The 288,358-nt window shown below is 44.7% G+C and overlaps 5 protein-coding genes and 1 non-coding gene across 19 annotated transcripts in view; 2 read left to right on the top strand and 4 right to left on the bottom strand.

Annotated features, from left to right (window-relative positions):
- Window positions 1–6,227: 6,227 nt before the first annotated feature.
- Window positions 6,228–167,740, bottom strand: DYRK4 (dual specificity tyrosine phosphorylation regulated kinase 4). Its single transcript, XM_033951753.1, has 17 exons — window positions 167,617–167,740; window positions 159,681–159,801; window positions 134,096–134,195; window positions 112,278–112,418; window positions 66,877–66,960; window positions 64,234–64,386; window positions 61,646–61,787; window positions 57,634–57,797; window positions 55,190–55,326; window positions 53,878–54,018; window positions 44,004–44,142; window positions 40,685–40,766; window positions 34,745–34,917; window positions 31,852–31,912; window positions 27,919–28,048; window positions 23,524–23,696; window positions 6,228–7,533 (listed from the first exon to the last, which is right to left on the bottom strand). The coding sequence occupies exons 1-17, from the start codon at window positions 167,738–167,740 to the stop codon at window positions 7,265–7,267; spliced, it is 2,334 nt and encodes a 777-aa protein (XP_033807644.1). The 3' UTR covers window positions 6,228–7,264.
- On the bottom strand, window positions 98,214–98,377 carry LOC117364396. Its single transcript, XR_004540243.1, has one exon. It is a non-coding gene; the product is annotated as a U1 spliceosomal RNA (small nuclear RNA).
- RAD51AP1 (RAD51 associated protein 1) lies at window positions 166,416–191,985 on the bottom strand. Of its 4 annotated transcripts, none has more exons than XM_033950827.1 (10): window positions 191,712–191,978; window positions 188,079–188,119; window positions 180,653–180,788; window positions 176,386–176,480; window positions 175,954–176,037; window positions 172,335–172,493; window positions 170,377–170,538; window positions 168,939–169,079; window positions 167,758–167,920; window positions 166,416–167,676 (listed from the first exon to the last, which is right to left on the bottom strand). In XM_033950827.1, exons 1-9 carry the CDS (start codon window positions 191,726–191,728, stop codon window positions 167,793–167,795), a joined length of 963 nt encoding a protein of 320 aa, XP_033806718.1. In that variant the 5' UTR covers window positions 191,729–191,978; the 3' UTR covers window positions 166,416–167,676; window positions 167,758–167,792. The 4 variants fall into 4 exon arrangements, with proteins under 4 accessions (XP_033806718.1, XP_033806717.1, XP_033806720.1 ...); XM_033950828.1 differs by lacking the exon at window positions 166,416–167,676 and adding an exon at window positions 168,130–168,181 and having other exon boundaries at window positions 167,779–167,920; window positions 191,712–191,985; XM_033950826.1 differs by having other exon boundaries at window positions 166,416–167,920; window positions 191,712–191,975.
- Window positions 191,986–198,799: 6,814 nt separating this feature from the next.
- Window positions 198,800–220,609, bottom strand: ARMT1 (acidic residue methyltransferase 1). 2 transcript variants are annotated; one of them, XM_033952000.1, is made up of 6 exons: window positions 220,570–220,609; window positions 213,313–213,411; window positions 210,793–210,898; window positions 209,009–209,250; window positions 204,601–204,766; window positions 198,800–200,255 (listed from the first exon to the last, which is right to left on the bottom strand). In XM_033952000.1, the coding sequence occupies exons 2-6, from the start codon at window positions 213,348–213,350 to the stop codon at window positions 199,485–199,487; spliced, it is 1,323 nt and encodes a 440-aa protein (XP_033807891.1). In that variant the 5' UTR covers window positions 213,351–213,411; window positions 220,570–220,609; the 3' UTR covers window positions 198,800–199,484. The 2 variants fall into 2 exon arrangements, with proteins under 2 accessions (XP_033807891.1, XP_033807892.1); XM_033952001.1 differs by lacking the exon at window positions 220,570–220,609 and adding an exon at window positions 217,440–217,460.
- Window positions 220,610–220,647: 38 nt separating this feature from the next.
- Window positions 220,648–262,936, top strand: RMND1 (required for meiotic nuclear division 1 homolog). Of its 4 annotated transcripts, none has more exons than XM_033952004.1 (12): window positions 220,648–220,751; window positions 221,727–222,214; window positions 225,295–225,403; window positions 229,400–229,475; window positions 231,753–231,792; window positions 234,529–234,629; window positions 236,022–236,128; window positions 247,125–247,189; window positions 248,185–248,261; window positions 254,998–255,118; window positions 260,870–260,986; window positions 262,663–262,936. In XM_033952004.1, exons 2-12 carry the CDS (start codon window positions 221,741–221,743, stop codon window positions 262,693–262,695), a joined length of 1,320 nt encoding a protein of 439 aa, XP_033807895.1. In that variant the 5' UTR covers window positions 220,648–220,751; window positions 221,727–221,740; the 3' UTR covers window positions 262,696–262,936. The 4 variants fall into 4 exon arrangements, with proteins under 4 accessions (XP_033807895.1, XP_033807897.1, XP_033807893.1 ...); XM_033952002.1 differs by having other exon boundaries at window positions 220,664–220,829; XM_033952005.1 differs by lacking the exon at window positions 220,648–220,751 and adding an exon at window positions 221,426–221,527.
- Window positions 262,937–266,674: 3,738 nt separating this feature from the next.
- The window catches only part of C7H12orf4 (chromosome 7 C12orf4 homolog), a 96,551-nt gene continuing 74,867 nt past the window's right edge, over window positions 266,675–288,358 (top strand). The window contains exons 1-4 of one of the 7 annotated variants that reach the window (XM_033952027.1): window positions 266,675–266,808; window positions 269,173–269,439; window positions 274,370–274,515; window positions 279,426–279,607. In XM_033952027.1, coding sequence (XP_033807918.1) covers window positions 269,262–269,439; window positions 274,370–274,515; window positions 279,426–279,607 — 506 coding nt within the window. In that variant the 5' untranslated portion in view covers window positions 266,675–266,808; window positions 269,173–269,261. Of the gene's footprint in view, window positions 266,893–269,172; window positions 269,440–274,369; window positions 274,516–279,425; window positions 279,608–288,358 lie in introns of those variants that run through there. The other 6 variants (XM_033952031.1, XM_033952029.1, XM_033952032.1 and 3 more) reach the window with 6 other exon arrangements.

A 288,358-nucleotide genomic window follows, 5' to 3' on the forward strand; every position in this document is an offset into this window, starting at 1 on the left:
CTCCAAAGCCTCTCTCAAACAGCAGCAAACATGTTAAAAAGGGGAGGGGGGGAGGGAGGGGGGACACTACCCCTAGATTCAGTATACTGCATACTGACCGTGAATTTTGCAAAACAGAGTTAAGAAGTCCTGCCATACAGCATCTTTTATCCTGGGTATTAAAAAAAACAATTAAAGCCACCCAAGGCCACTGCAAGATTTCTATATATTGTGCCATTTAATTTAGAAACATCATTTACAGGAAGGTACAAATATATAATTCAGTGCATATAGATATTTTCTCTGCAGGGCCAGTGAGAGGGTATTAGTGTCCTGGATTAACCTTCAGCCTTTTAGTTTCAAGTTTTATTACCGTTTGATGAATCGCTTATACAAATTTTCTAAGCGATGAACAATTTAAAAAGCCACTAGTTAGTGGTCTCACATATAATTGGATATAAAAGACAACATACAAATTAAATAAACCGACTAACATTTTTGCAGTCAGATTAAAGACAGACATGATTGAAGGGGGAAAGGGGGGAAAAGTTACAAATTCAATTTATATTGGAAATTACAAAAAAGGAAAAAACGAGAGGGAGGGAAGGGGGTTAATGGGGTTAATATCTATAATAAAATATGAAGGGTCCAAAATAAGACATATTAAATATCAAAAGCGTCTTGAAACAAAAAAGTTTTCAATAATTTTTTAAAAGAGGTAAGATCTTTTTCATTTCTGATATAATGTGGCAGTGAATTCCACAATTTAGGAGCCATAACAGAAAACATATCACTTCTTCTTGTGCTAACGATTTTCAAAGAGGGAACCGTTAGTAAATTTAAAGAAGATGATCGAAGAGAGCGAGGGGCATTGTAAGGAATAATCATTCTTGTCATAAATTGTGGTTCATTGAAGGTTAGAACTTTGAATACTAAAAATAATATCTTAAAGTTAATACGGTGGGAAATAGGAAGCCAGTGTGATTTAATCATTAGTGGTGTAACATGATCATATTTTTTCGCTTTATGAATAAGTTTTATTGCCGTATTTTGGATTATCTGAAGCCGTCTTTTTTCTTTTTGTGTTATGTTGATTAGAAGAGAGTTACAATAATCGATTTTAGATATGATCATAGAATGGATTAATATATTAACAGATTTGGGGCTAATTTATTAGAACTTAGCCAGTTTTTTTATGAAGTCTAATTTTTTATTGATAGCCGTTATTTCTTCATCATTTTCCGGGTCAAAAGGGTGCAGAAGTTGAATATCATCTGCATAGGAGAATGATGTAAAACCTAGTGATTGCGAAATGGTGAGAAGTGGAGAGAGAAAAATGTTAAATAAGAGAGGTGACAGAATAGACCCTTAGGGTATCCCATAGGTAGAAGAGTAAGGTGTAGAGTAGTCATCATTAAATCTGACTCTGGAGGAACGGTCTGAGTGAAAAGAAGTTAACCATTTCAGAACTTGACCACCTATACCTAAAGATTCCAACCGATTCAGTAAAAGTTCGTGGTCAATGGTATTGAACGCTGCAGATAAATCTAACGAAAAAAGGGCAACGGATTTGTGATGGTCTAAGTAGTAATGGATGTTTGTTACAAGACCAATCATCGAATATTCTGTGTTGTGGTGTTTTCGAAAACCAGTTTGATTTGGGTGGAGGGCGTTCGAGGATTCAATAAAGTCTGAAAGTTGTTCAAAAACCAGTTTTTCAGTTAATTTCATTAGAAAGGGTAAATTGGAAATTGGGCGGTAATTGGAAGTATCGTCCTGACTGACTTTATAGTTTTTTAATATTGGTGTGACAATTGAGGTTTTCCAAGAAATGGGAACAGTTGCAGTGAGTAGACTGTTTTGAATAAGTGAAAGGATGAAAGGTCCGAAACAAGCAAAATAATTTTTTAGGTAAAATGGGGGGATTATTTCTAATCGAGAGCCCTTTAGATTGATTGATTTGATTGCCTTCTATGTCCCCTAAAGTTGGTGTTTTGAAATTAATGCATTTGGCTGTGGGTATGAAATTGTTTATCTTGTTACCAACAAAATTTTGTCGGATAGTGGCAATTTTTTTGCAGAAGTAGTCTGCCAGTCCCTATGCTTTTAGAGTGGATATTTGATTAGTAGTGCTGTTTTTTGTCTCTGGGTTAATGGAGCAGCTTCAATTAGCTTTCAGATCTTGCATTGTATCGGTTGCTTTTTGGATCTTACTTAATAAAGAGATTGAAACATAAAAATCATGATTGCTACAAAACCGGCCCTTCCAGAATGATTCTCTATAAATGCATACTTAGTTCTTTGAATTTGTGGGGCATTGTCAGGACCTATTGATTTGGCTGCAACTTCTCTTTGCCAATCCCCTGGGCACACTTTCTCTCTCTTCTCAAGTTAGGAATGTAACGAAAAAGTCTTTTCTTAGCCTTAGGATACTTAAACGGGTTTGCCATTTGTTTTGCCAACAACATTTTTCAGTTTTGGTTCAGGCGGTTATTTTATCACAATTGGATTATGCTAATTCACTTTGGGGTCCTTTTACTAAGGCCCGCTAACGATTAACTCGCATTAAATGCTAACGCGTCCATAGAATATAATGGGTGTATCCAAATTTAGTGCACGCTAAATCAGCTGGTGCACCTTAGTAAAAGAGGGGGTTTATGTTTGTCTGAATAAGTGCAACCCGAAAAGGCTGCAACTTTTTCAGAATAATGCGGCAAAACTGATATTTGGTAAGCATAAATACGATCGTGTTACACCCCTTGATTGGCTTCCCGTGTTTTGGAGAATTCAATTCAAATGCACATTCCTGCCTTCTTCAATTCCTCTCACTCAAGAAGGACTCAGAAACACAAACTTGGCTTCCCTTCTGTCAAGAGAATCCAAACTATTTCCAGCTTTTGCCAATCTTTTGCTTTCTTATCTGCAAAAATTTGGAATGAGCTTCCATCAGAGATTAGATTACTCTCCCAATTAACAACTTTCCGGAAAATGTTAAAAACTTATTTATTTCAGAAATCTCTAATTGATCCCAAATTAATATTTGGAGTAGAGATTGTTCTTACTCATTAGGAAATCTTGTTAACCGAGTCCAGCCCTTTTTCTGAGGGATAAATCTGTATATAAAACTACATATTGGATTGGATTGTCCCCCTAGGCCACTGCCTGCTTAGACTTGGCCCTGTTTCTTTGCTTCATTCAATGGCATGTCGAGAATGAAAGCCAGGGCCATGGCACTTGCTTTGTTGCATTTTTTCTTCTGTGGGTCTATTAGACAATTGTGCATGTGACGTCATCACAGGCCTATTGGAAAGTAAACTAGGGTTGAGCTGTGAGGAGCAGGGACATAGGAAGGGGCGGTGGAGGGCCAGCACCCCTCCTCATGCCACTCCTCCCCTTCCCTTCCCTGTACCTCTAAGTGTTCCTCGCGACAGTGTTGACTCTCCCGCTGAAGTCACTTCCGGGCGCCGGAAGTGGCGTTAAAGGGAGAGCCGACGGGATAACGAGGAGCACATTGAAGTTGTTGCTTGAGGGTGTGAACAACTAGAGGTACGGGGGAAGGGAAGGGGTGTGCGCGGCAGGGGGGATTAGAGGAGGGGCGCCTCTCACCCTCGCTACGCCACTGATTAGGAGCTTGATTTACTGGCCATTTACATTTCCAAGGAAATGCCGCAGTTGGCAAATACAGATATAGGGTCCACCAGATGGGACCATTTCACCAGGAAAGACACAGATGCTGCAGCTTATCAGTTAAATGGTCAACACAAGCCAATCTAGTTGACTTGTTCAGAAGCATCAGCACCTTGCTTCTTTCTTAGGGTTACCAGATGTCTGAGAAAGCCCCGACATCTCTTATTTTTAGAAGACTGTCCGGATGGATTTCCAAAATCTGGCGGTTTGTCTGGGTTTCGGAAAGCCCCAAGCTCAGGGAAGAAAAGATGAGGTTTGTGGGGAGCGGGGCCACATGTACTCTATTTTTTTTAGGGAATCTGGTAACCCTAATCTTACCCATGCACTCAGGACACTATTATCCCCCTTTTGAAATCTGCAGCAACTCCATCCCCACCCCTCTGAATTCTGCATAGTCCATCACTGCTGGAAATCCGCTACTACTGCCTGTTTGGATTGGCCAGGAGTAGGAACATCAGTGCATGAAAAGAGATGCCTGCGGATTGTGAACTCCACCCAGGCAGCTTGAATAAATGGAGGAAAAAGAACCCCAGGCAAATTCACTTAGCCAGCTATTTAATCCTGATTCTAGGCACAGGTCACATCACAGCCTTAAGTCCTTGTCCTAAGTACTAGGAAACAGTTAAATGAAATCTTCAGCTTTCTTTATACACAGGGCAGTGTACTGGCCGAGATTCCAGGTGTGGCATGAGACATCTGGGAAGGGAGGTGCCAGCAGACTGCCTACAAGACGTGCCTCTCCTCTCCATGCCTCTTCCCTTAAAACACCCCCCCATTGGCGGTTCAGGGCTCCATCTGGAGGGCATTCCTGCATGCGAGGACATTGACGTGATCAAGTTACGCATGAGTGCGACGTCATTGCGTCGATGTCGGCACATTTCAGGATACCTCAAGCGGCGGCCGCCACGTTTGGTATGCTGCATCTTCGCAAAGTTTGCAAGGCACCCATTGGCCCACCTCCTTTGCAGAGTCTTCTTGCTTTGTCCCAGTAATAATGTTTAGGCCAGAAGCTGAATTCCATGCAGTGAAGGACTTACAAGGTCACAGAACTAGGGTTACCATATTCACTAAGTCAAAAAGGAGGACGCTTGACCCCCACCCCAACACATCCATGCCTCACCCTGTCCCCCTAGCACAGCCTTTCTCTCTCCAGCCCCCAACCCAGGCCACCCCTGGAGTCAGGTAGGGCTTTTGTGAGTCTGCCCTGTCAACTAGTACCTTCGCTGGCGTGGCAATTTAAAAACTTCAAGCAGCCGGAAGCTTTAGCGACAAGACCTCCCAGGAAAGGGACTTGGGAGTTCTGATCGACAAGCCGATGAAGCCATCTGCGCAATGTGTGGTGGTGGCGAAAAGGGCGAACAGAATGCTAGGAATGATAAAGAAGGGGATCACGAACAGATCGGAGAAGGTTATCATGCTGCTGTACCAGGCCATGGTGCGCCCTACAGTACTGCATACAGCATTGATCACCGTACATAAGGACACAGTATTACTTGAAAGGGTCCAGAAAAGAGCGACTAAGATGGTTAAGGGGTTGGAGGAGCTGCCGTATAGCAAAAGATTGGAGAAACTGGGCCTCTTCTCCCTCGAACAGAGGAGATTGAGAGGGGACATGATCGAAACATTCAAGGTACTGAAGGGGATAGACATAGTAGATAAGGACAGGTTGTTCACCCTCTCCAAGGTAGGGAGAACGAGAGGGCACTCTCTAAAGTTAAAAGGGGATAGATTCTGTACGAACATAAGGAAGTTCTTCTTCACCCAGAGAGTGGTAGAAAACTGGAACGCTCTTCCAGAGTCTGTCATACTGACAGATTGAAGCAGTTAGGACTTTTCTCCCTGGAAAAGCGGAGACTTAGAGGAGACATGATAGAAACCTTCAAGATCCTGAAGGGCATAGAAAAAGTAAACAGGGACAGATTTTTCAATTTAAGGGGCACCACAAGTACAACGGGGCACTCGGAGAAATTGAAAGGGGACAGGTTTAGAACAAACGCTAGGAAGTTCTTTTTCACTCAGAGGGTGGTGGATACATGGAACGCGCTTCCAGAGGCTGTGGTAGACAGGAACACATTAAATGGTTTCAAGGAAGGTTTGGATAGATTCCTAGAAGAAAAAGGGATTGAAGGGTATAGATAGGTATAGACCACTACTCAGGCAATGGGCCTGATGGGCCGCCGCGGGAGCGGACCGCTGGGCAGGATGGACCTACGGTCTGCCTCAGCGGAGGCAACTTCTTATGTTCTTATGTTCACCCTCCAGGGATTCAAGACAAAGTTAGACAAGTTCCTGCTGAACAAAGACATATATGCTGATAGAGCTAGTCTCAGTTAGGGCGCTGGTCTTGACCCAAGGGCTGCCGCATGAGCAGACTTCTGGGTACGATGGACCACTGGTCTGACCCAGCAGCGGCAATTCTTATGTTCTTATCCTTCTGCCTTCGGCCTGTCCCGGAAGTCTTCACTCTGCAGCATCCTACCAACGCAGGAACAGGAAGTGCTGCAAAGCGAAGTCTTCCAGGACAGGCTGAAGTCAGAAGGATCATGCCGCTAATGCTGCCAACTGCCCAAAGTTTTTAAATTGCAGTGCCGGAGAAGGTACTAGGGACAGAGGAGACTCACGAGAGTCAGACCGGACTCCAGGTGGGAGCTGGGCTGGAGAGAGCGAGTCCAAAACCCGGACAAACGTTCTCCAGTCCAGGAAACTGTCCGGACATCCAGTCTTCTAAATCCAGACGTCAAGCAGCACCCCCCTTCCCCCATCTTATACCTGCAGGGAGCGTGCAAATCAGAGATTTCTGCGGCCTTCATGAGCATGAGGTACAGATAAACCCTGGCAGAACTGGGTGCCAAATGGAGCAAAACAGATCCAAGAAACTGGGAAAATTGCATTTCCACGCTTAATTTATTGCTGAATGAATAACTGCATTATCGTATGCCTAGCACCACTTTGGGTGAAAATGACAGCAAAGAAATCCTAATCAGTAAATAAACTGATAAATAGAAATCTGATTGTAGACATTGTGTACTTATCGCAGCGTGCACTGAGATCGTCTAGAGAATAATGCACAGCTTGGCTACCAGGCTGAGCCACTGTTTTCTTTTGAAACTGAAAGCCCCCCCCCCCAAACAAATTTTTCAGAGGTGCACTGCTCTGACTGTCTTTCAGCTCAAGGAGCAGAACTCTTGAGTGCCCCATTGCTTCTCACTCAAAGGAGTGGGACCCAATATAAACCCTTCTTAAACACATCAAGTTCATTTTGCTGTGTCAGACTCCTGCCTGTTGCTCGTGCCCAAATGCTGAGGGCTCCAGTACAGCCCCACTACTCAGCTACCACCCTTTAGACATCACTGGCCAGCCTGGCACTGTCCTGAAGGAGAGCACAACAGTAACAATTGTGATAACAAGATAATAGCACGTGTTGGTTTGGAATGCCTCCTGCAGGCTGAAAGGAGAACAGCCAGGGAACCGTGCATATTTATTGTCATTTTATGAATCAGATTTCAATAAAAACGACATCCTCCAATAGGGTATAAAAAGTCGCCAATGGAACACAACAGCAAGGTGAACTTGAAGACCCAGTCGACTAGGCAGCGTGTCACACGATGGGTGGCAGAAACGTCGAGTTGTTCTGAACGGTGGCCTGTTCGTTCTCCTCTGGCGTTCCCGTCCTCATCACTATGTCTCTATGGTTCTCTAGCGTGACCCTCTCCATATTCTGACTATCCATAGACTGTAACTTGTTCTCTGTCTCCTCTTCCACCACGGCCTCAGCCACCACCCTTAGTCGTTCATTTTCAAGGTTTATGACGCCTTTATCAGCAGTTTCTGTCCTTGACTTTTCAACACTACTTTGCAAGGTATCATCTGTTTAAAAAAAACAAAAAGCAAAAGCTAAATAGGAAAGCTTTAACCAGTAAGGAGAACTGTGTTCATGCTATGATTGGTTAGTATTCCCTGGCTCGTGAACCGCACAGAACCATGAAGTGGCTGCGGTATATAAGAATTTGTGTTATGTTATGTTAACTAATGGTGTGCTGCTGCTCCTTGCCCTTCCTGACTCGCTTCACTCTCCCTTGAATTTCCTGTTACTCATCTTTTTCATTCTCCGGTTTTATGTCCGTGCTACCAAACTTGCTTGTTATGGTGTCTAGCACTGGCAAAGCCATGGGTGGGTCGGAATGGGCACAGGCCCAAACAGCAGTAGCACAGTTGGTCTTTGGCTGGCAGGGATGCCCAAGACACCCACAGATCTGGCATCTCTTATTATTATTTTAGGTATTTATATACTGCCTATCAAACTGTCTAAGCCAGTGGTCTCAAACACGCGGCCCGGGGGCCACATGCGGCCCGCCAGGTACTATTTTGAGGCCCTTGGTATGTGTATCATAATCACAAAAGTAAAATAAAACAGTTTTTTGATCATATGTCTCTTTAACTATAAATTACAATATTATTATTAAGACTTAGCCAAAAGGAAAGATTTATAAACTATAAAGAGTTTTTACCTCATGCAAAATTGTTATTTCTTTAATAAGACAGTAACTATTTTTTCTGAGGCCCTCCAAGTACCTACAAATCCAAAATGTGGCCCTGCAAAGGGTTGGAGTTTGAGACCACTGGTTTAAGCAGTTTACAAACATTTTCTCTATCTGTCCTGGTGGGCTCACAATCTGTCTAATGTGCCTGGGGCAATGAGGGGATTGAGTGATTAGCCCAGGGTCACAAGGAGCAGCACGGGATTTGAACCCACAACCTCAGGGTACTGAGGCTGTAGCTCTAACCACTGCGCCACACTTTCCTCCAATACAATGGCAGAAGTGAGCCATGTATAGAAAAATGAAGCCATTGTGACATCACTGCTGAGGTTGGCTCTTAGGCATTGGTGGAATGAGGCATTATGACATCACAATCTCAGCTCTGGAATTTTGCTACTCTTTGGGTTTCTGCCAGGTACTTGGGACATCAGGGAAAGGGATCGGGACTTGTATACTGCCTTTTTGTAGTTTTACAAACGAGGATTGAGTGACTTGCCCAGGGTACCAACCACTCCTTCCTCTTAACTTCCTTCTCCAACCCCCTCCCCCCTCTAGTACCTTTTAAATCTTTCAGTGTGGGGCCATCAGCGAACAGCGACTCATAATGGCTGTTCGCAGCAGTCCCGAGTCTTCCCTCTGATGCAGCCTCCTGTTCCTGGGACTTCGTTAAGAGATGCCAGATTGCCTGGGGGAGAAAGATGCCGGGGCAGGGGGCTGGGTGGGGGTTCCTGGGCCCACTTTGTTCAAGCCCGCCCAAAACCGGGTGTCTGGCTAGGCCTCTGATATCTAGATGGATTTAGAGGAAGTGGCAAGTTTGCTAGCAGAGCTACAAGGCTGACTTGCTAGAAGGGAGCAGCAATATCCTATAGGCAGTCAGAATTCTATGGGAGATATCTTCAGTGCAAAGGATTGTGGGTAATGCCCCATACTAGAACAATGAAAGAATGTACAGCTAACAGCTGGAAAATACCCTCTGTGCAATGCAGACAGGAGAAACTGGACAAACAACTACGATTTTGCTGTGGACATTTATTTTTACAGGCATTTATATCCCACAAAAGTAGTAGAAACCATCAAATGCAGCTTATATACAAACATTTTGCCATCACTTAACCTTTACATGCATGCCTCACCATAGAAATGTAATACACAGAGAGCAGCGGTGTTTCTGCCTCCTCCTCCCCTCCCCCAATAGCCTCAGTACTTATGGTCTGAAGGGATCACGTCTAAGGGTAAGAGATTAATTGGACGCTCAAGTCCTTTGGCTGGCTGAGAAAACTTCCTTCAAGGAAGATAATTAGTTTATTGTATGCAAAACATTAAAATAAAAATGGCTTTAAAAGTCTCATCCTCTGTAATTCTGTGAGTTCCATTCCACCAGTTCCTTGTCATCGAGATTGTAAAAGAACCGTTCAGAATGTCTCTTCATTTCGGCCAGTTTTTAGAGGGGAATTTGAGCTGTTCAGACTTGCTGTACTGCCTTGACTAATTAGCAAAAACACAGTATCTTTTTTTTTTCACTTCTTGGATTACTAGTTTCTCAAGACCAGTCACAGCTCTCCATTTTATTTTTAATCTGAAAAAGACAGACCATGTGACACCTTATTATCAAAGATTCCATTGGCTACCACTGGAGGCAAGAGTGGTGTTTGTGGGGTCCTTTCATTACGGCGCGCTAAATGCTAAGGCATCCATTATATTCTATAGGTGACTTAGCATTTAGCGCGCACTAAATCGGTTAGCACGCCTTAATAAAAGGACTCCTAAATTTAGTTGTGTATGCTCTAAGGCACAGTTCTTCAACCGCCAGTCCGCGGACCGGTGTCGGTCCGCAGAAAATTTCTGCCGGTCCGCGCAGGGCCGGCGAGATCAAGTCAGCAGTTAAATTTCCTGCCAACTGCGGTTCCTGCTGACTGCTGTTCCTCCCAGCCTCAGGCGATGAAGACAGGCTGCCGACGTCGGGGCCTTCCCTCTGTGAGTCTTGCCTGTTAGGAAACAGGAAGTTGAAACAAAATAGGCGGGACTCAGAGAGTGAAGGTCCCGACATCGGCAGCCTGTCTTGATCGCCGCCCCTGCCGAGTTGCTGAAGAGGGCCGCGGGGAAGCTGCGAGTAGAACGGAGAGAGCTGCAGATTCAGGTGCAGGTGGAGGGAGATGGTCAGCATGTGCGAGCAAGATCCTGGGGAGCCTTCACAGTGGCTGTCTCCCCTCCCACCAGCTCTATTTGCCAGGGCAGTGATTTACCGGCAATTTCCTGCAGGCAAGTACTGAGAGCTGCTGGAAGGGGAGGAAGCCACTGTAGGAGGCTGGGAAGCTGCTGGATAAAGGGAGAGCTGTTACTGGACTTGGAGGGAGTTAGAAGGAGAGATGCTGCTGGGAGGGGAGGAGGGAAAGGGATGGGAAGAGAGTTAATGTTGGATAGAGGGAGGAGGGAAGGGAGAAGAAGGAGAGATGCTGCTGGAAGGGGAGGAGGGAAAGAGATGGGAAGAGAGTTAATGTTGGATAGAGGGAGGAGGGAAGGGAGAAGAAGGAGAGATGCTGCTGGGAGGGGAGGAGGGAAAGGGATGGGAATGTTAATGTTGGATAGAGGGAGGAGGGAAGGGAGAAGGAAAAAAGGAAGGAGGGAAGGGAGAAAGAAAAAAGGAAGGAAACAGCTGGCAGGGAGATTACAGGAGGGGAAGGGGGTCAGAATGGAATGGAGAGATCAGATGAGGGAAAGGGGAGAGAGAGGAATGAGAAAGTAGAGAGACATTGATGCTGGAAAGGGGGTCAGCAGAGAAATGAGAGAGGGATAAAGATGCTAGATCTGGTGTAGGAGAGATAAAAATGAAGAAGGCAGTGAAGCTGGAATGAATGATGTAAAAAGGAGAGAGGAGAAACAGGCTGGATGGACAGGGAAGAGTGAGAGAGGGCAGACATTGGATGGAACGGGCAAATGCTGGAAGGAAAAGAGTGAAAACAAGATGAAAGCAGAAACCAGAGACAACAAAAGGTAGAAAAAAATAATTTTATTTCTATTTTGTCATTAGAATATATCAGATTTGAAATATATATCCTGCTAGAGACATAACTGGGGACTGCAGTATTCTGTTAGCATGATATTTCTATGTAGCATTCTATAATAACTTGGCTTGTTCAGTTTTCTTGATAGTAGAGGGGATATATGTGAAGGGGAGGGGAGACAGGGGTTTTGTTGGTCCGTGCTCTGTATATTTGTATTTATAAAATCACAATTGTTCAGAATATTGTTTCTTTTTATACTTTAATAAAATACGTTCAATATAAAATCATAATTGCGGCTTGTGCAGATGGGATCAGATAGTTTGCGGGGACCGAGCTCGCGGAGATGGGGCGTAAACGGGATTTTTAAATTTTAGTCCTAGTAGTTTGCCGGTCTACAAAATAATTATTTTATTTCTGCCGGACCACGGGTGTAAAAAGGTTGAAGAACACTGCTCTAAGGTATCACATGGTCTCACGCCTACTTAGCTCATGGATCATTTCTCATTGGTGAACCCAAGACATTCATTACGAACATCTGCCTTATTGTTTTTCCATCGGTAAGAGGCTGTCAATATAAAAAATATGTCCAAAGACTATCATTTCAGGCAGTGAGATGGGATAAGGATTTTCTACTGCTTGATAACTGGTTCGTCTTCTTATCAACATTTTAGGAAACTGTTAAGGACTTATCTATTTGAAAATTTTTTATAAGTTCGATACAATAAAACCTTGGTTTGCGAGCATAATTCGTTCCAGAAGCGTGCTCGTAATCCAAAGCACTCGTATATATCAAAGCAAATTTCCCCATAGGAAATAATGGAAACAGACGGTTTGTTCTACAACCCAAAAACTTTAATACAAAAATACAGTACTTGTATTGCAAAACCTTGCTCGTTTCGAAAAGCCACTACACTGCGGGTGAATTGGGCGTGATGCTTGTATTACATTCAGCTGCGCTCAGCAATGCGACACACGTATATTGTGCATGCTTGACATGATGCACGCATACGTGCTCGTACTGCAAGACAATGCTCATTTATCGAGTTAAAATTTAATAAAATGTTTTGCTCGTCTTGCAAAACACTCACAAACCCCATTACTCGCTATCCAAGGTTTGACTGTATTTTATATCTTCCTGAGTTTGTTCAGTTTCTTTCTGCTTTGTTGACCACATAGAACTGTGAGGTTTTGTGGTATACAAAGAAGAAATTAGGTTCTTACCTGCTAATTTACTTTCTTTTAGCTCTCCAGATGGCATAGGCATCTTACAAGTGGGTTATATCTCATCATGACCAGCAGGTGGAGACTGAGACAGAACTTTGGAATGGTACGTAATAGGTTAACTCCCCCCTAATTACCTCAGTCTGCCGAATAGCCAAGCAGAACTAAGAACTGTAAACAGAAATAAACAAGAGTCCGAACCAGAGTAACAACTAATATAACTAAAGGCTGTTGGAAAATGCAAAGGAGAGATCCCAGCAAGAAAATGTCCCCACAGCTCGCCAGCTGAGCGACAGCCGCTGTTCTTCAATTCTCCCTGGCCCTAGAAAAATGCTAGAACCCGCAGAAAAAAAACAAAATCTGCACACGCAACACCCAGAAGAACAACACTAGCGAAGACTCAGCCCAAGAAGCCGCCTGACCCCTAGTGGAATTAGCCTTGAGAAAGTCTGGAACAGGCTTCTTATGAAGAAGTTATGCGGAAGCAATAGTCTCCTTGATCCAACGTGCAATGGTAGCCTTGGAAGCGCCATCCCTCAGTGTCTCCATGCGAAAAGAAAGAATCCTAAGAGCCCTGTTGACCCCCTTCAAACCTAAGATGGGTTGATAGGTTCCCTCTTTTTTGGGCACCACAAAGTAAATCGAGTACCTGCCAGAGAAACACTCCTGAGGAGGGACTGGAACTACTGCTTTGAGATCTAACAATCTTTGAAAGGTCTGGCGAAAAGCCTGCTTCTTCCACGGTGCCTGACAAGGCGAAGCTAGAAAAAGATCTGGCAGGGAGTGAGCAAATTCCAGGGCATAACCTCCCGAATCACCTCCAAGATCCACTGATCGGACGTAATTTCTGCCCATTTTGGATAAAAATCACGTAGCCGGGGGCACCCACCGGAATCAGAGGGAGTGCTGGAAAGGAGTCATTGGTCAGGATGGGTAGCTCGATGGTCTCCCCCCAAAGCCTGCATGCTCTGAAACGACCCCTGGAAAACCCAGAAGAGGATAAGGGAGCAGCCCCACACCCAGGGCGATATCTGCGGAACTTCTGCAAACGTCCCCGAGCAATGCCACCCCTAACAGCCAGGCGAACACAGTCTTCAGGCAGGCATGGAACTTTAGAGTCCGTCAGAGTCTGAACTAATTATCCAAATCCTTTCCAAACAAAAAAAAAACCCTAAAGGGAAATTTAGTGAGTTTAGTCTTGGACGCTTCATCCGCCGACCAAGTGCAAAGCCACAAGGTGCGACAAGCAGTCACCAAAAAAGCCATAGACTTGGCGGACATCCGCACCAAGTCGTAGAGGACGTCTGAGGCTGCCTTCTCAATATTTGCCACCTCCTGATCCACCAAGGACCAGTCATCAGACTCATGGTCAACGACACACCCGGACCACCGAAAAACTGCCCGAGCTACGAGCCCCTCACAAATAGCCACCTGGACTCCCAAGCAATAGCTGAGACTACCACATCTACCACTGGCGTCTTCAAGGTAGCCCTATCCCCCTCCGGGATGGGATACAAATGAGTCATAGAGCACATAAACCAAAACGGCACCTCTGGTGTATTCCACTGCGCCTGGATAACATCCCGAATATCCTGATGCATAGGAAAAGAGCGGGACGCAGAGTGAATTCCTTTAAGAAGAGGATCCTCCACACACGGGGTCTCAGGTGGCACATCCTCAAAAAGCAACACCGAGGAGACCTGAATCAGAACTGGGAGCTCGTCTCTCTGAAACAGACGCACGCCGGACGCCTCCTCACTGGTAGACAGAAAAACCGAATCCCCAGTACCAGTGGCCATCCCCTCAAGAAGATCCTGGAGGTCTCCCCAAGGGTCCAGGTCCTCACTGAGGTCAACACGCTCTTCAGACCGCAAGTCTTCATCCCAAGCAACCTTCAGGTGCTTGGACGAAGGAGGCAGAGGGGGTGGTAAAGAAGTAGAGGAGGGCAGAGCCGCACGGGGTGCAGAGGAAACACCCCCTCCCCCGAGAAACGCAGAACCCCTTGACACCTGAAATTAAGCTCTGCATAAAGTAAAAAATAAAACTAAGGAGAAAAAAACCCGACGGCCCCATGGGACTCCCTGCCACAACAGGAGACCCAGCTAAGACCTGCCCCTGTTTTGCAAGACAGTGGGAAGGTCACCCGAGGCTGCAGAGCAACTGAAGAGTCTTCACGCCAAAAATGGCGAAGTTGCAGTTGAAAATAACCTCTCCAGGGCCTGAAGTGGCTGGGAAGCCTGAACTGTCCCAGCTGCTAAAGCCGGCATCAGCTGTGAGAGAAACAGCTGTGAGGGTAACCTTTTTACTCTCACTGGCGGCGGCTGGGGAAGACCGGACTGCTGTCAGCTGATGACCTGCAAGGCACCCACTGTCCTCCACCGCTCCAGCTGGCCGCGAGTGCCTCGCATCTGGAGCAAAATGAGCCCTTCTTCCCCTGTGAAGTGCTCATTGCTCCATATGCCACCTAACTAAAGAAAAGTGCCGGTTAGTTGAAAAATACAGTAAAATACATTAAATTTAAAGGGAAAGGAACCCTTCAGACTGGCACTGCCTCAGGACAGGCTCCACTGGCTCTCAAAGCAGTATGCTAAAAAAATATTGGGGAGGTGGAGGGAGAGTGGGGAGGGACCCAGCACGAGACCGGCCGGGTTTGACACCCTCGAGGTCAGACAGAACCCCAAACATGGCCCACCCAAACTCAGTCCGGCACAAAAACAGGGAATATAAGAACATAAGAATTGTAGTCCATTGTGCCCAGCAGTCCGCTCACGCGGCAGCCCTCTGGTCAAAGACCAGCGCCCTAATGGGACTGGCCCTACCTGTGTACGTTCTGGTTCAGCAGGAACTTGCCTAACTTTGTCTTAAATCCCTGGAGGGTGTTTTCCCCTATGACAGACTCTGGAAGAGCGTTCCAGTTTTCTACCACTCTCTGGGTGAAGAAGAACTTCCTTACATTTGTATGGAATCTATCCCCTTTTAACTTTATAGCGTGCCCTCTCATTCTCCCTACCTTGGAGAGGGTGAACAACCTGTCCTTATCTACTATGTCTATTCCCTTCAGTACCTTGAATGTTTCGATCATGTCCCCTCTCAATCTCCTCTGTTCGAGGGAGAAGAGGCTCAGTTTCTCTAATCTCTCACTGTACGGCAACTCCTCCATCCCCTTAACCATCTTAGTCGCTGTTCTCTGGACCCTTTCGAGTAGTACCGTGTCCTTCATGTATGGCGACCAGTGCTGGACGCAGTACTCCAGGTGAGGGCGCACCATGGCCCAGTACAACAGCATGATAACCTTCTCCGATCTGTTCATGATCCCCTTCTTTATCATTCCTAGCATTCTGTTCACCCTTTTCACTGCCACCGCACATTGTGTGGACGGCTTCATCGACTTGTCGATCATAACTCCTAAGTCTCTTTCCTGGGAGGTCTCTCCAAGTACCGCCCCGGACATCCTGTATTTGTGCATGAGATTTTTGTTACCTACATGCATCACTTTACACTTATCCACGTTGAACCTCATCTACCATGATGCCCATTCCTTGGGCCTGATTATGTCACGTTGCAGATCTTCGCAATCCCCCTGTGTCTTCACTACTCTGAATAACTTCGTATCGTCTGCAAATTTAATCACTCATCGTACCAATGTCCAGATTGTTTATAAAGATGTTGAAGAGCACGGGTCCAAGCACCGAGCCCTGTGACACCCCACTAGTGACACTCTTCCAGTCCGAGCATTGTCCATTTAACCCCACTCTGATTCCTATGCTCCAACCAGTTTTTAATCCACGTGAATATTTCACCCTCGATTCCATGGCTTGCAATTTTCTGAAGTAGTCGTTCATGCGGAACCTTGTCAAACGCCTTCTGAAAATCCAGATATACAATGTCAACCGGGTTGCCCTTGTCTATCTGTCTGTTTACTCCTTTAAAGAAATGCAGCAAGTTCGTCAAACACGATCTGCCTTTGCTAAAACCGTGCTGACTGGTCCTCATCAGCCCGTGTCCGTCAAGGTGATCAATAATGCGATCCTTTATCAGCGACTCTACCATCTTTCCCGGTACCAAGGTCAGACTCACCGGTCTGTAGTTTCCCGGATCTCCCCTTTCTTGAAGATCGGCGTAACATTCACCACCTTCCAGTCTTCCGGAATCTTTCACGATTTGATCGACAGATTGGCTATTAGTTGAAGCAGTTCAGCTATGGTCCCTTTCAATTCCTTGATGACCCTCGGATGGAAGCCATCCGGTCCCGGGGATTTATCGCTCTTAAGCCTATCAATCTGCCTACACACCTCCTCTAGACTGACCATCAATCCTGTCAGCTTTTTGTCTTCAAGTTTCAAGTTTAAGTTTCAAGTTTTTATTTGTATTTGATGAATCAATATTTAAGTTACTAAGCAATTTACAACTTCGTAAAACAGGTTTATATAAGTAAGCAAAATAAAACTAACAGTTTAGAGACATACACGAAACGTGAAGGATATAGGGGGAAAGTTACATCTTCATAGTTTAAGAAAATAGACAAAAACAAGGAAAAAAACAATGGGATGGGTAAATAAAACTGCACCATAATATCGTCATCTAGAAGAGAGAAAGTTAAAGATTGAACGCGTCTTTAAAGAGGTAACTTTTTAGAAGTTTTTTGAATTGGTTAAGGTCTTTTTCTTCTCTAATATACTGGGGAAGGGCATTCCACAGTTGGGGGGCCATTACTGAGAACATGTCATGTTTTCTAGTGCCTATGATTTTCAGTAATGGGACCATTAGGAGTTTTTGGGCTGTCGATCGAAGAGACCGGGAAGTATTATGGGGGTTGAGCATTCTATTGATAAATTGTAATTCTTGAAAAATTAAAGTTTTAAATACAAGAAGTAATATTTTGAAATCAGACAAAGAAAAATCCAAACCTTGGTCCAACCCCTGCGGCGTTCCACAAGGGTCCCCACTGTCCCCTACTCTCTTCAACCTATATACGGCCTCTCTTGGCGTTTACCTGAACAAACAAGGCCTATCCTCTTATGGCTATGCTGATGACATCACCATTCTCATTCCTTTCGACCAACCAATGCTCTTAATGTCAGACACACTACACAGAACTCTAGCTACAGTTACGACTTGGATGGAAGCCCACAAACTGAAACTCAACCCAGACAAAACTAAATTCATCCTCCTAGAAAATAACAAAATCCCAACCATAACCAACTTAGAAATCAACTCTATCAACTACCCTTTGCAAACCACCCTAAAACTTCTAGGTATGACTATTGACAGAGGCTGCACCATGCAAGCACAAATTAACAAAACAATACTGAAATCTTTTGCAGTTATGAGAAACCTTAGACAAGTCCGAAAATTCTTCGAAAAAACACAATTTCAGCTCCTAGTACAATCTCTAATCCTAAGTATCCTAGACTATTGCAACATCCTCTACCTCCCCTACCCTGCAATAATGATTAAACAACTACAGGCAATTCAGAATACAGCTCTGAGACTCGTCTATTCATTGAAAAATCATGATCACATTACTGAGGCATTCATCAATTCTCATTGGCTTCCAATCCAGGAAAGAATACAATTTAAATTCTACTGTATACTACTATAGATGGAGACAGCCCAACCTACCTAAATGACCGCCTCATCCAAACCACCTCTACCAGGCATAGAAAAACACACACCCCATTCACTTACCCCCAAATCAAAGAAGTAAAACGGAAAAAACTATACAACGGACTACTGGCCACTCAGGCAGCGAAGATAGACAACCAAGTCTCCAACCTATTGACAACAACCCCAGACTACAAGATGTTCAGAAAGGAAATAAAAACTATACTCTTCAAGAAATTCCTTAATAAAGCTTAATACCATGATAAAGCTTAACCCCCCTCTTATCATCCTCTCCCTAACCCCAGATCCTACTTTTCCCTCTCTTGGAAACCTTCTCTGATTTAACATTGTAACCCTTCTTCCATAACTCTTTTTGTAATCCGCTTTGAACCGAAAGGTAATGGCGGAATAGAAATCTGTAATGTAATGTAATGTAACTAATTGGGAGCCAATGGGAGTTAATCAGTAGGGGGGTAACATGATCATATTTTTTACCGTTGTGTATAAGTTTAGCAGCCGTGTTTTGTATTATTTGAAGGCGTCTTTTTTCCTTTTGTGTAATATTAATTAATAGAGAGTTGTAATAGTCGAGTTTGGCAATGACCAGAGAGTGAATTAATATATTAATTGATTTCAGCTCGAGAAATTTGGAGATTGAACGTATCATACGTAGTTTGTAAAAACACAGTTTGACTGTATTGCTTATATGATCATGGAAAGAGTTTATCATCGATGATAACGCCTAAAATTTTTAAAGAAGTCACTGATTCAGAGTATTGTTAAGGGAAAATGGAATGCTCCTTTTCCACGGGAAAAGGAGTGATTTTGTTTTTTGGATTTTAAGGCTAGCTTGATGGGTTTAAGGCTAGCCTGATGGGTTCTGGTATGCTGTGTAAATCGTCTTCAGTAAATACAGACGCAAAAAATGTGTTCAGTTTGTCGGCGATTGCTTTATGGCTTGAAGTTCTTCGCCTCCTTGGCTATTTTTTCCTCGTAATCTCTTTTGGCCCCTTTTACTGCCTTAAGGCACCTGCTTTGATGTTGTTTGTGCTTGTTCCAGTTTTCGTCCGTTTTTGACCTTTTCCATTCCTTAAATTAAGTTTTCTTGTCTCTGATCGCTTCCTTCACCTCTACAGTGAGCCACGCTGGTTCTTTGTTCTTTTTCCTCTTGGATCTCTTGTTGATACGTGGTATATATAGATTTTGCGCCTCGGTGACTGTGTCCTTAAAAAGGGACCAAGCTTGCTCTAGTGTTTTTACAGTGCTTATCCTCTTCTTAATCTTCTTCCCTACCATGAGTCTCATCCCTTCGGAATTCCCTTTTCAGAAGTTCAGTGCCGTGGCTGTCGTTTTGGACCGATGTTTCTCCCCTGCGTCCAGATCAAAGCGGATCATATTGTGATTGCTGTTTCCCAGTGTCCCTTCTACTTCTGCATCTTATGCCTGTCCTTACAGGCCATTTAGAATTAAGTCTAGAATTGCATTTCCTCTAGTATTTTCCTTGACAAGTTGTTCCAGGAAGCAATCGCCTACAGCAGCGGTCTCCCTAACGCAGCCGGAGGTGCCTAGGTTCTAGTCTATTCCCGGATAGTTGAAGTCATCCATGATAACTGCGTTGCCTCCCTTGCAGTTGCATTTAATCTCGTCCATCATTTCTCCATCCATTTCTTTGGACTGCCCTGGGGGTCGGTAGTAGATGCCAATCTTCGATCCAGGCCATTTGTTCCTGGAATTTTGACCCATAGAGACTCTAACTTATCCGTCAGTTGTGGTGTGTTCTCTCCAGTAGATTCAATTCCCTCTTTGACATATATGGCAATGCCCCCACCTTTTTGAGCCACTCTGTCTCTGCAGTATAGTTTATATCCTGGTAACATAGTGTCCCAGACGTTTTCCTCAGTTCACCATGTTTCCGTGATGCCTATGATGTCAATGTTATCTTTTTGTGCCATGGCTTCTAATTCACCCATCTTATTCCTAAGGCTCCTTGCGTTCGTGTACATACACTTGAGTTTGCGGCCTATTCCTTTCTTGCATTTCCTTCCCTCTTGTGTCCTTTTCGATCTGTCTTGCCTGTAATCCGGTGAGTCTTTCCCTCTGTCTTCTTGCATGGTATCCTTCGAGGTATACCGGTTCCTGAACCATCAACTCTCTTTCTTGGTCGACTCAGCTTTCCCCTTCTTCCTAGTTTAAAAACTTCTCAACTTCTCTCTTGATGTTGCTTACAAGTAGCCTCGTTCCATCTCTGCTGAGGTAGAGTCTGTCCTTCCTGTACAGCTTGCTCTTCCCCCAGAACGTCATCCAGTTGCGCACGAAGTGGAATCTTTCTTCCTCACACCAGCACCGCATCCACGCATTGACTGCTTGCAGCTCCATCTGCCTCTTCTCATTAGCCCTGGGTACCGGAAAGGATCTCCGACAATGCTTTCCTCTGCGTTCTGGTCTTCAGATTCCTTCCTAGCATCCGTAACTGGTACTTCCCTGTTGTAGTTCCTGTGCTCACGTTGTTCGTCCCCACATGGATCACTACTGCCATATCTTCTTCTTCCACTAGGAGTCCTGAACAAAATCCAACAGCCCTACAGAAGGGAGATGGGTACAACTCACTCACACCTGCTGCAGACTGAGAGGTAATTAGGGGGAGTAACCTATTTAGTACCATTCCAAAGTTTTGTAACAGTCTCCACCTGCTGGTCATAATGAGATATAACCTGCTTGTAAGATGCCTATGCCGGTCTGGAGAGTTGCTAAAGAATACATTTTTATGTTATGTGATCTTCTTTTTCCTGATATAAGGAGGCAACATTTTGCCCTGGAGAAGTCGCCTGGATTGCTTACGGATGCTTTTCCCTGCATCTGCAGGGCCATTAGTGTCTACAGGGTTTAAGTCCTATCCTTCAGTGTGGATTTGGTCACTCTGTTGCTACCACATTTATCTCTAATGGAATATTAAAATGGTTCTTGGAAATTGTTGAATGGGGGAACTACAGAGAAAGACATGTTCAAGAAGAACTGTAAATTACAATGGTATGATCCAAAGAGAGGTCAAGTCACCATATAATAAAAGGCAGACTAAAGAGAAGAGCACTGGAAAAATGATAATTTGGAAAACAGGCTTTGGAAGAGTGAAACAACTAATGGAGCACTGATCAGCAGTAACCTAGGTTCAGGGCTGTGGCTTCTGTGAAGCAAAGTGTGTCACGGGATTTGTGATCACTAGAAGTCAACAGAGTAGAAACAAATGTTTGTCTCTTAGAACTAACAAGACAAAAATAAAAACACATGCCAAACAGCAGCTCTTCCAAATACCTGAACACATCAGACCAGGGGGTTTTCACCCGAATCCTCGGGATGCGCTTGGGTCTGTTTTTCAGGATATCCCCAATGAATATGGATGAGAAAGATCTGCATGTAAATAAACGTAGTATATGCAAATCTATCTCATGAATATTCAATGGTGTGTCCCAAGAACAGGATGAAAGCCCCTGCATCAAACTAGAGAATGACACGGGGAGCGATCCCCGCAGGGAGCCGCGGGGTGGCTGCGGTTTGGCTGCGGGCTTTGGAGACTCCATAGACAAATCGCCGCAGACACGGGGACAAAAGTTTTCACCGCCCGCAAAAACGGTGAAAAGATTTGTCCCCGCAGGCAAATGTACCCCCTTCTATGTACCGCTATTTACCTTGTCTTCACCGTGAGTCTTTAGTTCGGGACCGGGTGTCAGATTTTTTCCGGCGGCCATGTTTGTCTCCGCGTGGTCTGTCTCCTCAATTCTCTAGTCTCTACCCGACTTGCACGTTGCCGCATTGACTCCGCCCCCTAATATACAGGCTCTTCATTGGTCAGTTCTTTTTGCTCAAAGAAGGGGACCAATCGCTACTGCCACACCTGGTATTTAATGGGTTGTAGCGCAGCAGTAGCGATTGGATTTCGGAGCCGAGCCCAGGATTTTAATTTTGTTTGCAGTCGCTGCCTCGCTTGGATTCACTCGTTTCACTTCGTCAGGTACAAGTAAGTGTTCTCCCCGGCTGATTTAGATGACCACCCAGCTAATCCTGCTGTTGCCGCCGATGCTCCTTCCCGGGCTAACTCGCCGCCGAAAATTTTGTTTGAAGCCTGCCTTTTTTTGCCAGCATGCTTTTACTTGCTTCGGGCCTTCCTCGTTGCTAGGACCTGCCTACTTTCTGTTTCCGCGAAGGCAGGACCCAGCAGTGAGGAAGGCCCGAAGCAAGTAAAAGCAGCAAGTTGTAAGCTTCCCTCCGGGCCGGGGCTCTATCGTATGCGTGCTGGCTTCCCTTCTCTTCCCCCCCCCCCCCCCGGGATGCTACTTCTGGTTTCGGAGGGAAGAGAAGGGTAGCCAGCACGCACACAATAGAGCCCCGGAGGGTATATTTGTCTATTTTTGTATAGTTGTTCCTGATGTGACATTGCATAAAATCATCTGCCTTGATCTCTTTGAAAACCTGCAGAATATATATGGGGTGGGGGAAGATTAGTGATAGAAAAATTGTATGGAAAATGACTGTTTTCAATTTAGTGATCAAAATGTGTCAGTTTTGAGAATTTATATCAGTTATCTATATTTTGCATTATATTTGTCTATTTTTCTATAGTTGTTTCTGAAGTGACATTGCATATTTTAGTCATCTGTCTTGACCTCTTTGAAAAATGAAACAAATATTAATTAATATTTTCTCTGCATATAGTGTGCTTTGTGTTTCTTTTAATTTTGTGGTTACCATAATGAATTAATATTATATACATGAAAAATGAATGGAAGAAATTGCATTACAATTAGTACTATTTACTATTATGATGGGGATGGGGGTCAGGTGTGGAGATTGGCCTGGGAAACTTGGTTGAGAGAAACACTGGTCTAGGTGACTATGGACTTCACTCAGTAAGGGCCCCTTTTACAAAGCCACAGTAGCGATTCTCCCTTGGCAAATGCACCAAAGTCCATTTGCTGTGGCACAATTGCACGAATGCATGCCCTTAAAAATCAGATTTCATGGTAGCAGGTTTGCATTTTAACCCACTTGTGCAGATGATTTGTTGTTCATCCACGGGTTAAAAAATAAGGATAATTAAAAGTACAGGTTGTGTTTTGTTTTTGTATAGTTAACTAAGTTGTAAAGTTGTAAAGAATGTTTCCTTTATACGTTAATAAAGATAAGTATATAAAATCATACCTGTTTGAGGCTTTTATGCATGCTGCGGTGACGGTGACGGGGCGGTGAATGGGATGGCAGTGGCGGTGACGGGGCGGTGAAAGGGATGGCGGTGACGGTGACGGGGCGGTGAAGGGAATGGCGGTGACGGGGCGGTGCAGAGGATAGTCGGCCGGGGACGGGGCGGTGACGGGGACAAATTTTTTCCCCGTGTCATTCTCTACATCAAACCCTATTCCAACAGCCTCCCCAAATGCAAAGAAGATAAAAGTCCTTTCTGAATCTAGAACACATCACGTTTATTATTTTTTTAGCCTTACCTGTTCTTATTATATTATGTGTAATGTCTTTGGCTTTGTCTACGGTGATGACTGATACTTCACTTTGCCTCCTTGTAGGATTTATCCTCTGCTTTAGTTTCTGTATTCTGGCGTCCTGGATCCAGCCATGCTGCATCGCTTCATCAGGAGTCATGCGGCCCACGGGGTCCCATCTGCTCCCAAGAAAAGTTGCCAGGGAAACATCCAGTTGTGCGTTCACGCCATGGTCACATGGAAAAGAAAAAAGATTGAAATAGTGTTGGGGAACATACCTCAATACATCCCTGGATCGGTAGCTCTGTTTCCACAAACTTTGGCTCATTCGTTCTTTAACCTCAGTTCTTGAAACTGATGCTATCACAACCCTCATTCACTCACTGGTCATTTCTCATTTAGATTACTGCAACTCTCTATACAATGGCATTACTCAAAAATAATGTTGTCGTCTGTAGCTCATTCAAAATACGGCAATCAAACTTATCTATAAGGTTGGAAATATTATCATGTTACTCCTCTTCTGTGAGAAGCTCACTGGGTACCCATCACCCACCGCATCACCTATAAAACTTTAATGCTAGTCTTTAAAATCAAACTTTCTGTCTCCCATCTTTTCTTGATAAACTCATCATCCCCTTTTGCCCTCCCTGGACCCTTAGATCGGCTGATCAGAACTTACTGACCATACCTTCCATCAAAGAATTCTACTACACTAGAAAAACTAACTTTTCCGTCGTAGCTCTGACTTTATGGAATGCCATGCCACCTCAATTCCGCCTCGAAAATTCACTCGACAAATTCAAGACTAAACTAAAAACTTTCTTATTCCAAAATGCATACCATAGCATGTAAATATTTCCTTCCAACAGCTAGCAAAATAAATATGAACCGCTTTTAAGAAGTGATCCCCATTCCTGGTGTTTTATCCTCCCCCCCTCTTCCCTTTAATTAATTTGTTTTTAATTATGTAATTATTAACTTTCCCCTCCCCATTTACCCTCAAGCTCATGTTCGTATTTGTAATCTGTCTATTTAATGTTCACATTTTCCCCTCCCAAAATTTATTTTAAGTTTTCATTTTTTTTAGCATTGTAAACTGGCCAGGTGCATGTCGATGGTGGTATATTAAAATTAATAAAAACTTGAAACTTGAATGTTGCTACTTTTTGGGATTCTAGAATCTTTCTATTCCTTGGGATTCTGTATGGAATGTTGTTACTCTTTGGGATTCCGGAATCTTGCTATTCCTTGGGATTCTGTAAAGAATGTTGCTACTCCTTGGGTTTTGGCCAGGTACTAGTGACCTGGATTGGCCACCATGAGGATGGGCTACTGGGCTTGATTGGTCTGACCCAGTAAGGCTATTCTTATGTTCTTATATCAAAAGTGAAAAGCAGTTTGATCAATCATGAGGAACAAACACTTGCCACAAATACACACTGAAAGCTATTACAAAATTAATTAAATTAATGGTTCATAGACAGTAACGCAGAAGACAAAGGTGCGCGCCGACAACTGAGCGCAAGACGGAGGCGCGCACCGAAGAAAAAGACTGTTTTTAGGGGCTGCGACAGGGGTTTTTGTTGGGGAGCCCCCCCCCACTTTACTTAATACAGATCGCGGTGGCGTTGTGGGGGGTTTGGGCGGGTTGTAACCCCCCACATTTTAGTGAAAACGTAACTTTTTCCCTAAAAACAGGGAAAAAGTTAAGTTTTCAGTAAAATGTGGGGAGTTACAACCCCCCCAAAACCCCACAACGCGGCGCGATCTGTATAAAGTAAAGTGGGGGGTTCCCCCCATACTCCCCGTCGTAGCCCCTAAAAACAGTCTTTTTCTTCGGCGCGCACCTCCGCGCTGCGCTCAGTTGTCTGCTCGCGCCTTTGTCCCGGCGCGCTTTTGACCTGACACCAAATTAATTCATAAGAACGTAAGAATTGCCATACTGGGACAGGCTGGTGTAATACAATATTTATAAGGAAGAGGCGAGAAGGTATGGATTTTTTTCTGTTTTGAGTTTGTATGTCTCTCTGTCTCCTTAGCCGCTGTCTATCTGTTTTCTCTGGCTCCCCTGTCTGTTTGTCATTCTTTCTGTGTCTCTGCCTGGCCCCTTATCTGTCTGTTTGTCTTTTTTCTGTCTGTCTCTCCCCCTGACCCTCTGCCTATCTCTCTCTGGTCCCCCGAGCAAACCAAGATTGCTGCCTGCCCCCCCAGCACCACACCACTCCCCCCAAAGCAGCCCCTTTTCCCTCTCCCCCTCCACTTTTTTCTTTCTCTCTGTCTCTCTCCCTGGCCCCATTATCATATTATAGTTTATTACTTCTATTCCGGCTGAGTCCTCTACATCTGGTTGAAAATACCAGAGGAGAATCCAGAAAAATGCACAAAAATGCAGGAGCTGAAAATACTGAGAGAAGCCTGTAGTAAAATACACATGAGCACAGAGGCTGCAAATGCCAGAGCAGAGTTTGAGGGCATTGGTCGTGTGCGTCGTGAGAGCGACAAGCACTGAGGCTATTAGAAGAGGAAAAAGTTGCTGAGTACGTAATATCTGTACCTGTTAACTGCAGTAGGGCTCGCTCAGTCTCTTGCCCCAGCAGGATCTGTTTGAGCTTCATAGATGAATGGAAAGTCATCTTGAAGACTCGCATTACGGTGGACTGCAGGTAGACCTCCACACTCCATTTACCGCGAGAGGATCCTGCACGGACCTGCAGCCCCCAGCAGTGTAACTTCCCGGCAGTTCCTCTCACGATCGCCGCCTTCTCCGACACAGCAGCGGCTCGTGAGAGGAGCCGCTGCAGCGTCTTTGAAGTTTAAAAAAAAAAAAAACAAAAAACTTCGGCTCGGCTCCATGCTCGGCCGCCGCGGCCTGCAGCCGCCACGGCCAACATCGCCTTCTTCCGTCTGGATATCCGAATGGGACTGCTCTACCTCATCCTCTGTCTTGGTAAGGGATTCGGTAAATCATGCCTTTTCTTATTTTCTCTCTCGCCTTAACCGCAGCCGGCAGTGCTGGTGGGGGTGGAGGGTTTTCTAAGGTTCAGCGACGGCGGTGCTGTGGGGGGGGTTTGAAAAGCCGTCGGTTGTGAAGTATGCCGACCTTTAAAAACTTAGCTGCTCCTACTGTTTGCCATGGCGGGAGAGAGAGATTCGCGCGCATGCGCACTCCTACCTGAGGTGGCCTACATCTCACGGAAAACGGACGCACGCGATGGGAGTGCGCATGCGCGGCCTAGCGTTTTATTATATTAGATATTTGTTATCTTTTGCTCATTTCTGACCTGAAACTAGTCTCTTGCATTTATCTGTTTAATTATTTATAAATGCCGTTTTGGATATGCTGAAACACGATCTCTTTGCTATAACTGTCCCCTCAATCTCTCTTCTTTAGCACCCCCACCCCCTTTGCAGAAAATTCTGTGTAAAGAAGCCAGTTCTAAAGAACATACGAATAGCCTTACTAGGTCAACCCAATGGTCCATCAAGCCCACTAGCCCATCCTCACAGTGGCCAATCCAGGTCAAAACCCAAGGAGTAGCAACATTCCATGCAGAATCCCATGGAATAGTAAGATTCCAGAATCCCAAAGAGTAACAAGATTCTAGAATCCCAAAGAGTAGCAACATTCCATACAGAATCCCAAGGAATAGCAAGATTCTGGAATCCCAAAGAGTAACTAGATTCTAGAATCCCAAAGAGTAGCAACATTCCATACAGAATCCCAAGGAATTGTAAGATTCCAGAATCCCAAAGAGTAGCAACATTCCATGCTACCGATCCAGGGCAAGCAGTGGCTTCCCCCATGTCTTTCTCAATAACAGACTATGGACTTTTTCTCCAGGAACTTGTCCAAACCTTTCTTAAAACCAGCTACGCTATCCACTCTTACCACATCCTCTGGTAACACGTTCCAGAGCTTAACTATTCTCTGAGTGAAAAAAAATTTCCTCCTATTGGTTTTAAATGTATTTCCCTGTAACTTCATCGAGTGTCCCCTAGTCTTTGTCATTTTTGACGGAGTGAAAAATCGATCCACTTGTACCCGTTCTACTCCACTCAGGATTTTGTAGACTTCAATCCTATCTCCCCTCAGCCGTCTCTTTTCCAAGCTGAAGAGCCCTAACCTTTTTAGTCTTTCCTCATACGACAGGAGTTCCATCCGCTTTACCATCTTGGTTGCTCTTCTTTAAACCTTTTCTAGCACCACTATATCTTTCTTGAGATAAAGAGACCAGAATTGAACGCAATACTCCAGTTGAGGTCGCACCAAGGAGCGATATAGGGGCCTTATAACATTCTTAGTCTTGCTAACCATCCCTTTTTTAATAATTCCTAGCATCCTAGGACACAGAATAGTACCAGAGTTTGAAAATTGCAACGCTAGGATTAGCCACTTACATCAAGCATCCTTTCAGGAAGTCCAGGAAAGCAGCATCGCTGGTTTTCAGCACTAAGGCCAAGTCCTTCGTGTTCGGTCTTCTCTTCTTCCCCCTGCTGTTCGTAATGTTCCTCGGATAACCTTTGGAATCTTTAAAATATAACAGATAATTAAGTTAGCTTCTAGCAATGACTTAAATAGTAAAATGAGGGACGGAGGAGGGGAACGAGGCAAGCTTCACATTTCTAGGTAAGAAAGGGGTTTTAAAGAAAGGATTCTACAGATGCAGAAATTAACCCAAGCTGTGCCCTCTCTCTTATTAAATTAGCCTTTCCAGGTACCACTGTGGAAGAAGATGTAAGGTGGTAAACAGTTCTATCAGTTCCACAGTTATGGCCAGGAATACAAAAAGAGACTCTGAGCACGACACCTATGAAAATACTCATTTCATTTTCTAAAGGGCTCTGTAATCTGTGCATTGGTGAAAGAATCCCCACTGCCATACTATTTGGGGCAAGCTCGGCGAGCAGGAGAGCTAGTCATCCAGTGATCCAACTGGCTGCCAACTCAACCGAAAACACAAGCATATTGGGCAAGAAGGGTCTTTGCAGTCTCACAGAACATCACCCTCCAATTCAAACTGAGACTTAGAAGCAAGCAGTTTCATAGGCTGGTGACTGATGCTATCATTACATACGCTGCTGCAGACAGCTCTACTTAGCAGCCTCAGACAGGAAGCTCAGGGCCTTCCCTTTCTTTGGCGAGTCTGTTGTAAACTCAAACCTGTTACACAGTCTTGAATGTGGGACATGCAGCACAACTGAAAACCCAGGTGGTCTGGGAATAAGATACGAAAAAAAAAAATCTCCTCCCATGCTTTACAGAGTGCAAAGAAGGGCATTTGGGGGATGCCCAAACATCTCCTAGCAGTGACCAAGCCATCGCCCTGAGCCTGTAATGTTTCAGCACTGACAACAGCAGAAGAGACAGCCAATTCTGCACACGTAACTTCCAATGGAAAAGAGCAGAATGAGCCTGGTCTTCAAAATCCACTTTTATTGCAACCAATAATGGCAACACAAGTAAATCAATCAGTCATAAAAGTCATGGACTCGAGGATCCAAGATGGCCACGGCCAAGACATGCTGAGAAGTACGCTTTGGAACTGCTCTGCTCCTCGTTATTCCTTTCTCTTCGTGGGGGCTTTTGCGGCCATATTTTCTTGCGATGCCGAAGAGGAGAGGTAGGAGTGCTGCTGACGCCTCGCAGCGCTCCACGGTACCGACTCTCGGCAACATTGAGCGGCTACTGCGGCGGATGCAGGGAGTGGAAATGCCAACGTCTGATGTCAGCCCACTGAGAGCGCCGGGGCCGGGCGAGACCGGAGCTGTCTCTCTTGGGCCAGACGTCGAGCGCCACAGATTTCTTTTTCAGCGGGGGCCCCAGCTGATTTGGAAAGGCGGCCATGATGTATTTATTTATTTGTTTTAAATATTTATAGCCCGCATATCCAACAAAACTAAGCGGGTATTTTACATACATAATAAAATAGGAATAAAAACAGACAGCAAATACAGACCTACAACCTCACACGTGAAATATACAAACAAATCACAGTAAAAAAAATCAAATCATGCAAACCTCTCCCCGATCAGTTGATCTCACTGAACAAAATAACGTTCAAGTAAGGCTGTTTTCAAACTTTTGCAAAACTGCAATAATGTAGAGGCTTGTCCCAACTCCTAACGAAATTGGCTTTCATATTTGGTTTGTTATTATCAGGGACTCCTGATTGCAGGCGTTTTAGCCGAAACACGTTGCGTGTCGAGTCCACGACTTTTATGGCCGATTGATTTACTTGTGCTTGTGTTGCATTATTGGACGCAATAAAAGTGAGTTTTGAAGACCAGGCTCGTTCTGCTGTTTTCCATTGAATGATTCAGCACTGGACACTAAGCCTGCCTAAAATCACTCTTCCAGGTTGATAAATCTTCTCCTAACAAGTTTCAAGTTAATTAAAAAAAAATTGTTATACCATTTATCATAATTCTAAGCGGCGTACAGGCTTCGTAAAAATGGGGTTATACGTACAATTAAAAACAGTGGACATACACAAGACTAACTGACGTACAACAAAGAAGAGGGTAGAGGGAGAACTCCATTAAATCAATAGGACGGTAAGAGGATTAAGGAAGTGGGGATTCTGTCTGGATAGTCAATTAGAGAAAAGTTTCAAATTTCAAAAGCATCTTTAAATAGAAAAGATTTCAATTTTGACTAGCTATAATAGCATTCAACATGCCCACTTCTTCTGCTAAGGGCACGTGGCATAAGGAAGTTGTCCTTTTTATTTAAAAAAGAAATCATATTCCATCAATTTCATGCAATACCCAACACATTAAAGCAGCAACTTATGCAATCCTAAAAATCCACCATATAAGAAACAGGCAAAGCAAATAAAACCAATTTAGAGCACTGGAAGTTACTCATCCACATGCTCCTTAGAAGCCTGGCTAAAAAGACGACGTTTCCTATTTTTCCAAATGCAAGGGAGGAGGGCACACAGCCCATGAGGAGAAATTTAGTTTCATCTTCAAAAACCTCGAGACCTGACTTGGGGGACCCCTGCTCTAGAGCAGTGTTCTTCAACCATCGGTCCATGGACCGGTGCCAGTCCACAGTAATTTCCTGCCGGCACGTGTATCAGCCCAAAACAGTGTTCTTCAACCGCCAGTCCACCATGTGATCGATGCGGCGTTATCTTCAAGCCGGCTCCCTCTTCCTCACTGATTCAGTGCACAAAGCCACGGGCAGCGGCTCCTACTCGCGTCCTGTGCCTGAACCGGAAGACTTCTCTCCGACGTTGCAAAGTCAGAGGGGAGGCTTCTAGATGAGGCGTTGGATGTGCAAGGAGCAGCTTTGTGCACTGAATCAGTGAGGAAGAGGGAGCCAGCCTAAAGAAAACACCGGGGGCGGGATAAAATGGCCAGGCGGGAGCAGGCCAGAAGATAAGGCATAGCAGGGAGGGAAGGAGACAACAAAGGTAGGGAGGAATGATTTTATTTTTAATTTTAGTGATTGAATTATGTCAATTTCGAGAATTTACATCTGCTGTCATTGTGGTTTGTGTAGTTTAATTTTGTGGTTAACCAATTTACTGATAACGACCCCAGACTACAAATCGTTCAGAAAAGAAATAAAAACCATGCTATTCAAGAAATCCCTGAAGACAAACTAACACCGCAAGACTCATCCCAATTCTCTGAAGCATCCCGCTCTATTCTTCAATTCCTCTGTAATCCGCCTTGAACAGCAAGGTAATGGTGGAATAGAAATCACTAATGTAATGTAATTATATTGTGTGTATCTATGAAAAATGAATGGAAAAAAATAGTGTTACAATTAGTACCATTATGGGGGCGGGGTCTGGGGTGGAGATTGGGTAGAGATGGGCAGTGCCTGGCCCACGACTTAGCCCAGTGTCCTTCAACCACCAGTCTGTCTTTTATTTCTGCTGGTCCGTAGGTGTAAAAAGGTTGAAGAACACTGCTCTCGAGAACATTGACAGAGTCTGACACAAAATCATGACTGCTGGGCAACTTGTGTAAACCCTGCCACCCTGAAAAAAAACCCCAGAATGACACAAAGTCCAAATTAACACATTGTGCTCCAAAAGCTTCCCTGGACTGGCCTAAAAACAAGAAAGTGACTAAAGTGCATATAACACTCATCCCACTGCCTGAGCGACTCAAAGAGTTATTTCATAACTAAAGAAAACCACTCTGTTATCTTTAATTTAAAAATGCTGTGGGAGAATTAGGAGCATAACCAAGAGTGTCAAAAGTTTGGGATTTCTGCTGTCAATAGCTAAAGTGTGCGATGCCATCAGTTGCCCTTCTCACACCCTCTTGTTGGAAAAACAAAGCACAAGGGGCTACAGAAGCTATGCTTACCAAAAAATGTTCTTTTCCTGGAGGCCGCCTGAATAAAGCTTGCTGGTGGTAGACCCAACACCTAAGAAAAGACAGGTAAAATGAGTTAACCCCATGGAACGCTCTTCTCTTTCCCTCTCATGGACCAGCTAAAATTTTGCGCTGTGCTGCAGTTACTCTATAACTATTTTTAATTGCCAGTGACAATTAGAACACAGCAAGCAGTTCCAAAGTAACACAGGAAGCTACTCTAAGATTGCAAAGTTTCTCCCTGGAAATGGATTCAAATATGAAGCCCTCAGTGGCGTAGTAAGAGGGGGGTGGGGTCCATCCCGGGCGCCATCCTCCTCTCTGCCCCCCCCCGTCTCTTCCCACTCCTCTCCCAGCCGCGAGCGCCCCTTCCCCTTTCCCCGTACATCTAGTTCACGCCACGAGCAACAACTTCAACGCGCTCCTCGCCACTACCCCCACTGACATCACTTCCGGGTGCCACGCGTAGGAAATATATCAATGCTTTATCAATTCTTTCTTAGTCCAGTTTCTTTACAGCAATACATCTTAGGAATTCAGATATCCACCCTTATCAATGGATACAGGTGGTGGGATTCTTCATGATTCCAAGTACTATTTCCCAACTATTTACTTATTTCAATTATTTTATATAAATAATAGTCCATTCCCCTTCCCGACGCGTTTCGCCGAACTTTCTCAAGGTCTTACAGCATTACAGCTACTTCTCTTTGAATGGCTGGTTATACTAGGAGAAGCGGCACCCCACATTTGAGAATCCATGAAGATGAGACCTGGCCCTCTAAGCATACCTCATAAGTACTATCTAGAACCACATGGGTTAGTCCATAGGCCAACATATGAATCAAACTATCATGATGAACCACATAAAATGCAGCAGACAAGTCAAATTGTAATAATACTGCATATTTATTCTGTAACTGTAAATTTTGAATTTTGCAATTAAAGATATCAAAAGAGTTTCTGTACTGAAATTAGGTCTAAATTCATGTTGAAATGGTAATAGAATAGAAAACATCTCTAGATAGTAAGAAAATTGTTTGGAAATAATAGATTCCAACATTTTTGTCAGTAGAGGTATATTTTCAATAGGACGATAGTGGGAAGAGACTGAGGGGTCCAAGTCAACCCCTTTCAATAAAGGTATTACAACTATTTTACCCATCTCCAATGAAAGATGGCCATTACTGAGAGTATGATTTAGTAAGGAAGTCAACCAAGTGATGGCCTGTACAGGAATATTACCATAAAGATAGGAAGGGAAGGGATCCAAAGTACAGCTACACTTTTTCAATTTTTCACATAATTTTAGGACTTGAAGCTCTGAAACAGGATCAAATTGCCTTCCAGAGACAGTCCATGAAGATTAGTGTAGGTTCATCAGAACCTAAAGTAAAAATCATCAAAATTAATGGCTGGAAAAGTATCTCTAATAAGAGTAATTTTGTTGTTGAAAAATTTTGCTAATTCCTCCGCAGTTGGAGTATTATTATGTTTTGGTTTTGTATTTAGTAAAGATAGGGATCGCCAAAGTTTAAAAAGAGTGCTACTTTGATTGTTGGATTTAATTATCTTGGAACCATAATAATTCTTTCTTACGGTTCTAATCTCCAAATAATATTTCTTAATGTTAATTTTCCAATTCCGCTTATCAGAATCTAAATTACTTTTTCTCCATCTTTGTTCCAATTTTCTACAACCCTAGTTAAGTGCCCGATGGTAGGGTCAGTATCCTGAGTCCAACAGTGGCCAACCCAGGTCCCAAGTACAACATTCTAGAGCTGAGACTGTGATGTCATAATGCCTCATTCCACCAATGCCTAAGAGCCAACCTCATCAGTGATGTCACAATGGCTTGATTGTCCTATACTTAGCTCGCATAAGAACATAAGAATAAACACGCTGGGACAGACCGAAGGTCCATCAAGCCCAGTATCCTGTTTTTAACAGTGGCAAACCCAGGTCCCAAATACCTAGCTAGATCCCAGGTAGTAAAACAGATTATATGCTGCTTATCCTATGATTCTACCAAATCAAAGCAAATCCCAGACTGGAATCCCATTTCTGTTTCTTATATTAGGAACAAAATTAAAGCACTTTTAATAACCGCTGTATTCTGAAGGTCAGGACTTCATCTCACATAACCCACAGATGCCATGCCACCCAGTTCCAGGCTGGAGACATTTTGGTCAGTCCTGGTTTTGAACTTCCATCCCAAACAATGTGGGATTTGTAGTGCCTGAGCCTGCCCTCTGAAATCAGTGCTGCAAATCCCATAATGCATCAGGATGGGAAGGTCAGAATTCCAGAACTGTTCTAAAATCTCCAAGCCTGGAACTCGGTTATTCAGCATCTCTGTATAACCAAGTTTTTATCAGCATAAAGCAGTGTTTCCCATAGAGGCAGTGTATGCAAATCAATTTCATACATAGTCATTGTAGATATCCTGAAAACCTGACTGGCAAGGGGGAAACTCCAGGACCGACTTAGGAAACACTGTCATAGAGCATTGCTTCTCAACCCTCTCTTGGAAGCATACCTAGACAATAGGGTTTTCAGGATTGTCACAATGCATGAGATAATTTGCATATAGTAGAGATCCATTACATGCAAATCTCTCTCATGCATATTCATTATGGTGATCCTGAAACTGCATGAGATAATTTGCATGTAGTAGAAATCCATTATATGCAAATCTCTCTCATGCATATTAATTATGGTGATCCTGAAAACCTGACTGGCAGCGTGTTTCTCCAGGGCAGGACTGAGCCAGTCTTGGTTTTACAAAATCTCCATACCTTCTGTGAACTGGTAATCCACAGAGGCAGTGTGGTATAACCATGTGTAAAAGCTGTCCACATGTCACTTCAACATGCTGTGATACCTCCATGATACAGGCAAGCTGCTCCACTTCATTTTCTCCAGGGAAGAGGGGGAAGCCCGTATACAGCTCAGCCATGATGCAGCCTAGGCTCCACATATCGATAGCCAGGCCGTAGGGGTAACCCAGAATCACTTCTGGAGACCGATAGAAGCGGCTTTGAACATACGTGTACACTACATAATAAAAATGCAATCAAACATGTTAATATTCATGAAAGCACTCCATCCATCTCAAGTGACTCAGCACTTCACAAAATATTTCAGCCTCCAGACTGCATCAAAGCAGCCTGGTCAGATTTAGTTGAAGCTCTCCTACCCCAGGGATGGATGAGGAGATGTGGGGAATGTGAAAGCAGAATGGAGAGATTAGGAGAGGTCACTCCCTTCATTCTCCTGTAGCTGATGTACACCCCTCCCACGAAAGTGTAACTGGTAAGGGACACGGGGGCTCTGTGATAGCTAAGGGAAAAACAGACGTTTATATGTCTAAAATGATTACCGTATATTCTCGAATATAGGACGAGATTTTTTGGCCCAAAAATGGGGGTCTCATCCCATATTTGGGTCAACACCCAATGACCATCGAACCCCCTCCCCGACTTGTTGCAGGCCTCAACCGTGAGAACTGGCGGCAGCCATTCAGAGAGTGGCGCAGGGCCGGGCAGGGAGCACGAATAGCTTGGTCCTGTCGGGTGTGCCGCTGGCGCGAGATTGGAGGCAGACATCCAGGGCGGGAGAGGCTCTGCACAGGGCAGAAGTGCAGAAAGATCGCTCCTGCCCTATACACTGCTGGATCACCAGGGATTAAAAACGGTGAAAAAGGTACGTACGAGGGGGGGTTAAAAAAATTGTTAGTGGGACGGGAGATAGGACCATGTAACTCCACTACTGATCAAATCCCACTGGTTGCCTATTAATCACCGAATCACTTTTAAAATAGCATTCTTAGTTTTTAAAGCTCTGTTATTTAATGAACCACAGTTCATATCTAGAATGATTATTCCATATCATTCTCCCCGATCTCTCCGGTCGTTATCTCAAGACCTATTATCAGTCCCTTCTTTAAAAATAGTGGGTACAAGGAGAAATGAAATGTTTTCTATTTTAGCTCCTCAAACTTGGAACGCTCTGCCACTCTATATTAGAAAACAAAAAGACCTCATCTCGTTCAAAAAACTTTTAAAAACATTTTTATTCAATGATGCTTTTATTAACTGATAATTTAAATTTTTTTTTTTTCTTCTTTCTATCTTCTTCCTGTTCCATTCTTTTCTTTTGCCCCTTCCTTATGTGTTTTTACCCTTTTTGTTTCTTCTTTCCTAGACCGAGATAATTGTAACTTTTCCCCCTTCTTCCTAGTGTATCCAGTTAGTCATTAACTTATATATATAATGAAACCTTTTAGGTCTTAATACTGTTTATCTATATTACTGTTTTTAAAATTTGTTAAAATTTGTTTTAGGACTGTTAGTTCCCCCATAAGTTGTTTTAAACTGTACATCGCTTAGAAAATTTTTATAGGCGATTTATCAAATAAAATTGAACTTGAACTTGAGGGATCCCTCCTGTCCTGGCCTACCATTAGACCACCATAGGGGGTACAGGGTAGGAAGGTGTGACAGGGTGCAAAGCCTGGCAGGGAGTAAGGGGGTTGAGTGCAGTCTGGCAGGGGAGGGTGTGAGGGAGAGGACACTGGGTACAGATCCTGGCAGGGCATAGCAATCGAATATTAAGCCTCCATCTTATATTTGAGTCAACCATTTTTCCTCCTTTTGGGGGGAAAAATGGAGGTCTCGACTTATATTAGAGTATATACGGTATGTTGCTATTTCATTAAAAAAAACACATATGTGCCAACACAAAAATGTTTATGTGCCCAAGTTGACCTTTGAAATTTCAAAGGTCCTTTCCAAAATCCAGCTCCACAAACTGAAATCAGCATAACCTATTCCAGAATACAGAGGAATCCAAAAAGGAGCAGCGTTTTCTCTTCAAGGATACCTTTGAAAGCTATGACTAGGACGCCAGTAATACTTAAGTTGACCTTACCAGTACAGTCTCTTAACTTCTCTTTTCTTCTTGAACCCTCTCTTTGTTCACCCCTTAAATGTCTCCTGTCCTTTAAAAATTGCAGTTCCTCCCTTTTTAATGTTAGTGAGAGTCCAGTCATGTATGCTTTTCGTGTCCCCCACTTTTTATTGATGTACATGTAATACGTTATTAAATCAAATTTTAAATAAAACTTGAAACTAGGTATTTCACCCAGAAGGACTCCTGAGACAGGATTTTCTTGTAGCTGAAACACAGCCAGTGTCGCGTCTTCTGAGCAGTTTGTTCTGTTCATATGGTTGCCATTAAAGTTTGGTTGGTTTGAATACCAGGCCTACTCTGCTCCTTTTTGCATTCCTTGGTGTTTGTGCAGGGTTTGATACGCTCTGTTTCCTGGTTTACTATTCCAGAATACACCAGAAGGCTGTTGAAAGCCCAAACTGAGCTACGGATTCATCACACATAAAGCAGAACTGTTTTTTTTTTCGCACACTTTTCCAAATTGAAGCAGTGCGTGATGTGCTAACAGGGTTTTCTTTCTCAGCCAAGCAAGAGCAGGGCGAGATAAGATTTTAGGTTGGGGTTTTTTCTTTTTCCTTTATTGTTTTATGTAATATGATGATTAGTATGCTAATGTTGTAATTTGTATCTTTTACTCTGTGGATGTTTTATCGTACTCTGCATAGAATTGTAGGATACGCGGAATATAAATGTTTAAAATAAATAAATAGAATGCAAAACCAGTAATAATCAGATTTCCAAAACTGAGCCAACCAGACATTAAGGAGGTAAATCGACTGCCACATAAGGGTCAATTTTAGAAAGGGATATGGGCCCTTAGGTGTCGATCAAATGCTAGGCGGTAGTTTTTCGGCTAACGCGCATGCTAATCCGCTGCGTGCACTAAAAACGCTAGCACACTTTCGTAAAAGGAGCCCTTAGATGACAGCATGTAAAGTATACGAGGTCTGATCAAAAAAATTGCAGGACAGATTTTATAAAAATTTATTAAACAATCTTACAACTTATTCCACTGGGTCCCCCTTCAGAGTACTCCCCTTCCCTACGTATACACTTTTCCCAACGTCATTTCCACTTCTGGAAACAGTCCTTTAACGCATCTTCAGGAATCGCCAAAAGCTGCCGCGTTGAATTTTGCTTTATGTCTTCAGTGGTGTCGAATCGCTTTCCTTTCCGCGTGGATTTCAGTTCAGGAAACACGAAGAAGTCGGCCGGGGCCAAGTCAGGAGCGTAAGGTGGCTGGGGAAAAACTGTCATTGCGTTTTTTTGCGCATAATTCGGGAATTTTGACGCATTCAAAACACCTTCCACGACTCGTGACATGTTCCCCATAAGCCACTTTCAACGTTTCATAAGTTTCTGTGGCGGTCTTACCCAATTTAAAACAGAATTTCACGCTGTAGCGCTGCTCGTTGAGGTCACACATGATGAAAAATAGCCGATCGCGAAAAACACACTTTCACAAAAACTGCTGTAGCCCAGAGACAAAAACAGATATCAACAAATGGAAAAAAGGAGGTTACATGGGAGGTTTCAAGCTACTCAAGACCACCTAGTGCGTCTTAAACTAAACTAAACTAAGCCTTAGGTTTATATACCGCATCTTCTCCACGGAAGTGGAGCTCGACACGGTTTACAAAGTTTAAAAATATGGGAAGAGAGAAGAGAGAGAGTTTACAGAGCATAAAAAGAGGGGATGTAATCAGGAGAAGAGATTATTATATGCTAGAGAAGAGCCAGGTTTTCAGTTGTTTTCGGAATAGTTGGAGGGAGCCCAGGTTCCGCAGCGGGACAGTGAGGTCGTTCCAGAGGCCGGTGATTTTGGAGAGGAGGGATCTACCCAGTTTACCTGCGTGGAGGATGCCGTGTAGAGAGGGGAAGGATAGTTTATGTCTGTGGGCAGATCTGGTGGTAGTTGGTGTCGGGGCGAGGAAGGATAGAGGGATTAGGGGCGGAAGGATGCCGTGAATGATCTTGAAAGCCAGGCAGGAGCGTTTGAAATGAATTCTGGAAAGTACTGGGAGCCAGTGAAGATTGGTAAGTAGAGGGGAGACGTGGTCATATTTGCGTTTAGCCAGATGGCGCAAAACTCAAACTGTCCTGGAACCTTTTGAACAGACCTTGTATATAGGTACACATATATAATAAAGTATTCACACAAACTACGACTTTGCCTGCGCTCCGCCCAACCTCCAGCCCCGGAACGTGCCTACCCGTGAGCCGGGTAAAAGTAAATGTGAAACCTGTGGGGTAATTTTGTAAAACCCTTTACCTCCTGGATGGATTTAGCATGCGTCTTAGATTTTCATTCCACGATCCACCACTAATCTGTTCAAATGCAGGTTAATGGTTTGCTCTGGTGGCCCGTTAAGGATGGACTGCCTGTGCCCAGTTCCAGAGTTTCCGTGCATTTTATACAGATTCCTAATCATGCAAAAGGCTTAAGGGGCAGTATCTGTGTCTGTGACGGTAAGGGGCTTGCAAGCCACTTCCAGCCATGGGCTGACCTAATCCCAAATATTCAACGCCAGGGCATGCGCGACTCCCAGCACTGAATACGCCTGCTGACCTGGACATTAACCGGGCACCAGCCAATATTCAGGCCGCTGACCAGTTAAACTCGGCGCACAAAGCTAGGATGGCTGTTTTGCACTCCTCACGTTATGCACTTAAGCCCGGATTCTGTGGTGACGGGACTAAAGCGTGCCGGACAATCCCGCGCAGACAAAAACACTGACAAATGCACACAGGTCGTCAGGTAACTTTAAAGCGCTCCCAGAGGGGGGTGTGTGGGGGGGAACCCCCACTTTACTTAGAAGTGTTGCTGCTGCCGTTGGGGGTAGGAGGGAACCCTCCCCCCCACACACACTTATTACAGAGGAAACTGTAATTTTTCACTAAAACCCTGGGAAAAATTACACTTTCCTCTCTAATGGGGGGGGGTTCCTCCCCCAAGCCCCCCAACGGCAGCATCAACACTTCTAAGTCCACCCTCCCCGGAGTGCTTTAAAGTTACCTTTTAATCTGCCGTGCTGACGTCCTGCGCGCATTTGTGTTAGCGGCTCTGTCCTTGCGCGATTGTCCCGCGTGCTTTCAACTATGAACCGGATTCTGTAACTGGTGCCACTGTCGGCAACCACCTTAAAAGCAGCCGCCGATCGTGCGCCAGAATCGCGCCTCCGGCAAAAGGTAGGCGCCAGATACGCAGGCCAGGGGTTTTCCAGGCCTACATTTCCGGCGCCTAGTTTTGGCGTGGCATTAGGCAGCTTAAAACACCTACAGAGGTGCGATTCCAGTGACGATTTTTTTAGGCGCCTTGAAACTCAGTTAAAAACATCAAATGGCACTTTTTTTTTTTTTAACTGAGTTTGGGCGCTTACTGGTGTCTAAAAAATCAGTGCTGGTTAGAGAATCCGGGCCTTACTTTGTTGGTTAATGGACCGAATATCACCGTTAACCAGCTAAGTTTTATTTATTTATTTCCCGTGTTATCTCAATGATCTACGTTGGTGCTCAATCTTAACACTGTCCTTGGCCTGTCTCTTACCAGGCTGCTTAGCGGTGATATTCAGCCCACTACCCGGTGAAATGCTGCATAATCCTGGCAGCCCAGGAGGGTTTAACCGAGTAGGAGCTTGTCATGCCCAGCAGATCTTTTGAATATCGACCCCCTTAAATGTGAAACAGAGACTCAGGTTCTGGCAACGTCAGGCAAATGCCGCAGATCTGGGTGGTAGAGACACCAACGTAGCTAACTTAGCACAAATCACAGGGGCTGCATGTCCCTCTGATTCAGAGAAACGCAAGCAAGCCACATCAAGGAACTGCGCGAGAACCATAGGTATTTCACTCTTTTTTAAGCATTTCAGACCTCTTTGGTGTTCGTAGCAGCTGGATCCAAAGTCAATAACTTTCAATGCAACTTGGCCCTTCTGGGAGAGTAAAATGTTCTCCTGGAAAAGGAAAAAAAAATAGAGGAAGAAATGTATAATGCACAGCATAGAAAAGGGTACTTGATGCTTCCGATATTGCAGAGGAACATATGATCTACAGAGTTAAGAGAGAGAACTCGACAGAACCCTGCAATACCAGTGAGGGAAAGAACGTAACCACAGTCACATCTAGACATCACTGCCACAAGAGGGCAACAGAGTACAAGTTTTGGGAACTCTCCAAAATTAGGCTTAAAATAGCCAAGTCCTCTGCTTGCTATCATATTAATATACACTTCTCCCTCCATATTCGCTGTGATAGCAGATTAACAGAACTGCAAAAACTGAAAAACCGCAAATAACTTTTTTATATGTTATTTGCTGTTTTCTATTAAAAACCATCGTGAATATGGTGAAACCGCAAATAACATGGCGGGAGACTTTGCCTGTTTCCTGAAAGAGAGGCAAAACACGGTGAAGAAAGTGCCAGGAATCAGCGGGTTTCTCTGTAAACGCTTGGAATCAGCGATTTCTCTATGCAAGCTGATGTCATTTGGGGGGAGGAGCCGGCAAGCTAGAAACCGCGAATACGGAGAGAGAAGTGTAATCATTATGAGCGCCCCCTCCTGGTCTGACTTTTAACGCCTGGGAAGATGGCACGGTGTTTTCAACGTGTCTTTTACTTATCTTTTCCCCTTATTTTGAGTCAAAGCGAATCAAGAACAGAGTAAATATCGCACTGATATAGTGAATGCAAGACAACAGCACGGAGAGCTGAAAAACAGGAGAAGAATAAATAAACAGGCGGTGGACTAAAATTTCATAAAATGAGATCAATTAATTGCTAATTTTGGTCTATCAGGGTGTGATTTAGGGCTCCTTTTACGAAGGTGCGCTAGTGGTTTTAGGGCACGTACCGGATTAGCGCGCGCCAGCTGAAAATCCACCGCCTGCTCCAAAGAAGGCGGTAGCGGCTGGCACGCGTGGCAAGGCCCTAGCACACCTTTGTAAAAGGAGCCCTCGGACAAGAACACAAATGCAGCAAAAAAAACCTTTAAGACGTTAGAAGGGTGCAGTTACGCATGTGGTGGCCTAAATACCTTACCCTCCCCTCCCCACATCGCTGCGTTCCAATTCCCACACTTGCCTTCCCTCTTTTGTTTTTTTTCTGCTTTTTTTCAACCCCTCGTTATTCCAAATCGCCTTCATGTGGATGCTAACTGGTGGTATGTTGAGATTGTCACAAACTTGGAAACTAACTGGTCAATATTCAAATGATTTGATCGCCCAGAAACAGCCAGTGACCAGTTAAATCGCTTCTTCGGGGCTAGCTGCCAATTTTCATTAGCCCTTAGGGGATGGGAATTCATCAGTGGGCACTAAGTGATTTAGTGCACATTAACCATGTTAGTGCATGCATCTGAGTGTTTAGTGCAGGGGTGGGCAACTCCGGCCCTCCCAGTCGGGTTTTCAGGATTTCCCCAATGAATGAATATGCATGAGATCTAAGTGCATGCACTGCTTTCAATGCAGATTCATTGGGGAAATCCTAAAAATCCGACTGGATTCCGGCCCTCGAGGACCGGAGTTGCCCACCCCTGGTTTAGTGCATGATAATATGGTTATTGTGCGCTAAATCGCTTAGCGCCCTTTGACGAATTTCCCCCCTTAAGCAGTTATGACCACTGAAAATCAGCGGTTATTGCCTAAGTGAAAGCTGGCTACCTGGGGGGGGGGGACTTGGCCAGGTAAACACATAAGTGGCCTGCATAAAACACAGTTCTGTCTTTATGTGGCAACTCATGGCAGCTTCAGTTCTGAATCGACTTATGCGGTCCGGTCTCTAGTGAAACCTCTTTTAGAATATTGGATACAATTCTAGAGACCGCACCTTCGAAAAGATACACACAGGGTGGAGACGGTCAGAGGAAGACTACTAAAATGGTCAGTGGTCTTCATCATAAGGATTATGGGGATAGACTTAAATGCTATGGCCGACAGGGGTGACAGGCTGTCCTTTGTTCATGGATGGTCCTGTAGTTTATTACTGTTTCCTGTTGCTTAGTGTTGGTTGATGTACTCTTCTTTTGACTACCATTATGTGCCTGCTTGTATGTTGCATCATGTCTGTTTCTCTTGTTGACGCTTTAATAAACATGATTTCCAAAAAAAATAAAAAAAATGCTATATTCCCCACTGTTTACTTGAAACTTTAGTATATTAACTTGTAAGCCATCCTGAGCTTTCTGGGAGGATGGGATATAAATCAAAATAAACCAATGAATAAAAACATTTTAGTGCAGTACATTTTATGTCTCTTTAGAAAGTACTAGGTCTCTTGGAATGCATTATCTTTGCTGCCTGGACCCAGAAACAGCAAAATGGTTTCCGGTGCATTTTGCAGTTATTTTCCACTTTCATAGGCCAATTTTGAATGGCAAATCAAAAATCGAAGACCTCTCAAACCAAACAAACGAGGGAAGTGGGTACTTTTGAGAATGACTATCAATGGGATCGCAACTGAAGCGAACCCTAGCATACGGTATATATACTGTACAATAGAACGATGCACCTGCCTCAGGAAGGCAGTGCTAGAGACAAAGCACAGTAAAAAAAAAAAAAAACCGCAGGTCCCACATGGTGTCTCTGTCAGGTTTATGGGAGGGGGAGGGAAGACCAGCACTCAGCAGGGCTAATGTGACCATTCATTTTTTCCCTCAAAATAGGACAGGACCCCCACCCCTCTCCGGATCCTCCCCATCTCCCGCCCCTGTTAAATATAGTGCAAAATATAGATAGCAGATATAAATTCTCATTTTGATCACTAAATTGAACATAAAATAATTTTTCCTACCTTTGTTGTCTGGTGATTTCATGAGTCTCTGGTTGCACTTCCTTCTGACTGTGCATCCTTTCTTTATTTCATTTCTTTCTCTCTCCCATCCCCCTCCCTTCTGTCTTTCATTCTCTCTCCTGGCCCAGCCCATTCCAAGCTGCCCCCCCCCCCCCCAAGCCACAGCCTATTTCTCCAAGCCACTGCCACACTAACATCATAGTGCGAGGTGGCTTGGAGAAATAGGCGGCAGCGGCCTGTGTTTAGCTCGCCTGTCCCGCTCCTTCTGAAAACGGGACATTTCGGCGTCCCGAAGCTGTGCGTGGGGACAACAGGACAGGCGAGCTAAAAACGGGATGATCCCGTTCAAAATGGGACATACAGTATGGTCACCTTCGACAGGGCGCACAAGGCACTGAACTCACAGGTTTTAGGTCACAGTGGATGATTCTCTCTCGGTACAGCAGTTGTAAGCATTTCAGTATTGAGTAGGTGAATCTGCGAACCAGTGCCAGGCTGAAACCCTGAAAGTTGTTCTTTTTGATCAATTCATACAGATTTAAGCTGTAGAAAGAAAGATTAAGTGGTAACAATAAATGCATCTTACAGGGATGCAATTCATTTTCTCATTTTTTTAATGTTATTTTTATTGAAAATAAGACAGTTTTCAAAAGAACACATCACGCCAGTGTCAGCTAACAACAGAACTTACAACTGGGTGGGAAACAACAATTTAAGTATTTTCTGTTTTCCGTGCCTCCCCCAGCTCCCTCTTTAACCCTCTTCCCCTCCCTTAGTGCTTTACCTTCAAGCGAGTGAGTAAATAACTACCACATCCTGGTTCGGTGGAGTTCCTTACCCCAAAATCAGAAATACAAACAGGCAAAATCATACCAGAAACTGGATCCCAGTTGTTGCTAAGTTACTTAAAGGACCCAATTATGGGGTACAGCCAACTAAAATGTCTCCCATATTGCCCGATATCTTTTCCTTCTTGCAAGCTGATTGCGACCCGCTTACAAGTGTTCCCTTACCATAATAGTATATAAGAAATTGTCACAGTTATACTTTGCTACCAGTCCAGTCAGTGGAAGGAGCCTGCCAGAGTATCCAGCGGTCAGAAACATGTGGAGAAAAAAAGCCTCAGGCTTAAGTAGCAGCATATACATTATAAAGGTCACTTCAAGCTGCCTTTAATCTTAACACTGGCATTAAAATTTAAAAAAAACACACAAAACTTGATACAAATATCTCAAAAAGGTCCAAACCACTATCTGTGCACAGGATAATTAATATATATATATATATATATATTCAGTATATACAGCGGAATAAGAAAAGGTACAGAGAAGGGCAACAAAAATGACAAAAGGGATGAGACAACTTCCCTATGAGAAAAGGCTAAAGCGGCTAGGGCTCTTCAGCTTGGAGAACAGACAACTCAGGAGTGATATGATAGAGGTCTATAAAATAATGAGTGGAGTGGAAAGGGTAGATGTGAATCGCTTGTTTATTCTTTCCAAAAATACTAGGACTAGGGAGCATCTGATGAAGCTACTAAGTAGTAGATTTAAAACAGGCCAGAGAAAATATTTGTTCACAGAATGTGTAATTAACTCTGGAATTTGTTGCTGGAGAACGTGGTGAAATCAGTTAGCTTAGCAGGGTTTAAAAAGGCTTGGATAATTTCCTAAAAGAGAAATCCATAGGTCATTATTGAGATGGCTTGGGGAAAATCCACTGCTTTATTCCTAGGATAAGCAGCATAAAATCTGTTTTACTACTTGGGATCTAGCTAGGAACTTAGGACCTGGGTTGGCCACCGTTGGAAACAAGATACCGGGTTTGATGGACTTTATGTCTGTCCCAGGACGGCAGCTCTATTGTTCTTATGTGAGCCAAGTAGAGAACAAATCAAGCCATTGTGACATCACTGCTGAGGTTGGCTCTTAGGCATTGGTGGAATGAGGCTTTATGACATCACAAGCTCAGCTCTGGAATGTTGCTACTCTTTGGGTTTCTGCCATTGTGACATCACTGGTGAGGTTGGCTCTTAGGCATTGGTGGAATGAGGCATTATGACATCACAATCTCAGCTCTGGAATGTTGCTACTCTTTGGGTTTCCAAGTTTATTCGACATTTAATATACCATTTATCAAATATTGCCTAAACGGCTTACAATGGAAAGATAAAAGAATACACCAAATAATGGCATAGCAATTAAAATGTAAAAAGGGGAATATGTAACAAAAGGGCATACTGGAACAGAGGGAAAGAAGGGAGGGAAAGATGAATAAATACATCGAGATCGAAAATAAAACCAAAGGGAAGGGAAAATAAAAGGAAGGGATAGTAGAATAGGAATGGGTTTGCTTCTAAAGAAGTGTTTTGACGTCATCCGAGATGGATGTTTCATGAGCTCTGCTTGAGGAGAATTGTTTCAGGTGTTATATTGAAGAGGAAGGTTATAAGTTTGGACTTGAACTTGTCTAGGGAGGGTTCGATTCTAATGTCTAATGGAAGTGAGGTCCATAGAGATGGGGCAGTGACTAAAAATATGGTTTTACAGGTTGTATCATAGAATATCTCCCATATAGATGGAATTGTGAGCAAATTTTGAGTGTTGGATCAGAGCATCCAGGAGGGAACGTAGGGGATCAAAAGTTTGTCAATGAAAGCTGGCGTGTTAGAGTGTCAGAAGTAGTATTTTGTATATTAAGCGGTATGTGATGGGTATTACGGAGGAGGGGGGTGACATGATTAAATTTCTTGGCTCTGTAGATTAATTTGACTGCTTTGTTTTGTAGGAGTTGTAGGTGACGCATTTCTTTTTGCGTTATGCCCTGGTAGGGAGCATTGCAGTAATCGATGTGAGAAATGACGAGAAGTCTAGCAAGTTGCTTTCGAAAATGGCTTGGCCAATAAACTGTCTAAGTGCCACTTTATGCTGTTTTTTTGGACGTCTTTCTTTTCTGAAAATGAGCCTCATAGGGTCCGAGAGAAACACACCGTACACAACATCTTCTCCATTCCCCTACATACAATATTTGGAAGAAACTCACTGCGTTTAGCCTCTACCGAATCCTGACAAACAGCTTGTAAAGCCCTTTACCAAGTTTATTAAAAATTTTCATAAAACGCCAATCATAAATTCTAAGCGTTTCACAGTACAAAAATGAGGGAAACAATCAAGAGTCTAATTAAAAACAATACAGGCATAACGTACGATAAAAGAGGAAAGTGGGGAGAACTACAATATTTAAAAGAAAAGCAAATGAAGAAGGTAAAAACAAAAGGGGGTTGAGAGATCAGTGCGATTAAAGGGCAGTTTGTACACAAGGTACTTAGACGACAAAACTTAATTCTTTCTCTTTACTTCGATCTGCAAAATTGCCAAAAAAAATGTGTTATTTCTGGTTGTGTGGGAAAAAGGAACGTGTGCGAATGGCTCTGCTGTACCCTGACTCTGCTCGGCAGGCCCAGAGGTTATTTTTCTAGGAAGATGTGAGCACTGCACGTGCTGCGTGACCACAAGCCTTAGTCTAACAGGGCTGCACGCATTCCAAGGACCTGGCCTCTGCCTATAATGGGCCCCAGGGGGCTCTTACTTACCTCAGGACAGAGAGTAGATATGCAGAAGACTGCACGTCCCCCCACTGAGCTGAGAGAATGAGGGCTGAGAGGGGCCGGACCTAGTTCCGCAGAGACGTGCAAGGTCACAATGTGAGAGACACGCTGCACCCTTCCCGGTAACCCCCCCCCTACCCCACTGGAAAAAGCAACCAAAAACGCCGTCCGACACAACACTAATTAAGATGAAACGAAGGCACTGAGCAGGGGGATGGGCAGGGGAGGGCAGGGGAGGGCTTCAATGGCTGGGAGGGTGTAGATGGGCTGGAGTAAGTCTTAACGGAGATTTCGGCAGTTGGAACCCAAGCACAGTACCGGGTAAAGCTTTGGATTCTTGCCCAGAAATAGCTAAGAAGAAAAAAAAAAAAATTTAAATTGAATCAGGTTGGGCAGACTGGATGGACCATTCGGGTCTTTATCTGCCGTCATCTACTATGTTACTATGCCTTTATATCAAACACACTGCAATTCAAAAATAGTTTTGAACGTAAAATGTGGTCAGAGGTTTTCTACCAAGGTCATAAAATACTCCAGGCTCTAGACAAATGACGGCGCCAGAATCGCGCCTCCGGCAAAAGGTAGGCGCCAGATACGCAGGCCAGGGTTTTCCAGGCCTACATTTCCGCCGCCTAGCTTTGACGTGGCATTAGGCGGCTTAAAACGCCTATGGAGGTGCGATTCCAGCGACGATTTTTTAGGCGCCTTGAAACTCAGTTAAAAACATCAAATGGCACTTTTTTTTTTTTAACTGAGCTTGGGCGCTTACTGGTGTCTAAAAAATCAGTGCTGGTTAGAGAATCCGGGCCTTACTTTGTTGGTTAATGGACCGAATATCACCGTTAACCAGCTAAGTTTTATTTATTTATTTCCCGTGTTATCTCAATAGTCTACGTTGGAGCTCAATCTTAACGCTGTCCTTGGCCTGTCTCTTACCTGGCTGCTTAGCGGTGATATTCAGCCCGCTACCCGGTGGAATAAAGCATAATCCTGGCAGCCCAGAAGATGTTTCTGTTTTTATTAAAAATCTTCCTATACGGCTTACTTTGCTCACCCATAACCTACCCCTCCAGTGCCACGAGGCCTTGTTTGCATTTCCCTGGGAGTCTTTATATTTCAATCTCCCTACTGCCACTGGATGTTTTATACTGGGGACACTGGAGGGTTGGGTGACTTGAGGAGCTGCAGTGGGAACTGAACCCAATTCCCCAAGATTTCAGATACTTCCCCTCCCCCCCCCCCCCACTCCCTTTCTAACCAAGTCATCAATAGTCTCGGCAGGGGGCCACAAGCTGCAGCTCTCCTGGAAATCCGGATCATGTGCACACAGATGCAGCCGTAGCACAATGGCTGGGATTCCTCTGCCAGTCCCCTGCCCTAATGGCCGGAGGTGCAGAGTCCAGTCTCCAGCATGGCTGCCCATGGTGCGGTACAGCCCTTACTGAATGAAGTGAACCACTTTCTAGGTTGATAATGGAATTTAGTCTTCTGCTGGGCGTTTTCCTAACCCTCTTAAGAATCAGAATATTTGAGCCATTAAACAAAATTCTAATATAAACAAACACAGCTAAACCTGGGTCTGCGTCCGGATCAAGTCCCTTCATCTGGCTTTGACCAAAGCCCTCTCCCCACTTTTGTCCGTTCCACTACTCAGGGGGATGACAGCAGCACCACAGACCCCAGGGGACACATGTTGTTGCTAGGCCCCGAGTGTTGGCAGCATAGCCATCCTCTTCCTCCTCTTCAGCTCTTTCAATCCTGCTTTCTTAGGAAGAGAGGCACTGCAGTGTCTCATGTCCAAAAGTGTAATGCTTACGAGGGGCTGCTGAAAAGTTCTCAGCACAAGCAAGAAGGGAACGACGTGGAACCATGAAGCTCACCGGTTATTCCACACTTTTCTTGACACTTTGTTTCAATGAGGCAAATGCTTCTAGTAAATGGACACAAGTATAAGGAAACCGAGCCACTGTGACATCACCGATGAGGCTGGATCTCAGGCATTGGTGGAGTGAGGCATTATGACATCACAATACGAGGGGATGCTGAAAAGTTCTCAGCCCAACCAAGAAGGGGACGACGTGGAACCATGAAGCTCACCGGTTATTCCACACTTTTCTTGACACTTTGTTTCAATGAGGCAAATGCTTCTAGTAAATGGACACAAGTAAAGGGAAACCGAGCCTTTGTGACATCACCGATGAGGCTGGATCTCAGGCACTGGTGGAGTGAGGCATTATGACATCACAATACGAGGGGATGCTGAAAAGTTCTCAGCCAACCAAGAAGGGAATGACGTGGAACCATGAAGTTCACCGGTTATTCCACACTTTTCTTGACACTTTGTTTCAATGAGGCAAATGCTTCTAGTAAATGGACACAAGTATAGGGAAACCGAGCCACTGTGACATCACCGATGAGGCTGGATCTCAGGCATTGGTGGAGTGAGGCATTATGACATCACAATACGAGGGGATGCTGAAAAGTTCTCAGCCCAACCAAGAAGGGAATAATGTGGAACCATGAAGCTCACAGGTTATTCCACACTTTTCTTGACACTTTGTTTCAATGAGGCAAATGCTTCTAGTAAATGGACACAAGTAAAGGGAAACCGAGCCTTTGTGACATCACCGATGAGGCTGGATCTCAGGCATTGGTGGAGTGAGGCATTATGACATCACAATACGAGGGGATGCTGAAAAGTTCTCAGCCAACCAAGAAGGGAATGACGTGGAACCATGAAGTTCACCGGTTATTCCACACTTTTCTTGACACTTTGTTTCAATGAGACAAATGCTTCTAGTAAATGGACACAAGTATAGGGAAACCGAGCCACTGTGACATCACCGATGAGGCTGGATCTCAGGCATTGGTGGAGTGAGGCATTATGACATCACAATACGAGGGGATGCTGAAAAGTTCTCAGCCCAACCAAGAAGGGAATAACGTGGAACCATGAAGCTCACAGGTTATTCCACACTTTTCTTGACACTTTGTTTCAATGAGGCAAATGCTTCTAGTAAATTGACACAAGTATAGGGAAACCGAGCCACTGTGACATCACCGATGAGGCTGGATCTCAGGCATTGGTGGAGTGAGGCATTATGACATCACAATACGAGGGGATGCTGAAAAGTTCTCAGCCCAACCAAGAAGGGAATGACGTGGAGCCACGAAACTCACAAGTTATTCCACATATTCACCCCTAAGTTCAGCACACTTGGCATATCGTGTCTGAAGTTTCTGTAACACTTCCAAAAAAAAAAAAAAAATACTCTGATATCTGATCACTGAAATACTGCTCCGCTGCTGCAACCACCTCTGAATCACACAAAAACTGGTACTCTTTCAAACTCTTTTTAAGGTTTGTAAAAAGAAAATAGAAAGAGCAAGATCTGGAGAGTAGGGTGGATGGTCAGCCTTGTGAGCAGGTGCATTATCTTGCAATAAGAGAACTTCCTTCCGCAGTTTCACTCTTCTTTTTTCTTCCAATGCCTCCTTTAACCCTTTCAGGACCATAAGGATCGTAGGCCAATTTTTGTGGTTTTGACGACATTTTTATGGTAAAAAGGGCTTGCAGATGCCAAAAAATTGATTTTTTTTGTGAAATATCATTATTTATTTTTTAAAAATCACACTTCTGGCTTATGGACAGTGTGGCAAGTGAATCTTCTCGTCAATCTGGCAACGACGCTAATGAATGAATGTCGGAACCAGTTTGTTTACATAAAGGCAGTATCATATGGAATCCGTACATATCAAATTTAGAACTGTAGACTATCCCAATCAAAATTTATAGGATTTTAAAGTTATGGGACAAATATGTCCCTTGGTCCTGAAAGGGTTAATCGGCACATCAACTTACAGTAGTATTCTGCATTAACTGTTTGGCCCCTCGGTAGATGGTCAGTCATTGCAACACCTTCCTGATCCCAAAACACTGTGGCCTTGACCTTTCCTGCTGACTTTTGGGTCTTGAATTTCCTTGGCCTTGGAGAACTGTTGTTTTGTCTCAGGATCATAGTGTTTCATCAATAGTAACTAGTCGTTCCAAAAAGTTGGCACCGGCTCAGTGCAAATGCTGCAAGATCAACTTGGAAGTGTCCGCGTGACGTCGTTTCTCATCAGCATTTGGGCACCCACTTGGCCGACAGCTTCTGCATACCCAGCTGCTCGTGAATTATACACCCAGAACATTCCCTGGATAGCTGTGGTGTCTCAGCAATCGTTTTGGCTGATATTCGCCAATCTGCCAAAATCCAGGTCGTGGACACGGTCGACAATTTCAGGGGCTGACACCGCTTGAAGCCTCCCGAGACCTTGCTGCATCTTCAGTCTCAAAATTTCCCACACTGAAAGTAAAGAGAAAGGAAACAGAAAAGTGTGGTAGTGAGAATAGGGAGACACCCTCGGGAGAGTTTATGCGCTGGCAGCCCAAGAGGACTTTCTTTAAATAGGTAGCAAGGTTTCTGAGGTCACCAGAGTGCTTGATTGGGAGTAGGGTTATTAGATTTGTTCAAGAAAAAAAGAGGACCTGTGACCCCGTCACTGCCCCAAACAAACCTCATCTCTTCTCCTTCACCGAGTCCGAGCATATGCGCAGATGGCGACACGACAACATCACATGCTCGGAGGCCTTCCAGATGTGGTCCCGTGCTCAGGATCTTCAAAAACTCGGATAAACAGCACAGTTACTTACCGTAACAGGTGTTATCCAGTGACAGCAGGCAGATATTCTTGACTGATGGGTGACGGCACCGACGGAGCCCCGGTACGGACACTTTTAGAGTGATTGCACTCTAAGAACTTGGAAAGTTCTAGAGGCCGCACCGCGCGTTCGCGAGTGCCTTCCCGCCCGACACAGGCGCGCGGTCCCCAGTTTCTTAGTTTCCGCGGAGCTAAGAAGACGTGTGTTCAACGGCTGTTGAACAATTTTTGTATTTTTGCCTTCCACGCTCGCGTAAACCCTTTGGGAAATATCTTTTCCCTCATTTTTTCCTTTATTTCTTTTATAAAAAAATTCTATTAGTAATTTTTTCCTTTTCTTTCGGTTTCGCCCCGGCGGGGCCTATTGCCACTATCGAAGCCTCGGGCTTCGATTTGGCTGAAGCCGTTTTTCCATTCATGCCCCCTCAACCCGGGTTTAAAAAGTGCCAGCGGTGCGCTCGGCCAATTTCACTGACAGACCCACATAACTGGTGTCTGCAGTGTCTTGGTCCGGATCATCGAGAGTCCGGGTTTTCTAGGACGCCTGGTAACCCAAATTGGGAGGGGCAACAGTCAGAGGCAGCAAGGGGCAGAGCTAAAGGATCTCTCCCTCTCCAACCCAAGTCCCCCTCCTCCAATCCCTTTCCTTCCCTTCTTCTGCTATCCTTTCTGGCCCTTCTCTCCTTTGATGTCCCCTCTCACACATCCCCTTCCCTAAGTCTCTGTTCTCCTTCTTCCATCACAGTTCTGATCCCTTTTCCACCCAAAAGAGGACCAACTGAAGCAACTAAACAAAAGAAAATGCCAGAAAAATACTATTTTAGAAGTAAATTTAAAATGTACATTATTTAAATTGCAAATATCTGCATATATTCCCCCTTCTGTTTGGCTGCAACATCAGATAAGCCTGTTTGAAGCACAGTTTTTTTTTCTACTTCAGCCCAAGATGGAGAAGAGTTTAATGCAGGGGTAGGGAACTCCGGTCCTCGAGAGCCGTATTCCAGTCAGGTTTTCAGGATTTCCCCAATGAATATGCATGGGATCTATTTGAAAACCCGACTGGAATACGGCTCTCGAGGACTGGAGTTCCCTACCCCTGGTTTAATGGCTCAGATTCAGGGTATACTTTGTGCTCGCTCTCTCTGCTGAATCTGGTTTCCAGGTCAGGGAATTTTGCAAAGTATGGAACACCGTCAGCCTGGCTTTCCCAGGATCTCCTGCTGCTGGTTTTCTTCCTCTCCCTTCATACCCTGCAGAACACCACCTCAGCCATGCTATGTCATCAGCCTGACAGCATGCTCTTACCAGGGATTTCCAAAAGAGATGGCAGTTTACTCAGTTACAGTCTGGAGATTTTGGGACAGTCCTGGATTTCTGACCACCCCTGGTGCATTAAAGAGACTTGTAGCACTGATTTTATTAGGCAGGACTGGCCAAAACCAGGACTGGCCAAAAAGTCTCCAGCCTGGAACTGGGTAAACTTCCATCTCTGCAGGCTCAGTATAAAAAAAATTCTGGCATAGTAAGCACCCTCTCTGCCTTAACCCATAGGGCAGGGGTAGGGATCTCCGGTCCTCGAGAGCCGCATTCCAGTCGGGTTTTCAGGATTTCCCCAACGAATATGCATGAGATCTATTTGCATGCACTGCTTTCAATGCATATTCGTTGGGGAAATCCTGAAAACCCGACTGGAATACGGCTCTCGAGGACCGGAGTTCCCTACTCCTGCCATAGGGAGACGAGGAGCTAGTGGATGGACAGACTGGATGAGCCATTTGGCCTTTATCTGCCATCATGTTTCTATGTTTCTGGGATCTGTAGCACTGATTTTTAAAAGCAGAAGCATGAACTACAAATAGCACGCTGCTTTGGGATGGAAGTTCAATATGAGTATTGATCTAAAAGTCTCCCCCCTGAAACAGGATAACTTGAAAGCTCTGGTAAAGAGAATTAGAATGTTCACTTACCCTAGCAGCTCAAAGGAAATGCAAAGATGGTTCCGGAAGTAGAAGTACTCCTTCATGTGCACGATGTTGTTGGTCCCATCTCTGTCTTTTCTGCGAAGCAAATCTAAAATCTTCAGTTCCACTAAGGCCTGGTGATGGAATCTGAGCAGAAGAGAGCGTTGGGAGTGTCAGGGGTCAGGGGTCAGGGCACTGCTTTCACATCTCTATTCAGTTCCAGAGGAGGTCACTCCTGAACTCTGCACTTGCACAAACCAAAACCAGGACACCAGACTGAATCACACATGCTTGCGTGCCCAGGCTGATTTTTCTTGGGGAAATCAGAAATGCAGGTCCCTGTAAGCACTGAGTAATGCTGGGACTGGATCAGCTGGAAGGCTAGGATTTTATTCTACACTGGTGTGCAAAAGTCCTGTATCACTTGACTTGGTTGATGCATTTTAAGCTATGTAACCATTTGTTATGGATTATCTTATTTAATTTTCCATTCTACTATCATATGATCAGTTACAATAAATGTATATTTGATAAAGGTGTGCCTTTAAATAAATTTTCAGTCTACAGGCAAATTTTAAATCTTTTAAAATTATGTTAAAAACAGGGTTTTTTTTTTTTAAAAAAAGAAGCATTCAGACAAGATTTGAATCAATCTGATATTACTCATTTCTTTTAAAGGTTCTGGATCCTCAGTCAGCAGATCTGTGAAATCTTAAATCTTAAAGATATTATTTTATTTAGGAGTGAATGTTTTCTGGTATGTTTGCTGTTTGTATTGATTAGGTCTATCCTATTTAACAATGGACTTCTTTTATATATATATATATTCTAAATATTTAATTGTATTTTGTAAACCGCTTGGACCAGTAAAATGAACGAGCGGTATAAAAAGATTAATAAACCATAAACATAATGTATTGTACTCATACGGCTGTATGATATTAAATTGTAGTCACAGATTCTGTTACTATTCGTTTTACTATTATTTCTATAGTTAGGTCTGAACAGGGTTCTTTTGTCCCATCTACTGCCTTCATTATTTGATTGGCCAGCCTGTGCTCTTGCGGACAAGCCAACACCTTTCAGGCTTCGAGTGGACCAGCTTCACCAGATGTTGGTGGGTGACCAAGAACCACTATTCGAACCCGGTTTTCCTCCGACAAGAACTGAAAATTTGGACTTCATTGCTATTGATGTCGCTGGTCAATCAGTTTGAATGACAGCGATTGCAGGAATCCCAGAAATGTATACTTCCCACCATGTAGTGAAGCTTTAATGCTAATTGGCTGCTATTCATTCAACATCCATCTTGCCTTACCTCTTTTTGTTCTGGATTATTTTAATTGCTACTAGCTCATTAGTCTTATGGTCCAAACACTTTGCTACTTGTCCAAAGGATCCTTTGCCTATTATTTCCAAGACTTCGTACCGGTATGCTACATGGTCATGAAGTACCTGCGAGTGGAAACAGAACAGACGGTTAGAAATCAGTATACGAAACACAGATAAGATCGCAACGATGGTAGAAAAGACCAGCCGATGCATCCAGTACCCCCAGTAACAAATATATCCCAGCCAGCGGTCATAGTCATCTACAGGACAGGTGTTATTATCTTTTCCCGCTGTGTCCACAACCAGGAAGTGCTAGCAGAAGGGAGCCGAGGCCGGCGCGAGCAACAGGTGGAAGATGCTGCTCGAGCCAGCAAACATTTAAAGAGGTATGCGGGGAGCGGAGAGAGAGAAGGAGAGCTCACCCCCTCCATTTCCCCTTACTAAAGCACTGCAGACAGGGACCAATTGCTTGTGACCTCTGCCCTACAAACGGAATCCCACAGACCAAGTATTTTATTATTTTTCCATAATAAAGCATTCGTTTTGATGCCGAAAAGGCGTTTGATCGGGTACGGTGGGGGCACCTGTTCGCTGCACTCATGGCTTATGGGGTAAGCTCATTCTTTCATGGTGCAGCTCAGATTCTGGTCAATCCACATTTGTACTTGTGTTTTTAGCTCTCGTTGAATAAAAAGAAGCTTGTTGGTTTCCACAGTTTCGTTTTGTTTGGGTTGCCGTTTTCTCTGTGGAAACTTGGGTCGTTTTTTTGTTGATACCCTTTAAAATACGCCAGGAGACTAGACAGGGGTGTCCCTTAACCCCATTACTATTTGTGCTCTCGTTGATTAGGGAAAAATGCAGGCAAATGTGGAGATTAGTGGTCTACAACTTGGAGCTACTCATTTCATGATAGCGGCGTTTCTGATGATGTATTGGTGTTTCTCTCCGACCCACATCGGTCATTGCCAACTTTATTGGAGAGTCAGAGGGAGTACGGAGACTTCTAGGGAATTTCCCTGGCAGTTTCAGCCACATTGTCTTAAGTCCAACACTCAAGTTTATTGCTATTTGCATTATGCAAGGTTATCTGTTGTATTACAGTTGTTCTAATGTATTTGAAAAGTCTCCAGTAAAAATACTAAGCACTCTGCTGGCGCCTCCATGTGCTGCCGCGGTGAAGAAATAACCGTTTGTAGCCAGTGGAAAGAAACTGGGCCATGAAACCTGTCGTCACCACCACCAATTTTTCATTGCCTGGTTCCTGCTCAAGCTCCCTTCAGCAGCTGGGGTAAAAAGAATCCTTCAAAAATAGTACCTGGGAGAAATTTTTTTATAAATCCGTTATATAAATATCCCCCTGGGTTTTCCTCAAAATGTTGATGTTTCCAAAAAGTGGAGAATCTTCTCTATTGTGGTCTGTTTACATTTGTATTTCTAAGGAGGAAAAGAGCCTTAGAACCCCGAATGCCGCTAATGTTAGGCAGACATACTAGAAAGGGTAAAAAAAAAGGGTTAAAACCTCACTGGCTGTGTCCACGTTCACGTTCAGGTGAATGTGTTTCTTGACATCGGCCGTTATAAAGCGAATGCATTCAGAGCGAACGCCCCTTTGCCCGAATGCGCGCCGAGTGTTAGATTCCAATTTGATGAAGAATGGGCTTTATTGACTGTTCTTTTATAGTGATCTGACTGATTTGATGTTGTCCTATGTTATTTTTGAAAGTTTAAGTCCTTGCCCTGACGAAGCTAGATTCCGTCGATCTTCCTCTTTCCTTTCTCTCTCCCCCCCATGTGCAGCACTTTCCTCCCCTCAAACCCATCCTGTCATGCAGCATCTTTCTATCCCTCCCTCCCTCCCATCCCCCTGTGCAGCAGAACCCCACCGACCCTCCGAGGCCTCCAAAAACAGCAGTGGTGGCAGTGCTCTGAATGGGCTGCTTCACGGCCTTCCCTCTGGATGGGTGAGAGGGTCGGTGGGGTTCTGCAGCACAAAGGTATGGGAGGGAGGGATAGAAAGATGCTGCCCAAGGGGATGGGTGAGAGGGGAGGAAAGATGCTGCACATGGGGTGGGGGGGAGAATGTGCGGCTGCCAGCGAATCAGGCAGCACTAGTGTCAGGTATGGAGTCAGGGATATTCGGGAGAGGCTTTGAGGGTCGATCTTAACTAGGGCTTATTTTTGGGATAGGTCTTATATTAGGAGCATCTTTAAAAATCATGCCAGGGCTTATTTTCGGAGAAATTAGGTAGTTTCCCTGTCAGCAGATTTCTCTCCTTTTACCTGTAGGTAAGTTCCCTGCACATAGTAGGTCTCTCTCCCCTCTCCCCTTTAAGTAGGTCCCATCTCTCACTTGTTAATCTGAAGTGATCAGTTGGAGTGCCTCTCACCTGTATGTGTCTTTTGTATGTCGGAGGATCCCTCTCCTCTCACCTTTATGTAGGTTCCGTGTTCGTCATCATAACTGCTATTGTTCTGTGTTCCAGGGATCCCTTCGATCTTCTTGGCATCGAGTCCCAGAAACCAGAGTTCTGAATAGTTCAGAATTTCCTCTTGCTCATAGGCAGTAAGACGACTTTTAAAATGTTTCAGGGCCTCTGAATTAAAAAAAAGTAGCGTCGTTAAAAAGTAAAACAAGCGTACATCAACTACGAGTAAATCTTTTGTGAAACATAGAAACATGACGGCAGATAAAGGCCAAATGGCCCATCTAGAAGCTCCACTTCATAGTAAGAGAGAATGTTTAGGGACTACTGTGAATGGTGCCCGTGACTGATGTAAGGTCCACAGGCACTGTCACCAGGAGGCCTTGCACCAGTGCTCACAGGAAACATATGAGCACACTTTTCTTTTGCAAACTAGCTTTGTAGCAGGTATGCACAGACAGCAGTGCCTCCTTTTACTGAAAGTAATGTTTTTTTGAAAATAACATGCATATAGACAATAATAATAATAATAATAGCTTTATTTATATCCCATCGTACCTTTTCAGTTCAAGACAGAGCACAATAATAGATTGTACATTGAGATTACATTGAGAATTATTATGCAGAGAGAATACAATATTAGTTTAGAGTGGGAACATACAAGCAGAAGGGTGGCGCGTTACATAGGTAGACACCGAAGAGGGAGTGGAGAATATGAAAAAGGATCTGCAAAAGTTAGAGGAATGGTCTAATGCCTGGCAACTAAAATTCAATGCAAAGAAATGCAGAGTAATGCATTTGGGGATTAATAATAGGAAGGAACCATATATGCTGGGAGGAGAGAAGCTGATATGCACGGACGGGGAGAGGGACCTTGGGGTGATAGTGTCCGAAGATCTAAAGGCGAAAAAACAGTGTGACAAGGCAGTGGCTGCTGCCAGAAGGATTCTGGGCTGTATAAAGAGAGGCGTAGTCAGTAGAAGGAAGGAGGTGTTGATGCCCCTGTACAGGTCATTGGTGAGGCCCCACTTGGAGTATTGTGTTCAGTTTTGGAGACCGTATCTGGCGAAAGACGTAAGAAGACTTGAGGCGGTCCAGAGGAGGGCGACGAAAATGATAGGAGGCTTGCGCCAGAAGATGTATGAGGAGAGACTGGAAGCCCTGAATATGTATACCCTAGAGGAAAGGAGAGACAGGGGAGATATGATTCAGACGTTCAAATACTTAAAGGGTATTAACGTAGAACAAAATCTTTTCCAGAGAAAGGAAAATGGTAAAACCAGAGGACATAATTTGAGGTTGAGGGGTGGTAGATTCAGGGGCAATGTTAGGAAATTCTACTTTACGGAGAGGGTGGTGGATGCCTGGAATGCGCTCCCGAGAGAGGTGGTGGAGAGTAAAACTGTGACTGAGTTCAAAGAAGCGTGGGATGAACACAGAAGATTTAGAATCAGAAAATAATATTAAAGATTGAACTAGGCCAGTTACTGGGCAGACTTGTACGGTCTGCGTCTGTGTATGGCCGTTTGGAGGAGGATGGGCAGGGGAGGGCTTCAATGGCTGGGAGGGTGTAGATGGGCTGGAGTAAGTCTTAACAGAGATTTCGGCAGTTGGAACCCAAGCACAGTACCGGGTAAAGCTTTGGATTCTCGCCCAGAAATAGCTAAGAAGAAAAGAAAAAAAAAAAAAAAAAAAATTTAAATTGAATCAGGTTGGGCAGACTGGATGGACCATTCGGGTCTTTATCTGCCGTCATCTACTATGTTACTATGTTACTATAGGTAATGGGATGAGGGCTTGGGCGATTAAGTGGGTTTTTAGTGCTTGTTCCAGATACCTGCTTGGAAGGATAATGTCCTGTCAAGGAATCTTTTGAAATGGCAACCCCTGGGCATTGGGAATGTAAAAAGTAGTGTTCTGCGGGAGAGGCGGGGTTTGTCCTGTAGGACCAAATGACTCAGGAGGTAGGAGGATGCTGTGCCGAATAATGTCTTATAGCATAGGCAGCTGAATTTGAAGATGATTCTGGCCTCGATCGGTGAAGTTTCCTGAAGGGGTGATATGGTCGGATTTTTTTCAGTCCAAAATCAACCGCGTCACGGTGTTTTGGATTGTTCTCAGTCTCTTGATGTTTTTTTTTTGTGGGATCCTAGGTAGATAACGTTGCAGTAATCCAGTGAGCCTAGGATGAGGGACTGAACTAACAATCTAAAATGACACGATGTAACCCAGAGGTGTTTTTCGTTTCATTCCCTGGCGTGAAATGTATGTGTATTATTTACCCGTGCAAGAACGGGTTGGGCAAATTTCAGACAGATTATCTAGGGAAATCAATATTTATTGGAGTAAATGGCTTCTGAAAACTATTTTAAGAATTGCAGTTTCTGCCAAAAAAGGCTGCATCAGGAGTGAAACTACAGGGAATTTTCAAATATCCCCTATAGTTTTACCCCTGATATAGCCTTTTTTGTCAAAAAGTGACTACATTGGGTTACGGTACTAATAAAGCACACTTGTCTTCCTTTCAATTGATCTGCTTGCTGCAGATCTTTTCCTCTTGCCGATTTATGCAATTACTTTTATGTTGTAGGCTGCCCGGAGTTCTCTTAAAATCAGACCTGTAAATCTGAATAACTAAATCAAAAGCATTGCTGCATAAGGGAGCAGAATATCACACCCACCCTCCTCCTTTTCCCAAAAGCGGAGAAGAGGAACTCTATGATCATCGGAGCAAGAACGCTGGTCGGCACTGAAAACCTCTTCCGCGCTTTTATAAAAGAGGGGGGTAATTATGGTTATGATTTACAGATTAAGGTGGATGCACAAAGCACTGCAATGGAAAGCTGCAGAACTTACAACTGTGAAAGAGCGGACAGTGTAGCTGGTTTTAAGAAAGGTTTTGCCAAAAGACACGGGGGAAGCCACTGTTTGCCCTGGATTGGTAGCATGAAATGTTGCTACTCGTTGGGATTCCGGAATCTAGGTATTCCTTGGGTATCTGTATGGAATGTTGCTACTTTATGGGATATCTGGAATCTTTTTACTCTTTCGGATTCCAGAATCTTGGTATTCTTTGGGTTTTTGTATGGAATGTTGCTACTCTTTGGGATTCCGGAATCTAGGTATTCCTTGGGGTTCTGTATGGAATGTTGCTACTCTTTGGGATTCCACAATCTTGGTACTCTTTGGGATTTCTGGAACCTTGTTACTCTTTGGGATTCTGGAATCTTGTTACTCTTTGGGATTCTGGAATCTTGGTATTCCTTGGGTTTCTGTATGGAATGTTGCTACTCGTTGGGATTCCAGAATCTAGGTATTCCTTGGATTTCTGTATGGAATGTTACTACTCTTTGGGATTTCCGGAATCTTGTTACTCTTTGGGATTCCGGAATCTTGTTACTCTTTGGGATTCCGGAATCTTGCAATTCTTTGGGTTTCTATATGGAATGTTGCTACTCTTTGGGATTCCGGAATCTTGCTATTCCTTGGGATTCTGTATGGAATATTGCTACTCTTTTGGGTTTGGCCAAGTATTAGTGACCTAGATTGGCCAACCTGAGGACAGGCTACTAAGACCATTGGTCTGACCCAGTAAGGCTATTCTTATGTTCTTAAGAACTAATGGTCCATCAAGCCCAGTAGCCCGCTTAGCTGTGTTTATGATAGGTGGTGTATAAAAAAATAACGTGATTCCTAATTCTGGTGAGTTAAAGACACAAGGTTCAGAAACATTAGAGAAGCCCTGTCAATGTCTTTTTCACACAAAATCTGCCTGCAGAACAGGCTGCAGGCTTTTACACCCTCCCCCCTCTTTTCCAAAATCGCAAAATCGTTTTTAGCACAGGCCAGCACGCGTAATACTCTGCTCCTGATGCTCATAGGAACCCTATGAGCACGAAGAGCAGTGCAGAGCATTCAGGGCGCCGGCCAGTCCTAAAACTGATTTCGTGATTTTGGAAAAGAGGGGGAAGTGTTAAGGCACCTGCAAACAGCTGCTTAGGACAGTCCACGGTGGCTACCTGTTGCTGTCAGTGGCAGCTTATGCCCCTCTAATGTCTTCTCTCTCTCTGTCCTGCTGGGCTGGACTTTTGTGCTGGATTCTGGCAGATTTTCTGAAGAATTCAGATGGAAAGGATTTTGCTGAGCTGGGAGTCTGTTATCCTGCCAAAAAAAAAAAGCCTTTAATTTTAAATTCATTATCAATGAAAATTACAGCACGTAAATTCTATTCCATACTATCAGTGCACAAGAATCAGTAAATATGGGATATGGATAGAACATTTGTTTAAGGATTTTGCTTTCCCTTTCTCCCTCTGAATAAAGACACGGCAATGTCAACACACGTTTGAACCTTCAAATGAGTTTCTATGAAGTGTTTTCTAGAAACTGCCAAATGCAACTGACAGGAAACTCTTTGGAAGATTCACTTCTTAGGTGACCCTTTGATCTGTTCATGCCCACAGTCTGGGGACAAAATACACAAAAATCCCCTGATATCAACCCAAAAAGGTGGACAGCACTGCCACTGAACTGCCGACACCCTCAAAAGGAGAAACAATTTTATGACAATATATTTGAAATAAATAATGTGAGGCCTCAGTGCAATAGTGAAAGCTATGGGGCGCTGATTACCAGTGCTCCTGGCTTACCGTCTTTGAAGCGAGCCTTGCCGTGCACCATCATAGGCCCTGCAGTGCACAAATAATAGTGATAAAGTGGTAGTGCAATAAATAAATGATGAATTAGGTCAGTAAAGTTGAAATGCCGGGCTAACGATTCAAGGTTAAGGCTCAGAACCAGCGTGGTCACAAAACTTATCTGCGGTAGCTACCAGGGAAGTTCATGTCCATCGTTCACAAATCCTCAACTGCTATTCTCGATTTCCAAACGAGGCATAACAAATTTGCCAGGTGGTTGCAGTGCCATCCACCTTTCTGGGTTTATATCAGGGGATTGTTGTGCATTTTGACTCTTTTGGGTTTTTTCATATTGTGCACAGTCTGGAGACAGACACGATTTCTTCCCTTGAGTTTCCACTAGTTTCCTGCTGGTCTGAGTTGCCTTCAAGAGGCAGAGCCAAAGGTCTAGGACGATTCATCACAGCGTGGCCATTTCATTGAAGAATCAGCCACAATGAATAGTCCACAGCAGCACCCGCCCAAAGTACGAGCGCCTCCCCCACTGCCCCACAAATAAGAGCACCCCCCACCCAAATCCCCCCACCGAGGTAGGATCACCCCCAACCCGCATACCTCTTGAAAAGTTCACCAGAACAAGGAGCAAGTTCCATCTCCTGCTCGCGCCAGCCTCGTCTCCCCTCTGATGTCACATCCCGGCCGAGCAGGGGGTGGAAAATGCTACTCACACTGGCAAACTTTTCAAGAGGTGGGGAGAAGGTGCAGAGAGGAGAAGCATTTGTGGAGGGGATGGGGAGGAGGAGAAGAACCAGTGGTGGGGGGTGGGGTGGAGGAGGGAAGAGAGGAGAGGAGGCGAAGAGGCACCCATTGGGGGGGGAGGGGGAGAGGCACTGGCAGGACGGGATGGAGAAGAGAGACATCAGCGTGAGAAGGGAAGGTACTGACGGGGGAGGGAGGAGAGCTACGATTCATCACGGCCATCATGGAGAAGACGATTTATCACAGCTGTTTTATCGTGGCCGTGATGAAACAGCTGCAATAAATCGGCCCATTCCGAGAGCCAACATAATCCTTGAAAAAGGAACGGAGCACAGATTAATGGTGGCGGTGTGGACTTCATTAACACCTGGCCTCTTAGCCACAGAAAGTGGATCAGAGGGAAGGGCTCAGCTTTCACTTTCCAGTAGCCATATTCACAGCCCCTGAGAGGGGGGCATGGGGAGGATGTCTTACTCACAGCAGAGTTTCAGAGAGAGCCCCGGTGCACAGGCTGAGAACTGTCATTGCAGGAATTAGAAAGAGGAGAAAAAAAAACCGGGGACAAACCGTGGAGAATTGTGCAAGAAAGCTCACGGCATCATAGCTTAACAAAGGCCAGATCCAATTCAGCTGAAAGCAATGGCTTAGAAAGGGGAAGGGGTGGGGGAACGGACCGCCCCGGGCGCCGTCTTCGCGGGGGCACCGGTGTCTCTCCTCCTCTTTAAATGTTCACTGGCATGTGCGGCATCATCCACTAGCTGCTCACACCGGCGTCGGCTCCCTTCTGACATCATTTCCTGGCCGCAGGACCAGGACATGATGTCGGGAGAGAGCAGAGGCGGGTGCGAGTGGCTGTTGAAAGGCGCTGCTTGTGTCAGCAACATTTCAAGAGCTACGTGGAGGGGGGAGGGAAAGGGGGCCCTCAAGTGGCTTGGGGGAGGGGGGGGGGCACCACCCTATAAGCCCAAAGGAGCAAAAAAAAAACAAGGTTAGGACGAAATTTCATTAAGAAATGCAGCATGCATTATGACATCCTTTCCAAAACCCTGACTCAGCGGGCGTGTAACAGCTGGATAATGACCAGGCACAATTTCCACGTGACTTTACGTCTCTAGTGGGATATTCTCCATTCTCAGTGCCCATTTTTATTTTGAGCTTCAAAGATTTCTCCCACCTGAGCCTCTGAGAAACAGGAACACAAGTCATCTTACCTGTGTCGTTACATGTCCGTACGCATTCTGCAAATTCCGATTAGTTATGTGGGGGAAGATGTTCTCATGAGCATGAGGTTTTGTACTGGTGATCAGGCTAGGCTTAGAAGGAGCCTCCAAGTGAGGAAGAGATTTCACAGTAGAATTGAATTTCTAAAAGAAAAATTGGTACAGTCACATTAGCAGTGCGACACAGTATGTCCAACTTGGTACAACAGGAACAGAGAGACAAGAAGAGAAGTCCACTCGTGCAGCATAACAAACTAGAGAGGAGAGACCAGTGGCTGACAGCAGACATCAACACCCTGGAGTGGTTGTGAGGAAGAGAATGCCCAGTGACGAATGCAGGAAGGACACCACGCTACTGAGGACACACAAGTGCAAGTCAAAAGGACACCAGAGATTTGTAAGTTCTCTACCACTGACCTTCTAGGCGACTTTCAGCCTATTTATGCTTCACTTCAACCAAACACAGCCACTTAAAAAGCCATGCTTACACTCCTAACAGCGGTGGTATGACTGGATTAGACTTCCAAAAAGTAACTGTGGTAACCTGCATAGAGGGACCGATGATTAAAACGAACCTGAAGAACAAGGTAGAGTGAATTCTAGAGCTTCTGGGACAACAGCCTCACTGTTTTTGGAAACTGTTAGGTGGAGCTTGGTGGAAAGACATGGAAGGGAACCTACCTGGCTGTCGGCTTTGAAGACAGCAAAGCGTAAGACACTGTCTACTGGCAGAGCTGGTGAAGACTGTTCTCTTAGGCTTCCGCGGCTGGCGTCGTGATTGTAGCAGGTTTCGGGGTCTCGCCGCGTCTGTGTAGAAAGAGCCGACATTTCAGCCATCGTGCCCTGAAGAAAGCCACAGCATGATGGCTGAAATGTCGGCTCTTTCTACACAGACACGGCGAGACCCCGAAACCTGCTACAGTCAGATTTTGAGGATGCTTGGGACACATACAAAGTTAACAGGGTTGAGGGGTGGGGCATAAGGGGAAGGGGGAACTGGTCTTGGGATGCACATGGAAATTCATAATAATAATAATAATAACTTTATTTTTCTATACCGCCATAGTCAGGTGACTTCTAGGCGGTTTACATTATAAGAAGGCTGGACATTCAGCGAATAGCAAAAATCTTAATACAATACGATATCATAGATCCACTTACAATACAATACAGTGAGTCTAAATAACAATAACATATAATACAGTCTAAATACAATAGTATATAATACAGTGAGTTTAAATACAATAACATATAATAAGTCTAAATATAATACCGTACAAGGAGTCTTAATGCAGTACGATAGTCTAAATGGGAAACTTACGTGTTAAATTGGAGATCTATGGGCAAAGAGTATCTGAGAGATTTAGGACATCCATAAGTTGGAGTTCTAAGGGTAGAGGAGATCAGAAAAAGAGGGGCTTCTTGAGAGAGAGAAAGGCGTTTGTTGGGGAGGGGAGTCCTAGTGGGGGAGGGGACTGTTTTAGTCAATGAATTTTGCGAATAGGGCGGTTTTGATCGATTTGCGGAATGCATTATAAGTCGTATTGGGTTCGTTTATGTAGTTTTTCAGCCAGATTTGCTGTCTGTTCGCTTGGAACTTAAAGGTTCTGTCCAAGAAGGATTTGTATCTGCAGCCTGTAGTCTTTGGGTAAGCAAAGATGTTTTTGTTTCTGGTCGTTCTAGTGGGGTTGTGTAGGCTGAAGTGGGTTTGTAGGTATGATGGTGCTAGTCCCCAGGCTTGCTTGAAACAGGTGCAAGCAAATTTGAAAAGAATTCTCGCTTCTATTGGAAGCCAATGCAGCTTTTTATAGTAGGGGCTGATGTGGTCGTTTTTTCTTAGTCCGAAAATTAGGCGGACGGCGGTGTTTTGTATTAATCTCAGTTTTTTTATTGTCTTTTGTGGGATGCCCAGGTAGATGATATTGCAGTAGTCAAGGAGGGATAGGGTCAGTGCCTGTACCAGCAGCCTGAATGATGTAGGGTCGAAGTATTTTTTTATGGTTCTTAGTTTCCATAGCATGTAAAAGCATTTTTTCACATGGAAATTCAGATATGCATCTACCCAAAAAGTGGATAAATTACAACTTAGAACTCTGGATTTTCATCTGCCCTCATATAGGTGTGCAGTTATCAACATGGGTTATCGTTAAGATGCTTTATTATACAATAACTTGTCCTATAACTGGGGCTAATGGTAAAATACCACATCTTAATGGGAACCCATGTTGATAACTTCCCCCCTTACTAACCCCCTCTTTTACCAACCCATACCACAGGTTTTAGCGGTGTTCATAGAAGCGGGGGGTATGCTACTATAAAAGTCTACACTAGAAACCAATCCTGAAAGACTCACAGAATGGGCAGATATTAAGCTAGGAGAATAAACAGCTGAACCCAACTGCCTAGGTTATCAACTATTTCCTAGTGTGGGATCACATATTCTGTATTTGTTGATGGTCTGTGTTTTGCATGTGTGACCGAGGTGAGGCATTCTGCTAGCATGTAGGGATCTGTAGCAAGTCCATTTTTTTTTTTTTCTCTCTTTTCCAATCCGCACCTCAGAAGAGGTGCATTGGGGTTCTAGGGCACAAGAAGAAAGACTCAAGAGATAATAAAACCCTTAAGCATCTCTACCTGACGATAGAATTTGGTTAAACCCTGGTGACCATTTTCCTGATGAGGCAGTCGGGAATGAGTAAAGGCATCAGTGTGAACAGGCTGAAAAAGAAAAAAGAGGACAGATTAAATTTTAAGGGCTATTTAGAAGGTTTATTCAACTCTAATCAAATCGAACTTGCCCTCAGGATTCCATCCCCAGGGTCTATTCCATCCCCAGTCCGTCTCATTCCAAAGACTAGGGGGCAGCATTGTCGTTACGAAGTAAAGAATGACACGGTGACAAAATTCATCACCGTTCCTGTCCCCGCGGATAACCGCAGGAAATAATCCCATGTCATTTTCTAGTGTCTATTTCAACCTCAGTCCTTCTAAACCAGCATTCTTCAAAGCAAAGCTTGCGGGTCAGTGGTTGAGCCCATTCATACTCTGATTCTTATTTGAGTCAAGTATAGGATAATGAAGCCATTGTGGCATCACTGATGTGATTGGCTCTTAGGCACTGGTGGAATGAGGCATTATGACATCACAATATCTGCTCTGGATACCAGAGACTGTCATTCTGTAGAGTCTGTTTCAACCTCAATCCTTCTACACCAGCATTCTTCAAAGCAAAGCTTGCGGGTCAGTGGTTGAGCCCATTCATACTCTGATTCTTATTTGAGCCAAGGATAATGAAGCCATTGTGACATCACTGCTGAGGTTGGCTCTTAGGCATTGGTGGAATGAGGCATTATGACATCACAATATCTGCTCTGAATACCAGAGACTATCATTCTGTAGTGTCTGTTTTAACCTTGGTCCTTCTACACCAGCATTCTTCAAAGCAAAGCTTGAGGGTCAGTGGTTGTGGCCATTCATACTCTGATTCTTCCCTCTCTCCTTAAAGAATGACATGAAGATGGTTTCCCGCAGTTATCCGCGGGGACGGGAACGGTGATGAATTTTATCACCATGTCATTCTCTATTACGAAGCACCCATCCTGCTGAGGATCAAAACCAGGACCAGGGCTGGTGCTGCCGGAAACAGATGAGCACAAAGACTGACCTTCGTCCAGTGATTTCACTGCAGATGTCAAACACCAGCCACATGGAAAATGCACTTTTACTCCATAGCTCCCATTACCCCCTTCAACCAAATTTTAGCTGTGTTCTTCTCCGCCACAGCCAGCTCTGAACTCTGTGCTTTTCACTTCACGGCATTCAATACCTGGATGAGCCTTCCTCAACAATACATTATCTTCCAACCTTTTCTTTCAGAGTGTTTTCAAAAGCTGAAACCAGCCCCTCCTGATCAGGATCTCTTTAATAAAAATATTTTTCATATGCCTATATCTTGACTAGACTGTAAGCTCCAAGGAGCAGGGTCAATCTCTTACATGTTTCCTTACAGTGCTGCATTCATCCTGTAGCACTATATAAAAGATAAGAAAAGAAGGGACAAGTGCTTAATCATCCTTTGCCTACTACGGGTTTTCCCTCCCGAAACATGGTAAGGCAGTTTGGAAGGAGGGACATTTGCATGGCTTCTGTGCTCCCTGTTCTGTGGTGGGAAAGAAGAGAAAGAGCGAGAAGTGGGGGAGGGAAAAGGGGCCTGCATTGTCTCTGCTGTTCATGTTCTAGCATCAAGGTTTAACTCAAGCTGGTGACCAGGGTAGCTGAAAATCGACTCTTATCTAGGTGGTTCATACTAGAGAATGACACGGGGGGGGGGAAAAATCTGTCCCCGCCACTGCCCCGACACCGGACCACCGTCCCCGCCGTCCCCGCCGTCCCCTTCACCACCCCATCCCTGTCGTCCCCTTCACTGCCCCGTCCCCGTCACATCCACCCTTCCCTCTCGCCACCTCCCACCCTTCATCGGCCCGAGAATTTCCCTCCCCTTCATGGCACTTTAGTAAAGAAACTTACTGAAGCCGTCGGAGACTGCCTGCCTGCAGTCGGAAGTTGCATCAGAGGAGAAGATTCCGCCCACACGCACGCGACTGCAGGCAGGCTTCGCAGGCTTCAGTAAGTTTCTTTACTAAAGCGCCACGAAGATAAGGGGGAGGGAGGGAGGGAGATAGATTTGGCTGTAGGTAGGGAGAGGGCCGCGCACAATCAGTGACCACGTGCCTTCCCTCCCTTAACTGCGGGGACAAGACCATTCACCGCTCCATGGGGCGGTGGATGGCCTTGTCCCCGTGTCCGCAGTGAGCACTTCCCCCCCCACACCATTTCAGCAGGTTACCTGCCACGGGTAACTGCCGCGGGTAACTGCCACCATGTCATTCTCTAGTTCATACCACAAGACTGATCTAAAGATGGGGAACAAAGGCAAAGACCCGGGATATAGAGGAAGGAGCCTAAGGCCCTTCCCTTTGGAAAGGGCCTTAGGCGTCTGAATCAATCAGGGCCTTAGACCCCTCTCTGTGCATCACATGATGCGTCAAGAGGGGAAGGCCTGCCATTTTGGATCGGCGGGCCTTGGAGCTGGAGGGACTGAGCCTCCCTCCTGCTCTCTACAGACAAAGGTCCTGGGGAGGGTGTTTGGAGGGAGTGGCAGGAGGCAGGAGGGAATGGGCATCCCTCCTACCTTTTGGGTAGGGAAGGGGAGGGGATGATTTGGGGGAGGGGGGCTGATGAAAGGGGCCCTCTATTGGCAGGAGGGAGTAGGTATCCCTCCTGCCGATTTTTGCTGGCGTGGGGGGGCCCCGGTGCCGGTTCATTGGGGTGATGTCGGGGAGGGCCATCATCAGTCGGGGGGGGGGGCGTTTTTCTTGTTCTTTTAATGGGGCAGGTATTGTGTGTGTGTAACACACAAACAGCATCTGTGCCCATTAAAAAAAAGTTTGGCACGTTATAAATATTTTTGATTTGGTGGGACAGGTAGGCGACTGCTCTTGATCAGACGCTTTTCTTGGATCGCTAAAAGGGATCACTTTTTTGATGCATCGGGAAGCCACGTTAGAGCAATATTAATGAGTCTATTTGCGCGGTCGGATCGGAGAGAGTGAGTGATCCTGCAGAGAACCACACGGTGAGTCGTTTCCTGCATCGGGTCGGGAAACTGGTTTAGTGATAATTGCTAAGACGTTTGCTGACTTTAGTGCATCTTGCTCCTATTCCTGAGAAACGTGCACTGGTAGTGCTCCTATGTTGCTGTAGGGTAGATGCATAGAGAGAGGAAGTGTGTGTGTGTATTGTTAGGGTAACTTGTATTTCTTACCCCATTTTTTCTTTTGTATTATATGTTCTGTCAGGTTAGTCGTATTTATTTGGTTTGTTTCCCCCAGAACTTTGTAATTTTACTGTTTTGTACATCGTTTAGAATTTTGAATAAGCGATTAATCAAATCTATAATAAACTTGAAACTATATAGGCTACATTACTACTGGACCCTACACGGGCCGTGTTTCAACTTACAAGCCTTCTTCAGGAGTCCACTCAACGCCATTGCCCTATAGGTAAGAATTTTTCATAAATAAATCTACTGTATGTTGTCAAAAAAGAACCAATATGGTACGATAAGCAACGTATCAAGTGATAAACCAGTATGGCTGCAAAACCAAGTTCTGTGTGATATGTTTTTACAGAGACATTTCACAGTAATACAGCGTATCTGCAAGCAAACACAGAGAAAGGACGAGCGCGTTTGTGTTGTGAAGCGTGCACTGCATGGTACCAGCTCCACTGCTCATAGGATTCCTATGCGTGAGTCTGAAAATCGATCAGGGTCTCTACTACCACTCCTCCATCCCTATTCATGGTGGTCTTCTGCAGTCCCGCTCCCGGCGCTTCAGCCGTGAACACAGAACAAGAAATATCTGCTAAGCTTTTTTTTAAAATTATTTTTCAGCTATTCAGTTAGTTAAGAGATTAAGAATTCAAGAGCACGTTAATGTTTAAAATTCGCACAAGCTAAAAAATGGGGAGGATCGTGCAATGATTGGGTGGTGAGGTGGTTGGGGGTTTCACCTCCTTGAGCCCCTCCAGGTCTCTGAGCGCAATCCTAATTTTTGAGCCATGTATTTGATGATTGAGGGGAGTTTCTCTTTTGTCATCATACACAAAATCAGTAGCAAAAAAACCCCCCTGGCAGCAAAAAAAAAGTACTCCCTGCAGGAGCAGAAAAAGCACCGAGGATCTGCTCCTGTCTTTCTAAAACAGGAGCGAGGTCACCTGAGGCTGCAGGCAAAAATGGTGGAGCTTCCCGCTAAAACCGAAGATAAACCCGCTGAGAAAATCTCCCCGCGGCCTGTAGGACCAAAGAGGCCTGAATGGACCCCCCAGCTGCTAAAGCAAAACCGCAGGCGGCAGGAGCTGTAGCGGTAGGGGAATCCCCAGCACCATCGGCGGTAAGGGAGACCTTATTTCCCTGACCGTCAGCAGCTGGGGAAAGCCCAGGCAGCATCCCCACTGCCTACAGCTGATGAGCAGCGTACGCGTGAAGAGGAACCCTGCTCGCTGGCACCTGAAGCCGACGAGGATTCCCCCCTCGCAGCGGCTGGAGCGCTTCGTGCACACATCGGCCGCTTCTGCCACTCGTCGGGAACACAATGAGCACTTTTGAGGTCGCTTTAAAGTGCTCATTGTAAACCGCTAGGGGGGGGGGGGGAAGTAAGTGCCGGTTAGCAATAAATACCCAAGATCAGGTCCCTGCGACACTCCGCTAAAAAAATTCCATTTACCACTCCCGTTTGTCTCCTTCCACTTAACCAGTTTTTAATCCAGGTCACCACTTTAGGTCCCATACTGAGGGCACTCAAGTGTATTTATCAACCAGCTATTCGGCTTTCCTAAAATCCAAGTGCACCATATCTAGCATCCCTCCCATATAACATAACATAACATAAAAATGTATTTATATACCAAAGTAACTTTAAAGTTCTATGCGGTTAACCAATCAAATCAGAACATAAATCGCCTAAATGATAAAAAAGTTTTAAGTAAATAAACCCTTCCTTTACTAAGCCGCACTTGCGTATTTAGCGCTGGCCGCCACAGTAATAGCTCAGAGCGTTGGAGTTGCTGCCGTGGCAGCTGGCGCTAAAGACGCCAGCACGGCTTTGCAAAGGAGGGGGGGTAAGTCTTCACGAATTTCCAGACATGCTGGGGAGAGGCAAGGCTAACTAGAAGACCTGCCAACTCTTTCTTCCAAGAAGCCACCTGAAACCAAAAGAGCTGCTGGAAATAACTTTTATGTGGACGGCCCTTTACTGACGGAAAAGCAAATCAAGTACAGTTACGCCTTGGGCGTCCTAGACGAATGAATACAAAGTGGCCCACAAGACAGTCAGGTGAAATAATATGTAAGACCTTATAACATGTAAATCCGAACTTAAATATAACTTCTACTGAAAGCCATTGTAGTTTTCCGTCACCCAGTCAAGGACATCAATCAGATTTGTCTGACAAGGTCTCAGATCCAACAGTCCATTCAATTCTAGAAATCTCACTATCCTCCGCTTACCGTAAGAGTGAGGTGATTAAATTTGCAGACGATGCGAAGTTATTCAGAGTAGTGAAGACGCAGGAGGATTGCGAAGATCTGAAACACGCTCAAGAAATGGGCTGCGACATGGCAAATGAGGTTTAACGTGGATAAGTGTAAGGTGATGCATGTTGGTAACAAAAATCTTATACACGCCTACAGGATGTCTGGTGCGGTACTTGGAGAGACCTCCCAGGAAAGAGGCTTGGGAGTACTGGTTGATAAGTCGATGCAGCTGTCCGCGCAATGCGCGGCAGCGGTGAAAAGGTCAAACAGAATGCTAGGAATGATTAAGAAGGGGATCATGAACAGATCGGAGAAGGTTCTCATGCCGCTGTACCGGGCCATGGTACGCCCACGCCTGGAATACTGCGTCCAGCACTGGTCGCCATACATGAAGAAGGACACGGTACTACTCGAAAGGGTCCAGAGAAGAGCGACTAATATGGTTAAGGGGCTGGAGGAGTTACCGTAGTGAAAGATTGGAGAAACTGGGCCTCTTCTCCCTTGAAAAGAGGAGACTGAGAGGGGACATGATCGAAATATTCAAGATAGACTTAGTAGACAAAGACAGGTTGTTCACCCTCTCCAAGGTAGGGAGAACGAGAGGGCACTCTCTAAAGTTGATAGGGGATAGATTCCGTACAAACGTAAGGAAGTTCTTCTTCACCCAGAGAGTAGTAGAAAACTTGAACGCTCTTCCAGAGGCTCCCCAGACGGGAAAACACCCTCCAGGGATTCAAGACAAAGTTAGACAAGTTCCTGCTGAACCGGAACGCACAAAGGTAAGGCTAGACTCAGTTAGGGCACTGGTCCTTGACCTAGGGGCTGCCGCGGCAGCAGCAATTCTTATGACAAGTACCATTCTTTGACATGATTGGGCCTCGAAAACTAACATGTAATTTTGTTTTATTTTTTTATGCAGTAGTTATACTAACTTGAGCAACAAAGCAATCAAGGCTTTGTTACTTTTTGGATCTTCTTATCTTTGTGAACCTGGATTTTCAGCTGAAGAAAAAAAAAAGAGAGCGACTGCAGATGGTGGATGATGAAATGCATGTTTGCTTGTCAACTATCAAGCCGTATTTGAGTTAATTTGCACTCAAAAACAAGCACATCCATCGCATTGATTAGGAATTGTTACAATTACCCATAGATAGCTTAAAGAACTTTAAATAAAGAACTCTCAAATGTAATTTTTTGTTGGTTTTGCAATTTTATAATTTAAATTACAATGTGCCGCAAAACCTTTTAGAGAGAGTGAGTGTGCGTGTGTCTGTATTTCTTCACAAGTCTATTAACCCTTTTAGGACCATAAGGATCGTAGGCCAATTTTTGTGGTTTTGACGACATTTTTATGGTAAAAAGGGCTTGCAGATGCCAAAAAATTGATTTTTTTTGTGAAATATCATTTTTTTTTTTTTTTTTTAAATCAAACTTCTGGCTTATGGACAGTGTGGCAAGTGAATCTTCTCGTCAATCTGGCAACGACGCTAATGAATGAATGTCGGAACCAGTTTGTTTACATAAAGGCAGTATCCTATGGAATCCGTACATATCAAATTTAGAACTGTAGACTATCCCAATCAAAATTTATAGGATTTTAAAGTTATGGGACAAATATGTCCCTTGGTCCTGAAAGGGTTAATACAAAGGGAAATACAAAGGGAAATTAGGGTTAATACAAAGGGAAACAGCAGAGAGGGAAAGGTTAAAAAAAACCTTTTTTTCAATAGAAGTCACCATATCACATTCAAATTATCTGAGCTATTTTCACAGGTTGTCTCTGGCTGTGGGTGATGGAATCAGTGTTTTATTTCTGGTTCCCTCATCTGGCACATATAAATTTCTAAATTAAACACTTGTCCTGTGCACTTGGGTGCATCTCTCTCTTCACATACCCAGATTTACATACCAGTACACCCAATCACAACCCTCAAACTGCTAACCCATTCTTCCCATGTGCATTGACAGTGACATAGTAAGGGGGGGGAGCAGACTGTCCCGGGCGCTGTCTGGGGAGGTGGGGGGGGCAATGGCACCTCCCCACCCCCTCACACCACGCTCATGCCCTCCCTTCCCCTCTCTCTGTACCTCTTTAAATCTTCGCCAATGTGAGCAACTTCTCTGGCTTGGCCCCCCTCTGAAATCACTTCCGGGTCGCGGGGCCAGGAAGTGATGTCAAAGGGAAAGCCAATGCCGGCAAAGATTTAAACAGGTATGAGGGGGAGGGAGGGTGTGAGTGTGGAGTGGGGGGCAGGGAAGGAACAGGGGGGCACCACCGCCCTGGGTGCCTCCTAATCTCGCTATGCCACTGTGCATTGGCATGCCAAATGGTCACTATTCTTCCTCAGACCTTCTGCATCATTGCCCATTTTCCTCCCTTCCTCCTGCATTATTATCTCCCTCTTCCTGACTCTCATAACCCCCATCCTACCCTCCCTGGCTGTAGTCAGCCACACCTGTGTTTCTGACTTCCGTTACCCACTTCTCTTTCACTGCTTTCATGACTTCTGTTACTCCTTCTCCTCTATCCTCCCTTCATCACTGGCTCCTTCCCTTCCCCCCTCTTCTACCTGAATCCCTGGGAGTTGTGGCAGTCGGTTGCAGCAACAGCAGGTAGAGTAGAAGTGATCTTGGTGCCTCAGTCCAGCACCGGGAGCATGTCGAGCTGCGCGGGGCTTGGCGCGTCGGCCCCTGGCACTCGGCAGCCGTGGAGGGTTTGGTGCATCCAATGGTTTTGGGCTTAATGGTTTCGCTTTGCAGAAGTCACAACATCGGTGGCAGCAGCATTTCTGGCTGAGCCAGGATCCCTGGCATTCCTGGTGCTTCACCAGGTTTCCTGCTCGCCTCATGGGAAAAGTATTCAAAGGCTACATTTCCAATGATGGTGTCCGCCTACTGGACTACAGGGCCCATGAGGCTTAGTGAACTGCACTTATTTGGGGGTGGTTTAGGCATCATTTTATAGTACTCTCCGGTGATTCAAGTCACACCAAAAATCAGAGGCTGATTCCACCAACCACAACTCCAGTTCTCCACCCTATTCAGAACCTTCTTATCAGATCAGACTTGCTGGTGTCCCTTTAAACTTGTTCCCACATGATGGCATTAAGGGCCATGTGAGAATCTTCCTCCTGTCATTATTGTGATGCTGCTTAAGGTAACAATGGCTTCGTGAGGTCATCATTCCATCACATCTGTGAAACAAAAGCTGTTTTGATCCTGATATACAAGAAGTCAAGAAGAACTGAAGGCTATGTGTGGAGCTCAGGAGACTGGCATCAGAAACAGTCCCACCATGAAGTCAACCCTGGCTTTTAACAATGACAAAGAAATCTCCAAAGAGTTTTTACAAGTACACTGACGAAACCAGTAAAGAAATGTTCTTCCTCTACACAGAAACCTGAGGGCAGACAAAGGCCAAATAGCCCATCCAATCTGCCCACCCTCAGCATCCACTATCTCCCCTTCTCCCCAAGGTGCCTGTCACATGCTTTCTTGAATTTTAGACACAGTCTTTGTTTCCACCACCTCTACTGGGAGACTCTTCCACGCATCTACCACCCTTTCTGTAAAAATGCATTTCCTTGGATTACTCCTAAGCATGTCACCTCTTAACTTCATCCTATGCCCTTTCCTTCTGGAGCTTCCTTACAAACGATACAGACTCGGCCTCATGCACATTTAGGCCACATAGGTATTTAAACATCTCTATCATATCTCCCCCTCTCCTGCCTTCAAGTCTGACCCCAAACGCCTTATGATGAAGACCACCCACCATTTTAGTATCCTTCCTCTGGACCAACTCCAACCTGTGCATATGTTTTTGAAGGTGAGGTTTCCACAGTATTCTAAACGCGATCTCATCAGAGCCTTACACAGGAGCATCAATTCCTCCTTTTTGCTACTGGCATTCTTCTAGCTTTCGCCAGAGTTTTTTTTAAGCTGCAAGGTAAGTGAATAGCTCAAATGTGCCGCTAGCATCCATTTCCCATTTCTCATTTCCTTGGGCTAGAGAGTATACAGCAGAAACTACTGACCCAACAGCTAGTGGCTATAAGCCTGCATAAAAATGTAAGAACATATAAGAACATAAGCAATGCCTCCACTGGGTCAGACCCGAGGTCCATCGTGCCCAGCAGTCCGCTCACGCGGCGGCCCAACGGGTCCAGGACCTGCGCAGTAGCTCCCTATCTATACCCCTCTATCCCTTTTTCCAGCAGGAAATTGTCCAATCCTTTCTTGAAATCCAGTACCGTACTCTGTCCTATTACGTCCTCTGGAAGCGCATTCCAGGTGTCCACCACACGCTGGGTAAAGAAAAACTTCCTAGCATTTGTTTTGAATCTGTCCCCTTCCAATTTTTCCAAATGCCCTCTTATTCTTATATGTTTTGAAAGTTTGAAGAATCTGTCCCTCTCTACTCTCTCTATGCCCTTCATGATCTTGTAGGTTTCTATCATATCTCCTCTGAGTCTCCGCTTTTCCAGGGAGAAGAGCCCCAGTCTCTCCAATCTTTCAGTGTATGAGAGGTTTTCCATGCCCTTAATCATTCGTGTAAGATTTGGATTCTGCTGCTTGGAAATTTTAATGTGGTCGTTTTGAAATTAGGTTAATTGTTGATGTTAAGAACATAAGAGTTGTCATATTGGACAGACCGAAGGTCCATCAAGCCCAGTATCCTGTGGCCAGCCCAGGTCATAAGTATCTGACAAGATCCCAAGGAGTAAAACAGATTTTATGCTGCTTTATCCTAGGAATAAGAAGTATATTTCCCCAAGTCCATATTAATAATGGCCTATGGACTTTTGATTTAAGAAATTATCCAAACTTTTTTTTTTTAAACCCTGCTAAGCTAACTGCTTTGACCACATTCTCTAGCAACACAGAGTTTAATTACACATTGGACGAAGAAATATTTATACCCAGGATGCTTGAGAAATCAGAAGAAGAATTTTGTGGGAATTATGGGTTGCAACAAGGATCACAGCTCTGTTTTCCTTTTATTACTCTGTTATCACAACGGACTTGGAGGGGTATGAACTTGAAGCAGTGCGCATTGTGCTGAAGTACTTAACAGACTGAAGCATCATCTGCTAGAAAATGGTTGTTTTTTTTAACTTTATCAAAAACACATACAGAAAGAAAAAAGTTCTTGAGAGACTGACCCCCTGTATGCAAGACTTGTGTCTTATTAATCTTTTCCGTTTGGCATCCTGATGAAGATTTGAACTGTGGCACGTCGAGGCCAAAGAATTATAACTAAAGATAAGGTTTTTTTTCTACTTTATTTCATTACAGTACACTGAAAAGTACCATCTGTTGTTAAATGGAAAGTACTACAATGATTGGGTGGTGAGGTTTTGGGGGGAATTTGTTCCCCTTTTTCCTCCATGGCTCTGAGCACTACCTTCCTTTGTAAAAATTAATGGCCTCTTTTACAAAGCCGCGCTAGCGGGCCCGAAGCCCAAAGAGATTTAAAGGCCTTCAGGGTAAGTATATTAGTTAAAACATTTTCACTTTTTGATGTTAGCGTGAGGTTTTTAACTTTAGCACAGTAATTAAGACTCCCCCCCCCCAAATAATCTGCCTGACATTCAAAATGGTTTAACCAGGCAGAAGGGCCAGTTAAAATTTGCTGGGCAACTGGACAACTGATATTCAGTGACACTTAACCAGTTACTGCTACTGAGTTGAGTTGAGTCGGTTCAGCGAATGGCCACCAGGATGATCCTGGGGCCCAAGGATTTCTCGTACGAAGACAGGCTGCACAAGTTGCGGCTATACTCTCTCGAAAAAGTAGGGAGAGGGGAGATATGATAGAGACATTTAAGTACATCACTGGTCGCATAGAGGTGGAAGACGACGTTTTCCTTCTAAAAGGACCCTCGTCCACAAGGAGACATCCGCTGAAAATCAGGGGGGGGGAAATTTCATGGGGATACCAGGAAGTACTTCACTGAAAGAGTGGTGGACCATTGGAACGAGCTCCCGGAACAGGTGATCGTAGCCAGCAAGCATACAAGATTTTAAGAATAAATGGGATGCCCACGTCGGATCCCTACGAGGGTAGCGTAGAGGAGGGCAGCTTGGGGAGGATTGATAGAGTGTAGCTGGGGGGAGGGTTGTTAGAGTGGGCAGACGATGGGCTATGGCCCTTTTCTGCCGTCATTTTCTATGTTTCTATGAGTTTTGCCACTAACTGGCCATCTCCTAACCGTTTAGTTTAGGGGCAAACCAGGACACAAAGTGGGTGGCGCACTTGGCTGGTTAGTGGCAAAGTTAGCAGAGACACTGTCCGCCCAATATTTAGCAGGCCAGGAACAGTTCCAAGCCGGCTAAATACCACTATCTCCCACTGATTATCCCTGGTCAGCAGATTGGCGCAAGACCATCTATGCCACGTGACTTAGTCAGTCATCACCAATATTTATTGGGTTGCTGGCTAAGTCTAGTAGCCAAATAGACCCACCTAAAACGCAGGTCTTTCTCTGGCCACTATGCCGATACGCTCAATATCAGCTCTCCTGAAACCTAACGGCCTCTTTTAAAAGCCGCGCTAGCGGCTGCTCTGCGCTAATGGCCCCGAAGCCCATAGAGATTTAAAGGGCTTCGGGGGCCGTTGCCGCACAGCAGCCGCTAGTGCGGTTTTGTAAAAGAGGCCGTAAATCTCTTTAACATTTTGATTCATTCGCTAATTATCTCTCATCTCGATTATTGTAATTCCCTCTATCAGGGTACATAGTCCAGAAAGAAAATAAATGATTCCAGATCATACCAAATACAGCCATACAAATAAGGCAAAAAAAATTTGATCATGTCACCCTTCTCCTAAAAGATGCTCATTGGCTTCCTATATCCCAGCGCATAACATTTAAAATCTTACTTCCTACCTTCAAATCGAATTCAGAACATTCCCCGCATTTATTGATAAGATTATTAATTCCCTATAACTACAATCCGATCACTTCGCTCTGACCAACAAAATCTCCTCTCCATCCCATATGGTTTAAGATACCTTTTTCTCAGTTGTGGCACCAGCCTTTTGGAAGGCAAGAAGAACGTGTCCTAAAATTCAAATCTCTTCTTAAAACATTTGTTTCAATTCTGGTCGCCGTACCTCAAGAAGGACATGGAGGGAGGTACTTGAGAGAGTTCAAAGAAGAGCAACTAAGCTAATAAAGGGCATGGAGGACCTCTCATATACTGACAGACTGAAAAAGCTAGGGCTTTTCTCCCTGGAAAAGCGGAGACTTAGAGGAGACATGATAGAAACCTTCAAGATCATGAAGGGCATAGAAAAAATAGACAGGGACAGATTTTTCAAATTAAGGGGATCAACAAGTACAAGGGGGCACTCAGAGAAATTGAAAGGGGAGAGGTTTAGAACAAACGCCAGGAAGTTCTTTTTCACACAGAGGGTGGTGGATACATGGAACGCGCTACCGGAGGATGTGATAAACAGGAGCACGCTACAGGGGTTCAAAGAAGCTTTGGATAGGTACTTGGAGGACAAAGGGATTGAGGGGTACAGATAAGAGTAGAGGTAGATTATAGGGATGGGATTAGAGGTAAGTTACAAAATTAATCAGGGACCACTGTTCAGGCACTAGGCCTGATGGGCCGCCGCGGGAGCGGACCGCTGAGCAAGATGGACCTCTGGTCTGACTCAGCGGGGGCAACTTCTTATGTTCTTATGTTTAAAGATGCCTTTAATATATAGAATTGGGCTTATTCTCAGGCATTTAAGAATAAAGAACACATTTTTTTTTTTCTTCCCTTCCTCTTTTTCCTTCCCGTATTTTTTTTTTTTTTTTTTTTTTAATTCTTGCAAATTCATTCCTACCTCCCTTACGTGTCATGTTTATGACTTTGTTGCTTACATTTACTTCTGGTTTTATCCCCCTTTGTTTTTTTAATATATATATTTAAACTATATTTTGTAAACCGCTTAGGGCTTCTTTGACTAAGCTGCGACAGCGGTTTTAGCGCGCGCTGAATTGCCGCACGCGCTAGGCGCTAACGCCAGCCGCGTAGCGCGGGTTTAGCGTGCGCTAAAAACGCTATCGCAGCTTAGTCAAAGGGGCCCTGAGACTTTACAATAGGCAGTATATCAAATCAATAAAACCTGAAACGTGAACTTGAACCCGGAAATTAAGGCCTGGATTCCCTAAATGAGGCTTAAAGTTAGGTACCTAGATCAGTGTGGCTAGCCTAACTTATTCCCCCTCCCCCTTTTACAAAAGGGTAGCATGGCTTTTAGCACCGGCCCCGGCGGTAACAGCTCCAATGCTCATAGAATTCCTACGGGCGTCCGAGCTGTTACCACCGCTTCTGGCGCTAAAAAAAACGCGCTATCCCCTTTTCTTTATTGGCTTAATTGGCACCATTAGCTGAAAGCGCCATTAAAAAACAATTGAAAACCATTTAAAACATGAATTAGTTTCAAGTTTCAAGTTTAATAATAATTTGATTAATCGCTTAATCTAAATTCTAAGCGATGTACATAATAATAAAATTACAAAATAAGGGGAATGATACAATAAATAATAAAACTAAGACTAACGAGACTATTGACAAATTTAACAAAACTAGGAACATAAGGGAGGAGATGGATAAGAGTTACCGTGTTTCCCCGATGATAAGGCAGGGCCATCAAATAAGACAGCCCCCCCTTTTTAGAAAAAAATGTAAAATAAGGCACCCCCCCCCCCCCGCAAATAAGCCACCCACCGATACCTGCGCTTACCCGAATCGGGTGGTACGGTGGGTGACTCCGTGTGGTCCCTCCGCCTACCGTATTTGCCTCCATGGCTGCGTGCCGCGCCTCGTCATGAAGTGAAGAGGAGGAAGTGACAGGACTGCAGCGCGCGCACGTGACTCCGCGCAAGGAAACACAGGCAGCTTCCCTCATCCCTCCCTAACGGAGACTGCAGGAGTTTGTTCACGGCCAGAACATCCAATACAGGTAATAAAATTCTGTTTTTTTTCAACAGTAACTGTGTACTGTAGTCTTCTTCATGGGTAAATAAGGCATCCCCCCGAAAATAAGCCCTAGAGCATATTTTGGCCTTCCAAAAAAAATAAGACAGTGTCTTACCATCGGGGAAACAGGGTACAATTTGTTTAGAAGTTAAAGAAACAAGTAAGGGAGACACATAAGGAGAGGGAAGATAAAAAATTACTTCAATAAAATTGTAGAGAAGAAAATAAAATTAGTTGGAAGACTAAATGACTTAGCTGGTGCCAGGATGGATTTTGGGCGTTTGACAGGCACCTAACTTAGGTACACCCTTTTAAGCCAAGAAAACTCTGGCCTAAATGGAAAGGAGCCTAAAGTTTCAACGTCTTCCAGCACCTAAAACTGCCTAGGAGCCATTGGGCTTGATTTATAAATGCCACCTAGCAGATGATTGACAATTGTGCTCAATGACATCTAAGAGTTAGGCCTAGTTATAAAATCAGAGTCTCAATGCTCATGGTCAGCTTTCTCTGGGTTCGTCACCGACTTCACTTTTTTTTTTTTTTTTTAAATACTGATTTATTTATTTAAAACACTTGTAGCCTGCATATCAACCATCTAGGCGAATAACAACGATACATACATAATAAAACAGACCACAGCAGATTATTAAACAACTTACACATGTGCCTTAAAATAAAGAGCCAAGACATTACAAGATTACAAAGTAACCAAATTTGAAAAGGCAAGTCGAAAAAAAATAGGTTTCAAACTTTTCCGACATGCCAAAAAAAATCAGAGCTCAGACAGATAGAATCTGGAACCGAGTTCCATAGTAAAGGTCCAGCTACTTCAAGCATCCATGATTGATGTTCAACTTTGCTGACAGCGAAGAGTGGGAACAGCCAAAAAAAAGCTCTGTCTTGTGATCTCAAAGAATGAGAAGGCTCCAAAATTGTACACAATATTCTAAATGAGCTCTCACCAGAGGCATCAATACCTCCTTTTCCTACTGACCAAACCTCTCCCTATGCACCCTAGCATTCAACCTGTTTGGCCACCTTAAGATCACCACATACAATCCCACCCAAGTCCCACTCTTCTGTCGTGCACATCAGTTCTTCACCCCCTAAACTATGCCATTCCCTTGGGTTTTGTAGACCAAATTCATGACCTTGCATTTATTAGCATTAAATCTTAAGCTGCCATATTTCAGACCATTCTTCAAACTTCACTAGGTCTTTCCTCATGTTTGTGATCGCTCCACATGTTTGAGGCCTCTAAGGCTCTCTCAAGAAGCATCCCTACCTGTACCCTCATCAAAGGAACTCACGCAATGTGGCCCTCCACCAGTAAGCCTTCTCAGCTGTAGCCCCCAAATTCTGGAACTCACTCCGAGAAGGGTTGCATCTCACTCCAGAACATCCCTACTTCTTGGAGCAAATGAAAGCTTATGGCAACTGATGATCCACTCGCTCCACTATTGGGCATCCTGTAACTAAGAAAATCAGTTCCACCAACCTTCTTTAACAACACAAATTGACCCTAAATCTAGCCACCCATTTATTTATTCCAATTACCTTTGTCTTAACCATCTTGGCTGTCCATATATCTAAACTGCTCGTGTCACCTCTGCTGCCTATTAAGATATTTCATCATATTGTGTTAATATTGTGAAAAATCTCTGTCTTTTGAATGTTCTACATTTGATTACGGTGTATCATTGATATTCTGCTGTCAGGTATCACATTTCTGTTCCATAAATGTTCTACTGTGCTTTTTTTTTTATTCTGTAAACTGCTTACGCATTTTTGTACTGATTTGTTGTATATCAAATATAAATGGAACTTGGAAATTAATGTGTACACAGTGGCATAGTAAGATTGGGGGGCAGTCACCCCAGGCACCATCTTCATGAGGGGGCCAGCACCCCTCCTCCCCTCCTTCCCACTCCTGCCCCCACCACGCACGCGCCTTCACTCCCTCCCCCCCCCCCCCCCCCCCACCGGACCTCTAGCTTTTTGCCAGCACAAACAGCAACTCCAACCTGATGCTGGCACCAGCATCGGCTCTTCCTCTGACATCACTTCCGGGTCCCGCATCTAGGAAGTGAAGTCGGAGGGAGAGCTGTTGCCGATGCGAACAGCAAGTTGGTGATGCTGCACATGCTGGAAATGTTAAAAAGGTGCAGGGGAAGGGAAGAGGCACATGCAGCCGGGGGGGGGGGGAGACTGGGAAGGATGGGGGTAGAGAAGAGGGCAGAGGAGGGCTGCCACTGCCCCAGGTGCTTCTCACTTTTGCTACACCACTGTGGTACATTATTGTTATTACTAGGATTTGATTTGCCTATTTCCTAGTTTATCTTATTGTATTAATAATAGCATAAGAATAACATAATGTCCAAATCTGAGCATAATATACAATTAGAACAATGTAAGTTGTTTATAACAAGTTGTACTTGTACACCACTTTGGGTGAATCTCTTCATAAAGGCTGTGAATGGTGCATTTTTCTAACAAAATATGGTGCTGGTCCTCAAATGCCAAGTGGGACTTACCCTACAATGCAACCTGCCACAGAATCTTTGAAAAGGTAGCACAGGTGTACTTCATCAATACTAGGAGACCACAGGTCAATTTTAGCAGGTAATGGAAAAGGTGCAGGCAGTGAGTACCAAAGAAAACCACCAAAAATTCGGAGCAACAACCCCACGCAAGACATATGAACTCAAATAAAACACCTAATACATAAATGCAGTGTCCTTTGTGTTGGTGACCCGACACGGTCCGCGTTTCGGCCTCCAATCGGAATCCTGCCCCAGGGGCGGAGTTGTCTGAAAAAAATGCATATACATTCCATAAAAGAAACAACATCAACAAAATGACTACGATATAAACCGCAAAAAGAATGGATATGATCAACATCGAAAGAACATGAATAAAACCAATTTCAAAACATACTTAAAATAACATAAATATGCTAATATAAAAATCATGAAAAGAAAACAAATACAAACGGCATAAATGTGATGGTAATTGTCAATTGAACAGGAATAAAAACGACTGCAGGTAGTCAGTACCCCATGAGAAAAAGCCCTGGCTGTAAACAAATCCAAATAAATGGGCCCAATTTTTAAACCTCCTGCGATCCGCAAAGATTCTGGATATTCAATGCCAGGATCCTAACCGGCCATTGGGATTAGAGAGCTGCACGGGAACGGGGACGACAGAAATCCTGCAGGACCCGCGGGCATCCCGCGGGTTCCCCCTTTGGGTCACGGGGATCCCGTGGGGACGCCTCCGAGGGTCGCGGGGTTCCTGCGGGGCTGGATGTACTCAGTCGCGCGGCTCTTCTTCTCCCTACCTGCTCTGCTTGCAGCACAGAGCCGAACGGAAGTCTTCCCGACGTCAGCGCTGACGTTGGGAAGACTACCGTTCGGCTCTGTGCTGCAGGCAGGGCAGATAAGGAGAAGGAGAGTAGCCTCGCGGCTCGAGTGGCGAACCAAGGGAGGGGGGTGGTCCGCCCCAGGTGCAGCACAGCCGGCCAGGTCCCCTTACTTTTGTGGTGCTTCCCCGACCGACCGACCGACAACAGCCCCGGTCCGACAAACCTCCCTGCCCTGTAGCTGCGAATCTAAATTACCTTCTTACAGCAGCTGTAAGAAGGTAATTTAGATTCGCTGTTAAGGGCAGGGAGATTTGTCAGACCGGGTCTATTCTGTTGTCGGGCGGGCGGGGAAGCGCCACGAAGGTAAGGGGGCAGGGAGAGAAAAAGGGAGGAAAGGTGGAGTGGAGAGGAAAAGACGCTTAAGGGAAATGGGTAAAACTGAGGGGGGAGAAGGACGCTGAAAGGCCATGGGGAAGACGGGGGGGGGAGAAGGACACTGAAAGCACGTGTGGAAGACGAGGGGGGAGAAGGACGCTGACAGGACATGGGGAAGACGGGGGGATAAGGACGCTGAAAGCACATGGGGAAGACAAAGGGGTGGAGAAGGATGCTGAAAGGACATGGGAAAGATGGGGGGGGTGGAGAAGGACGCTGAAAGGCCATGGGGAAGACAGAGGGGGAGGACGCTGAAAGGACATGGGGAAGACAGAGGGGGGAGAAGGACACTGAAAGCACATGTGGAAGACAGAGGGGGGAGAAGGACACTGAAAGCACATGTGGAAGACAGAGGGGGGAGAAGGACACTGACAGGACATGGGGAAGATGGGGGGGAGAAGGACGCTGAAAGGAAATGGGGAAGAGAGAGTGGGGAGAAGACGCTGGCAGGGAAGAAGACAGAGATGCCAGACTATGGGGGGAGTGGAGGGAAGAAGATGGGTGCCAGACCAATTTGGAAGGGGGGAGAAAGGGAGAGGCACAGTAACAGAGCAAATGGAAGACGCAGAGGGAAGAGAGACAGTGGATGGAAGGAATTGAATGAGACATGAAGAAAGCAGAAACCAGGCAACAAAGGTAGGAAAAGAATTCTATTTCTTTTTTTTTTTTTTTTGCTTCAGGATAAAGTAGTATATTAGTTGTGTTGATAAAAATTTATAAACATTAGAGGCTCTGGTAGAAACCCGTTTATAAAGTATGTATTCTTCCCAATTAATATTTCCAAATTAATAAAGTCTTTTTGCTTATTTGTAAATGGGTTTCTACCAGAGCCTTTAACTATTTCTGAAGTTTATAGGGACAGGCGGGGACGGAGGGGATTCCTCACGGGGACGGGTGGGACTTTGGCGGGGACGGGTGGGATTTCTGTCCCCGTGCAACTCTCTAATTGGGATTGGATATCCGGAGCAAAGTTCACCACTGTGGACTTAGCCAGCCTGAGTGCGGATGAGAGCACCTGAAGGGATGAAAATTAGGATGCCCCAAACCCCTGGAAGGGCGGGATCTTTTCACAGGCAGTGACTTGGGCCTGCAATCCTGCACATTGGCCGTAAGATCAGCCAGATCCTGGCCAAATAGCAGCTGTCCCTTAAAGGGCAATCAGCTCAAGGTCACTTTAGACCAGTGGTCTCCAACTCCAACCCTTTGCAGGGCCACATTTGGGATCTGTAGGTACTTGGAGGGCCTCAGAAAAAATAGTTAATGTCTTATTAAAGAAATGACAATTTTGCATGAGGTAAAACTCTTTATAGTTTATAAATCTTTCCTTTTGGCTAAATCTTAATAATAATATTGTAATTTATAGCTAAAGAGACGTATGATCAAGAGACAGTTTTATTTTACTTTTTGATTATGATAAACATACCGAGGGCCTCAAAATAGTACCTGGCGGGCCCGTGAGTTTGAGACCACTGATTTAGAAGAATCGCCAGATGACTTCCAGTTTCAGAGCATCCTGCAAAGCAAAACGGAATAGGCTGAAAGTTTAGCAAAGATCTTCAAAATGTCATGCAAGGCATCAACCATATGATCTACTCCCGAGATGATAAAATCCAAGTCATGAAGCACCACAGTGTCAGGATCATGGCGCAGTTTGGAATGGCACGCCGAAGCCATGAAGAAGAGGACGATGCCACCTGAACACTAGCAGCCGCCAAATCAAACAGATGATTAAGGACAAAACCCACACTGGGGAGAGAAGTGCGCTTGGTGACCTGTGCCACCGAGGAATCCACCTTCAGGGAAGCAAAGCACTTGTTAAAGGCATCCTCCAGGGAAGAAAGCTGTGCCACAGCGCAAGAGATCCTAAGGAGTCTCTTCGATGGCCGTAAGAATCCAAAAAGAGGTCAGGATGATCAGGAAAAAGAGGCAGTTTGTGGCCTACGGTCACTCATGAGGGAACATTCTGCAGCGACAGGTAGCTCAGACTGCAGCTTTAATGCAGAGATCAAATCATAAATCAAAAACATTAAAAAAAAAAAAAATACTTCAATGACACTGCATTCCGCCTACTTGTACAATCCTCCATCCTCAGCATTCTCGACTACTGCAACATCATCTTCCTTAACGCCACAAAGAAAACTACCAGGAGACTAAAAATAATCCAAAATACCGCAGTGCGCCTCATCTTTGGCCTAAAGAAATGGGAACACGTCACCCCTTTCTACCACCAACTACACTGGCTACCACTTGAATCTAGAGTTCTTTTTAAATCCGCATGCTTCTGCTACAAAGCGGTTAACGGTTCTTCTCCAAGTTACATAAATACCCACTTTAACCTTTATTGCAACAACAGGACATCACGCAGAATTCAACTGTTCGCCTTCCCTTCGCCAAAACACTGTCCTCTCAAAAGATTCCTCGATAGAACTTTCGCCTTCCAAGCAGCCAAGTCGAACCCATGGCTAGCCCAGATGATGCTCGAGGCCCCCACTTACCTTGCCTTCAGAAAACTACTAAAAACTTACCTATTCAGCAAACACGACCCTTAATGTTCCCTTCTCCTCACATAACACTTGCCCCACCCCTGCCCCCTTCCTCCTTCACCAGACCCTCCCTTTTTTCCCACTCTCTACTTCCCTTGTCTAGTTCGATCAAAGCTGTAATTTCTGTTAAATTGTTGTAAATCGCTGTAATTTGCTGTAAATCTGCTTGTAATTTTGTTGTAATGTAATGTAATGTAATGTAATTTATTTCTTATATACCGCTACATCCGTTAGGTTCTAAGCGGTTTACAGAAAATATACATTAAGATTACAAATAAGAAAGGTACTTGAAAAATTCCCTTACTGTCCCGAAGGCTCACAATCTAACTAAAGTACCTGGAGGGTAATAGAGAAGTGAAAAGTAGAGTTAGAGGAAAAATAAAAATAAAATAAACATTTTAACAAGACAGCATTGATCTAAATACTTTGGAAGGTAGAAGAGAGGAGAGAAAGGAATAGAAGCAGAAGGGGGAGCCGTTGAACAGTAGAATTCTGCAGCATCCACTATCTCCTCCTCTCCCTATTGGCTAAGGCTCTTAACATTTGCATATCTTCTTCCCATTGGCTAAGGCTCTTTGCCTGCATTGTGATGTCATAGAGCTTTATGGTTATAGAAACCTAGAAACATGATGGCAGATGAAGGCCAAATGGTCCATGTAATGTAATGTAATTTATTTCTTATATACCGCTACATCCGTTAGGTTCTAAGCGGTTTACAGAAAATATACATTAAGATTAGAAATAAGAAAGGTACTTGAAAAATTCCCTTACTGTCTCGAAGGCTCACAATCTAACTAAAGTACCTGGAGGGTAATAGAGAAGTGAAAATTGTCAATGCAGGTCATTTGCTAATTGATGTAAACCGCCTAGAACTCGCTGGGTATGGCGGTATATAAGAATAATAATAATAAATCCTCAATAAGCGTGTGCTTGAATGCTTGAAAAACCTGCGCGCAGTGGGATTCTCCCCAAATCAGGGGCTCTGCAGTGATCTGGATCCCGGAGAAACACCAGATCTGCCATAGCCGCAGCCGCAGCCGCTGCAGCACCTTCCAGCAAAAGCAGAGGTATGGAAAGCAAATCTGGCGCAACCATGGGCACTACCTACATACCTACAAGCACCCCCTAGGGGAGGCAAAAGACCCTAGACTACATTCACAGGGGTCCCTGTGCCCATTACGGAGCACGGCAGGAGACAGGCAGAGACTCCCCCCCCCCCCATTATGCCTGTTAAAGCATAGCAACAAAATCTGGGGAAACCCCATCCTCCACGGTGAAAGATGACCCCTGCGCTCCAGTTGGGGGACTGTTTGGAGGATTTACCAGGTTTATCTCCCAAGATGTGCCTGCGTTTTGCCTTAGCATCGCCTAAGCACTCCCCAGGGCCCCCCGACGCCATTTTCGCAGGAGTTGAGACAGAAGGAGCTAGAACTCCATGGAGTTTGAAAGCACCGAATCCAGGCAAGCCTTTCACCCCTCGTAGGCACATGGAATACCTCAAATGAGGCATGAATCCATGACATCCTGCCCTGGAGATGTCATCTATGTGGGGTTTTTTTCAAAAATGAAACTGGCAAGTGTAAAATAAATAATTTTAAGATCAACTCTTGAAAAATCCAAGATGGCCACTGAGGGAAAACCACATAGAACCCTCAAAAATGGCAATTTTAGGATTTTAGGGGTGGGGGTAGGGCATGCAGGGAAACCACACACCCCGCGTCGGAGCTCTTTAAAAGTAAATTTTTAGGCGGTGCGCTTGGGTCTTGCACCGAACTGTCTGCGCTACAATGTCGGCACGCTGAAGTCTCGCACGCGAATTACTATGAACCAGAATGACACGGGGAAAAAATTTGTCCCCGTCACTGCCCCGTCCCCGTGAACACTGTCCCCGCCCCGTCCATGTCCCCACTGTCTCTGCCCCCGTCCCCACAGCATCCATACAAGCCTCAGTACTGCAATATTTAGCTTATTCCTTCCTTATAAATCAAAGTCCTGGTTGCTGAACTGGAGAAAGAGATGTTCAGCTGGCAGGGTTTGTTTATAAATTTTTATCAACACAACTAATCCTTTATGCACAAAAAAAAGGAAATAAATAGAAAACTTTTTTTATACCTTTGTTGTATGGTTTCTGCTTTCCTCATCTCATTCAATTCCTTCCATCCACTGTCTGTCTTCTCTCAGCGTCTTCCATTTGCTCTGTTACTGTGCCTCTTCCTTCATCCCTACCCCCCCCCCAATTGGCCTGGCACTTATCTTCTTCCCTCCACTCCCCTCATAGTCTGGAATCTCTTTCTTCCCCATTTCCCTTCAGCATCTGTTCCTCCCCACCCCACCTTTCCAGTTCCCTTCAACATCTATTCCTCCGCACCCCACCTTTCCCAGTTCCCTTCAGCATCTGTTCCTCTCCACCCCACCTTCCCCAGTTCCCTTCAACATCTATTCCTCCGCACCTCACCTTTCCCAATTCCCTTCAGCATCTGTTCCTCTCCACCCCACCTTCCCCAGTTCCCTTCAGCGTCTGTTCCTCTCCACCCCACCTTCCCCAGTTCCCTTCAGCGTCTGTTCCTCTCTAGCCCATCTTTTCAGTTCCCTTCAGCGTCTGTTCCTCCGTAGCCCACCTTCCCCAGTTCCCTTCAGCGTCTGTTTCTCTCTAGCCCACCTTCCCCAGTTCCCTTCAGCGTCTGTTCCTCTCCACCCCACCTTTCCCCCCTTTCTCCCTCCCTGCCCCTTACCTTTGCGACAGACAATTTCTAAATGTGTTTCCTACCAGCAGCGTTGAAATCACGTGTGGCTGATGGAAAGGTTGTCTCTGATGCAACTTCCGGTTGTGTCAGAGATAACCTTTACGGCAGCCGCACGCGATTTCAACGCTCCGGCTGCTGGTAGGAACACATTTAGAATTTGCCTGCAGTGAAGGTAAGGAGCAGGGAGGGAGATGATCATGCGGCAGCGGCAGTGATCAGGCTCAGGCGGCAGCGATAGGGAGGAAGATGCTTGGGCGGTGGCGGCGATCGAACGGCGGCGGAAGCTATCAGTATGGAGGGAGGGAGCGCGATTGGTGACCGTGCGCGTTCTCTCCCTTCACTGCAGAGACAAGGCCATTCACCGCTCCATGGGGCGGTGATTGGCCTTCTCCCCATACCCGCGGTAACCACCTCTTTTCTCTCACTCATTTCAGCGAGTGGGTAACAGCCACCGTGTCATTCTCTAGTCCAAAGCTCCCGCCCATCCCTTGGCTTGCTATGGCACCCGGTACGCAATCGCTGATCCGGCACCCATCCAGCAAAATCAATGTCCGCATTCAATAGATTAGGGGCTGGGGAGTCCATCCCAATCAATTTTGAGTCAAATTGAGTTTTTTTGAGGCAGAAATCAAAGTTAGAAAAAAAGATCATTTTTAAAATCCAAGATGGCTGCCGTCATGAATTCATGCCAAAAACAGCAAAATTAAACAACAACAAAAAAAAAAAAAGTGATTTGGGGTCTGGGGAGGAGGGGGGACATGAACCCTACCCACAGAAACTGTGAAAACCGAAGTTTAAATTGATCCACAAGCTACCCCCAAAGTTCCCATAGGAATAATGGAGGTACTCACAGTTTCTGTAGTGCTGTTTGTCAGCGGTTTTAAGTAGTTGAATGGAGAAAAAGGACTTTCTGCCTCAGAAACAACTCCAAATACACAGGAATGAAGATCTTCAGACTACCAGCTAGCCAGAGACCGACTACAACCTCCGCTCCCCACGGATCCTCTGCCACGCAATCGGGGGTGGGAAAGGCAGCCTGAGCTTTGAAACCCAGGGTGAGTTTCTGTGCAGACGCACACAGCCTGCACTAGAAACCTGTGACAGAGTCACTGGCCAGCAGACTTCCATGGGAAAGGACCCCAGGAACTTGAAGAGGGTGGCACACAGCAGGCTGGCTCCACAGATCCATCAAAGTTCCTCTGTGAAGCTGCAGTCTGGCTCTGCAGGACTGCGTCCTTTTCTCCGACAGGGGAATACCAGGGAGGGGTCTCAAGGCACTGAAGCCACCAAAAACCAAACTCTAAGCGAAAAAATAAGAAACAGAAGCAGAGCAACAGCAAAAGACTTCTGCGCGGACTGCTTGCAGAAATTGAAACTAAGGTTATTTGCTGACTCTCAGCTTAGAGGGGGGTGGAGCACGTGTTCAGAAAAGATGTAGATTTCTGCAGGGTTGGCATTGAACATCTGGCGTATGGAATCCAGAAGGGACGTAACAGAAGTCTTATTGTGATTCGTCGTGAACATTATGTTTGTAATAGCGGAGTATAAATTCCATATATGCTATATTATGTACTGGGTTTTGTTTTTTTACTTTATTTTTTATTAGAAATATTCACCAAAACTTAACCTAATCAAAACAAATTAAAGGAAGTAATGTTTCACAGCCACTGCACAACCAACGTGTTAAACAAAAACCCAGAAAATATAATCTTTCTGTACACTGTCTTGGGTGAATTTCTTCAAAAAATGGTAAATAAATCCTTCTAAACATAGTAACTGTTCTTGGTAGGCTGTATTACTAATCAGTTTGTGATATCAGTGAGGTCCAAATCGTGATTTCTTAGCTTGATTATAAGTAGGGCTTCTGGTGTGAAGGCCTGTTTTAAATAGAATGTAGATAGTGGAACAGAGACATCTATAGAAGGTCAGAATGTACTTGGTTATGGTGGTGATTTACAAAATGTTCTGCTGAAACTTTGTAAAATATGCACTAGGACTTCATGGAGTGCATATGTATTTGCTTGCATGTGCCGCAGGAACAACATTGTACAAATACACCCATTGAAAAAATGAACTGCACAAAGCCCGGCAGTTTCCACGTGGAAGTGACAACTTTGTACACATTTTGCATAAGAACATAAGACTAGCCTTAATGGTCCATCCAGCCCAGTAGCCCATTCTCACGGTGGCCAATCCAGGTCACTAGAACCTGGCCAAAACCCAAAGAGTAGCAACATCCCATACAGAAACCCAAGGAATACCAAGATTCCGGAATCCCAAAGAGTAACAAGATTCTAGAATCCCAAAAAGAGTAGCAACATTAAATACAGAATCCCAAAGAGTGGCAACATTCCATGCTTCCAATCCAGGGCAAGCAGTGGCTTCCCCCCATGTCTGTCTCAATAACAGACTATAGACTTTTCCTCTAGGAAATTGTCCAAACCTTTCTTAAAACCATGCATACCTCAAAACACTGGGTAAAATTTTAATAAAAGGTGATTTTTTAATTTTTTTTACCGAAGGCAAGGTAAAATAAAAAAGACAAAAAGAAACACGAAAATGACTAAAAAGTCTCAAACGTGCAAGCGAGAAGGCAAAAAATATTTTCAAGGGCCATTGAAATGCTCCATGGAAACTAAGAAACTGAGGGACTGCGCACCTACGTCGGGCCGGAAGGCACTCGCACATGCACACTGCAGGCTATCGCAACCTTTCCAAAGACTTAAAGTGGCGATGCACTTTTGAAGTGGTCTGTACCAGGGCTCCGTCGGTGGCATCACCCATGGGTGAGAATATGCTGCCTGCTTATCCTGGGATAAAAATATTTATAAAATTACCCCCCAAACTGGTAAACCTAATTTTTGGTTAATGTAAAAAAAAAAAAAAAAAAAAAAAAAGGATTAACCTTTGTGATTAAACTTGGAGCCACTCTAGAAAAAGCTTCAGAAAAGCTGACATAGGGTAAAAGACAGACTTTTCAATTCACTTATTTTCCTTTTTGGAACAATCCCCAACCCCAAATATTCAAGCTAATCACATGGGTTCAAACAGAGGTTTCATTATAACATGTAATCTAGCACCAAGAAGTTCATGGCCTCGATAACCTCAGCTTCTATACTGTATTCACTTTTTGGAAAACCTCATCACATTAAGATAGGAAGATAAAGAACTAACTTCCATAAAAATTTTGATATTAGAAACAGAAGTTGCATAAATCCTCAGTGTACAAACATTCAGGCCCTGAAAGAAAAAATCTAAAAGCTGGCTGAGGCTTTTGGCCATGGGGAAAGCCATTGCTTATCCATGGGAGTAAGCAGTACAGAATCTATTCGCTTTTTAGGATCCTGCCAAGTACTAATGATTTGATTTGGTTTGGTCCCTGGTGGAAACAGGATACAGGGCTTGATGGATTTTGGGCATGAATCAGTATGGTGGTTTTAAGGTATGGTCATCAGATACAGAAACTGATTCTGGATGAAAAGAGGGATCATCTTAATTTCTGCTAATCTGAGGGTCTTCCATTTTTAGATCCCAAAACTTCATCTCTGTAAGGAATAGCTCCAGAATCACCCCAACTTTGCAGGAAATTTCATCTTTTCTAACAGGTACCATAGTACCTGATAAGAAATTGTATACCGTCTTGAACTTCTCCAAGGATGGCATATAAAATACTGATAAAGATAAACCAATGTTTTTTCTATTCTTGGGCGAACGCATCAAAGCCCATCTGAAAATCTGCTGGCAGCTTCGTGTTGTGGCCTAAATTGTTTCTGGCTAAACCAAGGATGTTTCTCTGGACAGAGCAGCTTAAATATTATATTACATTCTGAGGAGCTGACAAAATTTTGGTTCACCCATGCCTCATCTTGAACTCTTCGATCATTCTGACGCTCCTCATGCCCTCTTCTTTGTTCAGATGACTTGCCATCTTCACATTCATTAATTCAAAAACCTGTTAAGGCCCAAAAGACTCTCATTTCTAAAATATTCCTGTGTAAGAGTTGAACCTTTCTGAGGATGGCTAACTCAGTTCATCATTTGAATCCTTTTGTGATTCCTGGAAGACATGGCAGACTTCTCTGTGCCTCTGATGCCTGAATTGAGGGGGGAAAAGCGTGAACTTTTTTCTCTTTCTGGGAATATTACCTGCTTTGCCAACAGAAAGATCCTTAAGAATATTCAGATCTTTCCAATCCAACAGCCTGAGAAATCTCACCATCTCCCAGTTCTGAGGTTTCATACAGAAGCAAACTCTTGGAGCTAGCTTCTTCTCCTCTATGGGCTAGCAAAAGCTTTGAGGGGAAGGAATCCCATCCCTTAGAGAAGAGTGATCCTAGAGAAAGGATTCAGGGAAAATGCGCACCAGGTTGATAAGGGGGGGGGCTGCAGCCTAATCAGGGTAAAATCCTTACACTATAAAACGTAGGCTGCTAACTCTTTCTGCCTCCCCCCCCCCCCCCCTCCAAATCAAAAATGGCAATAGGGAATGAAACTGGGGCAGTTTCTGAAAGCAGGAAAATCAGATATGGAGTAAAGAACATCAGGATATAAGAAAAGCCCCCCGAGTGAATGAAGATATGCTAAAATATAACAGTTTGTATTAAGGGATGCTAGATTTTACACATGTGCAGACAGCAGGGCCAGGCACAGAGGATCTGAGATATTATTACCAAGAGATCACTTTAGTAATTCGGTCTCAAAATATGCAATTTCTCAGTCCCTGGGAACCACATTCTGTAAATTTTCTTATCAAATATATTAGGGAACCTAATCAAGCTATCAAGGATGACAAGTCTCTCCTCCGTGGGAGATGTGAAGTCCATGGTAGATTGAGTAGGCTCCCGGGATAGTCGGCATTAGTCAGTTAGGCAACATTCTCTTTTATAGAATGAAAATAGTTTTCTAACCTTTGCTGTATCTGTCTTTATTTTCTGTTTCCACTTGTCTCTTGTTTTCCTTGATCTCTGGTCCAGCTTCGCTGCCATCCCTTTTCGCCTCTTTCTCTCACTCAGCTGTATCTGGTCGTCTTCCTCGCACTTCCTTTTCCGCTTCTGTCCTGTCTCTTTCTTCTTTGTCTCTCCTTCCTACAGCAGTGTATTGGCTTTTCATTCTTTTTGCTCTCACTCTGCCCCCTGAAGACTTCTCCCACTGCCCTTCAAGTCTCCATTCTGCTCCAGTCTCTGGCGTGTTCAACAGCCAAGATTGTACTTAATAGGAGCCTTCAGTAATTTCACCTCCACCAAAACTCTCTTCCTGACCCCTTTTCCCCTTTCTTTTTCTCCACCTTACAGCTATATCATCTCCTCTTGATCTTCTCCCCAACCCCTCCTACCTCACAGTTCTTCTACAATTTGCCCTTTCTTCTTCCTCCCCACAACTCCTGTCCTTCTAATCCCTATTACCTCCCATTTCTCACTAACCCCCCCTCTTCTTCTTTCCCCCCCCATTTTCTCTCTCATCAGCTGCTTCTTCCTCTCGGCCCCCTTTCACTGTTTCTTTCACTCGCTCTCTTTCTATCTTTCTCTTCTCTGTTTTCGTTCTCCTTTTATCTCTTCACTTCCTTTTTTCCTGCTTTCCCTTATCCTTATCCACCCTACACCTTACTCTGGTGGCCCACAATGGTTACAGATCTTTTAGGAGTGCAATGAAAAGTCCCCCAATTCCTCCCTCCCAGACAACAATGATTAAATACAATACTTCCAAGAAGTGATGGGGGAAGATAACTACCCTGCAGTCCTTCCTGGGGGGCAGGGAGAGGGATAGTAGCTGAGAGGGCAATTTGTCAAAGACAGGAAGAAGAAAATAATATCTGAATTACATGTTCTTCTCTCTGTAATGCCAGGGCTTTCTCTCTAGTATGGACCACATGGCTGTGCTTTAACGCAATGGTTATTAAATTTAAGTTTGTGACCCAAAAATAGGCTGATAAAAGGTCACTGGAAAAAGGGGGGAAGGAGGGAGATGGCATGCTGGGAAGTGATGAAGGACAACTGGTGAGGATGGCTTGGCGCGTTAGGTGAGAGAGAGCACTGGGAACAGAGGGGGGCCGTGTTTAGTTGAGAGTGTCAGGGATGGGAGAACAGGTCATAGGGTTAAATATTTTTCTTTCACTGGGTAATAATTTGAAACATTTCCTCATATACTTCATCACGGATGGTGTCAGCATTGCTGGGGAGGAGACACGTGTTCTCTTGGTGTGCAAAAAGAAAATAATGGCAGCTTATGCAGTCTTCTACATCTCATGATGGGGAGATCTCAGTTTTAGTCTTACACAAACAACCAGCATTTCAAGCCAGATTTTTTCCAGCGGGCTGGGCTGAAGTTGCCTCTTCCCACCACAGATTTACAATCTGGTTTATGACAACAGAGACTCCTTCTACAAAGCTGCGTTAGGGCTTTAACGCGAACTGAACTGCCCCACGTGCTAGACCTTAACGCCAGCACTGAGCTGGCGTTAGTTCAAGCCGCGTAGCGCGGGTTTAGCACACGCTAACATCCCGTATGCGCTAAAAACACTAGCGCACCTTAGTAAAAGGAGCCCAAAGTTAATAGCACCTGAAAGTCAACCCAAGTCCAGTGGTAATGACCCACTAAAAGATCAAACCGCAGGCAGAAAATCCTCGTGATTTATTTATTCAGAGGCAAATACTGAAAACATCTGAATGGGTTAATCAACCAGCTGTTTTTTTTTTAATCAGTTAGATAAGACTTAGTTGGTCAGCAGACAGGGAGATTGAAACATGTTTTATCTAACTGCCACAGTTAACAAAAAAAAAGAATAAAAGCCCTCTGAAATAGCGACCCCCAAATGCCACAACCTCCTCGTTGTCTTCCGCGGTTTTGTCTATGAACCCTACATGGTGTCAGGTCAAAACCGCGGAAGACAAAGGCGCGCGCCGACATCTGAGCGCAGAGCGGAGGCGCGCGCCGAAGAAAATGACAGTTTTTAGGGGCTCCCACCGGGGGTTTTGTTGGGGAGCCCCCCCACTTTACTTTATACAGATCGCGCCGCGTTGTGGGGGGTTTGGGGGGTTGTAACCCCCCCACATTTTACTGAAAACTTCACTTTTTCCCTAAAAACAGGGAAAAAGTTAAGTTTAAAGTATAATGAGAGGGGTTACAACCCCCCCAAACCACCCACAACGCCGCCGCGATCTGTATTAAGTAAAGTGGGGGGGGGCTCCCCAACAAAACCCCCGGTCGGAGCCCCTGAAAACTGTCATTTTCTTCGGCGCGCGCCTCCGTCTTGCGCTGTTGTCGGCGCGCGCCTTTGTCTTCCGCGGTTTTGTCTATGAACTCCTCTACACTTTAATGGTTCTGTAAACATATACCAAAGAGGGTTCCACAGCAATTTCTACACTGAGACCAAGAGTCTGCACAAGTCCCCCACCCCAACCCACCCTCAGTCCACAGACCCTCCTAAAATTTCAGACCTGATGAATCTCAGAGCTACAGCGTTGTAAGAAGTCAATTTGATATGAGCAAAGATCAACTCGCATCTAGGGATCTGGCAAATTACCCACTATGCTATCAGCAAATGGCTTGTCTTAATTCTTGCATCAATTTGGTGTGCAAAAATTGCCCTCCTTCAATACATGGCCATGTCATGCTAAAAAAACATTCATGCTTCTAGCTGCTTTTGGGAGGAAACATTCCCATGGAGCACGCCGTGCTTCAGAAGGGATGGGTAGACTTAGACAGGATTTTCATGTCCATGCATGTTATTTTCTGGGATCAAAAAATCTAGCCACATCAAAATCAAATTCAAAGAGAAAATATACACAGACTCTCTCCTTTAATTTTTTTTTCAGGGGTAAGCATGAACACAGTCCCCCATTACCACAAATTATGTAGTCGAGTTTCCTGCACTTGGGGAAATCGAAGGGGTCAACCCAACCGGAGTGCAATGGATAAGCCTCACCCTGCGAGAACCTCCTTCATGTTCAAGCTCTTTTCCACCTTGAGTAGGTATTATTGGCATAGCTCTGAGAGCCTCACCACAGTAGGCCAAATGCAAACCCAGTTAACTTCCAGGTCCACCACCTGTTCTGCTTTCATAGCAGCTGGGTGAGAACAGGGGAGGGAAAGATGAGAGAGAGACAGAATGGATGAGGGCAGGGGAGGGAGAGATGAATGAGTAAGAGAGAGAGAGAGGCAGAATGGATGAGAGCAGGGGAGGGAGAGATGAGTGAGAGAACAGCAGACTGACTGAGAGCAGGGGAGGGAGAAATGACTGAGAGAGGAGTAGACTGACTGAGTGTGGTGGAGGCAGGGCCGCCATCAGGGCAGTACTACCGGTCCTGCATTCAGGGGCCCAGAGCTGACAGGGGGCCCGGGCTCCCCCAGGGTCCTAAGCAGTGTTCTAAGGCAGGGGCGCCAGTAGCTCGCCAAGGCAAAGTGAGTCGATCACCCAGGACTCACTTTGCCTTGGTGATCTATCGGGCCGATCAGTCTTCCTCTCCCCGACGTCAATTCTGCAGTTGGAGAGGAAGTTCGGGCCAGCCAATCGCTGCCTGGCTGGGCGGAACTTCCTCTCCGACGGCAGAATTGACGTCGGGGAGAGGAATGCTGGTCGGCCAGAGCAGGGAGAGCATGCGTCGGCGTCGGCTTTGGGGCCTGTTATCCATTGGTAGGTCCTGTTCCCTGATGGCAGCGGCAGTGGCAGTGGCTTGGGAAACGGCAGGGAGAAAGAAAGAAAGGGGGCAGGCAGGGAGACAGAAGGAAAGAAGAGAAACAGAAAAAAAGAAAGGGGGCATGAAGAGAGGAAGAAAAAGTTGGGGGAGGGAATGAGGTGTGGAGGAGAGGAAGCATACAGGCTGAAAGAAGGGAAGAAAGATTGGATGCACAGTCAGAAGAGGAAAGTGCAACCAGAGACTCATGAAATCACCAAAGGTAGGAAAAATGATTTTATTTTAAATTTAGCAAAGTGGAGGCAGTATTACCACAGTTTTCAAAGGAATTTGCCCAAATAACTTAATAGTTAACTGGGTAAATTCCCAGAGATGAAAACTTCCCTTCACTTACTATGCACAGTTCTGAATTTATATCTGCTGTCTATATTTTACAATATGGTCCCCTTTTACTAAACCGCAATAGTGGTTTTTAGCGCAGGGAGCCTATGAGCGTCAAGAGCAGCGCTGAGCATTCAGCGCAGCTCCCTGCGCTAAAAACCGCTATTGTGGTTTAATAAAAAGTATGGGGGGTATATTTGTCTATTTTTGTATGGTTGTTACTGAGGTGACAATGCATAGAGTCATCTGCCTTGACCTCTTTGAAAAAAACCCAGAATAGGAATGATAATTAACATTTTCTCAGCGTTTAGTGTGCTTTGTGTTTTTTAATTTTATTGTTGGTAGATCATTTTGACTTGGTCATTTTAAAGTAGCTCACAAGCTCAAAAAGTTTGGGCACCTCTGAGCTAGAGCGTTGAAACTGTGTATTTCTATTTTATCCCCCCTTTTACAAAACTGTGGATCGTTTTTTAGCGCCAGCCGTGGTGGTAGCAGCTCTGATGCTCAGAATTCTATGAGCGTCAGGGCTGTTACCACTGTGGCTAAAATCCGCACTACAGTTTTGTAAAAGGGTGAGGGGTTAGTTTGTGATGACATATTCCATACTAGGCGAAGGTGTTTTCTATGTTCTGTTTGTTCAAAAGACATGGTTTTCTGTTAGGATTGACGGTGTAGGATTGATCTGTGCTGGTCTGGCTTGTTTAGTTTTACAATGGGTGTATTGATGTACTGCTCACTGCAATATGTAAGATGCTGCCTTTTCCTAGGTACTCATGTGTGACGTGTGGTTTGTTACTAAAAATCATGTTTTTCTTACAGATGGGGGAGGTGCCCAAAAATGATGGGCCCCGGGTGTTACATATGCTACGTACGCCACTGTATGTAAAGATACCAGAAAGCTGGCTTAGCAAAAACTTTAAGTAAATTGTTATTCTTCTAAGTTTTGAGTATTTAACCCTCCCACAATCTCACGGGCACTCGTTTCAAGTTTCAAGTTTATTGAGATTTTGATTTAAACGCAATATCAAATATTTTCAATGCGTATAACAAAAATAAATTTGGGGAAATAAATAAAACCATTTGAACAATAAACATACAAACATATCCATAGATGATTAAAATTACATAAGGAGTACAAGGATAAACTACATTTGTTTAAAAATGCGTTCTCTGCGCCTGCTCATAAATTTGTTGACTGGAAGGATCCAGCAATGTGGCCAGATGCCATTCAGGACAAAGACAGAGAAAGAATTGTGCAATTTGGATTAATGATGGAAGATGATTTAAAGCAAATGGCACAGTCTATGAGTAAAGATCTTGACGGACGTTCTTTTTATGAATATCTCCTCTATGCTAAATCACCCAATGGATGTGAGAAGATTTTAAGGGACTGGCTTAGGTGGAGCATTAGCAGAAAAGTATGTGTGTATTCGGCCCATGGAAGAAAGGGGGGGGTCAGGGGGGAAGGGGTGTGTGGGGGGCCCAATAGGATTGCTCAGTAAGGGACCCAGAAATTTCTGATGGCGGCCCTGGGTGGAGGGAATACAAGGGAGAGAGAGGTAGACTAGCTGAGGGTGAGAAGAGGGACAGACTGGCTGAGGACAGTCATTCATTCTCTCATGTCCCCCAGTCAGATTGATGGGGTCTGAACCAAAGTGATAAGTGAAGCTAAGACACAAATGCCTGAGGCACAGTAATCAGGGAATGATCCTACACTGCTGGCTGCAGCCTTCTGGGGAAGGGAGAGGCCCTGTTGGTTTCTGCCAATGTTGTACAATTAAAGGCCTGATTTTCTCTTGCTTTGTCTATATGAAAGAGTTTAGTAAAGAAATAAATCTTATTAAATCAGGCCCTAACGAGGTGCAGAATTTCTCAGCCCCTCAAACTTCAGAGGATGAGGGCACCGAGAGAGTTTTACCTGCTAGCTTCTACGTTTTGGGACTAGATCCTAAGGTCAAAGAAAATTTATCCAGACAAAAAACTGGTGTCCATGGTGGTAAGGCTGGGATAGGCTTCTAATATCAATTCACAGGACCTTGCACAACGTCTCTCAATTGGGGTGCTTAATATTCTTGTGTGAATATACAATATAGAGATGCTCTGTTCCCTCTCTCTAGTTTACCTAACGGATCCTGTAGGCTCAGATCATCTCATTGCCTAAAGCTTTAAGTGTCTAATCGTCACTGGGTCTTTCCCCTTTTAGGTATAACTTAAGCAATATAACTTAAATGTTTTAAAAGTACTTAGCTTCGTGGTCGTTAGATAGGGATAGGCTTCTGACACAGCCAGCTAGTGTTAATTCACAGCACTAGTAGGTTAGGCTAGTCAGGCCATCCAAATGACAAGACTCAAATCTAACTATTTCGAAATAATCTTAACTCACATTTCAGCCGGCCAACAGCACTTTCACAATCTACCTCTGGATACCAAGTTAAAGGCAAGTCTTTCGGGTGAATGTATATTTTTTTTTTAGATTATGGTGCTCTAGAAAGAGCATGGGTCAGAAAACAGCGGAGGAAGAAAGATGGAGTCAAATCAATAAAAGGTTAAGAAACAAAACCAAAATGCAAAAGTATAAGGTTAATACCTTTTTACTGGACTAACTTAACATACCTCTAGATTAGCTTTCTCTAAAGAGCCCACACCCATCCCCTTCCTCTGTCAGAGCAGAAAAAGCAAGAAACAATAATTATACCAGTACTAATACTGTTATGTTACTACAACTACTAACAAACCATGTCACAATGTCCTTATTGTTGCTAATATTTGGGTTTCTCACGGATGTTTCAAGAAACTTAGAGAAATGTATAAACTGCCTGTCACAGGCTAACTTAGATATTTCTATTCTAGATAATATAATTTGCCCCGTGTGAATCAATGTAAAGAACTGTCTTTTTTTCTAAACAACCCATTTACTTTAGGACCTCCTATAATCTTTATATTATTTCAGGTCCGTGTCCCGACTCCAGATTTTAATCACCTGTGCCTGTCCCATCCCACCTACCTCCCCTATTGTATATGAAAACTTCAAAAACTGCATATGCGGATGTGTACTTTATAAATAAGACAAAAAATCAAAACCAATAATCGTACAAATGTAGATCATCAAATCATATGTAGAGAGGAAAAGCAACACTTATCTTCGATGGTGTAACCCATGGGCCAGTAATAGAGTAATAGATCTTTAACCAGTGCTGGCCCATGGGTTACACCATCGAAGATAAGTGTTGCTTTTCCTCTCTACATATGATTTGATGATCTACATTTGTACGATTATTAGTTTTGATTTTTTGTCTTATTTATAAAGTGCACATCCGCATACGCAGTTTTTGAAGTTTTCATATACAATAGAGGAGGTAGGTGGGATGGGACAGGCACAGGTGATTAAAATCTGGAGTCAGGACACGGACCTGAAATAATATAAAGATTACATGCAATCCGCTAAGAAGATCGACTGTCGGCTCCGGGCGGCTTTCCCGCAGAGGAGAGAATCCTGCATTCACCGTGGGCCTCATCTGGGGCAGCCTCCTTGGAGCGGCTGGGGCACGGGCAGTGTGTCTGGGAGGGAATGCATGGATGGGAGAACATCGCAGGGGAGGAGACATAGGCATCCTGGGACTGTCGGCCAAGTCTCTTTCCTGAAGAAGCCCTTTCTGGAAACGTCAATCGCTCCTCCTAAACTTACTTGCTCCACTTCATCACTGACGCTGAAACCGTGGATTGAAGACAAAGTTTTATTTTATTTTTCTTTCCAGCTTATGATTTATCTTTAATCTTATCTATTGTTTTGCCTTTTGTCTTTGTTTTGTTCTATTTCTATCATTTAAATTTCTCCAGAATTCTACTGTTCAACGGCTCCCCCTTCTGCTTCTATTCCTTTCTCTCCTCTCTTCTACCTTCCAAAGTATTTAGATCAATGCTGTCTTGTTAAAATGTTTATTTTATTTTTATTTTTCCTCTAATTCTACTTTTCACTTCTCTATTACCCTCCAGGTACTTTAGTTAGATTGTGAGCCTTCGGGACAGTAAGGGAATTTTTCAAGTACCTTTCTTATTTCTAATCTTAATGTATATTTTCTGTAAACCGCTTAGAACCTAACGGATGTAGCGGTATATAAGAAATAAATTACATTACATTACATTACTAGTATTTTAGCCCATTACATTAACGGGTGCTAGAATATATGTCTGTCTGTCTTTCTTTCTGTGTCTCTCTCCCTCCCGCTGTTTTTCTTTTTGTTTGTCTGTCTCTCTCCCTGGCCCCCTTTGTCTGTCTGTCTTTCTGTGTCTCTCTCTGCCCCTGTGCCTTTCTTCTTTTCTTTATGTCTGCCTTCCTCTCGCTGTCTGGCTTTCTTTCTATCCATCTGTCTCTCTCCCCCCCACACTTCCCTGTGCAGCAGCCACAGCAGCATTCCCACCCCCTCCATGTCTCTGTGCAGTAGCATTCCCTCCCCGCTACTACTTCCCTGTACAGCAGCATTTAGATCCCCACCTTCCCTGTGCAGCAGCCACAGCAGCACCAGCATTCCCTCCCACCCCACACCAATTCCCTGTACAGCAGCAGCGTTTCCCTTACCCCTCCTTTCCCATCCCTCAGTCTTGACTGCTCCCTTAGTCTCTTGCCGCCCCCACGCTTCCCTTCCCGCGGTCCGACCATCTGCCGATTCCAGCAGCGTGTACAGCACTCTACACACGCTGCTTCGGGGCCTTTTACTGCCTTGATTTACTCTGGCACGTCCCTGATGACATCATCAGAGACGCGGCAGAGCAAATCAGGGCAGTAAAAGGCCCCGAAGCAGTGTGTGTAGAGTGCTGCACACGCTGCTGGAATCAGCTGGTTTTGAGTCGGGACCGCGGCATCCCTTCGCGGCTGGAGTGTTTTGGGCTTCCCTTCCCGCCCCGCGAGGTGTCACCACGGCTCCTCTCGATCCCGCCAGCGTCGGAAGCCTTCTCAGACGCTGGTGCGGCTGGTGAGAGGAGCCGACACGGAGAGCAGGAAGTCCAGCGCTGGCGGCGAGTGGTAGGTGCTGGAAAGTAAGGCTGGGGACTCGCGCATGCGCACTCCTGCAAGGCCACGGACCTACATCTCACAGATCAGGGAAAACGGAAGCACGCAGTTGAGTGCACATGCGCGGCTAGCGTTTTATTATATAGGATAGGAGGTCCTAAAGTAAATGGGTTGTTTAGAAAAAAAGACAGTTCTTTACATTGATTCACACGGGGGAAATTATATTATCTAGAATAGAAATATCTAAGTTAGCCTGTGACAGGCAGTTTATACATTTCTCTAAGTTTCTTGAAACATCCGTGATATACCCTATTTGCTTTATACTATATCTTAGCCCGGGTAGGATGATTACATAGCAAAGAAGTCCTGTTCTCATTCTTTTCTAATATTAGGGTTTCTGCCAGATCTGGAATGGCCACCCTGAAGACGGGGTACTGGGCTACTTGGACCACTGGTCTGACCCAGTAAGGCTATTCTTATGCAACTTTAGGCAACATTACAGGTGGACAAATTTCTACAAAACCTTAAAATTTCAGATTTGACAACAGCCTATTTTCCAGTGACAAAAGACAAATCTCTGTGTAGAGTTATGTGTAATATAATGATAATAATTGTAGCAATACCAGGAGACAGCTGTGTTGAATACAAACAGTTGAGGAAGACCATAAATATTGAGGCTTGAAGACTGAACTTGAGTGGCCGGTGAAAACCTGTTCTCCATTGCACTTGGAACAATATCGGAAGACCTGGAACAACATCTGAATACACAGAGCACACCTGTCGGCTGCTTGGAACTGCCCATGTCCTGTACCGATAACTCGGAACATCCATTTTTGAGAAGGGCTAGATATTTAAAGTGCCAAACCCAATCAATAGCATCTGCAGATTGTACAAAAGCTACAATAATAAATAACAATATGGTCATTCACAGAGGGTCCTGATTAAACAGCTGCAATGGGAACTCACGGCAGGAGCGTAGGAAGATCGCTCCTGCCCTGCGTCACCGCTAGACCACCAGGTAAGGTCTGGGGAGGTCCGGGACGTAGGTGGGGGGGTCGGTCAGATTCGGTCCAAAAAGTTACTTGCAAATTTTCCATATTCGTGGGCCGGTTCTGCCCCCTAACCCTTGCGAATTCGGAGGGAGAAGTATACAGTAAAAGTCTACAGGTTCATGCCATCCGTATGTATTTCATGACTCTGCACATGCTCAATCAGGCCACACCCCCAGTAAAAGTACATGTGTTCATAGCATCACATGTACTTCAAGAATCTTCACATGCCTCGTCCAAACCATGCCCTCGGTAATGCCTATAGTATATGAATTATGGTTAGGGTTCATTAACTTAAATTTCGCCTTTATCCAAGGCAGATAACAGGCAACACACATAATTCAAACCTGTGTCTACTCTGTGACTCTGCACATGCTCAACCAGGCCACACCCCCAGTAAAAGTACATGTGTTCATAGCATGTACTTTTACACCTACTGCAATTTAAATATTACCACACGTGCATTAAAACAACTTTATTTTAAAAATTATCCTTATAAAGCACTGCTAACCTTTGTACAATCTCTACAAGTCTAGGTAAAAAAAAAAAAAAAAGGAAGACTATCAAAACCAGATTTAAATAATTCAGCTGCCAAAGCAGCCAAACCCTTAAGATCTTTTTAAAATTCTAATTTTTCCTTGATAAAGAGATAATAGTGTTTAGATTTTGAACTATTCCAGCATTAGTATACAGGGGGGGGGGGGGTGGGGGCATGGAAAAGCAGCCCACTTCTAATACCGGTGGCAGAAAGATGGTGTTCTCCCTGGAACAGCGAATAGTGATTGTGGAAGGCTATGTGCGGAGCGGATCGATTAAGGAAACGCGAGGGGCCTTTGATAACAAGTACCCAGGGTAGCTTCTTCCACTATAATCAACTGTACTGATTTGATATCATAGCTCCCTTCCCCTCCTTTCCCTTGATTCAGATATCACACTGACACATGTAAAACATGAATACAGCACAGACAGCTGAACAAAGGAGCTACACTTCCCCCACCTTATTCGCGGGGGTTAGGGGTAGAGCCGGCCCGCGACTATTAAAATACAGCGAATATTCGGACCGGTTCTGCCCCTAACCCCCGCTTCCCCCAGCTATTTAAGCCCTGAAAGCCCCCCCCCCCTTATGCCTTACCAGGTGGTCTAGCGGGTTTTCAGGCAGAAGCGATCTTCCCACGCTCCTGCCCCGTGCAGATCGCTCACAGGAAATGGCTGCCTTGAGCTCCTGTACTCTCTCGAGCCATTTCCTGTGAGCGATCTGCACCGGGCAGGAGCGTGGGAAGATCGCTCCTGCCCCAAAAACCCGCTGGTCCACCAGGTAAGGCTTAAGGGGAGGGGGCTTACAGGGCTTAAAATAGCCTGAAAAATGAAAATGCATTTTTTGTTTTAAAACCGCAAATAAGCGAATCCGTAGATACGGAATTCGCAAATACAGAGGGGGAAGTGTAGTCTATTCTGAAAATGTAGAAACAGCTGCTATTCTAATGTCTACAGTTCACACTGTCAGCCTTCTTCTACTATAAGAGTCCAGTGTTGCTACTGGTCAGTTTTGTAAGCAGGTGAGAAGACCGAGACATTAACAAATACCGATTCAAAGAAGAAACACAGAGCTGACGCTGCAAGTTCTACCTTCTGTCGAATCCTCCTGGCTCTTTTCATCTGCAAACAGTTGTTGAAGAAGCAGAAATCAAAGCATTTGTATGATCTTCTCTCTGTCCCCATCCTAGCACAGCCCCATGTTCCAAACCTGTCTCCATAGACCAGCCACTCCTGTTGGCTCGTTCCCCCAGACAGGAGGGTGGCCCAGCTCACTGCATTTCTGGGTTCAAGACATCCCTGCGCAGGTCCTTCTGGCTATGGTTCGGTACTTCCATGAAGCCTGGAGTATCAAGTCTAATGCGCTCTATCATGTTTGCTGACGTACTTAAAAACCTTTGAGGACTACATGTTTCAAAAACAGGTAAGTCAATTAGTCTCCGTGAGCCTGGAAAACAGTCTCCTGAGAAAAGAGGAAAATACAGCAGGTTTTGCTTTATATAACGTAGAAGTACAACAATTAGTCGTGCCTGATACAACAAGCGAACCTCTCTTGAGTTAAAGAGCTCAAGCCTTTGCCCCGTCATGCTGCTGTGAGAGGCCCATTAAGACATCTGAATTAAGCAGTGGTGTCTTTAATTACACCCAGGGAACAGAAGTTTTCCATTCACTTATTCTTCTAATGCAGTGGTTCCCAAACCTGTTAGGAATTATCAGGAATGGAAAACAAAGATGAAAATGCTACAATGCCCTCTTATCGCTCTATGGTACGGGTGCAACTTGAATGCTGTGTGCAGTTCTGGTCACCAAATCTCAAAAAAGACATAGCAGAATTAGAAAAGGTACAGAGGAGGGCAATGAAAATGATAAAAGATTCGGGATAACTTCCCTATGAGGAGAGGCTAAAGCGGCTAGGGCTCTTCAGCTTGGAGAAGAGACCGCTCGGGGGTGATATGATAGAGTGCTATAAAATACTGAGTGGAGTGGAAAGGGTAGATGTGAATCGCTTGTTCACTCTTTTCCAAAAATACTAGGACTAGGGGGCAAGCGATGAAGCTACTAAGTAGATTTAAAACAAACTGAAGAAAATATTTCTTCAACATGCAATTAAGCTCTGGAATTTGTTGCCGGAGAATGTGGTAAAATCGGTTAGCTTAGCAGGGTTTAAAAAAGGTTAGGATAATTTCCTAAAAGAGAAATCCATAGGCCATTATTGTTTATTTATTGATTTTAAAAAAATTTCTTCCCTGCTTAATGTCTAAGCGGGTTACAATAAAAATATTTATAATCAAAATATACTCAGACATATTATAAACATCATCCTATCCTGTTCTTCCAAAACCTCAATAAAAACTAGCATAACGCCAATAAAAAGTTTGCACCATAGAAACTATAAAATACATTCATCTAAACTAATAAAAAGCTTTAAAGCAGGGGAGTCAAAGTCCCTCCTCGAGGGCCTCAATCCAGTCGGGTTTTCAGGATTTCCCCAATGAATCTGCATGAGATCTGTTAGCATACAAAGAAAGTAGTGCATGCAAATAGATCTCATGCATATTCATTGGGGAAACCCTGAAAACCCGACTGGATTGAGGCCCTCGAGGAGGGACTTTGACTCCCCTGCTTTAAAGAATAAATAAGTTTTCAGCTGCTTTCTAAAAGACACTTTCTGCCCAATCTCAAAGACCCTGGCAAATGTGTTCCATAAATGTGGCCCCACAACAGAAACTGCTGTTTGCGGTGGGGGTTTTTTTTATTTTTTTTTTTTTTATAACGAGTCTCACTCACTTAGTGCTTCAATCGATAACCTCATAGTGGATTGTGACCTCAAGTTTCTGGGAGGCATCTACTGTTTCAACATCTATTTGAGGTACAAAGGTGTCACCCCATAAATCGCCGGATGTACAGTTGTCAAGATTTTGTACCCAAATCCTTAAATGAACTGGTAACCAGTGCAGACTTTTCAGTAATCGTTCCAAGCAACACTCGTAATCATGCGTGCTGCGGTCCTTTATTTTAAATTTCGCAATACCTATCGTCAAAGAGCTACAAAAATCGAGCATGGACATCGCCATACACTGAACCACAGTCCGAAAATCTGATATGGACCTCATAGATTTTACCTTTGACAATAATCTCAACGGAATAAAAGCACCCTTAACAACTTGCATTATATAACGTACCCCTAACATCTTAACATAAGTTGCTATAGGAAGAGTCACATCCTGCACCTTCGGCTCTCTTAAATCCAACAACAATTCATCATTCCCAACAAACATCACTTGTCTTTTTCAAATTCAAAACTACCGTATATACTCGTATATAGGATGAGATTTTTGGGCCCCCCAAAAAAGGCCCATAAATGGGGGTCTTGTCCTATATTCGGGTCATTACCCAGTGACCACCTGACACCCTCCTGGACTTGCTGCAGGTCTGCTGTTAGGCCAGGACAGGAGGGATCCCTCCTGTCTCCCGCCCAGGCCGATATTAACAATTTTTTACCCACTCCCTCCTCAGCAAACCTTTTCCCTGGTGGTCCAGTGGTGTATCCCGCGCTGATCCCCTCCTACTGATCTTGCGGCCAGCAGTACACCTGGGCCGGCACGCAGAAGCGAGGTTTTTGAGCTTCCACCTGGCCCTGAAAAACTGCTTACAGCCTTACACGGTTCTCGCGGCAGCCACTCAAACAGCAGCGCAGGGCTGGGCAGGAGCTCAAAAAGTTTGCTCCTGCGTGCCAGCCTGGGTGCGCCACTGGCTGCTGGCCGCAAAATCGGCAAGAGGGTCTCAGCAGTGGATACACTACTGGATCACCAGGGAAAAGGTGCAGGGGGGAATGAGGGGCGTAAAAAATTTAGTATTGGCCAGGACGGGAGACAGGAGGGATCCCTCCTGTCCTGGCCTATCACTAGACAACTAGAGGGGGAAGAGGGTACAGAGAAGGAAGGTGGGACAGGGGGCAGAGCCTGGCAGGGAAGGGGGCTGAGTTCAGAGCAGAGAGGGAAGGGGGCTGGGTGCAGAACTTGGCAGGGAAGGGCCTGAGGGAAGGGACACTAGGTGCAGATCCTGGCAGGGCACGGCACTTGAATATTAAGCCACCGTCAACCATTTTTCTCCTTTTGGGGGGAAAAAATGGGGGGTCTCGATTTATATTCGAGTATATACGGTAAGTTATTCTCATGAATCCAGCCTATTATCTTATTCATATTCTCTTCCAATTTCTTCCGGATATATTTGATTCCTTCCAAGACAGGAAAGAAAAAATGGATATCATCCACAAAAATGCGATAATATACTTCCAACTTCTGTAGTATGTGCCCTATTGATGCAACCTAAATGTTAAACAATAGTGCAGAAAGTGCTGACCCTTGTGGCACCCCTTTCTTCATCATCTTTACCTCAGAGGTCTTTGACCCACATTTTACAATACATTTCCAATCTGTAAGAAATGATCTAGACCCATTTAATACCACTCCACCTTTTAGAAGTTCCTGATTGGATAAGGCCCAACTTAGTGCAGGAAGAGGCGGTCGGAGCATACAGCGAGCGAGTTCCTGCACTCGCTGGCGCTCCGGCTGCTCTCTCCTGCCTCTCCCGCTGCCCTCTCCAGTCTCCCCCCATTGAAAAACCGTATTCGCGGTTTTTCACGATTTGCGGGGGTTCCTGGAACGGAACCCCCGCGAATATCGGGGGAGTACTGTATTTCTTTCAACTGGCGTTTTCAGGTTCAATTTAGTCTCCATCAAGGGCTGTCCAGTTTATCCATCCCATCAGAAAAATAGGTTTTGTCAAATTTTTAAAAAATATTTAACTTGTTTTTTAACCAAACTTTTCAAACCGCCCTTGCATATAATGAATCTCTTAACTGGGTGGGCATAGCTCCAGGAAAGGGCTGAGAAGCACTGATCTAAAGCAATTATCAATTTCCACAGCCTCTCTGTTAGCAAAAAAAAACAAAAACAAAAAAAACACCCCAGAAACCGAGATGTTGGCAGAGAAGGTCCACCTGGTCCTCCTAATCTGCCCATTTGTGTCTGTCTACTGTGCTGTCAAAGATCTTACTTGATCTTTAGTCTTCTCTCTGACATACCCGAAGGCTACAAATTATTGTCATATATGTATTTATTTATTTAAGATTCATTTACTACCTTTTTTGAAGAAATTCACCCATGGCTGCGTACAGCAAGTTATAGAAAGCAAGTACTGATTTCTTATTGGCTAAGGGTAGTCACGTGATGAACCAATATCCTATTGCAAGAATGTTATGAGCATTGATATGCGGCTTCTAGGGGGCAATCATAAGTTCGCTGGGATGTCTACATTACAGTCCTTTCTTAAAGAGGCACTTCAATCTTCAACCTAGCCAACCAAGCTCAAATGCTGCTTATGGATGCGTAAGACTAAATAACTTTAAAACCCAAAGTTAATTTCTCCACCATCAGGGGCTGACACACACCAAGAGAATACCTGTTCCCCTTCCAGCAGCGGCTTTCTGATGGGCATAGCATGAAGCCACAGGGCAGTCAGTAAGAATGCCATCACCCCTACAACTGGTCAGGCACTAAGGTCTAGCAGAGTGGTTCTCAACTTAGTCCTCAGGACATACTTAGCCAATCAGATTTTCAGGATACCCACATGAGTATCCTGCAACAGAGATGGTGCATGCAAATTTATATCATGGATATGCTGAAAACCTCAATGACTGGATGTGACCCGAGAACTAGGTATTAAACCCCTGAGCTAGCAGTGTATACTTACAAGGAGCATTTCAACCTAGCTGACCTTTTCCAACCGGCTAGGTTGAAGTGCCTCTTTAATACAGAGCTTATGACTGACTCTCGAAAAATCACTCCTGGTGTAAGTGGAAACTTAAGTAGGAGCTTATGATGGGCTCCATGAAAGTCAAAAAACTGTTTCAACAGATCTTGGAACCTCTGGTCTGTCATCAACAGAGGAGACTGTTACCCATTCAGTATCTTCACGTCTATCTAGAGAGACTACCCTTCTCCAAAAGACTTCTAACAGGATCTACTGGTGAGAAGCAATAGATGGGCCAATTGTACTAGAATTTTTCCCCCATTTTGCTTCAACAGGAAAAAAGCTTGGCCATCTAGCCCATGATGACTTTAGCTGTGCTGAACAGTAAGGTTCATTGCACCTCTCGAGAACAGTGACCTATGATTGTCTTCAGACAATGCTTACATCTTTCCCCTGAACAAAAGTCAGTGTCTGACTACTTTTGGATATAATTGGAAATAAAGCGTGTACTCCTACCTGGATGTATGGCGTGGTTCTACCTCGAAACCTCCAGAATGGGAATTTAGAAGGTTCTTCCCCTACGGATTCTGACTTGTACGGAAAGTATTGAAACTCAACAGGTTCCGGAGTGGAGTGACTCTGAGTGGCAGTGGGAGTCTGTGAGAAAAAAAGGTGAGGGAGAGGGGAAGAAAGAAAGAGAGAGAGAGAGAGAGAGGAAAGGAGAGACAAAGCACAGTTGGATAAATTTTGTATAGTAATTTAACAAGGGCAGACAGATGCAATGAGGCAACCTTGATATAACCCTCCTGACAGAAGAGGAGGGGACAGAACAAGGCACAGAGAAGACAGTGGAGTTGAGACAGGGCCAGAGAAGAAATTTGGGAAAGGGGCCTCAAATCCCTCCAGCAGGTTGTGTCTCCTTCAGCTTCAGGCAGAACTGGGGTCCCCTGTTGTGTTATGGGCCCATGGCAAATTGCCTTAGTTTCAAACACTCCCTCCCCCCACGTGCATATAAACCCTGAGTGGAGCTTAATGGTTAAAGCGGCAGGCTAAGATTTAAATCATGTGACCTTGATCAGGTTGTTACATCCTACAATGCCTCAGATACACCTTAAACTGTAAACCCACTTGAGCAAGAAAATAACTTGTGTACATGATTGTAGCTTGCCTTTAACCTGGACTTGGAACCAAGATGAATGATTAAATCTAATAATCTAGTTCTAAAGGCAATGTCTGAGACATATGGCCTGTATGTACGAGGGCTGTTCAAAAAGTATCAGACTTTAATTTTTCTTGTGTAAACAAATAAAGCTAGGGAGGCGTGGTTTGGTGCATTATATTTTGTGTACAGCTTGGCGATTCCCAAGTGGAAACGATCCGCAAGATTCAACAGGACTTCAAGGACGAAGCAATGGGCACCACACAGATAAAGGAGTGGCAGGACCACTTCAGAGATGGCCACACACATCAGTGGAGAGTGAAGCACGTTCTGGTAGGCCCTCAACATCCAGAAATGAGATCGTCATTGACCAGGATCATCGAATCACGATCGAGAACTTGCAGACGAGGCGCGCATCAGTATTGGATCCGTTCATTCCATTTTGACTGAGGATTTGGGCTTCAGGAGAATTTCACCAAATTTGTGCCAAAGCTGCTAACGAACCTGCCCATTCTTCACATTTGATATGGAGTTTCCTGGCCAAGCACAACACTCCTGTGATTCCTCAGGCTCCCAACTCTCCCGACATGGCTCCGTGTGACTTCTGGCTTTTCCCCAAGCTGATAATGCCCCTGAAAGGGACCAGATTTCAGTCAAGAGAATGCAGAATGCGACGGACCAGTTGCGAGCAATCTCAAAAGAGGAGTTCCAGCGCTGCTTCCGACAGTGGCAGAACCGTTGGGAGAAAGGTAAGGCAGCCCAAGGGGACTTCTTTGAAGGAGCTTAGTATAAGATTGTTGTATCTGAATACAAGTATTTTTTATGAATAAAGGTCTGATACTTTTTGCACAGCCCTCGTATACATCCTGCATGACTTGATTTGGTTGATGCATTTTAAGCTATGTATACCCAATTCCGGAAAAAAAACTGAAAACTCTTCTCTTTGAGAATTAATTTTATAAGATCACCACACGCACCTGTTCTTTTGCTTAGCTCGATTAGGTCTCCTCTTCCTTTCTCCCCCTTTCCTCCTTACTTCCCCTCTTGCCCATTCTCCCCTTTTCCTTTTCAAGTCGCCTAGAGCCTGTTTAGGTTTTTGCGACTCACTAATACTAAATTAGATCTTATTTAATTTTCCATTCTACTATCATATGTTCAGTTACTGCACATGTATATTTGATAAAGGTGTGCCTTTAAATAAATTTTGTCGAACTTTGGCAATGATAATGTATTGTGCTCATATGGCTGTATGATATTAAATTGTAGTAACAGATTCCGTTACTATTTGTTTTACTTTTATTTCTATAGTTAGCCCTGAAGAAGGCTGTTTTGTCCTGTCTACTGCTTTCAATATTTGATTGGCCAGCCTTTGCTCTTGTGGACAAGCCGACACCTTTCGGGCATAGAGTGGACCAGCTTCACCAGATGCTCTTGGGTGATAATCCTATTCCGAGCTTCAATCAATAACACAATCAGCTCTTGCTTCGTTCCTGGCTGCTTTTTTTTACATTTCCAGTGACAGCTTGTGCCACAGGTTCTCAATTGGACTAAGATCTGGTGACTGAGCAGGCCAATCAATTGTCTTCACTCCCTGCTTTCTCATCCAATCGAGCACAGTTTTTGCTCGATGACATGGTGCATTATCATCTTCAAAGAAGTAATCACCAGGAAACAAGTTCTCTGCTGAAGGCAACAAGCATTGCTGCAGGATTTCAATGTACTTCACTGCATTCACCATGCCCTCTACAATATGAAGCTGACCAACACCACTTGCCGCCATACATCCCCGTACCGAGTGACAGAGGCAGCAAGAGAGGATCTGCCACAAGCAGACGAACCAGATCTGCATACCATGGGTGCCTGGGTCAGTCCGGATTGCCTGGCACACAGCCTATGTGCCAGGCAATCCAAAAAAGAACTCTGCCCACCAGAGGCCACAGAGGAAAGACATACAGCAGGCCGTCTGTCGGCAAAGCCTGTACCAGAGCATCTAAGCCTGGTAATTCCTGCAGTGACCAAAGAACCTCAGCATGTTGGCGTTGACACTGGTGGCCATGAGATTCATGATCAGCTGACCCCAGGACTGAACAATCAACTCGAAGACTTCTAGCCTGCGACACCACTCGCGCATGACGACTGAGAAAATCCACCTGGATGTTGTCCATGCCAGCAATGTGTGAAGCTGAGATGTCCCGAAGATGGCCTTCACCCATTCCATGAGCAGAGAGGTCTCCAGCACTACCAGATGCCACTTGGTGCTCCCCTGACAATTGACATAGGCCACCGCTGTGGCACTGTCTGAGAGGACTCAAACTGACTTGCCCTCCAGCAAGGACTGGAACTTCACCAATGCTAGCTGAATGGCTCTGGTCTCCAGAACATTGATTGACCAGGACGCCTACACCGGTGACCAGCAGCCCTGAGCCGAGCAACCGAGACATTGAGCTCCCCAACCGAGGAGACTGGCGTCCATGAGAAGCACTGTCCACTGGGGCTGATCAAGACTCACAGGGTACGACGAGCTGTCACACCTAGAGCCATGGACTTGACTGAGGCATCCAACAGATAATACATGGTATCAAAGAGAAAAGAAACTCCCAGCTCAATCTTAAGGACTTTCTGATCCACAAAGGAGCCGTCAGCCGCTTTGCGGTCAAGACTCTCACAGACCACCAGAAACAAGCCTGGGTTACCCGACCGCCACAATTCGCCGCCTGACAGCCAGGGAAGCCACATCAAAACTGTGTTTAAATTGAGCTTCCATCTTACAGTCCTGAGGATCTCTCACAGGCACGATATGTCTGTGCACTATAGCAGAGACCCGCAGGAAAACTTTAAGGTATCTCTGTCCCCATCTGGAATGGGGTAAAGTCTGGCCAAGGACAGCGTCAATCAAAAAAGCACATCCAGAACGTTTTACCGAGCATACACTACATCCTGAATATCTTGAAGCATAGGGAAAGAGTGGGATGCTGACCAGATCCCTCTAAGAGGAGGGTCCACCACACGAGGGGGGTCTTTAGCTGCCTCTTCAAAGTGTAAAACTGAAGACACCTGAAGAATGAGCTTCTGCAACTGTTCCCGAGGAAAAATGCGCACAACATATATGTCCTCGCCAACCAGTGCCGTAGGAAAAAACCTCTATCCAAAACATCAGAGCCCCTAACTCACAGGTGTCAAAGTCGGTCCTCGAGGGCTGCAATCCAGTCGGGTTTTCAGGATTTCCCCAATGAAAACAGTACATGCAAATAGATCTCATGCATATTCATTGGGGAAATCCTGAAAACCCGACTGGATTGCGGCCCTCGAGGACCTACTTTGACATCCCTGCAAGATCTGGAAAATCCTCCCCAAGATCCAAGTCCCCATCTGGAGGAAAGAGATCAGCCAGAAAAGAAACCTCGCCCCAAGATACCCACGGCCACTTGGACTATGACTGAGAGGGCTGGATAGAGGCAACCTTAGCAGGAGACTGAATGGGGTGGCAGTGGAAGGGAAAGACCCCCCGAAAAGACCCCCAAAACTGAAGCAGGACCCCTAGCTGCCTGTAAATAAGCCTTACACATGGCTAACATAAAATCAGGGTTCAACAACCCCGGCGGCAATCTAGAAATCATAGTATGAGCAGAAGACACATTTAAGACCTGTTCCTGACTCTCTAAGGAGGAAGGTCACCTGAGGCAGTGGGCAAAATGGGCCATCACTAAACTGGCACCTGAAATCAAATGTGGCACTGAAGCCAAATTTGACCCCGCCACTACAAAAATACCACTAGCATCCACAGTCACAGTGACAAGGGAATCCCCAGCCTCCATAGCGGCCGCAAGCCCAAATCTGCCAGATCGCCGGTAGCCGAGGAAATCCCAGTATGGGTGGCAGGGGAGGCCCGGGCATCACCAACACCTCCCGCCAACAAGCGGTGCGCGCACGAAGGGGAGCCAGACAAACCAAATCTTGAAGCCGGGTCTCCCTCGAGGTGGCCAGAACATTTTGTGCACCTGCCATCTATATCCACCGCTTAGCCCCCACATATAACGCACTTGTACTGATTCTCAAAGCACTATACTGAATGCATCAAAAACCTATGTACAACAACGCTGTACAAAAAACGGCAGCCTCAGAACCACTTTATTTCTTGTGTCTTTTTTTTTTTTTAACTTCTCACAGCTCACCAACTGGCTCTCTAAACTGTAGTCAGTGCTGGTATCGGTGGCAAGGCATACAGTTGAGGCTTCTCTAAACACAGAAAACCTGGGGAGGTGGGGGAAATGGGGGGGAGGGATCGACCCTTTCGAGTGTGGCACCTCCGAGGTCAGTACTTCCCCCAAGAGGGTCCCCCAAGCTCTATCCGGACAGCAAAAGGGACCAGAAAAATAAACCTCAGCACAGCCTGCACAATCTTACCACACCACCTGCTGGAGACTGAGAAAAGACTGATTGTAATAGGGACAGCACAGCCCACTTCTACTGTAGGCAAAAGTTAGTGTCTCAGTCTCCATCTGCTGGCAGAGGAGCATAAACCCATCCGTTTCTGTGCCGATCTGGAGGGACGCTAAAGAACGAAGGTTTCCCATTACTATCTGGTGCTATGCTATAATGTAACCCCTCTCCCCCTCCAACCATATCCCACTCCCTCTGTGAACCCCTACCTTTAACTGAAGTGCCCATGGACCCATCCGCTGACACTGCGCGCTGCTGACTTCCTCCTCATTAGATTGTCTTTTCCTCTCCATGCTTCTGAGCTGCGGCAAAGCACGCACCATGGCCCTGAGCATACGCTCTAAAATCATAACACTAGAATTAGCCAAGTGTACCAAGAAGGGGTCCATTCATATCAAGACACTCAACTAAAACACACAGGAACCCTGATGGGCAGCTCAACAGGTGATTCAGGGGAAGAGCACAGAGTCAAGCTGTTGGTCACAGGCAGAAGGGAGACTGTCCCTGCCTCCAGTGTCCTAACGCCCTAACTCTAGCTATATATAAGATGTGAGGAAGGGGAGACCAGAGCTGCACATTACACCCTGCAGGTATATCCCTCTTCCGTGCCCTGGGAATATATTATAAATAAACTGTAAATGTCCCTATCCCGTCAGGAGAGGGGAGGCACCATCAATTTGTGACAGACTAAGTGTCACCTTTACCACAGAGTCAATAGAAAAGCAATTTACTTAAAGGACTGTTCATTGCACCAATTCCAAGTGCCCTTAAAGACAACTTCACTCGGAGATTTAGGGAGGGGAGGTGGATGGGGGGGGGGGAGGGAGCTGCGGTCATATTGGTCCTCAGATGATTATAGAAACATAGAAACATAGAAAGGTGACGGCAGAAAAGGGCCATAGCCCACCAAGTCTGCCCACTCTACTGACCCGCCCTATCAAGTCTGAGTGTCTTACTAGGCCTCTGTAGGGATCCCACGTAGATGTCCCATTTATTCTTAAAGTCAAGCACGCTATTGGCCTTGGCCACCTGCTCCGGAAGTTTATTTGGCAGTATAATTGTTCTACGATATAAAGTTGCACCCAGGCTATTTTGGGTATAAGAACTACTTTGTACTGTCAGAGTTTTGCGTTGTTTGGTAGCTTTTCTGCTGTTTTCTATTTTTATTCATTGTGGGCTGCTTCTGTCTGTAATTGGGGGACTACGTGGTTCATTTTTAGAAGGGGGTTAGTCTCTTGTTGTGGGAATGCAACATCACGGGGTAACTCAGAGGTGTACGATTGTGTCACGATCTGGTTTTCTGTGAAGCCGCTGAGCAGAGCAGAGCAGAGCACGCTTTTGGGGGTTTTTGCGCACCCTGAAGCAGCCGACACAAGCGGAACGCTGTGCCATCGTTGATGTGAGGCCAACTCCACTACGGAGATAAGTATCTCTTTGATTTAATCACATACTGGTTCAGTTTTTGTTACTGCTCTCTGTATTGCACAAGGCTTTTTTTTTAAATGTCTTCTAGTTGGGAAGGTTTTTTTTAGGCCAATGAAGTAACTCACCCCGGTTTGATAATTTCCACACTTTTCTCAACTAAGGTTGGTGTGGCTGGCCTCCCCTCTGGATTTTTATACATCTTTAAGCGTTTGCATTGTCAGAGACCATTGTAATGTTTTGCCAAATGAGACGCTAGTTAATACAGCTGTCTAAGGAGAGCCTTATTTGATATAAGGGAGTTATACATTTAGATTATCTGGGTTTGTACAGCGTTCATGAAAACTAATAAAATTGTTTCAACATAAAGACAAATTCACTTCTCATTGCTGTTACTCAGGTTGAACATTATTCTCTTTATTTCTCCTCCTGAAGCCCCAACAGCCACATGTGGAACCTCATCAAATGTTCCCTCACAGGGAGCAGCATCTGATTGGCTTAGGCTGTGCTCATGATGTCACAGTGGGGATGGACCAGTCCGACCCAGAAGCACATTGTAATGAATACCTGACTCTGTTGTTCTCAGTAGTTCAGAGTAATCACAGGGCAGAAGATTAAAAAAAAAAAGAGTCAAGTGGTCCTCTGTACAGGGGGTAACATATGTGCAATGTGTATAGGATGTACAGCAAGTGTGAGGAAAAAGAGAAATCACAGACTCTCCTCAATTCACTGCCATTAAGAAGTTTCCACGCCTGGCCTGGGGGACAGTGAGGGCAGCCAGCTCAGGATGCACTACAGACAGGAGAGGCACGAGCTTCCGAGACAAGAACCTGGGAGGAAGAGGACGAGGAAGATGGCGAAAGAGGCCCTGACCTAGAATTCTAAAAGCTGCCAGTTATATTTCTTAGCTGATCGCATGAGAAATCACAAAATTGATTTCTGGGGCACGCCTTAGCCCCCGCCTTTTACAAAACCGTAGTACGGTTTATAGCGCCGGCTGCGGCAGAAACAGCTCTGACACTCATAGGTTGTATGAGCGTCTGCGGCCAGTGCTAAAAACCGTGCTACGGTTTTGTGAAAAGAGAGGGAGGAATAAATTAGACTAAGCTGGTAAATTAAGAGAAGTTTTCTTTTTTAATCCACAACAAGCTAACAATTATTACCTTTTTCTTAGATAATAATTTGTCCTATATGGGATTAACAAATCTAAGCATGTTTCTTCACATTTTGTTGCAATATTTTGGTAGACTATGAAATTTCATGTGAAGTATCTAAATTGTTATTGATGGTGTACTTGAGCTTACATCAGCAAGCATTAGAATAGCTACATGACTGTTTGACATCTTATGTGCCATCAAGATCCAATAGAGAATGACACGGGGACAAATTTTTTCCCATCCCCTGGGGAACTCATTTTCCCGTCCATTCTCTGCGAGTTCTTTTCCTGTCCCTGCCCCATTCCTGTAAGCTTCGTCCTCATCTGCACAAGCCTCAAACACTTTAAAATCATAAGTATTTCAGGCTCAAAAGGGTCCAGAGAAGGGCGACGAAAATGGTTAAGGGGCTGGAGGAGTTGCCGTACAGTGAGAGATTAGAGAAACTGGGCCTCTTCTCCCTTGAAAAGAGGAGACTGAGAGGGGACATGATTGAAACATTCAAGATAATGAAGGGAATAGACTTAGTAGATAAGGACAGGTTGTTCACCCTCTCCAAGGTAGGGAGAACGAGGGCACTCTCTAAAGTTAAAAAGAGATAGATTCCGTACAAACGTAAGGAAGTTCTTCTTCACCCAGAGAGTGGTAGAAAACTGGAACACTCTTCCGGAGTCTGTTATAGGGGAAAACACCCTCCAGGGTTTCAAGACAAAGTTGGACAAGTTCATGCTAAACTGATGAGACTGGACTCATTTGGAGTACTGGTCTTGACCTTGGGGCCGCCACGTGAGCGGACTGCTGGGCAGGATGGACCATTGGTCTGACCCAGCAGCGGCAATTCTTATGTTCTGCAGTTAAGGCAGAGCTTACAGGAATGAGGGAGGGACTGGGACAAAACTCGTGGGGACAGGACAGGGAAATTGAGTTCCTGCAGGGCTGGGGACAAATTTGTCCCCGTGTCATTGTCTACACTGCACCACTCTAGAAATCATAACGTAGCGAAAGTGAGCCAAGTATGGGACAATCAAGCCATTGTGACATCACTGATGAGGTTGGCTCTTATTGGTGGAATGAGGCATTATGATGTCACAATACCAGCTCTGCTTATCAGAGGCTGAAACTTTTCACACTATTTATTTAGTCAATTTTCTATATTGTTCTCCCAGGGGATCTCAGAAAGATTTACATGAATTTATTCAGGTACTTAAGTATTTTTCCCTGCCTGTCTCGGTGGGCTCACAATCTATCTAACGTACCTGGGGCAAAAGGGGATTAAGTGACTTGCCCAGGGTCACAAGGAGCATTATTGATTTGAACCCACAACCTCAGGGTGCTGAGGCTGTAGCTTTAATCACTGCACCACTCTAGAAGTTAAAATGTAGTAAAAGTGAACCAAGTAAAGGGCAATCAAGCCATTGTGACATCACTGATGAGATTGGCTCTTATTGGTGGATGAGGCATTATGATGTCACAATACCAGCTCTGCTTATCAGAGGCTGAAACCTTTCACACTATTTATTTAGTCAATTTTCTATACTGTTCTCCTAAGTAGAGAATGACATGGAGACAAATTTTTCCCCCTCCCCGCAAAAACTCATTTTCCCATCAAGTTCTTTTTCTCTCCCTGCCCCATTCCTGCAAGCTCCGTCCTCATCTGCACAAATCTCAAATACTTTAAAATCATAAGTATCTGAGGCTTGTGCAGTTAAGACAGAGCTTCCAGGAATGGGGCAGGGACAAGGACAACGACAAAACTCATGGGGGAAACTGAATTCCTGCAGGGATGGGAACAAATTTCTCCCCGTGCCATTCTCTATTCTACAACCGAGTCAGGCCTAGTTCCAACTCAAACCCCCCCCCCCAAAAAAAAAAAATAAAAAAATTTAGAAATGATAAGGAAGAACACTTTCTCAAGCGCAGGATCAACAAAAAGATCTGCGTCAATTTAAGAAATGGTTGAAAAGTAATCTATTTAGTCCGATGAAATATGTCTTACTGGCAGAATGGATTAGCTGCTAATGGCTTTTTTAGACAGATTTATGAAGAGTTTTGACATGTCATAGTTGACAAAGTTTTTGATTTATGTGATGTATGAATGATAAGTTTATATTGTTTTTATTATTATGTATATACTAGTGTTTTAGCCCGTTACATTAACGGGTGCTAGAGTAGATGTTTGTCTGTCTGTCTGGTTATTTGTTTTTTTTTAATTTGTCTCTCTCTCCTTGGACGCTGTCATTCTTTCTGTCTGTGTCTTTCCCTGGCCCCCTGTCTGTCTATCTTTATTTCTAACTCTATCCTCTTCCCTCAATCCTGCATGTGCCCTTTTTTCTTTCTCCTCCCCACTTCCTTCCAACGTCTGCTCCCCCTGTCCTCCACACTCCCATTCAGTGTTTGTCTCCCTCTCTCTACCCCTTCCATCTACTATTCACCCTCTGTCTTGCCCCTTCCATTCACTGCCCTCTCTTCTCTTTCCATCCAGTGTCCGCCCTCTCTCTCTCTGTTCCATATGGCCTCTCTCCATCTCCTTTCTTTTCCCTTGGTCTGGCATACCTTCCTCCTTCCCTCCATGCCCCGCCATCTCTTCTTCCCTCCAAGCCATTCTCTCCCCCTCTGCTCCCTTTCCTCCTTGAACTACTTAATCAGGCAGCAGCAGCATTCACAATTCATTGCTGTTGATGGCTTCAGGTCTTCCTCTCTGGCGGGTCCTGTCTTCATGAAAACAGGAAGTAGGCAGGACCGGCCAGAAAGGAAGGCCTGAAGCCGGCAACAGCAGCGAATTGTAAACGCTGCTGCTGCCTGAAGCACCCGAGGCAGACGCTTCTCTCCCCTCCCAGCGAGATTACTTTAATAACAAACCTCCCTCCAGCGTTGGCAGCCGCAGCACGCTAAACAGGCTGCTTCGCGGCTTTCTTCTGCCGTTGAGTCCCTCTGTCGCGTCATTGATGATGTCATCAGTGACGGGGCAGAGGGACTCAACTGCAGGAGAAAGCCGCGAAGCAGCCTGTTTAGCGTTCTGCAGCTGCCAACACTGGAGGGAGGTTTGTGCCGGTATGTGCAGAAGTGATATGTCCCTCCCCCTCCAGTACCTGTGCAGCACTTTACGCGGCGCATCCTCCCACGATCCTGAGTCGGCCACAGCGCTCAAGTAGTGGGCCCTAACCGCACATCAGTTCTCCTGCCTGCCACGGACCTACGGATCACGGAACACGGAGGCGGGAGTGCGCATGCGCGGCTAGCGTTTTATTATATAGGATTGTTGTAATCTGCTTTGAATAAAAGCGGAATATCAGCAATAAACTATGGGCTCCTTTTACTAAGCCGCGTTAGGGCTTTAACACGAAGAATAGCGCGCAGTACATTGCCCCGCGCGCTAGTCCTTAACGCCAGCATTGAGCTGGTGTTAGTTCTAGAAGCGTAGCGCGCGGTAATTTCCTGCGTGCGCTAAAAACGCTAGCGCACTTTAGGACTCCTTTTACAAAGCCGCGCTAGGGCCTTAACACACGGAATAGCGCGCGCTAAATTGCCCCGGGCGCTAGCCGCTACCGCCTCCTTTTGAGCAGGCGGTAGATTTTCGTCTAGCGCACGCAATCCGGTGTGTGCGCTAAAAACGCTAGCGCGGCTTTGTAAAAGGAGCCCTGGGAGAGAAGATAAGCCAGATATTGTAATTGGCGCCTAGAGTTTTACACCTACTGCACGTCAATCGAGAATCGCACTTAGCGGTGCTTAGATTAAAACCTAGGTGCCTGTAACGTAGGCCAGGGTTTTAAAGGCCTACGGGCGGGCTGCACTAAAGTCAGCGATCGTCACTAAATCTCATTTCACAGCTTTAGCGACGATCGTTTTTACCGACCCGATTCACAAAATGGCTCACCGCATGTTTTCCCCCTCAATCACTCATTTTCTGATCCAGCCATGCAAATTAACTAAAACCCCACGCAAAGTAGCCAAGCGATTGATGCACTAACATCGCTTGGCTATGCAAAAAAAAAAACCCAGGGGTTTTAGCTATTGGAAAACACTGTTACCGACAGGTCTGCCTAGTTTTTTATTCATTTTTTTTCAATAGCACATATATTTTGCCTGTGTTACACAGGCAAAATATCTGTCCCATAAAAAAGAAATGAAAAAAAGTTCCCCACTGCTGATGACGGCCCTCCCCGACAAATGCAGTACCAGGAATCCCCCTCCCCATGAGAGAAAATTGGTAGGAGGGATGCCTACTGCCAACAGAGCCCCCCTCCCCCCCTGAACCATTTGCTTTGAGTACCTGAATAAATTCATGTAAACCGTTCTGAGCTCCCTTGGGAGAACGGTATAGAAAATTAATTAAATAAAAAAAGAAATAAAAATAAAATAAAAAAAATTTCCTACCCTCCCCCCTTCCTCCATTCCCTCTTGCTACTGGATGCTCCCCCGAACACCACCCCAACCCTCCCCCTCCCATACCTTTGGTAGACGTTGGGAGCTGGAGGGAAGCAAAGTCCCTTCAGCTCCGAGGCCCACCCATAGAAAATGACGGGCCTTCCCCTCTCCATGTGATGCATGGGGAGGAGCCTCAGGCGTCTGAGCCAATCAAGGCCTTAGGCTCCTCCCTCTTTATCCCATGTGATACACAGGGAAGGGCCTGACGTCTGAGCAAATCAGGACCTTAGGCCCCTCCCCATGCATCTCATGGAATACAGAGGGAGGAGTCTAAGGCCCTGATTGACTCAGATGCCTTAGGCGTCTGAGCCAATCAGGCCCTTAGACTCCTTCCCGTGCATCACATGGTACACCGGAGAGGGGAAGGCCCATCATTTTCAATGGGTGGGACTTATTGCTGAAAGGACCATTCTTCCCTCCAGCTCCCAATGTCTACCAAAGATAGGGGGAGGGAGTGTTCGAGAGCATCCAGTGGCAGTAGGAAGTGGGCATCCCTCCTGCCTTTTTTTTTTGGGCGGGAGGAAGGGGGGAGGGGAGGGGATGGTTTGGGGGAGGCCTCCATTGGCAGGGAGGAGTGGGCATCCCTCATTCCAATTTTCTCTCGTGGAGGGTGGAGACAGCATGGCAGGAGGGAGTAGGCATCCTTCCTGCCAATTTTCTCTCGTGGGGGGGGACGGCTGGGCAGGAGGGAGTGGGCATCCCTCAAGTCGTTTTCGCTGCTGCGGGGGGTGGGGGGGTTGGTTGGTTCCTGGTGCTGGGACATCGGGGGAGGGCTTTTATTCTTTCTTTCTGTTTTTGTAATGCACAACATCTGTCCACTAATAAAAATAGAAAAAGGTTTCCTGGCCCGAACAGCTGCGTGGCTGGACGCTGCTTTCCGGACTTCCCCTGCCTCTAAGCTGCTCTCACACTGATCAATTGGACGAGAGAGACTCGAACCTCCGCACAAATCATTTGCATGCAATCTTTTTGGTACATCGATCGCTCTTCTGCAATCAACCAACAGTGATCCAGTCGGTATGAGCGATTATGTTTAGTGCATCCAGGCCTACGTCCTTTATAGGACTGCACCTAGCGGTGCCCTAAGTCTTTCTCCACCCCTAAACACACCTACTTGGGCGTCAGGCACCTCTAGGTACCTATTTTGTGTAGAATCGTGCCTAAGAAAATAGGTGCCTATCTTCCAATTAATTTTTGTAAAATTTTGAACTTTTTAGTTGTGTGTCTTGATTTGAACGGCTCCTTTTTGGTACACTTTAACTAATAATTACTACTATTTATCACTTCTATAGCACTGAAAGGCGTATGCAGTGCTGTACATTGACATTTAATAAACAGTCCCTGCTCAGAAGAGCTTACAATTTAACTTGGACAAACAGACATGACATATAGGGTTGGGGATGCAGAACCCAAGGTGAGAGGAGTTAGGAACCAAAAGCACTCTTGAAGTGGGCTTTTAACTGGGCATTGAATACTGCCTGAGGCGGAGCCTGCTGTAGGGATTTGGGCAGCTTGTTCCAAGAATACAGCATAGCAAGATAGAAGGGACAGAGTCTGGAATTGGCAGAGGAGGAGAATGGCGCAGATAAGAGGGACTTGCCAGCTGAGCAGAGTTCACAAGGGGGGAGAGTGAGCATGAGGAGAGATGGGGGAGCAGCCGAGTGAATGCATTTGTAGGTGAGTAAGAGTAGTTTGAATTATATTCAAAAACGGATGGGAAGCCAGGAAAGTGTCTAATAATACAACATAGAGGAGATAGCTGGTTAGTCCGCACTAGGAACAAGATAGGGCGAACACAGCCGATACCCAGAATTGCTGAGGCTATGATAAACAAATTACGGAGAACGAGAATTATCACGATGTGTGTAAATCTAAGATACAGGTATTATGGGTGCAAATAATTAGGATTTAGTGTGAACACAGTACATTATACGTGTATATACGTAGGATAATTGTATTGAAAACCATCTCAGAAATTGCTAACTCTGTATTGTAACTCCTTTTACAGAAGCTCATGTAACCGTCATTAGTACCGGTATAGAAGCTTTCAATAAACAATTACTGAAACCAAGTTAGGAGACTACCTTTAGGTCCTCTCATAGAATTTCCCCCTTTGTAGTTTGCAATAGCAAGACCTTAGAGTTTATTGGCTTCTATCCTGCTTTATACAAAGCGGGTTCCAGAAAGTATTGACATAGTATTATCACATCACATACAAGATAAAGAAATCAAACAAAACATATCGGCGGCCGGAGCTTACACTTAACCCTTTCAGGACCAAGGGACATATTTGTCCCATAACTTTAAAATCCTATAAATTTTGATTGGGATAGTCTACAGTTCTAAATTTGATATGTACGGATTCCATATGATACTGCCTTTATGTAAACAAACTGGTTCCGACATTCATTCATTAGCGTCGTTGCCAGATTGACGAGAAGATTCACTTGCCACACTGTCCATAAGCCAGAAGTGTGATTTTTTTAAATAAAAATAATGATATTTCACAAAAAAAAATCAATTTTTTGGCATCTGCAAGCCCTTTTTACCATAAAAATGTCGTCAAAACCACAAAAATTGGCCTACGATCCTTATGGTCCTGAAAGGGTTAATCATAAAACTTCAGTTCCCATATTTCATCTTACAAAACAAATATTTTTTCAGTAATTTCTTAAAATTGTGCAAATTTCCCTGCTCCCGGATGTATAGAGGAATCTCATTCCATGCCTCCACAAAAAAACATGCTTGCCCTCGACACCTGAAAACGCAAGGGAGAAGCAGATTACCATTTTACACAGAACGGAGTTTTGGAGGGGGAACGCATGGCAGAACGCTATCAACCAGATATCTTGATGCTCGCCCATGTACACATAAGTGTACCATAACCAGCAACTTATAAAGTATCCGGAAATCTAATTCTGACACACGTTCCCGCTTACTCAATCTAAGGAGCGTCCGCACAACCTTAGGAAAACATTGAACAAGGAAACAAGAAAGTGCCTTGGGACGACTGCCTCATCTAACAATAGAGGAAGCTGAAAGCTCTCCTCTAAGCCATCACTCCTGGGAACTTGCTCTCTGCATTTGCAACAAGTAAACTAATCCTTTTGGGACTTAGTGGGGGGGGGGGATTTTACTTTTCAAATGACTCTCTCATCATGGGTCAAGATTTTCACCAGAAACAATTCCTCATCAATTAAATGCACAGTCTTAAGTCTAGGCCTGGCCCTCTTATCAAATGCAAAACTAACAAGAATAAAATGCGTTCAGATCACTTGAATGCGCTCTAGCAAACGCTGCTTGCATTAGAGTTCTATAAATAAGATTATAGAATAATTGGCACTAATAGAACAGGAATGCATTAATTCAAAACAAATGACTACACGCTCACTTTACCTAACCATGAAAGACCAAGTGAGCTCCCTAGTCAGAAAGGGTTTTTTTTTACTCTCTGGAAGCTTCGGTCCACTTTGACGCTTCATCATTCAGAATTCTCGAACAATCCCTAACGCTAAGCCATCTCGATTATTGTAACATCGCCCGTCTGGCAATCTCCCAGAAGAACATGCAGAGACTGCAACTGGTGCAGAATGCGGCGGTCAGGGTTGAAGAAGTCCGATCACATAACCCCTTCCTACCGACTCCTGCACTGGCTGCCAATGGAGGCGCGTGCGAAGTTCAAGCCGGGATGCTTGCTTTAAGGTACTATCTGGTTTAGCCCCTCAATATATAAATCACCTCTTCCACTTCTCAACCAATAGACACAAGAGAGGTACACACCCGAAGTTCATCAACGTCTTCTCTCTTATCAGGCGGCTTTATGGGGCAAAGACTTGGAAAAACTAATTATAAACGCAAATAACTGTGGTGAATTTAGGAAACATCTAAAGACATACCTGTTCTTGAAATACCTAGATAGCGAATCTGCACAATCTCTCCCATCACAATCTCCCAACTCAATCCCCCCATGACAACTGTTCCCTTAAACTGCTAGCCACTATTCTTCAACTATGTAAGGTCTACTCTATTTGTAGCACCTTTCTAATCATTGTAAACCGCATAGAACTTCACGGTCCTGTGGTATATAAACTGTTATTATTATTATTTACCTGGCATCCTTCATTTCAAAGCTACACCTCAGACTAAACTATTGCTCAATAAGAGGCATTAACGTGTTCAGGCTCTCTATGGAATAAAAATAACCACCATTTTATCATTATGATTGCACTATTAGTTCTAATGCCTCAAGAAAGAAATCAACTGATCATCTGAGTACAGCCAAGGGTCTTTGATTTTAAAATGGGCCTGTAATAATACAAGTGGAAGTCCAATTAATGAACTAACAAGGTCCAATTCCATGCCTGAAGAACTTACCCCCAGTCTTTCACAGACAAGAAGCGTTGAATACATTGGGGCTGATTCAACAAATGGGCGTCCTGATTGTAGGTGGCGGAAGACGTCCTAACGCCATCTCAAAGCCAACAGAGATGCACATTTTAAAAAACGCAGGCAATGTCGCGCACCTACAGAGACGCGTTCAGATGTTTATGGATGTCCAAGGCATGGCGTGGGCATGGTCTCCGAGGGAAGTGGCTTTGAGCATCCATAGGCATCCTTACGCCGTCTCCATAGGCGCGAGACAGACGCTTAAATTGTACTTACGAAGCCGGGCACATTTTCCAACCGCCTCTTTCTGGTAGTTAAGACATGGTTACACCAATCAGGAGCTGCTTTGATACGCCAGATAGCGTGTCAAAGCAGCTCTTGATTGGTGTAACCATGATTTTAGTACCAGGAAGAGGCAGTCGGAAAATACCGCAAATTACTGAGTCCGCAATTTGCGAACTGCGAATTTGCGGGGGAGGTGGGGGGGGGCATTACTGTATAAATATTAAAATAAATAAATTGAACTTGAACTTAATGTAGCTACGTCTATGGAGGATTCTCAGACTGGAGAAACACGAGGAGAAACAGACTCTGACATTGTGACAAAACAGTAGGAGTCGACAACACAGCAGAAACAGTGAAGTCGGCCAGAAGAAGAGGTAGAGCAAAATTAATTGAAAACCCGACAATGCCCATGTTTCAGCAAAATGCCTGCATCAGGGGGTCTGCATAAAACATACAGAAACAACCAAATCATTATTTATAAATATACAAGCATTAAAAATAAGAATTAAAACTACATTATAAAGCAATAATTGTAAAACTGATCTGTTGTGTGGACCAAGCAATGGAGATAAGTAGATTTAAGTAACAATTTAGAAATAAGCAACTGATGTAATGCCATAGATGAAAAACAACAGATAGGGCTCCTTTTACGAAGGTGCGCTTAGCGTTTTAAGTGCACGCACCGGATTAGCGCGCGCAAGCCGAAAAACTGCCGCCTGCTCAAGAGGAGGCGGTAGCGGCTAGTGTGCGTTAAGGCCCTAATGCGCCTTCGTAAAAGGACCCCAAAATGTATTTCAGAATACACCTCTGTTGTGTTTGAGCCTTGAGAATTACTATTTTTATTAAATATATTACACACACACACAATATAGAACGGGCATACCATCATTTTTTTTAAGGATTGTGTTCAAGTTACATTTTTAATCGCTGTATTATCTTTGTAGCTGACTATTTTTATTGAAGACAAAGGATGGCAAAAGGGCATTCAAAACGTGGAAAACCCAATTCAACAAATATTCTGATTCTCATGCCATCTGAGCTACAGCAAAATAAAACTCTGCATTATAAAACGCACTGTGAAATACAAAACCTGAAAAAAAATCCTAACATTCATGAACCACTAATTCTTAGATACAAACAGCGAGCACTACAAATATTGCACTGGGCCCAAAACCACCAACATACCTCCTCCTATTTGAAAAACAGAGCAAGCTACATGCACACTGTACCTCGGTCACACCCAAAACACAGGGATGGAACTCCTCTCGTATGAGGAAAGACTAAAAAGGAGATAGATTCCACGAGGACAGGAACAAATTTGTCCCCATGTCATTCTCTGGTACGGATCGAAACTGCAGAGTCAATGCTAACAGAAAAAAACATGTCTTTTTTATACATAAAGAACCTAAAAATAGAAATATGTAGCCAAAAGTTAAACTAAACAACCAAGAAGTCAGACTCTGCATACAGTGCAACACCACAGAAAGAGTAAAAGTGACACATGTCCCCTAATACTGTGCAAAATATAAATATAAAGATAGCAGTTGAAAATGTGAAATAAATGACAAATATTCACCACTTCCAGGCCGCCAAAGGAAGCACGATCAGCTGACAGATACAGCTGGTGGCCTGACGATTACCAGTGGCAGCATGGGGAAGGACTGGCTCATCCCCCATGCTCTGCATCTGGGGCAGACCACCCACCCTTGGTATGCTACTGCCCTCTCTCTCCACCCCCCCCCCCCCCCCAATGCAGCATTTCTCTCTCTTGCCCCTCTTTCCCCCAAGCGGTATACATCTCTCTTGCCCCTCTCACCCCTGTGCATCTCGCTCTCCCTCCCTCCCTCTCTTTGCCCCTCCTCTCTGCATCTCATTCTCTCTCCATTGCCCCTCTCCCTCTCTCTCCCTCTCTTGCCCTTCTCCCTCCGTGCATCATCTCTCTCTCTTGCCCTTCATGCAGCCTTTACCCAGCACAGGAGAGATGATCCACCTTGTATCTCCCTTCCAATGAAAGCTTTTTTTTTTTAAAGAGCCACGGCAACAATTCCTTTTGCCTGTCATAGCTTTCCCCAAAGCCTTCTGTCCCACCCCTCTCTAACATAATTTCCTATTTCAGGGATGATGCAGACGGAAGGCTTTGGGGAAAGCCGGGGCAGCCAATAGGAATGTCTGCCATGGCTCTTTAAAAAAAAAAAAAGCTTGCATCAGGAGGGAGAAGGTGGCTGGTGGACCTTCCCTCCTTTGCTGGCTTCTGGGATCATCGGATGGTACCTGTGTTGGACTCAGGTAAGAACGGGCGGGCAAGGTAGCCTGATCCACGGGCTGGTGATGTCATGAGCCAGGGAATCTGGTGCCTTTGAGCACTGACGCCCTGGACCAGAGCCTCACCTGATCCATAGGTTAAGCTGGCCCTGATCTATGTCACTAACTGCAACCAGATGTTATGTGGGCATGACCCTTTATACAATCCTGCTTTCTATGCATGCACTAGAAATGAACATTATGGTACTCGTGAAGTTTCCCAGCTCTGCCCTGACTCTGACCCTGGACCATCCCAGTGCTATTCACTGCTGCAGCATTCACAGCTCTCGACCCGCTCAAACAAGCCTCTCCATGTTCAAACCACACTGAAAATTTACCTAGAATGATTATACCTGACCGTGATTTATTATTCCTTATAGACCCTCATGCTTCCTACACTCCAAATGTAGACAGCGAGCTTTTTGTCATTTGGATCCCTCGCCATGGAATACGCTACCAGCTGCTATTAATAATATAACAAGTTATTTTGGGTTTTCACAAAGCATTAAAGACATGGATATTTAATACTTCCTTTTCGTCTTGATTTTGACATTCATGAGCTGTTTTTTTTGTTATTGTTTTGAAGATATAATAATAATAACAATAAATTTATTTATATACCACTATACCTCACAATTCAGTGCGGTTTACAATAAGAGGTTTATGAATTCTGGAATGGTTTTTCTGCCTTTAGATTGTTGCAGTTAAAATACTTAGCTGTATATATATAGCTGTAAATATTGTAGTTGTATTTTAATTTTTTTGTGTGTGTGAAACGCTTAAGTACATTGCAATATGTGGTATATAAAGTAATTAATCCAATCCAACATGCTTTACAGACTTCTACAGGAAAGTGATTATCTATTCCCCTGATTCGCTGTTCCAGATGAAAAGCCACTCGTCACTCTGTTTTATTTTTCATTGCTCCCACATGTTGGGTTCCTATCCCAGATTTAGGACCTTCTCTAAAGGCTCACCTTTTTACCCTAGACTTTAGTGGTATCTCCTAAACTGGTTTGACTGGCACCCATTAGCATGCTCCTCCTCTCCACTGTCTCCTGTCCCCTCTATCTTTCTGTTCTTCCATTTAAGAACATAAGAACTGCCACACTGGAACAGACCAAAGGTCTATCAAGTCCAGTGTTCTGTTTCCAACAGTGGCCAACCAGGATCCCAAGTAGTAAAACAGATTTTATGCTGCTTATCCTAGGAATAAGCAGTGGATTTCCCCAAGTCACTCTCAATAATGGCTTATGGACTTTTCTCTTTTAGGAAATTAGCCAAACCTTTTTTAAACCCTGCTAAGCTAACTGATTTCACCACATTCTTCAGCAATGAATACCAGAGTTTAATTACACTTTGTGTGAAGAAATGTTTTCTCCGGTTTGTTTTAAATCTACTACTTAGTAGCTTCATCGCATTGCCCCCTAGCCCTAGTATTCTTGGAGTGAACAAGTGATTCACGTCTACCCTTTCCACTCCACTCAGTATTTTAAAGACCTCTATCAATATCACCCCTGAGCCTTCTCTTCTCCAAGCTGAAGAGCCCGAGCCACTTTAGCTTTTCCTCGTAGGGAAGTCGTTCCATCCTTTTTATCATTTTCGGCTCCCTTTTCAAATTCTGTTATATCTTTTTTGAGATACAGTGACCAGAATTGCACACAGTATTCAAGGTGTACCATAGAGCGATACAAGGGCATTATAACATTTTCATCTTTGTTTTCCATTCCTTTCCTGATCATTCCTAACATTCTATTTGCTTTCTTAGCCGCTGCCGCACATTGAGCTGAGGGTTTCAACATATCCTCAACCATGACACGTAGATCCTTTTCCTGGGCAATGACCCCTAACGTAGAACCCTGCATCACATAGCTATAGTTCGGGTTCCTCTTTCCCACATGCATCACTTTGCACTTGCTCACATTAAACGTCATCGGCCATTTTGACGCCCAGTCTCACAAGGTCCTCTTGCAATTTTTCCACAATCCTCTTGCGATTTAACAAGTTTGAACAACTTTGTGTCATCGACTCCAAGTTTGTTGGAATTTTTTTTCTAAAATTAATGATATTTTATGTTGTAAACTGCTTTGATTCCTGTTTTAAAAGGCAATTTGTATATAAACACAAATAACTTTCATATGCCGTAAATTTCTTCCTGTGCTTTCTGGCTTAAAATGTGAGGACGGGATTTCTGAGTTGCATGGGAGTAGAGATGGGTTAGGATACACAATCTTCTTTTGGGGTAGCTTAATTACAAGGTCCTTGTTATCTTGATAACTCTATCCACGGGACTCCTCTATAACAGTTATCCATGTCATGCTACGTTTTAAGGTGCTTATACACTGTAAATGTGTTTATTTTCAGCAAATTAGAGGCTTCAGTGTAATCAGTGGTTTTATGACACAGACACATACCTGTGCTAGGTAATTTGATTGATTATCTTAAATACTGGGCTTGTATGGTAACATACATCTTCACTAATTTAAATTCAAATATTTCTGCCCCCCCCCCAAAAAAAAAACACAAAAACCCCAACAAAACAAGGCCCCATTAAGTTTGATTTTAATCATCTTTATCAATTCCAAAAAGGGGTTAAGTTCATAAAACAAGGTGCTGCTTTTATTTAAAAAATCATCAATTTCATTTTTATCATTTGGGAGGGGGGGGGGTTATCAGCATTTATCAGGTAAAACCTAAAAACAGAAGCCGCAGGTATACAGAAGTACAGTGATTGTGAAAGTGTAAAATGGCATTGCCTTTACCTTTGAAAGTCTGGAACTTGGTTTCTCAACTTTTCTGACAACAGGAAAAACAACGTTTTGGTCTTTTTTCAGATGTCCATTTCTTAGGTTAATATTTCTCCTGTTAAATTATAAAAAACAAGCAATTAATACAAGAGTAAGACCTTAGCCCCTGTTCTACCTAGTGGGACAAGTTGTCACTGAAGCCTCTGTGGGTCAGGTTCTGAATAGGATTGCCGCTGGGAGCAATAAATCGAGGGTGCCTAGCGATGCCTAACTTCGGAATCCGAGCTCCACTTTTCTCTTAATTGGCGTGGTAATTGACCGCTCCAGTTTTCAGCCAATCCAAAAAAAAAAAAAAAAGTTATAATAACCAATTAAGAGAGTTTGGCGCTGAATTGTTACGATGCCTATTTATTTATTTTTTTAAAAAAATTTAGAAACCGCTTACAATCAAAGTGATGTACAAAATAGCATACGTATTATAAAGACAAACCAAATGTACACCGAACAAAATTAACTTTTAACGTACCAAACTTTATCAAGCTGCAGTTCTTACTTCATCTTGCCACATCACGACATTAGCCCACAGGGACAATGCAACGCCAGATTTATTCAGCGTTCAGTCTATACATATTACATAAATGCATCGACAAACAGTTGGGTTTTCAACGTCCAAGAGGCACCTTCTGATGCCTACCTGAAAAGTAGGCATGGTTAAGGGGCGGAGAATTGGCGTGGTTGACTTAGGCATCGCTAGGCCCACTATACCGACACCTAGCGACAACTAAGAACACCTAGGAGCCAGTATATGTGGGATTTTATAAGCGTCACCTAGCGGTTGCATGACAGGCGCACCTAGGCACCATTTGTAAAATCTGGCTCAGTGATTCTCGAGATGCAACAACAGCGGTGGGGAGCATGAGTGTGTGTCTATGTGAATGTCTTGTGTCTATGCAGGTGGGACACCGTGGACTTAATTCTAAATCTCTCTCTCTATAAAATCGGATGTATCTGTGTAAACCGTGCCGAGCTCTATAATTATGGAGAGGATGCAGTATATAAAGTTAAGGCCGGTGCGCCGAATGCTCGGCGGGGAGCAGTGCAGAGCATTCAGCGCGCCAGCCTGCGCTAAAATCCGCTTCTGCAATTTTGTAAAAATGGGGGGTGGGGTAGATTTTCAGCTCTGACAGAAATTAAACTGAAAAAAGAGAATAATTGCAGATGACACGTTTGCTTGTCAACTACTGCAGTGGTTCCCAACCCTGTCCTGGAGGAACACCAGGCCAATCGGGTTTTCAGGCTAGCCCTAATGAATATGCATGAAGCAAATTTGCATGCCTATCACTTCCATCATATGCAAATCTCTCTCATGCATATTCATTAGGGCAGTGGTTCCCAACCCTGTCCTGGAGGAACACCAGGCCAATCGGGTTTTCAGGCTAGCCCTAATGAATATGCATGAAGCAAATTTGCATGCCTATCACTTCCATCATATGCAAATCTCTCTCATGCATATTCATTAGGGCAGTGGTTCCCAACCCTGTCCTGGAGGAACACCAGGCCAATCGGGTTTTCAGGCTAGCCCTAATGAATATGCATGAAGCAAATTTGCATGCCTATCACTTCCATCATATGCAAATCTCTCTCATGCATATTCATTAGGGCAGTGGTTCCCAACCCTGTCCTGGAGGAACACCAGGCCATTCGGGTTTTCAGGCTAGCCCTAATGAATATGCATGAAGCAAATTTGCATGCCTATCACTTCCATCATATGCAAATCTCTCTCATGCATATTCATTAGGGCAGTGGTTCCCAACCCTGTCCTGGAGGAACACCAGGCCAATCGGGTTTTCAGGCTAGCCCTAATGAATATGCATGAAGCAAATTTGCATGCCTATCACTTCCATCATATGCAAATCTCTCTCATGCATATTCATTAGGGCAGTGGTTCCCAACCCTGTCCTGGAGGAACACCAGGCCAATTGGGTTTTCAGGCTAGCCCTAATGAATATGCATGAAGCAAATTTGCATGCCTATCACTTCCATCATATGCAAATCTCTCTCATGCATATTCATTAGGGCAGTGGTTCCCAACCCTGTCCTGGAGGAACACCAGGCCAATCGGGTTTTCAGGCTAGCCCTAATGAATATGCATGAAGCAAATTTGCATGCCTATCACTTCCATCATATGCAAATCTCTCTCATGCATATTCATTAGGGCTAGCCTGAAAACCCGATTGGCCTGGTGTTCCTCCAGGACAGGGTTGGGAATCACTGAACTACTGAACCACGTTGAGTTAATTTGCACTCAAAAAGAAGCCCATGCATCGCATTGATCAGCAATTCAATTCTACCTACTTTAGTTTCAACATAGCTTAAAGAACTATAAAAAAAATGACTCTCAAATTGACATTTTTGTTGGTTTTTGCAATTTTATAACTTCAATTATAATTTGCTGCGAAAAACATTTGCTTTGTTTAGTGTGCAACAGTTAAAAAAGTTTAAGAGAGACTGTTATAAACAGGCGTGGTTTAGAGAATAGCGCTCACAACCAGGAGCCGAAACTAAGGGCTCCTTTTACGAAGGTGCGCTAGCGTTTTTAGCGCACGCACTGGATTAGCGCAGGCGCTAGCCGAAAAACTACCGCCTGCTCGAGAGGAGGCGTTAGCGGCTAGCGCGCAATCTATTCCACACATTAAGGCCCTGACGCGCCTTCGTAAAAGCAGTCCTATCTTTAGACGCAACCGTTTGCGCGGATGGAAACGTGGTGCAAAACCTCACACCTGAAGTTAGGCGCAGATGCTTCTTAGTCTCTCATTTTGCACGGGACCCTACCGCCACCCACAATCCACCCATTTCCACACACACACCCTTTTTGGCGTCACATGTAAATTTAAAATAATTCAATTCAGTTGCGTGCACAAATCAAAGCACCAGGTATAGAATTCAGCAGGGGCTGGGGGGGGGGGGGGGGGTCTGTGCAGCTCAGCCATTGTGGAGGGAATTCAACAAAAGATGCCCCAAAAATCTGGCATTAAATGTTATTCTATGAAAGGTGTGTGCCTCGTACATAACATACTCCACAAGTAAATGTCTCAGTCATTCATATAGCATTGACCAATCATTCATCAACCTGTCCAAACGGTCAATGTCCCACTCTTCTTTGAATATTTTATCATACTTTTCAGGGCTTCAGACATGCCATTCAGTTACCCATGTTTTTCCGGTAACCAAATATCTTAATGGCTATGGCTTCTTCATTTGCCCCCTCTATATGTGCTAAAATTTCTTTAATTTTCTTATATTTTTCTTATCTTAACCGAAATTATACAGGTCGGGATGGTTCGGATAAATGGATAAAGGGGGACTTTTTCTTGAAGCAGCCTAACGGCGAAACATGTCGATGTGACAGGTCCCTTTCCCGACTCAATAAGAGAGAATGCAAGGAGTAGAACAAAACTTTTAAGGAAGTCATCATGCCGCTGTATCGCGCAATGGTGCGCCCGCACCTGGAGTACTGTGTTCAATACTGGTTGCCGTACCTCAAGAAGGACATGGCGGTACACTAAGCTGATAAAAGGTATGGAAAATTTTCCATACGCTGACAGGTTAAAAATGCTGGGGCTGTTCTCCCTGGAGAAGAGGAGACTTAGAGGGGACATGATAGAAACCTTCAAAATCCTAAAGGGCATAAGTGAATAAGAACAGATTCTTCAAACTGTGGGGAGCCACAAGCACTAGGGGTCACTCGGAGAAGTTGAAAGGGGACAGGTTTAGAACAAATGCTAGAAAATTCTTTTTTACGTAGAGGGTGGTAGACACATGGAACGCGCTTCCGGAGGAAGTGATAGGCCAGAACTCTGTACAGGGATTCAAGAAGGGTTTGGATAGGTTCCTGGAGGATAAAGGGATAGAGGGGTACAGATAGAACTTGAGATAGGTTATAGAAGTGGTCAGAAACCACTTCACAGGTCGCAGACCTGATGGGCCGCCACGGGAGCGGACCGCTGGGCGAGATGGACCTCGGTCTGACCCAGTGGAGGCAACTTCTTATGTTCATAAGATAAGTTTATATTTATTGAAATTAAGTTATAGGTATTTATATAAGCACTAAGCACTTTAAAACATAAGAATACATAAGAAAAATATAAGAAAGTTAAAGAAATTTTAGCACATATAGAGGGGGCAAATGAAGAAGCCATAGCCATTAAGATATTTGGTTACCGGAAAAACATGGGTAACTGAATGACATGTCTGAAGCCCTGAAAAGTATGATAAAATATTCAAAGAAGAGTGGGACATTGACCGTTTGGATAGGTTCATACATAACATTGTGCTTACTGACCGCGTAACCAGAAGTTCAACGCGGTTTACAAAAAGTTATAAAAGTAAACATGTTACATGAAAGAAGATGATTCGTTAGACAGTCAAATATTTAGAAAAAAGATAGGTCTTCAATTGTTTTCCAAAATGGCGTTGTGATTAGGCGCAGATTCGGCACCTTTTGGAAGCCAGAATTACGCTCGACTTTTGGGAGAAAATGCTGGCGTCTTTTTAAGTTATTGCGCACAGAGGCAGTATTCTTTAATTCTGCATGCAACTTTTCAGAATGCCCCTGGCCCCGTTCCCTTTTTGGAGATGCGCTCTATGAGTTAGGCATTATTACCTTGCACATCAAACGACAGCCCTCTCGAGAAATATTTTGGTCCAAAATCAAAACCTTCCTTTTTAAGGATGCCTTCAATGCTTGAGCCCCTCTCTCCTCCTTTAAAGACTTCTTCTTGGCCCTCTCAACAAAACACTTCTTTAGAAGTGATCCCTCCCCCTCCTCCCAATTTAAATCTATTTTTATCTCGAAACATTTTACACTACCTAATAATGTTCTTTCCCTCCTGTCCAGTTAGTTTGACATGTCCTATAGCAAATCTTAATTATCTTTATTAGGAAATTTTATTTTATATCACATGTTTTTTATTACACTGATGTCTTCTATCCCGCCAATACCTTTCAGTTCTAGGTGGTTTACAAGAAATTATCATTATAATAACATAGTAAATGATGGCAGATAAAGATCTAAACAGTCCCATCCAGTCTGCCCATAAGTTATACCCATTTAAAAATACAAGATTAGATTAACTTGTCTCTTCTTTGATATTTCTGGGTCATAGACTGTAAAGTCTACCTAGTATTGTCCTAGGTTCCAAATGCTGAAGTTGCCATCTAATCAAGCCATTGTGACATCACTGATGAGTTTGGCTCTTAAGCATTGGTGGAATGAGGCATTATGACATCACAATCTCAGCTCTGGAATGTTGCTACTCTTTGGGGTTCTGCCAGGTAACATAGTAAATGACGTCAGATAAAGACCTGAATGGTCCATCCAGTCTGTCCATTAGTTATTCTCATTAAAAATACATGATTAAATGAACTTGTCTCTTCTTTGGTATTTCTGGGTCATAGACTGTAAAGACCACCTGGTATTGTCCTAGGTTCCAAATGCTGAAGTTCCATCTAATCAAGCCATTGTGACATCACTGATGAGTTTGGCTCTTAAGCATTGGTGGAATGAGGCATTATGACATCACAATCTCAGCTCTGGAATGTTGCTACTCTTTGGGGTTCTGCCAGGTAACATAGTAAATGACGTCAGATAAAGACCTGAATGGTCCAACCAGTCTGTCCATTAGTTATTCTCATTAAAAATACATGATTAAATGAACTTGTCTCTTCTTTGGTATTTCTGGGTCATAGACTGTAAAGGTTCCAAATGCTGAATGCCGTCACTCCAGCCTATCCAACCATCCTGTTGTTTGCAGGATATCTACCCTAAAGTCTGGCCAGTAACATCCTCATGTTCCAAAGTAGTGGAGTTCCCATTGATGTCAACCCCAGCCCATCCTACATCGAATCACCACATATGGGACACAAACCGTAGAAGTACCGGCCTTAGTTCTTTAATTTACATCCTTTGTTTTCTAATTAGAGATCCTCTATGTTTATCCCAAGCTTTTTTGAATTTCATTACTATTTTCCTCTCCACCACTTCCCTCGGGAGGGCATTCCAGGCATCTACCACCTTCTCCATGAAAAAGAATTCCCTAACATTGCTCCCGAGTCTTCCTCACTGCAACCTCAAATTATGCCCTCTACTTTTACCATTTTTGATTGTAAACCGATAGATGGTATATCAAATGAAAAATAAACGTGGAAACTTCCAGAATAGCACGCAGCCAATTGCATGCATTCATCCTAATTGATGCCAATTAAGCTGTGCATGTTCAAATTTATGGCCGCCGTCTACAGAATCCGTGTGTGCACGCAAGTGTGTGGTCAGAGAAAGAGGAACTCAGCACGTTTGCTGTGTCTGTCTATACATTGTCTGTTGGTGTCTAGGTCTGTGCAGGGCTTAACACTTAGACAATTGACTAAAACATAACACAAAATAATTATAGGGCAATTATACAACACAGCGCCTTAGGCATGTGAAAGGTGGCATAAAGTGGAATTTAGGTGCTTGCGTGGTGTTTATTTTTTTTATTTTAAAAATTTATATCTGCTTACAACCTAAGCGGCTAAGAAGCAAACATGTACAATTATGAACAAAAATATACTCCTCTCATATGAGGAAAGACTAAAATGGTTAGAGCTCTTCAGCTTGGAAAAGAGACAGCTGAGGGAAATTACGATCGAAGTCTACAAAATCCTGAGTTGAGTAGAATGGGTACAAGTGGATCGATTTTTCATTCTGTCAAAAATGATAAAGACTAAGGGACACTCGATGAAGTTACAGGGAATTCCTTTTAAAACCAATAGGATTTTTTTTTTTCAGTCAGAGAATAATTAAGCTCTGGAACGCGTTGCCAGAGGTTGTGGTAAGAGCGGAAAGCGTAGCTGGTTTTAAGAAAGATTTGGACAAGTTCCTGGAGGAAAAGTCCATATGTTATTCAGAAAGACCTGATCGGTAGCATGGAATGTTGATACTCTTTGGGATTCTGGAATCTTGCTATTTCTTGGGATTCTGCATAGGTTTTGGCCAGGTACTAGTAACCTGGATTGGCCACCTTGGGAATGGGCTACTGATTTTGATGGACCCAGTAAGGCTATTCTTATGTTCTTATAAACTTTACAAAACATTACTGGACCAACAAATAATAAAATCAGGATAAAAACAATCCTTGAAACCTTGTTTTCCTTTCTTCTTCAAGGATAGAGTTAACTGTCCCATGTCCACATAGATTGTTTAAATCAATTAAAAGCTAAAACAAAGTAGGTCTTGAGTAACTTCCTAAACAGTGACATATTTTCACTCTGGACATCTCATTCCATAAGACTGGACCTACCGATGAAAAGCAGGATTTGCTGGTATTGACATATTCTATTTTGTGATCTTAATGCTCTACTTGGTTTATACATTTTTAGGCATTCTGGTCAGGCAAAATACCCTTTATCTCTTGATGGGCTATTTTCAAAATTTTAAATTGCACTCGATAGCAGATTGGTAACCAATGCAGGGCAGTAACCAATATAGTGTTCTATGACTGCAATGCGAGGGGTGGGGGTGGGGAGACACACATGTGTGCTACAGGTCTGTCTCTCTGTTACAAGCATAGTTTATAGAATACTGTACTATAGGATAAACTACGTGTGTGAACTTAGACCTGCCAGTGACATGGCATGAGAAAGAGCTCCTACACATCGTATGTTTTATATTTACTGTATGCGTTTATGTTTATTATTTGATATCCTACTAATTCAATAGAAGTGGTTTACGATAAAAAGTCATTAAATAAATGATAAAAGGAGCTCCATTTAAAATAGGAAATAAATCACTCGTCCAAGAACACACATCTTGAGTACTGCGTCCAGTATTGGTCGCCATACCTTAAGAAGGATATGGCGTTACTCGAGAGAGTTCAGAGGAGAGCGACACGACTGATTAAGGGGATGGAAAGCCTTTCATACGCTGAGAGATTGGAAAAACTGGGACTCTTTTCCCTGGAAAAGAGAAGATTAAGAGGGGATATGATAGAGACTTACAAGATCATGAAGGGCATAGAGAGAGTAGAGAGGGACAGATTCTTCAAACTTTCAGAAAATAAAAAAACAAGAGGGCATTCGGAAAAGTTGAAAGGGGGCAAATTCAAAACAAATGCTAGGAAGTTCTTCTTTACACAACGTGTGGTGGACACCTGGAATGCAATTCCAGAGGACGTTATAGGGCAGAGTACGGTACTGGGGTTCAAGAAAGGATTAGACAAATTCCTGCTGGAAAAGGGGATAGAGGGGTATAGATACAAATTTACTGCACAGGTCCTGGACCTGTTGGGCCGCCGCGTGAGCGGACTGCTGGGCGCGATGGACCTCAGGTCTGACCCAGCGGAGGCATTTCTTATGTTCTTATCTTCTAAAAACGTCTTTAAAAACTTCAGATATCATTCCATAGCAAAATCTTGGCACCAAGAGGCCTTCATAGAGTTGGCATCATCGTTCCAAATTTGATCATATTGCACCCATTTTAAAAGCTGATCGCATTTTTTTTTATTTTTTAATTTCTATACCGTTTTTTCCAAAACTGTTTACAAAAAGTTACATACATGAAATATTAAAAACCAGAACAAAATTAGAACAAAACAGACAGATTCAATCTTTGCATTAGATCATTTGCTCAAAGAAATGCATCTACGAATAGTTGTGTTTTTTTTAACATTTTCCTGAATGAGTTCTTATCTCTACATTTTCGAATTTGGCCAACAAGGCTATTCCATAACTTAACTCCTGCACATGTAAAAGTCATTCGTTTCCGCATATTTAGGATTAGCTTTCGTTTTCAGTAATGCCGAACTCTCAGAACGCAATGATCTTAGGGCCTCTTTTACAAAGCCGCGTGGCAACAGCCCCGAAGCCGTTTAAATCTCTATGGGCTTCGGGGCCGTTACCTCAGCGGCCCACGCTAAACGTAAAAGAAGCCCTTAGTGGTTGATACCCAAACATCAGACTCTTAAAAAGTTCAGGAATCATACCACATAGAAATTGGTGACATATCATGGTTCATAGACAACGGCGCGAAAGACAAAGGCGCGCGACGACAACTGAGCACAAGACGGAAGCGCGCGCCAAAGAAAATTACAGTTTTTAGGGGCTCCGACGGGGGGTTTTGTTGGGGAACCCCCCACTTTACTTAATAGACATCGTGCTGGCGTTATGGGGGGTTGTAACCCTCCACATTTTACTGTAAACTTAACTTTTTCCCTAAAAACAGGGAAAAAGTGAAGTTTTCAGTAAAATGTGGGGGGTTACAACCCCCCAAACTCCCCACAACGCGGCGCGATGTCTATTAAGTAAAGTGGGGGGGTTCCCCTCCACGTCCCCCCCATCGGAGCCCTAAAAACAGTAATTTTGAGCGGCGCGCACCTCCACGCTGCGCTCAATTGTCTGGGCGCGCCTTTGTCCCGGCGCGCTTTTGACCTGACACCCATATCATAATTGCTTTGTACTGAATTCTAAATGCAACATTCTTCCTGACTCTCATCGCATTCCTTTCAAGTATAACATTCTTTCCCATCAAATATTATCAAGTGGTCTTCCCTCTTTTCTAGTTAGTTTTGGGGTTCAATACTCTCCACAAAGAATTCTTCGATCGTCTCAACAACAGTTATTGCTCATCCCCTCATTTAGACAATTATTTCTCGATATTCACAGAAACTTTCATTTTCTTTTATGGTTCCTACGCCTTGGAATTCTCTACCTCACTCACTATCTCTGCACAGAAAGCACAGTTACTTACCGTAACAGGTGTTATCCAGGGACAGCAGGCATATATTCTCACATGTGGGTGACGTCATCTACGGAGCCCCAGCGCGGACAGCTTTTCAAGCAAACTTGCTAGAAGTTTCAAGTTTGCACACTGCACCACGCATGTGCTAGCCTTCTTGCCACTAGAGGGCGCATCCCCACCTCGTGGTCCTCAGTTCCATAACATAGCAAAGAAAGCCATCCCCGGGGAGGTGGGCGGGTTGTGAGAATATATGCCTGCTGTCCCTGGATAACACCTGTTACGGTAAGTAACTGTGCTTTATCCCAGGACAAGCAGGCATGATATTCTCACATGTGGGTGACCTCCAAGCCAACCAAAAAAGGGTAGGTGGGAGGATGGCAAATTATGAAAACAGGTTACGTAACACTGACTGGCCAAACCGGCCGTCGCTTCTGGACAAAGTATCCAGACAGTAGTGGGAGGTGAACGTATGAACCGAAGACCAAGTGGCAGCTTTACAAATGTCCTCCATAGGTGTAGATCGGAGGAAAGCCACAGAAGCTGCCATCGCCCGGACTTTATGACCCGTAACGCGACCCGCAAGCGGGAGACCAGCCTGAGCGTAGCAAAAAGAAATGCAAGCAGCTAACCAGTTGGACAAGGTGCGCTTTGAAACCGGGTGTCCCAAACGATTAGGATCAAAGGACAAAAATAATTGAGGAACCTTCCGATAAGACTTGGAGCGTTGGAGATAAAAGGCCAACGCCCTCTTACAATCAAGGGTATGAAGCGCCGCCTCACCAGGATGAGAATGGGGCTTCGGAAAAAACACCGGAAGGACAATAGACTGATTGAGGTGGAAATCAGACACAACTTTAGGTAAAAATTTGGGATGGGTGCGGAGAACCACCTTATCATGATGAAAGACCGTGAAAGGAGGATCCGCAACCAAGGACTGTAACTCACTGATTCGACGAGCAGATGTGAGTGCAATCAAAAAGACTACTTTCCAAGTAAGAAACTTAAGATGCGACTTGTCGATGGGTTCAAAGGGAGGCTTCATAAGCTGAGCCAAGACCACATTAAGATCCCACACCACCGGAGGAGGTTTCAGAGGAGGATGGATATTCACTAGCCCCTTCATGAAACGTGTCACCAGAGGATGAAGAGAGAGAGAACGACCCTCAAGATGCCGATGGAATGCTGCAATGGCACTGAGATGCACCCGAATGGAAGTCGTTTTCAGGCCAGACTCAGACAAATGCAAAAGATATTCCAGAAGCGAAGCCACAGGCACCGAATCTGGTTGCAGACTATTCAAAGAACACCAGGATGAAAACCTGGTCCATTTCTGAGTATAGCAAAGCCGAGTCGAGACCTTACGCGAGGCCTCCAAAACGTCCCTCACGGCCCGAGACACCGGAACCGAAGTCAGAGGGAGAGAAACCAAGCAGTCAGATGTAAAGACTGAAGATTGGGATGCAACAGCGAACCCCGACTCTGAGACAGCAGAGAGGGAAACACCGGTAGAAGCAGAGGTTCCCTGGTACTGAGTTGAAGAAGTAGGGAGAACCAGGGCTGCCTTGGCCACCGAGGTGCAATGAGGATCATGGAGGCTCCGGCCGATCTGAGATGAACCAGCGTTCTCAAAATCAGAGGGAACGGTGGAAACGCATAAAGGAACCTCCCCTCCCATTCGAGGAGGAAGGCATCCGCTTCGAGACGATCCGGAGAGTAGATCCGAGAGCAATAGAGGGGTAACTTGCGAGTCTCCGGAGAGGCAAACAGATCCACTTGAGGAGTTCCCCAGCGGTCGAAAACCTCGCGAAGTACTCGGGAGTTCAGAGACCATTCGTGCGGCTGGAGAAGACGACTGAGTTTGTCTGCCAGTTGGTTCTGCTCTCCCTGAATGTAGACCGCCCGCAGGAAGATATTCTGGGAAATTGCCCAGTCCCAAAGACGGAGAGCCTCCTGGCATAGAGGCCAAGAGCCCGTACCCCCCTGCTTGTTGACATAGTACATCGCTACCTGATTGTCCGTCCGCACGAGTACTACCTGGTCGTGCAGCAGGTGGACAAAAGCTCGCGCAGCCAGAAAAATGGCGCGAAGCTCCAGCACATTGATGTGGCACCGACGGTCCTCGGCCGACCACAGAGCCTGCGTCCTCAGACCGTCCAGGTGCGCTCCCCACGCGTACTCGGAAGAGTCCGTCGTCAAGACCTTGGTGTGAGGAGGAACGCGAAACAGCAAACCCCCTGACAAATTGGAAGAGTCGGTCCACCAACGGAGCGATCGACGTAAACAAGGAGTTACTGCTATCCGGGAAGACACCGGATCGCGATCCTGGCGCCACTGCGACGCCAGAGTCCATTGCGCGATTCTCAGGTGCAAGCGAGCGAACGGCGTGACGTGAACCGTCGACGCCATGTGACCCAGCAAAACCATCATGTGCTGGGCCGACACCTGCGATTGCCCTCGACAATGACGACTCCACCGAAGCAGAGTCTCCCGCCGGGGTGGGGGGAGAAAAGCGCGAAGGCGAACCGTGTCCAGCACGGCTCCAATGAACTGGAGAGACTGCGCCGGACGCAATTGAGACTTGGGGAAGTTCACTTCGAACCCCAGGTCCTGTAAAAGACTGATAGTCTGTCGGGTCGCTAAGATAACCCCCTCCCTGGACGAGGCTTTGATCAGCCAATCGTCCAGATAGGGAAAGACCTGTAGACCCCGCGAGCGCAGGGCCGCCGCCACCACCACCATACACTTGGTGAATACCCGAGGGGAAGATGCCAGCCCGAAGGGAAGAACCCGATACTGCAGGTGCAAATCCCCGACCTGAAACCGCAAGAACCTGCGGCAAGCGGGATGCACCGGAACATGGGTGTAAGCTTCCTTCAAGTCCAGGGAGCACATCCAATCCCCCTCCTCCAAAAGAGGATAGAGAACCGGGAGCGATAACATACGGAACTTCTCTCGGACCAGGAACTTGTTGAGCTTCCGGAGGTCCAAAATGGGGCGCAAGTCCCCGGTCTTTTTTGGGACCAAAAAGTAACGGGAGTAAAACCCCAGGCCCATCTGATCGCGAGGCACCACCTCGACCGCCCTGAGGCTCAACAAGGCCCTGGCTTCCTCCAGGAGAAGGGCCAGCTGGTTCCGATTGGGAGGGCAAGCCCCGGGGGGCAAGTCCGGAGGCGGACAGGAGAAGTTCAGCGAATAGCCGTCTGAGATTATCCCGAGCACCCAGGCGTCCGACGTGATCACCGACCAGGCCCCGGCAAAGGCCGTCAGCCGACCCCCGATGGGGAGGGGGTGGCTCGATATTGCGGTGGGGGCCCGCCCCCAACCGCCTATCCCGTCAAAAGGACGGCGCGGCCTTGGCGGCCCCCTGCGCGGCAGGTTTAGAGGGGCCGCCTCTACTCTGCTGGGGCTGTCTTCGAGGGGGCGGTCTGGAGAAGGCCGGTGTGGACTTCTGAGGGTATCTCCTCGGAGGCTGCCTGAAGGGGCGCTGAGCAGGCGCCTTAGGCTTCGGCTTCACCAGAGAGGCCAAGGAGCGTTCCTGTTTGGAAAGTCGCTCCGTCGCCGCATCCAAAGTGTCATCAAACAATTCCACGCCAACGCAAGGCAAATTAGCCAGGCGTTCCTGCAAATTGGCCTCCATTTCGAGGGTACGGAGCCACGCCAGCCGGCGCATGGCCACTGCACAGGCGGACACCCTCGAGGCGAGTTCAAATGCATCATAAACCGCGTGGAATAAATAGAGGCGCAGCTGGGTCAGGTTGGAACTAAAGGTGGCGAACCGGTCCCTATGCGACTCAGGCATCACCTCCCGAAAGGAGGGGAGGTCCTTCACCATCGTACGGAGGAAGGAAGAGTACGAGAAGGCGTAGTTCAGGACCCTGGTCGCCATCAGAGAGTTCGCATAGAGACGGCGCCCAAATTTGTCAAGGGTCCGGCCCTCCCTACTAGGCGGGACCGTCGCTGAGACCCGGGAAGGCTGAGATTTCTTGACCGCCGATTCCACCAGGAGCGAAGTATGGGAAAGTTGGCCCTTCTCAAACCCTTTGATGGGAAGGGTGCGATACTTAGACTCCATTTTGGCGGGGACCACAGCGACCGTCAATGGAGCCTCAAGATTCCTCAGAAAGGTCTGACAGAGGACCTTGTTAATTGGAAGGCGCGGCGACTCCCTGGGGGGGGCAGGGAGATCCTGCTCCTCCAAAAACTCCTTGGTGTAAGTGGACCCTTCCGACAAGTCAACACCCAAAGCCGCAGCCATATCCTGCACAAACCTCGTAAAGGACGAGGGTTTAGCAGGAGGAGAGGGAGACCGAGACTTCCCGGCAGAGCCGAAGGGAGAGGCCTGGTTGGAGTATCTGGGCTCCCTACCCGACCCCGACCCCAAAGAGGCACAGTCCTGCGACCTCGACGGAGTCGGAGACCGGGTGCGCCTGGAGGAACCCCTCGGGGATCCCCCCGGGGTCCGAGGCACCGAGGTCCGCCCCTTCGGCCCGGGCGAGGAAGCTCGAGAGCTCTCCCTGGCCGGAGACCGGAACAAAATGGGGTTATCCACCCGCAAATCCCGAACTTGCAAGGCACCGCCCCTGGCCGGTGACGAGCGACCACGCCGCCGAGGCGAGGTCCGAGACCTCTTAGCCTTCCTCGGCTTGCGCCTCGCTCGAGACCTGCCCGAGGGAGACGAACCCCTCGAGGACCCCGAGGACGAGGACGAAAGTCTTCGTACTCGGCGCCCCTTGTCCTTCGGGCGCACACTACGCTCCGGCGGATCTCGCGAAGCCGGGTCCGAGGGAACCACCGAGGTCGAGGCCGTGGGCGCCTCGGGAGCCGAGGCCCCGGTACCCGAGACCGAGGTCGCCAACTGCGGGGCCACCGGGGCCGGAGCCTCCGAGGCCGAAGCTGCCGAGGCCGAAGCCTGGTGCAGCTGGTCAATGGCCCCGGTGAGCTCCGAGGCGATTAACGCCCGGAGCAATTCCTGGAACACGGGGATTGACATCCCCTGCGGCAAGACCTGCCGCTGCTCCTCAGAGGGCGACCTCGGTCTCGAGTATTCCCTCGGGGCAGCGGACGATGGCAACTTGGGCTTCACTGAGGCGGGCCCCCCCGCCGACGAGCCCGAGGATGGCTTCTTGGATGGAGCTGAGGAGGGAAGCGGAGACTTACCCGAGGCCTTGGAAGAGGGCAGCTGCTTCGAAGGCACCGAGGCCCGAGGCGAAGCCGACGGTCCCGAAGCTGAGGCCGAGGCCGATGTCGAGGCCGAGGTCAAGGCCGGGGCCGAAGCCGAGGCCGAACTCGAGGCCTTCCCCGGCGGGGACTCCACAGAGAAAAGTTCCGCCATGCGGGCCTTTCGGCGTTTAAGTGCCCGCTTCTGAAAGGTGGCACACTTATCGCAGGATGCCGTCGGGTGTTGGGGCCCCAAACACCGCAAACAGCACCTGTGCGGGTCAGTAATCGAAAGGAGTCTTTCACAGCGCCCGCACTTTTTAAAGCCCGTTACGGGCCGGGACATGGGCCCACAAGCGAGCCGGGAACAAGCGAGGTTCCTCGGCCACGGCTACCGGGAGCCCCCGGTAGTAACGAATACGAAGATTGTTTTTTTTTTTTTTTTTTTGAAAAAGAAAGAAACAAAGCAAAAAGAGACGAAAAAACGCAGCGACCGTGCGAAAAAACCCCACACAGCCGCGGCGACAGAAGGCAAAATTAGCACAATTTCTCCACAGGGCTTCTGGCTCCGCGGATGAAAAAGAACTGAGGACCACGAGGTGGGGATGCGCCCTCTAGTGGCAAGAAGGCTAGCACATGCGTGGTGCAGTGTGCAAACTTGAAACTTCTAGCAAGTTTGCTTGAAAAGCTGTCCGCGCTGGGGCTCCGTAGATGACGTCACCCACATGTGAGAATATCATGCCTGCTTGTCCTGGGATAAAGTTCATTTTTGACATTCAAGGCTCAACTAAAGGCATATTTACTTTCTCTGGCATTTTGCTCATAGTTTAATAGGCAACAATGGAGTATGATTATATATTTTTTATCCCACACTTTATTTGTTACTATCCTTTTCCTTATATCCTAGATGTAATTGTAAGCAATCCATTTTTTTCTTTCCTTCGTGTTTCTTCACGTCTGTCCAGTCGCAATTTGTTAATTCATTTGTGCTTGTTCCCTCCCCTCTCATAATTTTATATTGTAACTACGGTTTTATATTTGCGGTATATCCAGTAAATTGAACTTGAACTATTGGGATGCCCAGACTGAGGCCCAATTTATAAAATTGTCCTTTACACAATTTATTGAGGCATATGGAGGGGACGGGGAACAAATCCTGTTCTCACCCTCTTCCTTTGAGCAGCCTGCCAATCCTAGAGGCAATGTCTCCAAATGTTTATTTTTGCACATACCATGGCAGGAATGAACTCCACTCCTAAACCAGGGCACTTGGAGTATGATCTCAGCATCTGCATGAGGCACTGCAGAGGCAGCATTCAGGGGAGTGTGGCGCAGTGGTCAGATCTACAGCCTCAGCATCCTGAGGTTGTGGGTTCAAATCCCATGTTACTTAAGCAAGTCACTTAATCCCCCCTCTGCCCTAGATACATTAGATAAGAGTGTGAGCCCACTAGGACAGACAGGGAAAATGTTTGAGTATCTGAATATAAACCACTTGGGCTATAAATGGTATATAAAAACTAAAAATAAATACATTTATTATGTACCATTGACACCTGGTGGTCAAAAGGTCCACATTAGCTGAGTTCCAGAGGAAGGGTTTTGGACCCTGGTAAAAGGATATAAAAAAGGGAGAAAAACACAAGAAAGGCAAAACTTCTTCTTTGCATGCTCTTGAAATCCTGCACGGCATCCAGGGACTGTAGGTCTTGCAGATAAACTTTATCTCTTTGCATCCTGAGATTCCCAAAATGAAGCAGTGGCGGGGGCTTTAGAAAATCAGAGAGAGCCTCGCTTGAAGTCCAGGAAAGGACATGGCTCATCTCACCCATGGAATCCATCTCTGGAAGGTTTACTTAGGGATTATCTCAGGTTTTCTCCACTTCTAACAGAGGCAGTTTTAGGATCACGTCTCTTAATCCTTTGCATGCTCCATTTTTAATGGGGGGTTGCTGGGGTCATATCTCACACCTCATCTTCTCCGTCTATGATATGCCATCCCAGGAATAAGAAACATTTTCCCGAGTCCATCTGAATAATTGTTTATGGACTTTTCTTGTAGGAACTTGGCCAACCCTTTTTTTTTTAACCCTGCCAACTGTTTTTACCTCATTTTCTAGCAACAAACTCCAGAGTTTATTTATACGATGAGTGAAGAAATATTGTCTCCAATTTTTTTTTTAAATTTACTTAGTAGTTTCATTGCATGCCCCCTAATCCCAGCATTTTTGGAAAGGGTAACAAGCAATGCTCATCTACTCGTTCCACTCCACTCCTATTATATCACCCCTAAGCTGTCTCTTCTCCAAACTGAAGAGCCCTAGTCACTTTAGCCTTTCCTCATAGGGAAATCATCCCATCCCTATATCATTTTTGTCACCCTTCTCTGTCCCTTTTCTAATTGTGCAATATTTGAGGTGTGGTTGCATAATGGAGCAATACAAAGGCATTATAAAGTAATCTGTTTTGTTCTCCATTCCTTTCTCAGTAATTCCTAACATTTGATTTGCTTTCTTAGCTGCCGCTGCATGAGGGGGTTCAATGTATCATTAACAACACTTAAATCATTTGCTATATTTTTGTGGCTGTTTATGCATCATTGAAGACTCAAAGAGAGTGCTTCTGAAACCATTCCTCAAGGGTTTTCAGGATATCCAAAGGAATATGCATAAGAAAGATCTAGGAGGCAATGGATTAAAATCTATCTCATGCATTTTCAGTGTGGATAGCCTGAAACCCTAACAAGATAGGTGTATCCCAAGGACTGAAATGAGATTAAGAGATGATATTAATATGTCACATCATAACTGTAAGAAGAAAACCAAAAGCAGAAAAATCAGAGCCTCCACTTTCAACGGAAGAGATGGGCTCAAGCAGTTCATGCAGCAAACCGTTTCAGGTCTGCCGCACTGGAAATAATATACTAATCTTAATCTGTCTTTTCCAGTCCATAAATCAGATCATGAAATTTAATTCCCAGTGTGTGGAGTAGATTCATACTGTCAACTCAGTCGCTCTGTCAGCAGAAGTCACCAATAAGGTTCAAACTAAAGACAGACAGACACATAACAAAGGGCCACAGCCCTAGGAATAGAGAGAATGAACAAATCAAAAGCAAGCAGAATCAAGAGCCAGAGGAGATTAAGAATAGAATATGATGGCTACTCCGTCCAGAGAACTGGACACGCCAAAATCAGGTCAAAGGAGCTGCTGGAAACCAGGAAGTTGTTTCCAACATTTAGAAGGTCATCCCAACCCTTTGATGAAACCGATTCTTTCTAGGGACAAGCACAGTCCTTAGTCATAATCCGGTTCAAGCATCACGTTCCCCTTCAGGATCCAGTTTCTAAATCTGTTTCAGGTCACAGCTCCTATCCATCACCTGGACACCACGGCCTCCTCTCCCAGTGACAACACACCTCCTGTCCATAAGCACCAGGACTTGTTAACAAAGTTGACAGTCTGCTTAGCCGGTGATGAGGCCACTTGTAGAAAATATCTCTGAGAGGCGCAGGTAGGTTCAGCTTAACCTATGGACCAGGTGAGGCTCTGCTTCCTGACATCCACAAGCTTCCCTTCCATGTAATCTCTTTGCTTACTGATTTGCAGCCACTGCCTCCCCGACTCGGCTGGAAATAACAAGAGCACTGCCAGTAGTAGTAGAAGACTCTTATTCTGCTCTGTGTAATGAATTTCCACCTCTTTGTCTCAAAACCAAACTAAACAAGGTGCACTGAAACATAAATAATACATGAAAACAAATCATACAGAAACAATGTAAAATACTAACATTACCTTCAAAGACAAACAAAAAAAAAACAACAAACCCCAAAAAACTATATTACACAGTCCTGATCAAAAACCAAGGGGACAAAAAGAAGAAAAGTGGAAATGAACTTCAGTCAAGGAAAGCCCCCCCCCAAAAGTCTTAAGCACACTTCTGAAGCTCAGCTAATGGCCAACACACAATTAGGGAGGTGGGCATGGAGGGAGACGTGATTTCCTAAAACCCCATTTCTTCCTCTAGCAAAGCTCTATGAGATGAACAAAGTAAGCACCTAGGAATGCAGCGTACAAACAAATATGGAAGTAAAAGGCACCTAAGCCATTTCAAGCTCGGAAAGTCAGATAAATATTAACAGCTAGCAAAAGTCTGCAAGGACAGGAATCATGTTCAACTTTCACACTAAGACCATCCAGACATGTCAAGCTCGCTGCCTCAGGCGTACACCACTAGAAAAGATCTTAAAAGAAGATCATCATCGACATTCAATTCTAAACCATGTTTGGGCTTCGACACTGAATATCTAGTTTATGCAGAGCAAGCTTTGCCTGAACTGGCCACTGTGGAAACAGGATACTTGTCCAGATTTTAACATTTTATGCATGTAATCATTTTGTAAACCGTTTTGATATAAAACGGTATAGAAATTTTTAAAATAAATGGACCATTGTTTCAACCCAGTAGGCTATTCTTATATGAACCAAGTATAGGACAGTCCTACCATTGTGACATCACTGTTGAGGTTGGCTCTAAGGCATTGGTGGAATGAGGCATTATGACATCACAATCTCAGCTCTGAATGTTCCTATTATTTGGGTTTCTGCATTGGTCACTGTGGGCTAGATGGACCATTGGTCTGACCCAGCAAGGTTGCTCTTATGGTCAGCTACTGCATAGCCAGTGAAATCGATATTCAGAACTTAACCAACCATGGGTTACCACAGAAAGATCGGATTGCGTTTTATACGGTCTCATTTAAGCGGTTACCTCAGCTGGCTGAACCCCCAGAACACTTCCAAAATAATCAGTTTTCACAATGTAAATTTTCAGCGGTAACAACTGGTTAAGTGTCACTGAAAATTAGCGGATAGATCCAAACAAGTGAACATCTCTGTGGACAGTTAAATTGTTTTGAATATCAACCAGCATGTGACCGTTCTAGTGTACCACACCCTCAGCAATGAAACACGTCTTACAGCATAAGATGGAGAGAAAGCATTTTGTAAACCGCAAGGTTCCATCTTATCTCCTCTTCTATTCAACATTTTCTTGGCCGCCAAGCCACTGGATTTCCAATCTATGCTTATGCTGACGATATCCAACTCCTGCATCCATTAAATCCCGACAACCCCAGCGATAGGGCTAGTCTCAGTTAGGGCGCTGGTCTTTGACCAGAGGGCCACCCGCGTGAGCGGACTGCTGGGCATGATGGACCACTGGTCTGACCCAGCAGCAACAATTCTTATGTTCTTATGATATAATTAACATTAACCTGAAAATGGAAAAAATTAGCCAATGGCTAAGTGATAATATGCTGGCTTTGAACATCCCCAAGGCTAAAACTATGCTCTTTCCATGGAAAGACGGATTAACTCTGTCCTCCCCTATCTGTCTCAAAGGTACTCCATTACAAATAGTAACATCAGTTCAAATCCTAGGTGTCATTTTTGACTACAGGCTAACTTACCACGACCAGATCAGTGCTGTTGTTAAATACTACGTATGATAAGCTCCTTGGCAAACTTCCTTGAACCAACCTCACTAAATATCCTGATTCACTCGCTTGTAATCTCATAACGCGACCATTGCAATTCACCTTACAACGGTATGACACAAAAAGAACTAAGACGTCCTCAGACTGCACAAAATACAGCAATAAAGCTTATTATGAACGCCAGAAAATTTGACCATGCAACACCACTTTTGATCAACGCACCCTGGCTTCCTGTCTCACACAGGATTACATATAAAATAATCTTACCAGCATTTAAAACACAAGCATCTAATGCCCCTTTATTCGTGGACAGACTTCTTATTTCCTATTGCCCCTCACGATTGCTAAGATCAAACGAACATCTGTTGTCTCTCCCTTCCTTGAGAATTATCAACACTAGGCCCCACTACTTTGGAATTCCCTACCGACTCACTTGAGGGAGGAAAGATCTTTAGACCGATTTAAAGGCAAACTGAAAAGTTTTCTATTTAAAGATGCATTTGATCTTTTATAAGGATTCAGGATTTCTCAGCCGTCTTCTAATCTTAAGTTATCTTTCATAATTGGATTTTCCCCTCCTTGTTCTTTTTACCTTTCATGTTTGTCTGTCCTATAACTAATATAGTTCCTACCCTTTTTCTCATTTTTCTGCCCGTCTCCGTTTGTGGCGTAGATTTTTAATATGTTTGTTATTACATTGTGTGTATAATCCTATTTTTTTTTTTTTTAAGTCTTTGTATATTGCTTAGAAGTTTGATAAGCAATTTAATCAAATTTTAAATAAAACTTGAAACTTACTTTATACTGCAGCACGATTTTGCTTATCCACTCACGCCTACCCTATTCATGCACCTTTTTGACTTCACAGGCAACTTTCTTTAAATTAGTCCCTTATTTCCAACTCCTGTTACTGTGTCTTATCTATGTTCTATCTTTGCTTACACCCTGTGGGGCTCATAATCGAAACTTAAATACGTCTAAAAACCAGCCCAAGTCGACACTTAGTCGTCCAAGTGCCGATCAAAACGGCTTTTTGGACATATCCAGGGACATTTTAGGCCTCTCAATCCCACTGTGTGCCCAGGGGCATTTTTGGAGGAGTGGCTAGGGAAGGATTTGGGCTGACGAGACTGCCTAGGTGAAACTTATACATTGTGAGTTAGACGATGTAAAGACAGGTATAAGTGCCCCAATGGTATCAAAAGTGACCAGAAAACCACTGCAGAGACAAAGTAAAGACCCCCCCCCCCACTCCCCATATGTTCACTGATCCCTTTGCACACCCCACAAACTTCAGAATAAAAACATACATACCTGCCTCTGGAACATCAGCACCTGGCATAGGAAAGCCTAATAGAGCAGCACAGAGGTGGCTTAAGTAGTCTGAGGGGTGGGCTAGTGAACCATAGAGAGGAGGACCCAGGCCCATAAGCCACTCTAACCATTACATTCATGGTGGAAAATGTGAGCCCATCAAACAAAACCCCAAACCCTACTGTACTGCCTTATAGGTGCCTCCTGCAGCCATAAGGACTACTGGGGTTGTAGACAAGTGGGTATATTGTGTTTGGGGGGGGGGCTCTGGGGTTAATTTTCATTTTAAAATGCAAGCACATCTATCGCATTGATTAGCAATGCTATCTACTTTAGGTTCACCGCTGTTACAATTACCCATACATAGCTTAAAGAACGTTAAATAAATAACTCTCAAATTTAATTTTTTGTTGGTTTTGAAATTTTATAATTTAAATTATAATGTGCCGCGAAAATCATTTGCTCCGTTTAGCGTGCTGGAGCTAAAAAAGTTTGAGAGACACTGCTCTATACCAACAGCATTGGCGATGAACTTCATTTTCCTGCTGTTCATTCCTCTCCCCTATACACACAAGAATCATGCATTTATTTATTTTAAAATATATACAGTGGTGCCTCACACAACGAACTTAATTGGTTCCAGGAGCAAGTTTGTTATGCGAAAAGTTCGTTATGTGAAACGCGTTTTCCCATAACAATACATGTTAAAAAAAATAATTCGTTCTGTAGCATAAAATATGCTAAGATGACATAAAAAAAGATAAATTTTTTGTTATTATTTTTATTTAGATACATCTAAAAACATAATTGTTTTTTAAAACAACACACATTTTTTAAATTTAAAGACAGACTAAGTAGAGTCTAATTTTACAGTGAGAGAGGGCAGAGTCTCAGCGGCAAAAACGGGGACTTAACTGTTCATTTTTTTTTTCTAGCATCGGGGAAGCGGCGAGAGTAGCTCCGCCCCCCCCCAACGCATCAGCAGTAGGCGCCGGGCCCCTGCGAGCCGACGGTCCGCCACTGCACAGGGAGCCAGGCGGAGAGAGGGCAGTTAAGCGCAAGTGCCTGCGCGGAAGGATGCAGCTCGGGCGACTTCGTTGTGTGAAACGAAGCTCGTTGTAGGAAGCAAGACATGAAGTTCGTTGTGCGCAGCGTTCGCTGTGTGAGGCGTTCGTTATGCGAGGCACCACTGTATACCGTATATTGCCTATACGATTTACATAGCCAGTCTTAAATAATGGACAGTACATACAAATTAAATGGTTACCAAAAAACTTCGCTATAAGGATCAACTCGTCATTCTAAGAAAACATCAGCAGGTATAACATATCTTACATAAAGTCTCAACTGCATTTTCAACATTTTCTTAAAACTAGTCTAACAGTGCAAAATTGCAGAACTCCTGGCAAAGCATTCCAAAGCTTTGCACCCCCCCACTGACAACATAGCCTCGGCTATCCTGGAATGAGAAATTGTTACTCTACCACCCAAACATGATTTCATACTGTTTTTCAATCTCAAACTCCGTGATGTAAAAACAAAAAAAACAACAACCCCCAAAACCTTCAGAACAGCAGGAGATGCATATTACAATATCTGGGTCAAAGCAAAGGTCCATCAAGCTGCTCATTCCAGGAATAAGAAGCATTTCCCCTGAGTCCATCTGAATAATGGTTTATGGACTTTTCTTGTAGGAACTTGGCCAACCCTTTTTTTTTTTAACCCTGCCAACTGTTTTTACCTCATTTTCTAGCAACAAACTCCAGAGTTTATTTATACGATGAGTGAAGAAATATTATCTCCAATTTTTTTTTTAAATTTACTTAGTAGTTTCATTGCATGCCCCCTAATCCCAGCATTTTTGGAAAGGGTAACAAGCAATGCTCAACTACTCATTCCACTCCACTCCTATTATATCACCCCTAAGCTGTCTCTTCTCCAAACTGAAGAGCCCTAGTCACTTTAGCCTTTCCTCATAGGGAAATCATCCCATCTCGTATATCATTTTTGTCACCCTTCTCTGTCCCTTTTCTAATTGTGCAATATTTGAGGTGTGGTTGCATAATGGAGCAATACAAAGGCATTATAAAGTAATCTGTTTTGTTCTCCATTCCTTTCTCAGTAATTCCTAACATTTGATTTGCTTTCTTAGCTGCCGCTGCATGAGGGGTTCAATGTATCATTAACAACACTTAAATTATATTCCAGGGGGGTGATTCCTAATGTGAAACCTTGTATTATATAGCTAGAATTTGGGTTCCCTACATGTGCCATTTGGATGCCCAGTCTCCAAGTCTTGTGATGTGTGTACACATTTCACATGTTACATATGTTTGTTTTTCTATGATACCAACAATCAATAGTTAGCGGATAGTCTCTTGCAATACCCCCTCACATATAACGCCCTTCAAAAGTTTAGCGATCCTCTAGGACAGTGTTCTTCAACCACCGGTCCATGGACCAGTGCCGGTCCACAGAAATTTCATGCCGGTCCACAAGGCCAGCACGTGCATCAAGCCCAAAACAGTGTTCTTCAACCGCCGGTCCATGGTGCGATTGATCTACGAGCCACCTCCCTCTTCCTAACTGATTCAGTGCACAAAGCCACGGGCAGCGGCTCCTATGGGCATCCTGCACCTGAACCAGAAGCCTTCTCTCTGACGTTGCAACGTCAGAGGGAAGGCTTCCAGATGAGGTACAGGACATGCAAGGTGCAATTAGTACTATTATGGAGGCAAGGTCTGGGGTGGAGATTGGGTAGAGATGGGCGGGGTCTGGCCCACGACTTAGCCCCGTGTTCTTCAACCGCCGGTCCATGGACCGATGCCGGTCCACAGAATAATTCTTTTATTTCTGCCGTTCCATAGGTGTAAAAAGCTTGAAAAACACTGCTCTAGGATATAGTGGTCTATGAGGATGGTGACAAAACTATGAGGGACTTCACCTTGAGAAAGCAATATAATGCAAAACATGCCGGTGAAGAGAAAGTTAAGTACTAGCTAATACTATAACATTGAATGAAGAAGCCTTCTGAATGTGAAAGAAATATTTATATTTAAAGATAAAAATACAAATAAAAAATATTTATTAATATCTATTGATCCAATGCTGACGCAACACAAACAGCTTTTGTGTAATGAAAAGTGATTGAACACAAAAGCGCTCCTTTTACTAAGCTGCGCTAGCTTTAGTACTTGGCGCGCTGCGCGTGCTAAAAACGCTAGCGCACTTTAGTAAAAGGAGCCCAAAGTGGTGTTTCTGAGGGGGGGGGGGATATTGCAAGAGCCTATTGACTGCATGGAATAACCATTATTTCTCCTATGACCTGCATGCATGCAACGTATTTGTCCATGCAATCACCCCAGTAATAAATGGGGTGCAATTCGGGTTATTTTCCTATGCCTTTGGTTGTGTTTTTCTTTTGGAGGGGGGGGGAAGAGTTGTACCTGCTGCACGTGTACATGTGTGTAGGGGGGGGAGTCTGTATCCAGCACGGCTGCGCAGTATGTTCAGTGTATTTTTTTTTTCGACCGGGTGGGCGTGTTCTGCGTGTGCACGTGGGGGGGTCTCGAGCGTTCGGCGCGCGTGCGAGGCGTGTACGCGCCGCCGTCCCTCTTACGTTTTTTTCTTTTTGGCGGGGCTGCGCCAATCAGGCGGGTGCGCGCGGGCTGCGGGGCGCAGCGGAAGACATGCTCCCGCGAGGAAGAGGAGCGGCGGCTGCGGCGGCAGCGGCTTCGCTCTTCTGGGCCTCGGCGCGTGCGCCAGCTCTCCCGCCGCCCGGCCGTCGCTAAGGCAACCGCCCGGCCGCCCCCCCGCCAATCAAAGGGCTTTGTGACGTCGCGCGCGCTCGCCCACTCACCAGCTGGCCCAGCGCCTGCGCTCCAGCACGCTGCTGCACGTGCTCCAGTCCACGGTGGCTTCGCGTGCAGGAGAGGGGTCCTGCGCTGTGCATCTTGTGCCGTCCGCCGCCCCCGCTGTGCCTGAGCGCGCTCACGCTCTTATGTCACAAGAGACGCCGCTGACTGCGCCTAAGAGAGACTAGGCAATAATAGGCGCACAAACAGGGCAAGAGAGGGGATTGCTGCAGTGGCCCGGGCGGGGCTTCTTAGGTCTTGATTTAAGGTACGGGTCCCCCAAAGTCCCGACTCCAGTCGGGCTTTCAGGATTTCCCCAGTGAATATGTATTGAGTGCATGCACATAGATCTCATGCATATTCATTGGGGAAATCCTGAAAACCCGACTGGATTCCGGCCCTCGTGGACCGGAGTTGCCCATCCCTGACATAGACACTCTAATCTAGGGGTCTCAAAATCCCTCCTTGAGGGCCGCAGTCCAGTCGGGTTTTCAGGATTTTCCCAATGAATATGCATTGAAAGCAGTGCATGCACATAGATCTCATGCATATTCATTGGGGAAATCCTGAAAACCCGACTGGATTGCGGCCCTCGAGGAGGGACTTTGAGACCCCTGCCCCTTGGAGGGTTCCCATAGAGCAAGGGTGTCAAAGTCCCTCCTGGAGGGCCGCAATCCAGTCGGGTTTTCAGGATTTCCCCAATGAATATGCATGAGATCTATTAGCATACAATGAAAGCAGTGCATGCAAATCCATCTCATGCATATTCATTGGGGAAATCCTGAAAACCCGACTGGGTTGCGGCCCTCGAGGAGGGACTTTGACACCCCTGACCTAGAACGAGCATAATGCAAACAACGTTTTAACAGAAGCTAAAGGCGCTCAAGGACTAGGACGGTATTTAGCTCTTTTTTTTTAACTTATAAACCTCTTAAGTCTAAACGGTGCACAAATATATAGTCAGGGGAAAAAATTAGGACACCCCAAGAAATATTCAGTTCTTTCTTAAGAAATGGGCAAAGCTCTGGAAAAGAAAGTGATGTAATTGCAGGTAAACAACTAAACTTTGCCTTGCAAGAAGTGGTATCTAAATAGTAAAATGAAGCAGAATTGCTTAACACAGATAAAGAGCCAGGAGTAGGAGCCAAGAAGACAATCAAATAGCAATGAAGTGTAGTAGACAGTGGGAACCAGCTGGAAGACATACAAGGGTACTGAAGGAAGCCAGCAGATCTACCATAACTTCCTATTCAAGACTTTTGTACAAGAATCCAGTGTTTCTCAATCTTTTCATGCTAAGTACCCCCCTAAGCCTAACAAATACCAACGTGAGTACCCCCCATCCAGCAAAACTCCACCCCTGTAATACTACTACTAATTGTAATGCAATTTCTTCCATCCATTAATATATAATAGTAACCACAAAATAAAAATTAAAAACCACAAAGCACATTGTACACAGAAAATGTTAATTATCATTTAGATTCAGGGTTTTTTCAAAGATGTGAAGGAAGATGACTTTAAACTATGCAATGTCATCTCAGTAACAACTATAGAAAAATAGATAAATATAGTACAAAATATAGACAGCAGATATAAATTTTCAAAACTGATAGTTTGATCACTAAATTGAAAATAAAATAATTTTTCCTACCTTTGTTGCCTGATGATTTCATGAGTCTCTGACTGTGCATCCAATCTTTCTTTCTGCACTTTCTATTCCCTCCCTCCTATGTCCCAAGTCAGTGCCCCCTCCTTCCTATCTATATCCCAAGTTATTGCCCCCTTCCTCCCTCAAAGCCGCACCGAAGCCTGCCTGGCCCCAAGCCGACCCATCGCCGTTTGATTTCTCCTCCTCACAGCCACCCCTGCATTTAAATTACTCCCTCGGTGCTGCCGCAACACCAACAGGGCCAGTCGTATGCAGCAATGGCACGCCGCAGGCCCATAAGCCTTCCCCTCCCCCCCCCCCCCCCCCCATCAATTCAGACGTCGAAGAGAAGGTCCGGGGCCAGGATGGATTTGTGTTCCCTCTCCATCAAAGCAGAAATAAGGAGGTGGTTGGGAACTGCAGGCCAGTTAATTTACTTACCACAGAGGTCAGACTAACCGAAATGTTCCTAAAACGGAGGACATACAGGTTGCTGGAATCCAGTGTATTATAGGACCTGGGGCAGCATGGTTTTACTAGAGAAAGGTCTTATTTGACATATCTGATTCATTTCTTTGACTTGGTGACCACAGAGTTGGATTGATGGACAGTGAGGGAAGCAGAGAGTAAGACTCAAAGCCAATTGCTTCTACTCCCAGTTCTTGCAGCATCATGAGAGATAGCGGAAAGAGAAAAAGAGCTACCGAGAGTGAAGAGGAGTGTGTAGCGTAGTTTTTAGAGCTATAGCTTCAGCACCCCGAAGTTGTGGGTTCAAACCCCACACTGCTCCTTGTGACCCTTGGCAAGTTACTTAATTCTCCACTGCCCCAGGTACATTAGATAGATTGTGAGCCCACCAGGGAAAATGCTTGACCTGTATGTAAAACCATTTTGAATGTTGTTGTATAACTACAAAAAGGCAGTATACAAGTCCCAAAGAGCCCTGTGATCTCCCAGGCTGGTAGGACCTTTTTGGGGATTATTATTTCTAGTCATCTTCCTTTGGGACTTCACAAGCAGAAGAGACAAGACCCTACAGCAAGACTGTAGGAAATGAAACTGGAAATCCAGGGGTGAGTAACAGGAGATGACCATAGGAAGAGAGGCTAGAATTTAATTTTGAGTTTGAGGCTGGAAGAGATTAACAACCCTATGGTATAGATTCCAGAGGTATTGTACAAGAATGCCTTATTCCACCACTAAGAGCCAACCTCATCAGTGAAGTCACAATGGCTTGATTGCCCTATATTTGGCTCATTTTCACTACATTATGATTTCTAGAGTGGTGCAGTGTAGAGAATGATATGGGGACAAATTTGTCCCCATAAGAACTCAATTTCCCTGTGCCATCCCTGTGAGTTTTGTCCCTGTCCCAGTCCCATTCCTGATTTTCAAGTGTTTGAGGCTTGTGCAGATGAGGACGGAGCTTAGGCATTGGTGGACTGAGGCATTATGACATCACAATCTGAGCTCTAGAATGTTGCTACTTAGGATTTTCAAGTGTTTGAGGCTTGTGCAGATGAGGACGGAGCTTAGGCATTGGTGGAATGAGACATTATGACATCACAATCTCAGCTCTAGAATGTTGCTACTTAGGATTTTCAAGGGTTTGAAGCTTGTGCAGATGAGGACGGAGCTTAGGCATTGGTGGACTGAGGCATTATGACATCACAATCTGAGCTCTAGAATGTTGCTACTTAGGATTTTCAAGGGTTTGAAGCTTGTGCAGATGAGGACGGAGCTTAGGCATTGGTGGACTGAGGCATTATGACATCACAATCTGAGCTCTAGAATGTTGCTACTTAGGATTTTCAAGGGTTTGAAGCTTGTGCAGATGAGGACGGAGCTTAGGCATTGGTGGAATGAGGCATTATGACATCACAATCTGAGCTCTAGAATGTTGCTACTTAGCATTTTAAAGGGTTTGAGGCTTATGCAGATGAGGACGGAGCTTAGGCATTGGTGGAATGAGGCATTATGACATCACAATCTGAGCTCTAGAATATTGCTACTTAGGATTTTAAAGGGTTCGAGGCTTGGGCAGATGAGGACGGAGCTTGTAGGAATGGGGCAGGGACAGGAAAAGAACTCATGGGTTCAGGGAAATGAGTTCCCGCAGGGACGGGGAAAAATTTGTCCCCGTGTCAATCTCTACCACACATCACTTGGCTGGGCGGCTTTGTAAAATGGGCCATTATGAGGAAGAACAATCTTTGATTAACTGACCTACATTAAAATTTAAATCTTCTAGGGATATGTTTCAGAAATATCTTACATACATTCTTTACGTCCCTGAAAACTTATGCCTGTAATTTGCCTCCATTTAAAAAGAAAGTCTCAGGGAGTGGTGAAGGTTTGAACACCCAGGAATCTATAGATTGTTTTTAAACCACAGAATTCTTGAAACCTCAAAGGATGATAAACCAGTACCAGTTGCATCAATTGTGACCTTGTTAGCCCCTTAGGGACTCGTTTTTGCAATATTTGTTTGAATTGAAAGTAGGAGTGTAATCGGATGTTTCTAAGGACAGTCTCTCCTGTTCCATTCTGGAGCTTTATTTTGGCACCATTTTCTTTGCAAATATGTTGTGAAATAAAATAACATTCTCTTTGAGCCAGTTCGCTTGACTCAGGGCTCCTTTTACGAAGGTGCGCTAAGCGTTTTAGCCCACGCAGCGGATTAACGCGCGCTAGCTGAAAATCTAGCGCCTGCTCAAAAGGAGGCGGTAGCGGCAATTTAGCGCATTAAGGCCCTAACGCGCCTTCGTATAAGGAGCCCTAAATGTTTGTCTTGAGGATAGTGGGGATTTCAAGGGTTATTTTCATTAAAAAAAAAGCAGAAGTAATGGGAGTAATCATTTTAATAGATATATTTTATTTTTTTTTTAATAAAAATTAGTTATTTATTCCAGTTTTGCAGTTCACTATTGCTCCTTTTGGTTAGGGAGGTTTTTTCCTTAAAAACTGTGATTGCAACTACCTCCCTTATTTGTAGGTTTTCTGGCTAGATTTATTGTCTTAAATGATATACAAGTTAATTCTTGTTGAAAATGTATGTAACCTATATACATAAAATTTAAAAAAAAAAACTTTTAAGTTTAAACGACATGTAATAGCACCAAGGGCTGGACAGCTCTGATAACAGATGCTGGGCTAACATGAAAATTAATAGTGTTTCTAAAGTTTCAACAAGCAAAAGATACTTCACTCCTCCAGTCCCAACAAGAACACACAAAATCTCTAGAGTAGTGGTCTCAAACTCAAATCCTTTGCAGGGCCGCATTTTGGATTTGTAGGTACTTGGAGGGCCACAGGAAAAAAAGTTAATGTCTTATTAAAGAAATAACAATTTTGCATGAGGTAAAACTCTTTATAGTTTATAAATCTCCCCCCCCCCAAAGGCCTGCATGTTTCCCCCTTCTTTGCAGCATCCTCCAGCTTCTCCCCTGGCCTCCCGGTCTTAGTTTCAGCTAATTACCATGCCTGCAGAGATCGCCGGTGCTATAACATTCCTTGCAGGCTGCCATCGGCCTCCGTATGTTCCCTCTGCCGCGGTCCTGCTCCTCCTCTAACGTCAGAGGCAGGATCGCAGCAGAGGGAGCATGATGCCGAGGATTGCTACAGCACTGGCAATCCTCTCTGCATGCTACTGTAATTATCTGAAGGTAAGAGCTGGAGGCCAGAGGGGAAACCGTAGGACGCTGCAAAGAGCGGGCAGCACTAGTACAGACCGCGTGCCGTAAAATAGTACCTGGAGGGCCGCATGTGGTCCCCGGGCCGCGAGTTTGAGACCACTGCTCTAGAGTAATAGTTGGTATACTTATTAAGTATGATATGCTTTTTCAATATTATAATACAGTATTATATAATAATATCTTGTATTTACAATGATTTATGAAGGATTATCAAGTGTGTACTCAATGAAATTGTATAAATTTATGTGATACGCTTGTGAAAAATGAATAAAAAACTAAAACACGAAAACAAAATCTCTTGGGAAAGAATAACCAATATTTATTCAAAATTGTACAGCTATCCAATTAGTATACAACAGCTCCTCTTTTTAATAAAGCTTGGCTATAATCAATGAATGAAACCTTGTTTCTCAGTTTCTGACATCAGAGGGAAAGCTTCAGGGGTCAGCCGCAGGCCACGTGTAAGAACCGCAGCCAAGGCTTTGCAACTGGGAGTTAGGGAGCCGACCTGAGAAGGTAAACACCCGCAGGAGGGCGGCAGAACAGAGGGAAGGATGACAAGGGGCGCTTTGGGACACAGAAGGGAGGAGGAGGGTCACATTGGGGGAGGAAGGGAGGGTGTGTTGGCACAGAAAGGGAGAAGCAGGGTCACACTGGAACACAGAAGGGGGGAACACAAACCGGACAAAGGATGAAGAGGGTGAGGGAAAAAGATTACAAGGTGGGGAGAGAATAGAAAGGGAGAATTATTGGTCATGGGTGTCTGAGTGAGAGGGAAAGAGATGGTGTACGTGGGGAAATGAAGAAAGACATATTGGACATGGTGGTGGGAGAGGGAACAGTGAGACCATAAGTGTAAACCTCCTTTCTTTTCTTTCTATTGAAACTACAGTACTTTATTTTGAGGACTGTTTCTTTCATGTTTTTATAGACTGTGTACTGTACAGGATCCGAATTAGATACACATTCAACTTAAGAACGGTTTAAAGCAGGGGTGTCAAAGTCCCTCCTCGAGGGCCGCAATCCAGTTGGGTTTTCAGAATTTCCCCAATGAATATGAATGAGATCTATTTGCATGCATTGCTTTCATTTTATGCTAATAGATCTCATGCATATTCATTGGGGAAATCCTGAAAACACGACTGGATAGCCAGACAAACAAAAGGGTACAATAGAAACAAAACCCAAAATGCAGTAATGAGACACAGAAAGGTAGAAAAAGGCTCACTGCAGATAAGTAAATATTTGTGTACATGGCCCTCTCCCGCTCTAAAGTTGGTCATCTGAGTTTCTGGTAGTAATGTTCCCAAATTCTCATTTTAAAAAGTCCCATCACGTGAAAGGACATTATTGTAAAACATAAAACGTTTGAATGGAAGTGGAGGAGACATTGCTAAAGTGAACTTCTTTAATTAGCCATGTGCTTTAAGAGGTCCACAAACATCTTTAGCCCTCATTTTTTAAAGCCTTATTTTAGAAGAGTTGGGTTTTAACCCCTACTCTCAATGGATAACTATTCTCCCCACATTGAAAGATTAAGGCTAACAATTTCAGAAATGTTTGAGAAACAACCTTCTTATACAAGAAAGTTAATACACAATATTTTAAAATTCAATCACCTTCCTAACTTATTTTAAAATGTATAAAAGCAATCTTTATTAATACATACAATAAGGATTTAAGTTAAATACTATGTATTTTAAGCAATCTTTATTAATACATACAATAAGGATTTAAGTTAAATACTATGTATTTTAAGCAGTGTGAGACTTCCCCAGGGCTCATATTAAATTGCCAATAGCTAACCAAAGGACCAGAGTCTAAATGGGATGTTTCCACACTTCTGTTTCAGTTCCCAATTGGAAGAACACTGAGCCCTGCTGCATTACAACCATTTTGCACATCTGTGAGAAGAGGTCTCCAGGAAGAATATTTTTGGCAGAGCCGCTGGTAGAGAAAGACAAGATACCAGGTTTCATCTAGGCACCCCTAAAGTGTCAAGGATATAATCAACCTCACTTAAAATTTCAAAAGCATTTCTCTAATGACTGATGTATTAATTATGTGAAAAGTCTCATTTTTAAAAAGCAACAATTAAAAGTAGAAATGTAAGTACAAAAACTAAACCCAGACTCCATCAGGTATCATTGTTTTCTAAACTTTCCTCATAAAAAAACAGGGGATCCTTTTACAAAGCCACTGTAGAGGTTACAGCCCGCAGAAGAAACCTCTATTGTGGCTTTGTAAAAGCCAGTGTAAAATGGTACAAAAAAACAAACAAAGGAAGAAATAGGGAGTTCTGAAGCTTAAGCCAGTAACTCCCAGACATCTCAGAATTGAGTGATAACACACCCAAACTTTATAAATCTAGTTTTTCAATGGTCACATCACCCAGTGGGATCCAACACACAGCACAACAGTTTTCAGGTTTGTTGAAGAATCCCGTTTTAGTCTTTCTTCCAGGATCTGTAGATACTAAATGCCCCTTCCACAATTTAGCTTTTTATAAAAAGTCAGATGTTAGTTTTTAGATAGATGCAGGTCCACATCCATGCTGCTCAGGCCCTCTAATGGCAAAAAGAACCAATTCTGTACCTTGACAATAGGGCAGGATTTCTAATCTTCTTAAGAACAGGTTCACAATGAGCTCGGATCCTATGAAGAAGAGAACAGGAAATAATCCAGAATAATTCCGACAGTAGCCCCGGTAACATTCCATATTGTAATCCAACAAACCAGCAAGTGTGTGAAGAAAGCTGGCTCCAGGAACTTCAGCTGCTTGCAACACTGGGATGAAGGGGTTTAACTCTTGCTAACCTGGACAGACCAAGTCGGAGACCTTGATTTGGGGATTTCACAGAGACTCTCCCTAATGAGTTACTACTGCTTCCTGACAGAGCTGTAAATTTAAAAGAAAAAGCATCTATAGCATGTTATATACTGCATATACCTCACAGTTCACAAATGCCAGCAAATTACAAAACAAAGTCAACAGCAGCTAGAGTAACATGGGACATCTTCAAAGATGCAACGTGGAAAAGTCACTTAACCTTTCATGGTCTCAGATACAAGCTTGGATTACGACTCCAGGGGCAGGAAAATACTTACCACACCAGAATGCAACTCATCTTGAGTTACTACTGAAAAGATGAACAAAGTCCTAAATTGAGGGAATCAAGAGGGGCGATATAAATGAGAGTATTTGAAACTCATGAGTTTGTTTCCATCCCCCAGGCCACAGTTTTGCTTATTTTTCTTATGATTATTATAAAAGTGCATTCTTTGAAACAAATGTGATAAAATTAAAATCAAAAGGCAAAACTAAAATCCCAACAGTTATAGACAATTGCAGAGGGAAGGTGTGGCACAGCGGTTAAAGCTACAGCCTCAGCACCCTGAGGTTGTGGGTTCAACTCCATGCTGCTTCTTGTGACCCTGGGCAAGTCATTTAATCCCCCATTACACCAGGTACATTAGATAGATTTAATATACAGTACAGTGTACCTTTATACAATCATAACCCTCCCATATGCCTACACTAAGAACCAATACTAATTTCTTCCTGAATAATGAAGTGAATTTTGATATCAGATCAACTAAATAATTCACATGAACCTCCTTAAGCTTATTTTATAAAGGCAAGCTCAGCAGACACAAGTATATGTGCCTTGGTCGGTCATGTCATCTTTGGGATTTCTCTGGGACTCATTATCGGCAATACAACAGAGAAAAATTAGCCCATGGTTTCTAGTTATATTTTTAATCAGACAATTCATATATGTTTAATAGCTGTATACCTCTTTTTTTTATTATCATCAATCTATTTTGTGAGCCTACAATAAAAAAGGACCCCTTAAAAGAGCCATTGCCCTTCCCTACATAAGAGATTGTGGAAAGGTTACATAATATGTAAATACCTGGTGGAGTCCACATAGGTTTCCTAATGGTGCCTGGAGAGCTAAGCACTTGCAATGGCTTCCCAACTGCTTCAGGAGAAACAGGAGTCTTCTTCGGAGATTTTTCTTTAACAGAACGTGGAGCAGTAGCTACAGGAGTTACTGTATGAAAAAAAACAACACACAGATTTAGAGCAATGTTTATCAACCCATTCCTCCTTGGTTTGCAAATCTTTCATGCGTACTCATTACACCTGACTGGCTGGGTGAGAAGCACTGAGTGATTGAGATTTCTATCCCGTCCTGCCAACAGCTCAGAATGGGTTACAAAAGGACATTTACAGTGTAAGAGGAGGTCATGAAGTTAAAGACAGGGACCAAAGAGCTGAAACCGAGAGAAGTATATAGAGAGACAGTTTCCTAACTATACAGGGACAAGAGGATACAGATAGTAGCTTTCAAAGGGCTCAGTTTACAAGGAGTCAGCATCCTTGGTAAAAAGGAAGGTCTTTGTTGCTCTCCAATTTAGGAATATGGCAGTCACATATGTATAGTTCATAAGAATTGCCATAGTGGGACAGACCGAAGGTCCATCAAGACCAGTATACTGTTTATCCTAGGACAGGGGTAGGCAATTCCGGTCCTCGAGAGCTGGAGCCAGGTCAGGTTTTCAGGATCTCCACCATGAATTTGTATGAGATGGATCTGCATTCACTGTCTCCTTGAGATGCAAATCTATCTCATGCATATTTATTGTGGATATCCTGAAAACCTGACCTGGCTCCGGCTCTTGAGGACCGGAATTGCCTACCCCTGTCCTAGGAATAAGCAGTGGCTTTCCCTAAGCCATCTCAATAATGGCCTATGGACTTCTCTTTTAGGAAATTACCCAAATCTTTTTTAAACCCTGCTAAGCTAACTGATTTCACCACATTCTTCAGCAACGAATTCCAGAGTTTAATTACACTTTATGTGAAGAAATGTTTTCTCCAGTTTGTTTTAAATCTACTACTTAGTAGCTTCATCACATGCCCCCTAGCCCTAGTATTCTTGGAGCGAACAAGTGATTCACATCTACCCTTTCCACTCCACTCAGTATTTTAAAGATCTCTATCAATATCACCCCTGAGCCTTCTCTTCTCCAAGCTGAAGAGCCTTAGCAGCTTTAGCCTTTTCTTGTAGGGAAGTCGTCCCATCCCTTTTATTATTTTTGTCGCCCCCCTCCCCCCCTTCTGTACCTTTTCTAATTCCACTATATCTTTTTGGAGATATGGTGATCAGAACTGCACACAGTATTCAAGGTGGCTTTTACATTTCAGCAACTACCTCATATTAAAAATGTTCTCAAAAATACATTTATTATGATCTTTAGTTGGTAAGTGCATCCACTGAACAATAAGCAATGGAAGAGCCAAAGAAAGCAAAACTGGCAGGATGGCCAACCATCTCTGGGCTGTACCTGTTATATTCATTTTGCATCCAGGGGATTTCTTCCTTTTCTCTTCTGCCTTCACTTTGAGCTCCGTGTGTTTCTTTTTGCTTTCCTTAGCTTTCTTCCCCCTTTTTACAGAAAACTCTTCATCTTCATCACTGAAACTGGATTCGCTCTCTGAGGCTTCATCTGGAAGCGAGGGATAGTAATGCACAAAGAAGCCAATCCCAGACAAACTGACAATACAAACCGTTCTTGAAAGTTTAGGTTAAACATTAAATGACTGGTTACTTTCCTATGTAAGAACATAAGAAGTTGCCTCCACTGGGTCAGACCAGAGGTCCATCGCACCCTGCGGTCCGCTCCCACGGCGGCCCATCAGGTCTATGACCTGTGAAGTGGTTCCTGACCATTTCTATAACTTACCTCTACTTCTATCTGTACCCCTCAATCCCCTTATCTTTTAGGAACCTATCTAAACCTTCCTTGAACCCCTGTAATGTGCTCTGGCCTATCACAACCTCCGATTTTGTAGTTCCTTTTCCATCTCTATAATTGTTTGCTATTGTTATTGTAAACGGTTTTGATTTGCAAGTCAGTGAGGTATATCAGATAAAGATAACCTGAATTTTCACACTGGTACAAGTTACCATAGGAGGTGATGAATCTGTCCATGGCACTTCATATCTATCTGCCTTGTTATGTATAGTAAGTCCTACCTAAAAGCAAGTGTTATAGTACAAAACCTCTCGTAGGCCTCTGCAGTGCTACAGTTTTATGACAGTACTCCTGGCAGAATTCTGCACAATAAAGAATTGCACAGTCGTACAGAATCTCGACAGTATCAGCACCTTCAGGCTGTGGTATCGGCAGCAACTCCCACACACTCCCTGCCACTAACCCAGAAGTCTCTCCATGGCAGAGGGAAGGCTTCCAGGTTAGAAGCAGGTAGCATGCAAGAGTGGCTGCCAATATTGCGACTCGAAGATGCAAGCCTTAGCTTACAGGGGAGGAGAGGAAAGAAAGTTGCTGGCACAGTGGGAGGGAAGAAGTGAGAGGAAGGAAAGATGGAGGCACAGGGGGAGGAGAGGAAGACATGCATGGTGAGGGGAGAGGATGAAATTGCAATAATGGAGGGGAGGAAGGGAGAGATGGTGTATGGAAGGGAGAGAGAAAGGTGGATGAGAGGGAGGGAGAGATGCACAGAGTGAGGGGAAGGGAGTGAGAGAAATGCTGGACCATGGGGGAGAGTGCAGCAGGGAAGAGATAGGGAGATGTAAGGTTACCAGGGTGGGGAGGAAAGGAAGAGAGAGCAGATGCTGGGCTATAAGGGTGGAGGAAGGAAGATGCTGAGAATGGTACAACCTTGAGGGGGAAGAATGGGTGGCAAGGAAACAGATGAGCAAATATATATAATAGAGGGTAAAAATATGGTAATGGCGGTACGTTGAAGATGAAAAGGAACAGAGGGCTGAGGAAGGAATGAGATGGGGAATGGGAGAGAATTTGGAAATTTGATAGGTAGCTGAAAAGTGAAAAAGAGAAGGGTAAGAAAGAGGCAGAAAAGAGCTAAAAAGGAATGATCAATAAATCTGAGGCAGCTGTAGTGAGGGAATAGACAGGAGTGAGTTGAAAAGACAAATGGAGAATTAGCAGACGACAGGAAAGCAGAAAAAAGAAACTGGAACCAACACGATGGAAATATAAAACATCCGGATAACAAAGGTAGAAAACCATATTTTAACTGTTTAAATGGAATATGGATAATAATTAGCAAAAATGTTATTTAAATTATGACAAATAAACTTGCAGAGTTTGCTAATTTTGTGCGCAGAATTCCACCAGGAGTAAAATAGCCTTTCAGTAAAATGCTTGATTAACAAAGGGCCATGGATTTGATCTACTGCCTTACTCTGTTCCTAGTCAGCTCACATCTAAGCATTTTCCATTGAAAATTTCACAAAGCATGCAAAGCAGAGACTTACTGGCAGTAGAATCTTGTTCCTCCTCTTCCTCAGCTTTTCTGTCAGCATCACTCTCATGCATCAACAGCTTTTTCTGTTCTGACATGGCCCTGGATGCAGCTGCTCTCCGCCTGCGACCACCTATTTGATAATCTTGTACATTTGTGATTTTATCTAACTCTGCAGAATAGAAGAGGGAAAATGAAATCTGATGCCTACCGGACAAGAAACGGCAGAGTAATCAAGATGACATCACATTAAGAGGCGGCATGAATGCACCAGGAGTGGAGTGCTTGGCAGGGCTGGAGTTGGAGACAATTTTGGGTACCTGGAGTTGGAGTCGTGGGTACCAGAAATTGAGGAGTCAGAGTCAAAGGATTTATCTACTAACTCCAGTCCTGATTTCAAAACATATAGATAAAACCAGGGCTGTGGAGTCAGAGACAATTTTGGGTACCTGGAGTCGGAGTCGTTGGTACCAGAAACAGGAGTCAGAGTCGAAGGATTTATCTACCGACTCCACAGCCCTGGTGCTTGGGATGCATAAGGACTGCCTGACCCTTCAGAAAGTTGCTTCAGGGCTCATTTTCAAAGCACTTAAAGAGCTTTGTAAATATGCTTCTGAATCTCTTTGTTTCTGTATTTAATATAAGAGCATAAGCATCCCCATACTGGGATAGACCAAAAGGTCCATCAAGCCTTATATTATGTTTCTAACTGTGGTCAATCCAGGTTACAAGGAACTTGTACTGGTGGCTCTGCTGACCTTTTCTATGCCTTTCCAGAATCACAAGTGGTCCTGGAGGACTGGAAAAGAGCAGGCGTGGTCTCTCTCTACAAAAGCAGGAGGAGTTTGGAAACTACAGGTCGGTTAGTCTGACCTTTGCAGTAAGTAAATTAATGGAAATACTATATATATATTTTTTTAAAAACAAACAAAGAATAATGAGGTTTCTAGAATCCAACAGACTGTGGTACCCAAAGCATCATGGTTTTACTAGAGGTAGGTCTGATTAATTTCTTTGACTGGGTGGCCAGACAGTTGAATTGAAGAAGAGCATCAATGCTCCCTATAGGTATGTGCATATTTTTTTCTCGTGCGAGTGACAAGGTCTAAAAACCAACAATGTTTCAGATTTGAAAGTAATTTTGTGAGTGACCATGTAAAATCTGTGAGCAATGCTCCTAGAACGTATGAGCGATTGCTCACCTGCTCCGCTTAGAGCAGGGGTGTCAAAGTCCCTCTTCGAGGGCCGCAATTCAGTCGGGTTTTCAGGATTTCCCCAATGAATATGCATGTGATCTATTTGCATGCATTGCTTTCATTGTATGCTAATAGATCTCATGCATATTCATTGGGGAAATCCTGAAAACCCGACTGGATTGCAGCCTTCGAAGTGGGACTTTGACACCCCTGGCTTAGAGGGAACATAGACCAGCACTAGATTTTTAGCAAAGCCTTTGACACTGTTCCACACAGGCAACTTATAAAGAACTCAGTGTGGGCCTTGAAGTGACTGACTGGGTTAGGAACTAGTTCAGTGGAAGGTGGTAAATGAAATGCATTCTGAGACATTGTGCTGCAAGGATTGGTAATTGCTCCAGTTCTTAATGGTTTTGTAAGCAAGATGTCCGGAGCTATACTCGGAGAGAGCCCTCAGGAAAGAGACTCGGGAGTACTTGTAGACAAGTCAATGAAACCGTCTGTGCAATGCATGACGCAGAAAGGGCTAACAGAATGCTAGGAATGATTAAGAAGGGGATCATTAACAGATCTGAAAAGGTTATCATGCCTTTATACCAGGCCATGATATGCCCCCACCTGGAACACTGCGTCCAACACTGGTCGCAGTACATGAAAAAGGACATAGTACTACTGGAAAGGGTCCAGAGAAGAGTGACAAAAATGGTTAAGGGACTGGGGGAGTTGCCGTACAATGAGAGGCTAGAGAAACTGGGCCTCTTCTCCCTTGAGAAGAGAAGACAGAGAGGACACGATCGAAACATTCAAGATATTGAAGGGAATTGACTTAGTAGAGAAAGAGAGACTGTTCACCCTCTCCAAGGTGAAGAGAATGAGAGGGCACTCGCTGAAGTTAGAAGGGAAAAGATTCCGTACATATGTAAGGAAGAAACCTGGAATGCTCTTCCGGAGGCTGTTATAGAGGAAAACACCCTTCAGGGATTCAAGACAAGGTTGTATAAGTTCCTACTAGAATAGAACATACGCAAGTAAGGCTAGACTAATAGGGCACTGATCTTTGACCTAAGGGCTGCCGTGTGAGCGGACCGCTGGGCATGATGGACCACTGGTCTGACCATAAGAAGCGGTAGTTCTTATGTTCAACATTGTGGAATGGGTGTTTAGTAAGGTTTGTCTTTTTGCAGATAGCAAAATCTGCAATAATTAGACACTTCTAATGGCGTGGATAACATGGAAAAGGACCTAGCAAAACTTGGACCAGAATTTGGCAGCTAAGAGTTAATGCTAAAAAATGCAGGGTCATGCAAGGGAGTGGATACAATTTAAGCAAGGAGGTAAAGTAATTTTGTGTACAAGAGGGGGGGGGGGGTGATCACACATGATATTCTTAAGGTGGTCGAACAAGTAAAAAAGGTGATAGCAAAAGCCAAAAGAGGTCTTGGCAGCATAGGGAGAAGGATGGCCAGCAGGAAAAAGGAGATTATAGTGCCTCTGTATAAGACTCTGGCACAACCTCATTTTGAGTACTGGAGACCACACCTTCAAAAAGATATAAACAAAACAGTCAGTCCAAAGGGCCCTATTATAGCAATCAGTGGTCTTGGTTATAGAACACATGGGGGCAGACCTGACAAAGACATTGAAATACCTCTATGGCATAAATGCACAGAAAGATGCAATTGAAAGGAAGCTCTGGAATATGAGGGCATAGGATGAAGGTGAAAGTGATAAATCTTGGAGTACTCTAAGGAAATACTTCTTCACAGAAAGGGTGGTGGATGCGTGGGAACTGTCTTCCAATGAGGGTGTAGAGGTGAAGACCATCAGAATTCAAAAAAAGCTGGAGACAAGTATATAGGGTCTCTAAGGGAGTGAGAATAGATAGCATGGATGGACCTTATGGTTTTTACCGGCTTTCATTTTCTATGTTTCTATTAAGGGACTCTGCTAAAATCACTATAGTTTTTACTCAAAACCATTGCTCACCGGTAGAGCTGCTCCCTCTCCACCTAGATGTTGTGAGATCAAATCCCGGTGCTGGTCCTTGTGACCCTGGGCAAGTCATTTAATCCTCCAGTGTCCGCCGTTTTGAACTTCAGCTTTGACATGCCAAAGCCACAAAAAGGCGGTACACAAGTCCCCATTCCCTTCCCAAAATTAAGAGCAAAGTTAGCAGCACTCAACCAAGTTACAATCTTATTTATGGACTGAATATTGTTGGCATTTTGAAACAGTTTAAGAATCTTAGCATAAAAATCGATATTTCGAAGACCAGTGGCACTAAATACCGCAGAAAGATCCAAAATATAGCAGAAAAGTACTGATCTTTGTGAGACCCCAAATGCAAAGCGGTATTTGCATAATATTTCCTTAATGAGGTTGCTAAAGCTACTCTAAGGTCTTCAAAGGAATTATAGAACAGTATAAATAACTCACCTAAGGCAACGCTATCCACACTGCAGTTGGAGAAGGGAGCGCCAGCCATGCCTTCTGCTTCAGAAGACGCACATTTTTCAATCCCTACCAAACAATAGCACACTTTGTAGTATTACAGTAAAAACTGCCGGATTATGCTTGGTTTGCTAATGCGAGAGATTATTATTGGCTCTACAAACTAGACAAATGATTAATGAGGCACAGATATGCAGCAACCCATTTGTATGTTTACAAGAACATTTTGCAATGTCTATAATGTAATCACTAGCAAGAAAAAGGCAATTGGTAAGAGGTGAACGAGATGACAAGGTAAGAGAAATGTATTGTAACTGATTTGGTATTAGTGCAATGGATGTATGGACTTAATGATGCTCCCTAAATAACTTGGGTTCTCCTCGAGAGAAGTGATATATAAATGAACAACTAACCAACCTGTTTCTGGTGCTGCTCCTGCAGGTCGTTCTTGCACTGAGAGAGCCAATGCAACTTCTAAGTCTCTCTGATACAGTTTTTCCTTCACAGATAGTCTAAAACAGACAAAAAAAATCAGAGCCGATATCCCAGAGCCCCCTTTTTTCATTGCAGTCAGTTCCACTCGCATACAGATGAAGGTGAAAAGTTTAAATATGATTTGTGTTCCAGCTGGTTCTGCAAAACCTTAAGTATTACAGTATTATGTAAGTATTAATGCCCAATGCAGTAACTAGTGATATACGAGTGCATTATGTGTTCTAACCTTTAGAGTACATTTTAACATGAATAATATGTTTAGATCATGGTAGTAAAGTTAAAAAGACTGGATTCTCTGATCCAACCCATCATCTTTATGCCAAAGAGCCTCTATCCCTGGACCAGGGAGCCCCCAACCTACCCGTTCAGTACACCACTCCCCCAACTTGCCTACATCTATCTATTCGGTCCCACACAGATTGCCACCCCATTTAGCAACCAACAGTAGATAATACAAAGGGAGAAGGCAGCATTGAAACAGTTAGTAAAGGATGACCCATTGGTGAAGCGAAGTGGAGAAGGGAATTTCAGTGGGCTTTAGCTGGAAGGAGGAGCCCAGATCTGAAACCCCCTTGCCTGGGGTCTTCTGACCAGTGGTCTTCAACTTGGGAAACCCAAGTCACAGGAGGGTTTTTGTTTTCAAGGCTGGTGTTAAGTTCTGATTTTTTCTGGTGATTTGGTGACTACCACCTGCTTCATTGTACTCTTGAAAGCCTGAGGCAGCTGTAGCACCATGATCTGTCTGCTAGGTTGCATGTTCCCCTCTTTGTCCCTCTAATCTAAAGTTTCATACCATAAAGCAACATAGCCAACCTCTGTCTCTCCATAGTAAACTATTTTCTTACAGGTGTTTGGTTTTTTTCCCTTCCCTGTAACTTTAACCTAACATTCCCACCCAACTTTAGATCATAATTCCTTGTTTATTTTCTATGTGGCTTTTCATCTCTCCATACTTGATTTCATCCCTAGTACAAAAATCTCTTTAAAAACACTTAGACCAGGGATGTCAAAGTCCCTCCTCAAGGGCCGCAATCCAGTCAGGTTTTCAGGATTTCCCCCAATGAATATGCATGAGATCTATTAGCATACAATGAAAGCAATGCGTGCAAATAGATCACATGCATATTCATTGGGGAAATCCTGAAAACCTGACTGGATTGCGGCCCTGACTTAGACAGATTCATGCTTTCCATTCTTATTTGATAGTACTTCCCTGCATTTATTAGTTCACTCTCTTGTCTTGATTACGGCAGCTCTTTGCATGATCTTCCCTCAATACCAACTCTGCAGATACCGCTGTCAAACTAGTTTATGGTGCTACATTCCTTGTGCAGGAACATTAGCTCCATATCTTTTCTAGAACTGCATTCACGATTCTCACACTTGCCCATCAAATCCTGCATTGTACCTTTCTTCAACTGTTGTTTAATTCCTTATGTTCCATCTCATGCTCTCCATTCTGCCAACCAGCACCTTTTAATAGTTCTCTTTGTACATAAGAACATAAGCAATGCCTCTGCTGGGTCAGACCTGAGGTCCATCTTGCCCAGCAGTCCACTCACGTGGCGGCCCAACAGGTCCAGGACCTGAGCAGTAATCCTCTATTTATACCCTTCTATTCCCTTTTCCAGCAGGAAATTGTTCAATCCCTTCTTAAATCCCAGTACTGTACTCTGCCTTATAACGTCCTCTGGAAGCGCATTCCAGGTGTCCACCACACGTTGGGCATTTGTATTGAATCTGTCCCCTTTCAACTTTTCCGAATGCCCTCTTGTTCTTATATTTTTTGAAAGTTTGAAGAATCTTTCCTTTTCTACTCTCTCTATGCCCTTCATGATCTTGTAAGTCTCTATCATATCCCCTCTAAGTCTTCTCTTCTCCAGGGAAAAGAGCCCCAGTTTCTCCAATATTTCTCTTTCTCTCTCTCTCTGTCTCTTTCTCTCTCTCTCTCTATTTCTCTCTGTCTCCCTTTCTCTCTCTCTTTCTGTCCCTCTCTACTCTCTCTATGCCCTTCATGATCTTGTAAGTCTCTATCATATCCCCTCTAAGTCTCCTCTTCTCCAGGGAAAAGAGACCCAGTTTCTCCAATCTTTATCTATCTATCTCTCTCTCTCTTTTTCTCTCTCTCTCTTTCTGTCTCTCTCCCTTTCTCTCTCTCTCTCCCTTTCTCTCTCTCTCTCTCCCCCTTTCTGTCTCTCTTTCTGTCCCTCTCTACTCTCTCTATGCCCTTCATGATCCTGTAAGTCTCTATCATATCCCCTCTAAGTCTCCTCTTCTCCAGGGAAAAGAGACACAGTTTCTCCAATCTTTCTCTATCTATCTCTCTCTCCCTTTTTCTCTGTCTTTCTATCTCTCTCTCTTTCTGTCTCTCTCCCTTTCTCTCTCTCCCTTTCTGTCTCTCTCCCTTTCTGTCCCTCTCTACTCTCTCTATGCCCTTCATGATCCTGTAAGTCTCTATCATATCCCCTCTAAGTCTCCTCTTCTCCAGGGAAAAGAGACACAGTTTCTCCAATCTTTCTCTATCTATCTCTCTTTCTCTCTCTCTCTCTTTCTCTCTCTCTTTCTGTCCCTCTCTACTCTCTCTATGCCCTTCATGATCTGTAAGTCTCTATCATATCCCCTCTAAGTCTCCTCTTCTCCAGGGAAAAGAGACTCAGTTTCTCCAATCTCTCAGTGTATGAAAGGTTTTCCATCCATTTGTACAGAGTTGCTCACACTCTGCTTGCTCCTCTTATTTCAGTGTCACTGCTGAGACCCTGTGAACTCCCTCCCCCTGGACCTTCGTTCAGAATTATCATTTAAAAAATATAAATTCTCTATTAAAACACACTTTCATAACAGCATACCCATCTTGCCAAACACCAGCCCCCAATTCACCTTGCTTATGACACATCTTTAGTTTATTAGAGAGACTACAAATATAAACAATTGTAAAACCTATGTGATTTACAATTTAAAAAATATTAGGTATGGGGAACGATACGAACACACCCAGACAGGAACGGAAAACCAGACCTACAGTTGCAGAAGGAAAATGGTAAAGGGCAGAATTATAATATATAGCATAGGGATGAAGGGGAAGGATTTTCCTTTTGTATATTACAATTAATTTAATTTATACTCCCCTTTTCCTTACCTTATATTTTAATATTTGGAATTTTACCTAGGCTCCCTACCGTTTCTTTCTAGAGGCACTGCCTTTGACTTTTTTTTAAGCCATTTGTAAATTGCTTAGATGTTTTTGTTTAATTTGAAGTATGGATTCAATATACCTCTTTTCTGTGGTTACAATCAAAATGGTTTACATATTATACATACAAGTGCTTATTTTGTACCTGGGGCAATGGAGATTTGAGTGACTTATGACTTTAAATCTCTTTGGGCTTCAGGGCCGCTAGGCTCTGTAAAAGAAGCCATAAGTTTTAAAAGTTAAACTCCCTTCAACAGGTCAGTTTGATCTGAGCCAAAGGATGATCATCACTGGAATTTTCTGAAGGTAGCAGATGTGTCAGTTTTGCTCAGGCTACAGAAGCATTCAGACCCTGTGTAACTGTGATTTATATTAAGCAAGGTTATTTGTAAACCGCCTTGGTTTAGGCTGTGTATACATTTTTAAAATAAATAGATTTTGGTATCTATGGCAAATCGAAACACGGCAAGAGTACAGCAGGATATTTGGGTATCTGTAACTCTGAAGAAACAAACTCATGCTTGCCCTAAAACATACATGCAAAAGATTAAAAGAAAAAAATAACTTAAAGAGTTCAGAGGTATTAAAAGATGGAAAAAGGTAACGCTGATGGCAGAGCCCAGGTATGCTGATCAGTACCCAGCACAATAGTAGGAGGCAGTGGCTCAAAAGAGTTGTCCTGTTGGATATAAGTTAGTTTTAGTTTAGTGATGGACATTTATATGCCTATCTATTCAAAACAGCAGACGACCCAGAGGAAGAAAATGAGCAGACTGAATGGTCCAATTGGGCATTATCTCCTGGCATTTACGCTCATTTTAATGGAATTACTCAGGCAAAATCCATCCAATATGGATACAGGAAAGAATAAGAAACTCATTTTTCATTAGACTTGCCAGTACGCAGGAAAAGAGAACTCTGACAAATTTCAAACTGTTCTTGTATATCAAAGAGATTCTGCTCCATAATATGGTACCTTCATTCCTAGTTCATCCTCACCTTTCAACCTGAGGCTTACGTTCAGGCACCATCTCCTGTGTTTGGGACTTTTTCAGCAGTTTCTTTTTCTCCTTCTTTGACTCAGCTACTTTAGATTTTTTGCTTGGAGGCGCAGTGGCACATGTAAAATCCTCATCTGTTAGACAAAATTAAGAGAAAGGAATAAGGAAAATGATTTTTGCCACTGTAGGCAGTAGTTCTCAAGACCCTCAGAAAATGCTCAGTAAAATTGTGATGCGAAAGGACCAGACTAAAAGACCACAGACTGGAAACATAACAGGATGCAGAGGCCCAGGACTGGCAGTATACTCATGGAGGTGGTTACTGAGAACCGAGTAATTTTCTCATGACAACATCTAGAAATGTCCAATGCTAATACTGAATTTACCTCTAGTACAAGCTGCAGCCTCACAATCGCTGGCGTTCTATGCATGGAATGAAGTGGGGGAGTGAAGAAAATGGACAGTAGCAGAGGCTGTGCAGTTATTTATACTCAATGAATCCAGAGACAGACTCCAAGCAAAATACATTATCCAAAATAATAGCCAGAAATAAATGACACACAAAAGTATGAATCAAAAAAACAAACGCTGAAATGGCTGAAGACTTATACCCTCTACCTGACATCTCCTGGACAACAAATATGAAAAAAGAAAGACTGCTTGGAAAGATAGAAACATAGAAGATGACGGCAGAAAAGGGCTACAGCCCATCAAGTCTACCCACTCTGCTTACCCACCCCCTGTCTATGCCCTAATGACCCAATTTTCTTATCTTGACCCTCGTAGGGATCCCACATGGGTATCCCATTTATTCTTAAAGTCTGGCACGCTGTCTGCCTCGATCACCTGCACTGGAAGCTTGTTCCAATGATCAACCACTCTCTCTATGAAGAAATACTTTCTGGTGTCGCCATGAAATTTTCCGCCCCTGAGTTTGAGCGGGTGCCCTCTTGTGGCCGAGGGTTCCTTGAGAAAGAAAATATCAGGTACTTAAATATTTCGATCATGTCTCCCCTCTCCCTACGTTCCTCGAGAGTGTAGAGCTGCAATTTGTTCAGTCTCTCTTCGTACGAGAGACCCTTGAGCCCCGAGATCATCCTGGTGGCCGTCCGCTGAACCGATTCAATTCTGCGCACATTTTTACTGGAATGTGGCCTCCAGAATTGCACACAGTACTCCAGATGAGGTCTCACCATGGCCCTGTACAACGGCATTATGACTTCAGGCTTTCGGCTGACAAAACTTCTATTGATACAACCCAATATCTGCCTTGCCTTAGATGAAGCCTTTTCCACTTGATTGGCAGTTTTCATGTCTGCATTGATGATTACTCCTAAATCTCGTTCTGCTGAAGTCCTAGTTAAAGTTTCTCCGTTCAAGAAGTACGTCCTGCATGGATTTCCGCTTCCGAGGTGCATGACCTTACATTTCTTAGCATTGAAGCCTAGCTGCCAGGTTGAGGACCAACTTTCCAATGTAAGCAGGTCCTGCGCCATATAATTCTGTAAACTGCATTCACTTACTATATTACATAGTTTGGTGTCATCGGCGAATAGTGTTATTTTACCTTGAAGCCCTTGAGTCAGATCCTCTATGAATATGTTGAAAAGGAGTGGACTCAGGACCGAGCCCTGCGGCACTCCACTGGTCACCTCCGATGTTTTAGAGAGGGTACCATTAACCACCACCCTCTGAAGTCTGCCACTCAGCCAATCATTGACCCATGCAGTTAGTGTCTCTCCTAACCCCATCGATTCCATCTTGCTTAGCAAGTGGGACACTGTCAAAAGCTTTACTGAAGTCTAGGTACACGACGTCCAAAGACTCTCCCAAGTCCAACTTTCTTGTTACCCAGTCAAAGAAGCTGATGAGATTGGATTGGCAGGACCTACCCTTGGTGAATCCATGCTGACTGGGATCCCGAAGATTCCCTTCATTCAAGATCATGTCCAATTTGCTTTTAATTAGTGTTTCCATGAGTTTGCACACTATTGATGTGAGACTCAACGGTCTATAATTCGCAGCCTCTGCCCTGCAACCCTTTTTATGCAGAGGAACGACATTAGCTAATTTCCAGTCCAGGGGAACTTTCCCCTTACTTAGGGAGAGATTGAATAGCTCAGCCAACAGTTTCGCCAGGACATTGCTCAATTTTCTGAGCACTCTTGGGTGCAAATTGTCTGGTCCCATGGCTTTGTTCACCTTGAGTCTTGCCAGTTCACTGTAAACTTCACCTGGTGTGAACTCAAAATTCTGAAACGGGTCTTCTGTGCTTTGTGTTGCCTTCAACTGCGGACCGTGTCCCGGTGCCTCACAGGTGAAGACTGAGCAGAAGTATTCATTCAGTAGTTCGGCTTTATCGGAATCTGCTTCCACGTAACTTCCGTTCGGTCTTCTAAGGCGTACTATCCCGCCTGTGTTCCTTTTTCTGCCACTAATATACCTGAAGAAGGATTTGTCCCCCTTTTTAATGTTTTTTGCCAGAATTTCTTCCACTCAAAGTTTTGCCTCCCTAACTGCCATTTTGACCGCTGTAGACCTGGTCCTATATTCTACCTTTGCCTCTCTTTTCTCCGTGCGCTTGTAGGAGAGAAACGCTTTTTTCTTCTCCTTAATGAGGTGCGAGATCTCCGCGGTGAACTATTGGGGTTTATTGTTTCTTTGTCGTTTATTTACTGATTTTATAAAGAGGCTAGTTGCTTCATGTATGGTTGATTTAAGTGTTAACCACTTAGCTTCTACATCATTGGTCTCCGCTTGGTCCTGCAGCGTCCAATGGACGAAATCTCCCATGCGTGCAAAGTCTGTGCCCCGGAAATTGAGTACCTTTGTTTTCGTGTTTGATCTAGGGAAGCCTTTCCTAAGGTTGAACCATACTATGTTGTGGTCGCTGGAGGCTAGCGTATCTCCTACTGAGACCTCTGAGACGCTTTCCCTGTTGGTGAGTACCAGGTCGAGGATCGCCTGGGCCCTAGTGGGCTCCGTTACCATTTGTTTGAGACGTGCTCCCTTTATGGAGGTTAAGAGCCTCCTGCTACCGCTGGTTGTCGCTGAAAATGAGTTCCAGTCTGCATCAGGCATATTGAAGTCCTCTAGCAGTACAGCTTCTCCTCGTAGAGTGATATTCTCTATGTCTTCAATTAATTCTGCGTCCATGTCTTCCAGTTGTCTTGGGGGTCTGTATACCACACCTAGATACAGGCATTTTTTTCTGCCTCTTGCCAGGTTTACCCAGAGGGACTCCCCGGTGTACTTGACATCTGTGATCCTGGTGGTTTTGTTGTCCTCTTTAATGTATGTAGAAGAAAGCAAATATTGCAGAAGCAAAAAACTCTGAATGCTGCTTCCCAAATGGGACCCTAGGCAGGGAAAGGTGCCCAGCAGAATGACTCTCTTGAATGCATAGTTCTCACAACCTCAATCGCTACTGGCAAATTAGCAGCTGGCTCCCCATTTACTGAGATTTTCCTCTCAGGCTCAAAATGTAAATGATGATAGATCCTTTAAAGCTATCAATGCTTCTTTATTTTCAGAGTCAGGAAATGATTTCATAAGGAATTTTGCACAGCAAAGAGCATTTTAAATGGAAAGAGATGCTTAAAGAATTGTCCAGATGATGCATACCATATCCTTTTAAGCAATATGGATGTCTGTGTGTACATGCAGAAGGGGAATGGGATGTGATATATTTCCTCTCTGTTGTACAATCAAAGCTGTTTACATTTTTTATTATATGCAGGAACTTTCTATGTCCCTAGTGGGCTCACAATCTAGGCTTTTGCACCTGAGACAATTTAGGAGCTGCAGTGGGAATCAAGCCCAATTCCCCAGACTCTCAGCCTACTGCATTAACCATTAGCCTACCCTACTACTCCACTGTGTTCAAGAGGCTATAAATGACCATGGCTGCTATTTCCTGCAAGGTTTATTGCCTTGGTCTCCTGAATATTAATTTAAGATAAGTGCTACATAGTGCATTGAATGAAAATTATAAAACTGGGCAATGAAGTGGGATTGATTCACTAGCACATTATAACAGATTGTGGTTTGCCCTTCTGAAGGACTAACAAAAATATTAAGATTATTTATCAAAGAGTGTATAGTGCAGGGATATATAAAAGATATAACATATTGGAGATCCCTGCTAGTTTTATATATTAAGCCTGAATCATGCTGTAACATTTTATAAAGACACATAGGCAATCTGTTAGAAAAGTTCTCAGCCCAACCAAGAAGAGAATGACCTGGATATGGTTCAATCAATGATCTGAAACAATGTCAAAACAGGATTTTGTTTCTGCAAATTGCCACTTAACGAAATAAGATCACACTCTTTTCAGCCACAGTGGCAAAAGAAAGCTCAGAATTTAGGAAGTTGGTTGGTTGGGCTGAGAACTTTCCAGCACCCCCTCGTATGTAATAAAAGTGAGTCAAGTATAGGACAATCAAGCCATTGTGACATCACTGATGAGGTTGACTTTTATTGGTGGAATGAGGCACTATGACATCACAGTCCCAGCTCTGGTTACCAGAGACTGACTCTTCACACTACCAGGGTGTGCTGAAAAGCTCTCAGCCCAACCAGGAAGAGAATGACGTGGATGTGGTTCAATCAACAATCTGAAACAATGTCAAAACAGAGAATTTTGTTTCTGCAAATTGGCACTTAATGAAATAAGATAAGACTCTTTTCAGCTCCAGTGGCAAAATAACGCTCAGAATTGAGGAAGTTGGTTGGTCGGGTTGAGAACTTTTCAGCACCCCTCGTATGTAATAAAAGTGAGCCAAGTATAGGACAATCAAGCCCTTGTGACATCACTGATGAGGTTGGCTCTTATTGGTGGAATGAGGCATTATGACATCTTAATCTCAGCTCTGGTTACCAGAGACTGAAAGTCTTCAAACTGCAAGAGCCAAGTATAGGACAATCAAGCCATTGTGACATCACTGATGAGGTTGACTTTTATTGGTGGAATGAGGCATTATGACATCACAGTCCCAGCTCTGGTTACCAGAGACTGAAAGTGTTCAAACTGCAAGAGCCAAGTATAGGACAATCAAGCCATTGTGACATCACTGATGAGGTTGACTTTTATTGGTGGAATGAGGCACTATGACATCACAGTCCCAGCTCTGGTTACCAGAGACTGACTCTTCACACTACCAGGGTGTGCTGAAAAGCTCTCAGCCCAACCAGGAAGAGAATGACGTGGATGTGGTTCAATCAACAATCTGAAACAATGTCAAAACAGAGAATTTTGCTTCTGCAAATGATAACCCTCTTTTCAGCTCTAGTGGCAAAATAACGCTCAGAATTTAGGAAGCTAGTTGGTTGGACTGAGAAGTTTTCAGCACCCCCTCGTATATGGATAGGCATTCCTGTGGTTGGAGGGCGGGCAAACTAGGGCATAGCTAAAAGATACATTTGTTATAAAATATGCATGCATCCCCACCAGATTAGGTGCAAAAGTTACTCCGACCTATGTCAGGTGTTACATTTTGAAAGCTTTTCAGGACGGTGTATATTTATAAACCATTTTACTGAAACACAGTCATTCAAAATGGTGTACATATATTTAAAACAAACAAAAAAGAACTACACAAATCTAGAAAAAAGAATCAAAAAACAAAAGAGACGATCATAACATCAACTCTAAACTAACCAAACATGAACATAGACTATTAGAGCATAACATCAAGCTAGGGGGAAAAAAGAACTGTCTGCATTTATTATACATATCTACATATAGAGCGATATAAATATCACCTTTGTAATACGGGCACAATATACATGCCTATGTGCATTCATGAATAATACAGTATACTTATAAAGACAATATATGCCTGTATTTATTGATATTTATTTGGATTTAGCTCACATCTTATCCGTAGCTCTAGGCAAGTCACATTCAGCTACAGCAGGTTATTTCCCTACTAGTATTTAAGCCCGTTACAGTCTTTACAATCTAATGCTGGGTTTTACTAAACAGTGATACAGATTTCTACTTTGGGCTGGTGAGGTAAATGCTCTGGTACGCATATAATTCCTATGAGCATCGGAGCATTTACCTCACCTGTCTGCAGTAGAAACCTCTATCGCCTTTAGTAAAAGGAGCCCTAAGTTTCTACATGAGACAAGGGAGGGTTAAGTGGAGGGTTAAGTAACTTACCCAAGGTTACAAGAAGCATCAGTGGAAACTGAATTCTGGCTTCCCTGGTCCTAAACTAAACTAAACTAAGCCTTAGGTTTATATACCGCATCTTCTCCACTGAAGTGGAGCTCGACACGGTTTACAGAGTTTAAAAAATATGGGAAGAGAGAAGAGAAAGAGTTTACAAAGCATAAAAAGAGGGGATGTAATCAGGAGAAGAGATTATTATATGCTAGAGAAAAGCCAGGTTTTCAGTTGTTTTCGGAATAGTTGGAGGGAGTCCAGGTTCCGCAGCAGGACAGTGAGGTCGTTCCAGAGGCCGGTGATTTTGGAGAGGAGGGATCTACCCAGTTTACCTGCGTGGAGGATGCCGTGTAGAGAGGGGAAGGATAGTTTATGTCTGTGGGCAGATCTGGTGGTAATTGGTGTCGGGGCGAGGAAGGATAGAGGGATTAGGGGCGGAAGGATGCCGTGAATGATCTTGAAAGCCAGGCAGGAGCATTTGAAATGAATTCTGGAAAGTACTGGGAGCCAGTGAAGATTGGTAAGTAGAGGGGAGACGTGGTCATATTTGCGTTTAACAAAAATCAGCTTAGCCGCAGTGTTCTGGATAAGCTGGAGTCTGCGAAGACTTTTTTTCGTTAGGCCTAAGTAGACGGCGTTACAATAATCGAGTTTGGATAGGATGATGGATTGTACAAGGACGGTGAAATACTTTTGGTGAAAATAGGATCTAACTTTCCTCAGCATGTGGAGGCTGAAAAAACAAGATTTTGCCAGGGAATTCAGGTGATCGTTGAGGGAAAGGGAGGAGTCGATAGTGATGTCGAGGACCTTGCTAGAGAATTCAAGGTGCAGAGCAGGGCCTGTGGGTAGGGTAGGGTCCTGAACCCTTTGCTCTACTAACTATTTATTCTACATATCTCTGTGCTTTTATTAAATAGTTTAGCTTAAAGCTCCTACCCAAGTTTACATTTGTGTAGGGCACAAGTAATTTCTTCATGTCTGCACATATTTTGTAAAATACACACATGTACCAATCATGCCTCTGATTCACCTTTTCTCCCCTTCTACTCTGCCTATATCACATAAAAGCAGGTGATCTGTTCCTCCAGTGTAATTCAATAAACACTGACCTAAACATGTAAAACACTGTTTCACTTATAAAATTACCCTTAAAGGTAGAATGCAGTAAACAGTCAAAGTGAACATGTTTCAAAAACATTTCAAATACTGTCTTCTAGAGTGAGGAAAAAAGCATGGTTTACTTACCATCATTATCAAATTGTGAATAATCAACAATTTTTTTGTTCCTGTAAATGAAAGCACAATTTTATACACACTGTTGATAAATGGTAAAATAGTAACATAGTAGATGAAGGGAAATAAAGCCCAGACTCCCCATTTATTCTAATCTACATTGCAATGCTATATCCCTGTCGTTGCCGGCCCTACATTAAGCAACTAGGCAGCAGAGAGCAGCAACAGTCAATGCAAAACACTAGTATTTTGACAGCCACAAAGAAGAAAGGGCAATTTTCAAATATTCTACTGCCTTATTTTTTTCAATATTCAAAATGGCTTTTGGAAACTGCCTTCATTAGGTAAATATTCCTGGGAGGAATGGTGCTGGAATGATCATGGTTCTTGAGTTTAATTATGAAAATCATGGCGGAGGGGAGCTAGCTAGTAGTGCAGTGGTTCTTAACCTTGTTGGAGGTACTGAACCCCACCAGTTTCATATGCGTGTTCACCGAACCCTTCTTTATTGGAAAAATAAAATATGATTTTTACAAATTCAAAACATAGGTATACAGTGAGGGAAAAATAATATCAATTTTGAAAACAAAAAAGTTCTCCTATATTTCGAATAATAATAACATAATAATGAAATTTACTGCAAATCAGTGTGACTTCTGCTGTTGATTGATAGATCAAGAAACCGAGTACACGATCAGTCTTGATCAAAATCACTGAATAACTGATAGATGATTGAATGTGACCGAAGCGCTATATGAGTCGGAGGTGTGTTTTGACCTCCGCCGAACCCGCGAGACTGACTCACCGAACCCCTGGTGTTCGGTCGAACCCAGGTTAAGAACCACTGTAGTAGTGTAAAACAGTTAATAAAGAAGGGACACAAGGCTGAAGATTCATCTGAGCCTTAATACCCTTACACCGTCCCTGACTGCAATTACTAGTATTAAATGCTTGAGCACTGCTATAGTACTCGCTTCCACCACCTCTGCTGCTATATTCCACCCTCTCAGTAATGTTTCTTCTAATGTCTTAATTTTCCTTCAGCTTCATATCATGTCACCTTTGCCCCTGAAAATCTTTTTCTATGGCAATTTCATACTTTCTGTATCTTACAACAATTTATTATTTCTATAGCGCTATCAGGCGCATGCAGCACTCTACATTGTACATGCAAGAGGTGGTCCCTTCTCAGAAGAGCTTACAATCTAATTATGACAGCCACACAGAGGGAGCTAAAAGGTGGTAGGGGACTATTAAGGGAGTGACAGACATATGTCGGTTGGGTCAGTGTTTAAAAGCGTCAGTGTTTTTAGTCTAGCTTTGAATACCGGCAAAGACGGAGAATGATATAGTGAGCCAGTGCAGCAAGGTAGAAAGGACAGAGCTGGGGAGTTGGCAGTAGAGAAAAAGGCTACAGCTTGTCTAACATATACATGTACAGTATCTCTTCATTTCTCCAGTGACTACACTTCAGATAACTTAATGCTTTTTATAATAATAATTGTTATTATTTATTTATATGCCACCATACTGGGAAGGTTATATGTTTATCTTGCAAGGTCTGCTGGTGTTCTTCCCGAAATCTTTGCCAACCAGGTGGGAGGAAGGGAGTACTGTACACTACAATAAAATTTTAGCCAGGTGGCCCATTCAAAAAGACCTGGGGAAAACACCGCCTGTATTATTTTAGTAATCCTTCCCTGAATCACAATCCACACTATTGATGCAAAGATAGGACCCGGTAACAGCTAAAGTCAATTTAGGTGAATATAAATAAATACCTCCTTCCCCTTTGTCATCCCCACCTACGTTCATAATACTACAGATGCCACTAGCATAACAAAATAGTCATAGTAACCAAACTTAGCAGATGGCAAAACAAGATTGCAGAATGTACATAGAAAACTAAGTGAAAAAATTTAAGTGAAGCAAAGATGCTTCGTTTGCCTGTACAGTGCACACAAGTTATATTAAACGGATGAAGAGTTTTCTCTGTGTGTTGGTTACTCAAAAATCTGGAATAGAGAATGACAGGGGGACAAATTTTCCCACCCCTGCCCCATTCCTGCAAACTCCATCCTCATCTGCACAAGCCTCAAATACTTTAAAATCATACGTGTTCGAAGCTTGTGCGGTTAAGGCAGAGCTTACAGGAATGGGACAGCAACAAAACTCACAGGGAAATTGAGTTCCTGCGCTCTCTAATCTGGAAGGACTTTATTAGTTTATTACCTGAAGTATAAAAATTTTCCAAGGTGTTTGAGATAAATTGGAATAAAAACAATTTCTGTCAGTACGCAGCAAGGGCTTCATCATCATCTTGGACAGGACTCTTGCATTTCAAGCAAGTAAGCAACAATCCTGGTTGGGTAGTTACATCAGTGGAGCCATGCTGTCTTGCGGCGCATTTTGAAAAGAAATTAAAACTGTGCTGTTTGATAAATTCATTTCTTAACTGAAACTTTATTGATAACAAAAATTTTACATTGTGCATTCATAGGAAACATTGTATTTCTTTTAACTATTTGTATTTCACTGAGTGTCCAGCTCTCTTCTGTGTAAACCACCTAGAAATTGTTTGATTGAGGCAGTATAGAAGAATAAAGTTATGTTATGTTATCTGTCCTAATTACAAACTACACTACCTAGGCTAGAAGCGTCAGCATGAAAATATCAAAAAAGATCCTATGATCTAGGGCAGTGTTTTTCAACCTTTTTACACCTATGGACCGGCAGAAATAAAATAATTATTCTGTGGACCGGTATCAGTCCGTGGACCGGTGGTTGAAGAACACTGGGCTAAGTGGTGGGTCAGGCCCCGCCCATCTCTACCCAATCTCCACCCCAGACCCCGCCCCCATAATAGTACTAATTGCACCTTGCACGTCCCTTGCCTCATCTGGAAGCCTTCCCTCTGACGTTGCAACGTCAGAGAGAAGGCTTCCGGTTCAGGCGCAGGATGCCCGTAGGAGCCGCTGCCTGTGGCTTTGTGCACTGAATCAGTGAGGAAGAGGGAGCTGGCTCGAAGATAACGCCGCATCGATCGCACCGTGGACCGGCGGTTGAAGGTGCTGGCCCTGTGGACCGTCAGGAAATTTCTGTGGACCGGCACTGGTCCATGGACCGGCGGTTGAAGAACACTGATCTAGGGCAGTGGTTCCCAACCCTGTCCTGGAGGATCACCAGGCCAATCGGGTTTTCAGGATAGCCCTAATGAATATGCATGGCACAGATTTGCATGCCTATCACTTCCATTATATGCAAATCTCTCTCATGCATATTTATTAGGGCTAGCTTGAAAACCCGATTGGCCTGGTGGTCCTCCAGGACAGGGTTGGGAACCACTGCTCTAGGGCTAGTAAATGAGGCTCTTAGACCAGGGGTGTCCAATGTCGGTCCTCGAGGGCCGCAATCCAGTCGGGTTTTCAGGATTTCCCCAATGAATATGCATGAGATCTATGTGCATGCACTGCTTTCAATGCATATTCATTGGGGAAATCCTGAAAACCCGACTGGATTGCGGCCCTCGAGGACCGACATTGGACACCCCTGTCTTAGACCTAAAAAGAAGAATCAGAGAAAAGTGACTCTTCAGCCACAGAAGGGCAAAACGTCGCCGTCCTAAACTGTGACGGACCTACAAACCTCGCCGGCCGGTCCATCGCGGCCCGCGCATGACAGAAGCTGCCTGAAAGCGCTCTCCGCCCAAAGCGGAGGCCAGTTGCTCCCTCCACGGTTTCGACTAACGGAGCGGCCCGGGGGTTTCCTCTAGCGTTCCCGCTCGCCAGCTCAGTCCAAGCCTCATTCCGGCGCGCCAATCGTTTCTTTGTCTCCTGCAGAGCCTCATTCTGACGCTCCAATAGCGTCTCTATCTCCAAGCCTCCTTTTGGCGCTCCAATAGCTTCTCCCGAGATGTTCCAAGCCTCGTTCCGGCGTTTTGCCGCCCACTTCGTAGGAGGCCGGGGTGGTGGACGGTGAAGAGGAACTGCCGCACCACGTGATTGGCTGCACCGGGGCCCCTGCAGGAGGAGCTCCGTTTCACCGCTACACCCTCCTTTTTCAGGACACCCCTGAGCAAAAGGCTTTCTAGAGCGCTGAAAGGTGTAGGCAGCGCTGTACGTTTTTTAACATACACTAGAGCAGGGGTGTCAAAGTCCCTCCTCGAGGGCCGCAATCCAGTCGGGTTTTCAGGATTTCCTCCATGAATATGCATGAGATCTATTAGCATACAATGAAAGCAGTGCATGCAAATAGATCTCATGCATATTCATGTAGGAAATCCTGAAAACCCGACTGGATTGCAGCCCTCCAGGAGGGACTTTGACACCCCGGCAATAGGAGGTCCCTGCTCAGAAGAGCTTACAATCTAAACCTGTACGTCCTTAAAAATCTGATCTCCTTGCCACTTTTTATGTGCAATCCATTTTTATTTTCAAATAGCAAAGCAATCTACAAAGTACAGGCAACCGTGGAATAACAACAAAGCAGAGCCAGAATACAAAATAGATTAACCCAGCACCCCGCCACTTTTAGTCTCAGCCTAGGTTATGGCTTTGACACTTTAGCTCTGATGGATCCTAATGCGTTTCCCTCCCTATGCTGAGACTAAAAGTGGCAAAACTTTTGCCCTAAGGTCCGTGCCACTTTTAGTCTCAGCATAGGGAGGGAAAAGCATTAGGATCCGTCAGAGCTAAAGTGTCATAGAGGTCTGTCAGACCCATAACCTATGCTGAGACTAAAAGTGGCACGGACCTCAGATTTATAAGGACGTGCGGGTTTAGATCCACGTTTTACCCCTTATCTGGTCTGTGGGCCCTACCGCTCGCAAAAAGTTTCTGCAGTGATTTGCTGACGTTTGTTGTAGCCTGTGAGAGATGGATCTACTTTAGATCTTACTGCTGTCTAAGCTTGACCTGGCTGAATCCTAAATTGCACTAGTCGAGAAATCAAAGGGTGTAATTTAACTGAGACCTTAAAAGGTGTAATTAGGTACCTTATTATGGACTGGCAGGATAGTCATGCGCCAGTAAGGTGCAGTGTGTGGTTCCCATAATATGTGTATGGGGTTGTTTTTTTAATTTCTCTTTTTAGAAAGTTTGGGTCTAGATGGGTAGTTATGAATGACAGTGAGATTAATTTTTCTGCTGGTTTATTTTCATGTATTCTTTCAAATAAGTTGTTAATTTCCCTAGAATTTTGAAATAGCTGTCATTTGTCCTCACAAATTGAGCTCTACTTGTTGCTTCCCTGACAGTTTGTAGAATTAAATAACTAATATTGATTTATAGGTTGTAATTAAGCCAAGTTTAGTGTTCTGTCATCAGTGTTCTGTTTTCTCTTCTCTTTTTTGAAACTGCTCATGTATTCTAGTCATAAAACTTTGCTGGACCATATCCCGGAGGTGATTAATATACTGTGTTTCCCCGAAAATAAGCCCTAGCATGATTTTCAGGGTAGGTCTTAATATAAGCCTTAGTCCTTGGATTCACCAGCAGCAGCACTTCTCCCTGCCTCTGCTGCACCATCCTTCCATCTCTCCCTCCCCTCTGAATCCCGCCGACTGCGAGCCCTCCAGAGCAGCATTGGCAGCACTCTAAACAGGCTGCTTCACACGTTACCGATGGCATCATCAGTGATGAGGCAGAGGGAATGCCCCGGCAGGAGAAGGCCGCGAAGCAGCCTGTTTAGAGTGCTGCCGACGCTGCTCTGGAAGGAGGTATGTAGGGAGGGGAAAGGGCTGCTCAAGGGTTCTGCTGCACGAGGGAGGGAGGGATAGAAGCTGGGCAAGGGTTCTGCTGCATGAGGAATAGAAAGATGCTGCAGAGGGAAGGCACAAGGGGATAGGTGCCAATCTGGGGCAACCGGATTACCATCCCAGGGTGGCTCACTATTCTTTGAATGACCTAGCTTATCATGGGCCATGGGGGTAACACAACAGCTGCTTCTCTGGCCACCACAGCAATGACCAAAACGTTCTCCAACTAGAATTGGGGTACTTTCAGCACTGCACTGACTGACTGACTTCAGATCCAGGACTGGCATCCAGTCATCCGAGTCTTTCTTGGGCATGATAAAGAATTTAGAGCATCTGTCCAAGCCCGATTACTTGGTTGGGATGGTTTCTACAGCTTTAATATCCAGGAGCTGGTTTTATGTTTAGAATTTATATCACAATTTTTAAATATACAAAATAGTACAAGCTACTTTACATATACTGAATCTCAAACGTATGCCTCGACATTTTATGCATCAATAAGCTAATATATTTGTGGTATCTGTTAGCCTTTCTTCTCAGAAGAGCTTACAATCTAATTACGATAGTCACACAGAGGGAGCTAAAAGGTGGTATGGGACTATTAAGGGAATGACAGACATATGTCGGTTGGGTCAGTGTTTAAAAGCAGCTTCAAATAAGTAGGTTTTTAGTCTAGCTTTGAATACCAGCAGGGGTAAAACAAGATCAGGGGTACATTTATTTTAACTTCCTTTTGAGCAAGCACAATTTTTTTTCTGTAGTATTATTTAATAGTTATTTTCACGCAGCCTTCTTTAATCCATAAGAATATTGTTGTTTTGAATTTACTTTTTTCTGTTAGTTTTGTTGCTCACTAAATATTTTATAACCTGTTTTTGCTACAATTACATTACATTACATTACTGACTTCTATTCCGCCTGTATCTTGCAGTTCAAGGCAGATTACATCAAAAGATGACTGGACATTTCCAGGAAAAATTACAATTTAAAGAGCTGGTTACATAATAGAGTCGTGAGGGGGGATTAAAAGCTAAGTAGAAGAATAAATGGGCCTTTTTGGAAAACTAAGGGCTCAAATAGGGCGCTGGTCTTTGACCTAAGGACCACTGGTCTGACTCAGCAGTGGCAAATCTTATGTTCTTTTACTAAGGTGCGTTAATCACGCGCTAAACGCTTATGCGTGCATGTTAGTCTATGGACATGTTAGTGTTTACCGCACGCTAAAACGCTTAGTGCACCTTTGTTAAAACAGGGGGTGAATGTTCATATAGAATCTAGTGCATAGGTTGGGGCAATAGTTGGCATATTGATGTTACCCTTTCAAGATGTTAAGCGGCGAAAAGGGCGAATAGAATGCTAGGAATGATTAAGAAGAGATCGGAGAGGGTTATCATGCTGCTGTCCCGGCCATGGTGCGCCCTCACCTGGAGTACTGCGACCAGCACTGAAGAAGGACACGGTACAACTCGAAAGGGTCCAGAGAAGAGCGACTAAGATGGTTAAGGAGCTGGAGGAGTTGCCGTACAGTGAGAGATTAGAGAAACTGGGCCTCTTCTCCCTCGAACAGAGGAGATTGAGAGGGGACATGATCGAAACATTCAAGGTACTGAAGGGGATAGACTTAGTAGATAAAGACAGGTTGTTCACCCTCTCCAAGGTAGGGAGAACGAGAGGGCACTCTCTAAAGTTGAAAGGGGATAGACTCCGTACGAATGTAAAGAAGTTCTTCTTCACCCAGAGAGAGTGGTAGAAAACTGGAACGCTCTTCCAGAGGCTGTTATAGGGGAAAACACCCTCCAGGGATTCAAGACAAAGTTAGAGAAGTTCCTGCTGAACCGGAACATACGCAGGTAAGGCTAGACTCAAATAGGGAGCGATTGCCATACAGTGAGAGATTAGAGAAACTGGGCCTCTTCTCCCTCGAACAGAGGAGATTGAGAGGGGACATGATCGAAACATTCAAGTACTGAAGGGAATAGACTTAGTAGATAAGGACAGGGAGAACGAGAGGGCACTCTCTAAAGTTGAAAGGGGATAGATTCCGTACAAACGTAAGAATTGCCACTGCTGGGTCAAACCAGTGGTCCATCATGCCCAGCAGTCTACTCATGCAGCGGCCCTCTGGTCCAAGACCAGCACCCTAACTGAGACTAGCCCCACCAGCGCACGTTCCTGTTCAGCAGAAACTTGTCTAACTTTGTCTTGAATCCCCTATAACAGCCTCTGGAAGAGCGTTCCAGCTTTCTACCACTCTCTGGGTGAAGAAGAACTTTCTTACGTTTGTCCGGAATCTATCCCCTTTCAACTTTAGAGAAGTTCTTCTTCACCCAGAGAGTGGTAGAAAACTGGAACGCTCTTCTGGAGGCTGTTATGGGGAAAACACTCTCCAGGGATTTAAGACAAAGTTAGAGAAGTTCCTGCTGAACCAGAACATACGCAGGTAAGGCTAGACTCAAATAGGGAGCGATTGCTACAGCTTTGTAAAAGGAGTTAAAGTAATTCAGTCACAATTTCAACACCATTAATTTAAGCATACAGCATTTATGTAAATAACCAGCATGCAATTAGTTCTGATCGAAATTTCTGAAAGGGATTAAAAATCAAACTTATCCTGCTGATCTAAGACCCTAGCAATAGGGGAGAAAAAACCAGAAGGAAGATTCACACACTAGCAAAAAGCAGATGCCATTCAAACATATATCCAAGGCTGGTACAAGGGCTTGCCCAGTTTGCAATTTGTTTTGGTGCTGTAACAGGGCATAAATTGATGCCGAGTTGACAAATAAGTGATCATACCCAAAACTGCTTATCGTCACTGATTTATAGTCCACCTATCCTATGGGCTCCTTTTACGAAGCCGCGTTAGTGGTTTTAGGGCACGCAATTTTTTAGTGCTACGCGGCTAGAACTAATGCCAGCTCAATGCTGGCGTAAGCGTCTAGCGTGGCCGGCAGTTTAGCGTGCGCTATTTTGTGCTAACGCTAACGCTGCTTCGTAAAAGGAGCCCTATGTTTCTGACTGGATCACAATACATATAACATGTAAAATAAAACATAACATCAAATTTTATTTTTTTACCACAATACCTCTCAGTTCTATGCGGTTAACAAAATACTAGATACAGTGAAATACACTATTTTGCAAACATGCAGACACACCTAGAGACATTTACACCAGCCAACAAAAGTGACGGTATTGAACAAACAAAAAAACGTATCGAATTATCAGTGAATCACAGCAAGATTTTTTTCCCCAAAATTTATTTTAATACAAAAAAACCCGAACAACTCCAGTTTGACAGTTTCCAGTGTAAATGACTTGGTCATGGTTTCTTTGGAAATTCAGACAATCGACCTTGGAAGATGCTTCTAAATAGGTTTTTGAATTGAAGAAAATCCAAAATTTGGGTAAAGTGTCAAATAATGTTGAACCCTTACTTTAAAATCAAGGATCTACTTTATTTTAGTTACATTTTTCTTTGTTGCCAGGATCCCTTTGTAATCCATAGAGAAGGCAGATAACATTTGCTGCTACTTTTTAAGTTATGAAAGAAAAGTTATGCAACCAACACTGAGGGCTCCTTTTACTAAGGTGCGTTAGCGTTTTTAGCGCACGCAGGAAATTACCGTGAGCTACGCTTCTAGAACTAACGCCAGCTCAATGCTGGCGTTAAGGTCTAGCGCACGCTATTCCACGCATTAAAGGAGTGCTAGGAATCAAGTGGGAAGAGGTCCTATATTAGAAATAATTTGTGCCAGGTAGGGAAAAAAGATCCTCTCAAAAATTAAAACTATCCTTCCCTTCTATAAAAGGTATATCCCATGCTAGAAAACTAGGGACATCCCTCCCCTTTAGAATCACTGAGCTCTGGAACAACCTTACATCCCCTCTTCGAAACTCGAGCTCCCTCCAACTCTTCCGAAAACATCTGAAAATTTGGCTTTTCTCAAAAATGTAACACCTTCCCCCTCTCTGGTTCCCTAATACTCTCTATATCAGTGTTTTTCAACCTTTTTTGGGCAAAGGCACACTTGTTTCATGAAAAAAATCACGAGGCACACCACCATTAGAAAATGTTAAAAAATTTAACTCTGTGCCTATATTGACTATATATAAAGTAATTCTCTTGAATAGGAATCAAATAAACACAAAGAAAGTATTTTATAATGCTGCCACCGCCAACAACACCGTTGGCGGCGGTGGCACTCAAGTGGCTAAAGAGCCGCAGTTTGCCGGCCTAGGGACAACACTGGAGGGTGGCCAGCTGTGCACCCCCTTGGGACGTAAACCCGGGGTGGGGCAGACCGCCCCCCCACACCCTGGTATGCCACTATCTGTACCTCACTCCCTCCCTATGACCAAAAATTCTCCTTTCTTCTATTCCCCGTGTACACAACCATCTCTTTCCCTCCCTTCCTCTCTCCAAAGTCCATGCCTTCTGTGTCCAAACACTCATTCCCTCCCTTCCTCTCTCCCAAGTTCATGCCTTGTGTCCAAAACGCACTCCCTCCCCCCTTTTGTGTTCCGTGTTTGCCTCCCAGCCCATCTTTGCAACTTTCTCAGCAAAACGAAGCTCAAGCCGCAAGGCTTGTCTTCTGCTTCCTGCCTGCCCTGCCGCGCACAAATAGCCGAACGGAAGTATTCTCCGACGTCAGCGCTGACGTCGGAGGGCAGGCTTTGCTTAAGCCCTCCCTCCGACGTCAGCGCTGACATCGGGGAACGCTTGCGATCGGCTATATGTTAGCTGCAGGGCAGGCAGGAACAGAAGACGAGCCTCGCGGCTCGAGATGTATTGAACTCCGCGGGTCCCCCGTCCAGCTCTCTCCTGTCCACGTGGGGCGGACCGCCCCTCTCCCTAGACTGGTGGTACTGCCCTGATGGCGGCCCTGACCGTACGGCACACCAGGCAACATCTCGCGGCACACTGGTGTGCCGCAGAACAGCGGTTGAAAAACGCTGCTCTATATCTTCTTTACACTTAATCCTATAACCCTCCTTTGGAGTTCCTTTCTATCTTAGCCCTGTAAACCGTGCCGAGCTCTACAATTGCGGAGAAGATGCGGTATACAAACCTAAGGTTTAGATTAGTTTAGTTTAGAAAAAAGAAAAAAAAATAGGTACAAGTAATTCTTAATACTGAAGGTATACTTACACTTCAAAAAAGATAATTTTTTTTTTTTTTTTTAGAAGCTACATTTAATTATATTGCTAAATTTCCAGGGATTCCTTATACCATCCCCCAAGTCCAACTTCACAGGCCCCAGGTTACTTAAAAGATGGTATTCAAGGAAGTAATGACTGCAGGGCATTTCATTTAACCACTCTATAGCAGTGTCAGCAGTTCTCTTCCTTCCTGTAGTACAGGCTGTCCTACTCAATAGTTAAAAAAAAACCAAAAAAACCACACAGTTTCAAATTGAAAAGCCTTTTGGAGAAACAAGCCAAAGAAATTGATTGCCACCTACACCATTGTTCATTCCGTCAGCCTTCATCCACAAAGCTAAAGAAAGCAAACCTCCTAAATTAACATCATGTTAACTGTGAGATAATGGGCAGGCAGGCAGGCCCCAGCATGCTGAAACTTCTGCACACACATGCAAAGGATTCCCAGCAGAGACATCACCCATTGCTCACCTCTTTGGCGGATTGTATATACTGTATGTTCATATCAAAGTGCTGAACTGTATTACCCCATACTTTCCACTGATCATCCAAGTTGGATCAGAGGATGTGAGCTGTTCACCATGACCACACTTCAAACCAACCTGGAGATCTGCTTTAAGTGTTCTGATACTACAAAGAGGTGCAGGGTGAAACCTGTTCAGAGCCTGAGAAAATGGCACCGTAAAGTCCCATTTCCGATCACGTGTGAGCTTCCTATAGTTCAGGTCACCTTTGAAAAGGATTAGATCGGACTTCTGTAGCTCAGTGTACAGATCGGGAGCAACTCGGGCCATCTCGCAAAACTCATGTGGAAGAGTCCAAAAGAGGTGATCGTGATAGAGCCAAACTTCTTTTTTTAGATTACTATCCCAATTACTGCCACACTTAGACATCCACCTATGATTGGCTGCTCGGAGCTGCTGAACAGTCCACTGAAAATCAAACTTTGTCGTGTCTGAAACATACCACGGAATGCTCTTTCCATGAAAATGAATTTCAGTGGCCAGTTTGGAAGCTAGCAAGAAGTCTGCCAAAACAAGATCAGTCACAAGTTCAAATCCAGCGTTGTCCAGGACAATATCAACTCTTGAAGCAGAAGCTTGGCGACTCCTTGTTTTCATGCCACGGGAGAGGACTGACCACAGGTGATCTGCATCATTCACTAAAATGCAAGATTGCAGATCGGTCAGGGAGGCCAGGGGGCTGGACTTCTGAGCGTTGTCCTGCCCAGCTGAAATGGAGAGGTCACACTTGTTCCCCCATAATGAAACCTGTTTGGGAGAAAAAGCAAGCTGTAAGATAAGTCTTCCTACATGGAACAATCTGGTATTTGGCACTCACAGCTTAACATCAGATGTTCCAATCCTACCTCCAACTCTTTCTGTGCAATACTAAAGGGGGTGAGGGAATCACTAATAGCTTGCACTAACACTTATTATGTGTTCCCCCCCTTCAAATATTATAGTAGAACGGCCTCCCATGGTATGTAATGGAATTCAAAAATGCATGGGATAAACAGGAAAGGATTCCTATATGGAAAGAGATGTAATCAAAACAAAATTAGCCAGGCTTCCAGGGCAACTCCAGTAGTTAAAAAATAAGGCCCGTGCCAGGCAGATTTCTATGGTCTGTGTCCCAATTATGTCTACACAAATTTTGCTGGGCTGAAGTGGAAATGGTAAAGACATATCAAGTACGCCTATGTTATTTCACATCCTAATATGTGCTGCGAGTTTTATCTTGTTGGTCAAATTGGTTGGACTAGGCTGTCATCCACTATGTTAACTTGTAAAACATTATTTATTTTAAAACTTTATATTCCGGATATCCCACAATTCTATACGGACTACAGTAAAATATCCAAAATCATGAAGATACAGGTAACAAATAGTGAACTAATAACATATGAAAAACTTAAAACAACATAACATCACATAAAATAAAATATCCCAGTAGCACAGAATATTCCCACCCTCCCATATCTTGGCAATTCACTCACTGCTATAAGTATGCAGAAATAAAATAGTTTTAACACAGAAGCTTAGTCCAACAAAGAGGGCCCTGGCAGGGGTGGGCGGTGACCCTCTGCACTCTGGAGTCAAGCAGCACAGACTAATGACAGAACTGGCATTACAGCTTTCGCCATTACTTTATCTACCTGTTTGACCACTGACTAGATGTACACATTATAGGCAGGTACTTTCTCTGTCCCTAGTGGGCTCACAATCTGTTTATTTGTACCTGGGGCCGGTGTTGTAGTAAGAGGGGTTGCGGGGGCTGGGGGGGGAGAAGGCAGACTGCCCTGGGCACTGGCACCTCTCCTCCTATCTTGTCCCCCGCCATGCCATGCATTCCCTTGCCGCTCAAACCAGCCTCAGCTCGCCCTATGATATCACTTCCTCATCACGGGACCAGAAAGTGATGTGAAAGGGAGAACCAGTGCGGGCAGCAAGTTGGAGATGCTGCTCACGCTGGGGAAGTTAAAGCTGCAGTGGAAATTGAACCCAGTCTGATACACTAACCATTAGGCTACTCCTCCAGTCTAGTCTTAAAGGGAGATTCTTTGCTCATATTCCTAGCTTTCCTTCAAAGGCTTTATAATTCTCTATGACAGCTGCTATCGTCCTCCATAGCCCTGGAAGAGTTGAAGGCAGGTGGCAAGAGGTTGAGGTTAGATATGGAGGCTCTATATGAGCAAAGTCAAGATAGGAGATTCCTTCCTCCCATTCCCCGCAGCGCTGAGGGGAGGAGGATGCTTGAACAAAAAGCCCATCAGCAGCTAGAGCAATACTACTGAAAAACAGCCCCGTAAACACCACAGCCCCATTCCTGATCACTCAATTGCAGAAAAGTGATCACATTCATCTGACAAAATCTACCGCTGTTGAACTCACTGGTGACCGTCTCTGGGCAAACAAGTCTAAAAATACACCAGAAACAAAAAATGAGGTTTAATGAATTCTGTTACAACAAACAATCTGTTATACAACAGAAAGCTGGAAAACTGTAGATTTAGATTGCAGATGCATTAAATTTGCAGATGACACCAAACTATACAGCAGGGCTCAAACCAGGGAAGACTGCGAAGATCTCCAAAAGGATCTAACGCAGCTGGAAAAGTGGGCCGAAAAATGGCAAATGAGCTTCAACATAGGGAAATGCAAGGTCATGCACGTGGGGAAAAAGAACCCGATGTTCACATACAAAATGGGGGGAACACCACTAGGGGTCAGTAACCTGGAGAGAGACCTGGGAGTGATGGTAGACGCAACACTGAAGGCATCGGCGCAGTGCGCCACAGCCTCAAAGAAAGCAAACAGAATGTTGGGTATCATTAAGAAGGGTATTATGACCAGGACGAGGGAAGTCATCATGCCGCTGTATCGTGCAATGGTGCGGCCGCATCTGGAGTACTGTGTCCAGTACTGGTCGCCGTACCTCAAGAAGGACATGGCAGTACTTGAGGGAGTCCAGAGAAGAGCGACTAAACTGATAAAGGGAATGGAAAATCTCCCATATACCGACAGATTGAAGCAGTTGGGACTTTTCTCCCTGGAAAAGCGGAGACTTAGAGGAGACATGATAGAAACCTTCAAGGTCCTGAAGGGCATAGAAAAAATAGGGACAGATTTTTCAAATTATGGGGAACCACAAGTACAAGGGGGCACTCAGAGAAATTGAAAGGGGACAGGTTTAGAACAAATGCTAGGAAGTTCTTTTTCACTCAGAGGGTGGTGGATACATGGAACGCGCTTCCAGAGGCTGTGGTAGACAGGAACACATTAAATGATTTCAAGGAAGGTTTGGATAGATTCCTAGAAGAAAAAGGGATTGAAGGGTATAGATAGGTATAGACCACTACTCAGGCAATGGGCCTGATGGGCCGCCGCGGGAGCGGACCGCTGGGCAGGATGGACCTATGGTCTGCCTCAGCGGAGGCAACTTCTTATGTTCTTATGTTCTTAGATAACAACTAACCCCCCTTTACAAAACCGTGCAAGGGGTTTTTAGCATTGGCCAGTGCGCTGAATGCTTTGCACGGTTCCAACAGTCACAAGTTCTCATGAGCACTGGAGCAGGGCAGAGCATTCAGCATGCCGGCCGACACGAAAAACCTCTTGCGCAGTTTTGCAGAAGGGGGGGATAAGTGGAGAACTCAATAATTCAAGTTTGATCCCATGATGTGAAAATCAGCACCTTAACATGCTGAATCTGCGACTTTAGTCACGTTTCCCCGGAGATGGTCACAATTTAGTTCCAGGAATGCAGTTTATTAAAGGGCAAATTCTATAAGAAGCGCCCAAAAGTCAGGCCCCTCATTAGGCCCTGTTCAGCGCGATTCAAGTGAGATTGGGGGCTGTTTAATGAATCACGCTGAGCGCAACCTATTTTGGAGGCGCCCAAGAAGTAGGCCAGCTCTAGGTACAACTAAAGGTTAGGAGCCTATGGGAGCGCTTAAGCACGCTTAAGAGCAGTGATTCTGTAAGAACATAGTAACATAGTAGATGACGGCAGATAAAGACCCGAATGGTCCATCCAGTCTGCCCAACCTGATTCAATTTAAATTTTTTAATTTTTTCTTCTTAGCTATTTCTGGGCGAGAATCCAAAGCTTTACCCGGTACTATGTTTGGGTTCCAACTGCCGAAATCTCTGTTAAGACTTACTCCAGCCCATCTACACCCTCCCAGCCATTGAAGCCCTCCCCAGCCCATCCTCCACCAAACGGCCATACACAGACAGTGCAAGTCTGCCCAGAACTGGCCTTAGTTCAATATTTAATATTATTTTCTGATTCAAAATCTTCTGTGTTCATCCCATGCTTCTTTGAACTCAGTCACAGTTTTACTCTCCACCACCTCTCTCGGGAGCGCATTCCAGGCATCCACCACCCTCTCTGTAAAGTAGAATTTCCTAACATTGCCCCTGAATCTACCACCCCTCAACCTCAAATTATGTCCTCTGGTTTTACCATTTTCCTTTCTCTGGAAAAGATTTTTTTCTACGTTAATACCCTTTAAGTACTTGAATGTCTGAATCATATCTCCCCTGTCTCTCCTTTCCTCTAGGGTATACATATTCAGGGCTTCCAGTCTCTCCTCATACGTCTTCTGGCGCAAGCCTCCTATCATTTTGGTCGCCCTCCTCTGGACCGCCTCAAGTCTTCTTACGTCTTTCGCCAGATACGGTCTCCAAAACTGAACACAATACTCCAAGTGGGGCCTCACCAATGACCTGTACAGGGGCATCAACACCTTCTTCCTTCTACTGACTACGCCTCTCTTTATACAGCCCAGCAAGAAGGCGCCAAACATGTAGCCACGCCCACGCCTAACGTACATAGTGCCCATTTTTTTGAAGGCTGCCTAAATTTTTTAGAGGCACCTTGTTACAGAATCGCTCTTTCTTGATAGACACCTAAGTTTCCATTAGTGCTGATTAAGAAGCTTAATTGAGCTTGTTCTTCAATTTAGATAGGCGCCTATCTAGATGAGCGCTTCCAAAATAGGTGCCTAACATTAGGCTCTGGTTACAGAATTTGGCCCTTAGTGTTTTAATAAATCCATTGTGCCACAGAAAGGCACCAACCTTTGTATAGACAAACAGGCAACATTACCTGCAAGAGCTTAACAAATTCTTCCTTCAGTTGCTCTTCGCCCATGTCTTTGATCTTTTTGGCGAGCTCCTGGAGGTAGGTACATAAGGCAATAATAGCTTGCTGGGACTGAAAAAAGCTTTCATTCTTTACCTCATTAAACACATCAAAGTTGCAGATGGGAGGACTACAAACAAACAAACAAAAAATCAACCAATTACAATGACCAAAGATCAGATACTTCAGAGTTCTGTGATAAAATAGAAATGTGTACTGCTCTTTAAAAAACTGTATCCTATTACTGCTACTGTTGTAATTTAATTTGCCTATTTGAGTTTCTCTCGCTGTTCTAGTAATGCATGCCACTAGACATTTGCTCATTTTGAATATAGTTATACTGTTATTAAAATATAAGCTGTCTTTAACTTGACACACTGCTTTGGATAAATGGCGTCATACCAGTGGTTAATAAATCTGAACCAAGTGCCCTTAGTAAATAAGAAGAATCAGGCTTTGTTTGCTCTGAATGACTACATGAACAGGTTACACACACCCTTAGCTCTTTCTCCCATCTCTGGAGGAAGCCCAGGAAAAACCTACCAAGTGTAGTTTAAATATCCAAGGCCTTGGGAGTTCTTAGTATCCTACTAACTGGTAGGGAACCAACGAAGAATCTCCCCGAATCACAAGTGACAGGCCATTTTATTGGGTTTATGACATCATCAGTTAATTCATTATTAAGCATATATATATATATATATATATATATATATATATACACCCCTTGGGAACCAGGGGTATACAGTATATTAGTGTCTTTTCAGGTTCCCAGGCAAGGGGTGTCTCATACATATTGGGTTATGCCCTCCCCCCTTTTATATTCTTTATTTACCAAAATGATCTTTGCAAAATATTACTTATTTCGCTTTTCTGTCAGTAAAGGAATGCAAGTATGAAAGATATGTAACCAATCTACTTTCCTACCAAGTAGCCAAATGGGAGTCTATAATTTATAATCTAATACAATATTTCTGAATCACTTTAATACCATTTAGTTCAAGGTGATTTACATCAAAAAGAAGCCATAATAATTCTATGGGAAAATACAATTCCTTGGTAAAAAGATGTCCTTACAATTCTTTAAATATAATAACTTTACAGTCTATACTATAAAAATGTTTTCAACATTATACGAAATTTCCGATAACTAACTTCTGTCCTTATTTGTATAGGAAAATCATTCTCTTACATGCATTTTAGAAGACTAATAAAAACGTACTTATTTAGTCAATTTGGAAAAAGATTATTGCATAGTTTTAATTGATGGTAAATTCAACAGTTATCTTTTGTAAATTACATAGGTCTTGTACCTCAAGGGAACTTACTTATCCAAGGTGATATTGTTAATAAACACTTTCACTAAATCACCTTGCTTCTTTATAACAAGCAATATCACTATAAATCAACAGTAACTGAAGTTGTTTAGTGAACACTCAGACCCACAGCTGAGGTCCCAGTGAAAAATTCACGGAGCAGCTGTTTTAAGAGACCATCATAGTTGTTCACAGTCTCACCCACCATACAACGGCTAAATAACATCAAATAAAATAAAACAAAACCAACTTAGCTTTGAATGGTGTGGGTAATCAATATAACTGCTCCGGGCTCCTCCTTTATTCATATCACTGCATGCATTGCACATACACTGCCGACCCCCCAACCTAGGTTTCACCTACTGGCTTCTTCAGGAGGGGTGCTAGAATTCAATTGAGGATGTAAAGTACACGGTATTAGCAAGTGCCCATAAAGAAACTGGGGATGTTACTCAATTTTTGTTATATTTAGAACAGAAGTTTATTTTTCAATGGCATACCTTAGCCCCTATAGGGTTAAATAATGAAATCGAATGGTTTCACCTGTAGAAGGAGTCAGTATTGTGCTGACGGTAGTGATGAGTTTGACGTCTGTGATGACGACATTGAATGAGAAAGGGGTGGGGTATTTAAAGTGTGGCCTGCTGACAGGAAATCCGTTGTCAGTAGCCAGTCTGTGTGCAGTATGGAGTGTGTTGTGCCGGTAAGTCGGAGAGTGAATGTTTGTTGTAGGTAATTGTAATTTCTGAGAATACTGAGGAAGTAGTGGTAACTGAAGGGTTTGGTGTTAATGTTGGTTGCTTTGTATTTCTAGCACCCCTCCTGAAGAAGCCAGTAGGTGAAACCTAGGTTGGGGGGTCGGCAGTGTATGTGCAATGCATGCAGTGATATGAATAAAGGAGGAGTTATATTGATTACCCACACCATTGAAAGCTAAGTTGGTTTTGTTTTATTTTTTTTTAATGTTATTTAGCCGTTGTATGGTGGGTGAGACTGTGAACAACTATGATGGTCTCTCAAAACAGCTGCTCCGTGAATTTTTCACTGGGACCTCAGCTGTGGGTCTGAGTGTTCACTAAACCAGTGTTTTTCAACCGCTGTTCCGCGGCACACTAGTGTGCCGCGAGATGTTGCCTGGTGTGCCGTACGGTCAGGGCCGCCATCAGGGCAGTACCACCAGTCTAGGGAGAGGGGCGGTCCGCCCCACGTGGACAGGAGAGAGCTGGACGGGGGACCCGCGGAGTTCAATACATCTCGAGCCGCGAGGCTCGTCTTCTGTTCCTGCCTGCCCTGCAGCTAACATATAGCCGATCGCAAGCGTTCCCCGATGTCAGCGCTGACGTCGGAGGGAGGGCTTAAGCAAAGCCTGCCCTCCGACGTCAGCGCTGACGTCGGAGAATACTTCCGTTTGGCTATTTGTGCGCGGCAGGGCAGGCAGGAAGCAGAAGACAAGCCTTGCGGCTTGAGCTTCGTTTTGCTGAGAAAGTTGCAAAGATGGGCTGGGAGGCAAACACAGAACACAAAAGGGGGAGGGAGTGCGTTTTGGACACAAGGCATGAACTTGGGAGAGAGGGAGGGAAAGAGATGCTGAGGTGGGGGAGGGAATGCGTTTTTGGACACAGAAGGCATGGACTTGGGAGAGAGGAAGGGAGGGAAAGAGATGCTGAGGTGGGGGAGGGAATGCGTTTTTGGACACAGAAGAAATGGACTTGGGAGAGAGGAAGGGAGGGAAAGAGATGCTGAGGTGGGGGAGGGAATGCGTTTTTGGACACAGAAGAAATGGACTTGGGAGAGAGGAAGGGAGGGAAAGAGATGGTTGTGTACACGGGGAATAGAAGAAAGGAGAATTTTTGGTCATAGGGAGGGAGTGAGGTACAGATAGTGGCATACCAGGGTGGGGGGGGGCGGACTGCCCCACCCCGGGTTTACGTCCCAAGGGGGTGCACAGCTGGCCACCCTCCAGTGTTGTCCCTAGGCCGGCAAACTGCGGCTCTTTAGCCACTTGAGTGCCACCGCCGCCAACGGTGTTGTTGGCGGTGGCAGCATTATAAAATACTTTCTTTGTGTTTATTTGATTCCTATTCAAGAGAATTACTTTATATATAGTCAATATAGGCACAGAGTTAAATTTTTTAACATTTTCTAATGGTGGTGTGCCTCGTGATTTTTTTCATGAAACAAGTGTGCCTTTGCCCAAAAAAGGTTGAAAAACACTGCACTAAACAACTTCAGTTACTGTTAATTTATAGTGATATTGCTTGTTATAAAAAAGCAAGGTGATTTAGTGAAAGTGTAAATTACATAGGATCATGAGGTCTCTGTGATTCATAAATAAAGGACCTCTTTTACCAAGGTGCGCCAACCGATTAGCGCATGCTAAACGCTAAAACATGCATGTTAGTCTACGGACGCGTTAGCATTTAGCGCGCGCTAATTCGGTTAGTACACCTTAGTAAAAGAGAGGGAACGTTTTATGTTATGTTTGCCCTACAGGAAACCTCACTTCTTGTTTGAGTGTTGCTGCCTGACAGTTCTGTAACTTTACTGTATCTCAGGCGGTGACGGGTCTTAAGCGCGCGAGACGGACGCGTGCCGACAAACGAGTGGCGACAATTCAGTGCAGGACTTCATCGCGCCGAAGAAAAACCTTCTTTTAAAGGGCTCCGACGGGGGTGTGTGTGGGGGAACCCCCCCACTCTACTTAGTAGGGATCGTGCTGGCATTGGGGGGGGTGTATCCCCCCACATTATACTGAAAACTTAACTTTTTCCCTAAAAAATAGAGAAAAAGTTCAGTTTACAGTATAATGTGGGGTTACAACCTCCCCCAATGCCAGCGAGACCCCCCCGTCAGAGCCCTTTAGAAGGTTTTTCTTCGGCGCGATGAAGTCCTGTGCTGAATTGTCGTCGCTCGTTTATCTCGCACGCTTAAGACTATGAACCATCTCAGGCACTGATGCAAAAGCCTGTACAACTGAATTCTGCTCCCAGTCTCACCTCACACCCAAGAAAGAAAACAAACCTTAGAGACCTTTTCCAACATAGGAAAAAACTGACCTCAACACAATTCCTTCGTGAATCTTGCGGTACATGTAACATTCCACATACAACCAGGGGGATTTAAACCAGCTAGGTTGGTCATTTTCACTTAATAAAGTCTGCTGATAGTCTAAGTACTGGTTCCATAACGTGGTATCAGGAAGATTATCTGTTAGCAGAAGCAATGGTTTATCAGTCTGCAACTCATTTCGTAGTTTAGAAAAGGCAGCCAGGGCTTTTTTTTCAGCTTCAATACCCTCCTACGATCAAATAAAACAAAGCTTTATTACAATCTTCTGTACATTTCATGAGACTCGGATCTTGTTAGAGATAGACAAAAACAAAAGTCTCATGCAAGGAAGTCTCTGCTAGATCAGGTCACTCCAGTTACTCATTTTCCCTACAGATTCTGCTTCAGCTACAGTTCTACCACTGTCCTATACGTGTCTCATGTTGCTGGATTTGGGACTTCTAATGTCTGCCTACAAATTACCAACTATTTCTCCCCAAATAATTTATTAGTAATTATTTTAACAGCAAAACCAGAAAAAACCTCACCAGTGAAATGCCAAGCATTCCACTACCCTCTGTTCTTACCCACTGAAACCCACTATGGACATGGAAAAGACCTATGGACAGCCTGACCTAATGAATTACATCTCTAGAAGATATAGGGGGACACATTTTGGTTTTTGTTATGTGTCTAAAAAATCTATGAATGTAAATTAAAATGTGTGAGCATACAAAGAATAAAATAAAACAAAACCAAAAAACCTAGAAGTCTACACACTTCTAGTATTTTAAATACTAGAAAAATGAGAATGAGTCATGGTTGGTCAGTAGAAAATGTCATTTTTATTATATTATTATTTTGTATGCAAGATAGTGCAGATATAATAATCAGTTATTAGTTACTTTAAATGAGTTTGGCTATTCAGATGTGCCCTTATATGGTTTTCCTACCCCCTCCCCTTGTCATTTTCTTGGGTTTACTCGTTGGAATCTTGCCAGGTACTTATGACCTGGGTTGGCCACTGTTGGAAACAGGATACTGGGCTTGATGGATCAAGCCATTGTGACATCACTGCTGAGGTTGGCTCTTAGGCATTGGTGGAATGAGGCATTATGACATCACAATCTCAGCTCTGGAATGTTGCTACTCTTTGGGATCTTGCCAGGTCCTTGTGACCTGGGTTAACAAGTTTCAAGTTTATTAGGTTTTTATATACCGCCTATCAAGGTTATCTAAGCGGTTTTACAATCAGGTACTCAAGTTTTTTCCCTCTCTGTCCCTCTTAACCACTGTTGGAAACAGGATACTTCAGTCTGTCTCAGTAAGGCAACTATGTTTATATGATACAGGAATGATTTGCCATTGTCTTCCCCTGAGTCATGGAGAGTTAGGTGACTTGCTCAAAGCTACAAGGACCGCTGTGGATTTGAACCTGGGCCTTCTGGTTTCCAGCCCACTGTATAGCCTACAGTGGGCTGGAAACCAGAAGGCCCTGTCAAATAAAGCTCCCCCTTCTCCCCTCAAACTATAACCACTTTTCTTCTTCATCATTTTTTTTTCATTTAGCTTTGATTCTTCTGTTTGATAGTTTTCATACAGCTAAGATAAAAAAAAAAATGGAGGGCTCACTACTTTTAGCCAATCATAGAGCAACATTTGAATTCCCAAGTCCCAGGATCTCTCCTGAATGGAAAAGGTCTGACTGATTACTAAATCCACTCAGTAACAGAAGAAGCAGGCAAGTGTCGCTTTCAGTGCTGGAAAAGCAGGGGGGGAAAAAAGAGCTCACCTCTCCATATGCTTCTGAAAATGCATTTTTACTTCGATGCACTGTATCAATCACTTTAGTCAGGATCTGAGGTAATCTGTCTTTAACTGTAAAATATGCAAATGACCTACAAAGAAACATAATATCGTCTAGTCATGTTATTCATGGCTAATGTTTCCTTCTAAAGCAGCTGTTCTCAGATATTCACCAGTTGCATACAATGGAGGGGTATGTTCAGAAAAATACTTAAAACACAGTTATTTGTTGATGCTTTCTTTTACACATATCTTTTTTGGTAAACCTGATGAATCATTTATGATCCACAGATATGCTATTAATCTGTGTTTATGACATGCTATTAATTTTTATCTATGTCTTTTAAGCTCTGTTCCTATGCAAAGCTATGTTAGTATTTTTTTAGCTATGGTAGATTCAGGGGCAATGTTAGGAAATTCTACTTTACGGAGAGGGTGGTGGATGCCTGGAATGCGCTCCCGAGAGAGGTGGTGGAGAGTAAAACTGTGACTGAGTTCAAAGAAGCGTGGGATGAACACAGAAGATTTAGAATCAGAAAATAATATTAAATATTGAACTAGGCCAGTTACTGGGTAGACTTGTACGGTCTGTGTCTGTGCATGGCCGTTTGGAGGAGGATGGGCAGGGGAGGGCGTAGATGGGCTGGAGTAAGTCTTAACAGAGATTTCGGCAGTTGGAACCCAAGCACAGTACCGGGTAAAGCTTTGGATTCTCGCCCAGAAATAGCTAAGAAGAAAAAAAAAAAAAAAAATTTAAATTGAATCAGGTTGGGCAGACTGGATGGACCATTCGGGTCTTTATCTGCCGTCATCTACTATGTTACTATTAGTTTTAAGGTTTGTTTGTATGTTTATTTTATTATGTTTTAAAACTATGTATGTACATCCTGTTAACCGTTTAGCTCTAAACGGTATAGAAATTTTTAAAATAAATCAATCTTGTGTATATTACCTGTGGATATCCTGAAAACTTGATGGGCTGAGAACACCCGTTTTAAAGAAAACGAATGACATGTTTGCAAGCTGATCTACCAAAGACAAGACCTTTTGGACGTAGGAGGGGCCAGCATTGTGATGGACTGGCCACCCAGATATGGCAACAGAGCAGAGGGGCACCTTATAGGGCACTGCTGTGAACTTCACAAAAAGGATGCCACAAAAACATCTCACCAGAACTCCCCTATAGGATATGGTGAGGCCCCCCAAAAACACTATACCCACCTGCCTACAACCTAAATAGCCCTTAAGGTTGCAGGTGGCACCTATATGGCAGTAGAGTAGGGATTTGGTGGGCACACAAGTTCCACCATAAATATAGCGGTTAGAGTGGCTTACGGGCCTGGGTCTTCCTCTCTATGGTTCACTAGCCCACTCCCTAGGCTATTTAAGACATCTGTGTGCAGCTCTACGAGAAAGTTGGCTTGATTATCAGCACTTGGACGACCTGTCTTTTAGTTCATCCTGGAGGAAAAGTCCATAGTCTGTTATTGGGAAAGCCACTGCTTACCCTGTGTTGGTAGCATGGAATATTGCTACTCCTTGGGTTTTGGCCAGGTACTAGTGACCTGGACTGGCCACCGTGAAAACGGGCTACTGGGCTTGATGGACCATTGGTCTGATCCAATAAGGCTATTCTTATAGTGCCGACTTAGGCAGGTTTTTAGACATGTTTACATTTTGATTATAAGCCCCATGATTATATAATTATATTCCTTTGATATGATATTTGAAAACTTTAGAAGCCTTTTTATTCTAAAACATAAGTTACTTATCTAGAGAGCCTTAAAATCTTTTGACAGTTAATCAGCGTGAACATCTCGTTCCTTAATTACATTCATCATAAATCAGCAGCAGAAGTGGCGATTTGGGTTCACTCACTTCCTTCACACAAACAGAAATGAACCAGTGGTCCTGACTGCTCAACTTGCTGGCTAGTCTAGATGTGCTCAGGAGCACGATGGGCAAGCTTGCAACATGGTTAAAATTTAACTCAAGGGCAAATTCTAAAAGAAGCGCCCAAAATTTAGGCACTTTTCAGCGCGATTCAAGTAAGATGGGGGACTGTTTAATGAATCACGCTGAGCGGAACCTCTTTTGGAGGCGCCCAAGAAGTAGGCCAGCTCTAAGCGCAACTAAAAATTAGGCGCCAAGCTGAGCGCTTAAGCACGCTTAAGAGCAGTGATTCTGTAACAAGGCGCCTAAAACGTAGCCACGCCCACACCTAACAGGCATAGCGCCTATTTTTTTTAAGGCCGCCTAAATTTTTAGAGGCGCCTTGTTTCAGAATCGCGGCTTCTTGATAGGCGCCTACGTTTCAATCAGTGCTGATTAAAAAGCTTAATTGAGCTTGTTATTCAATTGAGATAGGCACCTATCTGGATGGGCACCTCCGAAATAGGCGCCGGTTACAGAATTTGAGCCTCGGAGTCCAGTCAGGAAGTTACTCTCACCTGGCGTACGCACAGCATGAGAGAGTTTTAAAGAAAAAGGTAAAATCAAAACAAACCCATTAAATCTGGCAGAGAGAGAACAGGGAACAGCCATTTTGGTGGCCCAGGAAATGAGAAGTGCAGTAATTACGGTAACACTGTGAAGACCTTTAATTCTGGAAAAAAAAGAAAAGCAGGAAGAATTACTGAAATGTAATATTTTTTAAAATGCATTGAACTATGTCAGTCTTTCAAAAGAACTTTTACAGTTTTAACAAAATGAGCTGCTGATGTTATTTAAGGGATCATTAACTCTCCCCCCCCCCCCCCCAATAAACAGGGATTCAGCTGGAAAAACTACACTACAGAAGCAACTGTAACTAAGTTAGATTCTGGTGTATTTATAAGGTGATTTTTAGAGTAACAATTTCAGTTACAAAAATACATTAAGAATGGTCTGAAACCTCAAAGGAGTGTGCATAAAATACTTGAAGCCTGATTACTATTTGCACCAAATGGCACAGTGGTTCCCAAACTGGTCCTGGAGATCCCCTAGCCAGTCAGGTTTTCAGGATATCTACAATGAATAATCATGAGAGAAGATTTGCATGCAGTGGAAATTTGTTTTCAAATGAAAAAAAAAGAAATATTAACCATGTGCTCGCCTTTGGTACCTGGAAAGGATATACACAGATGCAATATGAGATGATTAAAAAAAAAAAATTGACCAAGGTAATCAGAATATTATCTGAATAACTTTTCTGAGCTGGTGGCAAAAGATTATTTGCAAAGGTTTAATAGCAAGAAGGTAACTTTATAACAGGTCACCGAATTGGAAGGCCAAGTAGGTGAATATTCAGAGACCATTTTATTTGGGCGCTTATATGTCTGTGCGTCCATCACAAAAGCTACAATAATCACAGCTAAAAAGCTGCTGTGTACAATTCTATCAGCTTGAATGCTGTAGATCAGGGATCTCAAAGTCCCTCCTTGAGGGCCGCAATCCAGTCGGGTTTTCAGGATTTCCCCAATGAATATGCATTGAAAGCAGTGCATGCACATAGATCTCATGCATATTCATTGGGGAAATCCTGAAAACCCGACTGGATTGCGGCCCTCAAGGAGGGACTTTGAGACCCCCTGCTGTAGATGGACACATGTTTTACAACCTATGCTGGCTCTGTGGCTGCACATATGTGAGCATCTCTGAATGGCTGAGTTTTGATGTCATGCAGAAGTTGTATTGGCTTCTGGTAGAGATGAGAATAATCTTTAAATTTGCATGTTTGTGTTATAAAGCATTATTTGGCCTTCTGCCAGGCTACTTTATTGATCATTTTGAATTTTCAGAAATTAAAGGCTCCTTTTACTAAGGGCCTGTAATGGCCCCGAAGCCCAAAGAGATTTAATGGGCTTCGGGGCCGTTGCCGCACAGCTATGTAAAACAGGGGGTAAGGTGCGCGTTTTTAGTGCATGCAAATTAGCGTGTGCTAACCCCGCGCTACGCGGCTAGAACTAACACCAGCTCAATGCTGGCGTTAGCTTCTAGCGCGTGCGGCATTGTAGCGTGTGCGTTAATGCCCCAACGCAGCTTAGTAAAAGGAGCCCGAAACATTCCACGCGCAAATGTTCTTTTTTCCTTCGATAAAAGGTTGTACGTCACAACGGTTTCTAGAAAAGGCCCTTTCATTTCAGGCAGGGAAATGGAATAAATGTTTTGGTGGTTTGATAACGATGTCTTCATCTTATCAGACCTTCAGAAGATTATTGAAAACATATGTTTTTGACAAATATGTATAATTGTATTTTTCATGTTGATATTTTGATGTAATATTCGCTATTTTACAGTTTTTCTCTTATTGTAAACTGCACTGAACTGTGAGGTACTGTGGTATAAAAATAAAGTCCTCTAAATTTTCTTCACACTTCTACCTCTAACCCTCTGTTGTAGTTCCTTCCTATTTCTCCTACTGTAAACCGCGTCGAGCTCTACGAACGTGGAGATGATGCGGTATACAAACCTAAGGATTAGATTAATTATTAATAATCTTACAACCTGTTACATTTACGGGTGCTAGAATAAATGTGTCTGTCTGTCTTTATGTCTCTCTCTCTCCTTGGCTGCTTTCTGTCTCTCTCTCTCTCTCTCCTTGGCCGCTGGCTGTCTGTCTTTTTTTCTTTGTCTCTCTCTCTCTTTGACCGCTGGCTGTCTGTCTTTCTGTCTGTCTCTCTGGCCCCCCTGTCTGTCTATAATTCTTTCTGTCTTGTGTCTCTCCCTGGGCCCTGTCTGTCTTTCTTTCTTTCTCGCTCCTTGGCTGTTGGCTGTCTGTCTGTTTGTCTCTCTGGCCCCCTGTCTGTCTGTCTTTCTTTCTTTCTCGATCCTTGGCCGCTGTCTGTCTCTCTCTGGCCCCCCAAGCAAACCAAGATTGCTGCCTGCCCCCAGCACACCCCTCCCCCCAAAGCAACCCCTTTTGCCTCTTCCCCTCCACTTCCCTGTGCAGCAGTAGCAGCCGGACACCTCGCAGCACCTCAAAGGACACCCTCCTGCCGTTGCTCTCACCACTGCACGCGCCAAAGCCGCCATGCACCGCAAATCGAACACGGCCACGGAGTCACAAATTATGCTGTCAGGGATCACAGCGTTGTAAATGTGCATGCACGCTTAGGGTTTTATTATAGAGGATAAGCAGCCTAAAAAAGTTACAAGGTTAAACTTCTGTAACTTGTAGTTGTCGCATAAAAAGATGGGAACTGTTATATTACAAATTAACAGAATTCATTAAAACCTCATTTATTTTTGTCTCTATTGACTTTAGTGACCTTTTCCCAGAAATGGTCACATATTTCACCCAAACTCCTCGCCTTCATTAAACGTGCCTTCCCTATTTACAGAAGGCTTTACAAACACACACAACAGGGCTTCACGTGAAAAATCCTTTCAGAAATGGGAGATGAGGTAGGTCTGTCCAAGTTAGATTATAAGCTCTTCTGAGCAGGGACTGTCTAATAAATGTCAAAATATAAAGCGCTGCATATGCCTTCCAGCACTATATAAGTGATAAATAGTAGTAGCAGTTGAGGCTACTTTGCTTTTTCATTCTGCAATGAACATGATAAATGCACTGCTGTAATAAGTGAGAGTAGGGTCTCAAAGAGAGCCTTCAAAAGTGTGATGCACACCAAATGGCCAAGATCTGACATTTTTGTAAAGTAGATCCCTATAGTCACCAGGAAATGGCCGACAGAAATGGTTTTCAGCCCATTACTCGTGACATAACGCAGCCAATCAGGTTCTCAAGATATCCTGAAAACCTGACTGCATGTACCATAATTAGATTGAGAGCCCACTGGGAAAGGTAGGGAAAATACTTTATTATTCAACATATTGCAAACTGCTTTGATAGCCATGGTGGAAAAGTGATACATCAAATAAAAATAACCATATCTTGAGGACTGGATTGAGAATACCCCAAAAAATCTCCTCTATATATGATGGAACTGGAGCGGGGCCCTTCTCTTTAGGCAGTACGAACCACATAATCCCTTGCATAACTGAAGATGGTTACCATTAGGTAAATAGGCTCTCGGTGATATGCGAGTCTCCTACCAAATTTGGTTCTTGTGAAGCTCATATACCACCCCTTTTACTAAACCACAATAACGGTTACTAGTGCAGGGAGCTGTGCTGAATGCTCCGCGCTACTCCCGACACGCATAGGAACTGTATGAGCAGCAGGAAGCATTCAATGTGGTTCCCTGTACTAATAACCGCTATCACGGTTTAGTAAAAGGGGAGGATATTTTGTTATGCTGTTATTATCTTTGATGGTTGTACACTTTTGTTATGCTTTATTATATTGGACATTTCAATAAAAATATCTCATGAAAAAAAATCTCTGTATTGTAAAAGTGCATTTGCTAGCCTAAACACTTCAACTGCATACTCAGTAGTTTAAGTGGGATTAGTACAGCTTCCTGCATGGTTAAGAAGATTCTTGCACACAACTGTAATACCTGGGAAATCAGTCAGAGCTTATTAGCTAGGTTGCTTACTGGGGACAGCTTAGCATACTTCAGATACAAACACATAAGAACATAAGAACTGCTGCTGATGGGTCAGACCAGTGGTCCACCGTGCCCTGCAGTCCGCTCATGCAGCAGCCCCTAGGTCAAAGACCAGTGCCCTAACTGAGACCAACCCTACCTGCGTACATTCTGGTTCAGCAGGAACTTGTCTAACTTGTCTTGAATCCCTGGAGGATGTTTTCTCATATAACAGCTTCAGGAAGAGCGTTCCAGCTCTCCACCACTCTCTGGGTGAATAAGAACTTCCTTACGTTTATCCGGAATCTGTCCCCTTTTAACTTTACAGAGTGCCCTCTCGTTCTCTCTACCTTGGAGATGGTGAACAACCTGTCTTTATCTACTAAGTCTATTCCCTTCATTATCTTGAATGTTTCAATCATGTCCCCTCTCAGTCTCCTCTTTTCAAGGGAGAAGAGGCCCAGTTTCTCTAATCTCTCACTGTACAACAAATCCTCCAGCCCCTTAACCATTTTAGTTGCTCTTCTTTGGACTCTTTTGAGTATTACCGTGTCCTTCATGTACGGTGTCCAATGCTGGACACAGTATTCCAAGTGAGGGTGTACCATGGCCCGGTACAGCAGCATGATAACCTTCTCCGATCTGTTCATGATCCCCTTCTTAATCATTCCTAGCATTCTGTTTGCCCTTTTCGCTGCCGCCACACATTGCACAGATGGCTTCATTGACTTGTCAACCAGTACTCCCAAGTCTCTTTCTTGGGGGGTCTCTCCAAGTACCACATCAGACATCCTGTAGGCGTGTATAAGATTTTTGTTACCGACATGCATCACCTTACACTTTTCCACGTTAAACCTCATTTGCCATGGTGCAACCCATTTCTCGAGCGTGTTTATGTCACGTTGCAGGTCTTCGCAATCCCCTTGCATCTTCACTACTTGGAATAACTTCGTATCGTCTGCAAATTTAATCACCTCACTCGTCGTACCAATTTCCAGGTCGTTTATAAATATGTTGAAGAGTACGGGCCCAAGCACTGAACCCTGCGGCACTCCACTGGTGACGCTTTTCCAGTCCAAGTATTGTCCATTTACTCCCACTCTCTGTTTCCTATCCGCCAACCAGTTTTTAATCCACGTGAGTATTTCATGCTCGATTCCAAATACACTTCAGGGTGGGGGAGGAGAGGATATGGGAAAAACATGAGGAGGTGGTGTTGGAAAGCTGCGAAACCAACACACACACAATTACTTTCCAGAACAAATAAGGGAGGGTGTCCCTGGAGAAGAATTAAGAGAAAGATATAGCTAGTACAAGGAAAGACTAAAGAGGTTAGGGCTTGGGAAAGAGACTTTTGAGGCAGTGGCATAGCGAGGGTAAGCAGTGTCCTGCCCCTTTCCCATACCTTCTTAACTTTGCCACAAGCAGCCACCAACTTATTGCCCACGTTGGCTTTGGTGCTCTCCGACATCACTTCCTAGGCGAAGGTCCTGGAAGTGACGTCAGAGAAAGCGCCAAAGCTGATGCGGCCAGTGAGTTGGTGGCTGCTTGCACCGAAGTTAAAAAGTTACGGGGAAAGGGAAGGGTGTGTGCAGCAGGGGGAGGAGTGGGAAGGGGGCAGAGAGGAAGCTGGGTGCTGGCCCCCACATATCCCTCTCCTTACTATACCAGTGTTGAGGGGAGATACGATTGAAGTCTACAAAATCTTGAGTGGTGTAGAACCAGGACAAGTGGATCAGTTTTTCAAAAATTACAAAAACTAGGGATCACCCGAAGTTACAAGGCGCCACTTTTAAAACCAACAGGAGGAAATATTTTTTTCACTCAGAGAATAGTGAAGCTCTGGAATGCGTTACCAGAGGATGTGGTAATAGTGGTTAATGTAGCTGGTTTAAAAAAAAAAAAGGTTTGGACAAGTTCCTGGAGTAAAAGTCCATAGTCCGTTACTGAAACAGGCATGGGGGAAGCCACTGCTTGCCCTGGATCTGAAGCATGAAATGTTGCTGTTTGGGGATTCTGCATGGAATGCTGTTACTCTTTGGGAATTCTGCCCCAAATTTGCTACTATTTAGGATTTTGAAATCTTATTAATCTTCTTTGAGATTGTGCAATGTTGCTACTCTGGGAATTCCGCATGGAATGCTTCTTTTTGGGGATTCCAGAATCTTGTTACTCTTTGAGATTCTGGAATGCTGCTACTCTAGGAATTCCGCACGGAATGCTGCTACTCTGAGATTACAGAATCTCATTACTCTTTGAGATTCTGGAATCTCGTTACTCTTTGAGATCCTGGAATGCTGCTACTCTTTGGGAATTCCGGAATCTCGTTACTCTTTGAGATTCTGGAATGCTGCTACTCTAGGAATTCTGCATGGAATGCTGCTATTCTGAGATTAAGGAATCTCGTTACTCTTTGAGATCCTGGAATGCTGCTACTCTTTGGGAATTCCGGAATCTCGTTACTCTTTGAGATTCTGGAATGCTGCTACTCTAGGAATTCTGCATGGAATGCTGCTATTCTGAGATTACGGAATCTCGTTACTCTTTGAGATTCTGGAATGCTGCTACTCTTTGGGAATTCTGGAATCTTGTTATTTGAGATTCTGGAATGCTGCTACTCTTTGGGAATTCCGGAATCTCGTTACTCTTTGAGATTCTGGAATGCTGCTACTCTAGGAATTCTGCATGGAATGCTGCTATTCTGAGATTACGGAATCTCGTTACTCTTTGAGATTCTGGAATGCTGCTACTCTTTGGGAATTCCGGAATCTTGTTATTTGAGATTCTGGAATGCTGCTACTCTTTGGGAATTCCGGAATCTCGTTACTCTTTGAGATTCTGGAATGCTGCTACTCTAGGAATTCTGCATGGAATGCTGCTATTCTGAGATTACGGAATCTCGTTACTCTTTGAGATTCTGGAATGCTGCTACTCTTTGGGAATTCTGGAATCTTGTTATTTGAGATTCTGGAATGCTGCTACTCTTTGGGAATTCCGGAATCTCGTTACTCTTTGAGATTCTGGAATGCTGCTACTCTAGGAATTCCGTATGGAATGCTGCTACTTTGAGATTCCGGAATCTTGTTACTCTCAAACTCTTTCTGCAACGGTACTTGTGACCTGGACTGGTCACTGTTGGGCTAGACGGAGCCTCGGTGGGACCCAGACGGGCTGTTCTTAGAAAGAACTTTACGAAGCTGAAGGTAAACGCGTTTCCTTAGGACCCCCCTACTCAGAAGATGGGGCTTAAGAATTGCCCCCAGCCCTGGCCGCGCTCTCGCGCGCTCTACCTTCCACAGCCTCGTCCCGGAAGTCCCGCTGGCAGCCTGGCCTCTGACGCAACTTCCGCGTCACGCCGCAACTTCCGGCTTTTGCGGAGCGCGCGCCTCACAAGAGAGGCTCCACGCTTCCGGGAAGCCTGCCGAATGTCCGTGGGGAGGAGCAGACGCTGAGGGGGGAACCTGGAGCAAAGGTCAAGGGGATGAAAGTGGGGCGGGGGCTCCTCTCAAACCCGCGGCCCCCAGGTCCTGTGTTTATCATAATCGCAAAAGTAAAATAAAACCGTTTCTTCATAATAGTATTATTAAGACTTAGCCAAAAGAAACTAGAAAGAGTCATTTCTTTAATAAGACATTGACTCTTTTTTTCTGAGGCCCTCCAAGGACCTACAAATCCAAAATGTGGCCCTGTAAAGGGTTGGAGGGGGGGGGGGGACCAGTGCCCTACACCAGGGCTAGGCAATTCCCGTCCTGTCAGGTGTGCACGAGATAGATTTGCATCTCAAGGAGGCAGTGCATGCAAATCCATCTCATACATATTCATTGTGGAGATCCTGAAAGCCTGAGCTGCCTGTGGCTCTCGAGGACTGGAATTGCCTACCCCTGCCCTACACCAATACCGCCGTATTAAACGGGGTACAGAACGACGCAGGCACAAATTTGTCCCCGTCCCCCCCAGGAACTCAATTTCCCCATCCCATCCCCATGAGTTTTGTTGCTGTCCCTGCCCCATCCCTATAAACTCTGCCTTAACCGCACAAGCCGGGAACATTTATGATTTTAAAGTGTTTGAGGCTTTTGCAGATGAGGACGGAGCCTGCAGGAATGGGGCAGGGATGGGAAAATGAGTTCCTGTGGGGCCGGGGAAAAATTTGTACCTGTGTCATTCTCTGAAACGGTGGATTTTGAATTGTGAAGTCTATCTTAAGTTTGCTCCTGAAGTGACAGTTCAAATGGAATCATGATGCAGGTGGACACTTTTCACCTATTAGCCACATGTCTCTTTTGCAGATATTGGCTGCACAGTAATGAAGATACATTTGATTGGATTTGTATGTCATTAGTGCAACACTGCTGCACACAGATTTCAAGTTGCTTCCAACTCACTCTGTTGTGCACCAGTGTCATTTAGAAAGAGCTGAACGTGAATTCTCTTTTCTCTTTTGCAGTTCACTGTGCACTGATGGAGCTTATCACCAAATCTCCTCACATTGTGAACAAATTTTACCAAGCTCGAGGTCTTTGCATGCACTTACAGAAAATGCTAAAGCCAAGCAGTGGACTTAGAAGGCTAACACTGGTGACTCTAGGCGATACAAATCAGAACTTATACTTTCAGAACCCGGGTAATCCATGTTGGATACATTTATATCAACAAAGTACAAATAAACACAGTTCACAGGCACAAGTCACTACTACAAAAAGGATTGGAAATGAGCCTACACAGTTTGCTCCTCCTTGCTCACAGTGGTTTGGTTCTAAGGGAGCAGAAATTTGCCATAAACAATTTTTTGAAATGCCAAAAAGATTCTTTTCAGTTGTATCTGCTGATAAATTAGTATCAAAACAAATGCTAACACCATCTAAGAGGCCGCCAAAAGCACCACGGACCAAACAGCCATCCAGAACAAACCAGCCATTGCTATCAGAAATGCAGGTAAATGTACTTCTTTTGTGTGGGGGGGGGGGGGGGGGATTCTTCTTATTTTACGGAATAGACTGGGTAGGTCAGCTAGTCTCTATGTGCTGTGTTGGCATTATTCTGTAGACAAACATTAGACCTCATAGGCAACATGTCCTTGGCTCACAGCCCAAAGATAGTAGACAGAACAAGATGGCCTTCAGCAGAGCATGAAAGAAGAGGAGAGGCAGTATACCTTATATCAGTGGTCTCAAACTCAAACCCTTTGCAGGGCCACATTTTGGATTTGTAGGTACTTGGAGGGCCGCAGAAAAAATAGTTAATGTCTTATTAAAGAAATGACAATTTTGCATGAGGTAAAACTTTTTATAGTTTATAAATCTTTCCCCTCCCCTCCGAAGGCCTACATGTTCCTCCCTTCTTTGCAGCATCCTCCAGTTTCCCCCCTGGCCTCTAGGTCTTAGTTTCAGCTAATTATCATAGCCTGCAGAGAGGATCGCCGGTGCTGTAGCGTTCCTTGCAGGCTGTCATCGGCCTCCACAGCATGTTCCCTCCTCTGACATCTAGTGGGCTACCTTGTTCTGCTATTCCACATGCTAATGCTTTGTTATGTTTATGTAATTGTCATGCTTCAAACTCCTTATTCACTCTGACTTTTCAAAACATTTAATAATTGATTTTATTTTATTGAGGTCTAATTATGATCTGTAGTAGCTCATTCTCGAACTGAGGAGTTCTAATGTATAAAATGGTAGCAGAAAATGGCTGGACCAGAATGGCAATTCTTATGTGAGCCAAATATAGGACAGTCAAGCCATTTTTGTTCATGTGTTTCAGGCATGTCAAACGTGTGGCCTGTGTTGTAGTACTAATGCGCAAAGATTAACAAAACCCCTGTCTCCCCTTCACAAATATCCCCTCCACTATCAAGAAAACTGAATAAACTAGATTATTACAGAAAAATCATGCTAACAGAATACCGCAGTATTTCCCTTGTGCCTATCTCCCTGCCTTCATCATCTCACCATTCTGTGATCCCCTCCTCCTGTGTACAGTATCGCTCCTCTATATCCCTATGACCCCCTCCCCCCATCCAGCATCTTCCTTCTGCATTCTTATTCTCCCCCATGTCTAGCCATCTTCTCTCTGCATCCATATACAACTCCCATGCAGATGCAGCATTCCCCTTTTTGTCTCTGTTCCTATGCTCCCATCCATGCCCACCATCTCCCCTCTTTTTGTATATCTCTCTGTGTCCAGCGTCTTCCCTCTCTTACACCAATGCCTCACTCTTTCTTCCCTCCCTCTGCTGTTTTCAATTTCATTCACTCTTCCTTCATCCCCTTGGTTCAGCTTTTCTCTTTTCTTCTTTCTCTTACTCCCTGCAATTCCTGAACCTCTCTCCCTTCTCTCTAGTTCCCCTTCCCATAGGTCCAACACCTCTATCCCCTCCTTTCAGCACTCAGGTGTGGGTCTGGCACCTCTCCCTTCCCTCCAGCACCACTCCACCCACCACATGAGCCCAGGACTTGTTTCCCTCTCCCCCCCCCCTCCATTCCCAGACCAGATCTAGCAACTGTTTCCCTTCCCTTCAACTCCAACCGGTTCAGCAGCCCAAGCAACTCTGTCTCCCTTCACGGGTGCAGCAGCAGCTGCCCCTTTGTGAATCCAGCAGCCCCCCACCCTTGCAACCTCCCTCTCAGTTAACAAAAAAAGCCAAAAACAAAACAACAAACCTGCAATGCTCCAAGGCTGTGCCTCCCGGGGTGGGCCTAGCAGCCTCTTACAAGCTTCCTGCATGCAAGACTGCTCTGACTGGAACCTTCTTGCTGTCAGCCAGAAGTTACATCGGAAGGAGGGACTCTGCGGCAAAAAGGTTCCGGTTGGAGCAGCCCTGCATGCAGGCAGCTTGTAAGAGGCTGGTAGGCCTGTCCCGGGAGGCGCTAAAGGGTCAATACAGGAGCGTCTCAGGTTTGTTTTGGGGTTTTTTGCCACCCACGATCTAGAGGGAGGGTGGGGGACTGTTGGACCTGCGATAGGAAGGGCAGGAGGGCTGCTGGTCTCGCAAGCGGGGAGCTGCTGCTGGTGCACCTGAAGTCAAGGGGGGGCGGGGGGGCTGCTGATCGGTAGGGGTGGAAAGGGAGGCAGTTAGTGCAGATCCTTTACTGCGGGAACAAGGCCATTCACTGCTCCACGGGGCAGTGAATGGCCTTGTCCCCATACTCGCTGCAACCAGTTGATTTTTTTCCCCCTGTTCCTGCGGGTTACCTGCAGCTATCCGCAGGTAACAGTCACCTTGTCATTCTCTAATTTCAATGACAGTCTCTCAGGAAGAGGGTTGGGTGGGTTAGATGTGAAACAGGGAGATGAGTCAGTGAGATCCTCATTTTTACCTCATTATGAACCCTGTGAAGGCAATTTTTGGAACTTGAGCTAATTTGGGGTTTCTGTGACACTTATGCAACCAAAACATTTCCTACTCTTTATTTTTTTCTGTAATTGTTCTGTCATATTGAAAGTGTAAAGACGTATGTAGAGCAATGAATCAAACACCTATTTCTGCAGTGGAGTACTTTACTGCGGGCCGGCTCCAATGCTCTAGGACTTCAATGAGCGTCAGAGCATTTTACCTTACCGGCCTGCGGTAAAATGCTCTTACGCTGTTTAGTAAAAGGAACCCTTAATGTATTTTAAATTGTAATTTTTTTGGCAGCAGATATGCTAAAAATGCAAGGATGTGAAGAGCTTGTGATCTGTGCTTGGCCCAGAGCTGGTTCTTCTGTGCCTAGTAGCTTCCCAAATTATCCTGGTTAAGAGTAAACTCCAGTGTATTCTCCCAAACAGAGATGTTTAAATTGCTGCTTTCACTTCATTTTCTTCTGGATCAGTTTTTTAACTCATGAAAATAACTTAGCACTGAATTTGCTATAACTTTGCCTTAACCTAATAGTTTCTAACGTTGAATTGATTTACATTCAAATTTTTTCTCTTCTGTCTTTGGACCAAAGTGTGTTCCATCTTTTATCACTTTGAGTTCCCTGCAAAAAATAAAGGGGTCACGAGCCTTTGTTTTTTTTTGTCTGGTTTTGCTGTAGGATCTGATGCAGTGTACAGCATTTGCAACAGCCGATGAATATCATCTCGGGACTCTCTGTCATGATCTGACATCCCAAGGATACTTTGAAGTCAAAAGTTTGCCCAGAGGTATCTTTCTTAACAAAATACAGTAGTTGTAACTCTGTTACATTCAAAACAAACCATCTTAAAAGTATAAGCAGTGTTTCAGATTCCTAGCCAAGGAAAGCATTTTCCTGTATAGACTTTTTATCCAAAGTACTTCGAAAACAGAATGATTGTTACAGCTGCTGAAAAATTCATCTACTCCTGGAACCTCTAGCTATCTCAAATTGGCATCTCTGATAGCACAACTGGACCTGTCACAGTAGTACCCTGTTTAGAATCCAACAAATCATTTGTAAGAACATCACAATTGCCATACTGGGACAGACTGAAGGTCCATCAAGTCCAGTACCCTGTTTCCAACAGTGGCCAACCCAGGTCCCAAGTACCAAGCAGAAACCCAAAGAGTAGCAACATTCCAGAGCTGAGATTGTGATGTCATAATGCTTCATTCTACCAATGCCAAAGAGCCAACCTCATCAGTGATGTCACAATGGCTTCATTGTCCTATACTTGGCTCACATAAGACAGACTGAGGGTCCATCAAGTCCAGTATCCAACAGTGGACAACCCAGGTCCCAAGTACCAGGCAGAAACCCAAAGAGTAGCAACATTCCAGAGCTGAGATTGTGATGTCATAATGCCTCATTCCACCAATGCCTAAGAGCCAACCTCAGCAGTGATGTCACAATGGCTTCATTGTCTTATACTTGGCTCACATAAGAACATAAGACAGACCGAAGGTCCATCAAGTCCAGGATCCTGTTTCCAACAGTGGCCAACCCAGGTCCCAAGTACCTGGCAGAAACCCAAAGAGTAGCAACATTCCAGAGCTGAGATTGTGATGTCATAATGCCTCATTCCACCAATGCCTAAGAGCCAACCTCATCAGTGATGTCACAATGGCTTCATTGTCCTATACTTGGCTCACATAAGACAGACCGAGGGTCCATCAAGTCCAGTATCCAACAGTGGACAACCCAGGTCCCAAGTACCTAGCTAGATCCCAAGTAGTAAAATATGCTTCTTTATCTACTACGTATTCATAAAAATGCTTATCAAAAATTGAGTCCTTAAATTATCTAATCTAATAAAACCCTTACCAGCGCATGCGCTGTTGAAACGGCGTGATCCCTGCCGCTGTGATGTGTGCCTCCGTGCCAAATTCGATTTGAGGCGCGTGGGGGCGGCTTGCGGGGCTGAAAAAGGAGAGTGCGGCGGTTTCCGCATGCGCAGTAGGGCGTGCGGCAGTTTCCCCATCAGTAGGAACCTGCGGCGCTTTACACATTGCCTTTCTTCTACGATGCTGTGACCCCGAAACCACTGCAGACCATCACGAAAACCGGGTAAAAGGTAAAATGAAGGGAGAAGGGCTACTGCTGGACAGGGGGAGGTAAAAGGAAGGGAGAAGGGCTACTGCTGGACAGGGGGAGCAGGGAAGGGGTACTGCTGGACAGGGGGGAGGGAGGTAAAAGGAAGGGAGAAGGGCTAATGCTGGACAGGGGGGAGGTAAAAGCAAGGGCGAAGGGCTACTGCTGGATAGGGGGAGCAGGCAAGAGGTGGTGGTGGACAGTAGAGAATGACACGGTGACAAAATTCATCACCGTTCCTGTCCCCGTGAATAACCGCGGGAAACCGTCTTCATGTCATTCTTTAAGGAGAGAGGGAAGAATCAGAGTATAATTGGGCACAACTACTGACCCGCAAGCTTTGATTTGAAGAATGCTGGTATAGAAGGACCGAGGTTGAAATAGACACTAGAAAATGACATGGGATTATTTCCCGTGGTTATCGCGGAGACGGGAACGGTGATGAATTTTGTCACCGTGTCATTCTCTAGTGGACAGCTGAGGAAAGAGAGAGACAGAAAGAAAGAAAGACAGACAGCGGCCAAGGAGCGAGAGAGAGAAAGAAAGAAAGACAGACAGATACACACATCTATTCTAGCACCCATTAATGTAACGGGCTTAAAGACTAGAACCTAATGTCCCCAAACTCAGGTGGGTTAAACAGAATGAAGGATTAGCTTGTGGGTTGCAGCAATGAGAACCAGGGAAGCCAGGGCTCAAATCTTGCTTCTCTCACTGATGCTCTTAACATAAGCCTTTTTCTTTAAAGTTAGGAGCTAGCCTGAGAACTTAGAAGCTAGTGACTGAGACCTTTCTCATTAGAGAGACAGAGGTGAGGATAGAGATCCCTTCCACAGTTTGCCACACAGCTCCTTTCGGGCCTGATTTGCTAAGGCCGTTTTCCGAATCCATATCCAAGGGGAAAGGAAGTTTTAGTAAATCAATCCCTTAACGCACTGCTGGAAATTGCAGGTAGAAGTACAGAAGCAGGAGCGCTCTCACATTCTCTCTTATCCCCCAACCCCACGTCTCTCTTCCCCCAACCCCACGTGTCTCTTCCATGCTCACACTGTCATCTCCCCTCATCATCCAGTCTTTCTCTCTCTTTTCTCCCCACCAATCTCCTGCCTTCATCATTCAGGAAGCCAGTTGGGCCACCCCTGCTCTGCCCTTAGACCCCTGTTTAGCCAACCAGCCATTCCCCATTAGGCCAGCCTTACTGACCTTAACTCTCACCTTGCAATTCGCTGCTGTCCCCAGAGCAGGATCTTCCTCTGTTCTACATTATATGGCTCGCAATGAGCATAAGCTGGAGAATGCAGAAACTGCTGTGCTGGTCCCATAAAACTTTGAGATGAGCGCAGAGGACAGAACTTGTGTTTCAGTGGCATCGGCAGAAAAAGAAGAAAAGGGAAATTTCTGGGATTTGGTTGAACTGTGACTTAACCCTTCACTGCCTTTAGGTTGCATGCCCTCTGGGCATAGGAGCTTCTAAGTGTACTTGAAATATAATTCACCTTGAGCTCAGATTCAGAAAGGTGAGTAATCCAATCTATCTGCCTGTTCACTCCCTCGAAGAAGTGCAGCAAGCTTGTCAAACAAGATCTGCCTTTGCTGAAACCGTGCTGAAGGAGATAGACATAGTAGATAAGGACAGGTTGTTCACCCTCTCCAAGGTAGGGAGAACGAGAGGGCACTCTCTAAAGTTGAAAGGGGATCGATTCCGTACAAACGTAAGGAAGTTCTTCACCCAGAGAGTGGTGGAAAACTGGAACACTTCCAGAGGCTGTTGTAGGGGAAAACACCCTCCAGGGACTCAAGACAAAGTAGATAAAGACAAACTGTTCACCCTCTCCAAGGTAGGGAGAACGAGAGGGCACTCTCTAAAGTTGAAAGGGGATAGATTCCGTACAAATGTAAGGAAGTTCTTCTTCACCCAGAGAGTGGTGGAAAAGTGGAACGCTCTTTCGGAGGCTGTTATAGGGGAAAACACCCTCCAGGGATTCAAGACAAAGTTAGACAAGTTCCTGCTGAACAAGGACGTATGCTGGTAGGATTAGTCTCAGTTAGGGCGCTGGTCTTTGACCAGAGGGCTGCCGCGTGAGCGGACTACTGGGCACGATGGACCACTGGTCTGACCCAGCAGCGGCAATTCTTATTTTCTTAAATACAGGAATATGCAGGGTCAGTGCAAACATATTAGGTGCAATAGCCAAACCTTCAGCCTTTCTGCCCTTTTAATTAACTTTTAGATATCAAAAGGCTCCTGTCGCCCAATTTAAAAAAAAATTCAGCAACTGTGATTACCTCGATGCCATGAAAGTATAAAAATACACACTGATAATTCTCTGTATTTGTCTGTCTGTCAGAATCTATTGTTCTGTTTTGACTACAACTCCTCGCTGCCACCCTAGCAAAGTGCCTTGTTTGCCTAATAGCTAAGCCATCATTGTATGTTGGAGACCCAGAATATGCAAATGATTGTGGGTATCCTGAAAATTCCATTTGCCTATGGGTGAATGAAAAGAACAGGTTCTTAACGTCATATTCTGAAAGCCACCTTGCTCTGTGAAAAAGCCTACACAGCATGGTGTTTGGGGGGGGGGGGGGGGAAGGAGCATAATGAGTCCTTGCTGTATTGTAATGTCACTCCTTTTGGTTTTGATTACAGATGCAGCAAATGTTTTGGTGATGGGTACAGAAAAGTTTGCCAAAGAGAAGGACCTTGGCTTGATCTTTTTCTTCAGGTATAGTGGAAGGCCGTTTGTAGCATTTAAAGGACAGACATGTCCAAGTCAGACATCCTTTTTGAAAATGGTCATTTCCCACTAAGCATCCAAATTTGGAAGTACAGAAATGCCAATTTTCAAACGGGATGTGCTGCATGCGACGACGTTGCCTCTTTGTCCTACGAATGCTTCTAAGAAGCTGGTAGGCCCACACCGGGAGGCGCAAAGGGGTCAACAGGGGAGTCGCAGGTTTGGTTTTTGTTTTTTTGTCAGTAGCCGCGATTGTGAGGGAGGTTGTGAGGGAGGGGGGCTTTTGGACCTGCGATAGGGAAGGAGGGAGGGGGCTGCTGCACCTGCGAAGTGGGGAGGCTTGAGCTGAAGGGAAGGGAGACAGTTGCTGGATCTGGTCTGGGGAGTGGGGGGAGAAGGGAAACAGGTGGTGGGTGAAGTGGAGTTGGAGGGAAGGGCGAGGTGCTTGCCCCACACCAGGTCGCTGAAGGGAGGGGATAGAGGTGCATGGAAGTTTGTTAATTTTTATAATTATGTATGTTCATAGGCAGTATATACATTAAAAAAAAATAAATACTGCTCTTGCAAATGCAGCCACCTCCTGAATTCGAGCTGTTCATTGTGCTCCAGAATTGTCATTTGATGATGCACAGATGCCTTCCTGTGCTAGCTTCCTTTTCAGCCCCTTCTATCAGTGGTGTAGTGTGGGTGAGAGGTGCCCGGGGGGGTGGCACCCATTCCCCCCAACTGCTCCTTCCCTGTCCTCTCCTGCCACACGTGCATGCCCCTTCCCTTTCCCGGCATGAGCAGGAACACCAAGCTGCTGCTCGCGCCAGCCTCAGCTCTTCCTCTGATGTCACTTACTAGGTGCGGTTCCAGGAAGTGACCTTGGAGGAAGAGCCAAGGCTGGCACGGGCAGCAGCTTGAAGTATTGGGAAGGGAATGGGTGCAAGACAGCGCCTGGGGCGGATCATTCCCTCCCCCCTTTACTTCACCACTGCTTTCTAAACTCAGGGGCAGGAAATTTCATGGAGACACCAGAAAGTATTTCTTCACGGAAAGAGTGGTTGACCATTGGAACAGGCTTCCGGTGTAGATGATCAAGGCCAGCAGCGTGCCAGACTTTAAGAATAAATGGGATACCTATGTGGGATCCCTGCGAGGGCTGAGTTAAGGGTTTGGGCCACTAGGGCACAGACTTAAGGGGATGGGACAGTAGAGTGGGCAGACTTGATGGGCTAAAGCCCTTTTCTGCCATCATCTTTCTATGTTTCTATTGGTCTAGCACAGGGGTGGGCAACGCCGGTCCTCGAGGGCCGGAATCCAGTCAGGTGCCTTCCTGTGCTAGCTTCCTTTTCAGCCCCTTCTATCAGTGGCGTAGTGTGGGTGAGAGGTGCCCGGGGGGGTGGCACCCATTCCCCCCAACTGCTCCTTCCCTGTCCTCTCCTGCCACACGTGCATGCCCCTTCCCTTTCCTGGCATGAGCAGGAACACCAAGCTGCTGCTCGCGCCAGCCTCAGCTCTTCCTCTGATGTCACTTACTAGGCGCGGTTCCAGGAAGTGACCTTGGAGGAAGAGCCAAGGCTGGCACGGGCAGCAGCTTGAAGTATTGGGAAGGGAATGGGTGCAAGACAGCGCCTGGGGCGGATCATTCCCTCCCCCCTTTACTTCACCACTGCTTTCTAAACTCAGGGGCAGGAAATTTCATGGAGACACCAGAAAGTATTTCTTCACGGAAAGAGTGGTTGACCATTGGAACAGGCTTCCGGTGTAGATGATCAAGGCCAGCAGCGTGCCAGACTTTAAGAATAAATGGGATACCTATGTGGGATCCCTGCGAGGGCTGAGTTAAGGGTTTGGGCCACTAGGGCACAGACTTAAGGGGATGGGACAGTAGAGTGGGCAGACTTGATGGGCTAAAGCCCTTTTCTGCCATCATCTTTCTATGTTTCTATTGGTCTAGCACAGGGGTGGGCAACGCCGGTCCTCGAGGGCCGGAATCCAGTCAGGTTTTCTGGATTTCCTCAATGAATATGCAGATAGATCTCATGCATATTCATTGAGGAAATCCTGAAAACCCGACTGGATTCCGGCCCTCGAGGACCGGAGTTGCCCACCCCTGTTCTAGCATGTCCTCCCTGCATTGGCACTGACTTTCCTTTTCAGAGCCCAAAGTCCCCCCTGGCCACAGCAATACCACCCGTTCCTCGGATGAGCCAGGCTCTTTAAGACTACTGGAAAACAGTTGCTTTTCGTCTGATGGATCTGTATCTCTTTTCAACACAGGGAAGGCGCAGTTGTATTCTGGAATGTTGAGGACAAAACTGTGAGTACACAAAGCTCTGAACCTTGCAGAAAAGTTTCTTTGTATTCAGTCCTTTTAAGACCCATTTCCGTTGCCTGAGAGGTTGGATGCTCTGCGCTTCCTTTCACCAGTAACACATTGCGGAGTATCTCCATACCAATTGCTCCCTAGTTAATTTTGGAAGCACACAACTAGCAAGCTCTGATGAAGGTTAATGGCCAGATTGCTAATAAGGCAGGTGCCGGATTTTGGACAGGTTGCGCTTTTAGGGGGAAATTCTATAAGTGCCATCTAAAGCGCAGGAGCCGACATCAGTAGAAATCATTTTCAAAATTAGAGTTAATGACGTCATTAATGGGCTCATGACAAAAAAAAATAAAGGTCAATGGGATGACAGGTGCCTACACCCAGGCGCCTATCATCATTTAGGGGTGGATCGTAGGCGTTGGTAAGCGTCACAGACAGAATCATGCCTACAATGCAGGTGCGATTCTGTTAAAAAATGCTTAACGCATGATTTACAAATCTAGATGCCTACGATGTCATTAACACAATCTGGCCCTTAGAGGGTAGTTCTATAAAGGAAGGAGTTGCGTGCTTTCCTTTATACTCGTAGGATACTGAATAACCAGGTGCATGTTTGTATTTAAGCCACAGAGCTGCGATAATTCTTTTCCTTACTACTATGCTTTGTATTGTCTGGAGCGTTGTACAGAAAAACCAGATTTCAAAGCTTTTTCTGCATATAACCCCCCACCCCCAATCCAGACTCCCTTTTACCTCAACCAAACAAAAAATCAGGACAAACAGCTGAATGGGCTTCTCAAAAAAATAGTAAATAGATTACGTACTGTTATCTTGTTCTTGCAGAGACAGTCAAACATCCAGACATATCAAAACACACACAAAAAAAGTCATAAATCATAAATACAAAAAATGTGGAGAAAAACAGACCTCATGCACAGACCACCAGGACTGCACGGTACCCTAAGTGGTCTGTATCATTATGGGTTTGTAAAAAAAACTCCACACATCAATAAAGTACACATCTTTCATGCATGCATAACTTTCAGTTTCAAAATCAGGTGTGATTACAGGCTGGATGAAAGATAGTGGCAAGCTGCAAAAAACTTCAAAAACAAAGGCTACAGCTTTTACCTCACCCATTTATATTCTCTCCCTTTCAACTGCCTCCCAACCCCTCCAGGTCCTTCAAACGATCTCCCATCTCCATTGATGTGCACTTAGCCTCACAATCTTATTCATATCCTTCCCTAGTTACTATTGTTCTTTCTAATCCCTACTCAGTTACTTAGTGCCAACTCTTCCAGCGTACCCAAGCTCTGAGTCCCCACTTACACTCCCAAAACTCAGCCAGTCTTAGTCTGCCTTCTTCTAGACTCCCACCCTGAAATCTCTGAGTCTGTCTACCCTCCTGTCTCTTTCCCCCCATCCTTGTCTTTCACTGCCCCTGCCTTTTCCACTCTATTTCTCTCCTTTCTTATCATCTTCTCCTGAATATGCCCTTGTTTCTCTGCAGTCGAACCAAGGGAATATTCTTCTCACCTTCTCCTTCAGCATAAGCTTGGGTGCTCCAGCCAGGGGTTCATTGGCTTGACCCCTTAAAGTGGGCCCTGACTGGATTTTGAAAGGAAACCCCACCTAGAGCCTTCATTTGAAAATATGCTTGCAAACCTTGGAAAAGCAGAGACTTAGAGAGGACATGATAGAAACTTACAAGATCAGGAAGGGTATAGACAAGGTAGAGAGGGACAGATTCTTTAGACTTGCGGGGGTAACAATAACAAGAGGGCACTCGAGGAAATTGAAGGGAGACAGATTCAGAACAGACGCTAGGAAGTTCTCGTGTGCGGACAGGTTGAAAAAGCTGGGGCTATTCTCCCTGGAAAAGCGGAGACTTAGAGGAGACATGATAGAAACCTTCAAAATCTTGAAGGGCATAGAAAAGGTAGACAGGGACAGATTCTTCACACTGTGGGGAACCACAAGTACAAGGGGGCACTCGGAGAAATTAAAAGGGGGCAGGTTTAGAACAAATGCTAGGAAGTTCTTTTTTACCCAGAGGGTGGTGGACATGTGGAACGCACTTCCGGAGGCCGTGATAGGACAGAGCACGTTACAGGGCTTTAAAGAAGGTTTGGATAGGTTCATAGACGATAAGGGGATTGAGGGGTACAGATAGGAGTTGAGGTAGGTTATAGGAATAGTCAGGGACCACAGCACAGGTGATAGACCTGGAGGGCCGCCGCGGGAGCGGACCGCTGGGCGGGATGGACCTCTGGTCTGACCCGGCGGAGGCAAATTCTTATGTTCTTATGTTCTTCTTCACTCAGAGGGTGGTGGACACATGGAACGCGCTTCCAGAGGAGGTGGTAGAGCAGAGTACGATTTTGGGGTTCAAAAAGGGATTGGATGAATTGAGGGATATGGTTAGAGGGATACTATACAAGGCAAAATGTTGTGTGTAAAAGATCACTAACAGGTCTTTGACCTGGAGGGCCGCCGCGGGAGCGGGCTGCTGGGCACGATGGACCTAGGGTCTGACTCGGCAGAGGCGATGCTTATGTTCTTAACCCTACTGTTCGTAAAAGCAGCTTCATCATAATGGCGAGTCTCTGCTTCTTGAAGCTCACATTCTAAACGAGCTCCTTTTATCTGGAAATTGCATCAACCGCTTCAGTACTTGTTCTTTTATTGCGGCAACTTTGTTTGACCACTGCTGGTTTTACTTCCTAGATGAAGCACGTGATGCGGCTCCTGGAGCTGCATGAAATCCAGCCGTATGAGGTGGCATTAGTGCACTGGGAGAATGAAGACATCAACTACCGCTTTGGAGAGTAAGTAGGACTGTTTCAGAGATGCTCCTTAAAGCAGTCTTACAGCCACGGAAAGCTCTCCTGCTGATGTTCAAAGGGGGATCTCCGTGGCTGCTACCAATCCTCATAGCAGCCACTGAGAACCCTATGCAAACGCATCGCTAGGAGCTCATTATTATTTAAATCGGCTCTCCTTGCGATGCGCAAAAGGAAATGCCCCCCTCCTTTTAGGATCGTAATTTTCCGGCAGCAGTGCCCATTTTTTTTTAATCTTTATTCGTTTTCATATCTTACAACAAGTGTATAATATTCAATCAAAAATAAATTTTACAAATCACTTGACATTCTTACTTATAATCATCAAAACATAAAAGAATCCCTCCCCACCCATCCCACCCATTAGTAATTAATCAGTTAAAACAAATATCATATATCCCAATCCCACCCTACTTATAACCTTATATAATAAAAAAAGGGGTGGTTAAGGTGTCTGATCATTAGAATATGTAATCAATGGCCCCCAAATCTTTTTAAAATTATGATAATTTCCTTGCTGTATTACTGGAAATTGGAAGGATTATACTAAGCTTAATTATACCTTTTGGTGGAATTCAGTCTGTCATATTTATAAAAAGCAGTGCCCATTTTAAAAAAACCCAAAAACATTAATAGGGCTGGCAGGGAGAGCAAGGTCTGCTAGCTCAGCTGTGAATGGCTTTTTTTTAAATGGGCACAGCTGTTGTGCGTGTGTTGTGTGAGCGCACAACAGCTGTGCCCTTCTTTAAAAAAACAAACAAAACAACTGATCGCAGCTCTGGAGCCGGCATGGGAAGTCACGAATCCGTTGGAGCCAGCAGGAGAAGCCGCAAATCAGTTGGGCTGATCACGACTCTGGAGCTGGGCAAGAGGGAAGGGGAACGGCAGCAGCAAGCAGGAGGAGGAGGAGCTGTGCCTAACGATTCCTCATCCGAGTAAATGCCAAGCACCGTTCCTCCCTCTTTCACTGGAACTGCTCCGCACAAATAGCATGCATGCTAGTGTGTTGTTCATCACCCAATGAAGAAAAATCCTTAAAACGACAGTATTTTATACCGTGGAGTCGGAGCTTTGAGCATCGGCCTCAAGTGTATGAATATTATTAGTTTCAACTTTATTAGGATTTTATATACCGCCTATCAAGGTTATCTAAGCGGTTTTACAATCAGGTACTCAAGCATTTTCCCTATCTGTCCCGGTGGGCTCACAATTTATCTAACGTACCTGGGGCTATGGAGGACTAAGTGACCTGCCCAGGGTCACAAGGAGTAGCACGGGGTTTGAACCCACAACCTCAGGGTGCTGAGGCTGTAGCTTCAACCACTGTGCCACACACATTGTGCAGGTTTTAAAAAAATATTGTTTTGTCTCTTACAGAGGGAAATCAAATCTCAACAGAGGGGAAATCTTGTTGAATTTGGAGCTTGACCCTGAAGAAGCTGTTCTACAGAAGTTTGCCTTTTCCAACGCTCTTTGTCTCTCTGGTGAGCTGACATGATATACCGGAGAGCCCAGACAATTTGATGGCGCAGCTCAGATACACAGTGAACTGTCAATACAGGGGTTGATTTGCCTATTTTGTGAAGGCAAGATAAGGCACCTTCTGTGTCTTTTATGGAGAGCGCGTCCAAAACTTTTTCCAGTAGTGCGCAAAAGCTTTCACACAAATCTCCATCTGCACTGAGAAAGCTCTAATATAGACTGTGTGTGCAAGTTTTATAAAGTATACACAGACATACATGTTTATTAAAAGAACTTGATATACCGCCATACTTCTCCAGATCTAGGTAGGAAAGGAAGTCCATATTGTAACAGAAAAGACCTAACCAATCAATCAAGATAAGAACATTCACTCATACACTATCACGCCATAGGTTTCCAAGAGAACGCAAACCCCGCTAAACACCAATCCTACATATCAAATGACTTTTTAGCAAAAGCTTGAATTTTTTATAATTCATTTCACTTTGGATCTTTCGTAGTATTTTATTCCAGAGAGCCGATGCTATGTAACCAACAATATGCTCTCTCCTTTGTTGTACTCGGTGCCCTCAGAAATGCCCGTGTGCGCATCACGTAGAGCTAGGTGCTGCCTTTCAGGGCAATCGTTTTTTTGCCTGTTTGCCCCCATGCAGAATTTTTAGGCTTTTGGTGGGTAAACCATACTTAGTGCTTAGAAAGTGGTTTATAAAATTATCCCCAAAAGAGACAATTGAAAATTAGGGGGAGGGGGTGTAAGGGAAAGGGACTTATATACCACCTTTTTATAGTTGTAAAACCACACTCACAAGCGGTTTACATACAGGTACTTGAAGCATTTTCCCTGTCTGTCCTGGTGGGCTCACAATGAATTGTAAGTGGTATATTACATCCCATCCCTAAGTTCCAGAGTGTGGAAACTGCTTTGATTATAAACGGTATATTCTTTAGCACTCTCCAGACCAGTAGAGGTTAACTTTACGAATGGGTATATATCTAATCATGACCAGCAGGTGGAGACTGAAAACAAAACTTTGGGACAGTATATCCTAGCCCCTCCTCTCTATTTCCCTCAGTCTTCTTTCAGCCTCCAGCAGGTGTTGAGTGATCTGTACCCATCTCCCTTGGTAGGGCTGTTGGAATTTGTTTAGGGGGTTTATTGTCCCTGTTTTTAGCCGGACGGAGCTTGGGCGGACTCTGTTTGGGGGTTCGTCCGACCTCGGGGGTGTTAAACCCGGCGGGTCACGAGCGGGGTCCCTCCCCCCACTTCCTCCACCTCCCCACATTTTTTTAGAGGAGCCTCAGCAGTAAGCCTTGCCCCCTAAGTCAAGCAAGGCATATTGCTTCGAGAGCCTGTGGAGTCTGTTCTGTAAAAAAAAAAAAAAAAAAAAATCCTGAGGTAGTGCTGGTCTGAAGGGTTGTTTCCCTTTAAGAAAACTGTATTTTACTGTATTTTTTCATGTAACCAGCACTTTTTTATAGCTAGGTCGCGTATGGAGCAATTGTGCCCTTCTCCGGGGGAGTAGGACACAATTTTAGTCCAGCCGCGAGGCACTCGCGGCCGGCCTGAACTCGGCGGTTTGGGTCGGTGAGGTGGTGGAGCTCCGTCGGCAGCGGCTGCAGGCGCCCAGAGCTCCCCGCCGATGGTGCCTCGCGAGTCGGCTTGGAGCAGTGGGGAAGCCCGGTCCTTCCACAACCGCCCACGGAGGGATTCCCCGAAGGATTCCCTCTCAGCTGATTTTTTGACAGCTGATGCCGGCTTGCCTGCTTTAGCGGCTGAGACTATTCAGGTTTCTCAGCCGCTTCAGGCTATGGAGGGAGCTTTTTTGGCGGGAAAACCGCCATCTTCTCTGTCTGGCCCCTCCATTTTGTCTTCCACCTCAGGTGACCTTCCCCCTGTTTTGACTATGCAGGGGCAAGGTTCTGCTGGGTCCCCTGCTGTGGCAGGGAGTCCCTTGGGACCCTCGGGGGGTTTTTCTCCTGAATTTTTCTTTTCTTTATGCAGAGCCTATTTTCAGGCGGCTGGGGGTCCCGGTTGCGCCCAGGGGGTTTCGGGGGGTGGGTTTTCCTCCGCGCTCCCTGCGGCTTTGCCTCTTTCGTCTGGCGTGACGTCCCCTCCGCCGCCTCCCTTGTCCAAGCGTCCGCGGGTGTCGTGGGACGAGAATTTGTGGTCGGAGGAACGGGTCGGTCTGGAGGAGGACCTGGACCCTTCTGAGGAGTTCCAGGACTCTCTGGAGGGGACGGAAGCTGGCGGCGGGTTGTCGGATTTCCCGTTCTCCAGTGACGAGGCGTCCGTGGTGCGCCTTTTTCAGAAAGATGAGCTGCCTGACCTTATTCAGCAGGTTTCTTCGGTTTTGCGTTTTGAGGACGCGCCGCCGGAGACTCCGCGTGTGGGGGACGCCCTGTTACGGGGGATCCGTTCCGTTTCCCGCTCTTTTCCTATGCATCAGGATATTCGGGATATTATTCTGGAGCAGTGGAAAACGCCGGAGACGCCGTTTCGGTTGGCGCGCAGCATGGCTCGCCTGTATCCCATTCCGGAAGGGGATCGGGCTACGTTAGCTTCGCCAGTCGTGGATGCGGTGGTCTCGGCAATTTCCAAGCGGCATACCGTGCCTGTTGAGGGCGGTTCTGCCTTGCGGGACTCTGAGGAGCGCAAATTGGAGAGCATCCTTAAGCAAAATTTTCAGGTCTCTGCCTTTGGGGTCCAGGCGGCTATTTGTGGGGGACTGGTCGCTCGCGCCGTGTTTCGGTGGGCGGAGCGGGTCTTGGATCGAGAGTCTGACGACTGGTCTCTGGTGGATCAGGAGGTAGCGAAGATTGAGATGGCGGCCTCATTCCTCTCAGATGCTCTATATGACTTGGTGCGGATCTCGGCTAAGTCTATGGCTTTTGGCGTGGCCGCAAGGCGTGTGTTGTGGCTGCGTGCTTGGGCGGCGGATGCTGCGTCCAAAGCTAAGCTTACTAAATTTCCCTTTCGGGGGTCGTTTTTGTTTGGAGAGGACTTGGATAAGTTGATTCAGACTTTGTCAGACTCGAAAGTTCCCCGTCTGCCGGAGGACCGTGCCCGTCCGGCGTCTCGGGGGGGTGCGGCCCGGGGGCGTTTGCAGGATTTTCGCAAGTATCGCCCTGGGCATGGGGCTGCTTCTTTCCAGTCTCCGGGATTTTCCCGGGGTCGGTTCTTCCAGCGCATGCAGCCCTTTCGGGGGGCCCGTCGGGGGGCAGGGAATCCCTCCGCCGGTTCCCCCGCTTCCCGTCCTGCACAATGACGCCTTGCCGGCGCCCCCTTTGGTTCCGGTGGGGGCCCGGCTGCGTGAATTTTTCCCCAAATGGGCCGAGATCACGTCCGATCAGTGGGTCCTGGAGGTGGTGCGGGACGGTTATGCCCTGGAGTTCGCCCACTCTCTGCCGGATTTTTTCCTCGCTTCTCCATGTCAGACTCCGGGGAAGACGCAGGCTTTTCGCCAGACCCTTCAGCGCTTGCTAGATCTCAGGGCAGTTGTTCCGGTGCCCCCTCCGGAGTGGGGCACGGGCAGGTACTCCATTTACTTTGTGGTGCCCAAGAAGGAGGGGACCTTTCGGCCCATCCTCGATTTGAAAGGGGTCAACAGGGCTCTCAAGATTCCCTCTTTCCGTATGGAAACTCTGCGGTCGGTCATTCTGGCGGTTCAGCCGGGGGAGTTTCTCACTTCTCTCGATCTGACGGAGGCCTACTTGCATGTTCCCATTCGGGCCTCTCATCAGCGTTTCCTGCGCTTTGCGATCTTGGGTCGGCACTTTCAGTTCTGTGCGCTTCCCTTTGGGCTGGCCACGGCTCCTCGGACGTTCACCAAGGTGATGGTGGTCGTCGCGGCAGCCTTGCGGTCGGAGGGCATCCTGGTACACCCCTACCTGGACGACTGGTTAATTCGGGCAAAGTCGTTGCAGGAAAGCTCCCGGGTTACTGCTCGGGTGGTGGAGTTTCTCCGGTCGCTGGGCTGGGTGGTCAACCTTTCCAAGAGTCGGTTGGTCCCGGCTCAGCGTCTGGAGTACCTAGGGGTGCTGTTCGACACCTCCTTGGGGAGGGTCTTCCTCCCAGAGGGCCGGGTGAGCAAATTGCAATCTCAGATTCGCCTGCTTTTGGCGTCCCGGTGTCCTCGGGCGCGAGATTTCCTCCGGGTCTTGGGGTCGATGGCGGCGTCCCTGGACGTGGTGAGGTGGGCGCGGGCCCACATGCGTCCTCTCCAGTATGCTCTGCTCCGGAGGTGGTCTCCCCAGAGGCACGGGATGGATGTTCCGGTCCCCCTGCGAGGCTTGGCGCGCTGCAGTCTGCGTTGGTGGCTCCAGACCCCTCACCTAGTTCAGGGGGTGGGTCTGGATCTCCCGCAGTGGACGGTGCTCCTGACGGATGCGAGTCTCCTGGGTTGGGGGGCTCAGTGTTTGGGTCACTCAGCTCAGGGCACCTGGTCCGCGGAGGAGGCCGCCTGGTCGATCAACGTGTTGGAGACCAGAGCGGTCCGTCTGGCGCTGTTGGTTTTCCACTCCCTGTTGCTGGGCAAGTCGGTCAGAGTGCTGTCGGACAATGCCACGGCGGTGGCTTAGGTCAATCGTCAGGGGGGCACCAAGAGCACTCAGGTGGCGCAGGAGGCGGCTCTGCTCATGGTTTGGGCGGAATCCCATCTGCTGGACCTCTCGGCCTCTCATATAGCCGGAGTAGAAAATGTTCAGGCAGACTTCCTCAGTCGTCACTTTCTAGATCCAGGAGAGTGGTGTCTCGGCGCCGAGGCGTTTCAGTTGATAGTGCAGGCTTGGGGGCAGCCCCTGATGGACCTGATGGCCACGGGTGGCAACGCCAAAGTGCCCCGCTTCTTCAGTCGTCGCAGGGACGGTCTGGCCGAGGGTCTGGATGCTCTGGTCCAGCAGTGGCCAACGGAGGGGCTGTTGTATGTGTTCCCTCCTTGGCCGCTGGTGGGCAGAGTGCTTCTTCGCATTGTTCACCATCCGGGTTTGGTGGTGCTGGTGGCGCCGGATTGGCCTCGCCGTCCGTGGTATGCGGATCTGGTGAGGCACCTGGTAGCGGATCCTCTTCCTCTGCCTCTCTCGGACGACCTTCTGATGCAGGGTCCCATTCCCATGTTCGACCCGTCTCCCTTCTGTCTTACGGCGTGGCTCTTGAAAGGGGTCGCCTTAGCAAGAAGGGATATTCAGACAAGGTGATCTCTACACTGTTGGGGTCCCGGAGGCTTTCTACCTCTCGGGCTTATGTGCGGGTTTGGCGTCTCTTTGAGGAATGGTGTCGGGCGCGGGGAGTGACCTCTTTTCGCGCTTATCTGCCTAACATTCTGGAGTTCTTGCAGGATGGCCTGGATAGAGGCCTGGCTTGGTCTTCTCTCCGGGTTCATATTGCGGCCCTGTCGGCCTTTCGAGGGTTGGTGTCAGGTCAGCGTTTATCGGCTCTTCCTGATGTGATTCGGTTTTTGCGGGCGGCCAAGTTGCTTAGGCCTCCCCTACGGCCCTCGGTTCCCTCTTGGGATCTTAATCTGGTTCTCTCTGTTTTGGTGCGTCCGCCTTTCGAGCCCTTGGACGACTGTTCTTTGAAGGACCTTACTTTGAAGGCGGTCTTTTTGGTGGCCATTACTTCTGCTAGGCGTGTTTCTGAGCTGCAGGCTTTCTCTTGTAGGGCTCCCTTCTTGGAGTTTTCTAGGGAGCGGGTCGTCTTGCGGCCTGTTCCTTCCTTTCTGCCGAAGGTTGTTTCTCCTTTTCATGTCAATCAATCGGTGGTTCTCCCGGTCTTGGGTGGTCGGGAGGGCTCTTCTGAGCAACGGCAGCTGCGCAAGTTGGATGTCGGTCGGGTCCTTCGCTCTTATGTGCAGCGGACCCAGGAATTCCGGAAGTCCGATCATCTTTGTCCTCCTGGCGGGTCCTCGTCGGGGAGCGGGCGCTTCTAAGGCTACTATTGCGCGCTGGATCAAGGAGACGATTGCTTCCGCTTATCTTCTGAAACAGCAGCCTGTTCCGGAGTTTCTCAAGGCTCATTCCACTCGGGGTCAGGCGGCTTCTTGGGCTGAGTCGTCGCTCGTGCCTCCAGTGGATATTTGTAAGGCTGCGGTTTGGTCCTCCTTGCATTCCTTTGTTCGTCATTATCGGGTTGATGTGCAGGCGCGTCGGGACGCGGTGTTCGGTGAGCGTGTACTGGTATCGGCCCTTCGGGGGTCCCGCCCGTGAGAGGGACTGCTTTGGTACGTCCCATTCGTAAAGTTAACCTCTACTGGTCTGGAGAGTGCTAAAGAAGGAGAAATTAGGTTCTTACCTGCTAATTTACTTTCTTTTAGCTTCTCCAGACCAGTAGAGGTCCCCACCCTGTCTGTTGTTGTTGTTGTTGGGGCTGTTGCGCGGGCAGTTTTTGGTTTTTGCTGCGGGTTCTAGTATTTTTCTAGGGCCGGGGAGAATTGAAGAACAGCGGCTGTGGCTCGGCTGGCTTAGCTGGCGAGCTGTGGGGACATTCTTCCTTCGGGAATTTCTCCTCTGCATTTTCCAACAGCATTTTGGGTATGTTATTTGTTACTCCTTTTGGAGTATTGTTTTTTCTCTCTGTTGTTTTCCAGTTCTTGGTTCTGCTTGGCTATTCGGCAGACTGAGGGAAATAGAGAGGAGGGGCTAGGATATACTGTCCCAAAGTTTTGTTTTCAGTCTCCACCTGCTGGTCATGATTAGATATATACCCATTCGTAAAGTTAACCTCTACTGGTCTGGAGAAGCTAAAAGAAAGTAAATTAGCAGGTAAGAACCTAATTTCTCCTTACGTCCCATCCCTAAGTTCCAGAGTGTGGAAACTGCTTTGATTGTAAGCGGTATATTACGTCCCATCCCTGAGTTCCAGAGTGTGGAAACTGCTTTGATTGTAAGCGGTATATTACACCCCATCCCTGAGTTCCAGAGTGTGGAAACTGCTTTGATTGTAAGCGGTATATTACGTCCCATCCCTGAGTTCCAGAGTGTGGAAACTGCTTTGATTGTAAGCGGTATATTACGTCCCATCCCTGAGTTCCAGAGCGTGGAAACTGCTTTGATTGTAAGCGGTATATTACGTTCCATCCCTGAGTTCCAGAGTGTGGAAACTGCTCTGATTGTAAGTGGTATATTACGTCCCAACCCTGAGTTCCGAAGCGTGGAAACTGCTTTGATTGTAAGCGGTATATTACGTCTCATCCCTGAGTTCCAGGCGTGGAAACTGCTTTGATTGTAAGCGGTATATTACGTCCCATCCCTGAGTTCCGGAGCGTGGAAACTGCTTTGATTGTAAGCGGTATATTACGCCCCATCCCTGAGTTCTGGAGTGTGGAAACTGCTTTGATTGTAAGCGGTATATTACGCCCCATCCCTGAGTTCCAGAGTGTGGAAACTGCTTTGATTGTAAGCGGTATATTACGCCCCATCCCTGAGTTCTAGAGTGTGGAAACTGCTTTGATTGTAAACGGTATATTACGCCCCATCCCTGAGTTCCAGAGTGTGGAAACTGCTTTGATTGTAAGCAGTATATTACACCCCATCCCTGAGTTCCAGAGTGTGGAAACTGCTTTGATTGTAAGCGGTATATTACGTCCCATCCCTGAGTTCCAGAGTGTGGAAACTGCTTTGATTGTAAGCGGTATATTACGTCTCATCCCTGAGTTCCAGAGCGTGGAAACTGCTTTGATTGTAAACGGTATATTACGCCCCATCCCTGAGTTCCAGAGCGTGGAAACTGCTTTGATTGTAAGTGGTATATTACGCCCCATCCCTGAGTTCCAGAGTGTGGAAACTGCTTTGATTGTAAGCGGTATATTACGTTCCATCCCTGAGTTCCGGAGTGTGGAAACTGCTTTGATTGTAAGCGGTATATTACGCCCCATCCCTGAGTTCCGGAGTGTGGAAACTGCTTTGATTATAAGCGGTATATTACGCCCCATCCCTGAGTTCCAGAATGTGGAAACTGCTTTGATTGTAAGCGGTATATTACGTCCCATCCCTGAGTTCTGGAGCGTGGAAACTGCTTTGATTGTAAGTGGTATATTACGTCCCATCCCTGAGTTCCAGAGTGTGGAAACTGCTTTGATTGTAAGCGGTATATTACGCCCCGTCCCTGAGTTCCAGAATGTAGAAACTGCTTTGATTGTAAGCAGTATATTACGTCCCATCCCTGAGTTCCGGAGCGTGGAAACTGCTTTGATTGTAAGCGGTATATTACGCCCCATCCCTGAGTTCCAGAGTGTGGAAACTGCTTTGATTGTAAGCGGTATATTACACCCCATCCCTGAGTTCCAGAATGTGGAAACTGCTTTGATTGTAAGCGGTATATTACACCCCATCCCCTTTCTTTTACACAGAGCGCATTGTGGTTGGCAAAAGAGGGTAGGAAATGTTATTTTTGGGAATCTCTGGCAGGAGGGAGATTTGAACATAGAAATCCTTGCTTGCAAGCTCCGCCAACAGAGAATGAGTTGGGATTGACATTTATGTCTGTATTGTCTAAAACAATTGTACATTTGCCTGTTCTTCCTGACACATAACCTCTGCCTCAGGAGTGTGCCTACTTTTTCTGGCATAATTTTGTAGCAGTACATAGGCGCCTATATTGTTTTTACAAGATATGGGTAATATATACCTTGCTAAGAAATTACTGCCATCATGCATGAAACCAGATGAGAAACATGATACAATGTGCCAGGCATCTTGCTGTCTTTGCTCATTACTAGAAAATCCTCTCTCTCCAACACACTCTGATGTGTTGATTGTGAAGAGAGTCCAATTCCAACCTGGTCACACTGCTGCTATTTCTGTTTCATGCTGACATCTGCTGGAACACATCTAGTGAATGTTCGCTAAATTAAAAAAGAAAAGAGAAGAAATTGGCAGAATGATTGGGCAAAAACCTTACTCAGTGTACCCTATTTGGAAGTGGCCCAACAGGAAGTTATTGAAGGTGTTAGGCTTTATTATTTATGTGCTCAGCTGCTATGATATTTTAAAAAACCTAATTGCAAATAGACCTTATCGTGACTTAGAATAGGAGTGGACTAATCTGGCTTGAGGACCACTTTGAGAGCAGTGAAGGGGCATCTCTCTCCAAACCTCAGCACTCTCCCAGTGGTCATTAGGAACCAGTGAAGGGGAATCTCTCCAAACCTCAGCACTCTCCCAGTGGTCATTAGGAACCAGTGAAGGGGAATCTCTCCAAACCTCAGCACTCTCCCAGTGGTCATTAGGAACCAGTGAAGGGGCATCTCTCTCCAAACCTCAGCACTCTCCCAGTGGTCATTAGAAACCTATGAAGGGGCATCTCTCCAAACCTCAGCACTCTCCCAGTGGTCATTAGGAACCAGTGAAGGGGCATATCTCTCCAAACCTCAGCACTCTCCCAGTGGTCATTAGGAACCAGTGAAGGGGCATCTCTCCAAACCTCAGCACTCTCCCAGTGGTCATTAGGAACCAGTGAAGGGGCATCTCTCCAAACCTCAGCACTCTCCCAGTGGTCATTAGGAACCAGTGAAGGGGAATCTCTCCAAACCTCAGCACTCTCCCAGTGGTCATTAGGAACCAGTGAAGGGGCATCTCTCTCCAAACCTCAGCACTCTCCCAGTGGTCATTAAAAACCAGTGAAGGGGCATCTCTCTCCAAACCTCAGCACTCTCCCAGTGGTCATTAGGAACCAGTGAAGGGGCATCTCTCCAAACCTCAGCACTCTCCCAGTGGTCATTAGGAATCAGTGAAGGGGCATCTCTCCAAACCTCAGCACTCTCCCAGTGGTCATTAGGAACCAGTGAAGGGGCATCTCTCTCCAAACCTCAGCACTCTCCCAGTGGTCATTAGGAACCAGTGAAGGGGCATCTCTCTCCAAACCTCAGCACTCTCCCAGTGGTCATTAGGAACCAGTGAAGGGGCATCTCTCTCCAAACCTCAGCACTCTCCCAGTGGTCATTAGGAACCAGTGAAGGGGCATCTCTCTCCAAACCTCAGCACTCTCCCAGTGGTCATTAGGAACCTGTGAAGGGGCATCTCTCCAAACCTCAGCACTCTCCCAGTGGTCATTAGGAACCAGTGAAGGGGCATCTCTCTCCAAACCTCAGCACTCTCCCAGTGGTCATTAGGGAGCAGTGAAGGGGCATCTTTCTCCAAACCTTAGCAGTTAGATCATTCTGGACAGGCTAAGCTAGGTCAAGTTTTACTTCTAGTGAATGCAGTGGAAAGAAAACCAAAACTGGTTCAATCCATCCCTAACGATCTGAACCGAAGTCGGTAACCCTGCACTTAAGCCATAGCTGTCGCCTGCTTCAGATGCCTCCACACCCCCTCCCTTCTTTCTCTACTATTGAGATAGGCCTGGGGAAGCCACTGTATGGGATCTGTAGCATGGAATGATATAGATTGGCCACTGTTGGAAGCAGGATACTGGGCTAAATGGACCATTGGTCTGATCAAATATGGTTGTTCTTATGTACCATGACACCTTGAGAAAGGGGCGAATTGTCTTGAGGCTCAAAACTCCCACTGCTGCCCTGATAGTCCAATCTTTAGGCTACTGCCTCTCTGCTACCCTAATACTTGGGCCAAATTCTTGCAGTGGTTTAGGCCAGTGTTTCTCAAGTTGGTCCTGAATTACTGCCTCGCCAGTCAGGTTTTCAGGATATCCACAATGAATATGTATAAACTTGGTTTGCATACACTGCCTCGATCATATGCAAATTTCTTTCATGCATATTCATAGTGGATATCCTGAAAACCTGACTGGCAAGGGGGTACTCCAGGATCGACTTGAGAAACACTGGTTTAGGCCACACCAGCCTAACCCAGCATCAGAAGTCAATTTGCTGTTCCAGGGGGGCAGTGAGCTTGATGCAGATGTTATGATGGGCAGTCAGTGATGGACTAGGACTGTGTGCAGCTGGATGACATGCACCTGTGGGCTGTACTTCACTCACAGGAATGGTCTGGATAGCCATGACTTAGATAATTAAATTTTCTTTTCTTTTATATTGTTTACAGTGAAATTGGGTATTTGGGAAGCATCTTTAGATAATTTTGTGGAATCTATCCAGTCAATTCCAGAGGTAAGTGGAGGAAAAGTCCATAGTCTGTTATTGAGAAAGACATGGGGAGAGCCACTGCTTGCCCTGAATGGGTAGCATGCAATGTTGCTACTATTTGGGTTCTTACCAGGTACTTGGAATGTGGATTGGCCACTGTTGGTAACAAGAGACTGGGCTAGATGGACCATTGGTCTGACCCAGTAACACTATTCTTACATTCCTAACGTTGTGTGCAATTCTGAGACTATAAACATAAGAACATAAGAATCACCTCTGCTGAGTCAGACCATAGGTCCATCATGCCCAGCAGTCCGCTCCCGCGGCGGCTCCCTAGGTCAATGACCTGTAAGTGATCTATTACTCTATACAAAAGAGAGAAACAAAATACAAAAGAGAGAAAATGAATATTGGTAGAGATGACGTGTAAGTTGTGTATGCAAGAGTCTGTCACCGCCAGTGCCTCTCCGCCCCACCCCGCGAGCAGTATCTTCCACCTGCCTTGGCTCCCTTCTGACATCACTTCCTGTCATGGGACCAGAACATGACATCGGAGGGGAGCCAAGCGCAGCATTAGCAGCAGGTGGAAGATGCTGCTCATGCCAGCAAACATTTATAGAGGTATATTTTCAATTACGTGCCGTGAAAAACATTTGCTCTGTTTAGTGTGCTGGAGTTAAAAAAGTTTGCGAGACACTGATCTATATTAGTGGATTTACAAATGTGAACAAAATTGCTCTAAAATGTTAGAAACGGCTGCAAAACTTTTCTAACCCTCGCCACCGACTCTACTAAAGCTGGAGGTTGTGCTTTTCTTTTACCTTCATTATGACCTGTCCCCTAATGACCCCAAATCCAACACTTCAGGCAGCTGTCCCTGTGAGTAGTTACTCATTTGTAATAGGTTTTTCCCCCCAAATCAAATAATTCAAGGAAAGCAAAATCTCCATTTCCTAGGCATGAAAGATGTAGCATTAGAATGTTTGTCTGATGAATTTTACAAAACAATGTCTCTGCAGATGTTACAAGCCAGAAAAAAAATGAAACTCTCCCATGATGATGTGATGCAGAAAATTGGAGAACTTTTTGCTTTAAGGTAGATTTTTTTCCCCCTCCTGTATGCTCTCATGTTTTGCATTTGTGTTTTTCCTTCAGAACCTTTATTTGATCCAGTAGAGCAGAGGTCTCCAAAGTACGGCCCGCAATATGGTTTTATCTGGCCCTTGGAAGAATTGTGCGGAAATGCACCAATTGGACTAATTTTCCAATGAGAATCCGCCAAAAAAACCCCAACAACACGGGGTGTTGATAGATTTCAAATACATTCAGAACAAAATATATTGTTATTTCATATTATATAAATATTATTTACAACTTTATTTCATACTGAATCGTAATTGTATACTTTGCGGTATTTCTTCGTACTTGTTCGGCCTCGATCGACAGTGTCAATTTGTGGTGGTGTAGGTAGATCTGGCGCTGTGACTAATCTTTAAATTGAATCTGGAAGTTCGTTACTAGTCGTTACGGTTAATATTTGCAGTGGTGCAGTGTAAAACTCCAATTTGTAATTACATGAATTTATATTTAAAGGTGCATATTCACTTATTCACATTGGAAGTCGCTACTTGTAATTAGCGTTTCAAAATTTGAACCTCAGTTTAATTAGATTTTAAAAACACAAAAACAGTTCCATCATTCACATTAATGGTTTTATTATAATTTGTGATGAAAATATGAGAATTTGCTGGTAGCGTTCATCGTCATTAATATACAATAATTTAATCTCACATACTCTGTAATTAGTTTATAAAAATTTCTGCTTTCAATAAAACTCGTATCTAGAATTATTTTTCTTTTTTTTTTTTTACTACGGTCTGCTAAAAAGTGCTGAAGTACCCAATGTGGCCCTCATGGCAAAAAGTTTGGAGACCTCTGCAGTAGAGTCATGTCCATAATTGATTTATGTCTTGTGACTCTCCTCCTGCTGAGGGGGGGAGGGGCTAATGCAGAAAGCTTCATGTAAGAGCAGATAGCGTAGCTGGTTTTAAGAAAGGTTTAAACAAGTTCCTGGAGGAAAAGTCCATAGTTTGTTATTGAGAAAGACACACTGTTTGCCCTGGATTGGTAGCATGGAATATTGTTACTCCTTGGGTTTTGACCAGGTACTAGTAACCTGGATTGGCCACCGTGAGAATGGGCTACTGGGCTTGATGGACCATTGGTCTGACCCAGTCAGGCTATTCTTATGTTCTTAGAGCTGCGGCTCCATCACAAAATTAGTGTTCCTAAACCTCCATGGAATGCTATAAGCAATGAGCATGCAAATTACTGTCTTGTTAAAATAGCAAAAAGGTAAACAACAGCAAAAGCACACAATGAAAGGAATACCAGAAAAAAAAAAGAAAACCGTGGAATGCAATTTTCTTCGTCTTTGGTTATTGAGAGTGATGAATGATATCAGAATAAATACATCCACTGTGTAAAGGTGCTGACACAGTCTGTGTTTCAGCTTAACCAAGCCTTCCTCAGGGGTCCAGGTCAGTTTTCATCGTTAAAAATGCTGAGCCGGACGTTTATGCAATTAAAAAAAAACCCTTGCTCGATGAGCTTCTGCTATGCAGAGTCAAAAAATAGCAGCAATAATCTATCTCAGTAATAAATGTCATCCTTCCCGACAGTTCCTGAGCAATGATTGGCTCAGGCACTGACAGGAAGAGTGACTACTTCTTTTTTTAAAAGTCTGGTTGTCTGTATCAATCTCAAGTAGAAGGCTCATAATATTCCTCCCTTTCACCACTCCTGTCCACCTGACCCGACTATTCCCCCCTCCCCACCCCAATATTTAAAAAAATATATCCAGGGTGTTATAGACACCCCCTCCTCTTCCCTCCTCTCCCCCACCCCAAAAACAATCCTTGATGTCCAGATGACAAGGTGCAGAAGAACTTAAATCTCACATTAATGCATATTAATCTGAACAGGAGATCTGAGACAAAATACAACATCATAACACACCATCATCGTACCTTTTCTCCCTCTCCAGAAACTCTCCCAGTAGCCCATCCATTGCAACTTCTCATCAGTCAAGGTCTGTACTCTTATAACCTCCACTCCGACTCTAAATCAAAAGGTCTTGTACCTCAAAAAATCCTAAATTGCCCTTCTATTCACCCAAAGATGCGTGCTAAAAGTATTGTACAGAGTTTTGATAACATCTACAAAGAACCCCGAGAATACATAGAAACATAGAAAGATGACGGCAGAAAAGGGCTATAGCCCATCAAGTCTGCCCACTCTACTGTCCCACCCCATTAAGTCAGAGTGCTGCTCGACCCACGTAGAGATCCCACGTGGAAGTCCCATTTATTCTTAAAGTCGAGCACGCTAGTGGCCTTGATCACCTGCACCGGTAGTTTGTTCCAGTGATCCACCACCCTTTCTGTAAAGAAATACTTCCTGGTGTCACCACCAAATCTCCCTCCTCTGAGTTTGAGCGGGTGCCCTCTTGTGACTGAAGGTCCCTTAGGAAAGAATATGTCGTTTTCCACCTCGACACGACCTGTGACGTACTTAAATGTCTCAATCATGTCACCCCTCTCCCTGCGCTCCTCTAGAGAGTAGAGCTGCAACTTGCCCAGTCTTTCCTCGTATGAGAGACCCTTGAGTCCGGAGACTATCCTAGTGGCCATTCGCTGGACTGACTCAGCTCGAAGTACATCTTTCCGGTAATGTGGCCTCCAGAATTGCACATAGTACTCCAGATGAGGTCTCACCATGGTTCTGTACAGTGGCATTATGACTTCAGGTTTACAGCTGACGAAGCTTCTATTGATACATCCCATCATCCGCCTTGCCTTGGATGAGACCTTCTTTACTTGTTTGGCAGCCTTCATGTCTGCACTGATGATTACTCCCAAGTCCCGTTCTTCTGAGGTCGTAGCTAGTGTTTCTCCATTCAAGGTGTATGTTCTGCATGGATTTCTGCATCACCTTACACTTCTTTGCGTTGAAGCCCAGCTGCCATGTTGAGGACCAGTTTTCCAACTTGATCAGATCCTGCGCCATACCATCCGTGAGATCGCTTTCACCTACTATATTACACAGTTTGGTGTCGTCGGCAAACAGCGCTACTTTTCCCTGAAGCCCTCGGGTCAAGTCCCTTATGAATATGTTAAAAAGGGATGGTCCCAGGACTGAGCCCTGCGGCACTCCGCTAGTCACCTCCGATGTCTTAGAGAGGGTGCCATTGACCACCACCCTCTGAAGTCTTCCACTCAGCCAATCATTGACCCATGCCGTTAGTTTCTCACCTAACCCCATCGATTTCATCTTGTTTAATAGTCTACTGTGTGGGACACTGTCAAACGCTTTACTGAAATCCAAGTACACTATGTCCAGAGACTCTCCCGAGTCTAGCTTTCCTGTCACCCAGTCAAAGAAGCTGATAAGATTGGATTGGCATGACCTGCCCCTAGTGAATCCATGTTAACAGGGATCCCTCAGATTCCCCTCATCCAATATCGTGTCTAATTTCCCTTTAAGTAGAGTTTCCATGAGTTTACACACTATTGATGTGAGACTTACTGGTCTGTAATTCGCAGCCTCCGCTCTGCAAACCTTTTTGTGCAAAGGAACAACATTGGCAGTTTTCCAGTCCAGGGGGACTCTCCCCGTACTTAGGGAGAGATTGAAGAGCATGGCTAACGGTTCCGCCAAAACATCGCATAGCTCTCTGAGCACTCTTGGGTGCAGATTGTCCGGTCCCATGGCTTTGTTCACCTTGAGTCTTGACAGTTCTTTGTAAACATCAGCTGGTGTGAACTCAAACTTCTGAAATGGGTCATCCATGCTTTGCTTTGCATCCAGCCGAGGCCCGTGCCCTGGTGCCTCGCAGGTAAAGACTGAACAGAAGTAATCATTCAGTAGTTTGGCTTTATCGGAGTCAGTTTCCACATAATTCCCGTCTGGCGTTCTAAGGCATACTATCCCGTTTGTGTTAGTACGCCTTAGAACGCCAGGGCACGGGCCTCGGCTGGATGCAAAGCAAAGCATGGATGACCCATTTCAGAAGTTTGAGTTCACACCAGCTGCAATGATGCATATATAAAATCCCATCTACTCAAAGAGAAAGCCTTGTGTCTCTGGTCACCCATCAAGGAAGGTAAAATGTTTTTAATATTCTTTATCATGTAATGTCCCTGGACAAAGCCAAACCTGCGACTCATGGATAAGTCCTGGGATCGCTCCATTCAGTTTTTTGGCCATAACTTTTGGCAGCAGCTTAATTTCAAAATTTAGTAATGAAACTGGCCGAGAAGAATCGGGAGCATGGTCCCATAGAGGCTTTGGGAGCACCACTATCCTAGCCAAATTCAGATTTAATGATTAAATACCGTATTTTTTGCTCTATAAGATGCACCTGACCATAATATGCACCCTAGATTTAGAGTAGGAAAACAAGAAAAAAAACATTTTGAACCAAATTGTGTACTAACATATACCAGGCTTTGCACCCAGCCCCCTCACTTCCTGACAGGCTCTGCACCCTGTCCCCCCTCCCCTACTAATTGTAATGCAATTTTTTCCTTTCATTTTTCATATACACAGAGCAGATATAAATTTCAAAACTGACACATTTCGATCACTAAATTGAAAATAAAATCATTTTTCATTTTTCATATACACAGAGCAGATATAAATTCTCAAAACTGACACATTTCGATCACTAAATTGAAAATAAAATCATTTTTCCTACCTTTGTTATCTGGTGATTTAATTAGTTTCTGGTTGGACTTCCTTCTGATTGTGCATCTAACATTTCTTTCACAATCCAGCCCCCTCCCCTTTGGGTCCAAGTCTCTCTCTATCTCTCTCTGTCTTTCTTCTGCTTACAACCCCCCACCCCATCCCCATGTCCAGCATTTGTTCTCCTTTCTTCCAGGTCTTTCTCTGCTTCTCTCTCCTTCCTTCCTCCCTGGTCCAGAATCTTTCCACCTCGCTGCAGTCTCTCTCTCTCTCTTCCCTCTATACACCCTCCAAGTCCAACATCTGTCTCCCTTCTGTTTCAGGTTTCTCCCTCTCTCTATCATCCTTCTGCTAACATTTTGAGTGTGTTTCCCCTCTCTACCCCCTCTAGTCTAGCATCTGACTTGTCTTCTAGTCTATTTTCCTGCTTCTCCTCAAGGTCTCACTCTCCCCCCATGGTGTCCAGATCCAGCGTCCCGCCAGGGCCCTTGCGACGGGCGGGGCCTTACCTTCAAGCTGCTTCCTGACCCAGCTAAAGAGGTCGTCTTCCACGCTGTGACCACCACTGGCAGCAGAGCAAACTTAGCAGGCTGCCATTGGCCTCTGAAGCACGTTGCCTCTGCCGCGGTCCCACCTCTGATGTCAGAGGAGGGGCGGGACCGCAGCAGAGGCAAAGTGCTTCGGCCAATAGCAGCTTGCTAAGTTTGCTCTGCAGACTGCCGTCAGCGGAGGTCACAGTGTGGAAGACGACCTCTCTCGTTGTGAGGGCGGGATGCTGAATCTGGACACCGCGGGTGAGAGTGAGAGGAAGCTTCAGGCGCTCACCGACGATAGGGAGAGCCATATGAGACGCAGGCATTTAAAAAGGTACGTCGGAGTGGGGGTGGGGTGTTAAAAACATCCATATGCAATGGTACAGGAGTATGCATTACCTCAGACACTAACCGCTGAACCATCTCCCAATAAAGAACCACCCTAGGGCAATCCCACCAAATATGCTCAAAAGTCCCTGCCCCCCCCCCAACCTCTCCAGCAGTGGCCAGTTCCATGAGCAAATCACCGAAACAATTTCTCTGGAGTATAATACCACAGAAATAACATTTTATAGCCCTGCTCAACCAATGGAGTGGCTAACAATACCCTCAGCAAATGACTATAAAATTGTTCCCATTGCTGCAAATCTAGGGACACCCCCAAGAGGGCCTCCCAGTTATGCTCATAGGATCGGACTTGGGGGCGACTATATAATAAAGCTTTATACAAGCGGGAAATAAGTCCCACCGCTGAGCCCATACGGAACACCTAGGAAAGGCAGAGTCCGCCCCCTCCCATTCCGGGATCACTCTTCTGCACAAAAAGTCCCGAAGGGACTCCATATCTTAAATGAGGCAGGAGGGATGCCCACTTGCTCCCACTTCCGGTGCTGGCATCTTCAAAAATGGCCTCTCCCAGGTTTTTAATATATTTTGTTCGTGTTAATCTTTTATTGTTTATCATATTCTCTATGATTTATCATTTTAATAATTGTTTTATTTATTATCTTCATTTTAGTTTGGTATGTCCACTGAGGAAGGCAGTGTTCTGCCGAAGCCAGGATCCTACTTGGGATTTCCCATAGGAACTTTCAGTAAAATCCCTTGTGTTGTATTGTGACATTGGCTTTGTGTTTCTTTTATTTTGCCTCTCCCAGCCCTTCACAAGCGCAGCCTGCCATATAAAGGAATTTTTCCCTTATATGGTAGGCTGACCCAATCCGGTGCATCGTATTGCCAGTTGCATCTTATCCCAAAGAGCTCCCTAAGTCGTCATTTCAGAACATTTGCCTTTTTTTCTCCAGTCTGAATTAACCTAGAATCAACATGTGATAAACTCCTGCCTGACTTATATTAAAAATTGATAGAACATGCAGTTTTTCTTACTTTTTACACCATCCTTTCACTTCAGGAAATTGATTCAGTAAATAAGATGGCCATGACAACCAGATACCTCCTGCACAGTATTTCCAGCTCTCTGAAGAGAGGCATTGTGGTCAGTGACGTGTTCAGAAGCTCAAACCATAATTTGTTGGTCTGTTTCACTTTCAGACACCGTATCAATCTGAGTTCCGATCTACTGATCACCCCCGACTTCTACTGGGACAGGGAGAATTTGGAGCAGCTCTATGAGAAGACCTGCCAGTTCCTGAGTATTAACCGCAGGGTGAAGGTGGGAGTAAAGAATCCCAAGACTCCAAAGAAAGTGCCAGGAACCTTCATGGTGTTAGTCATGCAAAACAAAGCTAGCTGCAAAGAGTGGCAGCTCCCCACCTCATAGAGCATACAGCCTTTGTTAACTATAATAGCAGAAGACAGAATCCAGGGAAAAGGACAGAAGGGGAGGATATGAGCATAATAATCAGCCAGTGGTGTAGGGATGAAACACAGCACACACAGGGTTCAAGTTGGGCGGAGACGTTCCCTTGTGGAAAGCTCCGAGCCCTTTTATTGTGCTTCTATGCTAATTACATCAAGGTAACTCCCTTGTTCACATATCTAGGTTCAAACAATTTTTATTGATGCAAACAACATCAAATACAATGCCCAGGCACCCCAAGGTGCACAGTACAAACAAATATGCATCATTTTAATAGTATATTCAAGTAGCCACTTGTACAGACAGCTACATTGGCTGCCCTTGGAAGCTCGTGTAAAGTTTAAGTTCGTCTGCCTCTGCTTTAAAGTTCTTTACGGTCTAGCCCCTAAATACATATCCGACCTCTTCTCCTTCTCAGCCAACAGACACAAGAGAAGCTCCCACTTGCACTTCGTTTCTCCCCCGGTTAGAGGTTGCAAACGGAAAAAACACCATGAACACCTTCTCTCACATCAAGCAGCGTTATGGGGTAAAGACCTAGAGCAACTACTCTCGCCCACCACTTACGAGGTATTTAGGAAGCGCCTCAAAACTCACCTGTTCCTGAAATATCTATACAGCTGACCCGTTCCTCTACTTCCCCCTCTAACGGTTCTCCTGTCCTATCCCCCTCCTGTTTTCCAATCCCTTATCTTCTTTCAACTTGTACTTCACTAATCTTTTGTAAACCGCATAGAACTTAACGATATTGCAGTATATAAACTGTTATTATATATAAAAACTGTTATATATATATATATATATATATACAGAAAGAAGGATAGTGAAATATAACTTATAACCAATATAAATCACGATAAACATAAAGAAAATTCTTTCAACTAACCCAACTCAAGTCCTCAAAAAATGAGATCCAAGACTACGTTAAGCGAGAAAGAAAGGAAAAAAAATTATTTAAGAACAGCTTATATAAACTATTGAGCTATTGTTGATTCCTCTTTATCCAGTCGAGACAAAGCCTGAAAAGCAGTTAACTGATGAGGTTTAAAAAAAACCATTTTTTTTTTTTTTAATGTTTATAAGTATGAGATTTTCAAGTGATTTATTAAATGTTGTTATTATGATATTTGTACACTTGATGAAAGGCTAAAAATGAATAAAGAATTTAAAAAAAACAAAAAAAAAAAAACATATTTAACTGAACGGTAGCAAATAATATACTTGCAAGGATATCGTAAGTAAAACGTCGCACCCAGTGAAGTGACTCCAGGTTTCAAAAGTAGAAATTTTCTACGATGCTTTTGAGTTTCTCTACAAAAAATCAGGAAACATTTGTACTTTACATCCAAGAAACTCTTTCTGTTTATTTTTGAAGAAAAGTCTCAATAACCATACTTTGTCTATTGCGAGAGCTAGAGTCACAACCATTGTAGAAGGTACTGCTGTCTCTCTATCTGATGTTTCTAAAATTTCAGAAACATTCAATGGTATTTGATTCAATATTTTAGACTGCAATTGAGCCCCATCTTTATTTGGTAAATAATACACTTGAGTAAATGGTGGTAAAGTTTCCTCAGAAACTTGCAATATTTCAATCAGATATCTCCTTAACATTTCCCTAGGAGTAACCGTGGTTAAACTAGGGAAATTAATAAGTCTCAGATTACAATTCCGGGAATTATTTTCAAGTATTTCCACTTTCTACCTGAGATTAGTATTATCTTTGATTAGGGACTCTTGTACTTGTTTAACTATAAGCATATCTTGATCAAGCTTTTGAATCGTAGACTTTGAGACAGTCAAATCCGCTGTTAAATCTTTCAGCTCTCTAGTATGTTGAATCAATTTCCCCTCTCTATATTGGAAATCGGGACTGATAGTTTTAGTAAAATATGCAATCAGATCCCATAAAGAATCTAAAGTCACTTGTGCTGGTTTCTCCCAAATAGGAAACCTTTGTTAGGTGTAAAAATGCTCACCGTCCTGAGAAGAAAAGCTGTCCTGGCTTGATTCTGACTGGAATCCACCTCCGTCTGCTTGTCCTACCTCGGTTTCTTCTGCAGTTGCTCCCTGATCAGGGAGCACTGCTTCCACAGTCTCCAATATAGAACTTACTGCCTCTGGGGAAAGGACCTCCCCCATCTCCGGGATTTCCTCTGCCCCTGGAGAACTGGTAGACCGAGGTCGCGGAGGTGGGGCTTTCAGGTCGGGGCTTAAGGTAGTTGCAAGCCCAGGAGAGACAACCCCAGCCTCGCTCTGTCCGGGTGCTCCCAACGGGCTGCTCACCGGCATGGACAACGCTGCCCCCTGCATCCGCTGCTGCAGTTCATCAATTCTGCCGAGGGAAGGCAAATCCGAGCGCAACGAGGCACCAGCTGCGCTCCTACCCCTTCTCTTCGGCATCCTAATAGGAAATCAGGCCGCAAAGCCGCCGAATCAGGAAATAGGGTAAGACATCTGGAGCAGTCCGGAGCGTCGCTCTCAGAACATCTGTTCAGCGGCCATCTTGGATCTAATTCTAGATTTATATCCTCTTGTTCACATATCTAATAATTGGTGGATACAAAGTTACATGCATTTACATCGTAACACCCTCAAACTCAGCACGTAGTCAATGCCTGTCTGCTGAAGTATCTTTCCATATGAGGACTACTTAAATAAGATAAGGGTTAATTTGTGACAAGAAGGGGGGGAGAGGGAATGATTCAGCATTCTGTCACAGGGGGTATGAAGTCAGTGTGCTGACCTCGCCCTGCTTCAGAACAGCATTACATTTCTTCTTTTGTTACTACTTTTAAGGCAAATCTGATCGGGATTATTTGTGATATAGATCATGACATGGACTTATGCATAAGGTAAACAGTGAAGGCAGGCATTGAACAAAACAACAGAGAGTAATCAAAAGACCAATTCCAAGGAGTAGAGACTGCAAAATGACTCGGAACCACTAAGACCATAAAGCTTTCCATCACTCTGATAAGATACCTTGATGAATATCTGAGGCCAAATCATGTAGTTGTTGAATTTGTTCTTCTATACGGTTGCTATTATTTGTTAGGTTGAAGCACATCTCCACCCAACTCGAACCCTGTGTGTGCTGTGTTTCATAAATAAAGAGAACCATTGGAGGCAGAGGTTTAATAGTTGGGAAGGAAGGGCTTGTCTTCTGGTATTTTTAAGGATCTTAGAGCCATATTTAGTCAGCTGTACTAACGGTTCACGGTAGAGAATGACACAGGGACAAAGTTTGTCCCTATCCCTGCAAGCTCTGTCCCTGCCCTGCCACCACAGAACCTGTTCTGATTTGCAAAAGCCTTTAACACTTATGATTTTATATTTAAATATTTTTATTAAAATATAAAAAGTGACAATATTATGTACAACTGTTTATCAGTCACAAATAGGAGCATTCCATTTCTATGTGGTTTTGGTACAACCGTACCAAAGATTCAATTGCCTGTTTTGACATAATCTGGGAAGGTAACTGGATTGTCTTTCAGACATGGGTGTAGAAGAGAACCTAAACTGTGCAGTGGGTGAACAGGAAAATAAGTGTCTATTAAATGCTCAAAATGTTCCTTGATGTCAGCAATGATGATAAATCTTGCAGTAACAGTGAGATGCTTTAGCAGTTGGGCACGTGATGGAAGGACCTTGAAGGTGGTAGGAGTCTGAAAAGCAGCTTCTGCAATTTTTTTAATCATTGAATTCAGTTGTCTAAGTCAGTGTTTTTCAACCTTTTTACACCTATGGACTGGCAGAAATAAAAGAATTATTCTGTGGACCGGCGATTGAAGAACACTGGGCTAAGTCGTGGGCCAGACCCCGCCCATCTCTACCCAATCTCCACCCATAATAGTACTAATTGCACCTTGCATGTCCCGTGCCTCATCTGGAAGCCTTCCCTCTGACATTGCAACATCAGAGAGAAGGCTTCCGGTTCAGGCGCAGGATGCCCATAGGAGCCGCTGCCCGTGGCTTTGTGCACTGAATCAGTTAGGAAGAGGGAGCTGGCTCAAAGATAACGCCGCATCAATCGCACCGTGGACCGGCGGTTGAAGAACACAGTTTTGGGCTTGATGCACGTGCTGACCCTGTGGACCGGCAGGAAATTTCTATGGACCAGTGGTTGAAGAACACCGGTCTAAGTTGTGTTAAGTTTTTACATATTGATACTAGTCTCAAGTTTAATTAAAGAATGACAAGGGAACAAAGTTTGTCACTCTTCCCATGGGCTCGGGCCCTGTCCCCCTCTCTGCCCCGTGGTTAATCACGGGTACCCATCCCTGTGTCATTCTCTATGGTTAAGAGCAAATTTTAGCAGGCCTTAATGGCAAAATATGCACATTATGCTTGAGGCCAGAATAGCTTATTAACAAACATTGAAGCAATTCTTAATACAGAAGCACCGGCGTGTCCAAAAACTCTCCGTCCACATCATCCGACACCTCCCTCCCCCCCCCCCCCCAAGATCTTGGTAATTCTCCTCCTTTCCTTTGAACCAAGTCTTCATCCGGCAAGACCGGTTCAGCCATAGAAAAGTCATAAGACACCCGCGGCTGTTTGAACGATGGCTGGGGAGACTGGACAGAGGCAGGCGCCGCAGAAGGAGACTGAACTGGGGCAGCAGTGGAAGGTGCAGACCCCCAGCCTCCTGTAAATAAGTATTGTACATGGCTAAAACAAAATCAGGGTCAAGATAAGGAAATTGGGTCATTAGGGCATAGACAGGGGGTGGGTAAGCAGAGTGGGCAGACTTGATGGGCTGTAGCCCTTTTCTGCCTTCTATGTTTCTATGTTTAAACCCTCCAGCGGCACCACAGAACTCAACACAGGTGCAGAAGAAACAAATAGGACCTATTCTGTCTATCCAAAACAGGAGGAAGGTCACCTGAAGCCACGAGGAAAATGGCGGCCCTTCCCATCACAACTGAAGGAAGGCCCGCTGAAAAACTGTCTCCCAAACATAGAAGCGGCAACAAGGCCAGACTAGACCCCACTACTAAATCAACCGCAAGCAGCAGTTGTGAAATGGGAATCCCCAGCGCCCTCAGCAGTCAAAGCCTGAACTCCCTGACCACCGGCGGTTGAGGAGACCCCGGCATGAGTAGCAGGGGAAGCACGGGATTCTCCAGCGCTCCCCACCGACGAGTGGTGCACGCGCAAAGGAGTACCCTGCATACCAGCACCCGAAACAGAACACTTCACACACACACACCGGCCACATCCACAGTTCAGCACGCAGACAAAACACACTTCTGCTTTTTAATAGTGCTCATATCATACATGCGGGAGACCTGCGCACAAAAACGGCTGCCTCATGTCCTTTTATTTGCTCTTGTCTGTGGTATGCTTTTAATTCTTTTTTTTTTTCTTCCTCAATCTCACTGCTTCAAAGATTAATAGAGAAGACCCCACTGGCTCTCAGAAATAAGCAAACGCTGACATTTTTCTTAGTACTTTTACTTTAAGAATTGCATCTCTTTACCCGAACTTGGCACTAGTGCAGCCTCTGAGCGGTACTTTTCCTGAGAAATCTCATCTGAATCTATGTCCTTTCATGTAGTGGGAACAGTTCAAGCAACTTTTTTTTCTACATGGCAGGTGATGAATGAAAAACTGCAACACTGCATGGAGCTGACGGACCTCATGCGCAACCACCTGACAGAGAAGCACACACTGCGCCTGGAATGGATGATTGTCATACTCATCACCATTGAGGTAGTGTGTGTCTCCTTCCAGCCCTCGCACAGATCTCTCTTATCTGTGTCCTCTTCCTCCATTATAAACTCCCGACTTTTCACTTCTTTAATCAGTCCAAAACCAGCCTCTAAAGTAGTGGTTCTTAACCCTGTCCTGGGGACCCCCCAGCCAGTCGGGTTTTCAAGATATCCCTAATGAATATGCATGAGAGAGATTTGCATATAATGGAAGTGACAGGTATGCAAAGCTCTCTCATGCATATTCATTAGGGATATCTTGAAAGCCTGGCTGGGGGGTCCCCAGGACAGGGTTGAGAACCACTGCTCTAAAGCTTTCTGCAGCTGCTCTTTTAGCTTTAGCCCTGCTTGTTCTAAGCATTTTCTCTAATAAATTAGATTGCAAGCTCTAAGAAGGGACTGTATGTATGTCTATACAGTGTTGTGTTTATCTAATAGCACTCTAAAAATAATTAGTAATAGCAGTAAGCACACTTATCAGTCTGATTGCACAGCCCAGTAAAACAAAACTTTATGTAATGTTTTATTTCTGAAAGGGCTGACATTGTAGTAAATAAGCATGGCAGGCTCAACCTATGGACTAGGTAAGAGGCCCTGGCCGCTGGAGCGTCAAATCCCAACCCAGTCTAATTTGATTGATGCTGGACTGGGATTTTGGTATCCATCATCACCAGTGCCTCACCTGGTCCAATAGGAGGGAGAGATATCAGATTCTGGAATTGGGGGGAGAGGGAAGAAAAGATACCAGCTTGCAGGGGGGGGGGAGGCACCAATGCAGAAGCAGGATCATAGCACCACAGTCCCTTGAGCCAGCCATGTAAATAAGAACAAGTGGCGTGGAGGAGGAGTTTAATGGTTAGTGCAGAGGGCTGAGAACCAGAAAACATGGGTATGATTCCTACTTTGCCTCTTCTTTGCTCCAGGTTCAGATCTTAGACTGTGAGCCCAATAGGGAGAGAAAGCAACTTATGTAATATGAAAGCCACTTTGGTGCTATGTTAAACATAAACCAGCTGGGGGGCATGAGAGAGTATTTGGTTTGGTTTCACTGGAAGAACCATTAGCAGTGCGTTTGGGCAGATATTAAGCTGTTTCCTTCCTGAAATCTTTGTCCCTCTGTTGGTGGATACATTTGAGACAGAGACCTTGAGCACTTTCTTCTAGAAGAGTTTCCTCATATTCATACTGAATGCTGTCTCATGCTTGAACTGCATCGAAAGGGGAAGGTGAGCTGGTGCACCAACCTGTCTCAGTGGGGCAGTGCTTCCCAAACCAGTCAGTCAGATTTTCTGGATAGCCACAATGAATATTCATAAATTAGATTTGCATGCAGCGAAGGTAGTGCTTACAAATCTAACTCATGAATTTTCATTGTGGATGTCCAGAAATCCTGATTAGCTGGGGTTCCGCTAGGAAACATTTAGGAGCCACTACAGTGGAGTGAGGTGGCAGTGCATTATTACCCAGCCATAGAGGGTGGTGCTCTTTTGGAGGGTGCCCCGCCCCTTGGACTGCTCAGGATGCTGATGGGCCTGGTTGTCAGTACTGAAGTAGTGTCTCTAGTCCTATTAAGGAGATGGAGCTCCTCTCATATGAGGAAAGGCTGCACTGACCAAAACCTGGTGCATCTACAATATCAACAGGTGACTAGTCCATCACTTCTCTTATGCTCCACAGGTGATGTTCGAACTGATCAGAGTTCTTTTCTAATTGGTGACAGAAAACTACATGCTCATGGAAATCAAAACAGTGATCTTATGATGAACACAACGAAAACTTGCAATTATGGCAGAAAATCCAAACTGTGAAAATCACTTTACTCTTCAGAGAATGCTGTCAGAATGTATGTAAAAATAATAATTAATGGTGGGCAAATGGCAAGTGTTTAATGTATGTATATGTGTATTAAAGGTATTGTCACTTGGTGTTAATAAATTATCTTTCACTTTAATCCTTGCTCGTTTCCTGCATATATCATGATTCAGCATCTCTACACAGAGATAGGTCCTTAAATGCTGCAACTCAAAATCACATTGTCAGGGTAGGCTAGACCAGGGATCTCAAAGTCCCTCCTTGAGGGCCGCAATCCAGTCGGGTTTTTAGGATTTCCCCAATGAAAATGCGATGAAAGCAGTGCATGCACATTGATCTCATGCATATTCATTGGGGAAATCCTGAAAACCCGACTGGATTGCGGCCCTCAAGGAGGGACTTTGAGATCCCTGGGCTAGACAATGTTAAGTGCTCCAAGTTCTTTAATGTCATACTAGCAGCTTCAAATTTTGCAGAAAAATGGGAGGGAGGTGTTTTGACCAGAGTGTACCCATGTTAGAATCACACTTGTTATATTTTTGAGGATGAGAGTGGAGGTGCTTCTGCATATGGTTTTTCATTTTGGGCTTGCCTGATTCTACTATGAGCGTAGTAAATGATGGCAGATCAAGCCCTGCATGGCCCATCTAGTCTGCACAACAATCATATTCATTATCAAAGCAATGTTGAACCAACAATCCAGTATATTATTACAGTTTACTTGCCAAGTTCCACTATAAGACTTTATTTATTTTAGAATTTATAAACCACTTATAATGTAAGCCACAGTTCTTCAACCGCCGGTCCGCAGGAAATTTTTGCCGGTCCGCACAGGGCCGGCAAGATTGACTTACTTCAACTTCCTGCCGGTCCGCGCAGGGCCAGCAAGATCAACATGTGAAGCGTGCGCTGGGCCGGAGAGATCTTGGGGAGCCTCCGACAGTGGCTTTCTCCCCTCTCTGCAGCTCTCCTTTACTTCCCAGTGCAGCAATTAACAAAGGCAGCCTCGGGGCTTTTGCTGAGTCGCGGCTGCCTCTGATGATGCAACTTCCTCTTTCCTCAGAGGCGGCATGACCCAACAAAGGACCCGAGGCTGCCTTCGTGAATCGCTGCGCTGGGAAGTAAGAAGAGCTGCTGGGAGGGGAGAAAACCACTATCAGAGTCTGGGAAGCTGCTGGGCAGGGAAAAAAAGGGACAGCTGCTACTGGAGAGGGAGAAGAAGAGATGCTTCTGGGAGGGGAGGAGGGAAATGAATCTGGGAAGCTGCTGGGCAAGGAAAAAAAGGGACAGCTGCTACTGGAGAAGGAGAAGGAGAGATGCTGCTGGGAGGAGAGGAGGGAAAGGAATCTGGGAAGCTGCTTGGCAAGGGAAAAAAGGGACAGCTGCTACTGGAGAGGGAGAAGGAGAGATGCTTCTGGGAGGGGAGGAGGGAAAGGAATCTGGGAAGCTGCTGGGCAAGGAAAAAAGGGACAGCTGCTACTGGAGAGGGAGAAGGAGAGATGCTTCTGGGAGGGGAGGAGGGAAAGGAATCTGGGAAGCTGCTGGGCAAGGAAAAAAAGGGACAGCTGCTACTGGAGAGGGAGAAGGAGAGATGCTGCTGGGAAGGGAGGGAAGATAATTACTGCTGGACAGGAGGAGGAGGGAAGGGAGAATGAAAAAAGGAAGGAAACAGCTGGCAGAGAGATTAGAGGAGGGGAAGGGGAGACACAGGCATGAGAAAGTAGAGAGATTGATGATAGGAAGGGGTCAGCAGAAAAATAAGCAGAGAGGGACAACGATGATAGATCTGGTGTAGGAGAGATAAAAATGAAGAGAGCAGTGAAGCTGGAATGAATCATGTAAAAAGGAGAGAGGGGGCACAAGCTGGATGGAAAGGGGAGAGGGGCATAGAAAGAAGACAGATACCATATGGAAGGGGCAGATGCTGGATTGAAGAGACAGAGAGGGCAGACGCTGGAAGGAAGAGAGTGAAAAGAAGATTGAAAGCAGAAACCAGAGACGACAAAAGGTAGAAAAAAATAATTTTATTTCTATTTTGTGATTAGAATATATCAGATTTGAAATATATATCCTGCTAGAGCTGGTGTTAGACATAACTGGGGACTGCAAAGCCCAGGCAGTGCTTCTTTAGCTTCCAGCTGGCTTAGGGCGCTCTCTGACCAGGGGGCAGTTGCCCTAGTTGCACTCCCCTAAAACTATTCCTGTCATGTGTGACTGCAGTATTCTGGTAGCATGATATTTCTGTGTAGCATTCTGTAATAATTTGGCTTGTTGTTTTCTTGATAGTAGAGGGGATATATGTGAAGGGGAGGGGAGACAGGGGTTTTGTTGATTCTGCTCTGAATTATTTGTATTTATAAAATGGCAATTGTAGAGAATATTGTTTCTTTTTATACTTTAATAAAATACATTCAATATAAAATCATAACTGAGGCTTGTGTGGATGGGATCAGATGATTTGTGGGGACCGACTCGCAGAGATGGGGCGGAAACGGGTTTTTTAAATTTTAGTCCTAGTAGTTTGCCGGTCCACAAAATAATTCTTTTTTTTCTGCCGGTCCACGGGTGTAAAAAGGTTGAAGAACACTGATGTAAGCAGTTTACATTCAGGCACGCAAGTACTTCTCCCTATTGGTCCTGGTGGGCACACAATCTGACTAATGTACCTGGGGCAATGGAGTATTAGTGACTTGCCCAGAGTCACAAGGAGCAGCGTTGGGCTTAAACTTGCAATCTCAGGGTGCTGAGGCTGCAACCCTAACCACTAGGCCACTCTTCCCCTCCCACCCAACATATGCAAGACCTGTACTCAAACAATATGAATGTGGTGTAAAATACACATACGTGCTCCTGATCAAGCTTTGCCATTTTTTGGGCAGACCGTAAAAAAGTCTGACCTAGCCCTACTTCCCAACTACAGCAGGTTCATCGAAACCTGCTCCAGCCCATCTGGATCTGTCTTTGCCCTATACAGGAAACAAACAGTCCATCCAGCATCACTGCTGGAGTTGCTATTTAAGTTCCACTCCAGCACATCATAAATGAAGTTAAAGCTGTTGATCTAACATTATATTTCGATACTATCCTCTTTCTATCTAGAGATCCTTTATGTCTATCCCACTAATTTTTGATCTCCATCACTGGTTTTGTCTCCACCATTTCCACTGGGAGGGCAATCCAAGTTTCTCCCTGGACAGGGATCTTACAGCCACACAAGTAGGTGACGTCCCCTTGACGGAGCCGACGTCACCTACTTGTGTGGCTGTAAGATCCATCTGTCCAAGGAGAACTACCGTTACAGGTAAGCAACTTCTATATCCATCACCCTCTCTGTGAATTTCCTGACGTTACTTCTATGTCTAACACCCTGCAACTTCATATCTAGTTTTACCACTTCTCTGTATCTGGAAAAGATTTGTTTGTAGATTAATACTATCCAATTATTTAAACAGCTGTATCTTATCTCCTCCACCCCTTCTTTGTTCTAGGGTATACATATTCAGATAAGAATAGCCTCTACTAGGTCAGACCAATGGTTATAATCTGAACAGCTTCATTTCATGCTCTACCTACAACTTACGCCTCCAAGGCTATGCATGAGATTTTTGTATAAAATTAGTTGTAGAACCAGAATGAATGGGGGGGGGGGATTTACGCATCGGCATCGGTGCCTCTCTTATAATTCCAGATACACTATTTAACACGTACTGCTTTGGTGATAAAGCAACTCGCCCTGTGTAACAAATCCGCAGCGTCCTAGCTTTAACCAACATCTACTGGCACGTGGGTGCAGCGAGATCGACGCACGCATGCGCCTAGCGACCTCCGACGCTTTTAGCGCGCGGGAGACGGCAAGAGCGGCTGCGCTGAATTATGACGGCGCGGAGGAGGCGGTCCTGGGGACGGAGCTGCTCGCCGGCTGGTGACGTCACGGCCGACCCGGCGCTGACGCCACTTCCTGTTTCTGGAGCGGCTCTGTCAGATGGAGACGGTGGCCGAGGGCGGACCCAGGTAGCAGCTTGACGGTGACTTTGGTGGTGTCTCTGCAAGAATGACTTTCTCTTTACTCGTTTGTATTTTTGTTGAGAAAATAAGGTGTTGTTTTTTTACAAAAACAATCTGAATATTAAAACTGTTATAACAAGTTTTGTTGTGACAATTATGAAGAGAAAGCAAAAGGTTTTTTTTAGTCTTTCTAGGGTCCTTTTATGAAGGCGCGCTAACCGATTTGGCGCGTGCTAAATTCTAAGCCACCTATAGAATATAATGACTGCCTTAGCATTTAGCGTGCGCTAAATCACCTAGGGCTCCTTTTACTAAGCTGCGTTAGGGCTTTAACGTGCGGAATAGCACGCGCTACATTGCCGTGGGCGCTAGACCTTAACGCCAGCATTGAGCTGGCGTTGGTTCTAGAAGCGTAGCGCGTGGTAGTTTCCTGCGTGCGCTAAAAACACTAGCGCACCTTAGTAAAAGGACCCCTGTATTTTTATTGAGAAAATACGTTTTTGTTTTTTTACAAAAACAATATAAACCATTAAGGGCTCCTTTTACAAAGCCGCGGTAGGGCCTTAACGCGCGGAATAGCATGCGCTAAATTGCCACACTCGCTAGCCGCTACCGCCTCCTTTTGAGCAGGCGGTAGATTTCCGGATAGCATGTGCAATAAAACCACTAGCGCGGCTTTGTAAAAGGAGCCCTAAAATTGATATAACAAGTTTTGTTATCACAACAATTATGAAAAAACAGCAAAAGTTCTAATATGAACAGAGGCCTCTATATCATCAATATAAGTAGATAAAATAGACCATTTATCAGTGTTTTTGGCATGTAATAAGAATTGTTTTGGGCTAAATAACCCCCTCCTTTTACTAAGCCATGGTAGAGGTTTCTACCTTGGCCCGGAGTGCTAAATTCTCTGACCCTGCTCTGACGCTCATAGAAGTCTTATAAGCGTTGCAGCATTTAGCACCCCGGGTTGCAGTAGAAACCTCTAACACAGCTTAGTAAAAGAGGGCCTAAGTTGCAAATCTGTAGATTAAGCAAATTCTACCGTTGTATGTAATGGATTTTTGGGTAGGTCTTTCCATGAGTTTAAGATAATTTTTAAAGCAATGGATAACAGTCTAACAATAGGCATTGTTGCTGATTTAAGTTATATTAGAAACATACACTTGTGGCCAAAATTGTGGAAACACCTGGGGGCTTATAATCAAAGCACAAATACATTAAAAAATCCACCCAAATCGGCACTTGGATTATCTAAAAGACAGGTTGTCCAAGTGCCGATAATTGAAACAGGTTTTTAGATGTATCCGTGGACTTTTTAGGCCTCTGAATGCCTCTATGCCCAGAGCTGAAAGGGACATTTTAAGAAGAATGGTGAGGGTGGGATGTGGGCCCACCTAGACTTAGTCATACTGCAGGGATAACTGAAAGTTTTACGAGGCTGCCTGGATGGAACTTACACATTGTGACTTTGGTGATCTAAAAACAGGTCTAAGTGCCCAGAAGGTATCCAAAGTGACCAGATAACCACTGCATAAAATGACCAGATAACCACTGCATACACAAAGTACAGACCCCCACACACTTCCCCAGTGATAACTGCCCCCCTCCCCTCTGCTGCCATCATACAAATCAGAATAAAAACATACATACCAGTACCTGCCTCCAGAACATCAGCACTTGGCATAGGAAAGCCTAGTAGAGCTGCATAGAGGTGGCTTAAGTAGTCTAAGGAGTGGGCTAGTGAACCATAGAGAGGAAGACCCAGGCCTGTAAGCCACTCTAACTACTACATGTGGAATAATGGGCATTTAGACAACACCCACAAGCTGTGACATCAGATCATCAAAACAAAACACATAACCTACTGTACTTGTATGCACTCAAAATCTAAGCAATACATACCAAAAGAAACACGACCGATTGTTTACCTTTTTGATGTCAAATCATTAAAAGTCATTCTTAACCACAAAATAAACAATTACTACACAAATAATACCAGTAATGTTTATAAACAATCAAAGAATGATTATAAATATCATGTGTTGTAGGATTAAATAAGTAACTGGAGCAACAGTTGAATAAAGTTTTGCAATCTCAAAAAAATCAGTGTTTCCACAATTTTGGCCACTAGTGTATAGATGACAAGATATGGCTGTCTGTTAACTAAATTTTGAACAAATAGTATTTCATATTTCTTTCCAGTATAATTGAACAAACTTACATTCAAACAATTATTACACTCTCTGAAAAAGCCATCCACAGAAATTAAATACTTAAACGCTTTTCCTTCATTGGTTGTTTATTGTAAACAATTTATATAGTATTGATTTTCTTGCTTAGGTATTTTTTTTTCTTTCCTTTTTGCAGCCCCTGGTGACAGTGATGATAGTTTTGAGTGATAATCAAGTTGGGAAAAATAACTTTTCTGTGATTCTGCAGAAAAAATACAGCTGGTAATGAAACCTGCGAAAGGGAAGCTCTGCTCCATGGAAAGGAAATTTGTATATGAATTCCAGGCTGGGTCCCGGTGCCTTGAACTCACGGTGCCCCTCCTCTTCCCTGTTCGGGAAAATCCGGATCATCTCCATGGGAGGCTGGTGTTGCTTCACAATTTACCTTGCTTCATTGAAGAGGGTAAGTACAGCTTCCCTAGGAGTCTAGGAGATGTGCAAGTAACCTTGCTGCAAGAGGGCCTGTATTTTATTTCATCATTTCTATTAAAAACTTATATCCTGGCTAACAATAAAAACATAGGGGTCATTTTACTAAAGCACGCTAACTGATTTAGCTAAATGCTAACGCGTCCATTGTAGTCTATGGATGCGTTAACATTTAGGGTTCCTTTAACAAAGGCACGTTAAGGCCTTAACGCGCACGCTAGCTGCTACCGCCTCCTCTTGAGCAGGCGGTAGTTTTTCAGCTAGCGCGCGCTAATCCAGTGCGTGTACTAAAAACGCTAGCGCCCCTTCATAAAAGGAGCCCTTAGTGCGCGCTGATATTTAGCGTATGCTTCAACGGCTAGCGCACCTTAGTAAATATAAACTAAACTAAACCTTAAGTTTATGTACCGCATCATCTCCACGGATGTGGAGCTCGGCACGGTTTACAAGAACTTAAAATATAGGAAGAGAAGGAAAAAAAAGGTTTACATGAACTTATATATAGAAGAGAAGAGTAAGGGGAGATAGAATTACATTTTAGTGAAAAGTCAGGTTTTCAGTTGCTTGCGGAATAATTGGAGGGAGCCCAGGTTCCGCAGCGGGGTAGTAAGGTCGTTCCAAAGACCTGTGATTCCAAAGATATGATTATACGATGTTGGGGGTGAAGCTAACAAAATGCCAACAAGAAAGGGATTTGGGGGTACTGATTGACAGTACCTTAAAGCCTTCGGTACAATGTGCGGTGGCGGCGGCGAAGAAAGCAAACAGGATGTTGGGCATAATTAAGAAGGGGATTATGAGTAGATCGCAAGAGGTCATAATGCCTCTATACAAAACATTGGTCAGACCGCACTTGGAATACCGTGTCCAACACTGGTCTCCATACCTTAAGAAGGATATAACTCTGCTGGAGAGAGTTCAGAGGCGAGCCACGAAACTGGTCAAAGGGATGAAGCATTTGAGCTACAAAGATCGACTCAAGAAACTAGGACTGTTTTCCCTCGAGAAGAGAAGACTGAGAGGGGATTTGATAGAGACTTTTAAAATAATAAAAGGATTTGATAAAATAGACCAAGAAGCAGCATTACTAACATTCTCAAATGTGACACGGACTAGAGGTCATAGACTGAAACTGAGTGGCAGCAGGTTCAGGACAAATGTCGGGAGGTTCTGTTTCACACAGCGCGTGGTGGGTGCTTGGAATGCGCTCCCGGAGGAGGTTGTGGAGGAGACTACTGTACTGGGATTCAAGCGCAAGTTGGATGCACACCTTCTTGCATATCATATTGAGGGATACGGTAAATCCGGGACTCCTTAAAGGAGTACTAAATTGGGCCGCCGCGTGTGCGGATCACCGGACTAGATGGACCTTGGTCTGATCCGGTGAAGGCGTTTCTTATGTTCTTATGAAGAGAAGGGATTTTCCCAGTTTGCCTGCATGGCGAATACCATGTAGAGAGGGGAAGGATAGTTTATACCTTTGGGCGGGTCTGGTAGAGTCAGGACTCGAGGAGTTATAAGATAGTGGGATTAAGGGAGGAAGGATGCCGTGAATGATCTTAAAAGCCAGGCAGGAGCATTTGAAATGGATTCTGGAAATCACTGGCAGCCAGTGAAGTTTGGCTAGGAGAATATAGAAGACAACTAACCCAAAAATCTAAAACGCTGCATCTCAATAACCTTTTATAGTTCGTAATAAGCAGCTGAATTGTACTGCTGCACTTTAAAGATGCCACAGGCAAAAGGAAGTTTGGTAAAGAAACCTGCATTGAACCGCGCTTGAGCTGTTTAACTCTAGTGCTCTGTACACTGGAAAGGAGAATCTATCTCTGAGTTAAAGTTGTGATTTGCAGAGGTTGCTATGCTTTCGGCTTTCATTGGTTCCTCATGATCATTTAGTGATTTGTTGATTATTATCAAAATATTTGTGTAACTACATTCAAGTAAATGTATTCTAACCACAAATGCATGAAGAATAAAGCAATTAAACATAGTTAATATATATAATCAGTACAACTTTTTTCTTTATGCGCTTATACCATGTTTATATATTTATTTTTCCTGAGAAAATAAAGAAGTATATTAAACAATGTTATCATGTTAATTAACTATAAAAGCAAGAAAATACCCCCTCCAGAACTACACAGAAAAACACAAGGCCCTTCCTATAAAGAGTATTTTGACCCTTGTGCTTCAATGAGTAACGAAAGGCAAACTTGCTTTTGGAGCATGGTGGGCTCAAACCTGAATAGAAAACTAGGCCAAGGTCCTGCTATTTCAACAATCAACCTAGTGCATAACAATGGAAGCAATCGCTGAGATAAAATGGACCAGAGCCATTGACAGCTTCGTCCCTTAAAAAAGGGATTTCAATTGAGCTTTACAGAATTTCAAATTTTTTTCAAAGTTTATTACCCCACCCAGTAGTGTGAAAAAGTATATTACTGTGAAAATGCAACACACAATATTTTGTAAGTCTGCAAAATGCTGCAGGCAGACACTATCAGCCTGATTCTATAAACAGCACCTAGCAGCATCTAACTTGTAGGTGCAGCTCCATGTGGCTGTCAATCAACCGCTAGGCATCCTTTATAGCAGTGTCCCGCAAACTTTCTCGAGCCGTAGCACACTGAAGGGGACCTGCTAACACATCTTAAAGCTAAGTGGAGTGGTTTTTCCTCTCATTGCCATTGAGAACAAAGTTATTAATCAATAGCGCACATAGCCTCACTTACTATCTCTCGCATCAAAGTCATACACAAGTGATGGGACGGTGGGTTCGACTATAGGAGCTATGGCTCTTGGTTGGATTACACAAATCTGAGTGTATGTGAAAAAAATTGTATTAGTTTATATTCTCAACATCTATATTTAAGCCTTACTATTTGATTTACATATTGAGAAGTCTTGTTCCCAGTTGACCTCTCACCTCTGTATATTTTTGAGAGCATTTTCCTCACTTCCTATTATTTTTGACTTACACTGAAGATAGTGGCCACGGCTTGAGGCACCTAGAAGTGAGTGGATATCGCCCTGATGGCATTATGCACTTGCGTAACATCATCATGTCGATGCCAGCGTGTGTGTGAAGGCCCTCTAGGTGGGCTCTGAGATGCCAGTAGGGGGTGCCAGAAGGGAAGAGGGCCAGAGAGAAGGGTAGGTGCCGGCGCCATCTGACTGGCTACAGGACTTGCCTCTCACCGGTGAACCGTGGCACACCTGAAATCTCAGGAGGCACCCAGTTTGAGATCCACTGCTTTATAGAATCACACCTAGCAGCACCTAAGCCCACGTAAGCATCACTAGGCATCCCTGAGGTAGGCACCAGTAGATTGCCTAATTTTTCAGGGCCTACTTCCAGTGCCTCCTCAATTAGCAATTTAAAATATTGTTTTTTAGTGGGTTTTTAATGGCGTGGTCAATTACTTTTTTTTTTTTCGCGCACTTTCTCAACCTGTAGCAGAGAATAATGAGCCAGTAGTCAAATAAAAGCAATGGAGATGATGGTTATTTGTTTTGTTGTAGTCTCTTCTTTGTTGGTTGTAGTGTTATGTTTGTTGGTTTGGTTTATTTATTTGTATTCCACCCTTATTCGGGGTGGATTAATACAAACTACATCTAAAAACACAAAACAGACAAAATACTATTCTATTGTAATACACTTCTCCCTCAGTATTTGCGGGGGTTGGGTGCAGAGCCAGACCACGAAGTGTGAAAAATCGCGAATAAGTTTTCAGCCGGCTCTGACCCACCCCCGCATCATTCCGGACCTTCCCACCTCTCTCCTGGCATCCCAGACCGAGGCACTTCTTATGTTCTTATGTTCTTACCTGGTGGTCTAGCGGGCTTTCGGGGCAGGAGCGATCTTCCTACACTCCTGCCCCATGCAGATCACTCATAGCAAATGGCTGCCGTGAGTTTCCGTAGTCTCTCGAGATCGCTCCTGCCCCGAAAGCCCACTAGACCACCAGGTAAGGTCTGGGGGCATATGCCGGGAGGGGGGCGGGGAAGGTCCGGAATTAGGGTTGTTTGTTTGGTTTTTTTTAATAAAAAATTGCAAATAACCGAATCCGCGGATACTGAAACCGCGGATTCAGAGGGAGAAGTGTATGTCTATTATATTATGATGTTTTGTTGTTTTATTGAAACGTGTAGTATGAGAAGGGTGTAATTTGTTGTTTTTTTATTTTGAATGTTTCATTGTACTCCACATAGAATTGCAGGATATGCGGAATATAAATTTTAAAAATAAATAAATAAATAAGAAAGGACCCAGAAAGTCCTCGTCTCCAACTATTTTTTTTTGTTTGGTTCTTTAAGAATTTTTGCTGCTTACTAGGGCTCCGGTTATACAGATGGAATGATTTGAACTATCTAGGTCTTTAAGGTGCAAGCAGTGCTGTTTTAAATCTGACATTCTTCATTTAACTTTCACATGTTTCTACACTCTCCATTTGTGCACCGTGCTTTGCGCATGAGGTGAGTTAATAAAGTACACCCGGCCTTGCTCATTAAGAGCAAACTTTCTTAATTTTATTGGACCTTTGCTCTAGCTCAGGGGTAGGCAATTCCGGTCCTCGAGAGCCAGAGCCAGGTCAGGTTTTCAGGATATCTACAATGAATATGTACGAGATGAATTTGCATGCAGTGCCTCCTTGAGATGCAAATCTATCTTATGCATATTTATTGTGGATATCCTGAAAACCTGACCTGGCTCCAGCTCTCGAGGACAGGAATTGCCTACCCCTGCTCTAGCTGAACGCATTGAAAAGAAATGCAGCCAAAGCAGGGGTTACTGTAAGAGTTCTGCTATTTTCTCTGTGCATCGGATAAAATCTTCAGGCCATGCACATTGCTCTCTTTGGCCATACAGTGCCATCTCCTTCTCTTTTTCCTTATGACAGACCTCAAAAGAGCTTTGAAGCAGTTCATACAGGAGGAAACCATCAAAGATTATGATATGGAAGCAGATTCTGCACTGGAGGCAGTGAAATGCACTGAAGGAAGTTCAGAGAAACTAGCTCAAGCCTGGACCGAAGCTTACACAAAGGTAAGGGGAAGCTGCAGCTCAAGGCCCAGATGAGTGATGCTCACTCACCCTGGATTGGATTTTTCAACTGCCAGGCTTGGACTCTGTAACCGGCGCCATTGTCGGCAACCACTCATTATATTACATGAATTATTATATACCGCAACTACCTTGCAGTTCTGTGCGGTTTACAACTAACCATTTGTAGTATGATCACAATAAATTAGTCCAAATATTTACTGAACAGGTGAGTTTTCAATGATTTTCTAAAGGCTAGATAAGAAGTTGAGATTGATATATAAGTACTAACTTGTTTGTCCCACATAGATACCAAATATGCCAGTTTTACTAAGAAATCATTTGTAAACACATCTGTTTACAGACGGGAAGTCAAAAAATCATATCTCATGTAAGTGTTTTCTATTAGTAAAATTGAAATGATCAAGAATGTAGCTAGGTAAGAGTCCATTCAAAGCTTTAAAGCAAACGCAACCGAATTTGAAAACTATTCTAAAGAACAAGACGGATTAACTTTTTTAAATTCATATATTGGACCAAATATTCCAGATCATATAAAAGGAAGTTTAGAAGAACCTATATCTTTAAAAGAATTAGAAACAGCATTGAAGTCTCTTAGAGTTGGATCCGCTCCAGGTGGAGATGGGTATACTGTTGAATTTTATAAATTTTTTCAAAATATCATATTACCACATCTGTTAAATTTATATCAATATCAAATAAAGAATGGAAAAATTTCTGGTACTATGGCAGAATCAATAATTATAGTCTTACCAAAACCAAACAAAGATCCTACTCTGGTTTCAAATTACAGGCCTATTTCATTATTGAATGTGGATAACAAATTAATGGCTAAAGTATTAGCATTAAGATTGGCAAAAGCTCTCCCTTTCATTATTGATGTACATCAAACAGGATTTATTGCTAAAAGACATTCATCAAATAATACTAGATTAGCATTCCACTCATTAAATTTAGCAAAAAATATAAATGATCCAGCTTTTTTAATATCTTTAGATGCAGAAAAAGCTTTTGACAGAGTGGAATGGAATTTTATATACCAAGCTTTACAATGGTTTGGTATAGGATCCGGTTTTATTGAAATGATTCAGACATTGTATAGCTCTCCTGGAGCAAGATTATATATTAATAATAATTTATCAAATAGATTTAACTTGCACAGGGGAGTTAGACAGGGATGCCCTCTGTCTCCTTTACTTTTTGATATTGTCCTAGAACCTTTATTAATTGCAATAAACAAAACTAAGGAGATAGAGGGAATATCATTTAACAATTTTGAATTTAAAATATCTGCATATGCAGATGATATATTATTATATTTAAGAAAACCGGAAACTACTATTCCATGTATACTTAATTTAATAGAAACATATGGTACTTTTTCTGGATATAAAATTAATTGGAACAAATCTGAAATTCTCCCAATAAATGTTCATTGTACCAAAGGATTATTTGACCCATATTCATTTATTTGGAAAGATGATGGTATAAAATACTTAGGAATTATGATCAAAAATACAATTGAAGACACAGTCAAAGAGAATGAAAAACTTTTATTGAAAAAAAATAACAGAAATGTGTGAGCAATGGAATCCATTACATCTTTCTTGGTGGGGAAGAATTCAAACAATTAAAATGATGATATTGCCTGTGGTTTGTTACCAAATGAGTATGATTCCAATATTTTTTCAGGGGTCATTTTATAAAAAACTTAACAATATTCTTACAAAATTTGTTTGGTGTGGGAAAAGATCAAGAATCGCTTTAGTATCATTACAAAGACCAATTATGGAAGGGGGGGTAAATTTTCCAAATTTTTATAGGTATCATCAAGCCTATATCTTAAGACAGGGTATGTATTGGATCCTCCCAGAGCTTCTAGAAAATGTACCAGATTGGCTATATTTAGAATGGCGGCTCCTGTTCCCTTTATATCCAGAACAGTTAATAACTATAACAATGCCTAAAAGATACAAAGACAACAGAATTTTATTTGACACTTGGAAAACATTGAGATATATTAGTAATCTATCACCTGAACCTATTGCTAAATCTCTAAATCAATCAATATGGATAAACTCCAGGATCAGAATTGGCGGATTTAAAATCGTCTGGAAACAATGGATAAATGCAGGAATAAGAACATTGAATGATATCATATCAGAAGGTTCACTGCTTAGTTTTTCACAATTGCAAAATAAATTTGGATTAAATAAATCACAATATTTTAAATGGATGCAATTGAAGCAGGCCATTCAGGTAGGGTTCCCTGAATGGAAAAATCTAAATAATCAATATAGTTTACAGGTTCTATGTTTCCAGACGGATTTGTTGGGTCACCAAGCCGCAAAATGGTACAAATTGATATATGGATTTTTAAATAAAAAAAAGAAAACAGGTCTTAGGGATATTTGGAGTATTGAGATAGGTCAGACAATTTCTGAATCTCAATGGCCACGATTTTGGTCCTGGAGATTAAGATCTACAAGGTCAGCATCTATGAATCAAACATGGTTATTTTTATTACACAGAGTATTCTGGACCCCAACGCGCCTGCAAAAAATAGATAGTACTAGATCTAATAGATGCTGGCATTGTAAATTGGAAATAGGGACGTTAGATCATTTAATCTTTTTTTGTCCCTTTGTAAACGCATTTTGGAATTTAATTTGGCCCCAAATTAATAAGTTACTAGAGAATCACGTAGGACTCTCGTATGACACCATATTATTTGGTACTGCAATGAGAACTAAGAGTCCGATTTCAGCAAACAATAATAAGCTATTACTAATACTAACAGGAGTCGCCATGCAACAAATTACTCAAAATTGGAAAGATTACACCAAATTAAATTATACGTTCTGGTGGAATTCTGTTTGTCATATTTATAAAATGGAAAAAATAATAGCGTTACAACAGGGAAATCATCTTAATTTTAATAAAATTTGGCAACCATTGACAAAATATTCTAATGATTAGTTCTTAGCACTATGATAAATAATTATATATGAATGGGGTGGGATTTGACTAATTAATGGAAATATACTATATAAAAAGGGGATGGGAATTATATTTTATATGCTAATGTATAATCTTTATCATATTATATTTTAAATACGATGTATTATTAATGATAATATTTTAAATATGTAAAAAAAAAAAACTTTATTGTATATTATATTACTCAAATATTGTAAGAATGGAAAACTTATAAATAAAAATTTAAAAAAAAAAAAGAAAACTATTCTAGCTTCTATTGTCAACCAGTGCAGTCTATAGTAAATGTGAAATGATCTTTTCAGTCCGAAAATCAGTCATATCGCAGTATCTTGAATAATCTGCAATCTTTTTACATTTTTCTTACAAATCGACAGATAGAGAATATTGCAGTAGTCTAATGTACTCAGAATGAAGACTGTACCAATAATCTGAATGAGAAGAAATCAAAGTATGGCTTAATTCTTCTTAATTTCCTTAATAGGAAGTAAGATTTTTTTAACTAAAGAAGTAATTTGGGAATCGAAAGACAATTTACGATCCTGGTAGACTCCCAAAATTTTTATAGTTGGCAAGATGGGATAAATAGTACTGTTTAAATTTATTGAGGCTTCCTTGATGGAGATGCAAGAAAAAATGTTGCCTTATGTAGGTTGAGTTTCAACCTAAAGTCATTCATCCATTCTTCTACAACTTCAAGGATCGATTGAATGAAAGTCAAAGTATCATTTGTAAGAGCTGTCAGTGGCACTACTATGGTAATATCATCTGTATAACTATATAGCTTTACACCCAAGGAAGAAATTCAAGATCCAAGTAAAGATTAAACAGCGTGGGAGATAATGGGGAGCCCTGCAGGACGCCACATAAATTCTTCCATTTGTGAGAGATAAAATTGTTTAAATGATTGCATGTCAGTCACATGATGGTGCCGGTTACAGAATTGTGCTTTTGGCAAAGGTAGACCAGGGATTTCCAGGTCTACCTTTGCTGCCCTTTTCCATGGGTTTGGAACTCGCTGATCTCAGATGGTGTCCTTTTGCTGCTGCCCTGTAGTTGGACAAGAGCTCCACTTCTAGGTTAGAAGGTACCCGAGATTATTAGTTAGAGTTCTCTGACTGCTTACACTCTCTCAGTGCAGATAGACATTTATACACCATTCCATAGCTGAATTTAGAGGAGACCATCCCAGAGATTGCATGCACTGGCATAGCACTGGTGGGGCGGACTGCTCCGAGTGCTGGTTAGGGGGCTTCACGGGCACCTCTCCTCCTCCCCCCTCCACATCCCACTCCACCCTGTACCTCTTTAAATCTTGCTGGCCATGAGCAGCATCTCTTACCCGCTGCTCGTGCCGGAACCAGGAAGTGGCATTGGAGGGAAGGATGAGGCCAACGTGAGCAGCAGGTAAGAGATACTTCTTGTGGCCAGTGAAAATTTGAAGAGGTATGAGGGAGGAGGACAGCAGAGAAGAGTGCATTGGAGGGTGAGGCACAGGTTGGCAATGCCAAGTGCTTCTGCCCTGTGTGCAAACTATCCTCGCTTACGCCAGATATTTGCATGCAGTTTTCCAGATGCCAGTGAGCATGTGCATAGCAGGTTTCAAAGCTTATTGGTGAAAAACATGTGCAGTCTTTGTCTCAATGCAGAGTTGCCTAGTGTCAGAAAGGAAGAGCAGTGGAAGGATGTGGATCAGAACTGGAACTACAAGGTTGCATGAGAAGGGGTTAATGATGGAGCTAGGATTAGAACTCCCTAGTCCTGGTAGCACTGCTTTACATCTGCTAGACCATGTGACGTCTTGAGGTCACATGGTGTCCTCAATTCATACAAGAATGGTAGGGGATCATTATTTGCCACAAGGAGGATGTCTGGCGTATTTCTTTGCTTCTCAGACTACCCTGGAGTATGCAAGACCAGAGGAGTCGAGCTGGGATGAAGACTTTGCTGATGTTTACCATGACCTCATCCATTCCCCGGCTTCGGAGACCCTCCTGAACCTGGAGCACAATTACTTCGTCAGCATCTCCGAGTTAATCAGTGAAAGAGATGTGGAACTTAAAAAACTGCGAGAGAGGTACTCTGTTTTTGCCAGGTACTTGTGACCTGGATTGGCCACTGTGAAGACGCGATACTGGGCTAGATAGATCATTGGTCTGACAATAAGGCTGTTCTTATGTTTTATCCTGTTCTGTTGACACCCCGGGCTATATTGCATTGTCTACTTTCATAACAGTATGAAGACATGAGGCATTTTCAGTGAAAGAACATTCCAGAACAAACAACTGATGGAGTCTGGACTTGAGATCTAAACCTCGCCATTCTTTAGCACTCTCCAGACCAGTAGAGGTTAACTTTACGAATGGGTATATATCTAATCATGACCAGCAGGTGGAGACTGAAAACAAAACTTTGGGACAGTATATCCTAGCCCCTCCTCTCTATTTCCCTCAGTCTTCTTTCAGTCTCCAGCAGGTGTTGAGTGATCTGTACCCATCTCCCTTGGTAGGGCTGTTGGAATTTGTTTAGGGGGTTTATTGTCCCTGTTTTTAGCCGGACGGAGCTTGGACGGACTCTGTTTGGGGGTTCGTCCGACCTCGGGGGTGTCAAACCCGGCGGGTCACGAGCGGGGTCCCTCCCCCCACTTCCTCCACCTCCCCACATTTTTTTAGAGGAGCCTCAGCAGTAAGCCTTGCCCCCTAAGTCAAGCAAGGCATATTGCTTCGAGAGCCTGTGGAGTCTGTTCTGTAAAAAAAAAAAAAAAAAAAAAAAAAATCCTGAGGTAGTGCTGGTCTGAAGGGTTGTTTCCCTTTAAGAAAACTGTATTTTACTGTATTTTTTCATGTAACCAGCACTTTTTTATAGCTAGGTCGCGTATGGAGCAATTGTGCCCTTCTCCGGGGGAGTAGGACACAATTTTAGTCCAGCCGCGAGGCACTCGCGGCCGGCCTGAACTCGGCGGTTTGGGTCGGTGAGGTGGTGGAGCTCCGTCGGCAGCGGCTGCAGGCGCCCAGAGCTCCCCGCCGATGGTGCCTCGCGAGTCGGCTTGGAGCAGTGGGGAAGCCCGGTCTTCCACAACCGCCCACGGAGGGATTCCCCGAAGGATTCCCTCTCAGCTGATTTTTTGACAGCTGATGCCGGCTTGCCTGCTTTAGCGGCTGAGACTATTCAGGTTTCTCAGCCGCTTCAGGCTATGGAGGGAGCTTTTTTGGCGGGAAAACCGCCATCTTCTCTGTCTGGCCCCTCCATTTTGTCTTCCACCTCAGGTGACCTTCCCCCTGTTTTGACTATGCAGGGGCAAGGTTCTGCTGGGTCCCCTGCTGTGGCAGGGAGTCCCTTGGGACCCTCGGGGGGTTTTTCTCCTGAATTTTTCTTTTCTTTATGCAGAGCCTATTTTCAGGCGGCTGGGGGTCCCGGTTGCGCCCAGGGGGTTTCGGGGGGTGGGTTTTCCTCCGCGCTCCCTGCGGCTTTGCCTCTTTCGTCTGGCGTGACGTCCCCTCCGCCGCCTCCCTTGTCCAAGCGTCCGCGGGTGTCGTGGGACGAGAATTTGTGGTCGGAGGAACGGGTCGGTCTGGAGGAGGACCTGGACCCTTCTGAGGAGTTCCAGGACTCTCTGGAGGGGACGGAAGCTGGCGGCGGGTTGTCGGATTTCCCGTTCTCCAGTGACGAGGCGTCCGTGGTGCGCCTTTTTCAGAAAGATGAGCTGCCTGACCTTATTCAACAGGTTTCTTCGGTTTTGCGTTTTGAGGACGCGCCGCCGGAGACTCCGCGTGTGGGGGACCCCCTGTTACGGGGGATCCGTTCCGTTTCCCGCTCTTTTCCTATGCATCAGGATATTCGGGATATTATTCTGGAGCAGTGGAAAACGCCGGAGACGCCGTTTCGGCTGGCGCGCAGCATGGCTCGCCTGTATCCCATTCCTGAAGGGGATCGGGCTACGTTAGCTTCGCCAGTCGTGGATGCGGTGGTCTCGGCAATTTCCAAGCGGCATACCGTGCCTGTTGAGGGCGGTTCTGCCTTGCGGGACCCTGAGGAGCGCAAATTGGAGAGCATCCTTAAGCAAAATTTTCAGGTCTCTGCCTTTGGGGTCCAGGCGGCTATTTGTGGGGGACTGGTCGCTCGCGCCGTTTTTCGGTGGGCGGAGCGGGTCTTGGATCGAGAGTCTGACGACTGGTCTCTGGTGGATCAGGAGGTTGCGAAGATTGAGATGGCGGCCTCATTCCTCTCATATGCTCTATATGACTTGGTGCGGATATCGGCTAAGTCTATGGCTTTTGGCGTGGCCGCAAGGCGTGTGTTGTGGCTGCGCGCTTGGGCGGCGGATGCTGCGTCCAAAGCTAAGCTTACTAAATTTCCCTTTCGGGGGTCGTTTTTGTTTGGAGAGGACTTGGATAAGTTGATTCAGACTCTGTCGGACTCGAAAGTTCCCCGTCTGCCGGAGGACCGTGCCCGCCCGGCGTCTCGGGGGGGTGCGGCCAGGGGGCGTTTGCGAGATTTTCGCAAGTATCGCCCTGGGCGTGGGGCTGCTTCTTTCCAGTCTCCGGGATTTTCCCGGGGTCGGTTCTTCCAGCGCATGCAGCCCTTTCGGGGGGCCCGTCGGGGGGCAGGGAATCCCTCCGCCGGTTCCCCCGCTTCCCGTCCTGCACAATGACGCCTTGCCGGCGCCCCCTTTGGTTCCGGTGGGGGCTCAGCTGCGCGAATTTTTCCCCAAATGGGCCGAGATCACGTCCGATCGGTGGGTCCTGGAGGTGGTGCGGGACGGTTATGCCCTGGAGTTCGCCCGCTCTCTGCCGGATTTTTTCCTCGCTTCTCCGTGTCAGACTCCGGGGAAGACGCAGGCTTTTCGCCAGACCCTTCAGCGCTTGCTAGATCTCAGGGCAGTTGTTCCGGTGCCCCCTCCGGAGTGGGGCACGGGCAGGTACTCCATTTACTTTGTGGTGCCCAAAAAGGAGGGGACCTTTCGGCCCATCCTCGATTTAAAAGGGGTCAACAGGGCTCTCAAGATTCCCTCTTTCCGTATGGAAACTCTGCGGTCGGTCATTCTGGCGGTTCAGCCGGGGGAGTTTCTCACTTCTCTCGATCTGACGGAGGCCTACTTGCATGTTCCCATTCGGGCCTCTCATCAGCGTTTCCTGCGCTTTGCGATCTTGGGTCGGCACTTTCAGTTCTGTGCGCTTCCCTTTGGGCTGGCCACGGCTCCTCGGACGTTCACCAAGGTGATGGTGGTCGTCGCGGCAGCCTTGCGGTCGGAGGGCATCCTGGTACACCCCTACCTGGACGACTGGTTAATTCGGGCAAAGTCGTTGCAGGAAAGCTCCCGGGTTACTGCTCGGGTGGTGGAGTTTCTCCGGTCGCTGGGCTGGGTGGTCAACCTTTCCAAGAGTCGGTTGGTCCCGGCTCAGCGTCTGGAGTACCTAGGGGTGCTGTTCGACACCTCCTTGGGGAGGGTCTTCCTCCCAGAGGGCCGGGTGAGCAAATTGCAATCTCAGATTCGCCTGCTTTTGGCGTCCCGGTGTCCTCGGGCGCGAGATTTCCTCCAGGTCTTGGGGTCGATGGCGGCGTCCCTGGACGTGGTGAGGTGGGCGCGGGCCCACATGCGTCCTCTCCAGTATGCTCTGCTCCGGAGGTGGTCTCCCCAGAGGCACGGGATGGATGTTCCGGTTCCCCTGCGAGGCTTGGCGCGCTGCAGTCTGCGTTGGTGGCTCCAGACCCCTCACCTTGTTCAGGGGGTGGGTCTGGATCTCCCGCAGTGGACGGTGCTCCTGACGGATGCGAGTCTCTTGGGTTGGGGGGCTCAGTGTTTGGGTCACTCGGCTCAGGGCACCTGGTCCGCGGAGGAGGCCGCCTGGTCGATCAACGTGTTGGAGACCAGATCGGTCCGTCTGGCGCTGTTGGCTTTCCACTCCCTGTTGATGGGCAAGTCGGTCAGAGTGCTGTCGGACAATGCCACGGCGGTGGCTTATGTCAATCGTCAGGGGGGCACCAAGAGCACTCAGGTGGCGCAGGAGGCGGCTCTGCTCATGGTTTGGGCGGAATCCCATCTGCTGGACCTCTCGGCCTCTCATATAGCCGGAGTAGAAAATGTTCAGGCAGACTTCCTCAGTCGTCACTTCCTAGATCCAGGAGAGTGGTGTCTCGGCGCCGAGGCGTTTCAGTTGATAGTGCAGGCTTGGGGGCAGCCCCTGATGGACCTGATGGCCACGGGTGGCAACGCCAAAGTGCCCCGCTTCTTCAGTCGTCGCAGGGACGGTCTGGCCGAGGGTCTGGATGCTCTGGTCCAGCAGTGGCCAACGGAGAGGCTGTTGTATGTGTTCCCTCCTTGGCCGCTGGTGGGCAGAGTGCTTCTTCGCATTGTTCACCATCTGGGTTTGGTGGTGCTGGTGGCGCCGGATTGGCCTCGCCGTCCGTGGTATGCGGATCTGGTGAGGCACCTGGTAGCGGATCCTCTTCCTCTGCCTCTCTCGGACGACCTTCTGATGCAGGGTCCCATTCCCATGTTCGACCCGTCTCCCTTCTGTCTTACGGCGTGGCTCTTGAAAGGGGTCGCCTTAGCAAGAAGGGATATTCAGACAAGGTGATCTCTACACTGTTGGGGTCCCGGAGGCTTTCTACCTCTCGGGCTTATGTGCGGGTTTGGCGTCTCTTTGAGGAATGGTGTCGGGCGCGGGGAGTGACCTCTTTTCGCGCTTCTCTGCCTAACATTCTAGAGTTCTTGCAGGATGGCCTGGATAGAGGCCTGGCTTGGTCTTCTCTCCGGGTTCATCTTGCGGCCCTGTCGGCTTTTCGAGGGTTGGTGTCAGGTCAGCGTTTATCGGCTCTTCCTGATGTGATTCGGTTTTTGCGGGCGGCCAAGTTGCTTAGGCCTCCCCTACGGCCCTCGGTTCCCTCTTGGGATCTTAATCTGGTTCTCTCTGTTTTGGTGCGTCCGCCTTTTGAGCCCTTGGACGTCTGTTCTTTGAAGGACCTTACTTTGAAGGCGGTCTTTTTGGTGGCCATTACTTCTGCTAGGCGTGTTTCTGAGCTGCAGGGTTTCTCTTGTAGGGCTCCCTTCTTGGAGTTTTCTAGGGAGCGGGTCGTCTTGCGGCCTGTTCCTTCCTTTCTGCCGAAGGTTGTTTCTCCTTTTCATGTCAATCAATCGGTGGTTCTCCCGGTCTTGGGTGGTCGGGAGGGCTCTTCTGAGCAACGGCAGCTGCGCAAGTTGGATGTCGGTCGGGTCCTTCGCTCTTATGTGCAGCGGACCCAGGAATTCCGGAAGTCCGATCATCTCTTTGTCCTCCTGGCGGGTCCTCGTCGGGGAGCTGGCGCTTCTAAGGCTACTATTGCGCGCTGGATCAAGGAGACGATTGCTTCCGCTTATCTTCTGAAACAGCAGCCTGTTCCGGAGTTTCTCAAGGCTCATTCCACTCGGGGTCAGGCGGCTTCTTGGGCTGAGTCGTCGCTCGTGCCTCCAGTGGATATTTGTAAGGCTGCGGTTTGGTCTTCCTTGCATTCCTTTGTTCGTCATTATCGGGTTGATGTGCAGGCGCGTCGGGACGCGGTGTTCGGTGAGCGTGTATTGGTATCGGCCCTTCGGGGGTCCCGCCCGTGAGAGGGACTGCTTTGGTACGTCCCATTCGTAAAGTTAACCTCTACTGGTCTGGAGAGTGCTAAAGAAGGAGAAATTAGGTTCTTACCTGCTAATTTACTTTCTTTTAGCTTCTCCAGACCAGTAGAGGTCCCCACCCTGTCTGTTGTTGTTGTTGGGGCTGTTGCGCGGGCAGTTTTTGGTTTTTGCTGCGGGTTCTAGTATTTTTCTAGGGCCGGGGAGAATTGAAGAACAGCGGCTGTGGCTCGGCTGGCTTAGCTGGCGAGCTGTGGGGACATTCTTCCTTCGGGAATTTCTCCTCTGCATTTTCCAACAGCATTTTGGGTATGTTATTTGTTACTCCTTTCGGAGTATTGTTTTTTCTCTCTGTTGTTTTCCAGTTCTTGGTTCTGCTTGGCTATTCGGCAGACTGAGGGAAATAGAGAGGAGGGGCTAGGATATACTGTCCCAAAGTTTTGTTTTCAGTCTCCACCTGCTGGTCATGATTAGATATATACCCATTCGTAAAGTTAACCTCTACTGGTCTGGAGAAGCTAAAAGAAAGTAAATTAGCAGGTAAGAACCTAATTTCTCCTTCTTCATCATAGTTCCGGATGAAAAAACAGGTTCATTTGTGAGTTTTATTAGACATCTGTTGGACATAAGAAAATTGTCATGCTGGGTCAGACCAAAGGCCAATTGAGTCTGGTTTCCTCTTTCTAGTGGTGGCCAGTCAAGGTCACAAGTAGTTTCATAACTTGATGCACTGCCCTTCGCTGTAAATAGAGCAACTTACAAAATAAAATGAATCAAAGCACAATCAAACTGTGCAGGTAATGAACATGACATGTACAGAACACTAGTAATAACTTGAAAACGCCCCATTATTCTATTCGCCACATTATGTCACTTTAAGGAGAAGAACGATTGAATCTAACGAATAGAGGAAAAAAAGCCTCAGAGTATATGATAAGCAGTTTCTTTTTATAAGCTTTATCCAATTCATTCACTGACCAAAAAACCCTCCATATAGAACTTACATATAATTTCTTGTTAACCAGATACAACGAATCTGTTTAAGTTTGTCAAGGAGCTGATTAACTGCTTCTATGACTATTCTTGCAGAAGAAAAGAATTTATCTTGAAAACCACAGGTCTTCCCTATGATGGCCAGCATTTCGTGGCATCCAACTACTGCTTTGGGGTTTAAAGACCAAAATCTAACAAAAAGACAGCGTGTCACCAATTAAGATATGCTTATAGCTGCAAACAGTGTCAAAAATTACTGTAGACTTATACAGAAACATAGAAATAGACGGCAGATAAGGGCCACGGCCCATCTAGTCTGCCCACCCTAATGACCCCTATCTTTCTCTGTGAATAGATCCCACGTGTCTATCCCATTTGGCCTTAAAATCGGGCACGCTGCTGGCCTCAATCACCTGTAGTGGAAGACTGTTCCAGCGATCAACCACTCTTTCAGTGAAAAAGAACTTCCTGGTGTCTCCTCGCAGTTTCCCTCCCCTGAGTTTCCACGGATGCCCCCTTGTTGTCGTGGGACCCTTGAAAAAGAAGATATCTTCCTCCGCCTCGATGCAGCCCGTAAGATACTTGAACGTCTCGATCATGTCTCCCCTCTCTCTGCGCTCCTCGAGCGAGTATAGCTGCAATTTGTCAAGCCGTTCTTCATATGGAAGATCCTTGAGTCCCGAGACCATCCGGGTGGCCATTCTCTGCACCGACTCCAGTCTCAGCACATCCTTGCGATAATGTGGCCTCCAAAATTGCACACAGTATTCCAGGTGGGGCCTCACCATGGATCTATACAATGGCATAATGACTTCCTCCTTACGGCTGACGAAACCCCTTCGTATGCAACCCATTATTTGTCTTGCCTTGGATGAAGCCTGCTCCACTTGATTGGCAGACTTCATGTCCTCACTGACGATTACCCCCAAGTCTCGTTCTGCTACCGTTTTTGCTAGGATCTCGCCATTAAGGGTATAAGACTTGCGTGGATTTTGGCTGCCCAGGTGCATAATTTTGCATTTTTTGGCATTGAAGTTGAGTTGCCATGTCTTAGACCAGCGCTCCAGCAGGAGTAGGTCGTGCATCATGTTGTCGGGCATTGAATCTTCGTCTGTTGTGCATTTGCCCACTACATTACTTAGTTTGGCGTCATCGGCGAATAATGTTATTTTACCTCGAAGCCCTTCTGCCAAGTCCCTTATAAAGATGTTGAATAGGATTGGGCCCAAGACCGAGCCCTGTGGCACTCCACTGATCACCTCCGTCATTTCGGAGGGGGTGCCATTCACCACCACCCTTTGAAGCCTACCTCCAAGCCAGCTCCCAACCCATATTCTTTATTATACAGTGGACAAAAAAAAAATGGTGTTATAACGTTTAGACAACGCCCTGATCAATCGGTGTTGCATCTGTTCCCCTTGATCAATGACGTTGCAATGGTGAGTGATGACATAAGAACATAAGTTGCCCCCGCTGAGTCAGACCAGAGGTCCATCTTGCTCAGCGGTCCGCTCCCGCGGCGGCCCATCAGGCCTAGTGCCTGAACAGTGGTCCCTGATTAATTTTGTAAATTAATCCCATCCCTATAATCTACCTCTACTCTTATCTGTACCCCTCAATCCCTTTGTCTTCCAAGTACCTATCCAAAGCTTCTTTGAACCCCTGTAGCATGCTCCTGTTTATCACATCCTCTGGTAGCGCGTTCCATGTATCCACCACCCTCTGTGTGAAAAAGAACTTCCTGGATTGTTTTCGGGGGTGTTTTACATTGCCGACAGAACCTGCTTGACTCAAGCTTTATAAACCTGTTTAGTTTTTTTTTTTTCCATCTCTATTGGGGGTTTGATATAAGAGAGGGAAGACCAAACCTGTGCTGCCCAACATGTAATTGGGTGGTACAGGTTTGGTTTTCTCTCCCTCTGGATTTAAAACAAATGAGAATATATTCTTTTGCCATGATATGGAAACATATTAAGGAAGTATTTGTTGTGATATGTTTTTGTTATGTCTTTTCTTGCAATATTGACTTGTATCTTCTCTGTAGCAGACTGTGATGCACTTTGGACCTCTATTTAAGGGGAATTGGCAGAATGTACTGTAAATGCTACTTAACATAACATATATGTTCAATTATGCATTTTTACAAAATTATTCTGGAATGGTTGGTATAGGAATGATCAAAACTGTTGAATTCAATTAGCAGGTTTTTTTTTGGGTGGGGGGTGGAGAACACGA

The sequence above is a fragment of the Geotrypetes seraphini genome, chromosome 7, assembly GCF_902459505.1.
Source record: "Geotrypetes seraphini chromosome 7, aGeoSer1.1, whole genome shotgun sequence".
Lineage (NCBI taxonomy): Eukaryota > Metazoa > Chordata > Amphibia > Gymnophiona > Dermophiidae > Geotrypetes > Geotrypetes seraphini.

Coding starts and splice junctions, on each gene's coding strand:
- RMND1 (XM_033952004.1), top strand. CDS start 221,741: ATGGAGCTTATCACCAAATCTCCTCACATTGTGAACAAATTTTACCAA. Junction 225,404..229,399: donor AGTCAAAAGTTTGCCCAGAG/GTATCTTTCTTA, acceptor TTTTGATTACAG/ATGCAGCAAATGTTTTGGTG. Junction 248,262..254,997: donor GGAGAACTTTTTGCTTTAAG/GTAGATTTTTTT, acceptor TTTCACTTTCAG/ACACCGTATCAATCTGAGTT.
- RAD51AP1 (XM_033950827.1), bottom strand. Junction 172,494..175,953: donor TGTGGATAGCGTTGCCTTAG/GTGAGTTATTTA, acceptor TCTATTCTGCAG/AGTTAGATAAAATCACAAAT. Junction 170,539..172,334: donor GGAACAAGATTCTACTGCCA/GTAAGTCTCTGC, acceptor CCTCGCTTCCAG/ATGAAGCCTCAGAGAGCGAA.
- ARMT1 (XM_033952000.1), bottom strand. CDS start 213,350: ATGGCTGTTCCCTGTTCTCTCTCTGCCAGATTTAATGG. Junction 209,251..210,792: donor TTTCAGAAGCATATGGAGAG/GTGAGCTCTTTT, acceptor ATTTGATCGTAG/GAGGGTATTGAAGCTGAAAA. Junction 200,256..204,600: donor AATTTGTTAAGCTCTTGCAG/GTAATGTTGCCT, acceptor TCTCCCAAACAG/GTTTCATTATGGGGGAACAA.
- DYRK4 (XM_033951753.1), bottom strand. CDS start 167,740: ATGGAATGTTACCGGGGCTACTGTCGGAATTATTCTGGATTATTTCCT. Junction 64,387..66,876: donor TAACCAAATTCTATCGTCAG/GTAGAGATGCTT, acceptor TTTTTCTTTTAG/AAATTCAATTCTACTGTGAA. Junction 31,913..34,744: donor AGCTTGCCTGTATCATGGAG/GTATCACAGCAT, acceptor GTCTTTTCTTAG/GTGTTGGGTCTACCACCAGC.